The 222,781-nt window shown below is 34.3% G+C and overlaps 9 protein-coding genes across 10 annotated transcripts; 6 read left to right on the top strand and 3 right to left on the bottom strand.

Annotated features, from left to right (window-relative positions):
• Nucleotides 1-2,770: 2,770 nt before the first annotated feature.
• LOC106716166 (cathepsin L) lies at nt 2,771-13,221 on the bottom strand. The gene is made up of 7 exons (XM_014509626.2): nt 13,052-13,221; nt 11,437-11,536; nt 10,954-11,156; nt 8,083-8,245; nt 3,992-4,197; nt 3,248-3,446; nt 2,771-3,148 (listed from the first exon to the last, which is right to left on the bottom strand). Exons 2-7 carry the CDS (start codon nt 11,527-11,529, stop codon nt 2,987-2,989), a joined length of 1,026 nt encoding a protein of 341 aa, XP_014365112.2. The 5' UTR covers nt 11,530-11,536; nt 13,052-13,221; the 3' UTR covers nt 2,771-2,986.
• Nucleotides 13,222-13,737: 516 nt separating this feature from the next.
• On the top strand, nt 13,738-16,401 carry LOC106716138 (probable ATP-dependent RNA helicase DDX10). The gene is made up of 3 exons (XM_014509577.2): nt 13,738-13,955; nt 14,039-16,158; nt 16,254-16,401. Exons 1-3 carry the CDS (start codon nt 13,818-13,820, stop codon nt 16,399-16,401), a joined length of 2,406 nt encoding a protein of 801 aa, XP_014365063.2. The 5' UTR covers nt 13,738-13,817.
• A 393-nt stretch (nt 16,402-16,794) lies between these two features.
• On the top strand, nt 16,795-26,360 carry LOC106716128 (serine/threonine-protein phosphatase 6 regulatory subunit 3-B). Its single transcript, XM_045680079.1, has 18 exons — nt 16,795-16,966; nt 17,158-17,237; nt 17,460-17,733; nt 18,246-18,410; nt 18,875-19,076; nt 19,256-19,391; nt 19,752-19,910; nt 20,414-20,576; nt 21,231-21,495; nt 22,243-22,370; nt 22,841-22,905; nt 23,540-23,696; nt 24,397-24,429; nt 24,537-24,599; nt 25,058-25,107; nt 25,264-25,382; nt 25,513-25,701; nt 25,788-26,360. Exons 1-18 carry the CDS (start codon nt 16,907-16,909, stop codon nt 26,117-26,119), a joined length of 2,640 nt encoding a protein of 879 aa, XP_045536035.1. The 5' UTR covers nt 16,795-16,906; the 3' UTR covers nt 26,120-26,360.
• Nucleotides 26,361-33,921: 7,561 nt separating this feature from the next.
• LOC106716126 (syntaxin-binding protein 5) lies at nt 33,922-199,842 on the bottom strand. Its single transcript, XM_045679904.1, has 27 exons — nt 199,368-199,842; nt 89,144-89,241; nt 75,928-76,110; nt 70,557-70,598; nt 68,443-68,577; nt 51,346-51,409; nt 50,128-50,347; nt 49,817-49,892; nt 49,446-49,600; nt 49,079-49,242; nt 48,745-48,875; nt 48,402-48,481; nt 48,054-48,208; nt 47,723-47,842; nt 47,075-47,235; nt 46,825-46,969; nt 45,449-46,196; nt 44,590-44,679; nt 40,645-40,761; nt 40,203-40,325; nt 39,990-40,099; nt 39,641-39,875; nt 39,294-39,402; nt 37,688-37,777; nt 36,718-36,813; nt 36,497-36,621; nt 33,922-36,368 (listed from the first exon to the last, which is right to left on the bottom strand). The coding sequence occupies exons 1-27, from the start codon at nt 199,488-199,490 to the stop codon at nt 36,109-36,111; spliced, it is 4,155 nt and encodes a 1,384-aa protein (XP_045535860.1). The 5' UTR covers nt 199,491-199,842; the 3' UTR covers nt 33,922-36,108.
• LOC106709891 lies at nt 56,244-57,813 on the top strand. Its single transcript, XM_014501803.2, has 2 exons — nt 56,244-56,466; nt 56,554-57,813. The coding sequence occupies exon 2, from the start codon at nt 56,641-56,643 to the stop codon at nt 57,760-57,762; it is 1,122 nt and encodes a 373-aa protein (XP_014357289.1). The 5' UTR covers nt 56,244-56,466; nt 56,554-56,640; the 3' UTR covers nt 57,763-57,813.
• Nucleotides 93,992-97,872, top strand: LOC106711807 (basic juvenile hormone-suppressible protein 1). Its single transcript, XM_014504214.2, has 5 exons — nt 93,992-94,130; nt 95,349-95,482; nt 95,582-96,415; nt 96,495-96,655; nt 96,775-97,872. The coding sequence occupies exons 1-5, from the start codon at nt 94,034-94,036 to the stop codon at nt 97,802-97,804; spliced, it is 2,256 nt and encodes a 751-aa protein (XP_014359700.2). The 5' UTR covers nt 93,992-94,033; the 3' UTR covers nt 97,805-97,872.
• A 141-nt stretch (nt 199,843-199,983) lies between the features above and the next one.
• On the top strand, nt 199,984-207,191 carry LOC106714628 (oxygen-dependent coproporphyrinogen-III oxidase). 2 transcript variants are annotated; one of them, XM_014507719.2, is made up of 9 exons: nt 199,984-200,198; nt 200,671-200,899; nt 201,258-201,323; nt 202,363-202,520; nt 203,230-203,360; nt 203,703-203,829; nt 205,989-206,152; nt 206,453-206,622; nt 206,932-207,191. In XM_014507719.2, exons 1-9 carry the CDS (start codon nt 200,116-200,118, stop codon nt 207,046-207,048), a joined length of 1,245 nt encoding a protein of 414 aa, XP_014363205.2. In that variant the 5' UTR covers nt 199,984-200,115; the 3' UTR covers nt 207,049-207,191. The 2 variants fall into 2 exon arrangements, with proteins under 2 accessions (XP_014363205.2, XP_014363206.2); XM_014507720.2 differs by lacking the exon at nt 201,258-201,323 and having other exon boundaries at nt 199,985-200,198.
• Nucleotides 207,192-207,469: 278 nt separating this feature from the next.
• On the top strand, nt 207,470-217,970 carry LOC106714637 (tyrosine-protein phosphatase non-receptor type 14). Its single transcript, XM_014507734.2, has 10 exons — nt 207,470-208,360; nt 211,215-211,381; nt 211,644-211,857; nt 213,176-213,330; nt 213,406-214,885; nt 215,010-215,213; nt 215,697-215,885; nt 216,427-216,595; nt 216,706-216,881; nt 217,745-217,970. Exons 1-10 carry the CDS (start codon nt 207,728-207,730, stop codon nt 217,871-217,873), a joined length of 3,516 nt encoding a protein of 1,171 aa, XP_014363220.2. The 5' UTR covers nt 207,470-207,727; the 3' UTR covers nt 217,874-217,970.
• Nucleotides 217,971-219,977: 2,007 nt separating this feature from the next.
• Nucleotides 219,978-221,844, bottom strand: LOC106714629 (cyclin-K). The gene is made up of 3 exons (XM_014507721.2): nt 221,271-221,844; nt 220,782-220,968; nt 219,978-220,617 (listed from the first exon to the last, which is right to left on the bottom strand). Exons 1-3 carry the CDS (start codon nt 221,783-221,785, stop codon nt 220,030-220,032), a joined length of 1,290 nt encoding a protein of 429 aa, XP_014363207.1. The 5' UTR covers nt 221,786-221,844; the 3' UTR covers nt 219,978-220,029.
• Between the last annotated feature and the right edge of the window lie 937 nt (nt 221,845-222,781).

Raw genomic sequence — 222,781 nt, 5'->3', positions numbered from 1 at the left:
TGGTATGACATTAGATTTTCTAAGCGGGTAAATGTCATAGTCAAACAAGGATATCTGTCCTGGTGACAGAGACGCCTGTCACAGATAGTCTTGTCAAGAAATATATAAAATCTACTTATACATAAAAAAAAATGGCTACAGTACGAAAAACAAAATTGTGACAATTTTTTCACATTGACAGGAGCTGTTGTAATTTAGTTTGACTTATCTCCACAGAGTCAGATATTCTTGTCGATCCATGTCACTTGAGTAGATAAACGGTATAGAGAAAAAACTAAAACATTTATAATTTTTATATTTTAAACTAGCTGTCGCCCGCGACTCCGTCCGCGCGCAGTTAAAAAAAACTTAATAGGGGTATGAAAAATAGATGTTGTCCGATTCTCAGACCTCCTCAATACGCTCACAAAATTTCATGAGAATCGGTCAAGCCGTTTCGGAGGAGTTCAAGTTCGAACCCCGTGACACGAGAATTTTATATATTAGATAAGATAGGTTAAGACGAATTAAACGAATCATTTAAATAGTTTTATTAGTCAATTCTACCTTACCAATAACTTACTTACTTTAAAAAAAATCTTTTCGGTCGCCCGTGACGTCAACGGAGAATTAAAAAAAAAATGTGTGGTATAACATGCCCGCATTTTGGCATACAAACAAAATTTTTTTTCCTTAGCAACGCTAATACATCACAAGTACGTGTTATGTTATTTTTTTTTTTCAAAATAATTATGCTGTACTTTAAATTTCATTAGCAAAGTAAACAACGTGCGACGCGTGAACTCTGATTCTTTGTCTGTGCTGGCGTAGTTTTCTAGTATCACCAAAAGATTCAAGCGCTAGTTGGAAACATTGTCTCCTTTCTCTGTACCGTTTATCAACTTAAGTATTGTGTAGTGTATTAAGTAAGAATTTACTAGTTGTAAATATAATAGATATTAATTGTGAATATAATTGTTTTTAAAATATAAAATTTCAAAATCTATAGTGTTTTATTCAAAGTCTTTATTGCAGTGTACATCGTCATACACTTTTACGGCCTAGATTAAATCAATACGTCATCATGGTTACACAAAACTTATTACAAACAAGCAAATTATGAACTTATTGTTGGAAATACGCGCGCTTAGCGTTGCCAGGCGTCCGGCAAGCCATATATAAAGATAGAGCCGGATATATGTAGGCTTCTTGATTGCGTGTCCGGTCAAAAAAACGGTTTTCCGGCTTTTTACATTTCCCTAACTAGAGTGTACCTATTAATACTGAGACAAAATCCTGAATAATAAAGGATGTCCGACCTTTCTACACAAATGTCCGGCCAAATTGGCTGGTCTGTGCGGCTTGTAGGTTTGGCGACCTGGCAACCCTACGCGTACTTCATCTGTCTTGACTTTCTAAAATTCCAATGCTTTCGTTGAGTGAGCGTGGGAATTGTATCGTAAATTAATCAAAATGCATAATTGACAATGATAAAGGACAGTAAACTAAAGCCAACCCAAGAAAAATACCACAAGATTAGCTGGCTTTAAAGGAATAATTTTACTTGGATACGATTTAATACAAAATACAGTAATTATCTTTTCATTTTATATACTCTAGTTCATAGATGCTGTTGCGTTACACCTTTCAAGGTACCAGCTGACAAACTTTCCACTGAGATACAGCAAGCTGACATTAATTTTCATTCATTAGCATATAAACGATCACCAGGTAAATTTTTAGTTGAGAGGAAATCATTGAAAACTTCAAGGAGCCAGCTGACGTATAATCCACCGTGTTATGGTCAGCTGACTATGTTTTTCTTTCAAAATACTACATAAACTATACTCTGATAAATTTTCAAATGAGAGAAACATGGAGAAATTTTTTTTTTTTTTTTTTCTCAATGTTTGGGAGGCTGCCACTGCCCACCCCACCCACGGAGCCGCAGCTGATGGTCGCGAGTATTCATAGTATAAGTCCCTTATGCATTTTACTATTTTTCGTTTGGGAGAGACTTGGTTATGAAAATCTATCACTGGCTCCCGGACTAATTTGGAAGAACGAAGTCGAAATAAAACGAAATATATTTAAACACATCTTTATTACTTAATTCTTACATAAAATCCGTATCTTATTTTTATCACAAAGTCACCAAAATACTAATTAAAAAAAATAATACATATTTTTTTATATTTTTTTACACTCATCTCGACTAAATACTTGAAAAAAAAACGGAATGTTTAGGAGTCATGGTTTAAAACTTTGAAATTATTTGTGATTTTTTTATTGCTTAAAACACACAAAATTTCAATATTAGTAAATAAAAAAATAATTGCAATATTTTTTCATGTTAATTATATAAAAATAATTCTAAACTCAAAGTTACGACTTATAGAGAATTTTCTAACTAAAATCACTGTATTGTTTCACAGATTCTTTTTATTAATAATAATAAACAATACAATAAAAAAAAAGTAATAATTAAAACTAAATTGTGATTTGTTGTCTGTACTTTAATTTTTTTTTAATTTGTCGTAGAATTTTATCATAACTTATATTTTTTTCTTATATATTATTTAGATTAACATTATATAATTATAATAAAATTTGGTCTATTTTTAAATCGATACTGTATAGAATATAGAAGTTCAGATAAATCGGCTAAATCAGAATTCGTAGTTTGGGGGGAGTTGTACGGAGAGAGGAGAAGGGGGGGATATTGAACCAGAACCATCTGTCAAATGGCGCCACTGTCGACAATACAGCCATCTGATTGGCTAACTATATCATTTGTATACAGTGGGCACGATTATGCCCACATTTGAAAATTATATCGTAACATAGAAATATTGGATAAATAGGACGCAAAGTCAAAATGGTTCTCGAGATGACAAGACAAGAAAGTGACATAATAAAAATTATTGACTTTCCCTTTGAATGTCAATTTGTATGATTTGGGGTTGGTGTGGTAGGGGGATAGTGGGGGTCGGGTGTTGTGGGGTCATTAAACTAGAGGGTAGGATGCTGCGGTGGCGATACCGCAGTGGTTTTGGCGGTTGCGCGCCATCTTGATGTATCCGAGGTCGCCCCAGGAGCGACCCCACGAGTTCTTCACCAGCCAGTAGTCACCACCATCTTCATCAGTGCCGTAGCCAACCACCAGCACCTGAGGACAATGATTTTTTTTTATATCCCGTCATCTTAAAAAATAAAATGTATACTTTCTTTTTAAATAGAATAATTAGTAATGTGGAGTACAACTTACGCCATGATCGAGAGAAGACGAGGAGCAGTTCTCGTCAAAGTATACTCCGTCGGAGTAGAACTGGAAGGACTCCTGTGAGGCGTCAATGGCGACAGAGACGGGGCCCACTGTGGCCACCGCAGCCATCAGCTTGCCTTCATCACCAGATGGGATGTCGATGAAGCCAACATCATCAGCACCAGCATTCTTTGGGTTGTATCTTAAAATAATATATGTCAATGTGGTCAAATTGATCATTTAGTTACTACTAGCCGTCGCCCGCGACACCGTCTGCGCGGAATTAAAAAAATTATTATGCTATGAGTTTTTCCAGACTATGTTCTACATCTGTGGCAAATTTCATGGAAATCCATGAAGCTGTTTTGAAGATACCTTTTAACAAACATCCATACATGCAAACATTCGCATTTGTAATATTAATAAGATACTTGTTTTTTTTTTTGTAAATAAGGAAAACGGAATGAGAACAGTACAGTCCCCTTTAATAAATGTGCATTCAAGCTCATTCTATTATGACGTCATAGATCTATAGAAAAAAAGATAGAACCAGAAAAGCGGAATAATTAAAAAAAAAACACCATTTTGAATTTGTTGTTCCAAATTCAAAAAATAATACTAACGCAAGTCATTCCTGGAGTATAAAAAAAGTGGGGACGTGAGTGATAGTCATTTTTGTCATAGAAATGTTAGAAAAAAAAAAAAATTGGTAAAATGACCCTATTAATTTTTACATAATAATCTCACCTGCATTTATCATCAATGCCTTCATAGGGGTAGCTCTTCTCAGTGTCAATACCTCTGTTGTCTTTGATGTACTTGAAAGCATTGTCCATGAGACCGCCATTGCAGCCGTTGTTACCATACGCCGCGGAACAGTCGATCAGGTTCTGCTCCGAGAGAGAGACCAAGATGTTGGTCCTGCGGTAGTGTTGACCTTCCAATGCTCCAGTCTGGGGAATATATCACGGTGTTAGAACTTTACAGTGGTAGGACCAGCAACAAGAATATGTTTTGGATGCACGAAAGCGCCGGATCGACCGGTGCAATACCACGACCACACAGAAGACTGTCGTGAAGTGGATGCAATTCTGCGTTTCGTCTGATAAATGTGCGTCCAGAAAGGCGTATTTTAATCCACGTTCCCTTCCCAATATTTTCTTAAAAGGTAATGATGGAAAGGGGAAGTGGATTTGGTAGTGGAAGGGACACAAAGGAAGGGGAAATATCCTCTCTCTGTGCGTCCACTTCATCGTTGATTAAAGGGCAACGTGTCTGCAATTGCCGATGTCAATGGGCATCGGTTGCATCGCTATTTGGGCGAATTCAGGAGGCTGCTTGCTCATTTGCCTTCTTTACAATATAAAAAAATATATAAACAGTTAAAAAACCGATATTCGATCTTGTATCTTTAACTATCTGCAGTATTTTCAATATCATTTTCAATTCGGTCTTCGGTTTCATTTAGTTTAAACAATTACATCATCAGCTCATTACACGTTCCCATAGGGGCTTGAAGACTACCCCAAGTTAGGGTGCCTAGGCCATAGTCAAGCACACTGGCTCAAAGGGGGTGATTAAACTTTAAATTTAAGGATTGTAAAAACTATGACTATTTGTTTATGATCAACATTATCAAGAAATTATTTTAAAAGAATGTTTTCATTAGAAATTAAAAAAAAAATTACTAACAATTCAAATAAAATTTAATCTAAACTATGTATGTACTTTAAATTCTTTTGTAAGCGATTATAAAAACAATTAAATATACTCATTAAATTAAATACTATTTAAGTTAACATAAACATTTTTTTTTAATATTTCCTATTATCTTACTAATATTATAAATGCCAAAGTTTAGATAGATGTTTGTTAGTAGTCTCCGGAACGGCTCAACGGAATTTAATGAAATTTGGCACAGATGTAGAACATAGTCTGGAACACATAGACTACTTAAGTTTTTTTTATTCCGGTCGGACAGAGTCGCGGGCGACAGCTAGTTATATATTATTATTACAAGATATAAATCGTAGTACAATAACATACACAGGATGTCAACGAACTGTTCTTTGTGAACAAAATATTTGCTGTATAAATAAGAATGGACGAGGACAAAGGCCTCAATGACAAACAAACTTCGACCCACTTCCTATAAACTAACAAAGAATCTAATGTATTCGATTTAAATGTTTATAATTAACATGTTGTTATTAACAAAAGTAATGTGGATTTCGACTGCAATTATACTTGTCTTCATATATTCATCTCTTACATTCTCATTGAAAGAAACAAGGACAACATGATGTGTTGTTACTTCCGATGAAACTTAATATTAGTGCCTGGAATTAGTCAATGGGGTTGGGGCTAGTAGTTATTTTTTTTATTCATTAGAGAATGTTTTTTTAATACGTGTTCCAATGTTGTAATGGTAAACTGACAAGACGTTTTTGAGTTATCTATGTAAGATTTTAGGCAGCTCAGTATTTCGAATGAGTTTATTTCTATTCTACATTTTTCGAGACTCTAGGAGGCAGCTGACCCTCTCTACGTATTGCGCTATAAAATGGTAACCTATTTGCATTTGGAAAGACAAATCAATCTTACTAATATTATAAATGCGAATGTTTAGATGGATGTTTGTTTGAAGGTATCTCCGTAACTGCTGAATGGATCTTGATGAAATTTGGCTTATACGTAGAACATAGCCTGGAACAAATTGGCTGGTAATAAAGTTTTTTTTTAATTACGCGCGGATGGAGTCGCACGTGACAGTTATTTTTTTATATTTAGTGAAGACGTAATTAGGACAAAGTGAATTTTAAGCTTTTATTTTGTTGATTTATCGATAATCATGAATGCCCTACTTGTGCCTAAATAAGTAAGATTATTCTTTTTGTCGTATGAACTAATTAAACAGCTGATCTTTGCACTACATATGTATCACGCTGGTCATGTACATGATTGACCTAGCACGTGACTAGCAAACTAAATCTCAAGGTGACAACTTCTAGTTAGATAGACAATAAAGATGTTATTATGTGTTAAAATTTATAAATAATCTTCTAATGGTTGATGAAAAAAGTGGCCATAAGTTTATTTCACAAATACCAAATAATTTTTATTGGAACGATTAGAACGAAGTTCCTTATCGCGCGTTGTGAAAGGGGGCTAGACGGAAAAAATTCTTCGACGGAAAAGTTGTCACATCACTTTTTGCTATATCACCATGGCAACGACGTGACAATATATAACGAAAATTCATAGAAATAAAATGTACTTCTTGTGAAGACTTAAGTTTTTTATTCATAGAATAAACATTGGTTCCTTCACTAATTAATTGAAAGGAACTTCGTTCCATCCGGGTGTCCCTTCACACCTCTCAAGTTTTTTTTAATTCAAGTATATCGTAATATTTACATCAAATTATTGACGTTAATATGAATCGAGATATTTCAGGATGATTATAAATTAATTAAACATTATTAGATATAGTTTATAGATGAAATCTATATCTGGTTACTCTATGTTTGGTTTAATATTATTTCCTTTTAAAATGTTTTGTTTTATGTGTGACTAACGCGCGTCTGTTCCGGTCATAAGTTATGTACATTGAAGTACATAATGTAAATGACTCAGTTCGATGATTAATTGCATCTAACCGGGTCGATTTACAATGTGGCGATGTTTGACAAACAGGTCATCGATACATTTGTACAAACATTTGTCATGTATCAGAAATACAGATGTTTTATCATGAACTTATATTGTTTCCCGCCTAAAAAAATAATTTGATTTTCATCAAATTTACAATATCCGTTAGTAGTTTAATAACTCTGGCCACTATGATGCATTTATTTTTATAAATAAACACGAACACACCCAATTTGAAAAAAACAAAAACAATGGTCAAAGAGCAATCATTTCAACTTGATAACAAATACGTATTACGTAAAATTTGAATTTCGAACACACAAAAAACAACATTCAGCGAAGAATAACAATAATCAGCCATTACTATTACGTACAATTTGAATTTAGAACAACATTTGGAAAACAATTGTAGAAACAATACAATGATTATCGATTTATTTAGAACAGTTCTAATTTCTTTTAAACAAAGGCAAAGAAAACTACGTATTCATGAGGGAATTTAAATACAGGTTAAATTTGTTTAAAGCACAATTATTAACTAAGTAACCGTTGGTTTCTGAGACCAAGATCTCTGTATAAAACATATCGTTCTGTCATTATTATTGACAAAACAGAGATGGCTTTGATGAAACAAAATGCACGTGATTCCCCACATCTGACTAGCAGCAAAAACTTTCAAAACCAGTTTATGAGATGATCACCTAATACGGTGTAGCTAAGTTTGTTGTAAATTATACATTATTACTACGGTGATAAGGTTAAAATTCGTATAGTTGACATGTTTTAACGCAGAATCAGAGTATTACGTTTCAATAGGGTATAAGTAAAAAACTTCTTGGGGTCCTTAGATCTCGATTCGTATTTTTTTTTACTTCAAATAATTTGAGGTTGTACTGTATGCTAGAGGATAGTTTTAAGTTGGCAAATAAATAAGCAGTTAATGTTAATTAGCTTAAAACTCTTTTTATATAAAATATAAGACGTTGGTGTTGAAAGATTTTGTACCGTAAATAATGTATGGTACGAAATGATCCGTCGAAATATTTCAAACTACGACGTAAACAGTTACAATGCTTAAGAGATATCATAAAAGGTGTAACTCTTTTCATCGATAGGGCTTCTAATGGTCTAGATGGTCTAATTTAGTCAGACTGAAGACCAGATAAAGTATGGTATATGGTACTTACCGCACTGAAGGACCAGCATGAGCCGCATTTGCCCTGATCCTTAATCTCTGTGACTGCGCCTTGTTTACGCCAGTCCACGTGGTCGGGAATGCGTACGTTTGCCGGCGGGATGAAGACAGCGCCGCGCTCACCCGCGCTCTTGCCGAACAGACCCTTGCCGTTTCTAAATACGACAATGTTATATTAGATATATGTCTATTGATCATTTCTCGCGTCTGTGGATTCATAGATCCGAGTCTTGTGACTCGATCCGATTGAGGTGATCCGATCAATCATGTGAGAATTGTCATCAGTGATCTGATAGACCGTGGTCGATTAAGTGGTGAATACCCTGTTGTTAAATTTCTTAATCTATATGTGAACCTTAAATATTTCCCCTCATCGTACAGACCTATCAGGTCCTCTGTGGACTACAGATCAACCTGAACCAAGGTTCTAATTACTCGAATAAAACAAACCTACTAAAAATAATATGGTGTCAAAAAAAAATTACTAATCATTTGTTATACAAACCAGATGAAAAAATCTATGTCTCAAGATCATTACGATGGTAAACCTGACAAAGTCGCTAAGTTAGAGCATAAGCTAAGAGATTGACATCGTAAATAACTAACAATAATTCGGAAACACATAACAAGTAGCTAATAACACGATAAGGGGCCACAATCAATATACATCGTCACGCTAATCTTGTTTACTTGATAAATTATTATTCTTTATATAATTTGTTATTATTTACCACGCAATTTGTGTCGCATGCTTATCACTTTTATCATATAAAAAAAAAGAAACAAAAACAGACGTTTCGCACGTCGCATCCATTGTGCAGTGTCCGCCCTCCGGATGTTTAATTTTGCAGATAAATAAACATCCATATTATATTGCAAATACATTATCAAAACTACAATGCTAAAAGATAAACGGTTAAAACGAAATTTCGCACTACAATATCGTAAATATATTGCAATTTCGTATTTACATCGTAATTAAAATAGAAAAAAATAACCTTTTAAATTTAAATTTAGTTTTAACACATTTTAAATTACTTATGGAAAATCCCAAATCAATGAACGTTTATTTTTGAACCCTAAACAAATATTTGCTTTCATTTACTTATATAGAAACGGCTAAAACACTCACGTATATATATCCGGTGTCGTCACCGACTAGTTTCGAGCCCTTCGGGGGCCCTTCATCAGGGTGAGTAGGACTGATATTATTTCGCCCTGATGAAGGGCCCCCGAAGGGTTCGAAACTAGTCGGTGACGACACTGGATATATATACGTGAGTGTTTTAGCCGTTTCTATATAAGTTAATGATAATGTCTCACGAAAGTTTGAATTATTTGCTTTCAAATGAAATTACACAACCAAATCATGTAATTTTACAACTTCAATTATATATTACCATTCTATCTTAGTAACAAAAAGAACTTAATATTTTGAATTATGCTCAGAATAACCCAATCAATTCCATCTATGGTAATTATAAAACTCAGAAAAATAATCAAATGACCTCATTTCTAAATCGGTAAGTTATTTAGTTACAATGAAAATTTACATACAAACAAACAAAAGAGAAGAGGGGACGCATAGGAAGGAGAAATATCCTCTATCTGTGCAGCCCCTTCTCCGTTGATTAAAGGTTTAGCAACGCATCTGCATTTGCGCATGTCTATGGGCAACGGTCGCCTCGTTATTTCGGCAAATCCAGGTGGCCGTTTGCTCGTGCCACATTATAATATAAAAAAAAACAAACAAGTGAAAAACATCAACAAAATATTATGAAATACTCCTACGTAGTCAAACTAGTGATATATTATGTTACTAAATATACTACGTAGTTTCTATAAGGTCAAAAGACCCTAATGTCAAACACTTCGTCATGTTCGATACATATCACGTGAATTATTAAAAGTAGATAATGTTTATCATAATGAGGACATTTATTATTAATACATTAATTATTGTAAAGTTTATTTTATGTTATTGCCGGGTTCACATAGAAATTATTTTTTATTATTCAATAAAATTTAATTCAATAATATCTTCTTTTTTTATTATTTAATTTAAATTAAATAATAAAAAAAGAAGATATTATTATAATTGGATAAATTAAAGCTATTAATTTATCTCTATCTATTTTTATATCTATTTTTATAATTTATCTGTTAATTGTTTTGAAAATAATATTATTTTTTAGTCGTTAAAATTAAATAAATACTATTTTAAATTTAAATTTAAAAAATAATACATTTTTTTATTTGCAAATATCTATTAATATTAAATTCGTTATGAACTATGACCTAAACAGTTTAACCCATTTTGATGTATATAATTCGTTCCGTATTCTTTCCCGGTCAATGATAACATTAAAACCGTAAGATTCCACTGTCGAAACACTTTAAATACAAGTCATTTCTCTCATTTATAACACACATAAAAAAAAAAAAAAAAAAAAAAAATTCAGTCGAATTGATAACCTCCTTCTTTTTGAAGTCGGCTAAAAAGAACAAGAATATATTTTTAAACTGTGGCAATAGAAACTAACGACATTATCTGATGAAAAATAGTACAACCAGCATTTCGACTTATCAGAGTAAAAAAGTAATCGGTTGAGAAATGGAATTTATCATCGGATATTTGAATTTTTTTTTAATATCTTATATATCTATATATATAAAATAAAGTCGTGTTAGTTACACTATTTATACTCAAGATCGGTCGAACTGATTTAGCTGAAAATTGATGGGGAGGTAGTTTAGAACTAGGAGACGGACATAGGAACTTTTTTTTATCTTGTGTGCATTTTTTTTTATTCCGCGCGGACGGAGTCGCGGGTAAAAGCTAATTTTCATTAAAAATACTCACTTAGTTGTCTTATTGAATCCGTTCATAGTGTGTACGAACTCGTGGTGCAACATGTCTCCATACTTATTTTGCTTCAATTTGAACGACACCTGACCGCGTGCAAACTTCTGATTATGCTTGGCTATCTTGTGCTTGTTCTCTGCATATATCTTCATTCTAAACTTATCCTCTACTTCGCTGTCGTACTGTTTCTGATGCTCCATCTAAAAAGGAACAAAAGATAGTACATCATCTAGGAAGTAAAAGGAAAAAAGACGGTCGAAGTACAAATGTACAAGGACTGTTTGTACACATCGATAACAAAGAAAGCTAAAAATAACTGTAAAACAACAACAAAACACAAAGAAATTACGCGACAAAATATACGGGATGTGTTTCAAATGTGGTAAATAAAAAACTACACCGCATAAAAAGGATAAGAAAAAATCTATATCCAGCAGTGTAGTTCTGGGGTAAATGTATTTTTAAATAGGTAAACCGTACCTTAAATGCATTCCACTCCTCTTTCACCAGATCGAAGAAGGATACGGCACTGGCCGCGGCCACCACACACAGCAGTACTACTAAGCCTCTCATGGTTAACCTGAAACAAAAATATTGATTGTCTTTCTTGCTATACAGTTTTACAAAGGGTAAAAAAAAACGACTACTTTCTCGTATTAGTCCGGTGTTGGTACCGAACAGCTCTGAATCCGTCGGAAACCTTCCTTTTTTTTCGAAAACATTTTCTAGGGCTAAGTACTCAGCCCGAGCAAATGTCTCCGAGGGATTGGGATTAATTACTACGTTAAATACGTGAGTGTGCCATTTTTAATTAGTTTATAAAAACTATAATATAAAATATTTATGTTCGTTTGAGGAAAGATTAGTCCGATTTTTTTTATTCCGAATACATAAAAAAACAGGTAAGTAGTTCTCTATTTAAATATTTTTTTTTTAAATTTGTACTCTAGCCGTCCAGTACAAATGCATTCATTTAGTTGAATTGCAGACATGTCGAAAGTAGGTATTATGTAAAACGCCCACTAACGCCTACAAATAACCAAATTTTCGTAGCTAATATAACTAATATTTAGGAATTTAAGAAGAAAACGAGAAAATACCGTTACATTAATTTTTTTTTGGTATCACTGTTACAGACTTTTGGTTGTAACATTGAAACCCCCGACACAGTGACCATTCGCATTTTTCTTAAAATGAGCCTCCTTACTAAGATAAATTAAATAACACAATAAACAACAATGAATAATTTCTAATGATTACATCTTGAAAATTCTTGCATCATATTGCAAATGTCGTACACAACATGTATTTATAACAATAATTAGATTACTGCTAACTATTAACACGAAAGTTTACTGAACCAATAACATTTTAATAAATACCGTCATTTAATAAAATTCCTAGAAACATACAAAGGAATTAATATCTGGCATATTTATTTATTTATTTATTTATTTATTTATTTACAACACAATAAAAACTGGGTAAAAATTATCCTATGTCCTTTTCCTGGTTCTAAGCTACCTGCCGACCAATTTTCAGTCAAATCGATTCAGCCGTTCTTGAGTTATAAATGGTGTAACTAACAACAAAGTTGGTATTAATAAACATTATCAATCATGATTCATCTTAAATGGTATTATCGTTTTTGTTTTCACACAAAAAACATAACAACAAAAAATAACATAACCCTATAAATTACTTCTCTAATTAGGCATGCGCATAAAATATTTAATAATAAACAATAACTACACGCTAAAAACAATCAATTAAAAAGTTATTTTTAAAATATCATAAGAGTTTCAAGGATGAAAATCCTAATGAAATTAATTAATGACTTATAATTTTAATTTATATTCAAGAACGCAATGGCAATTAATTTGTGTAATATTTTCGTTACATTATTTTAATAGTAAAAAGTTGGTATTATTATTATTTATGTTTACAAATTGTATTTCCTTATTTACTACGCAACAATCAGTGGACTCGTATGATACAAACAAAGAAACGATATCTAATCAAACATCCTTCAAATCAACAAAGTTTACATCTTACAAAAAGAAAACAAAACTATGAAATCAATGTAAAAACTTACCTTAAGTTCGCTAGAATATAATAAAACTTATTCTAGGGTAGGAACAACGTATTTAATAATATGGCGTTAAACAATGATGACTACTCCCTACAAATGGTAGAAATCTTTTGAGGAAAAATTGATTCAAAACGCTATATTAAAGGAGAACGAACAAAATTCCTGAATCACCGTTCATCATTCAATGCGAGTTTGACATTGCAGAGTAGTGATAGGAAATATTTAGCGTTTGATATCGATAACTGTTATCACTATGGTATTCGCATGCTTAACGATTTAAAAAATACTTCAATTTATAATTACGACGTAACCAAAGAAATGGTAGTTTTTTTATTCGTTTTGTTTTACACTTTTAATTTTGAGTTAAATTAATTGCAAAATAGCAAATGAACAGGTAGGTTTTTAAAAAATTGAATACAAATGTTTAGTGGCCTTTTAATCCAATACTACCTATTTGTTTTTTTTAAACCAATCACTATTAAGCTATTCTTATTTAAATAAGCATTCATTTAGTTTATACAAATATATAATCTGAAATGAAAAAAATTGTATTTACGTACACAGTTTTTATTACAGCCAAAAAAGTTTTCTTTTCGTTGATTGATTGTTACGTAGCCAAGCTATTAAAAAATTTCCTAAAAAAAATTACGTTCTGCTGTCATTATTAATGTCAATGTCAGTGTCAATGTGTCAAATATATATGTCATGTACATGTGCTTATACTGCTTATCCAAAATTATTTTATAGACATTAAAGCGAGAAAAGAACAATGAAACAGAATAAAAAAGAAGAAAAAGCCATGCAGCAAAAGTCTAAAAAAGACAAATTCAAGCTGTACAAACCTAAAAAGAAAAAAAGCAGTGAAGAAGATGCAGCAATTCAATATTTGCAGGCTCAATATGATAAGGTACAATCATTCGTTGTTTCTATTCCATAATTATTGGATTCAATATTTTTGTAATAAAAATTCAATTTATTTATTTGTTACAGATAAATCCAGATGCGATAAAAACATTTAAAGATTTTCCACTATCTCAAAAAACGTTAAAAGGATTAAAGGATAACAATTATGTTACACCAACAGAAATACAACGACAAGCCATCGGGTACGCTTTACAGGGCAAAGATATTTTAGGTGCGGCGAAAACTGGGTCCGGTAAAACATTAGCATTTTTAATACCAATCTTAGAAAATTTGTTTTGTAAGAAATGGACTCGGCTGGATGGAGTTGGCGCACTAGTTATTTCACCAACAAGAGAATTAGCTTACCAGATTTATGAAACATTAAGAAAAGTCGGTGGTTTGCATGATTTTTCAGCTGGTTTGATTATAGGTGGCCAAAATCTTAAGTTTGAAAGAAAAAGAATGGATCAAATTAATATTCTAATCTGCACACCAGGCAGACTGCTGCAACATATGGATGAAAACCCTTTATTTGATTGTAGTCACCTCCAAATACTTGTATTAGATGAAGCTGATAGATGCTTAGATATGGGATTTGAAACAACCATGAATGCAATCATAGAAAACTTACCACAGGAAAGACAGACATTATTATTCTCTGCAACTCAAACTAAATCTGTAAAAGATTTGGCAAGACTCAGTTTATCTTTCCCCACTTATGTTGCTCCTCACGAACAAGCTGAAACGGTGACCCCAGAATCCCTACAACAAAGTTACATTGTCTGTGAGATTGATGAAAAAATTGGTATATTATGGTCATTCATCAGAAATCATCTAAAGCAAAAAGTACTAGTTTTCATGGCCACTTGTAAACAAGTGAAATACACATATGATTTATTTTGTAAATTGAGGCCTGGTGTTAGCTTGTTAGCTCTGTATGGAACATTACATCAAGAAAAAAGAGAGAGAATTTACAATGAATTTTGTAGAAAGTCAAATGTTGTTCTATTTGCTACAGATTTGGCCTCGAGAGGCTTAGATTTTCCTCATGTTAATTGGGTAATTCAAATGGACTGTCCAGAAGATGTTGAAACATATATACATAGAGCGGGACGTACAGCAAGAGGTGTTTTTGGCAAAGGCGAAGGTCTTTTAATGCTTCTGCCACATGAAGAGAAAATTGTTGAGGATCTTAAAAAAAGTAAGATTCCCATTAATAAAATAGCAGTAGACCCGTCTAAAGTTGTAGCTCCTCAAAGAAAAATAGAGGGATTACTTTCAGATAACACTGAACTTAAACAAACTGCCCAAAGAGCATTTGTCAGTTATGTCAAATCAATATTTTTGATGAAAAATAAAGAAATATTCAATGTTCATCTTCTGGATACTGATGCTTATGCAAGATCTTTAGGTTTGATAGTCCCTCCAAGGATAAGATTCTTACATAAAAACCTAAAAGGATATAATCCACCCAAAAAGGAATCTGATAATGCGGAAAATGAAGATGTTCTTGATAAATTAAAAACAAAAGCTGAAAATGATGCTGGCACTGACCAAAGTTCAGATGAAGAGGAAAAGCCTATTCCACAAGAAAAGAAAAATAAAAAACTAACTAAAGAGTTGCCTAAATTTGATTTTCACAATGATGCAGATAGTGAAGAGGATGAATTTTTACAAGTAAAGAAAGCTAATGTTGATGTTAAACCACCAATAGAAGAAGAGGAACAGAATATAACTAAAAAGAAAAAGAAACCATTAACAAAAGCTGCAGTCGCTAAAAAATTACTGAAAAAGAAAATCAAAGTAAATACACAAGTCAAATTCACAGAAGATGGTGAGGCTATAGAAGATGAAAAGAAAGACGTTAAATCAGACTTAGCCAAACAGTTTATCAATGAAGATGTTGGTGGAATAGATATAGAGAAAGCAAAAGAGGTCTTAAAGGAAGAAGACAAGTATGATAAGATAAGGTTTAGAGAAAAGGTAAAAGCTAAACATAAAGAGCAAAAACGTAAACTTAAAAACAAGAAGAAGGAAGAAGCAGAAGAACAAGATGACTTTGGATCACAATCTGAGTCTGATGGACCAGATTTGTCGTGGTTACCAGACCCTGATAAAATATATGGCAAAAAAGATAGTGGAAGCGAGAAAGAAGATCAGTCACATACAGAGGACAATAGTGATTCAGAAGAAGAAAAATACCACAGGTAACTATTCTTCCAGATTTTACAAAGTGTATTTGTAATGTAATGTAAGATAATTGGTGCACTACGATTTATATTTCTTTTTGTTTTAATTTCAGGCCTTTGAAACATAAACTAGTTGAGAGCAAAGGTATTCCACAAGATAGTGTTGCCCCTAGAAAGAAAAAGAAACTTAAAGATATATCTGGTTCTTTATCTATTCAAGAAGCTGAAGCACTTGCAATGCGATTATTGCAGTCACAATAATTTGTTTATGTATGTTAATCATTTATCATAAAAATAAATTAATGATAAATATAAAAAAAGATTATTTTATTTCATCCCATCACTTTGTGTCTAAAGTTTTTGGGTTCTCAGTATTTCAATTTATTTATGTCGCCTTTAACTTCTCCTGCGACCAATGAGTAATAAATTATCAAAGAAGACGGTATTACTCTTGTAGGAGCTAAGGCTACTCTGTAGCTGGTTGCTTTTTGAAGTAAGGTTAAACAATATTGGGGTGCTAAAAATCTGAAATTGAAATATTATGTAAATCATTTTCTGTTTCAAAACCTATTACTTTTTAAAGAAATGGTATGGTTTGTTCATAAATCTAGAATTTAAAAACTTTGAAATGGCAACACTAGTTTGGTGCTGTTTGACAGACAGAAAACGGATCGTTGCACTTTTATCGGTGAAACGCTAAAATTTGTACAATACGAAGTTTTCTATGGATCTAGAATAATTTAAATTGTACTTATTACTTTTAATTATGTTTTGGAGCGGAAACTTTATCGTTGTTAGAGAGTTAAACAATCTCCTTAAAGAGGAGGTGCGTATTATTATACAGGAATTCATGGTTATGAAAGGATGTACAAATAAGTTTGAATCGAAATATGGGTGTTGTTATAGTGTTTATAGCAAGTTTATCATGCTGAAAAGTGTTGTTGGAATACATAATTATGTGTTAGTGAAGTGTGTATACATTTTGTAGCATTTAAAATGGACATTATTTTGTTGTAGAATGTAACACTGACTCAGGTGTTAGAGGCGGATGATATACTGCAGGAATGTAAGGCCGACAATAAGGCGCTGATGCTCTTGTAAGCCTCTTTTAATATATTTATGACCTAACCTTTATGCTTGTACAATGAAGTGGGAATACTAGATCATTATGTGATCATTTCATTTAAAGTTATAATTTTTATAACAAAATAAAGTTTACACATATTTAAAGGATACAACAAATCAAATTAAACAACAAAATAAGTAATCATAACTTTAAACGATAGATTTAGAGACTGTGAACATTTTTAACATTCCAGTTTAACAAAATCAGAAATACTAGCAGAACTGGTAACACTGATCACAGAAGAGCCACCCAAAAATGTAGACTTGGCATCCCAGTATCGCCATGCGCACATTGCAAGTGAGGTCCTCACCAGTCAGCTAATGATGCTGAGTGACCGTCTCTCCATGGATGCAGTGCAGATGAACAGGCTCTGCGACTTTGTCAACAAGGACCCACCGTTAAATCCTTTACTTGCGTCATACTTTAGTAAAACTATAGAGATGTTGCTTGAGAAAAGTCCTAAACAGGTATTTTATGTCGATAATTTGTGTTAGACAGCATATTGTTCTACTTTTTTTTCTTATTATTATAAGGTGGCAAAAGGTACGGCCACCTGAATTCTCTGAAATAATAAAGCGACTACTGCCAATGGACATCTACAGTTGTAGATGTGTTGTTTACTTTTAATTTAATTTTACATATTAGTACCAAGTATTGCTTCATTCCATTTATTTTATTTATTTATTTATTTATCTAATATATAAAATTCTCGTGTCACAGTTTTCGTTCCCGTACTCCTCCGAAACGGCTTGACCGATTCTCATGAAATTTTGTGAGCATGTTCAGTAGGTCTGAGAATCGGCCAACATCTATTTTTCATTTTTTTTTTAACTGCGCGCGGACGGAGTCGCGGGCGACAGCTAGTTTATTATATATCTTTGAATGATAGTCATTCTCATACAGAGGTTGAGAGAAGTAACATATTTTTACATAAATCCTAGAAACGAAGTTTCAGTTAGTTGTTTTTTATTTGTTTCAGGATTGGTATCTCTACCATATTGTGTGCCTCAGAGTTCTGGATTTTTTCAAATCAAGACGTGATTTCTTGCCAAACCTTTTACGACATATTTCAACATCAACTATTGCGGACATTTTCAAATACTTTATTAGACTTGATGATCCTTTTAATAAAATTATTTTGGAGGTAAGTTTAGTAAATGTTATTTCTTAACTGCCATTTCAAAAGTCACTTGGAGAGTCTCTTTTAGTGTAAAAATATATGTTTTGAGATAGATGTCTGGAGTTAAATTTGGGAAAAGGTAAAGTAAATAACTTCTCTATGGAACCTACTTCCAACTGTGATGACAGTTGTTTTTAATTATAGACTATTCCACCATTATTTAATACTATTATTAATAGTTCTTTGAACCTATATTATGACAGCTTACTAGTACTATTCTATCAATTTATATTTTATTCTTTTATGGCATTTTCCGTGCCTAAGTAGGTTATATATATTTTCTGACAGAACTAACTGCAATAATAGCGCCTTATCTGGTTCAAATAAGCTTGTTGACAGCTCAGTAAATTGTTATTTGGCTAGATTATTCTTGTGTTGTGACATAGCACCCTACTATAAGTACAATCTTATTTTATTTTATATTTAAGTGGTTGGAAGAAAATCAGTTTCTCGAGAGTCTGATACACATAGTCTGTGGTACATATGAGCCTGAAGAAATAAGACCAGTTACTATGGCCGATGGCTCGGAGAGATCGCCTGAGCAAACTGAAAAGGGCCAACAGGAGACCAGCGAGAAAGTGGAAATGAACCATAAAGATGAAGGAAAAGAGGAAAATGATGCTGCGAAAGGTAATATTCTGTTTTTATAAAATTTTTGTTGTTTTTTTAACATCTTTCTTAAATCATTTAGTGTGAAAATTTTTTGGTCATTTATTGGGATAAAATCTCATTGGACTGATCCAATTCTGTTTCATTTATTTGGACAAATTAAAACTAATAGTTTTGACAAAGTTTTTGTCTAACTTTAGACATAAAGTCATCAGAAGAGGAATCCAATATAAGCAAGAGACGTATAGCGGAAGCGGGGCGAGCGTCAGCCAACGCGGCGGCGTTGTTGTGCGACCTGCTGCTCGGCGCTTGCGCACCTCAGGGCACGATGGCCAAGTAAGTTGCACAGTAGAAATATTTGACACTTGTAATATTTTTTTTACTCTATTGCGAGGCACACTCACAATAGAGTAAAAAAAGTACTCTATTGTGAGTGTGCCTAATCTAAGAAAACTAGAAGAATAGGTATACTTGGTAATGTTTTCAATTTTTCCTTCAGCCACATTTAAAGTTTTTTTCTACGCAGCATTTATGTTCTAAGCAAGATCTTTTTAATTAGAAGAGGTGTTAGACAAAACACACAATTTTTTTTCACTAAGCGACTAACTGTGCTCTTCTGCCATTTGTGACTGTGACACCGATTTCCGTTGGTGTGGTTGTGACTCCCTTTAAAGCATTAAATACTTGACTCCTCAGGCCGCTGACATCATGGACGTTGGTGTCTCGCCTGCGGTCCGAGGAGTGCGTACGTCTGGTGCTGCAATGCATGTTCACCTCGCCCGCTGCTCTCCGCCGGCACGCCGTCGTCAACGGCTGTCAGCTGCTGCTGGCGCTGTTGCCGCACGACTCGCTAGCGTGAGTATACACTGACTGATTGACTGATTAACTGACCGATTAACTAACTGACTGACTGCCCGACTGACTGACTACTGATTAACTAACTGATTGATTGGCTGACTATATCATAACTACATGGTAGATCCCGTTTTTTCAGATGAGTGTATTTAGGGGGCCTAAAATAAAATTTTGCGATTAAGTATTTATGACCCAATCGACAAAATTTGTATGAAATTTGTTGTTTTATTTTGCGATCAAACAAATCTAATACTAATTTTGTCAAAAACGCTACAAACACTTTAAAAAAAAATTCGTGCTACGCCCCCAGGAGCTCAATTCCAGTCCACTTCAAATTTTTACCCTTTTCTAATAAAGAATGGATGGGGAAGGGGCGTATTTGGTGGGGAGGAGAAGTATAGGAAAGGGAACTTTGACTCTCCAATAATGCCTTTGAGATTAGATAAAAAATGTGATTGTCTACCGTTTAAGGGGTAGAAATACAATATTGTTGACAATTCCAGTGGTAACGGCAACGGGGGTGGTGGGGGTGCGGGTGGGGGTGAGGGGTCGTGGTCCAGCAGCAGTGTGCAGCGCGCGGTGGCCCCCCACCTGCCACTGCTGCACCAGGCCCTGCTGCGTCCGCCGACATCTGCTCATCTACATCTGCCCACCATCAACAACTCGGTCTGTATTCTTACACTCAGTTTGATTAAACAACCACTTATAAAACACCGAACAAATCTTACTAATATTATAAATGCTAATGTTTGGATGTATGGATGTTTGTTTGAAGATATCTCCGGAACGGCTCAACAGATCTTAATTAAATTTGTCACAGATGTAGAACATATTCTGGAAGAACACATAGGCTACTCATTAAGTTTTTTTTTAATCCTGCGCAGACAGAGTCGCGGACAACGGCTATACGGCTATCTATTCATATAGCCACACTGACGCCCGCGACTCCGTTCATGCAGAATTTAAATAAAACATAGTAAGTAACCTATGTGTTTTCAGACTATGTTCTACATCTATGACAAATTTCATCAAGATCTGTTGAACCATTCCGGAGATACATTCAAACAAACATCCATCTAAACATTCGCATTTATAAGTAAGATAAGATTAGTATGAAAAAGTAAGGAAAAATATCTCCATACAATTTAAATTTTTTAAAGATGTACAGATTAAGGTAACGAACCAATAATTTTGATTTTTCTTTTCTTTTCTTTATTAATATTATACATTTGTACTATTTTCAGGCGTTGTTTTATATAAGTTCTTAATACAATAACAAATTACTTATTTAATAATATTTAAACTAATATCAAAATGCAGATTGAAAATCCAAAGCCGAAACAAGAAGATAATCCAGAAGAAATCACTGAAGGAGTAGAAGAATGTGAAGATGAAAAAATGAATGAACAGAATAAAGAGAGTGAGGAGTACGAGAGCCACGTGGGCGTGGGCGAGGGTGTGGGCGCGGGCGTGGGCGTGGGCGTGGGCGTGGGCGTGGGCGCTGCGCGTGTCCACGTGGCCGCGCTCATCGCCCAGCTCGCCTTCTCGGAGGTTGAAGATGTACATAATGCATTACTGACTTTAGGTAAGATTATATTCTAATAGTAAAGACAGGAAATTTAATCTAAAATCTTAATAATTAATTAACATATTTAGCTAAAAGTACACAAAGAAAGAAGTAAGAGTATCAGTGGCTCAGGGGTTAAGCACTTGATTTGTAATCTGCAGATTTTTGGTTCGAATCCCGCCATGTACCAATTTGATTTACGATTTACACGACGTTCTTATTGTGAAAGAAAATATCATGATGCAACTTGCACATATTTGGGAAGAAATTCAAAGATATGTGTCAAGTCAACCTGCACTGGGCCAGCGAGGTTGACTATGGTCTAGTCACCTCTTACTTAGGATAGACTCTGAGACCTTTAGTGGGGACGTACAGTGAGGTGATGATGACACATCGATAATGCTTTGTTGTTGCTTTGCTTACTTAATTTCTCCGTTGGCTCAAATGACACATTTAATTATGGTTTAGAAAGAAATATAAAAAAAAAACTTGAGAGGTGTGTTGGGACACCCGGATGGAACGAAGTTTAATTAGTGGAGAAACCAATGTTTATTCTATGAATAAAAAACTTAAGTCTTCACAAGAAGTACATTTTATTTCTATGAATTTTCGTTATATATTGTCACGTCGTTGCCATGGTTACTATAGCAAAAAGTGTCGTGACAACTTTTCGTAAGAATTTTTTCCGTCTAGCCCCCTTTCACAACGCGCGATAAGGAACTTTGTTCCAAAAAATATATATTTATTTTAATTTTGGTATTTCAGGTACTGCAGGTGTCTTGATAGACATGTTCTTCGACTACCATCAGAACAACTTCCTGCATACACAAGTCTACATCCTCATACATAATGCGCTCTCAAATAGAATCTATGGAGAGAAATATGCTAAACATGTTAGTATAACACAAACTTACTAATTATTATAAATGCGAATGTTTGGATGTATGTATGGATGTTTGAAGGTATCTCCGGAACCAATCCACGGATCTTGATGAAATTTGGTATAGATGTAGAACATAGTCTGGAAGAACACATAGGATACTTATAATTTTTTTTATTCCGCTCCGACAGAGTCACGGGCGACAACTAGTCTATTAATATATTCAAAAATTGGTGTGTTTGTATGTAATATTGAAATAAAAAAATCACATTTCGTATTAATATTTGATTTACCTATAACGAATTTTATTTTTCTGTCCGTATGTTTGTATGCAAGGCTTTATTTGTATTGAGTAATTTCTGGAATGAAACTATTGTAGACATTTTTTTAATTTTTATTAATTTAAAATTAAATATAAATTGAATACTAAAGAAATTATACTAATAACGTTTTTTTTAAATATAATATGTTTGTTTTTTTCAGCTAATAGATGAGTGCAATCTACTTACTAGATTAATGGATACCTTTGAAGAAAATGAAAACACAAAGTGAGTATTGATTTTTTTTATACATTTACTAATTTCATATACAATTTAAATTATTTTTTGTCTTAATTCAAGCATTTTTTTTATTTATTGAATTGACGTATTTTTGTCTATAAAGTTGAAGGGTTCATTTGGAACGTCATTGGCTATGGAAATGGAAATTACACAATGTAATGTCGCGATAGTGGAAAAAGGGTCTCATACATCTATATAAAAGAAAGTCGTGTTAGTTACAATATTTATAACTCAAGAACGGATGAATCGATTTGACTGAAAATTGGTGGGCAGGTAGCTTAGAACCAGGAAACGGACATAGGATAATTTTTACCCCGTTTTCTATTTTTTATTCCGCGCGGACGGAGTCGCGGGTAAAAGCTAGTTGATTTATAAAAATGGATAGGTCATTGTGTGGAAATAACAGCTTTTCCTTTCCGACTTAAACACACCTGTTGAAGTTCCCGACTGTTACTGAACTCTATTATTACATTGAACCTCTCCACCGCTAGCAACTGCAATCTTCACGTCCAAAATGGCGAGAATCTAATAGGAACAAAATACCATGATGCCTTTTTTATTTATATACATCAGTGGTCTTATCCTTTCTTTATCTGTCCCTATATTTGTGTGATATGTTTAGGGCTGGTGCAGTGAGACGGGGCAATATGGGACACGTGGTGTTGGCGCTGCGGCGGCTGGAGGGTGCTTCGCCCTCGGACTCCGCGGTGGCTGCTCGCTGGGACACCTTCCGCGATATCACACTACGTCCTCTGCTGCAGAGACATGACACTCCCCTTGTTAGTACACACACACAAAATACTTTTGTATTTCTTTGTATTTCAGGGATTCAGGGGGTCACTATTGACCCTTAATGCATTGCTAATTCTCAGTCTGTCTTCTATTGACCTAAGTCAGAATGAAAGATAATATAAATAATTTTAACAGTGGTAGACGTCAGCAACAACATTAGTTGCAGGAATTGTCCTCACTCAGTGAAATACCACGACCTTACAGAAGACAGACGTCAAGTGGAAGTAATTCCGCGTACAGTCTGATGAGTGTGGTGCTGGAGATCCAATTTTAGTCCACGTTCCCTACCCACTCTTTTCTTATATGGAAAGGATGGGAATGGGAGGTGGATTTGATGGAGGAGATGCATAGGAAGGTTATATATTCTATTTTTGTGCGTCTCCTCCTTCGTTGATTGAGAGTAGGCAACGCATCTGCAATTGCGAATGCCTATGGGCAGCGGTCGCTTCGCCATTTCGGCGAATTCATGTGACCTCTTCCTCGTTTGTCACCTTGTAATATAAAAGAAATAATAATAATAATAATTGATCTTAAAATTAGGGGGGTCTGAAGTAACAATTAATTTTGAAAAAAGGGGTCACTTGTACAATGTTTGGGAATCCCTGCACTAAATTAACAGGAATAAGTTCCATCCCAATTGATTTTTTTTAAATGCAATATTTTTTAATTTATGATAATTTCTTTCAGGGTGGATTCTATCCTTCAGAAAACATCTATGAGGTAAGAATGGTGGACTTTGATTATGATGAATGTAATAAACTTTTGGGATGACTAAATATCTTTTCTTCTCAATTTAGTTTTTCTAAATAATAATATATTTGTTACAGTTTAATGAGGCGTCCAGTGTTAATGAAAATATAACAGCAGTACAACTTGCTTGTGATAATGCGGTATGTTTTGTTAATTTTCGGTTATTATTATTTAATGCGAATGTTTAGAGCAGTGTTTCCCAAAGTGGGCGATAACGCCCCCTTGGGGGCGTTCGAAACCTAGGAGGGGGCGATAAGAGGCCCAAAAATGGGGGGCATTGAAATTAATTAAAGTAATGAAATTGTGGTTTTTAAGTTTTAGGGCTGAAGAAAAATTAGGGGGGCTCTGAAATATAATTGATTGTGAAAGAAATAAGTTTGACAATCACTGGTTTAGATGGATGTTTGTTTGAAGGTATCTCCGGAACGGCTGAACGGATCTTGATGAAATTTGGCACAGATGTAGAAACAGTTTGAAAGAAAAAAATAGGCTTCTTATTAAGTTTTTTTTAAATACCTTTCGGACGGTGTCGCGGGCTATGGCTAGTAGAAATATATGTTGAAAATAAAATGTTAAAAGACAAATTATTTGTTTTCAGTCAAACGAAAAGAACTTCTTAGAAGTGGCAGGTCAACGTTTCGACGATGAGTGAGTACATTTTTTTTACCCAAATGAAATAGATATAGATTTCTTTTTTTTTTTCTATATTGTTATAACGGTTTTATCGTAGCATTAGTTTATGTAAAGTTTGTACAAAATATCCGTCTCGAAGGACCTTTTTGTAATGTTTTTGAATGTGTGCAGTATGTGGGAGGACACCGTGGAAGGGGATGGGGAGGGAGAGGGGGATGCCGACAATGATAACGAGCAGGAAGGTGAGGCTGACCCTGACCGCGTCAGGGAAATACTAGCTGATGTCTCACGTAAGTACTCATACTTCAAGTAATAAACTATGAATTTGTTATTATTTTTTTCTTTAATAAGGTTAGACACTAAGTTTATATAAATATATGTAGGATAAATGCCGCCGATTATTCCCGATATTATTTTTAGCTTGGGACACGGCTGATGATAACGCAACCGATGGCACCGAATGGGCAAATTTTGGCGATGTTTTCGCGACGCCAATTGATCCGTTCGCTCCTGTTGGAGATACATCGCCCTCACAACATCAGCATGCGTTCGATCAACAAGATTTTACACCATTTTGGCATTATAATGACACTCATAATAAACATTCAGGTAAGCAATGTTTGCCATTTGGTCTTAGAAATGCACTTGGTACATTTCAACTTAGTACTAAATTTTGTTTGACTTTATTTTTTTAGATGCGAATTGTCAGACCGGTTTGGACCAATCGCTGCAAGCGCTAAGCTTAGGTGGCGATTTCAATGTGAAGCCGATGGATGATGCATCCACCGCTGAGCTGACTAACAACTTGCTGACGGCCATGAGCTCGATGACGCCGGACGTCATTGCAGACATTGTTAGTGCGATGCCGCAACCTGATGAACATTTGGACGGTGGACTAGTGGCGCCTCTAGAGCTAGTTCAGTCTCTTCCTGAGCCACTTGCCCAGCCTAGCACCGAGCCTAGCACCGAGCCTAGCACTGAGCAGAGCACCGAGCAGAGCAGAGAGGAGCCATCTGCCGATAGATGATCTTATATGGTGAGTTAGCGGTACGCCGCGCATTACCTGTCGCGGTGCGATGATTGCGGACTATTTTGGGACGCCAACACATTTTAGTACTTGTGATAACTACTTGTAATCATTATTTTTCATTATCTACCGGTTTTAATATTTCAAATTTAAATTACAACATTTTTATGATATACAGTATACCATGTTCTTAAATTTGTCTCGATCTGTTCCTAATACGTACAAAAGTCATTTTTATATAAAGGACCAATGGATATAGACTCATTTGAGGTTAATTACCATTTTTATACTGGAATTTCATTGTGACGTTTACATCTTTAAATCATTTATAATTACATGTGATCTGATTTTTTTTATTGATTAAACTAAGTGTATGAATTTGAAAAATATACGATATCTAAGTTCATTTGTAATTAAAGCAAATAAAAGTTACGGATAGTGATCATTTTTAATACGTAATTGATGATAAATAGGGTGAACGTCCCAATGATAGGACACCATTACTTCTTTGTTAATAATCCCCTTCAGTATATTATAAGTTAACGACCGTCTGTTTGACACCAATTGGCGTGTGATAAAGAACAAAGTTATTTAAGTCGAAGTGAGCTTATTTTATAAATGTACATTATGTAACATGACATACCTTACGTCATGTGCAACTTTCACTAAATCCATTTTTCTAATGTTAAGTTATTCATTTACGTGGCTTGCACAATAAAGGCAAATAATAACTGCTATTTGGTTAAAATTTAACTGTAATTCGCAAACTTTAGTATAACTATTTTAACGGCATAAAATTCAATCAGCTTTCATTTTAAGTTATCAAATGAGTTTTGGTATATTTTGAATATCCGATTTGTGTTTCCTAACATTTGAAATGTTTAAACATTCTTCCATTATTATTTTTTTACGTAATATACTTATTGTAGTTAGCTAATATATGTATAAAAGAATATTAAACAAGTATTCATATAGTTATAGTTAAAACTTAAATATTGAGTGGATGTTATCAGAAAGAGGCAAAAATCAGCCTACAAAACTCGAGGCATTGCTAAATTTTGCTAGGCTTCAAATTTAATAAGAAATAATCAAGTAACTAGTAATTTTGCAAGTCTCAGTCTCATAAAATGTAGATTAATAAAAGCCATATGTCTACATATGTTTGTGAGAGTTTATCTTGTGAAATGAAAATTTGTACAAAATTATTGCATTTTTGCCTTTATTACTTATGAAATACAGGTTATTTTAGATGTGGCTGTTGTATAAATCTCAACGATATGATTTGCAAGTCAATGCAAATCTTGTATTGGTCGATATTGTTCTGTGATGTTATTGTGCAACGCATGTGTTATTTAAACAAAAAATGAAGTAGCTTCAATTGTAATGTTAAGAAAGGTGTGCACTCTACAAATGTCTGGACTAGATTTCAGATTGAATTCAAGCCTGATTTAAAAAGTCATGAATAAATTGCTTTAGTACTGTCTGTAAGATATAAATATGTTCCGTAAAAGCTTTTGGGTTTGAAAACTGGAGAGTGGCTAATAAAGAGGTTTGTTTGTTAAAATATCATCCATTATCCTTCAAAAATTATCTATATCCTATATAGTCTTGTTTGATTCTTTGACGACAATAATTTCACTATTCACTACCTTTCCTAGTCTAGAATCTTCAAATTAAAAGTCTAGGGAAGATAATAGACTTTTTATATTTAACTTTACCTCATTGTAGAGTGTATCGCCTGTGTAGAATAATGTGTTAATTCCGTATTTAGTGTTGTCATCTTGTTCATTTCCTATTTCAATTAGCATTGTTTATTGTATATAATAAATATGTATTATCTACAATTGTTCGTAATTAGCGTAGTCGCAATATATAGCCTTATGCGTACCTTACAGTTAAGTTCCACGCAATGTACTTTAAAGGTTTATAATTTTTTAAATGAAAATTACAATGTATGGGACCTAAATGAGTCCCTTGAGGTATACTGATTGATGTTCAGATGAGATCCTGAAATGGAAATACTAGAAACGGAACTACTATATATATTTAAGCGTGGAAACCAAGAGGCATATGCCCTGTGTGAGTTTCTTTTTTCTTTGCTTAAATCTTAAATAGATATTGTTATAGACTATATCAAAAGCTGTATAAAAATCGCTAATTTTGTTAAGATAATTTTGGAGGATACAATGTACTTCTTTTTGACTAGAGACAATTAAAACATGTACGTCTCTTGTACTATTTTGTTAAAATACGTCAATATTTCCCCTTCAATGTTCATATCTGAATATATCACAAGACATATCTAAGGCAAGATCGGCCATGTCTCTCGGTACATATGTTTGAAATATCATTCATAGATTTAGTTTGATTGTGTTTGATGTGGATAATAAGAAATGTTTGAATGTTTTCATGATTGTTAACAAAAGCTCATTTGACTTTGTTCCAATTCAGTTTTATTCTAATTTAAGTTCGCCTTTTTTCCCTTAGGGCTTGTGTCTTAATGACTCCAGCCTATTTCAAATTTATGTTACAATCCAATTCTTTCTCGAACAAATTACATCAAAATGATGTGCAAAGCAAAGTTTCTTTTTACCACAATATCCGTATTTCGAAAGCTTTTATTTATAAAGTTTTCGTAAGCGAAGGAAAGTTATTTCATACAATGATTATTGTTCATTTACTTATCATATCATATTTTCCATAATAATAAGGATGTTTATGAAATTGTTTTTAAAAATCAGTTTAATGAAATATTTTATCAATAGGACTTTGATCGTATTATGAATTCATATCATTTCATCATTTTTTAAGACTTAAATCCTTCTAGTTTCTTTAATTTTAATATAACCTAAATCTTAAAAATATAATGTTGCTGATCTATGTTTGCATTATGTTAATTCCATCGTAAGTTTGATATAAAGCGTCACTTCCTAACCGTGAATTCGCATACAAACATGAAGTGTCATGTGAAAGTTTACACAATGTGAACTCACACTTTGATCTAGCTGTTTATCTTTGTCACTAGCTGTTATTAGCGAAATGTGACTGCGATGTGACACATGCGACACTTCATCATTCATCCAGATTTAATTGTATTTATATCAAAGTGATTTAAATAAAACAGTTATAGAGTGGACATTCGGAACATTCTAATATGGCGGACACAACTGTCACTTTTAATGTGTGGGCGTGTCAAGCAAGAATGTTAGTTAGTTGTCCCATCTATTGTTTAATAATGTTGAATGTCTTTGTTCTGTATGTCTATTTGAAATTGGGAATTCTATTATAGTTTTAAAGTGTTCACATTGCAAGTCGCCTTAGAAAGGTGCTAAATCGCTCTGTATCGCTTGTGCGCGATTGTACATAGAAGTAGGCGCATTGAGACATTGCTGTGTTGTCCGTCACTTTGTTCGGTGTATATATTTAATTGTGTAGTATATTATATAAGTCGCATATTATTATGTAATCATATATCGATCGTTATGTAACAAACTTAATGCTGTTTAACAATTAATGTAATATTATTGTTTGGTGCGACAGCATATAAGATATTTTTTAATGTTGTCATTAATGTTTCATGAGCAGGAGTATTTTGATATGTTTTTAAAGACGACAATGTTGATATTAAATCGATTTAATTTTGATCTTTTCATTAACGTACTCTACAGTATTTCTAACAAACGTCTCATAGAATTTGTGGTAAATGTTATTTAAAAACTAGTATTAAAAAAAAAAAATTGGATCGTATGAAATCGCTATCTAGCGAAATTGGTTGCCTTTGATGTCACTTCATATTTCTTAGTAACTAAGTCAGTCACTCTTTGATTTTTATTTCCCATTATATAATACATGTTACATTTGAGTCTGGTACCGAGTAAAGGACTTTTAACCGTCCGATTATTGCACAAGGTTGAAAATTCTTTGCCTGATAATCGGTATGGAATTTTATAATGAAATAAACAAAAATGAATTTTTATATATTTAGGGATTTTGTTAGCGAATATTACCGAAGTCTGTGAAAGTAATGTGACTTTGATGGGATCGTTTATGAGTTTACATTTGTATATAATTATGTGATACAAGTTTTTCGATCGATCCTAAGACGATTGCGCCGTCCTTGACGTTTTGTATCGCCTTAGCAATGAAACATGCGCGGCGCGGTTGTGAAACCAAACGGCATTATCGGTAAAGAAAATGTTCTGTTTTAATATAAACCAATACTTTCTAAAGTTTCATTGTTTCTAGTATTTCAGAGAATTTATATTTTATTGTATTGTTTGTTTCCTTTGAAGTAATGAAAAAATAAGTGCCTAGTGTTTATTACTCGTTTTGTTCACTAAAGTGATAGCATTAATGTGATTTTAACGGTATGAAATCTAAATGTTATCTTAATTAAAATCAAGATAAAAGATCTTTTTGATTTATATTTGTAATATAAATTTAAAATAGCTGGTTTATTTGAGATGGTTCTTTTAATTGTGTACACACATCCGCGCCGTCACGTGTCGTGGCCTTAGAACTGGCCGTAGATTTAACATAACAGTAACTAGGTGTTACGCCATTCCTATTTTTTGTATACTTACCTATGGCATTAGACTTAGCCGATGCAGTTTGATGCTAAATGTAGTCGGAACATATTTTGTATAATCATTAACCATTGACCTCCATAGATATGGACAGGTGACAGCATGGACTTAAAAGCGACTCCTTAACATTACCACCAAGCATTACCGTCAAAGCCAAAGTGGCGGAACTGAAATAGGCACAAAACAGCATCGCTTATAGCCTGTCCATGTATAGTCAGTTATGTGAACAGTACGTAATAATATTGATGCCGCAATGGTCACATGGTTAATGCGTACAAAACGTTGTTCCGACGTTTTTATGTGTAATCTTTACAAATATAATTGTGTACATTTTGGCAATTTTATTTGATGAATGTCGTGTGTAGAGAATGAATTAGAGCGGAACTGAACGATTACTTAGTGAACGATCTGATTTTATTGCTTTAAAGCGATTTTAGATCAATTGGATAGTTACTACAGCTGAAGTCATTCATTCGATCCGTTCTCATAAAGGCGGAAAAACTTTATTAAACATGTTCTTTATAAATACTATGAGCGAATGACTTGCGGCAGATGTACAATGAATTTTTTATGCTCAGACTCCAACCAATTTTTATCAACCGAACTGGCATGTTACTAGTAGTTGGAAGTCGTTGGTTCGCTTTAAAAATTATTTTTTTCCGCCATAAAGACACGTTCACAATATAAGCGCAACTAAGGAACATGAATTTTTGAATCGCCAAAATTATTATGGTGAGAGAAGAAGATAAATACGTCGGGGATTCAGAGGGTTAGCACTTGTAATATGCAGGTCTAATCACCCCTAATGGCTCCGAGCTCCTAGGTGGGTCAGTTTAGAGAGCTGATGATGATGATGAAACATTTGGAGAGATTACAAGCTAGAGTTTTGCCATCAGTGCTGGGAGTGACAGTTTGCGAATTTATTGTGAATGAGTCTTTATACTTGTATATATAACGACTCGGCAGATTAGTGGCGGTGACGGTCTGTCAACGAGAACTGTGCCTTCCGGGCGACGTCGATGAAGCACAACTCTAAATATTGAACACCAAGTTACAATCCCTTTGAATTAGGGATAATTTCTTCAATTTACTCTCCTGTTTACTGTTGCGTCCGACGCGCCCGAGACATAATAAATGCTCGTATATAATGTATTCTATTGTATTTATTATATCATAGTTAAAAAGTTTTATTAAAAAAGTTGCTCAATAAATTTGCGTTTCAATTCACGCTACCTGAAGATAAGAGTCTAAAGCTGGTTTTCTAAATCTACAAAGATTCCTAGATGTTTTGAAATAAAAGTCGTTACATTTTCGATATAGTTTTATTTTCATATTTTTATAATTCATTTATATATAATGACTGTAATCAACTACGTAACTAAATAATATAATTTAACAGCATCCTTTATATACAATATGTATAAGAGTAGCTCTTTATATATTTCTTCGATTTCTGATCATTAAAAAAGAGACCATCGATCAAATCCGTAGAAATTAATTTTAAAAGAAACTACGGTTGATGATTAACATGTAATAATTTGCCACAAGTTTTGTTTATTTACAGACCTTATATTAATTTAGTCCCATAATTTCCAAAATAACCGTTAGCGCGCAAAGGGAAGATGGCTAAGTCACTTTGTAATAACTAGAAGACTGGTGACCTTGAGAATTTAGACAACATTCGATTTACACTCCAAAATGTGCTATGTACCTAGTAAGAGATTTATTTCGCTAGCGTTACCATGAGTTACACATTACTGAACACCTGATCGAAGATACTTAGATCTAAGATGTTTTCAAAGTGCATGCGAAGGATATTCAGATGTCCCACCTTTGGAAACTTACTGTCTGTGACTGTCACTTTGTCTACACCTCTGACAACGAGTAACGTTAAACAGAAATGCTAAATTTATCTGATTCTGTTGAAAATTTGAGAGACCTAAAAGATAGTGTTTTTACCTTACTTTATAGATCTGCAGATTAGGTATGTAATGCGCAAAAATTCGTACAATTATCACCCATTAAAATTCACAAGTAAAAAAAAAAAATTCTGCTAATTTTACCTAAATTATCAATGAAAACCGTTAATTTATGTTGCGTTTAAAATACATTTAACAAACATCTGTCACAAAATAATATGGTTAGATGTTTGACAAAATTTACGAAACAAAATCTATTATAAATCTCTTGGATCTTTAATAACACCTATTTGTCATGGAAATCTGCTTAGATAATCCTATACTGTACAGCATGGAACATGTGAGACAATTCGTTACGCAATGATTTTGCTTAGGACAAAAATAACTTGATACAGAGTTCTTATTATTTAGCGGTAGTACTAGTATAAATGATACTGTAAGCCACATGTTAGGTTTTAACCACATAACTGAACAGTTTAGTTACACCCATGCTATCGTTTTTCTATAAGTTACCAAAGCTCAAAACCATAATTCAAACATAATGTGTGGCCTGCATTTCGCTGATAGTTATGTGCAAGTTCCTTTTGTCCTGAGTACTTACAGATAGTCTAGAATATAGACAGAAATAAATCCTAAATAGTTATTAAAAGCTTTAGGTAGAAAATTCAAGCACCGTCTAGAAACTACGACGGATTCCTAAGACCATCGCACTAAGTAGGTTTAATATACACTGATATGCGACCAGATATAACACGGTGCATCTCTAAAACGGCGTGCGCGCGCTACTAATTGTCAAAATATATATAACCTAGAAATAATCTTGGAATATTTTTAACCAGCGCTAATTCATCTAAAGATCGATAAGAAAATATTTTTTCTACTAAAACAGGTATTCTGGTACTGTAAGAAAATAATATAGTTTCAACCTATGTAGACAGACTATAAATTGGAACATTACGACTTATATTCATCTGTTTCATAAGCATATTCCTGATAATAGTAACACTCCGTTGTCTAAAATTCTTAACGAAATAAACTTTATAACTATTATAGAATATATTATCAATTAAAAACAAACGTAGCATAATATGTTTAATAATACAGTTATTTTTTTATTAAAGGATACGCTTATATAAATGAGGTTATATCAGGTTCACCATAAGAGGTAACGTTATAAAAATATGAATATTAAAGAACGAACTATATTTTAGATATTTTAATTAAACAGTATTAACTATAACCTAAGAAAAATATTGATCAGAATAATTTGACATCTATTTTCTTAATAAAGTCTGTTTCTTCCATCATCTTCCAGAAAGTAGGATAAAAAAACTAACCTAAAAAGGGAATATTCATCCCAAATGAAAGAAGCAAATATAATCATTTAGCTTGTTAATATTACTTCTCTAATTGTTTAAATTCATTTTAAAGGAATAGCATAGAGAAGCGAGAAGCAACACAGGGTTACCAGTAATTAGTGGCCTACACAAAAATAGTTAATAAAAATGTTTATTGCCATACGATACACCGATTTTCACTACAGTACTTAAAAATAACGTAGATGAAACTCACTGTATAGTGTTGCCTTTCTTAATAAATTGATTTGTACTTATTTACAGATATTCGAACCGTAAATCATATGACTTAATATTAGGGTTGCTAACTCATCGAATTTAACCCGGATTCTTGGTGTTTGCATGGTCATTTGAGGCCCAAAAGTTCCTAACTCCTGAGGGCTTGAATGTGACTAATGAATATTTTTATCCGGCTGTGTATATTATTAAAAAGCTCCTATTATTTTATGAAAGATAAATGTAGGGCTGTAGCTGACATCTATGTGTTTTCGGTTCAAAGTGGATAGTGTTTTCTTTTATTGTCAGCATTCGTGTCTATGTTTCCGAAAGTTGGCAACCCTACTTAACATTTATTTTTGAACTTTAGAAATGCCAATTAACTAATAATCTATTGCCCGAAATTATTTATAAAGAACACGAATACAATAAAATGTTTTTTATTTTTTTTTTATCATACACAGAGAGTTTCTCTACAAACTTATTATTAATCAGCGATATACATAGTGCAATTATTTTTTTATTTATAGTTTATAGTATATTAATAGTTATCGCTTTATTTTATTTTGTATTTTAACTAGCAACACCGACACGACACGAATTGGTCTGGTCTGCGCCGGGCGCCGGCTGGCTCCCGCGCGTGTATTGCTCTCGTTATGTGCGGCAAGCACCGGGACCCTACTTTATTATTCATAACTAAAATATTAATTTAATATAACGTGTCTCTACTAACAAATGCTCTGAAGAAAATAACGTCAGTTATAATAGACAAAGTATCATAATGTATAAATAATTTACAATTTCTGAACGAAAAGGGAAGAGAAAGACAGAAAAAAAGGTAGGAGAAGTGGTGGGACGAAAGAAATTTGCATAGTAACAAAAATTATTGTCATCCAATGCTTAATTTTCCAATCTTTATAGTATTTTTTTATTTATTTTTATTAACTTATCACATTATACAGTTCAACATCAACTATCATTTAATTTATTAAAGTTTATCCTTACGTTTGTATCTATAAAAATGTACAGCTACGCGTCACAGGTTACGTTTGTAGCGACAATAATCTCACCCATTTCCTTAACTTTCAAAATAAACCTCCGTTTTTAAACGTAAACAACTATCAACGTTTTAAAATAGAACGCGATTTTAAGACGCGTCTTTTTATACAAGGGATTTAAATAAGAATGGGATATCAGAGCAAAGAGATTGCATGTTCGTATTTCGATTTCTGGTATAAAAAAGATAAAGTTTCTGTTAGTTATTGTATTTTTTATATACATTATCACATCGCCAGAACGATTGCAGAAAGGGCGTTCTTTTCGAAACAAGTTGCATACGCATGCGATAATTTTAATAAAATAAAAAAATATTTATTTATTTCTCATTTATCATCTGATATTTAATTAATGAATTAAGAGATAATAAATACACAGCAATGATCGATGACCAAACGTGTGGGTTTGTTCCTAGAATAATCTACATCTGTTCTGAACTAAAAACAATGTTGTGCGTAACTCCGAAACGCTGTCGAAAGTTCTTCTGTTCTAAGCTCTTCTTAGTCGAAAACTTGCTTACGTGTTAGAATATGAAAATTGTGCTCCTTCTCTCGGTTAATTTTAATCAACTACCAAATTTTTTTTTTCAAATGTATTATTTATCGTGTACCTTAATTTTATTACTACCTTAATTGTCTTTAAAAGTTCATTGCAAGTACTATTTTATAGGGAAGTTAAGTGCATCGGACATCAATACTCCGCACTTGTAGATTTTGAAAGAGAGATTCGTACATAGACGCCATAAATCGGCTGCGATGGACCGGAGCGACAACACACGTTTCCGTAGCGAGTAATTCGTGTCACGAACTTCACAAAGTCCCGTCCCCTAGGAGAAGAGAAAAGATGAGGTGCGGGGCTCACAGCTGATACCACTTCTTGTCCTTGTATTTGAGCATGAGCTGGTGCGCGGAGGTTGAGAACTCCGCGGCCTGGGAGTGCATGCGCTCGGTGCGGTCCTCCAGCTGGGACAGTTTGTCGCCGCGCTCGAGCACCAGCTGGTGCGCGCGGGACACCTCGCTGGCGGCGGCGGTGGCACGTGCCCCCAACTCCGCCGTGCCCGCGCCCCCCGGGATGTGCTTCGCTACCGCACGATTGGGCTTCCCGCTGCTCTCACCGACTGCACACCGATAAATAATAAACATCACGCGTGGAAATTGTAGAATGGGCACTGCTTACGACTACAATTCTTTCATAGCATCTAAAAATTTGATGTTAACAAGAAACTAGATTTGTGGGACTACTTACACAGCTCCTCCCTGTCGAGCGGCCGCGAGCCGCCGCCGAACAGTCCTCTGAAGAATCCCTCTTTAGGCGCCTCCGGCATGTCCCGTGGTAAAAATAGCTCCCCGAGCATCTCATTTATTTGATGGCTACGGAACCAAAGTTTAAAAACCATAAATTGTTGGTGGCATAACATTCTAGAGTTAACAATTTTCCGTTTTTTTTCGAAATGTGATGCAACTGACCAGAATTCTGTGTCAATAGTGAACTTCTGTATCTCCGTGGGCGAGGCGAGGTACAGGCCGTGCCCGCGGTTGCTGAAGCAGAACGTCTTCGCTATCCTGCACACATCATAATTATCCTATGTAGTTGGTACAGTGAATCAAATCAAATACTTGTGAAGCTTGTTTACCTAGCAATATGAAATCATTACTGGATAAATCCAGTAGTTATTTTAATTCTGTCCAGAGTTCTATGATAATCGAGGTTCTAGGATAATAATTCACCGAAGTACGTATTTTTAATTAATTTTAATTAAAAATTTTGCTTTAAAGAATGAAGAGTTTAGCTTAATTGTAATTTACAGGAAAAAATTCTCACCTTAACTCCAGGTCCTTAAGTTACCTATTTGATATAAAATCTACAGAAGCGAAGCGTATTGGACTGTACAATAAATGAAGTGAAGCATAATGAAAGATACAAAACTACCGTCAGCTTTCATGCTCTTCTTTAAAAAAAAGTTTATAGCAGCAAATAGACGCGAGAGAGAGGGAAAGATTGAAAAAAGAGAAGATAATAAATCAATAAGAGAAAAGAGCGAGACAAATGTATGAAAGCAGACAAGAGCAGTGTACGTGTGATAGTGTTTTGTCGAGGACTTTGTGGATAGTGTCATGTGAAGGAGTCACACTAGGGGCTGGTACTGAGGTTCAAAGCGAATCGCAAGCGGGGACTCGGACTACTTCCGGTCTGGGTGAATTTTTGTCATTTGTAAATAATATAGTATTTATATTATTACCGTGGTATATGCGAATATAAATGAAAGTTCTGTCAAACATTCAACCAGACCTCGATCAAAGTGTAAACGTAACGTAGGAGTTGGGGGATGACATGAACAGCTAACAGTTTAAACAAAGGATCGCAAGAGAGCGTGTGGGCGGGGCCACGGGGCGGTGAGGCGGGGACTAACGCAGCGCGGCCGCTACCGTCACTTACTGGTCTGTGTCCTCGTTAACAATGAGTTGCTGGCCCCAGATCGAGAGCATTGGGTCTACGATACCCCTCTGTTTGGACTGTGTCTGGAAGCTACCGGGAACACGGGCGGACAGTCAGTATACGTCACTGCGCGCGCTGCCCCGCCGCCCCCTATCCGTTGCAGCCGGAGGCAGGGGCAGCGCGCGCGGCCGCACGCCGTATGATAAAATGCAGGTGTCATCGTCATGAACCGCGACTAACACTGTTACGTAGCTAGCAAAGGATACCTGGGACACATTGATGAGTTCTGTGGCTGTTAGGTATTGTGGAATATCCATTCAGGTCAGTAGAGTTCGGAATGACAACGCTTACAGTGTTAGGTTATACATTAAATTTGTTGTGTTAGTATCATGTTCAGAGTCCGCTTTGTTATTAACTTAAAAATAGATTAAAAATTGCAAATATCGGAAGCACAGGTGGTGCTCGACAGTCGGCAGAATTTGGACTACGATGTGAGAGAAGTGGCGCCACTGTAGCGCGGTGCTGTTGATTTTAAATAAAAGATGACACACCGCCGCTTGTTTGGAGCAAAATTGGATCTCGTGCTTTGAGATAAAATCCAGATTAGATGCAAAATGGTAGAACACTGCGACATCTCCAGAGTCGACAAACTTTACGAGTAACCCTGTGTCAAAAAACATCAGTGTTTCCTAAAAACTCGTTGTGGCGCAAAGATCACAAAAGATAACACTAAAAACGAGAGTAATTGTGGAGGGAAAATATAAAACAGTTTGTCGACTTCGGAGTTTGCAACAGCTTGGTATCGTCTTGCACCAAACAAGTCTCATAAGATCTAACATCGATCGTAAGTCATAGAAGGTACGTCGAGGCTTGTAAATGATAAAACAGCAGATGGTTTAAAATCGACTTTATCGAGCGAATGACTAATGAGTGACAGATCATTATGATTAAAATCTGCGTTAAAGCATTCGTAATTATCAAAGCTAATTCGAATGTAAAAACAAGCTCTTTATCATTTAGTGCCTTATTTTAGTGCATGGAAATTGTCTAAATGTGACTGGTGTTCACCGGACATGTCTACCGAAGGAACTCGACACCGATTTTACATCCAAGATAATTCGGAAAGAAAGTTCACCGTATAGCACTTCCATGGAAACCGGGGGACTGTCTCTATCGAACTATCCTTTAAAATCTGGCACGTCATAAACATTTAAGCCCAAGTATGAAAGAATCGAATCGAAATATTACTTTATGTTAGTCGAGTGAGAGTTTAAAAAACATAAAGCTTTGCTGAACTAGTCTATGAAGCATAGGCGAAGTTAGATGTTCTAAAATTTCTAGGTGAAGCGATTCACCGACTCGGCCAGATATTGAACGAAATTTCGAAGAGACAAGAGAAATAAATCAAATGTTCCTTTAGAATATTCCATATTAAAAATAACTTAGGTGCTTGACATGGTCGCAAGCAGTTCGGGGTTGTCATATGCATGAATATTCGCAGATATTGAAAGTTAATCAGGGGGATATTAACATTCTTGAATCATTGGTTTCCATGGAAGGGTAAAGATAAAGATTAGTTGATGGATAGGTAATGTGTGTAGCATACCTGAGCTCGGAGAGAGGCAAGAAGTCAACGTCAACGAGCGGCCGCAAAGAGGGCAGGCTGTACGCCACCAGGTGACCCGTCGACAGGTAGTTCACCAGACACACGCTGTCTGAAATTTTATTGAATCCATGTTAAAACAATTACTTGTGTGATAACTATATTTTTAAATATTTGCAGCCCTTTTAGAGCTACTTGACGAACCATATTTTAAGTGATGAGAATAGATAAACAAGAAATGTAGAGCTTTCAAAAGTGTAAGATTGTTCGTAATATATTATTGGTATTGTTAATCTTTTTTACTGTCCCTGCCTTCAATAAAAGGCGCATATATATATTTATCAAAATACCTTTAAGGCTGACAGTTTCTGATTTAACAACGAAGTCTGTCTCTACAATCTGCTGTCGATAGACGCAGTTCTGGCTGGGCAGAGCGATGACACGCGCTTGCTTTTCTGAAGCCACAACCACGAATTGACGATCGCCGTCGCCTGAGCTTCCCGCACCAGGCGTCGGACTCGTTCGGCTCGCGCTCGACCCCTGCTTAGTGGGCGTGCGCTCGCGACGCTCACGACTGTCACGATTCTAAATACACGAGTACAATTGACTTTAACACAAACATAATTCCCACCAAACATGAAAAAATGAGATATATAGAAATTAATGATTGGCATTTTGCATTTTCTGTATTTATATTACCTCTTTACTGTCGTCCTTCCAACTCTCGTATGAATACGGTATTAGAGCACCATTACAGTCGAGGAACGACATCGTTAAAATAGAACCCTTTAGCCTTAGGATAGGTCCTCCTGCAAATAAGAAAGAAGCATTAATTACAGAAAAAAAAACATTTAATATACACTTTTTTATAAAAGTGTTTCAGCAGTTAAACCTTTAAGTAAACAAATAAACCTGTGGTGGAGATGAGGACTGGCTGTGTGTAGCGCAGGTCGGCCTCGGGCAGGCTGATCATCATAGTGAGCACCGAACCCAGAGACGTGCCGATCCACAGTGTCGGAACCAATCCCGTTGGATCTGCAAGTTGCCATCGAAGTAATAGGGTCCAATTAAAAGATGAATTGAAAACAAGAAATAGGTTATAAAGTGTTTAAACGATTTCTTTGAAGCCTAAAATCACGAATAAGCGAAAAAAATAGCGGAGTCAAAAACTACATGGCCTCTCTCCAATTATAATTTACATCTGGCAACTTTATTAGATAACTATTCATCATCAGGTGTAATTTTGTTCAATAACTATTTCAATCTAGCGGTCACTGTCGGCATTCATAACTTTCACGTATCCTACTCGAAGGACCAAACACTGTGGCATTAAACTGTTTAACAATATACTTGCCTGATTTCTTGGTGTAGCTGTCAGCGAATGCCAGGCATTGTATGCCCTCCTGCGAGATGTTCTCCAGGCTGGACATGCTGCTGGAGCGCGACCGCGAGAACGAGCTATCCAGCTTGTCTACGCGGCCCGTAGACAACAGAACCAACAGATTATCCACCAGCAGTGGAAACAGGGCAGGGACCAAAGATCATAGACCACGAATGCTCTATGGTCTTTGGACTAATGCTATCATACTGGCTGATTAGATACCAAAAAGTATTTTATGCTCTTTGGAATTTTTATAAACGAAGTATTATTGTTTATGTTATGTAAATTCTTACTTTTGTTCCTAGAGGTAAATTAAATGAATCGTAAAGCGTCGATAGCTTGAGTAACAAGAAAAAGCTAATGAAAAACTTCAAACTTTAAATGAGTGATCTTTTAAAAAGCGACATATATTAATACTCATAGCGAAATAAAGATCAGCCAGTATCATAGACAACAATAACTACGGAGCTGCAGGCGATAACTAGCGTACATATTCTGTGCTGTGTAAGTAGCTGGAGTCACCATCTGGTGCTGCTTACTCAGTGCTCACGTCACAAGAGATCAGGAGAAGTCATGCTAAAAAGGTCTGGATTGCATGCCCGTCCAATCTCTGATTATTTACACATCTCGTGTTAATGCATTTGTACACCCAGTTAGTTAAACTGTTTGACGCAATGTTACAAGTAGAAGTTAAAATAATGCAAATCACATTTTAAAAAGTTATAATAACACATATCACGGTTCTAAAAAGTATGGAAAGAGCGAATGAATGCGTAGCTTAACATAAACAGATGTTGGTAGCGTAAAGAAATACGAAATGATAATGGAGATGGGGTTAGATGGGGGCGCAAGCTGGGCCCTTCTGCAGTCGGTGATATTCCTCATTCTGCAGCGCAAATAGTTTCGAGCGAGTCTACACGAGCCCTCGCGACAAGACACGTCTCTAGTACGAAGCAGTCGTATGGACGGACAAACAAGTTCAATGCAAAATATATAACATTCAAAATCAGGAGCGGTGCAAACGTTCACAAGGCGCATGCGACTAGTGTCAGTTAGTAAATATAGTACCGGAAGCATACATAGACATAACGACAGCCGTATATAGAGGCAGCCAAAAACGAGCCATATAAACTTTTTGCTTTGTGGTCGGGCTAGAAAAAAAAATTACATTATGTACTCAACAAATCTCATACAATATGAACTAACAAAACTAATACTCGAATCATTGAGCTTGAATTTTGTGCTCCTTTCTTAATAAAATATGTTAATTTATTAAAAAATTACAAATACTTTGCAGATAAAGGCAAACAAACAAAAATGTGACCGATTGTGACCATAATTTTTAAATATTTTAACTCCATTAGAATATTGAAAAAGAATTAATAAGAAAAAATGTAGAAATCGCGTGTCTGATACAATATGGAAAGCCTCGCTGTAAATGCACATAGAACATACAAAGTCCGTTCGTCGTTACATTGACATTGTGATAAGATTGTAGAAAAATAGGATAGTTTTGAGTAGTAAGTCACCTTTAAACCTTATAATCTAGACATCATGCCGCAGTATCGTTTTAAAGTGCAAATAACTTGCATAAAGTGCTGTATAGAGAAGTTACACGAGACAGTCACAGCCACAATTTCAATTCTAACGTACAAATAAACAAACTACAGGTGCCCGGGAAGCCACCAAATGAACATCAAATAAATGTATTAAAAGGAAAAAAAAATCAATGCAAATGTTTTTTTTGGATACCATTGGGTTGCATTATGTGTAAGTACTCCATAGATGCGAGAGTCTGCGGAATAGTTGGTTCTGTATCAACAAATAAAACCACAAACGTTACAAGCGGGTCCGAGGACGCTAGTCGGACAGGTAGCAATTCGCAGTCCAGTGCCAAGCTAGTCAATTTTCTTTAAAAAATACCTACCTACAGTCATTAATAGATATATATGAAAAATTTAACAATACGGTTGTCCGTACCTACAAGATTGTACACGATTTTACATAGATTATAATTTAGGAAATTAATATGAAAAAAGAAGAACAACGAAATGAAATAATAATATAGGAATGTCATCAACGTGAGTAAAACTGATGTAGGAATTGAGGTTATACACGCTTTGGCACTGGACGTCGACTTCCTAAACAAAAGGAGCGGCAGAGGCCGACTTCACTTAGCAATGACACACACCACATTAGGATCACATTCTAGAAGTTGACATGAAGATACATGGGATACTCGAGACAACTAAAGAGAAAGAAATAAAACATCTTTGGAAAGACGTACTGTTATGATTACCTATTAAATGATTCCGATCTGAAAGTGGAAAATTTAATGAATAAATACGTGAACTCAACGCATGCCAAATAAACAGGGCCGAATGAAACTAATCGATCCGATATTCATTGACTATACCATTTTTATTTATATCAGTAAAAATTTTAAACAACTTTCATTAAAAACCAATTCAGTTATGAACTTGAGGATGGGACAGTATATCGTGTCATGTTCTCCAATAATAATACATACTGACATTAGACATTCACACACCAATTTATCTTCAAATTCATAACAACGGAAGATCTGCAATTAGTAATGGAAAGAGAAGATGAGCGTTGAAGAATTAAATTAAACAAAAAGAGAATAAACTGAAAGAAAGTAAATCAAGAAGAAATTTCGGCGAAAGCGCTTGCAGACAAGTCACGTGCCCGAGTCGATACTTTAGTACACGAACGACGCAATACACGAGCTTCGGCGTCGCATGCTCCAAGCGCTTCGTCAAAAGCCAACCGAACGAAGTCGTAACTGAAAAACTGAACAAAACAAAATGGAGAAATTGCGACTGTTACAGAGCGGAAGGACTGTAGTTTCGTACAAGGTGACTGTACTACCAAAACTGCAATACTGTCGCGTCGTGAGCAGGGAATGCTGCGGGGCGGGGGGCGCGGCGTACACGTCGGAGGCGGTGGAGAGGCACTTGTGCAGTTTGCGGGTACCTTGCGAGCGCGAGCGGCGCACCCGGCCCGCGCCCGCGCCGCCCGCCGCGCCGCCCCCCGCGCCGCTCGCCGCGCCGCCCCCGCCGCCCGCGCCCGCGCCCGCGCCTGCACCGCCCGCGACGCCCGGCCCGTTCATCTATAACACAAATACTCGTCCGACGCCGCCCGCCACCGACACTGCACACCGACCTGCCGTCTGTACCACCTGCCCTCGATCCCCGCTTTCCGTATTCTATGTCAAGGCATCGTCGACATTAGCGTTCAATACAATGCGTGGTACCAATGATCGCAATAGTATTCATCATTGGACTGCTTCTTTATATTATTGCACGTATTTATCTACACAAATCATCCACATTATAATAAGAGATATTCCTAATTTGAAATCAATAAATTTCAGGTCTTTTTGTCCCGCTTTTTATATTTTGCCATTTGGTCCTGCAATATCACTTCGTATATTCAAAAAACTATCTGACTAAAGACTATCGAGTTTTCTGAAATAACAAACGAAATAAATATCTGTTTTCTCATAAACAGCCATAAAATTTGGAAATTTCGTAAAAAGGAATTTATTCAATTGACTGAAAATATACCTATTAAATTGAATACTACCCTAACAAATGTAGAACCCAAGCTGTCAAAGAAACAACCGAAGATTGAACTAACATTTTAGAAACATCTGCATGTTACATGAGACATAGAAACCGCCACCGGATGTTGTCAATAAATAACATACACTACAACGACAATGAACGTTTAGAGTCCCCCAGTTAGTTACGGAACGAACGTATAGAGTTGAAAGGTGATCTCTGTGCCAGGTCTGTATTAGTTAGGCGTGTTCGTATGACGACATACGCCGAGTGTTCTCGTTTAGTTCGGTTAGTGTCTCGTGAACCGTATTGTATGCATCAGATATCATACCTATCGGATTGGGCACTTCTATAACTTCTTCGTTCGTTCGTTTCTCATCGTTCGGTTCTTTCCTCGTGCAAAGGCTCGCTACAAAATCTCCTGGGAAAAGCGTATCGGTCAAAATCGTGGAGATTGTATCAGGGTCGCGTTCCCGGAGTACGGTCGGTCAATGTGAAGCTAGAAGCGGGTAGTGCACACTATGGGCTACGAGCTCCTACCATAGCAGCTCAACATCATCTCAGTAACGGACATCGACAACACAGAGATCAATACTTTTACTTGATGCAAACATTACAATCTTAATATCATTTACCGAGGAAATCTGCGAATAGATATTTAAGGCAGTTAGAGTCCTCGTCCGATGAGCTTTGGTCCTTTGGAATAGAAAACATAATAATCAATCACCTAGCTCGTCGACGTCATACAACTATAATATCGTTACACGTGGAAATATACAAGTGATCCAACACAAACGCAGTTTTATAATTATAATAATAACATTATGTTATATTTTAACATAAATATAAAAAGCCAAATATCACAAAAAGCATAAAAGCATAATATACAGGAAAATATAACAATACCATGAATTCTATGAATTCAAATCAAATATATTTAGTTATTACTTCACTTGGAATGTTATTTGATATTATACTAAACTAGCTACGGATCCACCTACAAGAAAAAATGTATTATAATAAAAGTTAGTAATTACTTAAAAAAAAAATGATGCAAATTCGAAACCATTCAAATCCAATCCCAGGTAAACTACTCTATGTGACGTATGATCTAGACAGCCGATGATTTGATGAGGTCTGTGGGGGTGAGATGTCGCGGGGTGCGCGGTGCGCGGGTGAGGCGTACTTACTGAAGCGCCGCATGAGATTGCCGGCGAAGGAGGGCGGGGGCGCCGGTCCCGCCGACTGGCGCTTCCTCGCCTCGCGCGCCGCCTCCTGCCGGTACTTTATGTTGGGCACCGACAGCAGCCTCTGCTCCCTTTGCTCCCGCCCCTCCTCTTTCTTCTTACTTTTCTGCCGTGGAGGTCTCGTCGGTTTGCCGTCCTCATCGAACAATGGAAGGTTGTCGGGCCGTGAAACTTTTTCTTCCTCCAGCTTGGATGGCGAAAGATCGGGCGTTATTTCATTGTTATCCTTATCCTGCCACCTCTCCTGCAGTTCCTTGTGCATCCGATCGTAGACATCAGACGATCTTTTCTCTTGCAACTCCTTGTGCATTCTTTCGAAGACGTCGGAGCAAACTCTCAGAGGCGAGGAGAGATCTTTGTCCTCCTCGGTGGCTTCGGTGGCTTTTTCGATCACCTCCGGATTTTCCACATTGGATTCAGGGGTGGGGTCTGATTTTTCGACTGGATCGCAGTAAAATTGCGAATTTCCCTTTTCTTCATCCACATTGTTTTCCGGCGGAACGGTGAAGGCAGATTTGAACTTGAGATCTACTTTAGAGAGCTGGCGTTTGAGGTTGAAAGTTTTCCACGAGGTGGACCTTCTTCGGGTGTCGAGTTTGCGGTCGTCGTGGTCGTCGGGGGCGGGGCCTGCGGGGGCGGGGGCGAGGGCGGGGTCGGGGCTGGCGGCCGGCGACGCGTGCGTCTCCTCCAGCTTCGGGGATACAGGGCGGGTATCAGTTTGGGGTCGGGTTTAGCGCGACTACTTCTCTTGAGGTCACAGCACTACGGGGAGTGGGTTCTCTATACCTAATGTTATAGTCGAAGTCAACGATTCCATACCGCGGGAGACCGTCGTTATATTTTATAGAAATTTTATGGAATAGTCGACGATTGTGAGCGGCTCGTATGTGAATTAATGTGCAAAGAAATATAATATCATTTTCGTTCGTAGTTCGGTGAGTGGAATGGTACAACTCTGTGAATATCATAAAATCTTATCAAGTAAAGGGACGAAGGGTTTACTAATACATCGATACGTGTCAAGAGAAAGTGAAGACAGGCAAGTAAAGATCTAACGATGCCATGCCATGGTGCTACTCGGAGAAGCCGGGGGTAGCCGCTAATTAAAAGTTCTCATAACAAAAATCAACAAACAAAAATAATTAGGAGTCGGTCGAGGTCGACCGATGCAAATTATATAAAAATTGAAATAAAATCGCAAATGAAAACTAATGTGAAAAATTTTATCCGATCGTCGTTCGTGTCAACCGTCATTTGGCGGTCGTGGTGGTAAGTGTTAACATAGTGGGGGGTTTGGGGCTGGCGTGTGGGGGCGGTACCTGGTCCAGCGAGGGCGAGCGCTGCCGGTCGTGGGGGCGCGCGCCGGGTTCGGGCAGATAGAGCGCGTGCGGCGGCAGCGCGGCCACCACGCAGCGTCGGAACATGTCCACCACCACCACGCCGCGCTCGCCGCCCCACGCCATGCTACATCATGTGACCATTTAGAAGTATACCTCAACTAAACGACGATTTTTTGAGGTTGTGGGTTTTCCCGGTAGCGAGCTAGAAGCTTCAGTGACGTGTACTCACAGTCCGTATGAGGAGTTAATAGTGAGCGTGGTGACGGGGTGTGGGGGGCCGAGCTGCAGCGCGGCCAGTGCTGGCTGGAAGCCGGGCGCGCGCCGCGACCCGCCCGTGCCCGCGCCGCCCCGCACGCGCAATGCTCCCCCAGCCCATACACCACCACAAGACTGGAACATGCGGATGTTATAAATTTCTATAGGTTTATGTTGCAAGTATTTCTAACGTCAATTACGCCACAAGTTATTTAATTAGGGGGGGGGGGGGGGGGGAAACAAAGGACAAATAACCTTGCAAATATGTTTTTTTTATATAAATATAATAAAACGGAGTGACTGTATGAATATCAAAAAAATTATATTTCGCACAAATGATGTATTTATGTTGATGAAAACGAAACGAACGACTGGGCTGACTTTGACGGGAAGGTAGGTGATGTGTGCGGGCATAGGCTACTTTTTATTAAGCCTATTATTATGCGGTGACGAACTCGCGGGCGATTGCTAGACAAATATGAAAACGAATTTTCAACCACTTTAATAACAAATCCAAATTAAACATTGTAAACGTAATTATTTTCTCAAATTAAGTAAAATGTCTTAATATGGAAACACTGGGTACAAGTTGCGGATTGTATAAACTATTCAACCTTCTTACCTTCCTGCCCTCCCCCTCTGCGCTGTCTCCGCCGCGGCTGAAGGAGGCGGACCGGCTGCCCTCCGGCTCCGGAGACGTCTCCTCTTCTAACGTGTCTGTTATTACTGGAATTTCTAACACCTGGAGCAAAAAAAACAAAGGTAAGAAAGTAGCCAACAGTAAAAAATTTAACTAGAAGATGTCTAGGTTGCAAAGGTCTACTGAAAAAAAAAACAACGCCCATGCAAAGATGATGATCCAAAGGAGAAGCTAATATTAATAGCGAATTTGGGCAATGGATTATTTATTAGTCAATCTGTGAGTGTAATGAGCACTGCGGTGAGTGACTCACGTGAGTCTCGGCGGTGGTCTCCGCCTTGCGGAACTTGAAGAGCACGACATGTCCGTGCGGCAGCGCCACGCTCAGCCGCCGCGACTCCGCACACAGCGCCACCTGCTGGATGCTCAACGTCCCCTCCTCCTCCCACCCGCCACGTCGCTCGAACACTGACAAATATTCACTCACTCACTAATTCATTGATACTAGGCGCTAAATTATGGAATCATATATGTTGATTTTGGCTGTGAAAAGTGTTTTTAAGTCACTCATATTGAGGAATTTGATAATAAAAATATTTCAGTATTGGTATTTTTTTTTAGATTTTATTAACAAAGCTAGATTATAATTCAGAAAAATTACCTTTAGAACATTTTAACTTGTATAAAATTTGTAAAGTCCCCGCACTCGCGTCCCAGAACTTAACGCTGCCGTCTGCGTGTCTGGAACATTACAATTGTTTATTATAGTCTCATGCGGTGTTGTTATTTTATATAATTATAGGAAATTAAAAAAAAAACATGTCTCACAAATTAATCGTTTAAAATAAAAAGCTAATTATTAAATATAACTGCATACATTCAAAAATTACTGAACTGATGTGTAAAATTCTTTCATCAATAAAAAACTGGTTTACAGCGCACACGTAGGCTATATTTACCAAAGAAAAAAATATATATTTGTAGTAATTTAGAGACGTGCGTACCCTGTGAGTATGATCTCGCTGTATGAGCAGGAGGCGGGCGCCCACTCGCCGCCGTTGATGGGCCACAGCTTCTCGCTAAAGCCCGCCACCTTCTTGTTGCCTTGCCGACCCACTGAGTAGAACGCGGGGATCTGGAAGTCGAGAAAGGGTTTTCTTTTTTTACTTAATTAAACATTCAAAATTATTAGTGACCAGATTGATCTCTTAATTAATATACAAACTATCAAAGAGGTCGAATACGTCAACAATAAGTTTACTTTGGGTTTCAATTTTCTCTTTGTACGTATACTAAATGTTGTACATTTACAAGTTTTATAAGCTAATGGGGACTTACCAAGTCAGAGGGGCAGTCTGCGAAGTATGAACAACAGGTGACGGGTGACTCGTGTATGTCCATAGGGTAGGGGTTCTCGAAGCACGGGTACCCGGGAGACAGCAGGTCGATCACCACCAGGTCGTTCTGGAGAAGGACCACGATCGCGTAAGGCTCTTGATAGTCTAAAACATACAATTTATACAACTATCAGTCTTATATTTTCAAAGTTCAGTAGTTTTACAAGAATTAATCTTGAGGAATTGGAGATTTGATGATCAGAAAACCAGTGAGATTTGGTCTTAGTCACACTTTAAGTTATTAGTTCTTAGTATTACAGTATACTGAATCAAATCGCTAATACATCTGGTTAACATAAAACACTCACCAGCAGCGTGCGGGCTCTCGCACAGTGTGACGAAGTCGACAACGCTATGCTCCATCTCTAGCACAGTGGTGCTTTTCCCGTTGAGCACGGTGACGCTGTGTGTGCGCCCCGCTTTATCCGTGGGCAGCCCTCCAGAAAAGATCACCAGACTTTCACTGGAAACAACACCCTTACACATTAACAAAATACATCGGGATAGGAGCTTCTAGATGTTAAAGACGAGGTTTTAATATTAGCCCTTGAGGAGATTTCAATATGTAAGTACATCTCACGTAACTCTTTCTCACCTTAAGTGTGTCTTTAATTCTTATTTAAAACAAAAAAGGCAGAGTATAATTGACTAATAATGAGAATTTAATATGCGGACCTACCCTGATCTCGATGTTTTCCATTCCAATCTGTGTATAGGTTTGCAAGGTTCCAGTTTTCCATCTTTATTCGCTTTAGCTGAAATTAAACGTAAAATGTGTTTGATTATCCGTTCTGTAAGTCAGGAAATATAAATTTAACTGTGACAAAATTGTCTATCTACATATAGAAACTGCTATTGGTGATATTACATCGTTTCCTATTAAATTCTATATTCGACTATACAGATATAATAGGATAAGATCTGTACTCTATGAAATTAATTTCTCTGTCTATTCGTCTGAACTCTAAAAATTTTACTGGTAGTGCTTACCATGTGGGTATGTGACAGTGGATGGCCGCGGTGCTCTCGTGGTCCATGTGGCGAGCGCGCCGTCAGCGTGCGCGGTCATGAGCTTGCCGTCGTGCTGCCAAGCGGCGGCGCGCACGTCTGGCGCCCCTACCCCTGCGCCCGCCAGACCCCCGCGCCATTCAACCGCGCGCGCCCGCAGATCCCACACAACTATAAGACCTGACTCGAACGCTATTAGCAGCTGGAAACAAAACATAAAAAAAATCAATCGTAAAAAGTTCAATTTTATTTATGACATTCTACTCTCCACCCTTCTATAAAATCTTAAGTAACACATAATTGAAATACCTATTGAAGTGTTAGTTATAAAAGAACTCTTTAAGCTAAACTATTCATCACTTTTATCCTTGTAATTTTCGTGTATAAAGTTTTAATAAAAAAAAAAATACTGTTCCATCCATAATCCATTTTATAATTCATAATGTGAACCTCTTAACTTATTCGTTTTCCGATGTAAATATGGTATAAAAATTGCAATATAAAAATGTCGACTTTCAAATATGTACATTGAAAAATATTTCTCAACATAAAATACGTAAAATAACTTAATTAGGGATGCTCACAACATCACACAAGTTCGCGCAAGTCTTCGTCAAAGAGACGAAAATAAAACATGGCGGAAATTTTTTACAGAAAAGCGCAAAAAAAATGGCAAAAGAAGTTCATTTGAGCGAGCAGCAAGCTTGTTAATGAAATTTCAAAAGCTCAGAAAACCAACAAACGACCTTCATAATGTCGGTCTTGTGCACCCAAGTTCGTTTTATTATTTTACTAATTTTATAAGTGACAATATTTAGATGGATGGATGTATGTTTATTAGAAAGTATCTCCAGAACGGATTAACGGATATCGATAAAATTTGGCATAAACATAGAACATAGAGTTAAAGAACACAAAGACTACTTATTAAGTTTCTAAAGCTCCGCGCGTACGGAGTCGCTAACGACAGCTAGTATTTCCATTTGTTAGTAGAGTTAGACATAAAAAAGATAGATCATGTGAAGGATAACATAAGCGAGAAAGCAGTGTTGGAGTGACGACGGTGGTAGTTGAAGGCTGTGGAAGTGATAACAGAAATAAAAAAAAATAAAAGAAATTAAGTATTCAAGTGCTTTCTTTTAAAATAATTGAAATACACGTAGGTTTAGAAATAAGTAAAGTATTATTAACACTACTCACTTTGCTAGCATCGAGTGGGTTCTCACTGATGGCTACCACGGAGCCCGGGTGGTTCGGCCTCGTCCTGAAACAATAATATAACGATGCAAGATTAACATTACCTACCAATCTAACTAGTGTCCTTAATATCTTTGATGTGCAATTATTTCTAGATAGTTCGGTACATCTTGATGCGCGGTGCGATGCACCTGTTCTTGCCGTTCAGAATTGTAAATTTTACTTTAAGTACAATCAGCTGCACAAATATATTAAAAAAGTTTAGAAACTTGTATATGTCTACTTCGTCAAGACTCAGGAAGCATACGAACTTATTCGTGCATACGTACATTTAAAACCAATAGCGTATACATAATTCTGAAGCTTTGTAAATGTTGGTACATTTGTACCAAAGCATATTCTTATCTGTTGTTTTTTTAAGAAAATGAAAGGGATGGTAATATAATAGTACAAGTGCTTCGGGTTAGGAAACTCACGATTACTTCAGACTATTTCAATGAATCTCTGCGACATCAAAGCCGTAGAATTTTCTAGTCGAGTTGAGAACCTTCAAAAGTAGTATGAACTTAACGTTTATTTATGACTAGACCTTTTGTATCAGACAAGTCTTTTTTGGTCTTAATAAATAATAATTATATTGATGTTCAAGTAAATTTATTCAGAGTTTATTTATTCACAAGACATAGCCATTAGTGGGGCAATGATCTAAAAACGATTATGTAAATCCGACGTTGTGAGTGTCGCGGCAGGCCGGCGCCACTTGTTGCGACGCAGTGCCACCCCCAGGGTGAGAGGTGGGGGTATTCTTAAACTGACCTATAGTTACTATGTGAATAAACAGTAATGTATAAAAAGGTAATTTCTCTGTGCGTTAGTTAAGTTAAATCGGGATGGCGTTTCCCAATAACTATTGCGCTTTGAAATTATTTGTCTCAAAAACAAATTTAATACATACTAGCTTTTACCCGCGACTCCGTCCGCGCGGAAAAAAAAATAAAAAACGGGGAAAAAATTATCCTATGTCCGTTTCCTGGTTCTAAGCTACCTCCCCATTAATTTTCAGCTAAATCAGTTCGATCGATCTTGAGTTATAAATAGTGTAACTAACACGACTTTTGTAAAAAAAACATTGGTCTTATTCATGTAGGTACGGTTCGTATATTTGTAATTAATGATAATAAATGTATGGAGCGATTTTTTTCTATTATGCAGGGGTGACTGTCATTTGATCACAGATAAAAAAATCATAAAGCTGTTCAATCTTATTCACTGTTCGCAAGAATGAAATAAATCAGACAATCGTGGCGGTGACCTCATTGAGGCGGTATAGCGTGAGGTTTGAGGGGTGAGGGTTGCGGGGTTATGAGGGTGAGAGTTAATCGTTTGTGAAACGACGATAGTGATTCACTGTCAGGACGCGTCCACATCGAGAAGTTATTAAAGATGTCACAGAAATTACGCGTCATCATCTTATATATAAAATTCTCGTGTCACAATGTTCGTTCCCGTACTCTTCCGAAACGGCTTGACCGATTCTCATGAAATTTTTTGAGCATATTCAGTAGGTCTGAGAATCGGCCAACATCTATTTTTCATACCGCTATTAAGCTTTTTTTTAACTGCGCGCGGACGGAGTCGCGGGCGACAGCTAGTTTTCTTATAGAAATATATTGCAAACTTAATGCAATTGTCATATTGCTATCCCTTTCATTATCTTCAATAAAAGAGAGACAACAATATGTATTAGAACAAGTATGGCAGAAGTCTTATGGTTAATAAGCCTTAAACCCTTGTCGTTTTATTATTTATATAAATTGTAAAATATTGATGATTACTTATTTCATCACATCTTTCATCAGTTATTTTCACATAAATATGTAATTCTTCATCTTTTGTTATCTATCTATATATATAAAAGAAAGTCGTGTTAGTTACACCATTTATAACTCAAGAACGGCTGAATCGATTTGACTGAAAATTGGTGGGCAGGTAGTTTAGCACCGGGAAACGGACATAGGATAATTTTTACCCCGTTTTCTATTTCTTTTCCGAGCGGACGGAGTCGCGGGTAAAAACTAGTCTATAATATATGGAAATAGTTTTGAAAAATTATACCTGACTGACTTTAGTAATGTCATAATATTTTTTTTTTAAATTTCGAATTGACTTTTGTTTCATTCATATTGTTATCACGTAAAATACATTAACAAGAGTAGGACTCGTGATTAATGCTTGAATTTAATACAAAGTATGACAGAAGTATCATGTTTATTACTTAACAAAGTACGTGTAAGTGAAAATAAACAAGAGTATAAGGTACTAAAAGCTCTGAGACAATGCTAAATGAGTTACACGAGTTTAAAACCGAGCGAGTGTTGTAAGACACTTCGCTCAACTCGGCGCGAAACGCGCTTTATAAAGTATCCCTTTTTTACAAGTACCCCTCTGTTTTTGTCAAATGTTTTAGTACCATTTTGCTTAATGTAAGAGACGTGAAACGGTTCTTTATGTAAGAACTTTTCCGTGGGTGATGAATGGAATACATGTACAAAAATATATAGCTATTTATCACAGTTGTTTGGCATTTGTTTCTCCATATAGTTAAAAAAAAAAACTAGCATTCGTTTCCTGGACGCAAATTTGTTGTTTTTTTATTACTTTTTTTATAAGATACTAGCTGTCGCCCGCGACTCCGTCCGCGCGCAGTTAAAAAAAAAAACAAAATGAAAAATAGATAATAATAATAATAATAATACTTTATTTAAACAAAAAACACTTATACATATTACATCAGATGTTGGCCGATTCTCAGACCTACTGAATATGCTCACAAAATTTCATGAGAATCGGTCAAGCCGTTTCGGAGGAGTACGGTGACGAAAACTGTGACACGAGAATTTTATATATTAGATTGTAGATGGCAAAGGGTAGGAACAACGGGAGGATTAACGACGCCCATAGACACGAGAGGAACTACAGATGCGTTGCCGGGTTTTGAGTATACACTCGTTGAAAGACTTAAGTCGTACTGATATAAAATATCAGGTCCATACTAAGAAGACTTATATAGATATAAAGGCAAAGGCATTTTAAAAACGTGAAAGATTTTGTATATTACCATATTTGATCTGCACATTAGGTATACCTATATAATAAAACGTATATCTACTCTACAATTCAGAGGATTCACTGCCAAATTGCGCTGTATTCAAATCTCATGCCATCATTTACCTTTTGTATATTTTCTTTTAAAAAGATTTACCTTATATTTCGTAGTCATATGGAAAAGTTTCCAAGGAGAAAAGGTAAGTTAACTTTTTATTGTTAAAAAATAATAAAGAAAATGAAAGTAAAATTACGTTTTCAATGAATATAAATTTCTTTTCTATTTATATATAAAATTTTCGTTTACAAAGTTACAATATTTAAAGCTATGGACTTTTCTGTATTAAGAAAAGTTTGTAACACTGATACCGTACATAAAATTTGTGGGTAGATGTAAAATTTTCATATAATGGAGATCATTATAACGCGGCCTGCGGCGTGTCGACACAATGCGGGTAGTACATTTGTGCGGCGTAACGAAATTCCGCCATTTTACGTTCCTAACTTTTGGAAACGGTTCCACGATGCATCGCGTTTTTTAATTAAATTATATTTAATTAAAAAGAGCCCTGTTTTTGTTCTATTTGAAATTCCATAAAGATGTTTTCTTCTCATAGATTATACATACAAAATAAAACACGCAGAGTATAAAAATTCTTCTAATAAAGGACTGTTTGAAAACATTTATTTATTTTTATATCTCTTTCTATCTTTTCTATAATAATGTTCTATTTCGAACAGAAAAAGCGGTAAATTGACAGTACGACAATCAGTTGTCGGAAGGATGGCGGGAACTCCATGGCTAACAGCTCCATAGAAACAAGATGGCGGCGGGACTCGGAAACGGCGGGAAATGTCGGAAGTGGCGGGAAACTTATTGTCTCGCGCGCCGCTTATCGAAGTTGAGATGTCTTGTTCATTCATATAAACTTTAATACTTATAATTTTGAACATATTGTGGCACTATAGCTTTCAACTCACACTAGCACACTGCTATAGAAACATATTTTTGTCCCTCTCATTCTCTTCTCAAAAACAGAGATAGCTATATATATTTACTACATATCATGTGTCTAAATTTGTTTTGTTTGATTTAAATCTATACATATCTATATCTATACAACAATATTGACGTATCTGTGTGTAATATTGAGAAAAAATAATATTTCGCGAACAAGATGTATTTGCGTTGCTTACATCGACAATCCAGTTTTTGAAAATTTTTGTTTGTCTGTCTGTCCGCAAATCTGCCTTTGTTCCGGGTAATCTCCAAAACGGTTTGCCCGATTTTGACGGGACTTTGACGTAAAGGTAGCCGATACATGCGAGAATATTATAAGGTACTTTTTAATTTAAGTCGGCGCTGACGAAGTCGCGCGCGACCGCTAATTTATAAAGATGAAAAGTATATTATTATCTTAAAATTGAAAGAGGTATAACGTTTGGTGTCAAAACATTCGTTACAGAGAAGATAATAAAGCATTCAAATGGTAAACAACGCGATTGGAATATAAAACAGGCAATTTCTCGGTTCAAATAACATCAAAAGATTTCTGTGGCGTGGTTACAATCAGTCGGCTATGTTAGATGTATGCCTATTTCCAATTCAGTAACCGTACTCTGCCATTTATATTTATTTTGAGATATTTATACAGATAGTATTTATCTACAGTATATATATTAATCTTTATTGTATACCTACTAAAACAAATTATGTTATAATTTAAACAATATATGTGTAATTGAAGCTCTTATACATCTTCAATTAAATTTCTTTCATAATATCTTTGTTTTTAAACGTGTTTGTTATTATACATCTTTATTTAAATTTCTTTCATAATATCTTTGTTTTTAAACGTTTTTGTTATCTGTGGTGACAACACTGCAAGATGTCACTTTATAAAAGAAAAAACGCTACGCCACGCGGGTTTCTGAATTATCTAATAGTAAAATATCAAACTGTTAAACCTAATTAAAAACGCCAGGAAGCAATAGCTTTAATGTTGTTTCTCTTTTCAGGTTGGTTGTGTGTGGAGTTATGTTTTTTGTTTTTCTTGTAATTGTATATTATTTAGATTTTATATTAATAAAAAATTCTCTTTTCAGAGCAACACTTACAGTTATTGTTTTATTTGTTTAACGTAATAAAAATAACATATTACAAAACAACATTATTGATAGCTGTTGTAAACCATGGAAAAATTAAGATTTGAATTTGTCGTAAAACAAAGTGAAGACCCGAAAACAAACGTGATATGCATAACCTCAATTACGGACACCGACAAAAACATGTACTTAATTCCGGACAAATTTCAACCGGCAAAACTACATGAAGAGATTATAAAGACTCAAACTTTTCAAAAAGTAAAATGTACTTTGCAAAAAAGACATGAGAGAAGACATGTGTGGATTTCATTAACACAAGATTTACGTAACTCGTATATGGATGGAGATGGAAACATGCAATTCAAAGGATATTTGTTAGAACAAATTACATCACAAACAGAACAACAAACGTCAGCAGAAGCCCTTTCAAGAGTTTTAGAAAATTTTACTGAATTGAAGAAGCAATCTAAACAGCCCAATTTGAAGGAATTATGTGAAAAGTTTGTAATAGAGAAATTTACTAAAAAAACATCAAGTGTAACGCAATGGATGGTCATCTTTGAAGCTGAATGTACTCGTATAGGTATAGATGAAGATATTCAAAAAATTCAAGTATTTAGGTTATTTTTGGATGATTCTTGTCAAGACTGGTATAATTCAATGCTTATAAAATATACAGTTAATTCAGAATGGTGTATTTGGAAAAAAAACTTTTGTGAAACATATGTAAACATAGGCTGGACACCCATAAGGTATGCTTTCTCATTTAAATACAGGCAAGGTTCATTATTAGAATATGCTTTAAAGAAAGAAAGGCTTTTGTTAGAGATAAACAAATCAATAGATAAACATACTTTAATTGATTTAATTGTAACTGGGTTACCTAATTTTGTAGCAGATGAGATTGATAGAAATAATTTACAAGAGACTGAGGATTTATTTAGTAGTATTCGAGGCTTAGAATATTTAATTAATAGAAGAATTGTATGGACAAGGGATATAGATTCAGGTAGTAAAATTAAAGAAAAAAGTTTGAAAGACCGACCATGTAGAATCTGTGAAAAAGAAAAAAAAGGTACTCGCTATCATCCAGAATCAGTATGTTGGTTTAAAAATAGAGATAGTGATCGGTTAAAGAAAGAGCCAATTAGAAGTGTTAATAATTCTGAATTAGAAATGAGTTTAAATGAAATAGATCCAAAAAACTAATAATTCCACCATTAATCAAAATTAATTTAAGAATAAATGATTGCATAGAAACATTGGGTGTTTATGACTCAGGATCAAATGTAAGTTTAATTAATTCAAGATTATTATTGTTAAAAAATTATCCAAATGAAAATAGTAATCAGGCTAATTTAAAGACGATTAATGGTGTAAAAAAGTCTATAGGAATAGTAACATTAAAAATAAAGATTTTTCAAATAGAAAAGAATATGAATATTTTTGTCATAGATGATCAAAATTTTGACTATGATTTCTTGGTTGGATTGGATTGCATTGAATCTTTTGGACTGATTCAAAACGAAAAGTTAGAAATAACACAAAACATAAATAAAGAAATGGAACAAATTAATGAAAATATTTCTGGTTTTACAGGTGTCAAAATAAAAAACAAACAAAAGTTCATTGATGAAAACAGTGAGAAGTGTCAGGTAAACTTTAATGAACATATAGAAACTTCCTTATTCAACATTTCAGTAAACCATCTAGATTTTGAACAACAGTCAAAAATAGATGAATTAATAAATAAATATAAATCACTATTTGCAAAAGATAAATATGATGTAGGGTCGGTGAAAGGCTATGAAGCACATATTGATTTATTGGTCGACACATATTGTAGCAAAAGACCGTACAGGTGCAATTTTGAAGATAAAAAAGAAATAGAATTGCAAGTTTCAAAATTATTAAAAAAAAAATTGATTGAAGAATCATATAGTCCCTTTGCAGCTCCGGTAACATTAGCCTATAAGAAAGAGGAAGGAAGAAAATCAAGATTATGCATAGATTTTCGTGATTTGAACAAAATAGTGGTACCTCAATCCCACCCATTTCCACTTATAGAGGATTTAATGATCAAAACAAGAAATTGTAAATTTTTCTCAACATTAGACATAAATTCCGCATTTTGGTCTATACCTTTAAAAGTAGAAGATAGAATGAAAACAGTGTTTGTCACTCAAGAAAACCATTTTCAATGGACTTGTCTCCCTTTTGGTTTAAAGACATCGCCAGCAATTTTTCAAAGAATACTAACTAATATTATCAGAAAACACAAATTATCTAATTTTACAGTAAATTTCATTGATGACATTTTAGTATTTTCCGAGACATTCATGGAACACATTAAACACTTATCATTATTGTTGGAGGCAATTTCAAAGGAGGGTTTTAGGTTGAAATTCTCAAAATGTAATTTTGCACAGGATTCTGTAAAATACTTAGGCCACGTAATTCAAAATAACACAGTTACTCCACTGAAGGATAATTTAGTAGCTATAAAAGATTTTCCTGTTCCAAAAACTAAGAAAAATATTCGACAGTTTTTGGGTAAAATAAATTTCTATGGAAAATACATTCCCAATTTATCAATTATATTAGATCCTTTACACAATCTGTTAAGAAAGGATCAAAAATTTACCTGGACTGAAAAATGTCAAGAGTCTTTTGATACAATAAAGAAATTGCTTTGCTTAAAACCTATTTTAGAAATATTTGATCCGGACTTACCTATACATATATATACTGATGCTAGCATACAAGGTATAGGGGCTATTTTGAAACAACCACAAGTTGATGGAGAAGAAAAGCCGTGTGCGTATTTTTCGAAGAAACTTAATGATAGCCAGAAGCGAAAAAAAGCCATTTATCTGGAATGTCTAGCAATAAAAGAAGCCATAAAATATTGGCAACATTGGCTCATAGGAAAAAAATTTAAAGTGTTCTCCGACCATAAACCTCTAGAAAAACTGAATATTAAAGCAAGAACAGACGAAGAGTTAGGAGACCTCACATATTATTTATCACAATTCAATTTTGAAATAATATACTCACCGGGAAAAGACAATGTAGAAGCAGATAGTTTAAGTAGAAACCCTGTATTAGAATCACATGAAAATCAGGAAGAGGTTTTAAAAATTGTGAATATTATTAAATTGGAAGATATTCAAAGTGATCAAGATAAAAATGAAGACATAAAATTATATAAAAACAAATTAATACAAAAAAATAACATATATTTCAAAAAAATTGGAAAAAAAGAGAAAATTATACTTACTGAAGAATTTAGTAAAAAATTAATAAAGGATGTACATTATACATACTGCCACTTAGGAGTGAAACAAACAGAAAATAAAATCAAACCATTCTATGCAGCAAATAATTTAACACTTAATATTAAAAAAATCTGTGAAAATTGTGAAATATGCATAAAAAATAAGTCTAGAACAAAATTTAAAAATGGTTTGATGTCACATCTGGGTCCTGCTACTCGTCCTTATGAGATAGTATCTATAGATACCATTGGTGGATTTGGTGGTTCCCGCTCTACCAAAACATATCTACATCTTCTGGTAGACCATTTCACCAGATATGCCCACATATTAACATCAAAAACTCAAAACGCAGATGATTTTATAAAGCTTATAAAAAAAGTTATAACTGAAAATAAAATTGGAATCATTCTATCAGATCAATATCCCGGAATAAATTCAAAAGAATTCAAAAATTTTTTGAAAGTCCAAAACATACCTATTATCTTCACCGCAGTAAATGCACCCTTTTCAAATGGTCTTAATGAACGGTTGAATCAAACACTAGTAAACAAAATCAGATGTAAAATTAATGAAAAAAATAATAAAATAGCATGGACAACTATCGCCCATGAATGTACCCAAAGATATAATGAAACTGAACACTCAGTGACTGGATTTTCCCCAATATATTTAATGGAAGGAAAAATAAATAATATTTTACCAGAGGAATTGAAAGAAAATATAACACAAAATAATTTATTACTAGATAGAAAAACAGCTTTGGAAAGAACCATAAAATCACATAATTATAATAAACATCGATTCGACAAGAACAGAAACAATATCCAGTTAAAAGTAGGAGATTTTGTATATGTGGAAAATGGAAACCGCTTAAATAGAAAAAAACTAGATGAAATAAAAATTGGACCTTATAAAATTTTAGAAAAATTATCGGACTCAATTTATAAGATTAATACAGGATACAAAAAATTTGAATCTAACTTATTCCATATTACAAAACTTATACCGGTATCTGAAGAATTTTAAGGGGGGGGGGAGATGTAATTGAAGCTCTTATACATCTTCAATTAAATTTCTTTCATAATATCTTTGTTTTTAAACGTGTTTGTTATTATACATCTTTATTTAAATTTCTTTCATAATATCTTTGTTTTTAAACGTTTTTGTTATCTGTGGTGACAACACTGCAAGATGTCACTTTATAAAAGAAAAAACGCTACGCCACGCGGGTTTCTGAATTATCTAATAGTAAAATATCAAACTGTTAAACCTAATTAAAAACGCCAGGAAGCAATAGCTTTAATGTTGTTTCTCTTTTCAGGTTGGTTGTGTGTGGAGTTATGTTTTTTGTTTTTCTTGTAATTGTATATTATTTAGATTTTATATTAATAAAAAATTCTCTTTTCAGAGCAACACTTACAGTTATTGTTTTATTTGTTTAACGTAATAAAAATAACATATTACATATGTAATACTAGCTGTCGCCCGCGACTTCGTTCGCGCGGAATTTAAAAAGAAACTTAATAAGTAGCCTATGTGTTCCTCCAGACTATGTTCTACGTACATCAGTGCCATATGTCAAAGATCCATTGAGATGTTCCGGAGATACCTTTCCATCCATCCATCTATCCATCCAAACATTCGCATTTATAATATTAGTAAGATTTCAAAGAGTGTTAAAACGTTTATCACTTAATTTTGTAAATTTAAAACACTAAGGGTGTTTTAAATATATTTTTCCAGATGTAATCAAATTTTTTGTCACACCCTGTGTATGCTAACACCTTATGCTATAAAATAAAAACAATATTTATTATTGTAATATTCAATTTTTTAATTATCAATAAAATTTTAAAGTTTCACATAATTATATAAGATAAGTTTTTCATAATCAACGTATAATTCCGTAACTGTACTAAATATAACTTTATTTCACAATTAAAATCGTTATAACGTGCCCTGAGGATGTTATTGTGAGAGACGTCTGCTATTCGAGAGGAGGGGGATGTCCTGTCATTTGTCAACTTTAATGAGTTTCACTCCTACAGGATCTTAATTATACTGCAGTTTGAATGAGTGTTATTTATTTAAAAAATAGTAATAAATTCTTCATTACAATAATATGAGAGAGCATTATTCATGATGGATTGATATATGTCAAAATACTAGCTGTCGCTGCAACTCCGTCCTTGCGGAATTAAAAAAAAACTTAGTAGCCTATGTTTTCATCCAGGCTATGTTCTACATCTATGCAAAATTTCAACGAGATTTGCAGCCGATCTGGAGATGCCTTGTAACAAACATCCATTCATTTATTTAAACTTTCGCATTTATATTAAGATAGTGCTGATACGCATCGTAATTATGCAATGTTGCGACAAATATAAAAGAAAAAACAATCATGTGTTACAGCCTATTTGTGAAAATAGATGGCTGATTTTGAATAAGAAAGTGTTATTAGATTTATCCGACGTTCTTACGGTGAAGGAAAACATCGTGATGCAACCTGCACATATCAGAGAAGAAATTCAATGATATGTGTGAAGTCAACCCGCACTTGGCCAGTGTGGTTGACTATGACCTAGTCACCCCTAACCTGGAGTAGGCTCCGAGCCCCTCGGTGGGGATGTATAGTTAGCTGATGATGATGATGATGATGATGATTAGATTTGTATTATTCCCCGGAATGTTATAAAACTATAGTCAATTAAGTAATCAAAATCTATAAAAGATTACAAAACAACCTTTGTATAGTAAGTGATTAAATAAATTAATCACAATTTACGGAATACTGTTATACATAAAAAACTACGGAATATTAATATACATTTTTCTAAAAATAAAACTATGAAAGTGTACACAAGACAATTTGCCTAAAAGACGTGACTCAAAAGTTTTCCAGGCACGATTCTGTTGTCGTTTAAAAAGTAATTACTGTCGGGAAGTTCATCTGCATAATTTATTTAGGACAGAGAGGTCAGAGGAGTGTTTATTTTCAAACTTATTAGCGCAAAACAGAACTGTCTTTCTTTACTTCAGTTAATTGGTACTAATTTCAAACGTCGAATAATAATAAGTTTACGACATGTATCGGTTACTCTAATAGCTACTATTAGAAAGGGTTTAATTTAACTCTATACGTAAATAATAAAGAAGTTAAGCCTTTTACTGTCGTACACAGAATAGTTAATTCCACTAAAGAGAACATTTAACTATTGTTAGTGCGACAGCTAAATGGTGTTGCAAATTTTTAATTTGTATGTGTAACAACGTTATAATCTTCTATATCTATATATATAGGTATAAAAGAAAGTCGTGTTAGTTACACTATTTATAACTCAAGAACGGCTGAAACGATTTGACTGAAAATTGGTAGGCAGGTAGCTTAGAACCAGGAAACGGACATAGGATAATTTTTACCCCGTTTCCTATTTGTTTTTATTCCGCGCGGACGGAGTCGCGGGCAAAAGCTAGTTACACATAAAAGGAGACATGTTTTAGTACAAGTACACGCAAACGCCTTAATTAAAGTTTTAAATAGGTTGAGCTTACACGTGATCTGAACACAAACACATGTTCACTTTACCTAAGCGCGGTGAATACAATACGGTTCCGACGCGGACGGCCATGTTAGTCACGCTTGGCGGCCATCTTGTTCGTAACTCCATTGTCCGGTAACCGCCATTCAAACGTCAACGTGTCCGTTAGAAGGTAACAATGTTAATAACGAGAAACAGGTTTGAAAATACGAAAAAATGCATTTACCGTTCCATTATCATGAAACGAAAAGGTTAATTAAGCTTAAAGTTGATAATTATGGCACTTAATTACATTTTTACCTTATGAATTTATTGTTTAGCGTTTACTTTTTAAGCTATGTATAACTGAGTAAACATTTATTTTATGTATATTCCTATTTGTTTATATCAGATTAAGGCAGACTGCTACTCATACTGTTAGTTCGTTTGAACAGAGCTCATGTCCGGGCGCCATATTGTCGAGTTATGACGCCATCTTGATGCTATTGTTCAGTGCATGTATTATGCTTCGCTGGACAGTTTGACAGATACGATGAATGTTGTTTTGCTGCTGTAATATAAATGATGAAACTGGATATATTGCGCATGCTTTACGTTACGAGTTAGAAAAAACAAAACTTATTTATAAATTAATTAGTATACTTTTTAAATTAGAGTCGTAATACGACTGACCCTGCGAGGTTAATATTGTACTTAAAAATTATAGTAGCATTATCCGCGATTGATAAAAAAAGAAAAGAAACAAATAGAGGAAGCGGGACATATAAATCTAGAGACAAAGCGACTAGGGAGAGAAATAACTGAAGTCTTTGTAACGATAAAAGATAAAACGTGTTTTGAGCGCAACAACCTCGCAACCTTCGGTGGCCGCTTTATCTCTCTCTCTCTGGAGGACAATTCTTTGCCTGTTGAAGATATAAAAGACATCCTTTTTGTTATCTAAACATGATATAATATATTGCAGGAAAAACGAGGATATTGTGCTATACACATTTCTCATAAGCCTATATGTATTATTATGCTTATTTCTGCATAATTTTGAATTCAAGACAAGCTTTTGTTTTTCAGAAGAAAAGATACCAAATGCTATTGAAACAGGAAGAGAAAAGTTAGAAGGGAAAAGAGAAGAGAAAGCGATACGTATAATAGAAAATAAGAAAATAATGAGATGGAATTTTAAATTACAATTAGACATTGTACTAGTACCCATTTGTTTAAGACAGATCATCGCGATTTTTTTAGAACATATAAATTTATTAAAGAATCAAGTAAAAGGTTACCTTAGGTATCTGAACCTATATAAACTTGACTATTGCTGGTGCAGAGTATTGGAGATAACTGTCCGCAAACATCCTAGCAACCTGTTAATTAGAACGTAGAGGTACTTACTTTGTCTCGCCGGAATCGGGTACAGAACAATTAAAAAGCAAATTATTGGATATATTTATATATATATGAAGTCGATCAAACTACTATTACCTAAGTTCGAGTAGACTCAGTCATATTACGTAATTACTAGCTTTACGTTGATAGTTTATTTATATTTTTAAATACGTTCAAAGGTAAAATTATAGAGCAAAGGATATGAATAACAAAATAATAAATCTCCCCTAAAGGTCGAAATGGGTTGACATCACTATGTTTTAAATTGGAGCGGACGAGTGGGTGATCTATTTCCGAGCATCAAACCCTCCCTGTCCCCACTAGTGACCGTCCTACATGCGGCCACAATGGGCACATTGCTCATTTCGAATGAATCGGCTAATGAATGTTCTAATTCAACAGCGAAGTTTGATATAGGTACAGTGAATTTTCTCATTTGATCGGAAAACATTTCATACATTTTCTTTGGAAAACTAAGCATCAATAAGTACCTACGAATATGTAACAAATCAATTTATACTAAAAAACAGTTGTTTGATTTAGTCTTGGGATCTTAGAAGTAGGAAGAAATTCTAGTAATGTTTTTGATTAAGTCTTTTTAAGATTTGTTATACATTTACATAATACACGACTGAAAGCCGTAGGCGTAATTAAATCCATCCCACACGACCCGTAACGAATTTTAAAGCTTACACAATGACAACCCGACTAATGGCCATTTTGTATCACAGATAAAAAAGGTTTTCCGTGATGAGTAGTTGTGATTTTATATGCAATTGTGTTTTGTATGTATTTTTGTAAATAGTGTTTTGTTTATTTAAAAGGGTGTTTATTGCTAAACACTTGTAAAATTACCTATCAGCGAGAACGTCGGGTAAGAGAGAAACCTTTATGAACGGGAAAAATATTTAAAATTGTAAGTATATTTAAAGTAAACAACGTCTATAAAACTGTAGAGTTCATAAAACGAGGATAATGTTAGGTACGTTAAATTCTTTAATGATCGCACTAAAACCGTACTCAGAGTCAGTTTGCCGAGAATTGTCTTGAACGTAGCATATAATGTAGTAAAGATGCAACATAAAATCTTGCATCATTACTGCACTTAGGAAATAAACTCGTCTTAAATAAAAAGTAGTTTGAAATACTTAACTAAGAGGTTCTAGTTCAAGTAAGTACCTCTTAAGTCGTTTACATCTCCTTTTTTATTATCTCGAGAGTAGGTTCTTGATAAAATAAATAACTAGATAGAACAAGTGCAATTTGTTATTAGATAAACTAAATAAGTCTGATAAAGTAAAGCAAAACCTTTACTTTTTTATCTACAAAGTTCCTATTTTCTCATAAAACCAGTGCAGTTTTTATAATTAATAAATATACATTTATTAAATAAACAAAACACGATTAAAAAGCAAAACAACTTAATCATAAAATAGATTTAATATAGGTATATAATAAGTTTATTGCAGTTGAAAATTGAAAATTTCAATCGGAAATACGTTGGAAATATGTTTCTCGTCACGAGCGAGCGCCGCTGACCAATCTGCGATATTTTAAATTGAAACAGCGACGCAGCGAACTGTATTTCCAATTGGAAATCTCTCCCTGAATGTACCACCCTATATCTGCCTCAATCACAATTGTCAGTTGGATACGAATGTTGCCGTTTTACCCGACTGACTCAGGGGATATAGTTTTTTTATCAGAGAAGGGGGCAAATGAGCGATGCAAATACCGAGGTGATCATCGACGCCTATGGGTATCCGGAACATGAGAGCAACTACAGATGAGGTACCGGCCTTTGAGAAAGAGAGGTTCGCTTTTTGAAAGATCTTTTGAAATGGTTTCCATGTTTTCTCACCCTTTTTTACAAGGTAAGGATAAGAAGGAGAGGTGGATTTAACGGAGGATGGGATGCACAGGAAAAGGACATATCCTCTTCCTGTGCGTCCCTTCTCCATTGATTAAAGGTAGGCAACGCATCTGCATTTGCGGATTTCTATGAGCAGCGGTCGCTTTGCTATTTAGGCGGACTCAGGTGACCGTTTGCCACATTATGATATAAATAAATGGGACATTGCGAAGTAACGCACGGCTAGTTTCTTAGTAAAAACAGGGTTTTGCTATACATTAATAGCTACATGTTGATATTGCAAACTAGAACAATTTGCACGAGCTCGCTGTAAAGGGTCCGCAATTAATGCCCGTGATTGACGCGAGATGGCGCACGGTGGCGGCCATTCTGCGACTTAACAACATAAGCCAGCACAAAGTGTCCAATTTGTACCCTTAGATTGCAAGCAACGGTTTAATGAATGACATTTAAACTAAAATAGTAAACGCTTACTAAAGATATATTAATATTGTTCGGTTAGATTTTAAATAGCAATTTGCGGCTAGAATTGGGAAATCTAATAAAAAATGATCGGCAGCGTTGTATTGCTAGTGAAAGGGGAAGGCGTTAGAAGGTTAGTTAAAAACATAACAGTTTTATTGTTCCGGAGCATAGCAATGCCCCAGCCGACACGACAGTGACTGAAAAATCCTTGCGTCGAATCCTTTTAAGGTATTTTTGAAATTCTAATCGCTTTTATATGATTCTTTTCAAAGATAACAATCCAATTTTGCCTATATTTATTTGTAACAATAAAGCTGTTATTTTGCAGACCCTCTGTGAAAAGCAAATAATTAGCACAATTTAAGTACCTGGCGGCCGCAAATAAATTTATTAGAACAATTAAATGGCGCCGGGAGAGCTGTTGTACTTTTAAGTTAATTATTTCTATTACGTTTAGAATTAACTTAATGGCTCTAAAAAGGCCTAAATCCTCTTGACAGTTAATCTTACTAATATTATAAATGCGAATGTTTATTTTCATCTTCGGAACGGCTCAACATGTCTAGATGAAATTTGACAAAGATGTAGAACACAGTCTGACAGAACACATAGGCAACTTATTACGATTTTTTCAATTCCGCGCGAACGTAGTCTCGGACGACAACTAGTCATTCAAATAACGAAGAAATAAAGATCTTTGAAAGATTTTTAGTACACATTTCTTACTTTATTCCTGTTATAATAACTAATAATTCCTTGACTTGTGAAACAAATACCTATATATTAACACGATCAAATATTCATACTAAAGTCATCAGCTAACCTTATGTATAATTCCATAAAATTATTTGCCATATTTAATAAAGTATATGAAATATGTTAGCCATTCCATTATATCACGTAAATGATGGCATATAACTTTCGTAACAACAATTAATTTAACATTCGAATGACTTATTGAGCAATAACGCAAACATCATAAATAAAAATGGCGACCTTCAAATATGATAAATACGGTACAGATTATTAAAAACATCAAATATTCGGAATATGTTGATGTTAAAAAATTATAAAGCAATCCTTTTTTTGCAAGTTTTTTAAATCGTAACGAGTGTATACCTATAAAAATATGTTAGTTGTCTTTGCTAATATTATGAGTGCCGCGATAGTAAAGAATCGACGTAAACAAAGCAAATTAACGTTAATAGACATCATAAACAAATTAGGAACTGTTAATTTCGACTGTCGTAGAACTTGAATAGAATATTGTCTACGCTGGAATATTCTCTTTGGAAGAAACCAGAGACAAGATGTGTTAATTAGTCACTGTAAGAAATAAATGTATACTCACACTTCGATGGCCTTGTTCCAGTTGATGACGTAACCGCTAAGTGCAAATGTTTCGATGTTGACTACGTGCACGTTACCACGTTCTGTGCCCACGTGCACCCATTTCGACTGCAGCGGTAAGTGCAGGCATGTTATCCTGAGGGACAAGATAATTTTAGTTCAATTACCACGTAATAGTGGGAGGTGTTACAAATGCTAATCTATACACATTTTAAAAATTGGAATGTCTTTATTGCACAAAAATATATTTTGTACAACGTATTTAGCTTACATAGCTGATAACGAAAAACCAATATTAATTTTTTTTTCTGTACATCTGGCCGTAATCTTCGGAATGGTTGGACTGATTTTGACAGGACTATGACGGAAAGATGGCTGATGCAAGCGGGCATATTATAGGCTACCTAATTTTAGGCGAAGTCGCGAGCGACCGCTAGTATTCATATAACTTTGTAAGTAACATTTTCATTTGTTGTGTTAGAGTTCCAAAATTTAAAAACAAAGTCAGGGTCACTAATATTATCCAACAATTTTTTTTAACGCTTAATTTCAAATTCAAAAAAAAAACCTTTAAAGCCATTGAAGGTGCAAAAGGTACTCGTAAAGAACCTGTTATCTTTTCAGGACATTAAAAAAGTCGGGACACTCGAGGCCTTTGAAAATGTATCTCCTTACGGCCCGATCTTATCGCTGTCTATAAAAGTCCCTCGCGTTTGGTATAAAATTATCATTTTAGAGCTTTCGAGAGAGAAAATCAAGGCAACAATATGTCGTCGTTATACCGTTTGTATTTTGTTTTACGAGTGTCGGTAATACAAGATTTTGATCGTATTTTTTTTATAATACAGCTTATTAGACGAAATAAAATAAAAATATAGCTGATATGAAAACATATTTAGATCATATTTATGTACAACAACCATTAATTTTATTTTTATGGGGCAAATTTTTACATTGTATTTAACCGAAATTTAGTTCATCTGTTTTTTTTTCATTCTTGGCTCATAATAAAATGATTAAATGCTTATTCGACTACTTATATAAATAAGTTTTACAATGTAAAAAAATTTTTAGAGTAACATGTTTTTTGTTTAATTTTATCGGTTACCGATTTAAAAAGTTATCAATTTAAAACACATCAAATTAATAATTAATCCTAATTATGTAAATTAACACAATTAAAGTTATGCAAAATATAGCCTTTCCATGCACTGAAATTCGCAGTTACAGAGGAAGTTCTACAAACTGCCGTAGCACTGCTACGGAGTATCGTCAGTCTGATGCTACGAAATTTCAATGTAATTAAATTACAAGTAGAGTTGCATTGCAATTTAAATATTAATTTTGTAACCCTAAATATAAACTACTAAATATTTAAATATTTATTTCTAAATGCGGACTTTAAATATTATATACATAATTAGAACCATAAACGTATGTATTATTAAAAATATATAATACAATTTATATAATTAATAAAATTGAATGTCTGTATGTTATATATTGGAAAAAACAGAAATTTCACATTTCGCGACCATAATGTATTTTTAAATTTTTTGTCCGGAACGGCTGTTCCGATTTTAACGGGTCCTTGACGAGAAGGTAGCTGATGTGTACGGGAATATTATAGGTAACTTATTTTGATTTCCACCAATTACGAAATAAATTTGTTAAATAATTTCTTATAAATATATTTTGGTACATAACATATTTGTACATCAAAATTGGCAACAATTTACTACAAAATACACGAGCACATCAATAAAAAAAAATAAAGTGACTAAATCCAAACAGACAGGAAGTAACTAAATTGGAATTAACTAAAGAGTAGCCTAATAAGTGATCTAAAGGTAAGGTAACACGAACGTCGAAAGCGCATCGTAGTCATTTATTTCAGTGTTTACAAAAAATTACTAAGCCTATGTGTGTACTAAGTTATACTCCTCTGCTGTGATACTTGCATCCTTTTCATTATCTTAAACATAACAGATAATATTACTACAAGTGTCGCAGCAGTGGAATTCTACCGTTATCAATTGTGCTTGCATGCAGTAACAGTACTGTGCAATAAATAATACTGTCAGACAACATCAAACTAACATCGACGTAACTCACCCTTTAATTTCATTTGTCTGTCTTGTTAGTTTAATGCCAAATCTGGAACAATGTGCAAAACGAAAACCTAGGCTATAGTGCATATTATTTAAGACACGATAATGTATAATAAATATATAATAATCATATCATATTAACATATATATAACGATAAAATTGTAAAAGAGTTTTCAGAAATTATTGTGTGTTCGTTTTGACGACTCCAGTTAAACAAGTCAGATTGAAGATAAAATTCATCATCATCATCATAAACTTCTAAATCTTTATTTTAATTCCACTTAAAAAAGGCTTTAAATAATAGGAATTTCAATCATATTAAGTTGAAACATGTTCCTGATCCATGTCCTATAGATATAGATATAGATTGGGAACAAGCTTTGATGTACCAAATATCATCAAAATGTCAAACATAATTTGATCCACAATACAATTATAATAGTCCAACATGAATTAACATATCAAATTATCTTCGGATATAATTAATATATACAATTATTTTGGTCAACCGCTCGATCGAACTGTGATAAATGGCTTTGCAGTTAATTACAGCATACTAACTATAGCTTTAACTGGACTAAGGGTATTATTTAACTAGCTTTTACCCGCGACTCCGTCCGCGCGGAATAAAAAAATAAAAAACGGGGTAAACATTATCCTATGTCCGTTTCCTGGTTCTAGCTACCTGCCCACCAATTTTCAGTCAAATCAGTTCTACCGGTCTTGACTTATAAATAGTGTAACTAACACGACTTTCTTATATATATTATATATATATATATATATATATATATATATATATATATATATATATATATATATATATATAAATACGTAAATACGTAAACTGATCATTTTAAAATTTTCCTGAAAACACATTTAACAAAAATTACCAGTATAAATAGATATATTTTATGAACTAATAATTAGTATTTAAGTTCTTATTGATACCATAAATTTAACGGAAAAAAGGTAAATAAAAATATATTTTCGTCATTGTTTTATAAAAGAAATTATTATAACTTTTAGAAACATTAAAAATAATAACAATAAAAAATTTATTTGAATTATTATCTCTTATTCTATTAAAATAAAACAAAGCAAAAACAATTTTCAGTCAAATTAACTTAAAACAAAACACAAATAATCGCGTCTCATCGAATTAAGCGCTGAAAGCTGAGACCTAAGTTATTAAGCTAGGCTAAGCTATCCTGGCGTCCTGCCAGACACTAATGTCCTGAGAATAAGCATATAAGATAAAGTAATTAAAAATATTTCACCCGCAAGCGCCACAATTAAAACTAAATTAAACAGTAATTTACATCTAAAATAAGAATAACAGTTACCAAAATTCGCCTAAATAATATAGAGTAAATAATTATAAACAAACATACTTATATGGACTGTCGGGATTATTTATTTTTTTTAAAGTTATGAGATTGAATGTGGATGGCTATAAAGGTAGAGGAAGACCAAAGAAAGTATGGATGGATTGTGTGAAAGAGGATATGCGTAAGAAGGGAGCGAATTCAGATATGACGGCTGATAGAGATGTATGGAGGAGTAGTACATACTGTGCCAACCCTCCATAGGGATAAGGGCAGGTTGATGATGATGATTAATTTATCTGTTTTCCTAACATTTTACAATTATAAATTGCAAGTCAAGTAAAAACTCATGAAAATACACGCCCTTATCAAAAAGATTTTTCAGGGTGAGTGAAGAGAGCCCTATACTATCCCACAGTTATAGTTTTGTATGACACTTTATTATTAAACTAGTGTACTTTCAAATTTAAATTTTGGCACCAAAGTCTCACCGTTGGTTTTTGAGAACAAAATCTCTGTATAAAACATATCATCATCTCTGTCATTATCTTTTAGAAAACAGAGATAACAATATATTTTGAACGGATATTTTGGTCTCAGAAACCTACGGTTAGATGTATTATCTATCGTAAAAATTCTCTTATACTCGTATTAAGAATTTACAAGATTTCATTAGAATTCCTTAATCGGTTAGAAAATTATAAAACCAATAAAGTAAAATGTCCCTTATTAATAATAAATACATTAAAAAATATAATTCTAGCAATAAATTCAGATTCTGTAAAATAATTATACGACGGCAGCGATTATATTTCACTTGGCAATTCCCAGGAGGAAGTAATTTGTCCGGGAAAATGAATTAACTGACTCTATTCGCGAAACTCAAGAGCTAGAGAAAATTCAACGCTCTAGTAACGACTCTTAAAGTAAATGTTGGGAAATTTCTTTCTCTGTATTCTACTAACTAGTGTTTTGTATATTTTTTCTTGGTTAATAAAATAGTCTTTCAAAATAATGATAATGAGTTTAGGTCACTATTTGATATAGAGTTGATAGTTCCCTAGTTATTAACATAACATACGGTTTATGACTTACACCTCTTCATTATTTTTTTATTTTAGATTATCTACGATTTTAAATCATTCGTATTACTCCTACTAAAGTTTATACATAATTTAAAATCTTACTAATATTATAAATGCAAATGTTTAGATAGATGGATGGATCTCGATGAAATTTAGCATAGAGGTAGAGCATAGACTGGAGGAACACATAGGTTACTTCTAAGTTATTTTTTTAATTCCGCACAGACGGAGTCGCGGGCGACAGCTAGTGAATAATAAATAAACTCTTGTTTTTGTTTCCGTACAAACTGTACTTTACAAGGAAGATCTCAATCTTTGCTTCAACGACGCTACAAAGGCCCTAATGAAGGCGCCTGTAGGATCCGTAGAGCAATTATCGGGCGACATGAAAGAGCCGGAGAGCATGAAATTTATCTTTGTTTAGTTAACAAGGTGCGAGGTTCGGGGACAGAGATGCGGTTGTCACGACAACGCCTCCCTTTCTCCGCTTTAATTAATTCCGTACGTTATAAAGCGGTTTGAAGTGTTGTGGAGAAACTAACGTTTACCGATATTTAAAATATTATGGTAAATTTTTATCTTTAAATTAGACCGCTATTGTATTTTATAATTTCAGATCTTTTTTTAAGTTCACATCTTAAAAAAATACATAGGTATACGTGGAACTTAGACAGACAATATTATTTTATACAAGTATTTAGACTATGGAAACTCACAACCCACCGAAACAATCTAAAAATTATAATAACTACAATTTTGATTTGGTGTTAAAAGCTAAAGTTTCATTATTTAATGAAATAAATAGAAAAACGTAATAAATATTTCCTGCCTAAATCTCAACATTTTCCTCAATTCCCTGTTAAACCGTATCCATAACAAGGGTTCTTACTTTCCCCTCTGATTTATTGAATTTGTCACAACATTAATCCGTCAGGTTTCCTTCACAAATAATTTGAGACGTCGGCTAAAATTTCAATTCAATATTAATATTGTTTTATATAACGAATGTATTATGCTTGAAATTCAGAGATTTCTTTTGAAATCGTAATAATGTGCTTTGTTTAATGAACTAGTGTTAGAAATTCAGTTATTACTTTTTAAAATTTCAACATTATGATTAGAGATAAGTCAAATAAAACTGTTCCAATTAGGCTACTTCTGTGGAAATCTAAAAACATCTTACGAGAAGGTTTGTTACAAGGAACTTAGTTATCCATTTAGTTTGTATCCGAGCAATCTGTATGTTCAGTGATTTGTATACAAATTGTGGTTTAAGAAGTTAGGATAATTAGTTGGATTTTCTTTCTCTGTCTCTCCATACGTAATTAAAGCTGCGAGAAAGTGATAGATAGTTTGCGGATTAATTAAACGTTTTAAAGGCTCATTCAAATAAGAGGTACAAATAAGTTGATAAGATCAATCTCGAAATTCAGCATTTATTTCAAAGACAAATAGAAAGGAATAAAGGTATTTAAAATACTTGTTTCTTGTATATTCATAAAAATTGAAACATAATTTCAACGTTTTATTTATAGCTTTTGCTACGAATATGCTACGTAAGCTACAGTAGTGCTACGCTTTTGTAACAATAGCATTTAAATTCGCATAATTAACGCGAGAAATCTGATGAAATACGGGCGGGAAACTATTTAATTCTGATATACGACGCTGTAGGGTTACCATGTTAGTGAAAATTTGTGGATAACGGTTGTCTATTTTGAGACAATTTAACTTGATTAAGAGTTGGGTTAATGTGATAAAGAGAAATAAATTAACAAATATGTGAGTGTTTAGCTGTTTATATATTTGTTTAGGAGTAACTTTTGACTGCAAATTAAACATTCTACCAAAGAGGTGGCATACTGGTCACAAAGACCTTTGCCTTTTTTAATTAAGTAAAAATATGGAGAAAAAAAAGAATCACGCGGGAAGTTTTACCAACCGACTTTAGTAGATATTAAAGTTAGACGGAATTGTTAGTATAAATATGTAAATAGTTTTATATAAAACGTAATAAAACATTATGACCGCCGTGATGCTGTTTTTAATTTATATAGTTACAAGTTATCGACTTCCTTAATACAGAGAATTTTACTTTTAATTATTTCAAAATGCGGGAAATGTGAAATCACCTTTACATTTGAATAATAAAAGTTGTCAGAGAATGTCTTAACGTGTAAAGCTGAACTTTTATAAACCCACTACATTTATAATTTTCAACATTTGCTACAAGAATGTAAGAACAAAACTATGTAAATACTAAATTAATGTCCTATAATAAAAATTATGAATGTGTTCGGGTTATGCAAATTGTTTTGCAATCTGCATAATTTAATATTATTTATTATTAATTTAAATTGTGGCAACCCTATTTGAATTGAAACGTTACATACATTTTAATTCGGATAATGGAAACTGAATTGATTACGAGAACTGGTTTTAGTTATTGAAATATCAGATTGATACAATTCGAAACTATATTTCATGTAATAAAACTATGTAAAATAAAACGTATTTTGATTTAATGAAGTAATAATTAACCAATTCAATATGATGTTTTATGAATTCTGTGAAATATATGTCATATTTAAAATGAAACATTGTGAAACTGTATATAAAAGAGACAAAGAGTAAACCAATCATATTATGTTATCTTTTTTATCTGATATTAAAAACTCTTAAGTTAAAGCAGTGTTAATATTAACTTTGTGAAATTTTAAAAATCAAGGAAAACTAACTAAATGTTGTGAATTATAACAAAAAGAACAGTCTTATTATTACATATCAACTATATTCTAGGTTCTTAGATTGTTAGTTCCAAAAGAAACTAGAATCTAGTCATTTTTAAATAAGATTTAAATTTTTTAGTAAGTTAAATATAATAAAGAAACATGAACCATCGTGTTCTTCATAAAAAACTTACCATCTTTGTAAACTAAGTATAAACAAAAGACAACGTACCGTTCCCTCTGGAATTTGAGAGACTGAACACGCTGGGGTGACTTCTGCCGGAAGGTCCAGAGGTGCAGCTGGTCGTCAGCGGTGGCGGTGACCAGGGCACCCTCGTTGATCAGGAATTGCGCATGGAGCACCGCCTCGCCAGCTTCGTGCCGCACGTGCGCGTCCACACCGGGCCCGCCCAAACTGTGTTCGCTTAGGAAATGTATTGAAGTAGCATACATAATAAACAAGATGGAGTAATCAAGTTAAAGATCAGTAAAAATTTACAAAGTATTTCAAACGCGCAGGATAAAAGTCAGTGTTAGGTTGCGTCCGTTCCAAATGCAACGCTGAATATGATCCTCAGTTATGAGGGATCGACCAGTAAGAGATTCGTAATAATTTCACACAGGTAAGTATTGCCAGCTATCTAAAGTAACGCTAAAAGAATAAGGTAAAGGATCTGCTGGAGTTCCAAGTTTTAAACTGAACCGAGGTATCACGGAACCAAGATTAATTTTATGATGATGCGTCACTGTTAGTTAATAATGTACACTGCGGGGAAGAAAACAAATTGGATGATATAAGCTCTAAAAGGTTACAGTTGAACGAAAAACATATATGGTAATTCGTGTGAAGCCTTACCATATTTGTCAGGTGGGCATTACGTAAAAATCGCGAGATTATGTAGATACGTAGTCATTTGTCTAAAAATTTTGCAAAAATCATACGCATATTTTCATTCAATGCATATGAAATAACTCAGACTATGAAATAAGAAGCTAGCTATGATACAGACGTTCATAAAATATTACATTTGAGAAGCAAACAGAAAAGCTGGGCGTATGTTCTTTGATACAGCTCGCGGCAGTCTTTGCTGAAACATTTCACCAACTACGAGTTGTTGATCTTTAACAAATTTCAACGAAAATGTATTTGCTGATGTTCCCTCGAGATAATATTACTAGAATATTCGCTTTTCGTTTGCTTTATTTTTTAATTTTTAAAAAGGCAAAGGTTTTGAAACTTGCCAACGATTTAAATTATAGATTTTTCCTCAAACCTGATGAATTTATTACTGTTTTAATTATTTAGAATCCGTTCGTTTGTTATAATTTTTGGAAAATATATAGAAAGGAATATATAAAACTGGATAGATACATCTTACTAATATTATAAATGCGAATGTTTAGATGGATGTTTGTTTGAAGGTATCTCCGCAATGCCTCAACGGATGTCGATGAAATATGGCACATATGTAGAATATAGTCTGGAAGAACACATTTTTAAATTCCGCGCGGACGGAGTCGCGGGCAACAGCTAGTTTACTATAAAATGCTTTATTTGTACCATTAAAACACAATTTTAAAATTCAAAGAGAAATTAAAGTTTGAAATCATTTGGACGTTAGTAAATGCAAGAAAAGCGCTTATAAATCAAAACGTCAAGGCGACAGCAGGTCACAGTTAAAATAAGCTACTTTCTAGATATTTCACTTGAAATATTCTTTCACTTTAAAATATTAATGATCACCTTTGTACAGAGATCACAGAAAGAAAGCGGTTGATATATTTTTAGGATACAATATTATTAAAAGATCAATACTATATTAATTTATATTATATACTTATGATTTTTAAATTTTAATTAAGTCTTGAATCATTTCTCTTTATGAACTTGTTATGAAATCAAACTTATCACGTAATATTTAATTAATACATAGAATAATGTCATCAATAACTTTATACTATGAAAATATTCTTTTTAAATGTCAAAGTTGAAGAAAATAATAAAATTACGAGAATATTCAAAGGCAGTGTAATAAATCAAATTGTAGATAGAAAGAGTCGGAAGCTTTTCTCAGAGTTAAATGACTTTCGCATATAGTATGATATAGTATGCACCTTACAATGCATCTCCCATTAAGCCACACGATTTCAGTTTATACTTAGTCATTTATCACAATGACTTTATCTATGACGTTTTTTGAACAGTTTTTTTAATCTATGTCGTATTTTTAAGAGTTTTTTATTTATGACGTCTTTTTTGAACAGTTTTTTTAATCTATGTCGTATTTTTTTAAGAGTTTTTTATTTATGACGTCTTTTTTGAACAGTTTTTTTAATCTATGTCGTATTTTTTTAAGAGTATTTTATCTATGTCTTATTTTTTGAACAGTTCTTTATCTATGACGTATTTTTATAATAGTTTTTTTAGTCTATGTCGAATTTTTTGAAGAGTTTTTACTAAACTAAGATAGGAATTAGATAAAGCAATTTATTAATCGCTGTCAGCAAAGTCCGTGTTCAGTGTTTGTGTAACGCAGATGTTCTGTTCAGCGTTCTGTTCAAACATGATCTAGTTCCGCAAACAATAGATAAGTATCATCGTTATATTGAGGTCTGTTTGTTCTTAACTAATATTGTTTGGTAACTACTAACAACTATAAAATAGTTAATTAATAGTTTCACTGTGAAATTCCACTGCCGAGATTTTTTTTTATAAAAGTGTTTAGATGAAAAACACATAGTTCTTAGTAATTATAATGTTTGTTTTAATCTCAGTTGAGTTTTCTTATATTAGATCTGAAAACGATAATGTATTGAGAAAGTAAACAAAAACAATTTTTACACGTATAGTAGAGTATATTGTTTAAGCGAAAAAGCGCTTTTTTTACTTCCATCAAATCTAAAATCGTAAATCAATAAGACATTCAGAGTTTTGTATCGAAAGCTCATTTATTAACTGTATTCAGCAGAGCAGCGCTTTATAGTCAATGAAGTGATCACGACTTCGTTAGTGGTCTTTACTTTCAAAGCTTCATTTATTATTCAGACATTGAATACGACTTACCCAAGTTTCTTGATTTCCTCGTAATTGTATTTAAATTGTATTAAAATAGAATCTAAGATAAATATTTTAGATAATGGTGCTCGAATAAAATAATGAAGGAAGCTAATTATTAAGTTTATAAGTCTGGATTCTATGTTATTGTGAATTTCTTAATTTTATTTCCACTTTTTTTACTTAAACTTTCCAATTGAAATATTAAATTGTGTTTAATATTTTTATTTATTTATAATATTTAGGTTTACATTCGAAAGTATAGTTGTTTTTGTTTTAACTATGGTAGACGCTAGCAACTATATTTGTTGCACGAATTGACCGGCTCGACTTTTAAAATACCACGACCACACAGAAGACAGTCGTGTCGTATAATGAGTGTGCGTGCCGCAGGTCTAATTTCTCTCTTCTCGCCTCTTCTCACTCTTTTCTTATAAGGAAAGGACGGCAAGGGGAAGTGGATTACCAATCCGGTAATAATAACGAAGTAACAGCCCGAGCCGAGGTTCCTGAGGGAGCCCTCGAGCCTAGTTACTCTTAAACGAGGTTTAGGTTAAGCGCCGTCTGCGCCCGGCCACCTCAAGCCCGGTGAAACTGTAAATGCCTCCTCAAGGCAAACAGTGACTACTCAGTCACAAAAAAAAAAAAAAGGGGAAGTGGACTTGACGGAGGATAGGACGCATAGTAAAGGGAAATATATACTTTTTGTGCTCCATCGATTAAAGGTTAGCCTCATTTATAAATTCGTTTATTTCAAGTGTAAGATATTGAACCGTTTGTTTGTACTTTACTTAACAAATTACTAGTTAACGTACAAGTTTTACCGCTAAACTAAGTACAGATAACCTGCAGTAATTAACGTTAGCAAACAAAAGTTTTAAATCCAGCACGTGCCGGGGCGCGCGCAACTTACGCGATATAACAAATATGTACATTAAAAACTTTAAGTTGATGTTATCAGGATCATTGTTAGTACACAGTGGCTCCACCTAGTGTCGTTAATTGGTAACCAAAGCAATAAAACTATTGCAAAGTACTTCTTAGTTTTTCTCCCAACAACATTGAATATAAGTTTCAAATCTTTTTTAAGCTAGATTTGTAAAAAAACTCGTAAAATAAACAAGAATGAATGAAATGATTCGATTTAACTCAATAATAATTTAAATCTGTGGTATAAATTACATCAAAACTGAAACGCAAACACGCCTGGCTCGGCACTGATAAGCGTTATACATTGCGCTTGTTCATTGCATTTGTAACGACTGTTTGATTTCACTTGCCAACAAAAGGGGTAATGTTATGTAAACAAAAGATTAATATCGTTTATATAACACTATATTTTGTTATAAATAATTAAGTAAATAAAAACATTGTCATTTTGTATATCTGAAGTGTTTTAAATTTGATTAATCTTGGTTTTTTTATAAGAGTGAAATGGAAAATAAAAATTATTTTATAGTTTTATTGCACCTCTTCCACTACGAATATTGTACATCCACAATCTGCATACATGAATTTTAAAAGACAATATTAAAGTTGCCCGGGAGTCCAATTTGCTTACGTAAATAGTATTAGAAAATTTAACGAACCAGTTTATTGTAGGTCTGTATATAACTTAGAATAACTTAGTAGTTTTGGTATACGTAATTATACTTGACACTAACATCCTTATAAGTAATTAATTAATTATGATGTCTCACGAAAGTTTAAACAATTTAATCCTTATAAGTAGTTCATTGAATCCGAACAATTAGTAAGACAGTCAATATTAAAGTAGATTTTCGTATGGAACCTGAATGCTAAGAATCTTGTATCTCTATGTATCTCTATTTTCTCTCAAATAATGAGCGGGATGTTAACAAATTCAATTCTTTCGACATCGTAAATCTACAGACCCGACTTTGGATGTATAATCTAATAATGATGTCAAGCCAGGTGAGAGGCGCTGCTATCGCAATTGGTTCTGTCAGATAAGACATATAAAACCTACATAGACATTGAAAATGTTAATTTTAACTCATTTATTAATAATGTACAGAATAGATCCAATTTGATACTATACGTACATTAGAAAATAGTATACATAACAACATTGTATATAATAACAGTAAATAAAACATGACAATCTAATATATAAAATTCTTGTGTCACAGTTTTCGTTCCCGTACTCCTCCGAAACGGCTTGACCGATTCTCATGAAATTTTGTGAGCATATTCAGTAGGTCTGAGAATCGGCCAACATCTATTTTTCATAACCCCCCCCCCCCATTTTTTAACTGCGCGCGGACGGAGTCGCGGGCGACAGCTAGTGACTAATAAAATTACATAGATAAACTAATACGTAACATTATAATTGCCATCGCCTTCCCCACATCTGTAGGCAGCCATTAAAATGACATAAAAAAACAATAGTTACTATACAAAAAGTATCTTGTGACACTAATTTGACGCTGTCAGGGTGGCGCTAGTGGGCTATCTTAATTTAGTTTGACTTTTGCCCACCGGGTATGATAACTTTTTGGTCTCTAACTTCGATTAAAAAAGCGTACAGATTAAAAACAAAACAGTTGACAAATATTTATCTCTAGCAGTCTAAAGGGAAGTTATTTCAACAATCAAAACTTGAGAACTTATTTCTCAAGCTGTTGTAAAGTGAAGAAAACAGAAAACTGTGAATATTTTTTAAAGTTTAAAATGAACGAAAACATCGAGAAATTCAGTGCAATAAAGCAAAAATTCAACAAGTTTCAGTAGTTGCGAAGAGAATGGATTTGAAACTTGCTGCAATTCAAGAAGTTAACTGGGAAAGGGAAGTATATTAAATAGAAAACTTTTAACTACTTTGGTATTAAGAGCAGAAAAATAAAGACAGAAATTACATCAAATTAATTAAAGAACACATCGAAAAAGAATTTAAAATGCGTATGATGTTCCAAAAAATCTACTCACGATAGTAGCAGAGGTATCAAACTTAGGGTTCGCAACTGTCGTGACAATTATTCTATATTAAAAAGTGTACAAACCAGAATAGAACAGAAAAAAAGACTGCGTAAAAAAGATATTAAGGAAAGATTTATAAATTGTAAGCCAATTGATAGATTAACTTTCCAAACTTCATTTTCTTAATTTAAGTAAAGTTCGTGATTTACTGAAGATAAGTAATTTCGAGGAAAAGTTTTCGAAAATTAAGAACCATTCAAGTAGATTCATTTATCTGGTTTCTTTTTTATCGACTGTCATGTGTCTCATGAAATAAGATTTCCGACAAGCGGGTAACTTATTGAATTTTTCTTAAAGTACTGATTCCTTTTTATGGCTTGCTTTTTGTTAGGGTAAAAGTCCACATCGTTTTCATTCCAGGAATTATGATGCGCAAAACGAATAGCTTGTGCATAGTTATAACTACACTTGCAACTTACATATAAAAAATACATAGATTTCTATAAAATCTTATAACAATGTGACTTTATTTCCTTTCTATTTTCACTGCATTTCCGATTCACGAGTCGATCTAAATGACCGGATATGTTCACGAATGCGACCCTATATGCTGTCCGTAAGAACCACTGGCGTTCTGCCAACGCCTCGATATCGAGAGCTCGTTGTAAACTTTACTTTATAGATCCATTTAACTATAAGATGTTCTTTGTTACACTTAGACTCAAACGTCTTCATATCTTGTTTGTAGTATACTAGTTGTTGCTCGCGACGTCGTCCGCCTGAAATCAATAATGAGTATTTTTTGTTGACGAGTTATGTGAAAAGCAACAAAATATCTATCCAATAAAAAACGAAAACTGTTTTGGAATGAAAGATAAAAAATTATATAAAATATATGCATAAGTAAATAAGCGTTATATACAAAGATTGTAATATGTTAGTCGTTCAAAAAGAAGATAAATATTACGAGTACATATGTATTCCAAATTTTTATAAAAATTAATCTAACTAAATTATATTCGCAAGAAAGTATAATACACTTTTAACTAAAAATCTTATTCGACTTTGAAAATGCAAATAAGAGGAAATCAGTGTTCTAAAGATCATATTGGGAGTGTAATGTTTGGAAATTTGCCAGGAATTCTGAGATTGTAACTTGGCAATAAAGTTATAAATCGATAGCATAGAGTATGCATATTCATTGGCAAATTGTCTTGTGGAATGAGTTTATAAAAGTAAAACAGCTATGTAGCCGCCTTCAATAAGAATTCGTCATATCAATTCGTCTGTATTTTTTATGTGTGTTACCCCATTACTCGGCTTCTAGTGCTCCGATTTTGATAATTCTTTTTTTAAAAAGGTATTGCTTGGCATTGGTTCCGATTTCTTTTTACTGCATTTTTATTATCTATGCATAAAAATAATACAATGATACTAAATATCTTAGACAAAAAGAATATGCAAAGTGAGTCGTTCCTCTCATTCTGTTTGAAAAAAAAAAACAGAGAGAGCAATATGTACTCATATGAAAGTGGAAATCAACAAAAAAATGTTGATATTATTACAAAATGTTGCTTAAAACTTGGTAATCCTTTTAAAAGAAGCAAATGAAAATCTTTTTAATATTTAAAATGCGAATGTTTAGATGGATAGATGGATGTTTGTTAGAAGGTATCTCCAGAACGTCTGCATGGATCTCGCTGCAATTTAGTATAGATGTAGAACATAGTCTGGAAGAACACATAAGCTACAAATGAAGTTTTCTATTTAATTCCGGGCGAACGGAGTCGCAAGCAACAGCTACTGTTAAAACATACCGCGGATTTTGCGCATCAAACATTGAAGTAATTAATTTATTGTATACCGTTAATTCCATTAGTACGGCTAAAAGGGTCCGAATGTAAATTAGAGAGTCCGCTTTCAAACACGCATTTAATTAATTTACAACATGACTATCTACTAAGTATAGAGCCTAATAGAAAATACGAGAACTTTAGAAGTTTATACTTTGGAAACTTTGAAGTAGAGTTTGTAATGGATTATAGGTTAATTATATCAAAGATCTTGTAACAAAAAACTAATAGTCTTCGTTATTTTAAAAATTAACAAAGAAAATGGCACCCATCTGCAAGTACTACCTTTCGGTTATTTTTTTTAAATCAAAATCGCCCCCAAGGGGGCATTATCGCCCACTTTGGGAAATACTGGTCTAGTAGAATATGATATTTATATGGAAAAATAAGCAAGTTATACTACTAAATATTTTATCATTATTTAACAAAATTTCTTTTTGAGCCCAATGAAAAAATATAAAGAAAATATTAGGTCCTTACATATGAAATTGGCGTTTTCTATGGGAGGAACAAAAAGTCGAATATTTTTTAATATAATATATTTAATTAATCAAAGTATGAACCATTATTTTCTATGCACTTTTGCCATCTCATAGGTAGTTCATTGATCCCTTTACTAAAAAAACCAGTCGGACGGGAATCAATAAAATCTTTGAAGGCGATTTGGACTGCCCCATCGGAGTTGAATTTTTTCCCTTGCAAGAAGTTATCCAAATTTCGAAAAAAATGGTAATCTGTTGGAGCAAGGTCCGGGGAGTACGGAGGATGTCTTAGACTTTCCAATTGAAGCTCTTCTAATTTAGTAGCCGTCCGTTGCGCAGTGTGTGGTCTAGCGTTGTCGTGAAGCAGCAGTGGCGTGGAGCGATTGACCAGCCTAGGTTGTTTAGCCGCTAGCTTTTCCATCATGGTTTGCAATTACTGACAATAGACATCAGCCGTAATAGTCTGGCCAGATTTGAGAAAACTGTAATGAACAATACCGGCACTAGTCCACCAAACGCTTACAAGTAACTTTTTTGGGGTTAATTTTCGCTTGGGGCAGGATTTGGCTGGCTAGCCAGGATCCAACCATTGCGCTGAGCGCTTCCGATTATCGTAAAGAACCCATTTTTCATCACAGGTAATGATTCGGTTTAAAATACCTTCATTATTGTGCCGGTTTAGTAATGTAACGCAACAGTCGACGCGCGTTTGCCGGTTTGCTTCAGTCAATTCGTGAGGTACCCACCTTTCAAGCTTTTTAATCTTCCCAATTTGCTTCAAGTGAATTAAAACAGTTTTATCACTAACATTGCAGCCTGCAGCTAACTCGGACGTGGTTTGCGATGGATCCGCTTCCACAATAGCCTTCAACTCTTCATTATCAACTTGAGTCTCAGGCCGTCCACGGGGCTTGTTCTGCAGATCGAAATTTCCAGAACGAAAACATTGGAACCAAAAACGAACTGTGTTTTCTTTTGCAACACGACCGCCATACACATCATTCACCCTTCGAGTCGTTTCCGCAGCACTAGTGCCACGGCGGAACTCGTACTCGTAAATAATGCGATATTTTAAGTCTTCCATTTTGTAAAATGAGTGACGCAAACAGAAAAAAACAGAAGAAAAAAAACAAATGAATGACGGTCATCGAACCACAAATACATGAGTCTATAGCTGTACAAATTTGAATTTGGAATTCCTTACCAAAAAGGAGAAATTCGTGATTAAAGTGGCCAGTACGAAAAACGCCAATTTCATATGTAAGGACCTAATATAATTAACCTCCATAACAATTATTCAAAACTTTCTAAACTGTCAGTTGATAAATTAACGTTTTATAATTTGAAAAGTTTCAAATAGATTAATAAACGAAAATTCGAGTGTTAATTTCCAACAGACGAATTCCGGCCGAAAGGAGAGATTCATTAGGAACATTCGAGCAGGAAAATGGCGGGAAACATCAATTAGTACGGGAGGACAATTAATCTGCATTTAGCAAAGTTTCCTTAACGTCTTCTGAGATGCTAGATTAGCTAACGAGCACTTTGCTAATTTAATGAACAGACTTCATTATAAAGTTATAATTCTATATTTTGTAACTATTATTGAAGAAAAAATAATACCTTTTTTTATTTAAGATACAAAATATACCTTTTAGATATCGTGTTGTTGAGTTTGTTAAAAGATATAGTAAAAGACGACCACATTTGCAAAATACAAAAGGTTTCAGAGTGTTTTGAAATTGTTTCTTATTTTTTTATATTAAAAGGTGGCAAACGAGCAAACGGCCACCTGAATTCACCGAAATAGCGAGGTGACCGTTGCCCATAGACATCCGCAAATGCAGATGCGTTGCCTATCTTTAATCAACGGAGAATGGGACGCCCAGAAAGAGTATATTTCCCCTTCCTATGCGTCCCCTCTTCCGCTAAATCCACTTCCCCTTCCCATACTTTCCTAATAGGAAAAGGGTGGGAAGGGAAAGAGGACTAAAATTAAGCCTCCGGTACCACACTCATCAAACGAAACGCGGAATTGCTTCCACTTCACGCCTGTCTTCTGTGTGGTCGTGGTATTTCACCGGTCGACCCGACCAATTCGTGCACCCAACAAATATTGTTGTTGCGGGATCTACCACTGTTAAGCGTAGTTATGTGGATATTAATTATGAAGACAAGTATCCACGCAGGACACTTAATTTCATACGATATTCCCTTCCCATTCCTTTTTTAATAGTAAATGATGGGAAGGGTTAGAAGATAAGGCAATCAAGAAGACGGATTGGAAGGGGGAATATCCTCGATCTGTAAGGGTAGGCAACGCATTTGCAACTGCAGCTATCGCTACGCTTTTCGGTGAATCCAGGTGGCCGCTTGCTCGTTGACCGCTAAGTTAAACTTTGTAATCTCTGCCGACTTCTAAAACACTATTTAATAATTTCATAAATTCAGTAAAATAATCCTTAAGTTATGAAGTATAATTTACGTAATTTAATTCATCAAAGCAATTTTATTCATACTTCCAGAAGAAATATGTTTGATTTATGCAAAAACCCATTAGATTTTCATCGAGCCTGTCAGTAGGGAATAAACCTCGTAAGAGAATGCTGCCCGCCTTCCTGTCATCTCGGGTAACAATGAAAACGCGATGAATCAAGTTAACAATTCTTGTAATTTTTAAAATACGAAAATTTACTTCTGTATTACCGTGAGTTTCTACTGCTGAAGTTATGTACAAAAACATATTTGTATTGGTGGCAGACATGTACGCCTGCCTGATCTCTTACAAAGATGTGAAGGATTTTTTTCTTAGAGCGAAGGTGAAGAAATTAAAAAAGTTAGCTGACTCCAACCAGAATTGGTATACAAGCTCGTAAGACAAAAAGAGAGAGAAAAAGAGGGAGAGAGAACTATAACAAAATGTCTAGTTCAGTTGACTAAATGTCCTATATAACCGTAGTCAGAGGGTGTCAGTAGTATAGTTACAGAAGTAGAAATCAAAAATCATGAAAATTGCAACTTTTATCACATAAAACTTTCACAATGACATGAAAACGTACATTACATAAGCTAGAATATATAAGCTATGTTAGTTATGTATATCCTAACAAAGGAAGGATGAAAAGGTATCTGCGCAGTTAGTAGGGGCGGGTTACCATAATCGCCGGACATCCGTCGCTAGCGCCCTCTGGGGACTACGTACGAAACTCGTTAAAACATTATATTTTATGTATGGTAACATTTATAAAGTAACAATGTCGATAATATTCTGTTAAAATTGTACATTAAAAGGTCTATATAGTACATATTAAGATGTGAAAATACAAATTAATTTGTTACATGAAATATTTAATTATTTTACAATTAACAGTACAGCGTGGATAAAAGTAAACTAGTACTAGTTTTAATAATCTTCTTTGGTAATACTATTCACAATAAATTATATGAGGATCAATTTCGTTGTTAATTCTTGAATCGTTGTTAATTTTGCACTTTCGCGCCTAAATCTGTCGTTGTTAATTTTTTATTATCTTTTTTATTTGACTAGGTGTTCTCGATGGCCAGTTATAACATATTAAATATTTATCTTTTTTTACCGTTATTATAAATTTTCTACAATTTTTTTTATAAACACTGTTTTATGTTTAAATTATAATTAATATAAATATTTTACAATTGCTGTATCTATTTTCCCAGCGCCATCTACTGATTGATTATCGACTGATCAGAGTGAAATGCATAGTACACATCACATTAGAACTTGCTCTAATAAATTGGAATATTTATTTAAAATCTGACATTTCTACATTAAATTTTTTTAAACAGAGGCGGACTAAAATTGTCGTAATTGTAATAAAAATATCTTTGCTTTTGTCACGTTTTAAAATGCAATTGTTTTCAAGATAAATTATTTTTATGATAAAAACATTAAATTGGACATTACGCTTCTCGTTTTCATATAAATGTTGTCATTTCATTTTAATTACGGCGCTCAGTGAGTCGAAACTCGCCAGCTTTGCAGTCATTCCGTGTACCCTTTTACTGAGAGTTTACACTGCGAAAGACATGTATAAAAACAATATGATCATTCTCATTATATTGATAGAAATGTATGAGATAATAATTTGTTCTATATAGGTACACTGTTTCGGTTGACCGAAAAAGTTTTCCGTGAATTTAAGGCGAATTTAAAAATGTTCTTGTCCATGTCATGATAAAAATCAATTCCTTTCTCATAACAAAAGGTAAGGAAGCGAATATTTTCGCATTCTTCATATTTTTCAAGTGTCAAAAATGAAATATTTCAATTGTTACCTTAACAAAGCACGGGTCTGTCTAGGGGACAAAAGGTGGGGAGTATGATAAGTTGGTAAGATGAACAAAAGACGTAACGACACGTCAACTGTCGACTACATTTGATTGATTCGTTAATACAATTTAAATCTCTATAAACGATATAATCAAAGTTTACTATAAATAAGGTATCATCTAGCGCGTACCATCTTTAGACCACGTCATCATTTCATAGGGTGGGATCATGGTCAAGCGCTTTTTCAATATAAAAAAGAGCTTCGTAGGATGAAAATTTCGACTGTCAGAATGTAAATTGCCCGCTCAAACTCATAACAAATTGCGATAAATAAAAAAAAACGCGAGTTAAATTGCCTTTCTCTGATAGTAACAACGATACAATGTTGCATACATTAAACACCAATGACGTTAAAACAACTAATTTCAGGTCATCGGTTATCCAGAGATAAAAAATGGTCACATATTTTTATTTAAAAGAATTCTTCAGTGAGGGAAAATTTTCTTTTCTCAATTTTTCTATTTAACATTTATTACAATTTTTTAAAGGCAATTAAAACATTCTTTTTAACTATAACATTAACTTTATAAATTAGAAGTACGAGTATTATTTAACAAGTATATAAGAAGCATATAATTATACTATTATATAACAAGATTTTAAGATTAAACAAATAATTTAATCTACTTAATATGATTGGTTCTTGTACTTCAGAAAAATTTTGTTTCATACAAAAATTAAATAAATTCAATCTATTCATTTTGTTTATAAGTCTTCTTACAATTAAATCAATATTTATAAAAGGATACATTCTAAGGTTACCGCCCTTGTCCCCGATGGCGAGCAGCTTCTGTATCGGGTCCCAGGCCAGCGCCGTCGGTGAGAAAGGGAACCCATGCCGGAACGTCTGCGAACAAAAGGAACGGTTTTAATCATCTTCTATATACTCGTATATAAAAGAAAGTCGTGTTAGTTACACTATTTATAATTCAAGATCGGTCGAACTGATTTAGCTGAAAATTGATGGGGAGGTAGCTTAGAACTAGGAGACGGACATAGGAACTTTTTCATCTTGTGTGCATTTTTTTTATTACGCGCGGACGAAGTCGCGGGTAAAAGCTAGTAATTTGATAAAAATGCACTTATGATAGAATATTCCAGCAAACTGTTACCATAAGAGCTATAGTCTTCTTTATCTTTACGAATATGATAAATAGGAATGTTTGTTTGTATTGTATAGGCTCCGAAAATAGTGAACTGATTTGAAAAATTCTTTCACTGTTAGGAAAGCTACACTATCCCTGAGTCACATAGCTCAAATTGATTACTAGATTTTATTTTAATATACGTGGACGAAATCATGGCAACTGCTAATCAGAGTTCAAGGACATTTCAAAGAAATGGGTAGGAAATAAATATCTTCAACTATACAACAGGGATTAACTTCAAACTCCTTGCAAATATTGTATATATTATGCAAGAAGACGAAAGCAGTATTGATAATATTAATTAAAAAAAAAACATTTAAACTCTACACATTGAATTTTGATAATTTCCTGAAGGAATTGAGGCTTTTATCCCTCAACGTAGATCGGCTAATGGTACATCGTGAAGAGAAAAGTTAAATTCAGTCATATAAAAAATGGTAAAACTTTATATTACTATGAATGTATAATTCGCAAACCCATTCCACCGCAGGTCCGGGGTACGCTGAAACAATGAAATTATTCTCAATATTACGTTGTAATTTTTCAATTCGTGCTCGCTCTTGGGAATTCGGTGAAATTAGCATTTTTTCTTTTAAAATTTACCCTATTTTTCATTCATCTCGTAATGGGAAGAACGTCCTCGTTTTGCGAATAAAATGTTAGAGGCATAAAGACGAAACAGCTGACTCAAGTAATGAAAGTTGTCATTATTTTAATGATTAAGACAAAGAACAAAATAATGATGAAAGTATTAAAACTTACAATAATGTTAAGAAAGAAAATACCTTTTATATACGTCTAATTTTGCTATTTGAAAGCGGCAACAAATAAAATAGAAAAAGAAAAAAAAAAGGTTTTGGAACGAAGTTCCTTATCGCGCGTTGTGAAAGGGGGCTAGACGGAAAAAATTCTTACGAAAAGTTGTCACGACACTTTTTTGCTATAGTAACCATGGCAACGACGTGACAATATATAACGAAAATTCATAGAAATAAAATGTACTTCTTGTGAAGACTTAAGTTTTTTATTCATAGAATAAACATTGGTTCCTTCACTAATTAATTGAAAGGAACTTCGTTCCATCCGGGTGTCCCTTGACACCTCTCAAGTTTTTTTTTCCTGATTGTATTTAATTATTAAAATTTGATTTTTGTAATCACAAACCCAAGTATATTTTGTCCACGAAAGTTGATCTTTTTTTCGATATTACATACAGACACTCCAATTTAATTAATTGATATAGATAAATAGTTATCAAACGTCATTAGATAGAGTAACACTTACAGGTTGGAGTTTAATAAATATTATTTTTATATCCATATATTACTGACTATGATGTAATTAATGTTTTGTTTATTTCAGCTACTCATTTCAAATGACGTTACTAATATTGTGTTTTTATATAAGTCTTTCTAGTCTTACTTCTTACCATAATATTATAAATGCGAATGTTTAGATGGATGTTTGTTTGAAGGTATCTCCGGAACGGCTCAACGGGTCTTGCTGAAATTTGGCACACATGTAGAATAGTCTGGAAGAACACATAGGCTACTTATTACGTTTTTTTTTTAATTCGCGAAGGGAGTCGCGGGCGACAGCTAGTAACCTCATAATTCATAGACTATTACTATAGACCAGAGACCCCCAAACTATTTTGGATAAGTTACCCCCTTTTCCAAAATGAACCGTCACCAGACCCCCATGGCGAAATTATCTACTTTTAAGATCAACTAATATTCATTCTGTCTTAGATCAATAGAAGAAGACAGAGTGAGAATTAGCAATGTTTTAAGTTCGATATCGACCCCTTTAGGAATCCCTGCTAGTTAGTTAGTTGTAAGGATGCGGGTTGCACAGGACCGATCATTGTGGCGATCTTTGGGGGAGGCCTATGCCCAACAGTGGGCGTAACGAGGCTGAATGGATGGATGGGGCGTTTTTTGCGTGTGAGCAGAATCTGGATTCACTCCAGCCAACCCAACTCTCCAAAGAAACCCAGCAACCTCTTGATGTTGTCGGTGATCTCTGGGAGTATTCTCGGTCTCTGCTATAGACAATATGGGCAGGCGGGTCGCCTGTTAACTGTCGCAATCAATATTCGATATTTGAGATAAATCAGAGATTTATATTAAACGAAGTACTTATTTAATCGCCCTCTAACCTATAGATTATGTTTTCCGATTGCTTATGAGAATTTTTTGAAACAAAGGGCTTGTAAATATTAAACAAAAATAAAGTCGCTAAAGTTTCCAACGAAATAATAAAAATAGATGTACTGGGCTGACAACTAAAGATGCACTCGAAGTATAAACAAAGCAACATTGTAACAATCGTATATGTTTATTATATAACTTATCACCTGACTGCTCTTTTGTAATTTGAAGGTTATTAATTGTATTGATTTTACAGCAACTTTGTATTACTTTATTCGAATATTTTACAACTAGGTGCCAGCGACTTCTTCCGAGTGGAGTTTTTTTGGAGAAACATTAGATATATAAAAACCCTTTAAAACTTTATCAGACGATAAACAAATTGAATAAAGCATATTTTTAGGTTAATTAGTTAGTCCAGGGATGGCGATCCTTTATGTATTAAGGTGCTATTTTTATAACAAAAACTAGCTGTCGCCCGCGACTCCGTCCGCGCGCAGTTAAAAAAAAATGAAAAATAGATGTTGGCCGATTCTCAGACCTACTCAATATGCTCACAAAATTTCATGAGAATCGGTCAAGCCGTTTCGGAGGAGTACGGGAACGGACATTGTGACACGAGAATTTTATATATTACATTTATAAAAGGTGTAGAAAGTCAGAATTGCCATAAAATAATTTTTACTCTTTTATCATTGACCTATCCGTAGAGGAATAACTACACTTTTTTTCGGTGTGCAAAATCACGGTTAACCCCACGGTTGTGTTTTTCCTAGCCTCTGTGTTCTAAAATCTGTAAAGAATATAGTGTCGCCCAACTGTTTCGCGTCGCAAGAGACACAAAAATATGAAGAACTTACCGCCAACCTTCGTTAGTCGGAGAGGCACCTCAAGAAGAATGAATAGCAACTGCACTATTTAAGTTAAAAAAAAGTGATCAGTAAAAATGCAGTTTTTCTGACTTATCGATACTATAGTAAACTAATTAGGTTAACTTGAGTCTTGTAAAATGACTACTTAGTTGAAATTTGAAATATAGGCGGAAAAAAACACTGGAAAATTTGTAAAATATGTACCTACTATATTTCTGTTTGTGAAAGTAATCTATATGGTCAGATACAAGATATCTTGTTATAATGAATGTCTATTATTTGGCGTAAAGTTTTATTAATTACTTGTTTATCCATTATGTCGTAAAGGGAGATAGTAGACGAGTCATGAACCTATGTAGACATTTAATGTATGCATTTTTATAGATGAATACAATACCCTATTGTATACAGATAAGTAAAAAACGAGGATATTAAAAATAAACACAACGACTTAATAAAATAAAGGGGTGATCAAGTATAAAGTTGTGTTGTTAGAAATTGCTTAAAAAAACAATACCAAGATAATGACTTTTTTTGGCTAAAAAAAATTAAGAAGTCTATTTTATAATATTTTTACTCTTATATTATATTCTATTATATTATATTAAATTAAATTATATTAAATTCTTTCTAAAAAATTTAAATATATTATATTAAATTCTTTCACATTGAGTTAATTAAATTTAAAAGGTAGACTGATGGGTATTGCAGCCTTAAAGTAGCAACTAAAGAAGCAGTCATCATCACAGCAACCCTGTGGAAGAGTTTTTAACACCTTAAACACTGCGTTGTTATCTATATATGTACACGCAAGCAGTGTCGATGGTACGGAATGTGTTATACTTAAAAAAACTTACACTTGTTGGTTTTAGGTGAATAGGATCTGAATTATTTGAGTATCATCTATATATATAAAAGAAAGTCGTGTTAGTAACACTATTTATAACTCAAGAACGGTCGAACTGATTTAGCTGAAAATTGATGGGGAGGTAGCTTAGAACTAGGAGACGGACATAGGAACTTTTTTATCTTGTGTGCATTTTTTTTATTCCGCGCGGACGAAGTCGCGGGTAAAAGCTAGTAATCTATATATATAAAAGAAAGTCGTGTTAGTTACACTATTTATAACTCAAGAACGGCTAAATCGATTTGACTGAAAATTGGTGGGCAGGTAGCTTAGAACCAGGAAACGGACATAAGATAATTTTTACCCCGTTTTCTATTTTTTATTCTGCGCGGACGGAGTCGTGGATAAAAGCTAGTAGTAGATAGAGGTACAAAGCAACAGTGATCCCTTTTAATCACCTGCGTTGTTCGAACTCGCAAGGGTAATGAAAAGAAAAAGGTTATCGTTATCATAGAGGTGATGCCAAAACAATATACTTGTTGGTGATAGTGTTGTTTTCTTATGAACGGGTATATAAGCTGTGTATAATAAGGACCAGGCACATTCTCCTTCAGCAGACATGAAGCTGGTGTGGTTGGCAGCGGTCCTCGCGGTGGCTACGGCCTCCGTCGTTAAAGACGATCATTATGGATTCCTTATGGGAAAGGAAACAATGAGTGAGTGAAATATTTTATTTTTATTTGCTTTTAGTATTTTATATGGTACTGGACTTTGAACTAAAGGATTGAATTGTCCATTTCTTTCTTGGGATATCTGGTCAGATCATGCACCATGATAGAAGGGAGTATGGGTAAAAAATGAAATTATTAAGTCGGTATATTTTTAAGATCTTTTACAAATTGAATGTCTTGTCACTTAGAAAGGGATGGAGTTTATATCTGACTAGCTGTTGTCCGCGACGTCGTAAGCGCAGAATTAAAAAAAAAAATAGCCTATAATATGCCCGCGTGCATCAGCTACCTTCCCGTCCATGTTAAATCGGCCCAACTGTTCCGGAGATTATCGGGAATAAACGCGGTCTTCCGGACAGACATACTGGTTTTCTTTATCATCTACGCAAATACACCAGCTTTACGAAATATTATATTTTATCCAATCTTATATATATAAAAGAAAGTTGTGTTAGTTACACCATTTATAACTCAAGAACGGCTGAATCGATTTGACTGAAATTTGGTGGGCAGGTAGCTTAGAACCAGGAAACGGACATAGGATAATTTTTACCCCGTTTTCTATTTTGTATTCCGCGCGGACGGAGTCGCGGGTAAAAGCTAGTATTACATAAAAATACTTTAATTGTATTAATATCTATAGATGTTTAAGTTTGTTTTTATGTTCATGAAAAATATACATTTATTTTTATATTTAATTTAAAAAAATATTTTTAATACAACAGGAGATTTACTAAGTGAAACTAAGTCTAAGTTAGACAACAAGGGAGCTTAAGTGTTTTATAAATTTGTTTTGAGAAACTTTTCAAAATTTTTATTCAGTTCCATGGACTTATAAAATTGATACTCGCCGCGTTACTGAAGCTTTGTTTGTAAAAGTTTTATTCAAAGCAGCACGACCAAGTTTTCGTAGCGCTTATTTTGTTTAATTTAATAAAATCTGTCTCCGTGGAAAATTTCATTTTGATAGTAGAAGTTTACGAAGTATCTTCACTCAGTTAAATTATAATCCTTTTTTAAGCAGACTGTTTTACATCAAAGATACGCCTTCTTTTAATCGCTCCTCTAATAACGGCATATCCACATTATAATTTGTTAAGTTATTTTCTTTAGCAATTTAATATTTATGTTATATATCTTATATGACCAGTTGCTAAGTTCTTTAATCGATAGTATTGAAATATAAAATTTTTTATTCTACAGTGAACTTGGACATCAAGACTAAGGAAATATGCATAATGAAACTGCTGAACCACATACTGCAGCCAACCATGTACGATGACATCAAAGAGGTCGCCCGAGAATACGTGCTCGAGGAGAATCTCGACAAGTACCTAGTAAGTTCTTTTTTAATATTATTCATTATTACCGAATGCAGTGAAACTTAAGTCTTAAATTATTTTGTATTCAATATTTAATGTATTTTCTTCTTGCAGCAAATTGATTTGGTGAAGAAATTCATCAGCATGTTCAAGATGGGCCTGCTGCCCCGCGGCGAAATCTTTGTCCACAGCAACGAACTGCACATCGAGCAGGCCGTCATGGTCTTCAAACTGCTCTACTTCGCCAAGGACTTCGACTCCTTCATCAGGACCGCCTGCTGGCTCAGGGAGCGTATCAACGGCGGCATGTTCGTCTACGCCCTCACCTGCGCCGTCTTCCACAGACTCGACTGCCGCGGCATCACCATGCCAGCTCCTTACGAAATCTACCCTTACTTCTTTGTCGACAGCCACATCATTAACAAGGCTTTCATGATGAAAATGACTAAAGCGGCCAAGGATCCCTTCATCTACGACTACTACGGCATCAAGGTTACCGACAAGAACCTCGTCGTCATCGACTGGCGTAAGAGCGTCCGCCATGTTCTGTCCAAGGACGACAAAATCTCCTACTTCACCGAGGACATCGATCTGAACACTTACATGTACTATTTGCACATGAACTATCCTTACTGGATGACCAACGACGTCTACGGCCTACACAAGGAGCGTCGCGGAGAGGTGATGATGTACGGCTACCAGCAGCTGTTGGCGAGATACCGTCTGGAACGTCTTTCTCACGGCCTTTGCGATATTAAAATGTTAATGTGGAATGAAGTGCTCAAGACCGGCTACTGGCCTAAGATCCGTCTGCACACCGGCGATGAAATGCCCGTCCGTCAAAACTACGTTCAACTGGTTACCAAAGAGAATCTGAAGGATAAAATTCTGTTGGACGACATAGAGAAGATCATCCGTGAAGGAATCCTTACTGGACAAATCGTCAGAGTAAGTAACACTTAATGGTCATTACATTTGAAATATTGATATCAAAATTTAAATTAAAATCAAGTTCTTTTTTCTTTAGCGCGACGGAACCACCATAAGCTTGAAGAAGACTGAGGATGTAGAGTACCTGTGCAGACTGATCCTCGGTGGAATGGGTCTGCAGCATGACGATGCCAAGGTCATCCATATCACCAACGTCATGAAGCAACTTCTATCTTACAACTTGTACAACGTTAACAAGTACGTACATTATCAGCAAATACTAATTTTACAAAAGATACAGTAAAAATTTTATCACAATCTCAAAAGTTTTAGCGATTCCAGATATTTATATTCATATTTTCTATCGACTTTTTTAGGTATACGTATATACCGACGGCTCTTGACATGTACACGACTTGTCTGCGTGATCCACTGTTCTGGAGGGTGATGAAGCGGGTCGTCGAGTCTGTCGTTCTGTTCAAAAAGCTCCTGCCCAGATACACGCGCGACGAGCTCGACTTCCCCGGAGTCAAGATCGAGCGCCTCGTCACCGACGAACTGGTCACCTTCATGGATGAATATGACATGGACATTACCAACGCTTTGTACCTCGACGAGTCCGAAATGCACAAAAAGCGCTCCGACTACACTTACGTGGCTCGCATGCGTCGTCTCAACCACCATCCATTCAAGGTCACCATGGATGTCGTCTCCGAGAAGGCGGTCGAGGCCGTGGTCCGCGTTTTCATCGGTCCCAAGTACGACTGCATGGGCCGCCTCATGAGCGTCAACGACAAACGCCTCGACATGGTTGAGATCGACAGCTTCCTCTACAAACTGGACACTGGAAAGAACACGATCGTGCGTAACTCGATCGACATGCACGGAGTCATCATGGACAGGCCCTGGACGCGCAACAGGTTCGGCATGGACACCACGACTGCCACCATCAATGGCGACCGCTTCGTCGACAACTGGTGGTACAAGACCCGCCTCGGTTTCCCGCACAGGTTGCTCTTGCCCCTGGGTCACCTCGGCGGTCTGCCGCTGCAGCTGTTCGTGATCGTGACGCCCGTGCGCACTGGCTACGTGCTCCCGACCATTGACATGAGCATCATGAAGGACCGCCGCGTGTGTCGCTGGACCACGTGTATCGACAGCATGCCTCTCGGCTTCCCCTTCGACCGAGATGTGGACATCACCTGCTTCTACACGAATAACATGAAGTTCTTCGACGTTATGGTATACAGGAAAGACATGGGTCTGTCCAACACGGTGAAGCACATGGACACCTCAGACCTGGTGATGAAGCGCGATGACCTCACCTACTTGGACACCGACATGCTGGAGCGCTGGTCATACAAGGACGTCATGCTCATGAGCACCGACCGGATGATGCGAATGTAATTCCATACAACTAAAACATAATAGTAATATAGTACAGACTTCAAATAAAAGCATTTATTAAATGTAAACTCCTTTCTTTTAATCTAAAATTTAAAAATAGAACTGGTATTTTCACAGTACAATCGATTGAGGAGGCCTAATTTTAATCCTCTTTCCCTTCCCACCCTTTCCTTATTAGGAAAGGATGGTAAGGGGAAGTGGATTCGGAAGAGGGGACGCATATGAAGGGCAAATATCCTGTTTCTGGGCGTCCTCTTCTCCGTTGATTAAAGGTAGGCAACGCATCTGCATTAGCGGATGTCTATGGGCAACGGTCACATCGCTATTTTGGCAAATTACGGTGGCCGTTTACTCGTTTGCCACCTTTTGATAAAAAAAAATCGTGAAGAATAGAAAAACATCAAAAAAATGATATGTAGATTGACTTTCTTCGAATGAACATGTGACGAAACTGTAATATCGGATTGAACAACAATTAAAAAAAACAACAGTAGGTATTCGGACATTTGTATCGACTAAAATTGTTTCGTTCATACAGGCAGTGTGGCCGAACCACCTATTTTCAATCTTTGAAATACAATTTCCACATTCCTGTTAATTGAATTAAAACTCTGCAACACTAGCGCTATGCTACCCGTGTTAAAAAAAGACAACAAAAGTAGAGTTATGAAAATATCAGAGGTAGCAATTCGATATCGGAATTTTCAATTACGTATCTGTATTCCATCAAGAACTTTGAATTGTTTCTAAACAAAGTTTTTCTTTTTGTTCCATCGCACATAGCAATGAAGTAATAAAATTATCGAACTTTATATAGAAATGAAAATGTAGGAGCTTTTGTAACTTCAATATATTCATTTTACAATACTCTTGATTATATAACTTAAGTAAACATTTTCTGATATGTATTTTGAACATTTTCTATTTTTAATTAAAAAAAAACAATAAAGGGGTGCATAATAAACATACAAACTTAATCATTTTAAAAATAACATTTATTCCAATAGAAATAAGTATAGATGCATTATACTCATAAAAAAACTGTTTACAAAAAAAAAAAACAAAAGCTAGACATGATGAAAAGTATAAAAAAAAAAACACAAAAACAAGTGACAACATAAATCGTTCATAAGACAAAACAATTCAAGTTTTTTTTTGCGTCCAACAACATTTCTTATCTATGGTAATTCTAGAACAAGTTTCAACATGAAAAGTAGGCTTTTTGGCAATGATAGCATTTCCGTTTCACACATAGTGTTTTGTTTTAAGATAATATAAAAACGATAAGTCTTTAAAATCACACAAAATTTTATTATTTGATATTTTAATGTTCGATTTTGAAATAATCGAATCGCAGTTTTTCATTTCACTATGTGACTTTCATTTTATTCCAAACTAGCGACCCGCCCCGGCTTCGCACGGGTGCAATGCAAAATATACCTACTACAGAATAAATGCACAATTTATTTAAGGTACTTAAATGGATAAGGATTAATGCTGTATTGTTTAAAATCACTTCGTAAAAGAATAAAAATGGTTATGCTGGGTTATCCCTAAGAGACAGACATATACCATCGCGGACTTTTTTGTTGAACTTTTTAAGGTGAACAATACTGTAGTACATTATTTTGGTCTATCTCGTAGGGTTCAGCCAGCGTTTGCAATATAAGCGCAAAAAAACGTGCTTATTTACGACATCACATTAGAAAACTTTAAATTTATCAGTGTTTCTCTACTATATTATGCATTTATTATACATACAAACCTTCCTTAAGAATCACTCTATCTATTAAAAAAAACCGCGTCAAAATCCGTTGCGTTTTAAAGATCTAAGCATACATACGGACATACAGCGAAAGCGACTTTGTTTTATACTATGTATTGATTACTAGTCTTCAAAACATGAATTGGTAAGTAATCTAGTCAGGATAGATCGTCTTGTATGTGACATGACAATTTAGGTAACTCTATCGGGAACACACAGCACCGACAAAGCCGTGATTAATCTGGCGGCCTTTTGTCCACAAGCCGCAGCAAATACAGTGGTTTACGTTCAAGCTAAACGGTTAAAGTGGAAGCCAAATTAATTCCTATTCAGGTTATAATTAAATTTGATAATTTAACGTACTAGTTTGTTTCCACTAAAAATAGTTACTATATAAAACGCGAGTAGTTGTCCGCCTGGAATTTAAAAAAATCGAGTAATAAACATAGCCTATATCACTAGAGGATAGTGTAATTTTCCAACAGTGAAATAATTTCGCAAATCGGTTCAGTATTTTCGGAGTCAATTCCAAAACAGAAATCAAATCTTTCCTCATTAATCGTGACTCCATCCGCGTAGAATTAAAAAAAAGTAATTAGTAGCCTATGTGTTCCTCCAGACTATGTTCTACATCGGTGCCCAATTTAATCAAGATCCGTTGTGTTGTTCCGGAGATACATTCAAACAAACATCCATCTAAACATTCGCATTTATAATATTATTAAGATAGTATATACAAGTGTTACAGGAGTGGAGTCACACCATTATTTTAGCCAACGTAGTTTTAAATTAATTTCCATCAATTTTTTTTTAATAAAATGTTACGGAACTATTTTACGGATGAATTCTAAAAACGATTGCAAAAATTCGATAGAAAACCGTATTTATAAGAAACTTTAATTATATTTTATATCAGTATATATTAATATTATAATTTACTCAATATAATACAGAGGTACGTAATTGTATTTCTGTTGTCAAAGAGCAACGAACATATGAGTTAATCAAGTGTAAATTATAATATGAAATTCCCTTTGTGCAGTTTTGCTCGCGGCTACAAATTCATATAACAGCAACAGAGTATAATTAATAATACAGGTTCGATTTTAAATTAAAGTTAAATCACGTTCATGTATATCAAAGTTGAGGTTATAATTGAATGTTACGTGGATAAATTGTAAGGTATCAAGATCCGTTGAGCCGTTCTGGAGTTACCTTCAAACAAACATCCATCCATCTGAACTTTCGCATTTATAATATTAGTAAGATAAGCTAATTCTCGCTGAAGTTTTCAGTGTTACATCTGCTTTCACATTAGATGTTAGAGATTCTATCAACATAATGTAACAAGCAATAATGTACAAAGGCCGTATTGATGTCTATCAATCTTCGTCACATGTCACACAATTACGTTCTGGTAATTTTGATTGAGTACCATATAGCAAGACAATGCCGTGCAGATCGGTATTAAAGCTTCACTTACCTCAATCATTAATCTATCCCCTTATTGATGATACATTTTTTAGATTATGTTGAGGTTACATAAGTAACATAGAAGACAGACGCGTTCTTGGACAGTGTCTAATGCATAATCAACTCAGCGATGACACAGCCGCGCCCCTGATCCGCGATCTTTCAGATAAAATTGCATTTATTGCGTTGTTTTCATAAATATAAACGACATCGAAAATTTTACTCTATTTTACTTGTAGTCACATACATGTATTATCTTAATCGTCCACTTACAAAGAACCTATTCAAAAGTAAACGGATTACGAGTAGAAAATATTTATTTTTATTGTATTTATTAACCACCGTATATTATGGATGTGTTTCGGAATTGAAAATTGACTGTTATACTCGTACTAACAATCTTCGAAGCATACTAAAAATACAATGTTTAGTATCAATATTACTGTGAAATATGTGACGTAATACATTTTAAAGTTTAAAACTCATTGCAGTTGTGAAAGATTATTCCCTTACCATGTGATACCTACGAAACTTATATCTCTGAGATGCTTTCTTCAAAGGATGTTGTAAAATAAGTCATAACCTTCCTTTGTGCTCTTTTATAATCTTTGTATATTGATATTTTATTCGCCGCATCGTAAAAATTGCGAGAGAGCAGTAAAATTTGAAACCTGTCCTTACAAGAAACTCTACTTTGAAAATGTCTTTCTATTCTGTTACACATTGTGTATGAACATGACCGAAGTGGATTTGATAATAAATATATAAAGGAAGTGTCATTTTCGCTGGACCAAAAACCACTAGTAAATAACAATTGAAAGACGCAAGTTAAGTAACCACTAAATGTAAACGTGAAAGTTTAAATGGATGGATGTATGTTTGCTAATAGGTTATTTTTAAAACCGCTTTACGAATCATTATGAAATTTTACACAGATTTAGTACATAATCAATAAGAACACATAGGCTACTGGTTATGTTTAATTTATTAATTCTACGCAGACGAAGCTCCTAAAAAATAGCAGTCTTTGTAAACGTAATGTTTTAGAAGACATACTTACATTGCAGAAAATATCTGTCAAATTTGACAGCTGTCAAATAAAAAACAAAAGGTAAACAATAAAAAAATGCTTCAAAATGGAGAATATTGTGATTAGATTAAAATTGAATATATAATTTGACATTAAAATATAAAATAAGGCAGGGAAATAATAACGATGGGTCCATATTATTACATATCCGTAATTATTATGTTCGTGTATTTAATGCGTGGATCTAAACACACAAAACTGTAATTACCAGTAAAATAACATCTTCGTATCTCCGATAGTAAATAATTACAGGACTAGAACAAACATGACTGCGATATAAACACTCCCTAATGAGTAAAAGCTAAAATGGGTATAAACAAAAACGCCTTATTGGTAATATAGGAGGTTATTTAGGCGAACTTATTTATTGTATGGCAAAGTAAAGAGGTTTATCGGGAAATTAAATGTTGGGGAAACTTTACTCTTACAAATGTCACGTATTCGTAAAATTCTTCTTTCTGCAATAATGATCAGCTATTCAGGTAAAAATCTTACTAATACTATGAATGCGAAAGTTGAGATGTTGTTGACTACGTATCTCCAGAACGGCTCAACGGATCTCGCTGAAATTTGACAATATGTAGAACATAGTCTGAAAGAACACAATTCCGCGCAGACGATGTCGCGGGCGACAGTTAGTATGCAAAAAAACATTATTAGGAATTCGTGAAGTACTAGAAATTAAGCACGTATCAGATAATGTGGGAAAACACCGCTTGCAAACTTTGATAACGAAGCCATGACTTGTCGTACAGGCGCCGACATCACGACAAGTTATCTATCAATATGTAGCGCCTTCTAATTTATAATTGCAAAAATACAATCAAACATAATTACTAAACATATTTTAAAACTATGTTAAACACGCTAGAACTTAAAATATACTCATTAATCTATAATACTAAAAACATAGTATATTTTTATGAATAAATTAGGTTTTGTATTACATTTATAAAGCTACGACTATACGTCCAATTGTTCATACAATCGTTATGATGAAACAAAAGTACATTTCGTACAATATTTATAGTAATATCGAGTAGAAATGCCCTCGTTTTAGTTACGCCTATTGTTCGAAACGGTCGGAGCATCGTTCACTTGTATGCGAACTCAATTGAAAACTACTGGATGCTCGCTAACTTTTTTATGAAATAAGAGCAACATAGTTTATATATTAAGCAATCAATAACGTTATATTCTTAACGACTTTAGTTTAATGCAATACTTTAATATAATTATAATATTAAAGTAGTTAGGAGGTTCCTGTCTCTGTAGCCCTCACCACTGGTTGTTTGAGTAATGGGATTCCGCAGCCGGTGGTATACTATTTTTTATATAATATATTTTGTTAATTTTTTTTTATAAAATGTATTATATAAATAATAAGATAATAAATGAATAAGAAACATATTACCTGAAGATTAAGAAGGCAAGTTCCGTCCTAAATTGATCGCATAGTCTAACGGCTTGATGTGTTGACGATTTCAAACAGTGAATTGTTTTTCGTTTCGTATTTCTCCCGCTGTGTTACAATCAGTAGAGTTATTTGGTTAATAGATTTTGAACTTTTTATACACGGAATAAAGTCTATATTAAAAATTTTCATTATTTACACGTAGAATATCTAATTACTGAGCGACCCACGTCAGTCCCAGGTGTGCCACGTCAACGTAATCCCGGGCCCGCTGTCTGCGGGCCGCGTCTGCTAATCCCTGCCCTGACAAATTACCGCAACAGACCTTTCGACTGGCCACATTCATCACAGGGTTGTCAACTCAATTAAATTTATAGAATAAGTTATTATTACTAATATTATAAATGCGAATGTTTAGATGGATGGATATTTGTTTGAACGTATCTTCAGAACGGCTCAACGGATCTTGATGATTTGGCACAGACGTAGAACATAGTCTGGAAGAACATATAGGCATTTAATTCTGTAGGCGGAGTCGCGGATAACAGCTAGTTTTACATAAATTTAACTTAAAGCATTTTAGAGTATTATATTTGAATTATGTTACATAACGGTTTGATAAAATTATCACGAATAACTATTAATATTATTCATCCGTTCTTATGGTCTTAATAAAATTTAAGTTTGAAGACTAACCGTGGGTTTTTGAGAGATACTGTGATCTCATAAACCAACAATTAGTTAAGGAATTTTTGAATTGACAGATGAAATTAAAAATCCAAATAAGCTACGTTTCTAATGAACTCTCCCGAAAACGTCTCGTTTTCAAAGGCCTCTGAATAACAAAAATAGCCTTTGAGGCTAACGAGAGTGGCTTTCAAACACTCGACACTCGAGTTTACTTTGCAGATCTACGCTTCGACAGATTTTAACAATTTCCAAGAGTCGACAAAGTTGACCTCACAAGGAACCTTTAGAAAACATCTTGGTAAGGTTTCGAATACTGAAAACTAAAATTTTATTCTACTGACTTATTAATAATTATTTTTAATTAACTTGCAGTATATTATTAGGTATAATGTAAAGATTAAATTAAGAATCTATTTAGAGAAATCAATTCTTTCAATACACTAGTAATAATGCCTGAAACGAAAGCCTATGTTAAAAGCCCGACCACCTGCGGCTATCAGCTATAATTACGTGAACGGTGTGCTCTCATGTCCGCAATGTGCGAGGTTTTTTTGCAAACAAAATTGGGTACATAAGCCACATACGAGCAAACCAACGTCAAAACCGGAGCTGAAGACAGTCGCCGTGGCCGATATCGGCCGGGATTACATTATTATTATTATTATTTTAGTACTTTACACAAGCTTTTAAAATTCCCAATTCAATGTTAGCCGGTCTCTAAACATCTTTAAAAAAATCACACATAAATAAATCAAGATTTTACAAAAGTGAAATATTAAAGATGACATGTTTTGAAAGGTGAAATATTGGTCGTTTTAAAGTTTTCAATGATAAAGGAATTTGTAAGAAAATCTGTTGATGGATGAGACACGATTGTTCAATGACAACGAGCCGTTAGATTGTCGGCTACTATTTATCATCACAGACCTTCAGAAGTAGAAAACAAATTATACTTTGGTCTACAGCAATTTTTTTTGGCGGATTCATAATATTTTTTTCTTCTTAACTTTTTTTTTTAATGTTTCAACTTTTCGATGTAATTTTGTACATTACAGTATTACATTTTGATTAAATATTTGATTGGTACATTTTTTATTTAATAAAAAATTCCCTGTAAAATTTTAATATTAATAAAAATTACCTACACTTTTAACAATAATACACATCTATATATATAAAAGAAAGTTGTGTTAGTTACACCATTTATAACTCAAGAACGGCTGAATCGATTTGACTGAAAATTGGTGGGCAGGTAGCTTAGGACCAGGAAAAGGACATAGGATAATTTTTACCCAGTTTTCTATTTTTTTTTCCGCGCGGACGGAGTCGCGGGTAAAAGCTAGTTTTAGCTAAAGTATAATAATGGAAATTACACAGTTATTTCCCCGAGAGATTAGAAAATGCATTTCAATTCCGCGATGTGGCTCGAGCCTCATTTGTAGTATGATTATTCAACAATACTACTCGCTTGAATTACAATACGTAGAAGAGTGTACTGCTATACATTAGTTGATCATTGTTTATGTGTGATTTAAACAGTATTGTATAATAATAATACAATGAAAATATAAAATTAAAGTCAAAATGTGAATCCAAAAAAAAACAATTTACTGAGGCGTTCTAAGATTCTTACCGTCGATCTTGTATCTTGTCAAACGAAATAGAAGTTACCATCTTCGTTGATTACCTGTAACAAAATTAAAAAATATATTAAGTACATTAAAAAACGATTCGGTATATTGTAAATTGTTCTTTATGGAACGCCAATAGCCCAAACGTCTAACTGTTGGTTTCTGAGAACAAAATAACTGTATAAAACGTATCGTCATCCCTGTCATTATCTTTGACAAAACACTATTTGTTCTCAGAAACCCAAGATAAATAAGTGATCGCTTTAGTGGTCCAGCTGGTCTTGAAGAAGAAATGTCTACGAGAAAAAAAGGAATTGGATTATGACGTGTCACTCGATTAGCATAGAGAATTTTATTTTATTCATTTTTTAAATCAACGTAGTGGCCATTATTTTTTTTAATATTATTCTCAAAAGAATTGATTATTACTTTGAATTTAATCTATCTTGTATACAGAAAAGAATTGCACGGAAGTTGTACAACTCAGTATACCCTCGTGTGGTAACAGAGCTAGTTAAATATTTATAATATCTCTCAACCTCTGATATATTTCCCTATTGGGTTACGAATTGAATTTCATGAAAACTCTCAGTGGAAATGCAACAACGAAATGAAATAAACCTTTTTAAATAGAAAATAATAATTTAACATTGGTAGACGCCAGCAACAACAACATCTGTTGCAGGAATTGGCCGGCTCGCCCGGTGAAATACCACAACCACACAGAAGACAGGCGTGAAGTGGAAGCAATTCCGCGTACAGTCTGATGATTGCGGTGCCGGAAGCCTAATTTTAGTCCTCTTTCCCTTCCCACCCTATTCTTATAAGGAAAGGAGGAAAGATGGAATTAAAAACAAAATTGTTTGGATTTCATGCATCATCAGCTCTCTATACGTACCCACTGAGAGTCTCAGAGAAGTTAAAGGTGACTAGGCCATAGTCAACCACACTGGCCGAGAGCAGGTTGGTTGACTTCACACATATCTTTGAATTCCTTCTCAGATACGTCCTGCACGTATTTGTCATGATACGTTGTTGATACGTTGCATCACGATGTTTCCCTTCTTTGTAAGAACGTCAAATAAATGTACATACCTAAATCGAAAATTGATACAGGGCGGGATTTGAGCCCTGGACTATTTCATTGATGCAATAAAATGGATTAAGTTACTTTTTCCATCTGTAGGTTATGAAAACAAATGAATTAAAATGTTATCTTACTTCAGTTAATACGTTTCGAGATTGTTTCTAATATGCCGTATATTGTAAATTGCCAATTCGGTCTGATTTATTGTCAAAGTAATTACGGTACGTTATGCCTTACTTCAATTATGGCAAATAATTAGTCGATCATCTAGATAACATCTAGAATGCAAAGTTGGTGCTAATAGGTCAGTGGCCTGTAACTGGTAACTTTAAACTGACATTAATGTCGCAGCGGACGAGGCCCTTAATTAAATAATTTATACATAAATATGTTTGTATAAAATCAACTAGAAAAATCACTTAACATTAATACTTAATAACTTAATTAGTAAATAAATTTTTATACAAAAAGAATTTCACCAAGCTACGAGTTAACCCTACTAAAGTTATTATTTTAAACTAGCTTTTACCCGCGACTCCGTCCGCGCGGAATAAGAAATAGAAAACGGGGTAAAAATGATCCTATGTCCGTTTCCTGGTTCTAAGCTACCTGTCCACCAATTTTCAGTCAAATCGATTCAGCCGTTCTTGAGTTATAAATAGTGTAACTAACACGACTTTCTTTTATATATATAGATAGATATAGATGAGAATGTTTAGATGGATGGATGAATGTTTGTTAGAATGCTCAACAGATCTTGATGAAATTTGTCATAGATGTACATCACAGTGTGGAAGAACACATAGGTTACTAATTAAATGTTTTTTTCTCGCAGTCGCAGGCAACAGCTAGTAGTATAAATTTTATATGTAGATATCAACAATCCCCTGTTGCTCGTCTGTACGAATGTCTATCCAAACAGACGCTATTTCAATGACGGTGTCGATTTTCGCAGCAATATCGTATATGGAGTATGAACAAGCTGTCTCTCAACACTTTCAATATAACAGACAATTTGTCAGTGTGTTATTTTTTGTATCAATGATATTGTTAGGTTATTTTCGAATGAATAAATAATAATCTATATCTATATATATAAAAGAAAGTCGTGTTAGTTACACTATAACTCAAGAAAAGGAAGTGTTTTGGGAATGGAAGCCTGCAGTTTTAGAATGATCATAAGTTGAAACCAATTATATACGTAAATGCGTCGTTTCTGATGAAAACATTAATGAGGTAGATCAAACATTTTATTTTAATAGTAAGTATAAAATATCGTTCTTTGCAAATTAACTCAGAATTTTTCTAGGAAATATCGTTATATGCTTGGTCATTAATAACACTGAAAATATTAAAAGAATATTTATAGAACATAAGAAAAATGTATTTACGTAAATCTTTATTCAACTTCGCAACCTTTTCCCTACGTTTCGGCATAAAACGGCGTGATTCGTAAGATTTTATCTCTACATTGGTAAAATTACATTTTCATTCGCGATAAATCTGTAATCTTTCACTTGGCCCCGGGGGTATCGGTAGAGGGCGCGGTGAACCTTTTTTTACCCAAACTTTTTCTAGCGATGATATGACTTATTTTTATGACAATAACTGCTTTTGAAATTTTTATATGAATTTATCGGATGTTTTATTTTACCGCACTGAGTAGAACGATTTCTGAGGGCCTAGCATGAAAACTTACAGGAAAGTATTCATAACTTCATTAATAAAATTTGTCAAAATTTGTACGAGTTTTATTTTTTTAATTCATAAGGAGGCAAACAAGCAAACGGCCACCTGGATTCGCCGCAATAACGAGGCGACCGTTGCCCATAGACATCCGCAAATGCAGATGCGTTGCCTACCTTTAATCAACGGAGAAGGATAGGAAAAGGAAGAGGATATTTCTCCCTCCTGTGCGTACCCTCTTCCGTCAAATCCACTTCCCCTTCCCATTCCTTCCTAATAAGAAAAGGGTTGGAAGGGAAAGAGGACTAAAATTAGGCCTCCGGTACCACACTCATCAGACGAAACGCGGAATTGCTTCCACTTCACGCCTGTATTCTGTGTGGTCGTGGTATTTGTCGTTTGTAATTAACGCGTACAAAACGCTACGAACGAAATTATCGTGCGACCCCCCCAGATCTAACATTTAAATATGTTTCTTACTCTCTTGTTGATTTATTCTATCGTACGCGATTCGTGGAATAACAAAATTAAGAAAATAAACTTCTACGACTGTAACTTTTAATTTAAAAATTAATATCATGCACATCGACTGCTTCTATTTGATAATAATTACATAAAACTTATCATAATAATTATACCAAATTAATTTAATGTTGAAAACACACCGCTGTGTGTGTACAAATAATATTCGGAGAGTATTCAAGATCATGCAAGTATCTCCACAAGAATTTCACTATCAGGTCGGAATTCTCTCACAAATTCTCAGAGAATTTGCCTCACTACCAAACGAGCGACGTATAATGTTAACTTGTGTTTTTTTATATCATAAGGTGGCAAACGAGCAAACGGCCACCTGGATTCGCTGCAATAGCGTGCCGACCGTTGCCCATAGACATCCGCAAATACAGATGCGTTGCCTACTTTTAATCAACGGAGAAGGGGACGCACAGAAAGAGGATATTTCCCCTTCCTATGCGTCCCCTCTTCCGCCAAATCCACTTCCCCTTCCCATCCTTTCCTAATAAGAAAAGGGTGGGAAAGAAGGGTGTTTGTTTCTCTCCTATGAGTTCCTAAACCTCTTAACAGATGACAAAACAAATATGACAAGACAACTAAATAGCGACTTACTAATTTGGGACAGTGGGCCTCGTACAATTATTTGTGACAATCGCATTCGTCGATTATGTCAAAGTTTGTATGAGATTTATGACCTTATGGCCGATAGGGGGCGCTGTACAAATTTTGTCGATGACGCTACGATGGCGATTGTCACAAATATTCGTGCTAGATCCACAGTAAGAGGCTGATATGGTGTTAGGGACTGTCAGGAAACATATAAAACCTGCATAGACATACAAAATGACATAAAATTAATAACATAAACAGACATCTGCAGTACAACAATGATCTTACATCACATTTTGACATTGACAGGGGGGCGTTAGTGTTCTATGATAATTTAGTTTGATTTACTCAGAGATAAGTTTGTCGGTCTATAGACTTAAATATATATTTATTACGAAATTTCATAAAGGGAGTGAAAATTCGAAATCTCAATATCCGGAAATGACTGCGAAATTTCATTTAATGAACCTTTTAAAGTATCTCCCTTGAGATTAGCAGATCGCATTAAACGTTAATTAGTTAAAACAGATCCGACAAATGTAATTAACAACAAACTGACTAATTGATCCGTTAATTTGTTGAACCATTAATTATCATTTAATGCCTTAAATACGAAAACAATTACAAGACTTAAAATATTTTATCTTTTAATAAACTAAATTAAGTTGGATTGTCTTTTATTTACTTAACTGTTTCGTGCTTACGGTCTCAGCGGGGGCACTGTCTTACCCTCAGATAAACGAAATTTTCAACAACAATACTAACAAAGATAAAGAAAATTACTAAATCTTCCAAAACTTTTTGTTAAAATGTTCTAATTCCTGTTAAAAAATAGGAATTAGAACATTTTTTTTTCGAAATATTGACTTGAAAGTTATTCACTGCCTTACTTATAGAAATACTATTTCTTTACAAAAGAGCAAATCGCGTGTTTGCCAGCCAGCGGTGACCGCTTAATTTACTGACGGTAATTTATAGTATACTTTCTTTCTACGATTATGCCTTCCAAAAGTTTCTCTAGATTTTTAGCTACATTTGAGGTTAATTTACTTTCTCTAAACCTATGCTTACTGGAAATTAAAAAAAATCCTTTTAATAAGAACTTTCAATAGTAAAGTAGAAGCGCCTGTATCTATTTATCTGCAATTAAATTTTACAATCCATAACCATCGTTAAGACGATAAATTATTAATTAATTAGATCGCATTTATTTCACGTTACATAACATACAATAATTGCTAAAAGCAAGTACAGTCTGCTTCCATTAGTCTTCGTTGAGGAATCATATATGGACGTTAAAAATCTGCGCAATAAAAGACAATAACGAGCCGTACCCAGTCCAGGTACAGCGGCCCTTTAGATAAACGAAAATATCAAGATGTTTAAATTCAAATGTTACGAGAAATGAAGTTAAAATAAAACAAAATTTCAATTTGAAATTCCTTGAAATTTCATTTTCACAATGATATTCCGCGCGCTCTATCCAATATGTAGATATTACAAGTTCTACGTAGAAGTTATTGCAAACTCGTCGATTCCGTACAATTTTCAATGGATATCGCATACCGATACTGAAAAGGTATTTCACTTTTGCGCAATATGCAACATTACTTAACATTAGATACTAGCTTTTATCCGCGACTCCGTCCGCGCGCAATAAAAAATAAAAAACGGGTAAAAATTATCCTATGTCCGTTTCCTGGTTCTAAGCTACCTGCCCACCAATTTTCAGTCAAATCGATTCAGCCGTTCTTGAGTTATAAATAGTGTAACTAACACGACTTTCTTTTATATATATATATAGATATGTACTTTTATGTTTCCTACTCGTATACCCTGTGACGTAGCACTGTCTCCATTAAACTGGGTCAACTTGCTCCAATCTGGGAACGTATCATCTATCTAGTATTGTTCTATTATATTAACATATACGTCTTTTTACATTGAAATTTGAACTTGTTTTTATGGTCCCAAATTTAAGTAGCTAGCTTAGCTAGCTTTCGTGTTCGAATTAATGGATAATTATAAGAAAAAAACAAAAAATCTCCTTTGACTATTTGAATACAAATTTACAAACACTAGAAAAACTTTCAAACGCTCCTTTTGAACTTCTTTTTGCAAAAAGATCAAAGCAAATCTCTTAAAGGACTTCGTTTCAAATTTTACGCTCTTCGTAGGATAATTAAAGAGAGATCTAATCATTAAATACGATATAAGCATCTAATTAAGAATTTTTAACTTGCTATGTTGAGAACCATTAAAAGTATTTCGTTTTAAAGTAAACATTTATAATTAAGATTTGTTTGTTTTTGGAATTTAAGGGACCTATTTATTTCTTTTTTTAATTAATTTAAACTGATCGTACAACAAACCGTATTTATATAAAAACTTGATATTTATTCAAATCAAATGATAAATCTATAGCAATGTTTCCCAAAGTGTGCGATAACGCCCCCTTGGGGGCGTTTGAAACCTAGGAGGGGGCGATAAGGGGCCCAAAAAATGGGGAGCATTTAAATTAATTAAAGTAATGAAATTGTGGTTTTTAAGTTTTAGGGCTGAATAAAAATTAGGGGCGCTCTGAAATATATTTGATTTTCAAAGGGGGCGGTGAAAGAAAATAAGTTTGACAATCACTGGTCTATAGAGATAATTGTGTACGTATTAATTTAAGAGCGTAGCTTATGTTAGCATTTCCATTAACAGTCTTGTTTAATTAACGAAGAGAAACACACTTAGTTATGAATAACAAACTAAATTTGAAACCGCATCATCTCAAATTGGCGAAGAATGAACCGCTATTAATTATCCAACTGATATAGGAGGATAATGTTTTTTTAATAAACTAGTTTCGTGTGTTTTATTTTGTGTGTCCATCCATCCATTCAGCCTCATTACGCCCACTACTGGGCATAGGCCTCCCTCAAAGATCGTCACGATGATCGGTCCATCGCCAGGATACTCCCGCAAAATTGACCAGATTCATCGATCCATGTTGCGGGAGGCCTGCCCACGCTGCGTCGACCTATACGTGGCCGCCATTCCAGTACTTTGCGGCTGCATCGGCAGTGAATTTGTGTGTATGAGAGTTCAATTTGTGCCAGTGATCGACGTCTCTTCGGTTTTTCAACACAAATTAAAATATGTTCGACAAACATGCAGATGCCTGCTTGTGTTCAGTGTTTGGCACATGTTTGATGTACCTGTTTACAGCAAACACCAATCGTCTGGAGCGGCTATTAAGCATTCAGTGCATTATTATTTTCAATAAGACAGATTATTTCTTTAAAAATTTATTTTTAATCTGTAATTAAAAAAGATAAATAATCTTTAACATCCCATAAGTTATTTTACAGCAAATTAACATCTTAGTTCAATTTCATTTTCTGATTTCAAATTCTCGAACTGTTTGCTTTGAATCCTTTGTTCCGATATTTTCCTTGCAAATTGAAGTTGAAAAGCTTTTACTGGTAACACTGTTAACCCAGCTTTGAATGAATAAATTTATGTTCCATTATCCATTATTTTTACTTTAAAATAAGAAGAAAATATAGATTACTTTGTTAATAAAAAAACTATATACAGTAATACACATGTTTTAGGTTATATTTGGGCTGTTAGGATTTCGGCTTTAATTAAAATAAATCCGAAATAGAAAGGTCCGTCGCTCTGTCAATTTGTCGTACAAAGCGCGGTCACACTTTAATTGGTCACACGAATTGGAAGGTTGCGGTCTTTAGGTAATTAAAATACGGCAACCATGTAACACAGTATTTGATTTGGCACGTCCTGACATGAGTACTCCTCCGCCCGACGTGCCAACACAAGCGCCTGCTATATCTATACTGATTTAAAAATATTACTTCCTCAATTTAGTTTTGATCCACTTTAAAATTGTCATACTTTGATCAAATACTAGCAATGCACCCTAGCTTCGCTTATAATAGATATACCAAAAATAATCGCTACTAGAGCTTTACCTATATATTGCTATTTTTAGTCAGTATTTTTTACAATACAACAAACAAGCAATAATATTAGTAGAAAACATAAATTAAAAAATATATATACATACTTATAGTACGTACTTACGCTTACTAGTCGTTGATCCCTTTGGTACATTATAAGCTTTTATAAGTCGTCCTCGGCATACTTTTCTATTTAGCTTTAAGCTTTTGAGGCACAGAGCAGTCTATAGGAATATTTAAAACAATATTTCAACATAATTACCAATAAATAATCCAACCGATACAGCTTAATAAAGAAATATGTGATTGTCATAATATTTTTTTATATCAGAAGGTGACTAACGAGCAAGCGGCCACCTGCTGAAATAGCAAAGCGACAGCTGACCCATGGACAACTGCAATTGCAGATGTGTTGCCTTTAAAGAACGGAGAAGGGGACACACAGAATGAGGACACTTTCCCTTCTTATGCTTCTCCTCCTCCACAAATCCACTTCCCCTTTCCATTATTTTCTTATAAGAAAAGGGTGGGAAGGGAACGTGGACTAAGATTAGGCCCCCGGCTCACACACTCATCAGACTCAGAGATCAGAGGAATTACTTTAACTTCACGCATATCATCTGTGTTGTCTTGTTATTTCACCGTTCGACTCGGCCCATTCGTGCACCCAACAAATATTGTGGTTGCGGGATCTACCACTGTTTTTTTACAAGGTAGCGTTACAACCCTAACCACGCAATCATAGTATGATTAAGGTGTTAAAAATTATCAAACATATATTCACATTATTTACTTCATTATATACTTTATTACGATAATAAAAGAAACACGTATACGTCACGTAAAGTTAAGTACAAACTAACATTTCCCAATCGACCCTCATAAAACCCTCACATTAACTTAATATCAACGATACACACTCTGTCATAATTTTACTCACTTTACTGTCAGACTATAACCACTAATTATGTGATTACTAATTAAATTACGTACTACTAAAACATAGTAAATATTAGACATGTAAGAAATTATATGCTTTGAAATAAAACGTATTAAAAAAAGTGAGATACTAATAACTTATAACGAGATTTTTTTTGCGAATCTAATAAATGTCACATTATACAATCGGTAATTGGATGAAAAATGAAACATCTAAATTGGTGGCGCCAGCGTCGGCTGTCAACTATCAAAGTTTTTACACGTCATTCTAGTGATTTGGAAAAAAAATAGAATTCCATATAGCTTGTATAATTACAAAATCTACGTTAGTATAAATACGTATTAAGTCTTCTAGTTATTAAAAAAAAAACAAAAAAATGGGACCCATCTGCAAGCACTTCCTTTCGATTAAAATATTTTTTATCAAAATCGGACCACCGGGGGCGGAGTTTCGCGGTAACACACATAAAAAAAATACAGTCGAATTGATAACCTCCTTCTTTTTGAAGTCGGCTAAAAAGAGCTCCGAAGACGGAAAGCATCCACAGCTGGAAAAAAAAAAAACTTGAGAGGTGTCAAGGTACACCCGGATGAAACGAAGTTCCTTTCGATTCATTAGTGAAGGAACCAATGTTTATTCTATGAATAAAAAACTTAAGTCTTCACAAGAAGTACATTTTATTTCTATGAATTTTCGTTATATATTGTCAAGTCGTTGCCATGGTGAAGTAGCGCTCATTCGTCGTTAACATACTTACTATAGCAAAAAGTGTCGTGACAACTTTTCGTAAGAATTTTTTCCGTCTAGCCCCCTTTCACAACGCGCGATAAGGAACTTCGTTCCAAAAACATATTTTTCCATCCATTCATCCAAACATAAGCATTTATAATATAAGTAAGAAAAGTGTTTTTTTTTTTGTATATCTGTGGCATATTTAATGCAACTGTCACTCTTGATCATGTTGACATCTATGGTAAGCAAAAGACAGTTTTTCTTCTCATTGTGCAAGGAAATAGAAATCAAAAATATTTTTTTCTTTTTACCCTATATTTATTTTGTTTTCTTTTCTATATAATTCATGAAATAATACTTAAGACATAATTACATAAATTAATAAGGCCCTTCCACACGTACAGAACGTCAAACTTGCAAAACGCACTCCAGTAAGTTAGTAACAGTCGTGAACCAGACGGCTGATAACTTTATAACTAGCACGTGCATTAATTAAGTCCTAATTAATTATTTAGGTGCAAGGGAGTGGAGTAAGTTTGAAGTTATTTTGCTCTATAATAATAATAACTTTGACAGTAAAATAACCTATTTAGTAGTTAACTTACATCATTTACTTAATTTAATAAGTGTTGACGATGGAATCAAAGCCTTTCATGATATTGTACATTAATTCTATTTGTCTTTTAACTATATTGATTTTGTACCCTTTAAATATGTTTCTTTGTGTATTTGATATGAATTTGTACTCTGTATTAATACCATAACGTACCGTTTTATTATCTGTGAAATATTGAATATTACCAAGGTAGTTAGAGAAAATGTTTGTACATTTGAATTTATAAAAATAAAGGAATCGCAAGGTAGTCGGCACACAGTACAGTCTCAACCCAGCCTTCGGACAGCGAACTGTGCGCGCCATATTTGAAAACTTCGTGTTTTATTTCTCTCCTCATCGCCGCCATCCTCTACAAAATTGGTCCTTTGAGCCGGATCCTTAATCAGTGGCAACATTCTCGTGGAGCGTACTGTATATTTTTTCGCGAGGATACCATGGATACACTGGAGGGTTCACCTAATATGGCGATGGAGGAGACACCGCGCACAAAGAAATATTCGTCAGCGTATATTGCGCGACGGATGCAGCTGGAGCTGGCAGCTGCACAAGCGAAGGCTGCAATCAAGATGCACCTCGCCAAGCTGGAAGCGGAATTGGCACGCTTGATGGCAAAGGACAAAGCCGACGACGCCCCAGCACATAACCAGTTCGAAGGCAGCGAACGTGAGAGGAACAGCGCTAGTGAGTGGGTGGAGAATAGCCAAGTTCAAACTTCGGCAGCCTTCGAGCCTCGAGCTCGGAACCTTCCAACAGTCATTAGCAGCGAACCGTTACCCCAAGATGACACGTCACAGGATGAAGATGTAAAGCATGTACAGAAGGAGATGACGAGTCAGCTCTGCACAGCACAAGAGGTCAGTAACCTAACCTGCCAGGCGATCACCCCTGGCAGTCTACAGAATAACAGCGGCCGTTATAATAAACGGCCACATTTTAAAATGGAATACAAAGAACCATTTGAAAAATTGAAGTTTAATAAAGGTGATACAAAAATGTCCGTTATTAAAATATTTTATCGCACGACGTCTCCGAGAATGATGCAGAACATGGTGTGTGCAACAAAGCAGCGCGCATGCCAGCCGCCGCGTACCAAGACACCCGGTCCCAGCCGCCCGCGCCGCCGTGGTTCCCGCCGACGAGCACAGTCGTCATCATCCACGCAAGTCACAATGGACCACATAGCAGCGCGTAAGCAACATAAAACAATGTGTTATTTATTGTGGCTAAAAGTGATAGAAGTGTCATTACGCGCTTCGTTAATTATTATTATTAAAATGTATAAAGCGAACAAAGTCAAAATGCGTTAAGAGAATTTGTACGTGTTCAGTCTAATTATTTTTAATTTTTAGTTGTAACATCTTGTTTTCTGAATTTTATTTACCGTTGCTAAGTTTGTTGATTTTTAACGCATGATTTTTGTTAAATAGTTATAAATTTCATGAATGTAAACATCTATTTAATAGGCGAATATTGCATTTTTTACAGATCGCATTGCATTATACAAATGATTTTGTTAACAAAGTGAACCTTATGTGTTTTTAAATAATGGTTAATGTTAATTAATACTGCGGTCGCACTCACTCACCAAATCATTCATTTTATCGTTCACCGTAATGGCGAGCACAACGAATATGCAACTTCATGTAAACAAGTTATGAAAAAATTCTTATTGTTAAAAATCTGTTGAAATGTCATCCTTAACACACTGGACGTAAAGCTCATTATTGTGAGTACGATACTGTAGATCATTCTTTTCGTAATGTGTAAGTTTGTAAAGGTAACATTTTGACTGAATGTATTGATGATGCTTTGTTTACTTAAATTTTATCTAACAATTACTTTAGGAAATATATCGCTGTGATTATGCAGAGAGGTACAGCAGAGAAACAAAATATCAACGCAGCAGATAATTAAGGTCAGTGTTGCACTAAATTATTTTTTGTTTTGATTTTCATCATGATTCAATTATTTTTATTTTGTTTTTCTATTTAACGTGATGCAGTGGTGATGTACTTGTACGCATGTACTCATTGCGACATAAGTGACATGTCTAAGCAATGTTTATGTTTTTACGTAGTTAATATATTTTTATTTTCCGTTAACTTTGAATCTTAAAATTTTGAAAATTAAATCGCATGCCTAAGGCCGTAAAGATTACGTAAATATTTTAATCTTACAAGTGACTTATTAACTATTTGTTTTTGGACACTTCACTTCTTTGATTAATTGTATTTTATAGCGACATAATGCCATGTCAAAGTACTGTTTAGTTTTTTCATAATGTTTATTTTATAACTTAGCATTAGCATTCTGCTACTAAGTTACTAATGCATAAGATACACCCGGAGACCGTAACATATTGAAGAATAGTTTTTATAAAGAAAGTATTTACATTTATTTTTCTTGTAACGATTTACTTAATTACAGTGATAAATATTTTTAAATTTAATGTTTGCTATTAATATTCTTTGCAATTAATGTTATTGCTGACTATAGTTATAATAGATTATTAATTAAGCTACAGTGGATAGATTCGAATGCCGTAAGATATCAAGAATATATCTTACGAACAAATGATTAGGTAGTGATTTACTTTGTTTTTCATGTTTACCTTCTTTAATTAATTTATTAATAAGATTTTTGGTTATTTCCACTTGATCACAATAACTGAAATTGTCGACAACAGTGAATTGTTTTAAACTAACTAAACAATTTCAGTCAAATGATTAAATTGTTGTGGTTGTTAATACAGTTTTATTAAACTTGTTTAATTGGGTCAATATTAAGTAATTTAAATAAGACCTAGTTCCGATAGATAGATATGTCTAAAATTTGGTACACATTTTGTTGTGATGATAATACATTATTTTGTTAGTTGGTGTATTACTTTGAGGTTTAATATTTTTTGAACAAATTTGTTTGTAAAAATTTTGAATATCTGTCATGAATCAATATGACACAGGTCAATGATTACCTGGTCTGCAACCAGATTCTCTTTTACCAGAATTTTGTAATACGTCTGGAATTTTAATGTTAAAAAATAAAAATTTTTCGGATTTTTGAGATACTGAAATAGAAGTTTATTCCCAACCATTATAAAATAGCCTGTACAAGTATAAATAGGTTTTAGCAAGTAGTAGGGAAAGTAAAGTACCAGTGAATCTGATAGAAATTCATGATTACGTGCACACTTGTTTTGCAGTTTGGTATTCTCCAAAATGTTACATGTAACGTGAACATAGATAACAAACTGTTAATTTGTTTAAAGTTTAGTTTGATTCATAAGAGTTATGTTTTCGTGTATTTCTTAATCTTAATACTTTTTTAAAGAGAAATAAATCCACAATTGCAGATGCGTTGCCTACTTTTAATCAACGGAGAAGGAGACACACAGAAAGAGCGTTTTATCTCGTTATTTGAGTTTATTAAAAGATCCGTATATTTACTTTTATCAGGATCCGAAATATATTGCTCAAGGCTAATAAGACTGTTTGGCAATGCCTATACAGATGATTGTTAAAATATACTTGCTTTTGTTTTGTTTCCGTGTTATATTTCGGTGTTGGAGCACTTAATATAAAATGATTTAGCATCAAAACTTAAAGGAGTGAGAAAAAGATTTTTTGCAGACCAGTGTAACATGATTTCTAATTCCACTTAAAACAGGTGGTCTTGACAGCTTCATCAACACATAAACGCACTTTGCGATGCTTTGTTAGAAGCATACGTAGCTGTTCTGTCCTGGCGTTCCAACGTGTTGATGGTAAGGTATTATGTTTGATTACCATTCCGGTCGGAACATCAGCAGCACTGATAGCTGCACTTGTGGCGAGCGCACTCCCGACGCTGACCGATGTCAGCACAGCATGGCGCCCAGGGTCTGCGCTGCGCACCTACGTCTGACCGAGGTAAGTTTGTGAACTAACTAACCTGATCACCATTGAACTTTTTTGAATTATATTGTATTTGTATTATTTAAAGCAATAACAGTAGGGATTTTCTGATCGTCTTAAGACATGGCGCAGTGAGTGCGGCACTAGTCGGATTAGGTCTGGCACCTGGTCGCTCAGGTTGTCTGTCTGGACGATAGGTCGATAGCACATTGATGTAGTGCTGAGGAGTCAGCACTAGGGGGCGGTGTTGACGATGGAATCAAAGCCTTTCATGATATTGTACATTAATTCTATTTGTCTTTTAACTATATTGATTTTGTACCCTTTAAATATGTTTCTTTGTGTATTTGATATGAATTTGTACTCTGTATTAATACCATAACGTACCGTTTTATTATCTGTGAAATATTGAATATTACCAAGGTAGTTAGAGAAAATGTTTGTACATTTGAATTTATAAAAATAAAGGAATCGCAAGGTAGTCGGCACACAGTACAGTCTCAACCCAGCCTTCGGACAGCGAACTGTGCGCGCCATATTGAAAACTTGGTGTTTTATTTCTCTCCTCATCGCCGCCATCCTCTACAATAAGGTTAAATATCGATAAGTAATCTTGTTAGGACTTATCTTTTTTATGTTACTGAAGCGATAACTTCACCTACTTACATGATATAACGTTGTTTTTAAAAATTATTCTGTGACAACTTAATCTTACTAATATTATAAATGCTAAAGTTTATACGGATGGATAGATGTTTATTAGAAGGTATTACCATAACATCTAAAGAGATCTTACTGAAATTTGGCATAGATGTAGAACATAGTCAGGAAGAACACATATGCTACCAATTAAGTTATTTTTTGATTCTACCCGCACGGAGTCGTCGGCAAAAGCTAGTTACTAATAAAAGGAAAATCATTGTTACACAATTTTATATCTATTCTAAACATATAATTGTATTTATCTCTCAACTTGTTCCTAAAAAGTAAAATTTAATTCAACAGATCATTCGAAAGAACATCAGAATGTACGAGAAGTATTTTGATTTCAAAATCGTACGTTATATTTCCATTTCGCATCATACCTACATAGATATATACCTTCCAATTACGTTTGTCGGACAGAGGCGCGCAGATAGCAAGGGACAACTAATTAACGGCGCCACTGTCGCGTGAATTCGCCGCGCGGCTGCGGCCGCCTTCGACAGTGTGGCGTTGCCTTAATTACGATGCTATGGTCACTTTGTGTGTACGAATGCAGTTGACAAATATTACTACATTTTGTGATAAAATCTTTAACACAAAGTCATTTATTTGTCAATTTATTTGTGAAATAAGAGACAAACAGTTTGTAGACTAAACTGTGTTGATTATTTTAAGTAAAACAGAATTTCATAACAAAAAAAGAAAAAAAAAATCTTTCAGTTATTCTTTTTTTACAGACGTCGTTGACGTTAGTAATATTGCGTAATTTAAGTAAAATATGTTAAAAATTTGACAGCGTAAACAAACTCATAAATGTAACGTACAACAAAACAAACGTTGCTTGTAATATTATATTATATTATATTATAAATAATGTAAGAAAGCCCGCCCAGCATTGTCTCGCTTTTGTTGGCGAATAACGTTGCTCTGCAGAATAGCATCTCACAAAGTCTTTTGTTCCATTGTTCCACTCGAACGTGTTTAATGAAGCTAGCATTTAATTAATTTCGTTAAGAGATAAACGAGCCGCAGCAACGTACGAACCAGTAAAGATCGCTCGAGTAATTACGCAGTGGAAACGAACACTAACATTTATTCAAGTGTTTTTACAATGCTCTCAACATTCAGCGCGTAATTTAATATAAATAGAGCTAAGATTAAAATATACGTTTTGTTTTTAAAGCTTTAATTTAGCTATTCTCATGTCAACTTCAATAATGCCGCTATCTTTTTAACCCTATAAAAATACCTATTACAAAAAATACGGACACAAATAAAGGGCTGTATACACCGAACATTGATCACACGTTTTTTTAATGTTAAATACAACCCTCAGTTGTAGTAAACGGACTAAAAGCCCATTCACATTTACGACGCTCGTGCGCTAAAAAAATATCGTAATTATTCATTTAAGCCACAGTGAGCGCCAAACATACATTAGTCTGGTTTCAGTTATCTTGGTGCGTATTTCCACAGAGATAAGCCGAGACTATTACGCCCGCAACTGGTACTTTGTAGACCATTCATAGCTACCCCAGTGGTAAAGGACACTCACCACAAAAAAAAGAAGCGAGCGACTGATCGCGACATAAAAATAACTAAATTCTAATGATAGTTTTTTTTGAAGCAAAAATACTGAAATAGAATATTGTCTCTGTCTTTCACTGACTCTATCTCACTCTTATAATGAAGCAGGCGGTTGTACTGTTAGTGTCAATGGGCCTTAACATCCAGTTTATTGGACTGGCAGTTGGGTGCGACACGTCCGTAAAGGACCGTATATTTTTGTGGCTTATCACGCAAATAAGAGATTTGTTACATTCGTGTGTGTAGAATATACTAGCTTTTACCAGCGACTTCGTCCTCGCGGAATAAAAAATAGAAAACGGGGTAAAAACTATCCTATGTCCGTTTCCTGGTTCTAAGCTACCTGCCCACCAATTTTCAGTCAAATCTATTCAGCCGTTCTTGAGTTATAAATAGTGTAACTAACACGACTTTCTTTTATATATATAGATGTGGTGTAACTAAACGTTGTTGCTATAAAACAAGTAGCTGACTAGACTATCACTACAACTATAACGTAAAATGTTACGTACAGATTTACGATATGTGAAATCTCTGTCACACGTAGAATTGTTAAAAGGTCAGTGAGCTTCTTAGTTTGAATTTAGTAGTATAATTTCTAATTAAACATAGGTTTACGGCTACCTACGTTGTTCTCAGTTGTGATATTATTCAGTATTAAATGTAGCTATTACTTCAGCTCAGTGAGTCGGATAATGCACATGCAGTGGTTTCATTATCACATTATAATACTGTAGCCTTCCTACATAACAGTAAAACAATAACTTATATATAAATATTGTTTTAGAGACAGTGGAAACCTTGAAAACATAACGTTATATATAACTTACAAAATAATGTTTTGCGTTATACGTAAAAAAAGCACTGGCACAAAATAATGTTGTCTTAATCTGTGTTTTTTTTTAAAGAAAATCAATAAAATGTCTATAAAAGATCCTCAGTACTAATCAACCATAACCGTAAAGCACATTTTTATAAATGACTAGCTGTCGCCCGTGACACTATCCGCGCGGCATTAAGAAAAAACAATAAGTAGCCTATGTGTTCTTCCAGACTATGTGCGAAATTTCATCAAGATCCGTTGAATCTTTCCGGAGATAACTTCAAACAAACATCCATCTAAACATTCATATTTAAAAATACTAGTAAGATTTGTATTTAAAAGTTACAAGAATCTAGTAATTAGCCCCGTTCCTGAAATTAGAATCTAACACTGTCTTTTCAAAGCTGCAGATTAGTGTTTTGTTCGTTCGCGTTTGATTACTAATCAGGGTAAAATTAGTCGTTTTGAAATAAACTTGAAACTGTTTGATGACAAAAAGGAGCTTCGCCTCTCGTTTCATCGTTAACCTTTTAATTAAACCCCTTTTTACCCTCTCACTTAACTGAAAGGCGCTCGACCGTGAACAGCCCAGTGTAAAACACGATGTCGAAAAACTTTTTTAATCGTCTGTTTTAGCGAATTTACGTAACGGTCTCGACTAATTTATCTTTAATTATTATCAAAAAATGTTGCTTTTATCGTTTTTTTTTGCGTAAAGCTGACTGAAATAAAAAATAAAAAAAACTAGTAATAAATAGACCCCATAGCATTCGGGGTCGGGTTTAGTGTAGCTTCCCAACAGTGAAAGAATTTTTTAAATCAAAAAATGTAAACAAACTAACTGACAATCGAATCTTTCCTCTTTTAATCAAAACCAACCAACTTTATTTAGCCTTACTGGTAAGGTAAACAAGACTGCATATATAGCAGCTGAAATAATTAAAACATCGTACATTTGCACATCGAATAATACCTGTAATATTGTACAGTATGTACACAAATATTACTGTACACTGAGTACACATTGTACACTCTGTACACAGTCAGATGTAGCTTAAGTAAATACAGACTGAATTATTTCATTAACGTAGTTTACTTAACTGCTCTGTGTTAGAATAGTCAACAAGAGACCTCTAACTATTTATCTGTGAAACCCTACTGCCTGCCGTATCAGTTATATTGTACAAATATATATATATATCCCTTTATATACCATTAAATAACACTCGTTTATTTAATACATTGTTATTCGGAGCGTTATTCCCAAACAGACACGCTGCGCAAACGGACACGAGTCAATATTGGAGAAATAATTTAATTCTGCATCGTAACGCTCGTACTGTTTTGATAGGTTATTTGCACTTGTCATTATGAGTTATTAAGTATTATATGTACGTTTATAGAATATTAATCTTATACATAGCTAAACGTAAATAAATCGTAGCTGTTTGTAGTTAATATAATAAAATTGAATACAAGGCGTTTACAACAGTCATTGAATGATAAAATTAGAAAGCTAAGGATCGATTTCAAATGAAACGTGATCTTTATATGTAAATTTGAAAACTGTATATCCAAGACTGGTTGGCCGTGACATCGTCCTTATGCAATTAAAAACTGGAAATAAATATAGCCTATGTCCACCGGGGATAGTGTAGCTTCGGAACTGTGAAAGAATTTTTCAAATATATTCAGTAGTTTCGGAGTCTATTCAATACAAACGAAAAAACGATCAAATCTTTTTTCTTTATTAGGAAAAATAACATGAATTTTAAACATTTTGTTGCATAGTTATATATTCTACCAGCTTTTTTATTTTATTTTAGTATTGAAATTGAACAAGTTAAGCCTAAGAGTTTAGTATAACTGCGCTAAAATATGTTTTAATCTGTTCAAGGGATAATTTTATAGAGGTGTTTGAAGTCTTTGTACATCTATATTCAGATGATACGGTTCCAATGCACATTACCGTTATTGTTACTGTTATTGATCAACTCGTATTATACGTCTCTTCCCTCTTTGCAAAAATTTGTTTTATTTCGTTGTTTAAACTCACTAACTTTTACATAATATTTTAATCAAAATAATGTATTTGTTGTTTACTCTCTTTTAAAAATATAACGCAAGCTATACGAACTTCAAAGTTCTAAGTCGAAGAAAATATTTTTCTCATTTCTTGACATTTCAATTTTTCCCACTCAATCTCACGTAATTAAACGTGCCAAAGAAAATAATTTTCTTTTTTCCAGAATAGTATATTTTTACGTGATTAAATATCAAAGTTGAAAAAGTCATTGAAAAAGTTTTGAATGTCAATAAAACGTCAAAAGCGAACGAAAGATGAATAACTTTGCTTCTAAATTAAATTGAATAAAATTGCTTTTACGAGTATACGTAATAAGAAGGATGACAAAAAAATATCTACTTTTACGGAACTGGAGAGTGATAAGTGACCATTAAAATTAATTAACTTGAACATAATAATCTTACTAATCTATATATATAAAAGAAAGTCGTGTTAGTTACACTATTTATAACTCAAGAACGGCTGAATCGATTTGACTGAAAATTGGTGGGCAGGTAGTTTAGAACCAGGAAAAGGACATAGGATTTTTACCCCGTTTTCTATTTTTTATTCCGCGCGGACGGAGTCGCGGGTAAAAGCTAGTATTTTATATACGAAAGTTTAGATCTCTAGATGGATGCATGTATGGATATTTGTTAAAAGGTGAATTCCAGAACGGCTAGAGCAATGTTTCCCAAAGTGGGCGATAAAGCCCCCTTGGGGGCATTTGAAACCTACGAGGGGGCGATAAGGGGCCCAAAAAATGGGGGGCATTGAAATTAATTAAAGTAATGAAATTTTGGTTTTTAAGTTTTAGAACTGAATAAAAATTAGGGGGCTCTGAAATATAATTGATTTTCAAAGGGGGCGGTGAAAGAAATAAGTTTGACAATCACTGGTTTAGAGGGATTTTGCTCAAATTAGACATTGATGTAGAACATAGTCTAGGTACATAAGCTACTAATTAAGTTTTTATTTAATTCTGCGCGGCTGGAGTCGCAGGCGTCAGCTGGTGTTGCGGATGTCTCTGGGCGTATGATCGCTTCGGTGTTCCCGATGCTCGTTTATCCAATTATCTTAAGGTGGGTATATACTAGAGCATTTACTTGTAACAAAACAACGAGCCGCTTTATGATATGTTGTTATGTATCACCCTTTCACGAACCAGACGTGCTTTGGAAACTATGCTTTTACCTATATAATATCATTCGTTAAAACGTTACATTACATAGAAACGCTTGAGAAAATGCTCTAGTGTACATTCACCCTTATAAAAAAATATCTTCAATCTATATCGTCTATCTTCTTTCTTTGCGTTTTGTAGGAGAGAGAGGTGAGATAGAGCCGCGTGTGTCTTATGATAGATTAGTAGCCACACTACCAATAAGAGCACACGCCGGGCTCCATCTCTACCTTGAAATATTCTTTTTTCCTCTGCTGCCGACGTTCTTCTAATTTGATAACGATGAAGTAATTCTTCTAACCAATCAGCAGTAGGCATTCCTGGTTGAATAAGGTCGATGAGGTTTATTCATAACAAACACAAAAATACAGATAAAACGGTAGTAAAATTTACAATTTTAGAAGATAAAACTTACAAAATATAGGATTAAAAAATCACATAAATCTTTAACAATCAGAAAACGTTTTCCAATACAAGATTCGTTTAAAGTTCTAAGTACAATTACAAGTTGAACTTGTGATGTCATCAAAGGTACACTTCAAGAGTTCGCTGAACTAATTTGAGACAGTTCGAACGTGAAGGAAATGTTAATTTATTTTATCTGAAAAAAGAAATCTTTAAAAGACTAGCTCTATCTTGTGACTTTGTTTTTAAGGACTATTTGACATTTCTCGCTGGTGTTTGAATTTAAGACTAGATTCAAACAAAGAAAGGTTCATCACATTTTTTTGTCGACTTTGAATCGAACATTACTAATAAATTCTGTATAGTAATAGCAACTGTTTTTTTTTCTTTTTTTACAATAATAAAGTCTCCGTAATTCTGATCGTAAAAAAAAATATAACTTGATATCAAAACATTTTCCATTATGACAAAGTTCGTAAATTAATCTCTGTCGAATTTCGTTTGACCGTATTTCGTAAGTACAAACAAACGAACGGTTCATCATTAAACGGAATGAAGCGATGCGGTTTGCCTTCGATTCCGTTGCGGTTAAATTTAAACGGCGACGTAAGGACTATAACACACCATCGTGGAAGCGAAACAGAAGCGAAACGAATAATAATGAAATCGTTCCATCAGCAGACCGGCTTGCTTCGACTAAATGAATCTAATGTAAGGTACAATACGAACAATATATTTAGCACGGCGGTTTCGACTTTGCAGATAAAGTCGACAGGTCATCTGACAGGACACTGATAGGTCACCTGTCAAGTTTAAAAGTACATATAAGGCTCTTTGTACACAAAGCAAAGCAAGTCTTCGATATTTGTATTGTCACGTTTCGAGAATCGCATTGCGCGCGCTCCGCACACACAAGCTTGAATTATCTATATTAAAAAAAGATATATATTAAAAATGCTGCATTTTCTGTTACGTATCTCGGTGTGCTACAGGCGTTACGTTTCGTGTCTTTCCGTGTTCGCTATCACGGCTGTGTGTTACTAGCATAAATACGAATAAAAAAAATTAAATTCATCTGACCAAAGCGAGTGGAGTTTATAATTAACTTCGGACATTTTCATAAAGCTTTCATTTTGTGGAATATTAAACTATTAACTTTTGAACAGTTATAAAACGGTTTGCGGTGACGATTCTATGAAAACATTTTTCAAATCACGTGATTTCAAACCAAGTCAAAATAGAACCATCTAGAGAAAAATCAGTTAAGTCTTTTATGGTTACTTTTGTAATATTTGAATATTTTAATTGTTCTCAAGCAAAAAAAAAAATAAGCCACAAAATATATATTTTAAAGAAGAACTCTTTTAGAACAAAACATTTCGATAATAACAGATCACACGTGCTCTATATATCAAATAGCATTGTTATACTGAGAGAAAGAGGCTATCCTGGCGATCATTCATCACGACGTGTGGGATGTGAAACCTTTTAGCTGGCGCGTGTGACACACCATTTAAGAACACTTGTCACAAAAATCCTAGCGTTAAAGATGACATTTCTTTCATAGCCTTTGACCGTTGGGTTTTTGAGATCTCTTTATAAAACATATCGTAATCCCTATCATTATCTTTGACAAAATAGAGATAAAAATAGGTTTGAATGGAGATTTTATTCTCAGAAACCCACTTTACACGTATTCAATATTGTTAGATATGTGTAATACACTAATTTTGATAAAACAAGGAAATCTTACTAAATCTATATATACAAAAGAAAGTCATGTTAGTTACACTATTTATAACTCAAGAACGGCTGAATCGATTTGACTGAAAATTGGTGGGCAGGTAGCTTAGAACCAGGAAACGGACATAGGATAATTTTTACCCCGTTTTCTATTTTTTTTATTCCGCGCGGACGGAGTCGCGGGTAAAATCTAGTCTTATATAAAATGTATACTTATTTATCTATACTAAATATAATTTGAAAAATTCTTTTAGAGTTGGGTTGGGGTTGCTACACTATCGCGAGGTGCTATTGGCTGTTTTTTTTTTTTTATTTGGTCAATTTTTTTTCACGCTGATAACGTCGCGGGCAAATGGTAATATTCAATAAGGTACAAATAAATATTGCCATCCTTCTTATTCTTTTTTCAGAAATAGAGATAACTATATGTTTTATGTGTTTCGGTTAGATTAGAAGAGAAACTGGCTTGAATGAATGTTAAATAAAAACAATTGCTAGCTTTACAAAATGCTTATAAAATCGATACATTGGTATACCACTTACAACACTATTTAATAGGTAAGCAAGTAGCAAGTTAACAAGAAGGTAACAAATTGAAACCTTATCAGAGTATACGGTTGGTGAGAAACTTTTCACTCAGCAAATCTCGTATATTCGTAAGTTTGTAGTCAATTGATTTCCATGTTACCAAAGAAACTGATTTAGTTCGGTCTCGTGTCGTCGAATTTCGTATTAGTTAATAACTTGTTTAATAGAACTGACACTAATTGTAATACGACTGATTCAAATGGTATATAGTTACGGGTGGTATGAATTTATGTTATTGACAAATAAATCAGGAAAATGTAATACAAATGCCTTGTTTTTGGAACGAAGTTCCTTATCGCGCGTTGTGAAAGGGGGCTAGACGGAAAAAATTCTTACGAAAAGTTGTCACGACACTTTTTTCTATAGACGAATGAGCGCTACTTCACGATGGCAACGACGTGACAATAAATAACGAAAATTCATAGAAATAAAATGTACTTCTTATGAAGACTTAAGTTTTTTATTCATAGAATAAACATTGGTTCCTTCACTAATTAATTGAAAGGAACTTCGTTCCATCCGGGTGTCCCTTGACTCTCACCTCACCTCTCAAGTTTTTTTAATTTATCTACTCAAGTTTCAATACATTCTCTAAGTTAGTTTTCACTTTGATACATTATAAAGATCAAGTACACTTCCCATTCAGTTTTTTCACCTGCTACATAATAAAACAACAATTATTTATGTAGACTTAAGTAAGAGTTAGGAGGCTTTAAATGTAGAGGCTAAATAAAGTATTTGTATAGGATATACGATGATATGCATTCAGATATTATAGCTGATAGAGATAGATGGAAGAGTGGAGAGAGACCCTTGCGAAGGAAACACACAGAAGACAGGCGTCAAGTGGAAGCAATTCCAAATGCGTCCCCTCCTCTGTCAAATGGTAGGCAACGCATCTACAATTCCGGATGTCTATCGGCAGCGATCGCGACGTTTTACGCGTATTCATGTAAGGTATAAAAAAAGGAAAAGGAATTTTTATATTGCTTGATGCTTGATATTTCTAAACCTAATCGTATTCCAACCTTCGAACGGCATTAAGAGAAATGGGAATAAAATACATTATATGCTTTATGTACACGAAAAAAGGTGACAGGTGAAATGTATTCGAACACGTCTGTTCTGAGTGGGGTCCACTCAATTACTACGAGAGGCCGACCGTAAGGGACGAGGGAACCACTTAGAATACATTAGAACCTTATTTATTAGCACGTTTTGTGGATAACGAATAATTTATAACATAACCAATCTGCATATCATTTACTTGTCGCGAGAATTTTTGCCCGACTTACAGGAGGGAAATTTTGTTAATGTTAGAATGATTTGATGTTGAATGATTTTTTAGTCCACTTTCCCTTCTCACCCTTTTCTTATTAGGAAAGGATGGGAAGGGGAGGTGGATTTGATGAAGGAGGAGATGCATAGGAAGGTTAAATATTCTCTTTTTTGTGCGTCTCCTCCTTCGTCGATTGAGGGTAGGCAACGCATCTGCAATTGCGAATGTCTATGGGCAGCGGTCGCTTCGCCAGTTCGGCGAATTCATGTGGCCGCTTGCTCGCTTGCCACCTTGTAATGAAAAAAAATAATGTCTGAAGAAACAAAACGTTTAATATGATCGATTCTTAGATAATTCGGGGGTCTTTAGGGATGAAATGTACATTCCATTCATTCCAGTAAAACCTGTCCTGTAGTTGAGGAATGAATAAGAAACAAACTTAAGGCATAGATTTTTGTTCTAGAAAAAAAAGGGGACGACTCGTTATTGTCATGATGATTAAATCTTAAATGAGATTAACTAAGCCTTTGTATAGTTTATACTTTGATATTGTAGCCTTGATTTTCGATCAGTTTTATGAGACGTATGATAGTGAATCAGTTGACCTTTACAAAATATCAGCCAGAATCAATCAGGGTAAATTGTTCGGAGAGTCCGTAGTCGTAATCATTTCTAGTTAGGTCTAGATACTTAGGTTTACTTTGATAAATGATAAAGATAGAAATTGACTTAGATAATAACTTTACTGGAATAGAAAACTGAATAAAGGATATTAAATAAATCGTATAAAATAATATTAAAAAACTTGAGAGGTGTGTTGGGACACCCGGATGGAACGAAGTTCCTTTCTATTAATTAGTGAAGGAACCAATGTTTATTCTATGCATAAAAAAACTTAAGTCTTTACAAGAAGTACATTTTATTTCTATGAATTTTCGTTATATATTGTCACGTCGTTGCCATGGTGATATAGCAAAAAGTGTCGTGACAACTTTTCGTAAGAATTTTTTCCGTCTAGCCCCCTTTCACAACGCGCGATAAGGAACTTCGTTCCAAAAAATAACAGAGATTAAAAATACATATAGTCTATGGCAAATAAAACCGTAAATGCCAGTTCAATGCCACAAAAATACTATTGAATATTGCAACAAAATAATCTATGTCTCTATGTTTTTAGCCTGTTTTGATTATAATTTCAAATTGTGTTATCATAACTGCTCCTATATACATTTTTATGTTACAAATATTGTATAGTAACATGAGATACATTTGCACAGAGAACGCTAACATCAAAGCGTTCCGAGATGTAATTTCCGGATGCAATCCATTGCTGCTACAAAGACGGCTTCCGATACATTCCCTACTCCAACGGAAATGTACACCAAATAATCCTTACAAATATTTATATATGCTTGGATTTGTGTACAAGAATATCTTATAGACTAGTTTAATGTATAAACATTGAAGTAATATATAACTTAATCATAAATTGTAAAACGATGTAAGTGTGTTGCCAGCTAGGAATATTAAATGTCTTATTTGTGAGCTATAAAATCTCTTTAGTCGCTGAGAAAGTTTTAACTGATGTCTAGATCTTTTAGTCTATATAGATAGTCAGATGACAGATTCAGTTAAGGCCTTTTTGTTGCCCTTATTCCAAAAGATTAGTAACAAGAATAAGAAGTATTATTTAACATACAGAGCTCGCACAGACCGGTACAAGTGCGTGCGTGAGTGCGTGTTGGTTAGACCTCATGCTACATCACGCGACCTCACGCGACCCGTCTCCTTTACTGATGAATGGTAAGAGACTTCAAATTGATAACTACACGCTCTATAGATATTTGCTTTTACGTCTTTATTATAAAGATTTATGCCTTATTTTTCTATTAAAATTTTTAGTTTCTATTCTTATTTTATATGTTAAAATTTTGAGTAACTCTTAAATATATGAAAATTTCTCTATAGTAATTGAGAAGATGCATTCAAATCTCCGACAAAATTTAAGCAACATTCGACAAACTAGGTCAAAACCATTCGCTTATTGCACTTGTATAGCTTTTGGGGGTTTTAAAAGCCTAGGTATTAAGGCGGGACTCTCCTTGTATGCCATTAGGCAGATTGGAGCGAGCCGGAGAAAACACGAACCGAAATCTTGTTTTAAAAAAGAGTTCTATGCTATGCTATTATTTGTTCTAAATCAAAATAGACATAATCTTACTAATATTATAAATGCGAAAATTTAGATGGAGGAATGTTTGTTTGAAGGTATCTCCGGAACGGCCTAACTAATCTCGATTGAATTTGGTGTAGATGTAGAACATAGTCTGGAAAAACACATAGACTAATTATTAAGTTTTTTTTAATTCCGCGCTCGGATTCACGGGCAACAGCTACTATAAATATAATTACTTGTGTTAATTTTTGAATAGGTGAACAATACTAATAGCTAAGATATAGTAATTCCTTTGTAATAGCTCTTTATCAAATAATTCTAGTAAATTCTAGATTTCTTAGAAAAAAGAAAAAAATGTTTTTTTCGTTAAACAGACAGTTTTCTTCTATATAAGAGCTTAATTCACTCTGCATCATTTCTAAACATTTAATTTACATTTAAAATTTCAGGTACATGATTATCTTGAGTTGTTTGCTGAGCGTTGTACAAAGCGGTCTTTGTGTCATCGCGCCCTTTTGTGCGGTCGCGAGAATATGCGGGCCCGCAATGTATTTTGTTAACTTAAATATACGAAATATTTGAGTATCTCTTATAATACTGAGTTTATTTCCAACAAGAAACAAACGAACCGTGTAATATGAAATTAATCTTTGCGGTGTACGTTTCCATTTTTGAAAAACCGAAACATTTTATCCTGCTCATTTTCTTGAAGAAAAAAGAGATAAATATTTTTTGTACCGGTGTTACGGCAATAGAGACTAATGTTGGTATATTTGCAATTCCTAAATCAGTCTTATTGATTTATAATATTGCACCTTGATGAGTGGATTAGTCCTTTCGTACACAAGTCTGTGCAAATATCAGACACTTTTATTTGAAGCTATATTTGCGGGTATCGCGTAGCACGCGGCCTGCCCACACAACATTTAAATGTCTATGCGAGTCGCTTATCCGGTCAGTATGAGCATAGCGACTACACAGCTAACACGAATTTATAAAATGTACTGTATAGATTTGTTAAGCCATCTTGAAAATCGCGGCGATTTTTGCATCTACGATCAAAACAGCCAGCGAGCGACTGGTGCCAGCAAGAAAGAACAAAATATCAGGTACGTGACCTGTGTAGAAATCTTTCTGTTACTGTATTGCGTAAGTCAGAGATATCGTCAGATATCGAAGATTTACGTAAGCCTTGTGCCTTAATTATGTTACCTGAACTTAATCTTTTCAAGTAGGCAATTCAATCACGTAAAGTGTGATAATCTAGATTGTGTGTCGGTGATAACAGCCACTTTAACTTATTTGTGAGTTAAGTTAATAACATAGGCTGGAAGAAAACGATAGCCTTTAGACATCTTTAGGGAAATCATTTTTTTTTTATACAAAATTCGCTGATTTTTCTTAAACATTAAGTTGTGCAACAACATTTTATAACGAGGCGGCAAATATTACATCGTACAAATCTTGTTTTAATGGTGTAAAAATAAGTTATGAAAAAGTTACATTCCAGTATAACTTAATTTTTATGAGAGTTGAAAAAAAAAACCCTCGCAAACTAAGTTTTGTTACCAGAATTAAAAATAGTTATCTTCAATAACGTAACAAACAAAAAGGTAAAGCTTTTACTGCGTTTACTTTAACAACTTTGAATTAAAATTGAAAATAATAAAATATTTTACAACTACTATAATATCTATATATCTATTAATTACGAGTAACTCCAATAATGTTTTTTTCTTATTATTTGTAAAGGATAAAATGAGATAAATATAATTTTCCCTGCCTTACTTTTCATCAAACAACGTAATTTCAGAGAGATATTATCTCCCACCGAATTTAATCCGCTTTGCACAAAGCTTAAAAGCTCTGTATATGATTTCTAAAAGATCAGAAAGCGCTTTTGACTTTGAAAGCTTTTGAACCGTGTGATATGTAAAAGAAAACTAAATAAACAAAAGCGGAAAAGTTACATTCCTGCACTTTTTTTAACTTTTAATGTAGAGATAAGCCTAACTGCAAATCTTATAAAGAAACAATATTTATTTAGTGAGTATGTATCGAAAAATTTACTGGACCGATTTAAAAAAAAAATCTCCTACCACTAAAAATCTACAACATCCTGTACATATGCTATATTTAAAACCGTTATAAAATACGGGACAGATTAATTTAATGTAAAAGTGAAAAATCTCTGTAGAAAAAACTCATAACGTTTATAACGATTTAAATAATAATAAATCATAAAAATGTATTTATTATGCTCTAATTCAACGTCCCGAAATGATACCTATTCCGCCTTTAATTCTAAACGCGGAGGAATAGGGGTGCGTTTAGCATTTCCATTTAAATATTATAATTTAAAGGCTCCGACGACCGGAGATTACTGAAGGGAGGTATTAAATAAAAGATGCATTAGGGTTGTTCTCAGCAAACCATTTCTGTGGTTAACCGTAAATGTTTTAAAGATATATAACATAATCTAAATGTCATGTACCTAAAATAACTCGCAAACATTTTGTAATAACATATTAGTTGATATAACGAAATAATTGCCTAAACACTTTTTAAAACTAAATTACGGAAGAATAAAAATGTTTTTACGTATTGTACAGAAAATAATCCTACATTATTAATGTGAGATAGTAGAGCGTCTCTATAATGTTATTATAGAGCGTCGGTAGCTCAGGGGCACTTGACTTGTAATCTGCAGGACCTGGGTTTGAGTCCCGCCATGTATAAATGTGTTTTTCGATTTTCGATTTAAAGATGTACTTTTATCTGATGTACTTATGTGAAGGAAAACATCGTGATGCAACCCACACATATGAGAAAGAAATTTCAAAAATATGTGTGAATTCCCGGGAGAAAAAGATGGCGACGCGGCTCGCCACCCGTCACGTTCCGTCTCTCCAAAATGGCGAAAAATGGATTGCGGAGGTTCGTTTGACCACACCAAATGGAGGCCCGTGATCTCTGCCTATCCCTCTGAGTTACAGGCGTGAGTTGTGTGTTTATTAATGTGCTCACTGTCTTGAATAAGTGACACTTTATTGAGTGTCACAATTTGAGTGGGAACTCACACCGTTGTGCCATTAAATGAAAAGGGTATCGTTCGAGTGGTATTCAAACACTTAAGAGGATAAACCTTCCCCTATCTTGTTTTTGTAATTAAAACTGTTAAACTAGTTAAGATATACTGCTGTAAAATGAAAAAAAAAGTCAAATGAAAAAAAAAATACATACTTTTCTTCTAAATTCCACAAATTCAAATTATTGGCAATTAGACATTGGCCCTTACCTGGAAAAAATAAATTTTTGCATTATTAATTATATTGTTTATAATTTCAGATTAAAAACAAAAGAAAATAAAGAGGAGATAGACAGGGACATATTTTATTTAAGACACAAACAAGGCATGAAAAGATTTTCTGCTTACTCTGTCGTAAGCTCTTAATCCTTACGAACTGGGAGCTTTATCAAGTCGTCAGCTTTCTAGTTAATATTTAAACACTATACTACGTAGGTTAGCAAATTAAATAGGTACATTTGCTTAATTTATCTTAATAATATTATAAATGCGAATGTTTGGATGGATGGATGAATGAATGGGTGGATGTTTGTTTGAAGGTATATACGGACTTTATTAGTAGCCTAAGTCCGTGATGACGGTGTCACTGGCGACAGCTAGTGTGACATAAACTAGAATTCAAAATCTAGGTCTTTGCGTCTTATCATTTATTTATCCTTTGTATTTACAAAAGTACAGTATATATTGTAATATTAACAAAAGCTAGGCTGCAAAATTTACTAAATTAAAAATATATTAATTTTTTATATCAAAATATTTCTTTCAATTTTATCTTAATCTTAATTTTTTCCAGACTATGTTCTACATCAATGCCAAATGTCGTCAAGATCCGTTGAGCCGTTCCGGAGATACATTCAAACAAACATCCATCTAAACATTCGCATTTATAATATTAGTAAGATACATTTATTTTTTATTTCTATTTATCTAGAATTAATTTTTATTTAGACATAAAACAATATTTTCAAAGCATAATCTAAACTTGAAAATTTCATATCGTTAACTCAGTTCAATGGGGCTTGAACAGAAAAAGGCGCAGTTCACATAAATCCGAATGCCCCGAGCTCAAAACAATTCCAAAGCACGGACACAATATATCATCGTCTATGAAATGCAGGATAAATCTATCGTCACCTGCTTATGACATATTTCGTTCTATTTTCTATGAAATAACTTTAAAAGATAACAATTACAAGTCAAATATGAAAAAGGCATACATGAAGTAATTTTTTATACTATGAATAAATCCTACAAAAAAAAACTTGAGAGGTGTCAAGGGACACCCGGGTGGAACGAAGTTCCTTTCGATTTATTAGTGAAGGAACCAGTGTTTATTCTATGAATAAAAAACTTAAGTCTTCACAAGAAGTACATTTTATTTCTATGAATTTTCGTTATATATTGTCACGTCGTTGCCATGGTGAAGTAGCGCTCATTCGTCGTTAACATACTTACTATACCAAAAAGTGTCGTGACAACTTTTCGTAAGAATTTTTTCCGTCTAGCCCCCCTTCACAACACGCGATAAGGTTCGTTCCAACAAACAGTTATTATTGTAAAAGCCGAACTCCGGTAAAACCTAAGATTCACTAACTAAGTTCTTAGAAAATGTTGTGTACTTAGTTTGTACCTAGTATTTAAAAGTAAGCATCATCGCATTCATTCGAAATCTCTTTAAAAATACAAAAACAATCATTTGTTTAATACACCTTTTGCGTAGTGGAAATTCACCGTATATTAACAAGTACACTGGAAGAGTAAAAAACGAGTCGACCAACAAATGAAAAACGCGTGCTCTCTATTTAACCGTTTTCAAAAGTCGAGTGTCACTGAATTGTGTGAAGTGTCAGCGCTGGCCGGCCGCGGTGACACTGCTCTTTTTGTGAAGCGAGCGTGAAATATAAGGTGTTGAAAGAAAAAACCTTTTACAGAATTGAAACTTTACTATATTATTTTTTTAAAGTATTTTCATAACATCAGTCTAACTTGTATGCTAAATAAATCTTTAGAATTTAGATATGAAGGCTGATAGTTATGTACGGAATAAGACATGCTGTGCCAACCCTCCATAGGGAAAGGAACGAAAATTCGCAAAGTTAGTTAATTTAATGAAATTAAATTTGTCGTATAACATAAAACACTACTCATCTTATATCAGCTGTATTAAACGTAAAATAAAATTCCAGTAAACTAGACCGTGGAAGTAATATTAGTTAATTAACGAGAGAGGGCAATAACAAAGCGCGTGCGAGCAATGTACAATTGTGTTCACGAATCGAGCCAAATTCAGTGCTGGTTTCGTACATATCTGGCGGACGTCCAGACAAATAAAACGCAGCTCTATCTAAGCTTACAATGTGTTTTTGTTAATTCAACTACATACTTAATGGTTGCTTCAGTAAATAGTAATTAACCATTCTTAAGGTATATAGTGATGAAAATTATAAGACAAAAAATACAACAACAACACAACTCACGCCTGTAAACCAGAGGGGTAAGCAGAGATCACCAGAGGACTTCCATTTGGTGTAGCCAAATGAACCTCCGCAATCCACTTCTCGCCACTTCGGGAGACAAAACGTGACGGGTGGCGAGCCGAGTCGTCAACTTTTTCTCCGGGAAATTCACACATAAAATGTTGTCCTTCACCGTATGAACGTCGGATAAATGTAAATATATAAATCGAAAATCGAAAACATTAGTACATTGCCTGATTCGAACTTATTCGAGCTTAACCCCTGAGCCACCGACCAGAAATGGTTCAGATAATGCTTAAATTAACTACATAGTTATAATGTGTAATATTTATTAAACTTATTCTTGATTAATCAAAACTTAAGCACATAATTATCATGTCACAAGTTTTATAACGATATGTACTCTATCAAAAATTCATATCTTGTAACGTCAGGGTGTCAAATTTAAGTTTGAATATTCGAAGTGTGTGAAAATAAAGCATAAATTCAGAAGCTCGCAAAAGCTCTGTACGTCAGTACTCGTACGTCGGAAAGCACAACCCGCATTCTGCGCGGAAATACAACGCTGTTTTAAATTTTAAACGAGCTGCTTCAAGAACGTTCTAGAATATAAAGTATTCAAATAAAAAGCTACGCCAGTGCAATGTGTTTTAACATATATAACTACAGATAAAGTGATTTAAACTTAACTGATACATGTGTCTATGACACTAAGGGGAAGAAAACCTATTGAATAGCTCACTTCCACCACAAGCTGTATACGAGCATAATGGAATTGACATACATACGAACAAGTATACATGAAAACTTCATTCACTCATTCAGTCAGGAAAAGAGCGATAAAATAAAGACACAAATTTAAAGCTAAATAAAGCTATTACTTCTAAAAGGCAGTGACGTAATCCAATCCTTTTCACGTATCAAGAAGACACGTGTAGCAAGAAAGCGCTGGATTCATTCCGAAAGCGCTTTAAAACGGTCCATTACTCAGATTTGAAACTGAAGTTTGAAAAGCGACTCTAGATCGCTTTACGCTGGTAGTGTTAGACGGAAAATTCGATTTGATAAAATTGAGTTCGGAAACATTGCAATGAAATAGCAAATGACTTTATCGTCTCATAGAAATGGCGTTGAAAAGGTTTCTTCGTCTGAACAGCTGATTATGAAATGTTAGACAAAAATACGATAATCTGGTAAAATAGATTTAAGATTAAATAATTAATTAATTGCAAGTTTTACAAGCTTTTTTCCTTTATTTTCAATCATAATTCAATTATTTCGCAAACTTTATAGCGACAATTTACCTTTCAATTTCATCAGTCTGTATTAAACATTTTTGTTACCAATGTTATAAAATGTTCGTGTAATTTACCGATAAATAACTTTTTTTTTTCAATCCTAAAATTGACCTGTATGACCTTCATCCGTGGCCTATCTACGCGTGATGGATGATTCAAGATAAGTTTGATGGATCTCCAACTCCCTAAATGTGGTTGGCAGCTTAAATAATTATTCTTATTCAACTGAAATATTAAGAGCTCGGTGAAATTACCAGCAATTATTTAATATCTCAAACGCTTGATATTATTAAGACGTTTCGAACGGAAGATCTTCAAAGTGATGAGTGTTCGTTTCACAATTTATCTTCATTACAAAATAAAGTGATTTAAGACAGACGTTCATTTGTTTTTGTTTTTTTTTTTATATAATGCTTATATTTAAGAATAAATAAGTTATATATAAAGAAGAAATAATTAATTTATATATAAAGATGATTAACTTATCTACAAATCTACACTTAGATTTGTAGATAAGTTAAGTTTCTTTTCGTGCTGTTCCACGAGGATATTATTCAGTTTATCGCAAATTGATAAAAGTAACTCTGATTCTTACAAAATTATTAAACGACTTCAACATATTAGATCGTCAAATAAATCAGCAAAGGAAGATGCCGTGCCTTTCAAGTAGACGGCTAATGTTTACGTTTGGGACTAAAGTAGACTTGAATAAACTTTCGAAAATTCACAAGGGAATTTGGCAAATTATGTTTAGGTCATAGGCAGATAATCTCCAGAATCCGCTTTAAAAAAAAAAATGGTGACCATCCACACCATCTCGATGGTTCGCAATCCACAACCGTACGGTTTTCGCGTAGCTTTCTACCGCGTACCGCCGCGTTGTGGAATGGTCTGTCGTCGACGGTATTTCTAAACCGCTACGACTTAGGGTCCTTCAAGAAGTGAGCGTATCACCATCACGAAGGCCGGCAACGCATCTGCGATTCCTCTGGTATTGCAGGTGTCTATGGGCGTCTTATAAAAAAGGGTGTTGTAGTTTTACAAAGAAGAAAGAATTTTACATAAAAAAATAAATTTTAAAAAGGTGATGGAAACATCGTGATATAATCTGATACCTGCAACAAAAGTTATAGATATGGGAAGTCAAACAATCCGCACTAGTTCAGCGCGGTATATTATGGCGAAGTCACTCCTATAGTGTGCTCGTAGTAGCTGTTACTCTTTGGTAGAGACATATATGAGGTGACATAAATTTTTTCGTAACAGCTTAAAAGTATAATTATCAATTGGAGTCACAACGTACAAATAATTGAACTTTAAATTTCAATACACAATTGTCAGCGGTGAGAGTGTTAACACGTGAAGTGTCACTCCGCCTACACTTCGCCGTCACGCTGCGAGCATTCACTCCACTCACGAATTTCGCGGTTCCTCTCAGTTGAAACAACCGCATAATGACGACTTCCGCAAATGTATAATTTTCAGAGACTCTATTATACATGAATCAAAATCCAATCGAATAGGAATTAATTTCATCAAGTATCAAACACATTAATTTCACCAATTTTTAATTAAAATTTGTATTAATTATTACAATTATCTAAATTAATTTGAAAAATTGTGGGTTTCAACAATACAATAATACCCATAAAAACATATTAAAGATAACACAGGTTGTTCACTAATACGCTGTTTTAAACTTTTAATAAATAAGTCTCTTTTCGAACTTAATACCATTTTACCATTAAGTTTGAAACTTCACAAATTATTAATAGTAACACTTAATCGCTTTTAAATTTACAAAAGCGTTTAACTTATGACTTTTATGCATTAAATCTCACATTATTTTAAAGACTTGTATAAAGAGGGATCGTAGCCTCAAATTTATAGCCTGGCGTTCTGCCAACCGTATAATTCATACATGATGTATGTTACAATATTTTTTATTACACCACATTGTTACTCTACAATCTATTTTGTTCCATTTGAAATAAATAAAATTGACATTTTCATTCGCACTTATATACATATAGAAATAGTAAACTCTTGTTTTTTTATCCTACAAGAGTATTTAGATAAGTAAAAGAAAAAAAATCAAAAGCCGAATCGTTAAAATCGAAGATTATTTAAATTTAAGTAGTCTATGTCTTCTTTCAAACTACGTTCTACATCTATGCCAAATTTTTATCGAGATTCATGCAGCTAGCTGTCGCTTACGACTCCGTCCGCGCGGAATAAAAAAAAACGTAATAAGTAGTCTATGTGTTCTTCTAGACTTTGTTCCATATCTGTGATACGTTCAAACAAATATCCATCCATCTAAACCAGTGTTTCCCAAAGGGGCGATAACGCCCCCTTGGGAGCGTTTGAAACCTAGGAGGGGGCGATAAGGGTCCCGAAAAATGGGGGGCATTGAAATTAATTAAAGTAATGAAATTGTGGTTTTTACGTTTTAAGGCTAAATAAAAATTAGGGCGCTCTGAAATATAATTGATTTTCAAAGGGGGCGGTGAAAGAAAATAAGTTTGACAATCACTGTACTACACATTCGCCTTTATATTAGTAAGATAAGAGGGATTACAAACTAAAAGATATTAGATTTCTGTTCCTATTATAATCATAATGATATCTTATATTTGAAAGAAAAAAGATTAAAACTGGAAATGGATAAAGATATAAAACAAATTCTTTTTTCCACAGTTTATGTTAAACCTTTCGTCACTACCATATTATTAACACAATAAATTGAAGTACACATATTCCCAAAGCGCAGTTAAATTCGTGGAATCAGGTCAAAACATGAAGGTTATATATACGCTCAATTACAAAGGATCAGATGTGTAAAATGCGGGGGCTATTTGGCGACTGCCTCCGGGGATATCACATGTACCTATATAATGCCAATGTATGTTAGTCTTGTTACACACGAGAGTACTCGTACATAGAGCAGTAGGTAATGCAGTACTGCTAGTGTATGAAGCCACTAAAGCCCTTCGTACACAAGGCAATTTAAATATAGATACTAATAAACCCCTCGTGTATACTGGCATTAAGTTTAATGTCACTGATCATATCTAAAATTGTGTTATTTGAATTTTAACATAATGCTGAGAACATTTTGTTTAGATAACATAACATTATAATTTCTAATGGCTTTTAATATAAATTTTATCGCTGTTAACTCTGAAATTTTTATTATTATTACACTAATAAGTAAAAATATATGTATGTATGGATGGTATGAATTCTTGTTTGTTTTAGATTACGACCTAATTTTCCTCGATTAGACATCCTAATAAAAAATTTAACAACTAGCTTAGATCGCAAAAAGAATTTCAAATAAATTCGATTCGATTCAGTCGAATTGATAACCTCCTTCTTTTTGAAGTCGGCTAAAAAAGGTTCAGTACTTTTTTTCTTAGAGCTTCGGTGTCTCAGTAGTTAAGCACTTGACTTGCAATCTACGGGTCCTGGGTTCGAATCCCGCCATGTACCAATATGTTTTTCGATTATCGATTTACATAATATGTACATTTATCCTACGTGCTTACAGCACTGCAAATATCTGAGAAGAAATTCAATGATATGTGTGAAGTCAACCAACCCACACTGGGCCAGGGTGGTTGGCTATAGCCTAGTCACCCCTAGCTTAGGGTAGAATCCGAGCCCCTCAGTGGGGACGTATAGTGAGCTCATGATGCAATGAGTTTTCTTGAGTAAATCCAAAACAACCGATTAAATATTTCTAAATGCATGTCAGCTAAAGCACGATACAATAACTACAAATTTTTATACTGTAAGAGCAGTAAAAAATCTACGCAGAATCTCATCTGTGACGTCATTAACGCTAAGTGACTCATGTAATAAAATTATTACCATTTCGATTGTCATATTAGTTTATAAATACAACGCAAAAACAACTTTAAGTCGAGTGAACATGGTTGTTATTAGCTTGTCGTCGACTAGCGCCACCAACTGGAAGATAAGGAAGTAGAAATCTCGTTGGGGTGACATTATTTATGGATTCGACCCAGATCATCCCATAATGACATTTGGTAAGTTACAAATAACGTATATATTCATAACCTTGCTAAACGGAATTGTGGGGTGACGTAATTGGTTTCGCTTAAAATTTCACAATGAATTATTGTAATTGTGTTGTTCTTTGAATTTAAATTTTATCTATTACTACCTTTTTCCCGCGATTCCGTCCGCGCGGAATAAAAAATTGAAGACGGGGTAAAAATTATCCTATGTCCGTTTCCTGGTTCTAAGCTATCTGCCCACCAATTTTCAGTCAAATCGATTCAGCCGTTCTTGAGTTATAAATAGTGTAACTAACACGACTTTCTTTTGTATATATAAGATTTAACCATCACATGACAATATAGAAAACGAGGTAAAAAATTAAAAGAAAATAAACTACTTAACCGCAATGCAGTTCCTCTAAAGTTACACTAAGAAACATTTTTGTAAAAAATCGTTTTACAAAGACATTAAATCATGTAACACTAGATGTTAGGACAGAAAAATCCCGCTCGTAACACGGAGCGGGACACATTTGTCACGCTATTATCAGACATCTAGTAAACCTAGACTTTTAGAAATAAAAACATAATGCGACTTGTTAGTGGTGACAAATGGAACATATATAAATGTTAGCAATAAACAATGAAGCTTTTTCAAAATTACTTAGTAAGCTTCAAACGAATCCAATCACATGAAAACCTTAACATAGAGCATATTGACCACTGCCTATAAACTTCTAAAATAAGTAAAATATAACTATAGTTGTATTTGAATATCTTGGGACATTCAAAGTAAGCTAATTTTACAATAACGTAAATTATTTGTACTTTATATCCATTAATATTAACAACAGGATTACGTTCACGTTCTCCCGTTTCGGGGAATTAAATAAAAGGAAGTAAACAGCGGGGACTGTCGGGACTGACAGGATAGCATCCGAACCTTTTCCCGGCAAAGGCTTTATGTTTTTTTTTTCATAAGGCATAAATTAATCTTTAATTGTACAAGACTTACTTTCCTTGTAAGAAAATTTAAGGTCATATTAGAGTACAAAAACCTGTTATAACAACATAATTGACCAACGAAGTAACCGATAATATTTATAACAAACATTGATCAAGAGTTCGATCATGGTTTTGGTCTCCAAAAGTTATATGTCGTTTAATTAAATTTTACTGTACACTAGCTGTCGCCCGCGACTCCGTCCGCGCGCAGTTAATAAAAAAATGGGGGGGGGGGTTATGAAAAATAGATGTTGGCCGATTCTCAGACCTACTGAATATGCTCACAAAATTTCATGAGAATCGGTCAAGCCGTTTCGGAGGAGTACGGGAACGAAAACTGTGACACGAGAATTTTATATATTAGATAATATCCTTTGTAATTCATATCTATGAAAAAAGATTAATCGTAGGTTTCTGATACCAAAAGTCCACGTTTAAAACATATTGGTGTTTCTGTTTTGTCAAAAATAATGCCAGGGATTATGATATGTTTTATACAGAAATATTATTCTCAGAAACTAACAGTAAGTATTACTGAAAATCATTAATTGGTCACTAAAATCGTAAGAAGCGGTTTCCCACCAAACGATTCTGACCACTTATGAATGCATAGAAATAATGATAATTAATATAATTAAAAAAAATTACAATCTAGCCTGCAGGCAATCATGTTGAGGATGTTGTTCGGACTGGCCCGCACCCTACGCACCAGGGATGCGCATCTTTTCCGCATTGTGCCATTTAGCAGTCGACGCGAGCTTCGGCAAACATCCCTGAAGCGCTACAGAAGCGAGGCAGCCCCATCAACATCCTAAATGCGTAATAATAATAAAATAAAATAAATAATGCGAAATAATGAGGTCGAAACTATGCTGTACTAAAAACATATTTTTCAAAGGTAAGCATAATCCTAAATGTTAAATCAACCTTGAATATTATAACACTACACTAAAACTTCAAAATTTTAAACGAAACATAACTTCGTATAACTTACAAGTCCTTTTAATATTAAATGAATTCATTAACCAGACACGTCCCTTATTTAGCAAGCTTAGAGTTGTTTTATGCATAAAACAAAAACAAGTTGATACTTGAAAGCCGGTGTCTCTACTATCAACCACGTTCATCTGATGAAAACTATGTCTAATGAGACACTTATACCTTTACTATGGGATGCAACCCTTTACCAACATAAAGGATATACCTATAAAATATGACAATGTATTTTATAGACAAAAGGGGTCGGAGTGAAGAAAAATATTAGCTGAAAATCCTACTTTTTCAGGTAATATTTTGTCGCCAAGTAATGTTTTACAAACTGAATTACTTTATTAATATACTAAAGCAAGTTATTATTGTGTTTAATTAATGAATACTTACTTATTATTTTCTGAGTAAAAAAGTGCAAAAGTTTTAGTATTTTTCAAAGCTAAAGCTGTAATTTATGTTTTAACATTAAAAGCTCGATACCATTTTCTATATACATTGTTTCAATATTCTAAGTTAGAAATAAGATAATTAGTAGTGTTATCCAGGTAGCGATATCTTTTTGAAATGGCCACGAGCACGAGTGCCCTTCAGGTGGAGTGCCTGGAGATCCTTCAAGCTTCAGGTGACTAGTGTTGAGGAGTGTTTACATTGCGATCGTGTTACCTTCGTATATAACATAATCTACATAAGAATTGAAAGATTATAGAAATTTTACTATTTACTAAAATTATAAATGCGAATGTTTGTATGGATGGACGGATAGATGTTTGTTTGACGGCTGAACGGATCTTGATGAAATTTGGCACAGATGTATAACATAGTCGGGAAGAACACTTAAGCTACTTATTACATTTTTTTAATTCGGCACGTACAGAGTCGCGGGCGACAGCTAGTTAACTACATATATGCGTAAAAGTAAAATTTTTTTTTACTACTTTGCTATAGTAAGTATGTTAACGACGAATGAGCGCTACTTCACCATGGCAACGACGTGACAATATATAACGAAAATTCATAGAAATAAAATGTACTTCTTGTGAAGACTTAAGTTTTTTATTCATAGAATAAACATTGGTTCCTTCACTAATTAATTGAAAGGAACTTCGTTCCATCCGGGTGTCCCTTGACACCTCTCAAGTTTTTTTTTAAATAGTTTTCCTTATGATAAATGATTTGTAAAATTACTTATTTTGCATATTTTTATAAAATGCTAAAATATCTGGCTTGTGAGTTTTTTTTGCACAGACGACTCATTAGGTAACTCTAAAATAAGTGTTCACAAAATGAGCGCAGCGAAAATGCTTCTAAAAACAAACATTATGTTTTAGTATGGAAAAGTTAGAAGCATATTAAAATTGTATGAAAGATATTTTCCAATTTCCATTTGCTTTTCATGTTATTTTGAGTTAGCAGACAAGTTATAAAGCAAAATTTTATAATGAGCATTACTTGTTATGTAAAAAGTTTACCTTAGACTTAACTAACAAGGATTATTTTAACAAGTTACATCTTAGTACACAGACTTTAGGGTGCGTTTCCACTGTATTTTAATATAGAATTAAACAACTAGTGTGGCAGTTTACTATAGGAATACGAAAGTTTAGAACGGGGTTTCTTAAGTTAGCATTATTTATAGCATTTGTTTAAAACAGATTTTCTATGTATGTATTGCATTGTAGACATAAGAGCCATTTGTAACTGACACACTTGAGTTTATCTCATGCCCGCTCTAATAGAGACGTAACACTATGAATTTTTTAACTTGTATGTCCCAGTTAGAGTCGCGTGGGCGCCGCTGCGGGCAACCTGACGCCTACACTATGACGTCATAGCTACAAGCTTTCTTGACATCTTGTTAAATTTGAATAATAATTCAAACATTACATAAACGAAAAATTTACAAGTTGACATAAATAATATATAACATAATTAAGATAACAAAATGCCTTACTAATTTTACTTTGTTTCTATAAGCTGATCTATCTTAAATGAATTTATTGGAACGAAGTTCCTTATCGCGCGTTGTGAAAGGGGGCTAGACGGAAAAAATTCTTACGAAAAGTTGTCACGACACTTTTTGCTATAGTAAGTATGTTAACGACGAATGAGCGCTACTTCACCATGGCAACGACGTGACAATATATAACGAAAATTCATAGAAATAAAATGTACTTCTTGTGAAGACTTAAGTTTTTTATTCATAGAATAAACATTGGTTCCTTCACTAATTAATTGAAAGGAACTTCGTTCCATCCGGGTGTCCCTTGACACCTCTCAAGTTTTTTTTATTTATTTATTTAATTAATCTAGTCATTAATAACATCCTAAATTTATTTGCCAGAAAAAGAATTTAGTTTCATACTTCTCGATACATGCAATCACTTTTAGATTGCAACGGAGTTTTTCCCATACGAAATACACCGCAATTTTAGTGTCCTCAATTACTGCAATGCTTTTAGAAATGATAACTTTTTTATTTTGCACGTAAATCTAGTGGGGCCAGCGCTTAGCTGCATTAGCGGAAACTTCCATTAGTTAATTGCTAAAAAAAAGATATTTAATAATTTCAACATGCATTTTACACTGATAAAATATTTCATAGTAAAACAGAAAAAAAAGATACGATAAAAAGTGTTTTTTATCCTATCTTTTTCTTTTTTTTATAACCGTTATAACGAGTTTTTTTTGCTTACAAAACAACACCTCGTATGTCGAACAATTTTTACAAATAAGTTAAGTTTTATCTATATATATAAAAGAAAGTCGTGTTAGTTACACTATTTATAACTCAAGAACGGCTGAGTCGATTTGACTGAAAATTGGTGGGCAGGTAGCTTAGAACCAGGAAACGGACATAGGATAATTTTTACCCCGTTATCTATTTTTTATTCCGCGCGGACGGAGTCGCGGGTAAAAGCTAGTATTATATATTGTTACTACACAAAAAATAAAAAAAATAAAATAAATAAAAACTTCTATACGTGAACACTTTAAATTACGATTTTTTTACCAAACCCATTTCAAATCACATTAACGGAAAGCTGGCAAGCTTTAAAGCGAGAGTTTTTTTAACTAGATGGATCAACAAAAAAGCAAAGTAAACTTGAAGTTTGTCGCAGCGCGGTCACCGTATGAATATTCAGCCAGTAGGCGACACTACACACTCGCGTCGACAGTTTTTCCCGATGTACTTTTTCTACTCATAATTTGTAGTGCAGTGTTCTTACAAAAAGACTTAGTAACTTTCGTGCTAAAGGCCTTATTTTAGTCTACGTTTATTTCTCATTCATTTGTTATAAGAAAATAGTGGGGAGGGGAAGTAGATTTGGTATAGGAGGGTACGTATAGGAAGGTATCTTTCGATGTGTCCCCTCCTCTGTTGATTAAAGGTAGGCAATGCATCTGCAATTGCAAATGGTTATGAGCAGCGTTCGCTTAGATGTTTCGGCAAATTTTAATGGCCACTTGATTTTTTTCCACCTTTTAATATAAAAAAAACTATATATATATTTTAATTTTATCGTAACTTTATAGTAATTTTTGGTTGGTACTAAGCGAATATATTAAGGTTTATAAAACCTTGTATACCAACTCCACGTGAGCGGGATAAGGCCAGGGAGATAAAGATGGTGGGTGTTTAGTAATGGATAGAGTTGCGTTGTAAACAAGTTCATTTCTTTCAATTTATTTCGTCAATATGTCCTAACCTAAATCCATAAACTTATTTAATTCGTTAAATATCCGCCATTTATAACCAACATTGAGTTACAAATATTTGTAGCTAATAAAATTTCAGCTGAAAAATTAATTAATGAAAACACTGAAACCTCAGCATATGCAGTGTACATTACAAATTTTAACGACAAAGTAAAATCGTCCTCAGCTAACAAATAAAATTTTACTATCAGTACAACAATGGCCGCTATTAAGTTCCACAGGAAAATTTAATTTTGCTGCAACATAAATAGATAAAAACTAAATAAATAAATCAAACTTTCATGTGTCAAAATAGGTATCAAAATTTTAAAAGTAGTGTTTAATTTTTAAAAAAATGAGAGGATATGAGTAAGAAGGACTCAGAACTCAGATGTGACGGCTGATAGAGATGTATGGAGGAGTACATACTATGCCGACTTGCATAGGAATAAGGCCAGGTTGATGATGATGATGTTTAATTTAAAAAATAACGTCACGTCCTTTACACTACAGGACGAAATGAAATAGATATTTGCGCGCGGAATTAAAAAAACTTAGTAGCCTTTGTTCTTCCAGCCTACGTTCTACACTTAAGCCAAATTTCAGCAAGATCCATGCAGCCGTTCTGGAGATAATTTCTTAAAAAACATCCATTCAAACATTCGCATCTATCTATATATATAAAAGAAAGTCGTGTTAGTTACACTATTTATAACTAAAGTACGGCTGAATCGATTTGACTGAAAATTGGTAGGCAGGTAGCTTAGAATCAGGAAACGGACATAGGATAATTTTTACCCCGTTTTCTATTTTTTTACTCCGCGCGGACGGAGTCGCGGGTAAAAGCTAGTTTATAATATTAGTAAGATTGCATTTAAACTTAAATTAAAATTGAAAAACTTTAGACAGTTCTTTAAATAATATAAGACAAGAAAACACAACAACAAGAATATTTTAAGTGAAGAGTCTTGTGTAATTAACAACTTATTACAAGTAAGACTTTAAGTAAGAACTTAACATTAACACCCTCTCCGTTGCTATGAATAACATCGGAGTTCCATTGTCCTCTAATTTTATACAAAGGGTTCATTTCATTTAATTATAACAAAAGAGACAGTGTGACTTTAAGACAGTATTTGTTACGAGAGAAATAAAACAATGCATAATTTTAGTTTTTCACTCATTTAGAAAAAAAAATATAAATTTGTGAAAAACGAGTTCATATCTCACTGGCTATAACTTTTAATTTAGAAAAAGTTAATACCATAAAATGAATTAATGCCAAAAGCATGGTAAAGATTTACCGAGGGTTGAAATAGCCTCAAGTTATTTGCGGTCGAAGCTTTGGCTTTTAAGAAATTCCCGGGGCGGTACGTAGGTTAAATTTGTTTAGTAGTTTAGGAATTTGCTACTGATAGTTTGATACTACTTTGTACATTGTTACGATGAATTCTGTGGCTTCGGGCATTTAGGACTAATCAAGTATACCGAGGGCACTTAAAATACTGATCCAAATTTTATGAATTCGTAGTAATTTATTGGACATGTAAAAAGGGATGTAAAAGGCATTTATCTTAGACTATTTTTTTAACTACAATTTTATTATGTTTATGTCCTTTTTCTTACATAGACTTTGCACAATATGTACTGCTGTTGCACGCAACACTATCCGCGCGGAATTAAAAAAATCTTAATAAGTAGCCTGTGTGTTCTTCCAGACTGTGTTCTACATCTGTGCCAAATTTCATCAAGATCTGTTGAGACGTTCTGGAGATATCTTCAAACAAACATCCATCTTAACATTCCCATATATAATATTAGTAAGATGTACGTATGATTTTATCACCGGTCATACTTGAATTCATTCCTTTTTACACACATTCCCTTTTGCAATATTTGATACTTACTTCACTAAATTATTTATGAAAAATAATAACAATTTACAGCGAAAATTCTGTAGGTAAAAGCTTGCAATAAATATATTTTAAATGGTCTACGTTAGCGTGGTAAAGTTTGCTCCATTTGAAGTTACGTCGTATTTCCTCGTTATGGACCCCTCGCCGTTAGGAGTGCGTTCTAAAATAGGCCAACAGGCTTCAGCAATAACTGTATATAACTTTACATCAAGTTTTACTTGAAAGTTTACATTACATTACAATCTATATATATATAAAAGAAAGTCGTGTTAGTTACACTATTTATAACTCAAGATTGGTCGAACTGATTTAGCTGAAAATTGATGGGTGAAAAATGATGAAAGCTTAGAACTAGGAGACGGACATGGTTACTTTTTTTATCTTGTGTGATTTTTTTTTATTCCGCGCGGACGGAGTCGCGGGTAAAAGCTAGTTTTATATATCTTAGGATTGGTAGTACTGTAGAAATTGATGGATGTGTCAACCAATAACGGATCAACTAGGTTAACTAAGACTTGTCACCCCCAAACTTAGAATAGGCTTCAGCCTCGAAGGGGATGAGTATAATTAAGAAGATATGTATTATATAATCTTTAGAATCAAGGGAATAGTATTAAGGGAAACATATATATATCTTGTAAGTACTTCTTTAGAAAGATGACCATTTAAGTAAGCTTGAAGCGTATTTCTAAAGTCATATTTGCAACATGGATCTTCAAACTTTCTAATCGTAAAACTATAAATATAAATATATATTTAAAATAGAGAATATATATTATTAATTGAATACAATGTTAAAAGCTCGTTAAAATTTAATATCTTTCTTAAAAACTCATTTGAACAGAAGCGTTTCATATTATTACTCGGGTATAAAAGTTGTAATGGTTCACATTAATAAATTTCTTACCGGGATCCAAACACAAAAGGCTACAAAGAAGTTATTACCTGTAAAGACAAAAGAGAAAGGTTAATATTGATCATAATTAAAAATAATTTATCGCAGTTTTCATCTGAAACAAAACTGAAACGTGTTGTCGAATTGTAAAAGAAATTTCTCTTACGGTGTTTTAAAATGAACTAATTAGTTTAGTGCCATTTTAATTAAAAAAGGCGATAATTTAAATTATTCTAATACAATAAATATTAAACATTGATTTAGAAAGTTGGTAGATTAAACTTTAATAAACAAAAACAAAAAAATCCACGACTAAATTATATTCCGACTAAATAAAAATTCGTTCAAAGAAATGTTAACATGTACATCAAATGATTTTTTGAACTAAATATTTCTGAAAAACCTATCAACAGGTTTTAATTGAATTGAAATTACTAGACCCAAATAAACAGAGCAAGTTAAATTTCAATAAAACAAAGGTGATTTATATCATAAAATATGAAAGATACCTTTCCACTAGCTTTAACATCAACTCGCTTTACTTTGTACGTGAGCGGGAAGCGCTTTCTTAAATTGTTGAAGCGTAAACGTAAATTGTGCGTGAAGTGTCGCAAGCGCTGAAATCTCCCACAGATTGTGCTTAGAGGAAATCTGAGGGTTTCAGAAAGTAAATTCATGAATCTGATAAAGAAATATATAATTATAATACTGGATTGGTTTCTCTTAATAAACAGACAAGCCTTTCAATCTATATATATATAAAAGAAAGTTGTGTTAGTTACACTATTTTATTACTCAAGAACGGCTGAATCGATTTGACTGAAAATTGGTGGGCAGGTAGCTTAAAACAAGGAAACGGACTTAGGATAATTTTTACCCCGTTTTCTATTTTTTATTCCGCGCGGACGGGTAAAAGCTAGTATAATGATAAATTTAAATGGTAATTTTACGCTACCCTTTTGTCTGATTTAAAAAAAGTATAAACAAAATAGTTTTATGTAAAATATAGTATGTATTAAAAAGTTAACGGTAAAATATATAAAACAGATAAACCAGATAGTGAGCGTTATGTTAAAGATAATGGCACACGAGAGGAAAGACTGGTTAATGCTCCATCGACAAATTGAAACATTGAATAGTTGCTTGAATGAATATAAAATTAAGTGCAAAATATATTTGTTATGTTACACAAGTTTTCATACATTGAGATGAATGTTCTACAATCTCATTCAAACTTAGATCATTACCAAAGGTCTGAAATAATTTAAACCAAGTTAGATTATTTCATATAACTTAACACACCGATCTTTTATGTTCCTAAGTTAATTCTTAATTGTGAGATATTTGAAATAAACGTACATAATTCAGCCAACTATACTTCTCCACTGAGGGCCTACTAAGTCAGGGATGACTAGGCCATAGTCAACCACGCTGGCCAAGTGCGGGTTGACTTCACACATATCTTTGAATTACTTCGCAGATACGTTCAGGTTGCATCACGATATTCATTCACCGAAAAAACGTCGGATAAGTGCATATGTAAATCGAAAACACATTGGTGCATGGCGTTATTCGAACCCAGGACCTGTAAATTACAAGTCAAGTACTTAACCCCGGAGCAAACGACGCTCTAACGTACATATAATAATAAAATTAATTGATTTGTGTTCCCGTTGTTTTCTTTTGTTAAAACACATGTATTATAAATAACAAAAACTCTCTTATTTCCCTTGAAAAAAAAGTAATATAACAATACCTTTTATGAAGGTATTTCAGCAGTGAATTCTCACAGTTATGAGTGTAAAAGTATCTCACGTCTTCGTTCATACACTTTCTCATAAACAACAGAGGTTGAGACGATGAGAAATTCACTAACATGTCGGAGAAAATTCTAGTCGTCTACTCGCGTGAAGTAAACTGTTATAACTCGTACTTTATAATAAAAATATAATTTGTTTACGGCATAAGTTATAAGATGTTTATAAATACGAAAAAGCTTCCTTAGATAATGTGGTTTCACAATGCACAGACCGAAAGCGATTCTTTTGGTGTCAATCACGGCTTTTTATTTAAAGAAAAATTGACATATAGGTACAGACTATACATTTTAAAGTTTAATAAACCCACCAACATCACATCCACCAAACATTTAAATAATCAAAGAAATCTGTCATAAACTACTAAAAATAGGGTCTAAAATGTGGCGTCTTTTTTGGTTAGAATCGCTTCCGCTTATGACTTGCACGCTCGTAAACCATCTGAAGGCTTACTTGCGGGAGATTGCGCCAGCTGAATAGCTATAGAGAAAATTTACCACCTTATTTCACACCGCTGAATTTTTATACGTAACTGTGAATAATTTGGATTTAGGTTAACTGTGAAAAAATACAGTTTGTTTAATAAGAAAAAAAATTATAAATATCGGGTCCACACATTCATTTTTTTTAACATAAAATATGTAGTATTAATCTTAATATTATTTGTATTAATAACAATTGCCCGCAACTTCGTCGAAGCGGCTCATTCGTACAGATGTTGTTGCTCTATTAAAGACTAAATCAGTGAAAAATCAAAAACAATTATACCAGACTAAAACCGTATGAAGTAAAGCTGAATACTAAAGACTATAGTCTTCACAAACATCTAAATAATAAAATACGTTAATAAATTAACAAAAGAAAATACCAAATACAACCCTGACTTCAACATGAACTGAAAAATGAAAGAAAATCACCTACTAATCACTTGTACTTCAACTTCCGTGGTACTAACGAAGTAATAAATCGTAGGTGGTCTGGTCTAGTGTTGCGATGCTGCTGACAAATTGAGCAATTCCGCTGGTTGAGTACAAACTGCAACTAAAGTTAGTAAGACATGAACACTCATTTGTCGTGGTTGCGAGAACTTGAATTGAAAAGTATTATTTTTATTTATTTTTGCAAAACTTCGGTGAACGTCGGTGGTTTAGGGGTTTAGCACTTGACTTGCAATCTGCAGGTCCAGGGTTCGAATCCCGCCAAGTACCAATGTGTTTTTCGATTTTCGATTTACATATGTACATTTATCCGATGTTCTTACTGTGAAGGAAAACATCGTGATGCAACCTGCACATATCTGAGAAAAAATTCAATGATATGTGTGAAGTCAACCAACCCGCACTTGGCCAGCGTGGTTGACTATGGCCTAGTCACCCCTAACTTGAGGTAGCCCTCGGTGGGGACGTATAGTGAGCTGATGATGATGATGATTCGAGAGCGACAATGTTTATGTTAATTCATTTATAATGTTACATTCTTTATATGTTACACATTCCACTTCCTAAATGACTTGACTGATTTACAGTGGATTTCTGAGACCAACATCTCATTTTAAAAGATATTGTTAAATTTCTATTATTGTTTAAAATATAGAGATTTCAGTTTCAGAAATCAACGGTTAAACGATTCAGGTTTTGTAACATATACTCGTTGCCTATTCAGCATACCAAACCCGATAATTTACTTTGTGGAAGGATGTATAAAAATACACCAATCGCATTCTAAACAATAGATACATTGGTAGGCAAAATATCCTCTTTCTGTATATACCCTTCTCCGTTGATTAAAGGTACGCAACGCAAGCATTTCCGGATGTCTAGGGACAACTGTCGCCTGTTATTTCGTCGAATCCAGGCCATTTGCTTGTTTGCAACCTTTTGTTAAAAAAAAAAAGCTTAAGTTTTTATGTTACTCCTGCAATACTTATATCAACTAAATGGAAAGCAAATCTATATACGTATATAAAAGAAAGTCGTGTTAGTTACACTATTTATAACTCAAGAACGGCTGAATCGATTTGACTGAAAATTGGTGGGCAGGTAGCTTAGAACCAGGACACGGACATAGGATAATTTTTACCCCGTTTTCTACTTTTTATTCCGCGCGGACGGAGTCGCGGGTAAAAGCTAGTTTTAATTAAAACTATAGATATAAAAATTACGAGAGTTCCATTATTTGATTCAGCCACAAACAATCTTTCCTAAAAGACTATTCCTAGTTATATTAAATATATGCTCAGAATATATAAATACTTTCAAGCTCGATATAACATAACACAATTTCAGCACATCTTTTGCTCAAAAGAGATAAACGTAGAAAAGTGTTTTCACCATTCGGTTAGAAAATTGAAATCACCAAGTGTGAGAAAATCCACGAGAAAAGACATCACGACAAGAAGTAACAGGTTACGAAAATCAATTGCCAAGTACTTCGATAAAAGAGAATAATTTCCCACATGAAAAACCTTTAAATCTTAGCGCAATTTATAAATGACTAGCTGTCGCCCGCGACGGCGACCGCGCGCATTTAAAAAAAACTAAATGGGGGGGGGGGGGTATGAAAATAGATGTTGGCCGATTCTCAGACCTACTCAATATGATTAAATTATTTAAACTTTCGTGAGACATCATAATTAATTAATTAAGAAACGGCTTAACTCACGTTTGATCGTCCGGTGACGGCACCGACTAGTTTCGGACCCATCGGGGGTCCATCTTCAGGGCGAGTGTTTAATCCGAAGACTTCGCGGTCGCGTCGCGTCTCGCACTGCTCAATATGCTCACAAAATTTCATGAGAATCGGTCAAGCCGTTACGGAGGAGTTTAACCACAAACACCGCGACACGAGAATTTTATATATTAGGTAATGATTTAATTTTTGCTGCCTTAATTTGACTTGATATTTACTAATTGTTTTAACAAAATTGTATTATTCTCACAATACAAAGCAATACATAGAATTTTTTTTACGTATGCGTGATAAATAACTCTTGTAGAGACAGTTGTAAGAGGGTAGTGAATTTAATTCTCTCACTTTACAAGGAAACAGTGTATGCCGGCCCTTAAGCCTACCGCGTATAATCTCCTTTGATTCAAGAAAAGGCGTCTCGCAATCTCTACGATGTTGAGTAATGGAGGGACCGACTTAAGCATCATTAAACTCTATTCATTCCACCCAAAAGCCGCTCAATCTTACGAGACATTTAAAAGCTGCAAATTACTTGATATTGATGTAATAAAAAGACCAAAGCACATATGAAAAATTTCATCATCTCTTTTTCTGCTTAAGAGTGTTTTAACGGTTAACACACACACTAATGTTTCATAGAAAGTAGAAAACTTAGGACCTTACCATAAAAAAACTTACATAGTGTTTCAAATACATTTTAGCTTAAACATACGACAACCCTTTTATAGCGTAATACTAGAGCCCGTATTTTACGAGTAATCTTACCTAATATTATAAATGCGAAAGTTTAAATGTATGGATGAATGTTTGTTTGAAGGTATCTCCGTAGTGGTTCAACAGATCTGACAAAATTTGGTACAGATGTAGAACATAGTCTGGGAAAACACATAGGCTACTTTTTAATTTTTTTTTATTCCGAGCGGACGGAGTCACGGGCGACAGCTAGTTCCGCATATATTTGACCTAGATTGCAGTATGTTGGAGTATATTATAACGGAAAGTATATTTATAAAAAAGCAAGTACCTACTAAATTAGTTTGAATAAAAATTCTGAATGTATTACCAAAGGGAATATATTATACGTTGAAGAAACTTTGACATTTAAATAGTATTTAAAAAAATGGCAACTGGGTAATATTTTAAAACATCCCTACATACATATTTAACTATGTATATATAACACATATATAACTAATCTTCCTTAATGCCATCTAAAATATATATATATAAAAGATATTCGTGTTAGTTACACTATTTATAACTCAAGATCGGTCTAACTGATTTAGCTGAAAATTGATGGGGAGGTAGCTTAGAACTAGGAGACGGACATAGGAACTTTTTTATCTTGTGTGCATTTTTTTTATTCCGCGCGGACGGAGTTGCGGGTAAAAGCTAGTTTATTATATTTTTGTTCGAACCTTAGTAATGGGAATTATCCAAAGAGTTTTAGGATTAATATCTAATGACAAATATACCTATATTTTAAGCATTAAGCACTTCTCCTTAAGTTAAATATTGTTCTAGACTGATATACTGTTATTCCAGTATGTTTATTGTAATAATTTACTGAAGTCAACTAAAAAAATTTGGGTAAGCCGCATTGCGAAATTTAAATAAAAAGAAAGCTTTAGTTTTATGCAAATGAAAAAGAAGCGCTGCATTAATTTTTACCTTTTAGCTTTTATAAAATATGTTATTTAACTAAAATAGATACACAACGGTACAACAAACTAACTCTGTATTAATTAAAGTTATCGTTTTTTACAACGAATAAACTAGCGCTTAACAGCGACCCCATTTCTTGTAAAGTTGTAATGTGTTCTTATCCTTAGTCCCCTTTTCCTTTCCACTGTTTTCTTATAAGGGGAAGTGGACGTGAATTTATCAGAGAAGTGGACGCATAGGAAGGGGAAATATTCTATGTCTGTGCGTCAATTCCTTGGTCGATTAAAGGAAGGCAGGCAATACATGTATACAATCGCGGATAGATAGGTCTATGGGCAGCGGTAGTGTGTTTCGCCCAATTCTAATGGCCGATTGCTCGTTTGTCACCATAAAATATGTTAAAAATGTGGTCAAATGATTGTTTTTGAAATTACTTTATAAGTAAATCCGTATTCCTCATAAACCGATCCACGACTATTTTTAGAGGGAAACACTGACGATAACTAGTTACAATTATTTGTTAATAAATTGATATGTTTTGCCGTTTTCCATAATAAATGTAAAATAACAAAGATAGATTTAGATTTAGAAATATAAATTAGTATTAGAGGATGTAAGTAAGCGGTGAGAGGAAACGAGATGTGATATTACAGAACCTCCGCCGGACGAGCGACATCCGTCGACGAAGGCAACTCACCTAACAAAATAACGAATCAATACGTATTGCTTACTGTGACTTGTGTACAATTTGTGTCACCATTCTTCCCTTTTTACTTTATAAAACTGGATTATATTAGTTAATTCGCTGTAACCCCTTTGTAGTCACCTCGAATGCGACTGGGAAAATCCCGGGATCACCAAAATAACCCGCTGGAACTTCTGCTAGAGTCTGGGGAGAGAACTACCAAAAAAAGACAAATCTCTTCACTAAACTAAATTCATTCCTTACAAGTACAATATTTGATTTAAAATATCTCTTCCCGTTGATTTCAGTTGACGCTATCAACTGTACAAAACTCAAAACATGGATTCATCAACCCATCCGAATGTACGCGAAAGCTGATTCACAAATTCATCTTTCCTTCAGTTCAACAGGTGCCTCAAAAATCTGACGAGATATTGGCAACAAGCCCAAAAAGTTAAGTGAGGCAATTCACTAAAAAACTTATTGGTATTTCAGTGCCAATTTGTATTATATAACAGTCAAGTAGAACAAACTTTCATAAAGTAACTAGCTTTTGTCCGCGACTACGCCCGCGCGGAATTAAACGAAAACTTTACAAATAGCCTGTGCCAAAAATCATCAAGATCCGATGAGCCGTTCCGGCGATACCTTCAAACATCCATCCATCCATCTAAACTTTCACATTTATAATATTAGTAAGAAATTAAACCCATTGATGATTTCTATGCAATAAAATCATATTTTAATACAAGTAAATAAAAATTAATTACAAGTTATTAGCACATATATCAATGGGACTAATATGTTTTACCGTAATTTAATTTTTCTAAAAAAAAATCTATTGGATTGAACTTCTCTTTCATTAATTGAAATAAAGAAAGAAAATAAAATCAATATTTCTTTAATTCAAATATTTAAAGAAATTTCATTATTTTATAACAAATAAAAACAAATATTATTTTTCGCTGCATATCAAAGTTTGTGATTCCGAATGTATTTCCCCGGAGGAAACGGTCTAAGACTTGCTCCATTTTTCATCAATAAGAAATACCAGAACCACGATATCCACATGATTTCTTCGCGTTCCGATCCAATGCACACGAAAGAAAGACCGGACAGCTATAAAAACTTTTATACAAAGAGATTCACGTTGTTTCTTGTAAATCTCCATTTCCGATACAGTTCGTATTATTTACAGACTGTTTATTTTGTTACTATTGACGTGTTTCATGAAATTCTCTAAGTCCATTAATTAACACGTTCCGTGACACTACGGTTTTTATAAGAACACTAGCTTTTACCCGCGACTCCGTCCGCGCGGAATAAAAAATAGAAAACGGGGTAAAATTATCCTATGTCCGTTTCCTGGTTCTAAGCTACCTGCCCACCAATTTTCAGTCAAATCGATTCAGCCGTTCTTGAGTTATAAATAGTGTTACTAACATGTCTTTCTTTAAAATATATAGATGAACACGCCATTAAATGGTTGCATTGATCGTGTTGAGGTAAACAAAAAAGATTTCAATGGCGTAATTAGATTCGATTAGACATATACATATTTCTACGGAGCTAAGATTTCATTGCATTTCATTAACCAATATGATGGGGATAACACTTCTTTATACTTCACTCTTCATTAAAAACTTCACAAATCTTAAAACTTGAATCTCAATATAATGTTAAACTATAAAATACCATGACTCCAAACAAATCGCAAGCGCGATCTAATTAATAAGTGGCGCCATCTATGTACACCAATGTTCAACTATCAATTCAATTCTGTTATCTAATAATTAAATCGTATTTATCGTACATCTATCCACAGAAATGCCAGAGCTTTATATAACAAAGAGTATACCGAGGACTCTCTACAAACAATCCTAAGATGAGATATACAAAGACGCTCGCTCACTTTGTTCCAAGTTTAATAACTCTTCGCTAAAACTTTCCATCTCTTGAGACGCGCGGGTCACTGTACACTTCAAGAGAATCCTCAAACTTGCTTACACTTGCTTACCTAAGTAACTAAAGACAAGTTATTAAAAAGCTCAAAGCGTACACCTGCTAACTTGAAGCTTTATGTTAAATAAGTACACTAAGTCACCGTAAAACAGAGCTAAGTTGTAACACAATTTAAAACGGATAGGATTAGAATTATTTATAGAAAGAGAGTTTAGCGCAACTTAAGTAAGTAGACGGTAATAAATAAAGCAGTAGGTTGTAGATACATTTTACCTGAGGGCCTAGCACAAATATTTGTGACACTGTTAAAATTTGTACAGCGCCATCTATCGGGCGTAAAATACAAATACAAATTGTCAACGCCTTCATTTTCTTTTAAAAAACACTATGTTTTTAGACAGATATTTATGCAGTGGAAAGCAACAGATATTTATGTAATACTGCTGTGATATAAACTTTGCAATTTTAACAATTTAAAACCACAAAGTTCCCCCCTTCTATTCCTCCTGCCCCCCCTGTCCAATTTTAAACCTAATCCATCAAATGCAGATTACCGCAACATCGGTCCATGCATTCGTGAATAGTAATTATATCCAATAGTACATTCAGCACCCGCTATACGTGCGACTCACGCATGAACGTTACCATCGTGTGGTCAGCGATTTGTGGTCAATGTGCATCGACCTTTATTCATATAAATCGATAAATTTCAGTTGTACAGGAACGTATAGAATTCATATTATATCCGATGTTATCAATAAACGAAACAGAAGCGGCACAACCGCGACAAATGGTAATCATGAATACTTGAGTTGTTGTTAATGTAAACAATATATTTCTGATTAATTAATTAAGAAACGGCTTAACTCACTCTCTGAAGATGGACCCCCGATGGGTCCGAAACTAGTCGGTGCCGTCACCGGACGATCAAACGTGAGTTAAGCTGTTTCTTAATTAATTAATTATGATGTCTCAACGAAAGTTTAAACAAAATATTTCTGTTTATTGTATTCTAGAAAATACTAAAAACACCTTGGCACAATTTCACATCACGGCCTTAGTAAAACCTCGATTATTTCCGAAACAAAAGGGAAACGATAAAAACAAAGGAACGTCGGCTGAAAAGTTGTAAAACAAGTTTAAAGGTTTTATTTGTTCAACGTAATCCATTCAAATTGGTTTTAACTTTAACGATAAAAAGTTTAAAGATGTATAAAATGGAAAGTACCTTAATACTGAACAACTGGAATGAAACTTAGTAATATTATAAATGCGAATGTTTAGATGCATGGATGGATGTCTGTTTAAAGGTATCTCCAGAACGGTATGGACATTGATGAAATTTAGCATAGAGGTAGAGGATAGTCTGAAAGAACACATAGGTTACTAATAAAGATTTTTTTTATTTCCAAGCGGACGGAATCGCGGGAGACAACTAGTTTTATAATAAAGGTTTTAACTAATAAACATATGACGAATAAAGTGCTATTCAATAACTTTATTTGAGGTAGGTTTATAAGCGTTATTATAATTTCCATCCCATGACAGCAGGAATCTGTATGAAAATAGAACATAGTTGTGAATTATTTAATATCATTACGAAAAATCGTCTACCATTTTTATTATAGTTTAAAATAAAATATTGGTCAGAGCTTCACATTTTAATGTAGTCCATAAAAATATTTTTTTCATCCAGAAATATTTAAAATATTTTCCGCTTTCTCTTTCCTCTTAAAACCTAGATTCGATGAAACTCCAATATCAAGTAGAAATTAAAGGAAATTAAACGTCAGCAACGTTTCACTGAATTAATGAATTATTCAAGTCGCATTTCTCTTCGCGACTACTTTTTCCAATAGAAACCACGAAGAAAGGTTAACTCTAATTATAATAAAAGCAGTTTTACAGAACAAAGGAATTTATAAACTGATGTAGTCTAGAAGACTCCTGTGGGTCCAAACCTAGACTGCGGGGGTACATGCTGGCAGGAAATAAAGTCGAGAGTTGTCTAGTTTAAGAAAAAATATATCAGCAAGGTTTCACCGATACCAATTTAGGATCTGTCACGTAAATGGACAGAAAAGAAACAAATAAACATTTTCATGTTCCCATACAAAGTTTAATAAAAGAGCATCAAGTTTAAAACAAAAGTAGTTATAAAACGGTGAAATTCATGAAACATATTAATCCGTAGTGAGATACAAAATGTTTCTCATTTCGCTGCATAGAGGGCGCTACTGCAGCGCTGACGCTGCATGTTGTCTGACAAGGAGGTATAACGAGGTTTGCAGTCAGCAAGTCGAGCGAGCGCTTCATTTTTGTGTTACCAATTATCTCTTGCAAAAAGGTGATTGGCGGGAAATTGCTTTTGCTATAAGGTGTTAATTTCACGGTATATTAGCCAACATTTTATTTCACATAATATACTAAAATACATACTTATATTAACTACATAATATACTGTGAAAATAAGTAGATCCATCGACGTGATCTTTGTACGCATTGCTTTGTAACTAAGAATTCATTGCTTAAACTGTTCTGAAGCGAAGTGACATCAAAAACCAAAGAAAAAGCATGTTTTACATAACATTTACCATCAATTCCAACCCTCTAAGAGCTTACATCAAACAAAGGGTATGCAGTTAGAAGCATTCACCTTACTACAATAAGATTATTGGGACGTAGCTCCTTTGTTGAAGCGCCTGTTAAATCTACGTCCGTAGTGATATTAGTTTAGAATTGAATTGAAATCGATACTATGTGATTTTACTTTGGACTTCGATAGATTTCTAAGTATATTTTTTCCATTGAAATCTCTTTGTCGAAACAAATTAAACAAGAATAAGATATGATTCTATCTGTTTTTACCTTAGTGTTTATAGCTGTAGAGTCAGTTGTGTTTTGAAAACTAATTTCCTCACGTGTTTGAAAATAAAAACATAAATAGTTATTATCTTCACGCGAGACGAAAACAGTTCCATCTCTTTCAAGATTTCTTAAAAAATTTAATCCTTGTCGTTGGATGGGTCGACAACATAATGTCGACAAGGTATAATGATCGTAACACCTTTGATGCTGAAGCGATGTATTATATTTAATACTAGCTGTCGACCGCAACTACGTCCGCGCGGAATTAAAAAACTTAAGTACCGTACATATTTTCCAGACTATCTTCTACATCAGTGCCAAATTTCAACAAGATCCCTTGAACCGTTCTGGAGATACCTTCTAATAAACATCCATACATCTAAATTTTTGCATTTACAAAATTAGTAAGATAACTAACATATATATCTAAATCGATTAATAAATCCTTACAAAATAACTTTTTAACAGATGTATTTGAGTGTTGACTAACAACGACTTGCTAACGTGTTTCATTTTAAACTTTAACTACATTCAAGTTATCAAAATGACGTAAACGGGAACATTTTCATTACAGTAGGAATTGTTAATTCTAGTTTGTCACGATAACTGAATAAATATTTTAATGTTGTAGCAAACCGAATATTCAAAAATGAACATTTAGTTGACGTCAAGGTTTCCACTACAAAAACACTGTTTATTAATATACTAGCTGTCACCAGCGACTCTGTCCGCGAGGCATTGTAAAAACATTTAAAAAGTAGCCTATGTGTTTGAAACATTACGTTCTACATCTATGCCAAATTTCATCAAGATCCGTTGAGCCGTTCTGCAGATACCTTCAAACAGACATCCATTTAAACATTCGCATTTATAATATTAGTAAGATTTAAGAATTATTCCTATGTCTTTTTATCGTTACAATACCGTGACTACAATAATAAAAAACTTGAGAGGTGTCAAGGGACACCCGGATGGAACGAAGTTCCTTTCGATTAATTAGTGAAGGAATTGTAATATTTTTTTTTAAGTCGCGACACCACACTGTTCAATGCGAAATAGAAATGAAAATATCTGGCTTGCTTTCTATAAGAGAGAGAGAGACAGACAGATAAACATGCGACGTCGCACAGCTTACAATAGCTTACTATAGCAAAAAGTGTCGTGACAACTTTTCGTAAGAATTTTTTCCGTCTAGCCCCCTTTCACAACGCGCGATAAGGAACTTCGTTCCAAAATGCAATCAGACATTACTGATTGAAATACACCAAATTCTATTTTTATTCTAATCTAAGCAACTCATTAGATAGTCCAGAACTATAACCAAAAAAAACGAAACGTATTAAGAAACCCTTATTAGTATAATACCTTCAAAAACAATTATTTACACCCCCACAAAAAGGTTTCTCCGCGTAATCGTATTTATCACTCAGCGTATCAGCAAAACCGCTTCGCCCGATGTTCTTGGCATTATTCAATTTGACCGTAGCTGAAGCGGTGTCCCTTACGCGAGGGGAATATCTAACTGGCACAGGTAAGGTTATTATTCAGCTATCCGGGGAACATTAGTCACATTGTGTGACACCGACCGATCCGATAAAAAACGACAGTTTTATTATCTACTTTTAGAATTAAAGTAAAGATAATTAAAAAATTGATACATTTTGAAATGTAAGAGGTAAAAAACACATTCTTAAATTAAAGAGAGGGATAATATCCAATAATACAAGTATACGAAAATCAGATTTTTTTTTAAAGCTAGTTTCACATCAGTCAAACATTATTATGCATTTGCACGTACAGTTTGATAAACCGGTGCACGAAATGCAAGCTATTTGGCAAACGTCTGCAACATTTGTCACAGGATTGAACTTGTTTGGAATTCATAAGATGTTCCTGATTTATGTGAAAAGTCATAAAGTTTTAAAATTACCAAACGTATATGCAATTATTACCAATGATTCTTAATAAACATGAACACATTTTCATTTCAGACCAGAAAGTTTCCACTTAAACTAGAAGACGGTTACGGGATTATTGAGGAACGCACCGGAAACCTCAGCACCTCAGCAGTAACTCGGAACAGTGTTTCGGAAACATACTCGTCCACCAGGATCACACAATTTCATCGTCTTCCCGGGACCATTTTCTTGGACTATCTCATCGCCAATGGTCTCAAAGAGCTGAGTCTAGGTAGAGAGATTTAATTTCAATAAAGAGCATATGACCCAGTAACCTAAATATCTAAATAATGAAAATTAAAAGCTTAAATAAAGCAAACAGAAAATAATCCATGCGCTCCACTCAGACTAATTAATCAAAATCACTCAACAAATTAGAAAGAACAAGAGAAACGTTTTAAGCAATGAAAATGTTTTCCTCTTCAAGATAAATATTCTCTTTGAATGAAGGAAAACAAGTAAATAATCATAGAATTCATTAAATAGACGTCTCATAAAATTTTGCGCATTATAATAAATACTAGCTTTTACCCGCGACTCCGTCCGCGCGGAATAAAAAAATAGAAAACGTGGTAAAAATGGTCCGTTTCCTGGTTCTAAGCTACCTGCCCACCAATTTTCAGTCAAATCGATTCAGCCGTTCTTGAGTTATAAATAGTGTAACTAACACGACTTTCTTTTATATATATAGATATATATTACAAATACGGAGAATTTCTAGAATTTTTTAATTTATATGTATTATCTGGAAATAACAAATATAAATTATTCTAGAACCTATAAGTAAAAACCTTAAAAAATATAATATAAAACTAAAATATGTCATTAAAAGGTGTGCCTTTAGGCAAGGTTCCGAAGATACTGGCAGCGTTCCCCCTTTGAATGGCTAGACTAATTCTTTTTCCGAGGTAGCTGCCAGCTCTTCGGTCTCCTGTGATGTCGACTAACCTTTATGCTGTTTCCTTAAAAACCCTTCTCGCGCTAGGACCCCACGGACCAAGGGTCTCGACACCGAATGGGACAAATTCATATTCGGAACCTAAACCCCTGTATTTGCTAGCTTAATTAATTCTAGAATAAAAACTGAGAACGATATTGTTATTAAGGACCACTTATTTCTAAGAATACACCATCTTAATTTCTTGACAATCATTTAATTTTATCAGCATACTAGCTTTTACCCGCGACACCGTCCGCGCGGATTAAAAATAGAAAAGGGGGTAAAAATTATCCTATGTCCGTTTCCTGGTTCTAAGCTACCTGCCCACCAATTTTCAGTCAAATCGATTCAGCCGTTCTTGAGTTATAAATGGTGTAACTAACACGACTTTCTCTTATATATATAGATATATATAGATTTAACTTATCTACAAGCTTATCGGATAATCTTAAAAATAGTAGTGTTACAATAAAAGTCTTTAATGCTTAGAAAATACTTGTACCCATACATTGAGGTGAATACAATTTAATATCCAGATCGTAAAGTAACAGTTTCCAGACGGTGTTATTAAATTAAAGAGAAGCTTCCAGCTTTGTACGCGAGCCGCATCCTTAATGGAAGTTGAGGAAAATTATTTTATTATGGGAACCATTTGTCACGCAGCGACATCTACCGACCGACACTACCAAGAGCATTCTTTCTTAACCTATTAAATGCTTATCAGGAAATAAGGAAAAAATGTTGTTCGATTTTACGACAAGTTCATACTTGTATAGAACATACAAACCCACTAATTCCTTTCACTGAAATTCACGGTAATTGACAACAAAGGCTTTCCACTAAATATTAATTAAAAAACTCAATATGGCTTATTATTATCTCAGGCGTCGGTAGCTCAGGGGTTAAGCACTTGACTTGCAATCTGCAGGTACAGGGTTCGAATCCCGATATGTACATACCTTTATCCGACGTTCTAATGGTAAAGGAAAACATAGTGATGCAACCTGCATATATCTGAGAAGAAATTCAATTATATGTGTGAAGTCAATGCACTGGGCCGGTGTGGTTGACTATGGCCTACTCACCCCTAACTTAGGGTAGGGTCCGAGCCCCTCAGTGGGGACTCATGAGCTGATGATGAATAAGTTCAGTACACTGTCTGTAAGAAATTGTAAACAGTTATCGCGTTGAGAATGTACGTTAACTCAAATGCAATATGTTCCATTGCCAAAGTGCCAATGATTAAAATTGTAATTAGCAATTGTAACAAGCCTGATATCGTTCCTTAAAGTTATTTGCTAGAAACTAAGCCTTTGTAAACTAGTTCACAAAACATTCTTACTAACTGTAAAGTTTACTGCTTTGCTTTGTAAATTGTTCGGGGATAGTTGAAAAGCGTCTGCGATCGGTTTTTCCTTACTTCTTAATATCGTTTTTTTCCTGCAAAGTTTTGTTCAAGCATTTTAATTACGATGCTCAGTTATTTGCTCTTGTTATAAAAGATTTTAGCGTATTCCTCTGTTTCTTTCTAAAGTTTTATCTTTTCTTTGCAATGGATTCCGAAACTCATAAATATAAAGCTGAAGTAGAAAGAAAATTTTATATAATATATGCAAGTATTGTTACGGGCAAATTGCATTTGTCATTACATTATTTTGTCACGTTTTTTTCGACATGAGATTATTCTGATCAGATTATTAATTATAGTATTTTTGAGTTATTAGTTATTTTAAAGATGACGTCAGAACCTTCGATCCCAGTTCAACATATTTTTAATAGTATAAGGTGTTAAACGTGCAAGCGGCCACTTATATTCGATAAAATAGCGAAACCTTAAATCGACAAAAAGTCTTCTAGTTATTTAAAAAAAAATGGGACCCATCTGCAAGCACTTCCTTTCGATTAAAATAATTTTTATCAAAATCGTACCACCAGGGGCGGAGATTCGCGGTAATTTATGAACACCTCCTAACCAAAAGAACTTTTTGAATTCCTAAAAATAAGTATTCAAATATTAGTAAAATTAAGTAAGCTACTGTATCTGTATTATTAAGTTTACATACCTAAAATTTTTTATAAAGTACCGCGAATCCAAACATTTTCGTTATATTAACAGGAATTTTGCTAATTAAAATTCAAATAACATAAATCTACGACAGTTAATTACGCTCCATCGAAATCTATTGACTTTCAAAGGAACGCTCGTTAAACAAGAAATTATATTTGACTGAAAACAGGTTCTCTTTACTTTTGATGAATCAATAATATCGCTAAGAAAACATAAACATAAAGAGAATTTAAATTCAAGAAATGAACGAAGATTAATAGGAAAAAATGTAAATTTGAAATTACTTGAAAGAAATTTTCAATTCATTCCTCCTACTAATTTCTGGCCAAGAAATACAATTTGCTCAAATAATATATTTTTTATTGGCATTTATTATTATAATTGAAAATTTATAGGTTAAACATTATTTTATTTAGCAAGCTTTATTTTGTTTGCATACAAAGGAACAGTTATTATTTTAAACAAAGACATTAAAAAAAATTAAGAAAAAAAAGAAATCCGACTTCATAAAAAAACAATCTCAAACAAAATGCACTAAAAAAACCAAAATAATGTCATGAAAACCCTCTAAACTCTAAAGAAAGTTCTCTTCTTTCTTGTAACATGTCTATATTGTATAATTATTATTATTTCGCAGTCGGTGTCGGCCGAAGTAAATAGGTGACATTTTATATTTGAGATGTCTTAGACCTAGTTACGTTTATGTCCCTACTTAGGCCTTCGATTACTAAACCTTAACCACTAGCACTACCTTTGGATTAAAACAATTTTAATAAAAATCTCACACACAAAAACAAAAAAAATACAGTCGAATTGATAACCTCCTTTTTATTAAAGTCGGCTAAAAATAGATGAGACGAACCAAAATTTAATCCACGACTTACTTGTCAACTGCTTAACTTGTTATTAAATGACAAGTCTAATTTGAAACTCTCACACGTGATACGGTATTCGTTTAATAAAGAAGTTAACGCAACATTTAAATAATCCAAAGTTACAACATTAATTTAATAAATGAACCAATATTTCTACGTTATTATACCCCTGACCTAAACCGTGCAAGTATACACCAGTGTCAAGGATACAAGGTTTGATATCAGTGTAACGCGATTAAGTGACGTCACTAGTTAAGCTGCACTTCCACTAAATCAATATTGACTATAACACGGAACATGTTAGTAAAAAGGTAATTTGATTTCTCTATCTTCTCACTATCTATTTATTTTTCTATCTGAAAACTCACGGCAATAGTTATTAAAAAATAAATTATTTTTCATTTATAACCGTCACCAATAAAATTTCGAATCGAATGATTAATTTAAACGGAATACGTGACATTTGTATGCGAAATAAGCTCCGGGTTTTCGTACTAGTTTCGTATTTGTTTTGTAATTCAATTTTGTGTCCAGAATTTCTAGTTTCAAATGTACGAATCCGCAACGTATAGAACTTTTGTAGCATCGGGATTATTGGATTAAATGACTGCGACACAGTATTCATTTCTACCTATTCACGAACTTTAATAAAATTTGCGTTAATTAAAAAATATGGGACATAAAAAATATTTTGTGCATTATAAATACAAAATTATTATTTCTAATAATTGTTAAATAAAAATAAAACATTCCGTAAATTATTTTAATTTTCACTCCAAATTTATTTTACACATTCATTTATCAAGACATTTTCTAATATACAGATTAATGATTACCTCTTTTTAAGTATAGAAAGATGAAAAAAGTTTACCAAAATGTTATAACAAAAACTTTTATGTTGTTAAACATTCATATTATGTTCCATTAATTCAATTTTATTCGCTTGAGTCACGACAACTTTACTTTTGGCCATAGTTTATGAAGCGTAAGTCCAAACACTGTTCACTTCCAAACTTTACAAAACAATGCACTTCATAAAAAAACAAATAAATTTTACTATGTGTATTTTCGCTACTGACATTCAGGTTTCTTAAGCCGATTGGATTATTAACACATTTTTAGACGAATTTCAAATTACATTTAATTAATTTAAAACAGAATAAAATTAAAAGTATAATTTTAAATGGTACTAAATTCATAATTTGAAATATTAAATTAAATTAAAAAGATCAACAAAATTAAAATTACGATTTAAACAGAATTAAATAATACTTCATTTTAAAATACATTTAAAAATAGAATTACTTTTAGTGCCCCAAAAAACTCGAGCGTAAAACGAACAAAAAAATAAATCAAAAAAATATATTGATATAACCCATTTATAAAAATGTAAACATGATTTACATTTAAATCTTTTATCTTTACTTATAACACCGCTCAATGGAGCCTCCGAGACGAGTTGCGTGTCATATATCTTTTAAAGATAAATAAATCCAGTTATTTATGGATATACCTGTAACAAAATATCCTGATCTGTAATTAACGTTTGTAGGGAGTTGTAAGCGGGGTTAATCGTTTGACCCGCGCCGGGGCACCGGGTGACTGGGGGATTGGGGGTCTGGGGGTCTGGGGTGACCGGGGGATAGCCGACCTGATTGGTATTATTACATGCCAGGTGCAAGCACTACTCCTTGTAAAGTAACTACGTAATTTCTTGACTGAACATTCAATATTACGTGCAATCGAAAATCATGTCAACGAGGGATGTTTTTTTTTTTAATTAGAAATGTTTTCATTATTTGCTCGATTTAAAACGAATTAAACTCAACAGATATATTAAAATTTATAAAAGGGGATTAAACAAAAAACAATATTATTTGTTTAAAATGTAACAAAGGAAATTTATAACGAAATGCAAGAAAACTATGAAATCTAGTTTATAAAAAATCTATAAAAGCGACTTTCTTTTATGTTAGTTACACTATTTATAACTCAAGAATGGCTGAATCGATTTGACTGAAAATTGGTGGGCAGGTACCTTAGAACCAGGAAACGGACATAGGATAATTTTTACCCCGTTTTATATTTTTTATTCCGTGCGGACGGAGTCGCGGATAAAAGCTAGTATCAGATAATTTAACAAATTCTATTAATGATACAAAGAAAGCAGAGTTCCCTGTTTTGACAGGAAGGTAACATGTAGGCATATTAAAATACTTTTTGTCTAATTCTGCGCTGACAATGTCGAGAGCGACCGTTAGTTGAATATAAATATGTTAGAGAGTTAATAAGGCCAAGCTTCATTCAATGCGAGCCACAGCAGCAGGTTAATCCGAGGCTTAACTCGAGCCACGTCCACAGTTCTATCTCACCACACAATTAATGGGGATAGTTGCGCTGTAATATATTTGCATACATTAAACACACATAATTTGTAAGCAAAAATAATTGAATAAATGAACGAGAAAGCACATCTTAAATCTTCATTCCATACTAGCTGTCGCCCGCGACTTGGTCCGCGCGGGATTAAAAAAAACTTAATTTGTACTTGGTGTTCTTCCGGATTATGTTCTACATCTATGCTAAAATTCAGCCATATCCCTTTGCCAGGGATTCCCAAAGTGGTCGATATCAAAATTAGAGCATTGCTAATTCTCCCTGTCACCTTCTATTGACCTAAGTCAGAACGAAAAATAATAATAATAATTGATCTTAAAATTAGGTAATTCGGCAATGGGGGGTCTGAGGTAACAGTTCATTTTAGAAAAGGTGTCACTTGTCCAAAATAGTTTGGGGATCTCTGCCTTAAGCCGTTCTGGAGATACCTTCTATCAAACATCAATCCGTCTAAACTGTTGCATTCATAATATTAGTAAAATTATATAAGCTGTAGAATACGATTATAGCCAAAAATTTAAAATCTAGAGAAAAAATCTAAGTATGTTTTAATTTGGCAACATCATGTTTACTGTTTACAGAGGTTTCTTTTATCTAGTGTCACCACAAACTTTGATTTCTCTCCTCTATTCAAAGATTGCAACATATCGAGTTTCAATAAACTGTCGTACGCATATCATCCCAAAGCAAGTACATATTGTGCTGTGTGTTACTGTACATTGAAGAAAAATAGATTTAACAATAATTTTTAATTAAATAATTTATTTTATTTGTCATACTATCAAATAATTTCATAACATGTGTAAGTACAGGACGGGGCAATCGTCTATACTGTCACGCAAGGTCGCGATAATTAAATTTGCAATTACAGACAGACGGCCAGACCGTCCCCAACGTCCGAACAATCCGGACACGACATAGTCAAAGGACGCATATGTCGGATCTATAACCTATAGCTTCATAGATTGGGAAGACTGAATTCGCTTCTCTGACTTATTCTTCCTCGTAATGTCTAATATAGTTCGTCATTCTTTATGTTTCTTTTTATTTCTTTAACATACCTCGTTTACCATCTAGTAAATACAGCTTTTTCAATATTAAACTTGCAAAGATACTTGAAGGCAGCTTTTATTTTCCGTATAATGCGCGTGATGGAACGTAGTAATAAAAGATTAGAGCGGACTGTCCACACCATTAGGTAAGTGCCGCTGCCACTGAGAGATAACCGACTTGAGACAAATAAGGGGACCTACAGACGATAAATTGCAAATAAATTTGCACTAACATAAATATGAGTAAGGATTCGCTGATAACATAATATTTAAAAACACACATTTCCTACTATTTTTGAACTAATATTAATCGTTCAACTACCACTTTTTAAATGTCTTTTCGTAGGCCAATATAAATGCCGGCATACGCGAACTTTTTACCGACAGTACCGACAGCTTCAAGAAGACGTTATTGAGAGATCAGCACTCGAAGTTAGCTATACACGGACTGCAGTTAGTCGATAAAATCTTTCGACCGCCGACTACCTGAAGCCGTTCTGGCGCTCGTATTAGTGAAAACTAGCTCACCCTTAAATGTAACCTATAGTGAGTTGTACCTCGTACCTGTAACAAGTATAAAGAAAATCAATTAACTTCATGGCTCAGTGTAAACGCGACGTCGAAACCAATTAAAAAGTAATCCCGGATCATCCCTAAATTAATTACGCGATGGATTTTTTTTCACAAAAGCGACTTATATTAAAATCCCACTATTAATTCTTGCAAGCTTAAGAAATTCTTAATTAATTAAAAGGCAATTTAAAAGCTAAACCAAAAATGAGAGAGATTTTTAATATATTTTTTTATTATTTATATGGCAGGTTACCAGTTATTTCCAACCGTTACTATTTTAATATTACAGTCGAACTTGAATAAAGGCCCATTTACTATATGCAAGTTTCTTGCCTGTACGTTGCATACAAATAAATATTTACTGCATTCAGTTATTGCTCTTGTACGTACAAAAAACTGGGTTCGTCTAAATGGGCCTTATGCGAGACTCAAAGGGAAAGTGATATTTTTCTCGGTTATAGAGGTTAGAGACTAGAGATCGTCCTACGGGACCGAACAATGTCTTTTGCTAATAGAGGTTTGTCACTTATCCATTTCTCGCTTATCCACGTTCGGCTTTATCTGCTTATTACCATAATAACCGTCAGTTTCCATTGTTGAAATACTCGAAAAAAAACACATCTATCATTCTCCTTCAGAAATCTGAGATGGCAATGAGTTTAAAGTCTTGAGACATGAAATTTAAACAAAAAATAGTCACTCGATATTTAAAAATTCTTTTAAAAATTGATGACTTTTAAAGTCACGAGCATCCTTAGATTATATAACACAAGCTTTTACCCGCGACTCCGTCCGCGCGTAATAAAAAAAATGCACACAAGATAAAAAAGTTTCTATGTCCGTCTCCTAGTTCTAAGCTACCTCCCCATCAATTTTCAGTCAAATCGATTCAGCCGTTCTTGAGTTATAAATATTGTAACTAACACGACTTTCTTTTATACATATAGATTTTATATTTGTCTATTTACGCAAAAGAAATTACCAAAAATTGCTAATTTTAATATGAAATTAAACTAAATATAATCTAAGTTACATCTAAGTAAACAGAGTAAAAGCAACATATCAAAACAAATAATAAACATAAATCCGACAGTTAACCATAGTGTTAATGCGTTCAGTCTATAACTGTTGATGTACTGAAACACATTGACTGACTAATGACATCAATATGACCTATATCAAATGAACATTTACGACTGTACGAAACATATCATTCATTGTGTAGTGAGTGTCAGAATGTCGGTGGCTTAGGTGTTAAGCACTTGACTAGCAATCCGCAGTTCCTGGGTTCGAATCCCGCCATGTACCAATGTTTTTTTCGATTTACATATGTATATTTATCAAACGTTTTTTCGTTAAAGGAAAACATCGATGCAACCTGCACATATCTGAGAAGAAATTCAGTGATATGTGTGAAGTGAACCAACCCGCATTGGGCCAGTGTGGTTGACTATGGCCTAGTGACCCCTAATTTAAGGTAGGCTCCGAGCCCCTCGGTGGGGATGTATAGTGAGCAGATGATAATAGCGTAGATTTCCACTCCCAACTCACATAAATCCCGCTACACAACTTCAGTTAACTTTACCTTCGAATTGCACAATTAAAACTAAGAACTGTCTAGTTAAACAGTTCAAATTTTTCCTACACAGGTATGATCTATCTAAACAGTTATATTGCGGACTTAAAAATATTGTCTTTATTTTTTTTAAACAGCTTGAGAATGAACAAAAATATTTATCATAAGTCCATAAAAATAAATACAAAAATAACGTTTTTATGTTATAGTATAACATTATAATGAGAGTTACGACGACACATTAAATCTGTAATAACATAGTACATTGCGTATTTCAATCACGTAGGGGCATTAAAAATATTAATCCGACGCGTATTGGATGATCAGCATTGGCGACGACACGTCGCGGGACGAGAATTAAAGAGAGACGCGTGACACTCGCCTTTTATAGCCAAATGTGTTTCACACTAGGGCAGAACAGTAGTGCTATTATTAAAATGCACACGCCGATTAAGTACGCAATATGCTACGTTTTCTATAGGGGATAGTAGTATGAGTTCAAACAATAGCACTACTGCACTGTGCTACTGCTCTGTGTCCCTCGTGTGAAACTAAAACTAAGCAGGAAATAAATTCAACTCCTTATGATTCGGACTGTCGTAATACTTAAGGTTGTATGTAGTCTGTATAAATACTGAATGACGGAAGAAAATTTTACTCAGAAAGGATAACGAAATACAAAAAAAAATAATGACTGTTAAAAATCGTAATGCAACAAATGCTGCAAGTTTTTTTTAAACAAGTACTAAAATTAACAATAAACATGATCGCATTGCATTTAATTTTAAAGAAAAACTGAAATATGATTTGCTATTTTTTATAAACAGATATTAACCTAAAAACCTTTATCAGATATGTAAGCATTTTAGCAAACAATTTTACATTTCCCCTTAAATAGGAGCCTTGCTCGGTTTAGCTGCGGGATAAAAGTGGCTATGTCTGTCTTCTGTTACATATTTTAACCGGCTAATGTCGGCTTTGTTTCCAAACGTAATTCCTGTGCGGAACACGGAGAATATTAAGTTATCTTTTATCCCACAGACTTTGTATTAAATGAAAACTGACGTTTAATAAAAATATGTCACGTTGTTTAAGACGCCAAGGGATTTAGAACGAACAGAACGTCTGCGTATGCACATTAATGGATTTTATGGCAGTTGTAATAGATCAGAAATATCCTTTTTCTGTGTGTCCCCTTCTCAATTGATTAAAGGTCGACAACGCATGTACGATTGCGAGTAAACGGCATTCGTTGAATGCAGGTGGCCTTTGCTCATTTGCCACCTATTGATATAAAAAAAGTTTTTTGACATTGCCTACAAGTTTTAAAAGTTACCAGTGAGCAAAAATTTCCCAACTTCTTTCGAAAATCGTCTATTTTACGTTATACTACGATAGAATTGATACATACAAATAAATAAGTAAATTTACCTACATGTCATAATACCGTGCTTGATATTTTTATGGCATTTCGAAATTTTATGGCATTTTAAAAATGGCAACATAAAACCGTGCCGCTACCGCTTCCTTATTGGTCAAAATATGACTGTGTCAAGATAACATTGTTACTTCACATATTTTCCAACTGTTTCACATATTTATCAAAGCATTACCGCGCGCATTCAAAGAGTAACAAAATTCGCAGATGTGTCAAAAGTCAAGAGGTCAGGTGACGATATTAAAGGACATACCCAAAACAAAAGATAGTACAATCTAGGCTAATCTTTGCCTGACACCTTAAAGTCATTTGGCAAATTGTTCCAAACATTTGGAAACAAAAATCTAAAACCATAATTCCATAGAACTTTAAACTTATAATGTCAGGAATCCTATCCAACCCAAATTCTAATGTATTTATGAATACAAGCAAAAGGCTTACAATATCCACTAAAACGTTAAAACGAAGCTATAAAATGGGTCCGTCTAGGAGTCGTGAATCCTTATGAAAAGACGTAACGCTATAAAGGTTCCGAGGTCTCCCAAGGGCGATGTTAAACTGAGGGAAAAACTACTCATCGTTCTAACGTGATAAAATTTTGAATAAGAGTAAATAAAGTACGTAATAAGATAAACAAGGATTATTTAAATTATTCACAAACGTAGCAGGAGCAATAATGAAGTGTTTATATATTTTTTAAAGGTATATAATTAATATACCTTTTTGATATAATTCAGACTTTATCGTAAGTTTCTGAGACCAAAATCGCCGTTTAAAACATATACATATATCTCTGTTTTGTCAAAGATAATTACAGAGATGACGATATGTTTTATACATAGCTTATGATCTCAGAAATAAACGGTAAGTCGTAAATCTTACTAATATTATAAACCAGCTTTTACCCGCGACTCCGTCCGCGTGGATAAAAAAATAGAAAACGGGGTAAAAATTATCCTATGTCCTTTTCCTGGTTCTAAGCTACCTGCCCACCAATTTTCAGTCAAATCGATTCAGCCGTTCTTGAGTTATAAATGGTGTAACTAACACAACTTTCTTTTATATATATAGATGCGAATGTTTAGATGGATGGATGGATGTTTGTTTAAAGGTATCTCCAAAACGGCTCAATGGATTTTGATGAAAATTGGCACAGATGTAGAACATAGTCTGGAAGAACACATAGGCTACTTTTTATGTTTTTTCTTGTAATTCCGCGCGGACTGAGTCGCTGGCAACTGCTGGTATCTAATAAATTATAATTAGCCATTGAATTTATTCGTTGTAATCTCTATTTTCATCAAAGAATATAAAGGAGTTAGTAATTTTGTTGTTATAAATAAAGACAGTGGAAACTCAATGTAATATCTAACGAGAGATGAAATACAACTCGAGCGTGTTTCAAGTAAAAGAACATTTTGTTGCATTACTTCAACGAATGCGTTTTTTTCTTTTAGACTGATATTTAACGAGTCCGGAAACTCTGTCTGCAAATTATTGCACAAAGCAACTCACAAACTCAAAGGAATATGCATTTTCTTTGTGTTTTCTTTTATTACAACCCTCTTGAAACACGTACTTAATGATAAAACAAGGAATGACTGTGGAAAAGAGAACTGTAACATGAAATATTTTATTTTCAAAGTTTTAGTCTTTTGTCAAAAATAGTTTATCTACAGTTGCTGCAGTTGTTACTGTTCCCGAGAGTTTTCGTTGTCTAAATACTTTTACAGAATATTGTCTATGTTTTTAAAGAGGCTGTGAAAAAAAATACTGAATAGGCTATGTGTTCTTCTTTTTCAAAAATATATATGTTTATAACATGTCGCCAATATCTCAAAATAAAAATAGCACCAAATTGTCATGAGTGAATTTTGCAATCTACATTACTGCTCAGAAATTTCCAACAGGCGTTATACCTACTAATTTAAATGTCGTAATATTCATTCTTCAAGTTGTGAAAAGCTCAAAATAAAAAGTTCTTTAAGCAATATATCAAGTTTTTTCCTGCAAAATTAATTCCCTCTTATAACGGCACATGCGTGCACCATTAAGTGAGCAATAAACAAATCGGTCGAGGATATTACAGCCATAAATGTTCAAATGCTCATAATAAAACAAATTTAACGCTTCATGACGGTCAGGAAAAAATATTACGCTACTTGGAATTAAAACTAGACTAGGAATATAATAAGAATATTAAATACAAAGACAGAAATACTTATAATGTCAAAAAATGTAGTAATGTAAAGAAGTTCGACAGTCTAAAGTACCTATGACATAATACAAAAAAACTTCAAAAATCAAAATTTAATTTAGGTTTAACCATAAATAACAGTACAAAATAACATCGGATATATTTTTTTAGTGACTGGGTAGTCACTGCTTGCCTTTAAGAGGCATTTACAGTTTCATAGGGCTTGAGGTGACAACCAAATAGTTTTTTTTCTAAAAGAAGAAACGGCGTTCATTTTCTGTGACATTGTCCAAACTACATGCAAGGATCTTAGTAGAAGAGGGTGTAATCCGTCGAGGATAGAACGAGACGAAATGGACCGAGAAAGATAGCGTTTCGCGCAGTAAACACCTCGGGCTTGCACGAAAATACATAAATCTTTAAATATTTTCGCTCCCCTCGGGAAATAGTCCGCCCTAATAAGATATAGTAAATATATGTATCCGTAATGCACCAGTTATACAAGACAATAACGAAAGTGTGTTGCACAAAAATATTGAACTTTACATTGAAAAACAAATTGAAATCAAAACAAAAAACGAAGAAAAATAGAAAAAGGATGCTCATGTGTTGTGATTTGTTGATATACATGATGTTCCAAAAGTCGACGTAAAGCCGAAATCGGGTGAAAAACCATCACAAGGTGCTCATTTTTCGAAAAAAAAAAGAAATTATTGTAATTTAAAAAAAAACATGACTTAGTTTTTTCACCACCCCATTTCCGCTAGACTTTGACTTGTGTAACACCTGTATATCAGAGTATTATGTAAGTATTTTCAATACAACTGTAGTAAAAGAAAACACTATTACAACTTAAATTCAAAAGACTCGTAAAGCTTTTCATAAGTTATGAATGCACGAGTCGGGTTTCAAACTTAAGCTTTTAAGTAATGCGATCCCCGACTTTAAGATTTTAATTAAAAGTCTTTGAATATTGTTGTTTCTTTAAAAAAAAAACTTTCTATACCAAGTTCGTGTTTTAGAAACTGCCTTGAATTTTTCTTTGTCATCATTTTTTAACATACGAAGATGTATAACATCAATTAATAAATAGATACCTTTATTAAACTATTATAACCTATTAGATCTAATAGTAAAAGATATTTTTAAAGAAAAATCGAATCTTCTAATTGAATATAACTAAAATAAATAATTATTACAATCTTACTAATATTATAAATGCCAAAGTTTTGATGTATGTTTGTTTGAATGTATCTCCGGAACGGCTAAACGGATCTTGATGAAATTTGGCATAGATATAGATCAGAGTCTGGAAGAACACATAGCCTACTAATTATGTTTTTGGAACGAAGTTCCTTATCGCGCGTTGTGAAAGGGGGCTAGACGGAAAAAATTCTTACGAAAATTTGTCACGACACTTTTTGCTATAGTAAGTATGTTAACGACGAATGAGCGCTACTTCACCATGGCAACGACGTGACAATATATTACAAAAAATCATAGAAATAAAATGTACTTCTTGTGAATACTTAAGTTTTTTATTCATGGAATAAACATTGGTTCGTTCACTAATTAATCGAAAGGAACTTCGTTCCATCCGGGTGTCCCTTGACACCTCTCAAGTTTTTTAATTCGCGGACGGAGTCGCGCGCGAAAACTAGTATAGGTATATCTAATCAGAGCTTCATAAAACTCTCGTTATAAATACAATTTCATTGTTTATTAAAAATTGTTGTGTCGGACATACTTTGAGTTAACGTACTCGTTTATCAAAAAATATTGTCACAACAAGCTTTTTAACAAACAACACTAAATAAAAACAAAAGTCATCTTCCCGCAACAAAGTGTCAAAATGTAATTTTGTGTTAACAAACAACGCCCGCTTCGTTCGCTGTGTAGAATTTAATTTTGTAATTAAAGAAGTTTAGCTCGAGTTAGTTGTTGTCAAACTCGTATTACTTAAAAAATCCTTTATAAACAGAAAACCTTATCGAAGATACAGTTTGGAAACGTAATTTTAACGTATATAACAACGACTAACTAAATCATTTCGTATTGATAAACTACTAATAACTTTGCGGGAAACTAAATTATTTAGTTGTCACCTACTAGAAAAAAATAGCCAAAACATGTTTAAGCATTATTGATATGTCATAAGAAAAGGAATGTACGTAAAAAAACTTAAATTTATTCATTCCGTCTATAATTAAAACAATATAAATACGAATAAATCTATTGATATGATTTCATACAATTTAAACTTTTATTTCAATTGATTTTCTCCTCGTCTGAATAGGCCGATCACGCGAAACTAACTTTAATTGTGTTGGCTTAAACCAAACCGCTATGAAAATTAATTTTGGCTTAAAAAAATCAAGTACAAACCACGTGAAATAACAATAACAAATAGGGCAATATGTAGGAGTGCCTTCAACAGAGAGCAGACAGCGTATCCCGACATAGACGACCTTGTTGTAAGTGACAAGCGGGAGCGGGTAATAATTTGTAAATAATTTACCTCAGGGCTCGACCCAACTGACTAGTTTAAAAAATATTGTCATCTCTTTTTGACAACCAATTATCTTTGACAAAACAGAGACAGCTATATGTTTTAATACGAGTTTCACTGCAGTGAAGACTGCAGTGAGTATAGTACCTGCAAAAGGTTTTCTTTTAACATAAAGCACGCGTGGCTTCAAACGTTTTGTGTTGTTACCAAACATATAAAAATAAATACATATTTATACTAGGCTAGATAATTAAAAACTATTATATATGATTAAATGAGCTAAATATGTGATATTTCATTAGAATATTTATTACCAAACAATTCCAATCATCGCGCATTTTTCCAAGCAAATAAATATTAAACAGGGTTTATTCTAATAAGCCACATCTTTATGCATGAAGAGGATGCTTCAGCGAAAATGCTTAAATCTGATTAAGCATGATTAAAACCGTATAAATCAGGCTATTTACATGCATATGCATTGTGATATTCATAGTACTGACAGAACGAACTAGAATAAGGATGACCATTAACACAACTAACTAGTAAAATTTACTTAAAGAAACCAGTTTTCAGATAAAGTATATAAAAAAACTTGAGAGGTGTGACACCCGGATGGAACGAAGTTCCTTTCGATTAATTAGTGAAGGAACCAATGTTTATTCTATGAATAAAAAACTTTAGTCTCCACAAGAAGTACATTTTATTTCTATGAATTTTCGTTATATATTGTCACGTCGTTGCCATGGTGAAGTAGCGCTCATTCGTCGTTAACATACTTACTATAGCAAAAAGTGTCGTGACAACTTTTCGTAAGAATTTTTTCCGTCTAGCCCCCTTTCACAACGCGCGATAAGGAACTTCGTTCCAATAATTATGTTAGATTTAAGTTAAGGAATAGTATTCAATTAATAAGATTGTTTATATTAAAAAGTACTAATTTGCAATATCCGCTACCGCTTGTGTCTTGGGATAGTCTATCAAAAGCGTGTCATTGCGATTGTTAATTGTGACACAAGTAATTAGATTAAATTGATGTAAAGTTTTATATGATTACAACGACACAATACCGTAGGTTTCCACCGCTAAAATGCTTTTACAAAAATATATCGCTTACTCAGTTTCTTCAACGAGAATGAGAGATGGCAACGATAAATAGAATATATTATTTTGCAGTGGAAAATAACATTAACAATAGCACGACATAAGTGCGTTAACACAAGGAATTACGTCTTTACTGTTTGTTATCTTTGTCATTAGAACATTGGTCATTGTCATCAGGAATCAGACAGATATTCTAACTTTGGAAGCCACAACAAAGATAGGTTTGACATTTTCAGCTGCGATTTGCGAGGTATAAACTTACAAGGTCTTAAAGATGACGCCATATATATTATTAAATGAATAAAGTGATAAAGCAGGATATAATTTAACTAAGACATGAATGGGCTAGATTTGGCGTAATCTTTTTAATAAAATAACATCCAAATCCAAGTATAAATACTTTTATTACCAAGCGTAATCGTAAAGAAACAAATTGAAACCAGCCTTGACTTAGAAACCATCCGTCTACAAATATTAAGGTCAACGTACTGTATATTGGATAATTAGTAGAAGAACGCGCGCCAAGAAATATAATACGACGCGTCGCTTACAAGTTTTAACTTAATTAGAACAAAAGAATTATGTTAAAACGTACAATTTGGATACATTTTTGTATAAATTTAAAAACTCAAGCGTAACATCACAATGAAAATTCATCCGCGGCCAAAAAAAACTTGAACGTTTTCTATTTTTACCGCATACAGCGGAATTCATAAAAACGAATTAAAGGGACAGATTTCTTTCGTAATGGACAAGACATCTATACATCGCCTATTCACACAATTGTCTCTCGTAAAAAACCTTACTACATTCAGAAAACATATCGAAGTAACAGAAAATATTCCGCCGAGAAACTTATAATAACATCAGTAGCGTAATCCATTCACCTTACCCTTCGAATAAACACATATCGAAATACATCAATCTCGCTCCCACATACAAAACTATCATAAGTTAGACAAGAACAAACAGTAATTTATGGCCTTGGAATACTTTCGCTGGCGAAAAGAGAGAGTGATCGCACGTAACGCTTGGAGATGATCCAAGCATTGCAGGTCAAGGCCGGGCTGGCAGGGCAAGGCAGGACAACGCGATGTCACAATGTCACGCTGTCACGCTGTCACTCGGTCATGCGTAACCGTCACGCGGTCACGTCAAATACTGATGGATAACTTGGTTTGTTATTCCTTTGCAAATAAACCTAAAAGGAATTCTCTATGATAACAATGAAGTAAAAATGGGTAAATAAATTATGCCAATTTATTCAAATACACTTGACAGATTAAAATTATTAAATGATGTACACTATTTAATTACAATTAATCGCTTAACAACTAAAATAGGGCATCCAACTGGAAAACACGTCAGCAACTCACCTACAGAAGACACAACAACAAAATTAATCAATTAAACTTTGAAATTCAATTAATTCCAAACAAATCAATAATAAGTCAAAAACAATAATAATTCACAAACGCTAATTTAATTGGATTCGTAATGACATCGTGAAATTTAACAAACCAAACCGTTAGCAACCGAAACGATATAATCTGTTTAACAGTCCTAAAAATCTACCAATATATTGGAAAAAGGATCCGCAATTACTGAGTCCGAATGGTAATCTGATTTTAAATCTTTTACATCGTCATTTGACCTTTTATGATTCGTATGTATCCTTGAAACGACCAATCCTTTTGTAATAATAGACATGGTTTCCACTCTACATTTTCAAACCTTTCTACATATTAATTCTTAATACTTTTCCAATATTAGATCGTTTACCTAAAAGCATTGAGATTTCCAATCTCAAATGCTTTGTATTTAGTATAGAATTTGTTTAAGATTTCGGATAACTTTGTAAATTTCATGTATCATTAACATTTTATACGATTTTAAAAGCATTGCTTTTCTTTTAAGAGATTTCTGTCGTAATCTGATAGGATTATTTGAACCTTACAAACTCCGTATTAGACAAAAACATTTGTAGTACTTATACTTCGTATCCAAAAGATTTCAATTATATTTAAGACAGTAGTAGTTTGTAAGCTATTCAAATAACACAAGTTACAACTTAATAAGCTAACCTTGATCTGGTCAAGGTTGCGGGAGTATCCTGGATGCGGGTTGCACAGGACCGATCATTGTGACGATCTTTGTGGGAGGCCTATGCCCAGCAGTGGGCGTAACGAGGCTGAATGGATGGATGGATGCTAACCTTAATGTAGATGAAGGATGTAAAGACGAAGATCAGGCAGCGGCTGGTTAACTGTATTTCTTCGTCTTCGCAAGAGTCTAGAGTGCAATACAACTTATTGTATTGCACTCTAGGAATATAACGTCCTTATATATTTTCTTTGTTTTTCCTTTCTGTGTTGTATTTTACGAGTTTAAGTTTACATTGCAATTTGTCTGTGTTCAACGTTTTGGATTGGAATCAGGCTTCATTTTCTATAACAAATCCTGTGGTTCTTCAATTTTTTTGATATTCATTGACCGAGGTAATAAAGCGCAGTACACTTGTCCAAAAAAAGGCAAGCAATTATATACTATTTAAAATCAACTTAACCCAAATGTTGAGAAATGACCTCGAAGACTTTAGTGAGGCGCAACACGCAATGTTCACCACCAAATTACAATTCAAACAGAAGAACATAAAAACGAATCGGAATAAAACAATATGGCCGCCATCGAAATGTTAAATCACGGAACACAAATCATTGACATGATTCGCCATTGACAAACGATACACGAATTTACAAAAAGGATTGACGACAGGCAGGCGGCCGACCGTAAAAACTTAAGCCAAAACTTTAAGGTTTATAAAACCTTGTGTGCCGACCCCACGTGAAAGGGAAAAGGCCAGGGAAATCATGACACGAATTTACAAAAAAAAATTGGACATACATTGTACGAATTACAACAAAATCAGCCTTTATTGGACGGTAAATTTGACCGCTTACAGTAAACCTTTTAGGATTTAACTTTAATAAATAAGATTTAATTGTGACTTGGTTCACCGACCTCTTAAATAAAACGATACACATTTGTAGTAATTGCCCATGACAGGGGACGGGACTTTCGAATGATTTTATTCCTGATTTTATTCCACGTTCTCTTCCCACCCTTATAAGGAAAGGATGGGAAGGGGAAGTGGATTTGAGGAAATAATCTCATTTTGTGCGTTACTTCCTGCGTCGATTAGAGGTAGGCAACGCATCTACAATAGCGAATGCCTATGGGCGGCGGCCGCTTTGCTATTTCAGCGTATACATGTAACCGCTCTCTCATTTGCCACCTTATGATATAAAAAGAAATAAAAAATGTAAGTGACTTTTTCATCTAATAATATTGTTGAATAAAGCTATAGTTTATCATAGAATGCATCGCATAGTAGTACTAATTAATTAGGGTTAAAACCTAGGCGCAGTAGTGCGGGCGTTATCATTATTACCATAACCTTTTAACAGAGCGGTGCACGCGACGTGGCCCGCGGGGTCTTTATGACCTCTTACTTAATGCCACCGATTTAATCACGATGTTTTACGATGTCCAATCGCGACTCCTGTATGTAAGCAACCTGATTTGATTAATCGTTGATCTCAGAAACCATACACATTAATAGAATTGGAGTCCCTGATAAAATAAAAAAAAATGTCAAATTTCGTACATATGATGTATTTGCGTTGATGTTAAAAATGTTGTCTGTCTGCATGTCCACAAAGCCACGTTTGTTTCGAGTAATCTTCGTAACGGCTGAACTCTTTTTACGGGACTTTAAGGAAGGTAGCTGATACACGCGGGAATATTATAGGGTACTTTTTAAATTTTACACTGACGAAGTCAAGTGCGACTGCTACTCATATTACATTTTGAGAAAATTTTTATAATAAGTTGTATGACTTTAAATTAAAATAATAATTAAATTAATAAACTTCTTACTATATTAAAAAATAACTGAATTAAAATGAAAATGTGGTCTTTTTACCACATCTTAAGAGCTTCCATTTCCTCTACCACTAAACTAATTAATTTAAAAACGTCATCGTAACGAAACAAATAAAACGTTATTACCGTTGTGCTAATAAACGGTTACATTTACCCCGTTTTTCCAAAGCCGACAAGTCGTTTACAACGATCGTCCCACGTAACGAGCTAGCAGTTACAACGGACTGGGATTTTATCCAAACAAAAACGACAAACGGAAAACGAATGTTGAAAACTGTGACATTGCAGAAAGCTGAACGATTATGTGGGAAAAAGTAATTTTGTTAAAGCTAAAAATGTTAGGGCTGTCGCCTGAATAAAGTACTGCTGTGAAAGTAGTAATTTGTTAAATTTTAAACTGAAATTCGTTACTGTTTTAAAACTATTTCGATTTCATATTATTTTTCACTAAAAAAAATCTAGTTTTATAAAATAAGTACTAGTAAAATAGGAAGATTTTCAGTGTCAGTTACATTTTTATTCGTGTTTTTATATCATAAAGATGGCATCTGAATGCCGAAATATCGCGGCCACTGCCCATGGATATTCGCAATTACAGATTCGTTAGTCTATCTTTAATCGACGGCGGGGGAGATGCACAATAAGAGAATATTTTTCCCCTTTCTATGCATCCCCTGCTCCGTCAAATCCACGTCCTTTCCTATCCTTTCCTTATAATAAAAGGATGAGAAGGGAAAGAGGACTAAAATTAAGAAAATTTATAAGGAAAAACTCAGTGCTCTTGTCATTTATAATTCTAGTTAAAAGTTAACATAAATGGGTTTGCTTAAATTGTTTTATTTATAAGTTAACTTTTGTTATTATTAATTACAAACTAGCTTTTACCCGCGACTCCGTCCGCGCGGAATAAAAAAAAACGGGGTAAAAATTATCCTATGTCCTATTCCTGGTTCTAAGCTACCTGCCCACCAATTTTCAGTCAAATCGATTCAGCCGTTCTTGAGTTATAAATGGTGTAACTAACACAACTTTCTTTTATATATATAGATATATCTATCTTCTTCTAACTTAATCTATCGATTAAGTTCATTAATATAGGTGTTAAATTGAGCATATATCAGTATAAAAGATAACTTTATAAAATTTAGAGAATCTCAACATTACAGAATTCTTTTCAAATATAAAAACGAACAAGGATTACTTAAAAGATTTAACAGAATGAGAAAATCAGAGAACACTGAATAAGGGTATGGGTGTGAACGCGAGACCGCAATAATCCCCTCCCCCTTATCCCTCTACTACCACCCTCTCCCTTTCCCCCTACTAATACTCTACGACTACAATACTCGATTCATTTCGTCGCATCAAAAACCTTCTCGAGCTTGTTTCTAGGTAATAAAGACACCATGTACACGTAGATTTTTTTTTAAATTCCCTATTTATTTTAAAACATATTTGATATCTTACTTTTACCAAACATTTTAATTATTTTCCTGTTATTTTTTACAAAAAATATATGTTTTAGAAACTTATTCTTAATATTTTTTACTACGAATTAATCAATTGATATTTTAGTTTTTTTTTATTTAGATTAAACTAGCTTTTACCCGCGACTCCGTCCGCGCGGAAAAAAAAAATAGAAAACGGGGTAAAAATTATCCTATGTCCGTTTCCTGGTTCTAAGCTACCTGCCCACCAATTTTCAGTCAAATCGATTCAGCCGTTCTTTGGTTATAAATAGTGTAACTAACACGACTTTCTTTTTTATATATAGACTAGCTTTTACCTGCGACTCCGTCCGCGCGGAATAAAAATAGAAAACGGGGTAAAAATTATCCTATGTCCGTTTCCTGGTTCTAAGCTACCTGCCCACCAATTTTCAGTCAAATCGATTCAGCCGTTCTTGAGTTATAAATAGTGTAACTAACACGACTTTCTTTTATATATATAGATATAGATTAAAAGATTAGTTAAGTATCTCAACGAAAAATTTTCAGCTCTTTACGAATTATTGTAGAATTGTGGATAACCTACAAAAGCCACAAACTCAAGCTCGTCTATATAGTCTGTGTGCGTAATGGGGAGGGAATGAAATTGTCTGCAAAGCTTGCCGAATCACTTGTAATACAATTACTGATATTGTACCAGATTTGGAAACCTGTTGGCATATTCGAACTATGTACGCTGTCTATTTCAATTTGCCTAGGCCCGCTCAAGATTTTCCATATAAAATGGAATTTTATACGATTTAAAAAAAGGATTAATTTTAAATTTTCACGTCTTTTACGGTAATTCTAAATAAAAAAGTCGTGCAATATAAAATTAAACCTTATTAAATTGTTTGAATCTCAAATATATTTCGGATAAAAATCTGCTTTACTCTCAACCCCGGTCTTTGCGAACGGACCCTCAAATGGAACACGGCATCGAAGTTATGAAGTAATTTTACATGTAGTTAATTTATTGTGAATTTATTACAAGAAATATTAGCCCCATATAAAACTAACTACCCATAATATAGATGTAGTTAACGATAACTTTCTCATTTCCATTACTCTGTGAATAAGCGACATAGAATTGAATCGTTTAGCCAAACAGCAATGGAAATGCCGGTATATTTTATCACGCGGCCTTCGTCTACGGAAGTTAGATTGTGGTTAATCTGTGGCGATGGGCATTTAAATTACATTACAAATTATTTATTATACTTGTAGATAAATCACTGGAATCACATAATATTCAAATTTTTCAAAGCGGATTTACTTAATTTCTGTTTTCCTTCTCGATATTAGTGTTACTGTGAGTCACAATTTTAATTTCCTTATGAGTGTTAATTCATTTATAAAGTTCTAGAAAATTAATGAAATATAAATCACAAATTATTATCCTATCAATGTATTTCTTCTAACGCCATTTTTTATGACGAAATTATACTTTAACTAGCTACCGCCCGCGACTCCGTTCGCGCGAAAGATAAAATTTAATTAGTAGCCCTTATCTTCTTTCTAGATTATTTTTCTTGTTCCAATAGTTAACAATTTATTGAAATTATTTTTAACAGAACAAACAACAGAATACAACAAAATAAACTACAAGTTTCGAAATATACAACAACTTCGATGTTCGGTTCCGCGCAAAGAACATCACTGTGCAACGACTAGAAAATATTACTGAACTTTATAAAACAACAAAGTTAGAATTTTTATGCTTCCAATTTGTTACGTTGTTACGATCGATTTCAAAAATAGAACAGCACAGAAACAGACTATATACTATTAGTCCAGTCATTTAAGCTTAAATTAGGTAAGAATCTCGGAATTCGAGATACCCAGCTGTAAGTCTGTAAATACTTGTATATTGACACCCTAAATGTTGTCTCAAAACCTACATATGGTAGGGTGTAAGCAACCATTAAATTTCAAGTTCAAAGGTCACAAAAATCGGGTTTTCGCGCTTTTTTTGGAAATATCTCATTTCCTATGGGTTTTTTGCTATTTGTATTTCTTTTCAATATTGTAGAATACAAAATTCTCTACAAATTTTGTTTAAGAATTTTTTTTATACGGTGAACCGTTTGCGAGATAGAGGGCGGAGAGCGCGCGGTCATAGCATCACTTCAGCCTCCGGTCGAAAACGCGCCATATAGTTGATGAACTATCAATAAATCAATTATTATAAATATTTGTCAAATTAATTAATTACTGACAAATTTGTATGAACTAGCTGCAGCATTTGAGGAAGAAAATTGTTCGGCCCAGAAATTATTAGAAAGTGGAACTCAAACCTTATTAGCAGTCTATAATGCTCCGAAATCTGTAAAAAGTCTCGATCATCTTCGTTACATGCATTACGTCAAGTCTACAAAACTTAATAAACCTGTGCAGCTTTCAAATATTGCACCAACAAGTGCAGCTACTCATCAACATTTCAACCGTGTATATTATCAAGTTCAAACTTGGTTAGGACATGATTTGGAACCCCAGGTATGGGGTTGGGCAATGCGAAACGATTTTCTGGAGCCTATCATGACAATTTTACCAACTGCTCCAGAAGATTTGCTAAATACAATTTTCTGCAACTGCAAGAGTGGCTGTGGTTCGCGATACCGATGCAGGAAAGCGGGCTTGCAATGCTCTTAAACTTGTGGCCAATGTAATGGGCAAGCTTGTCTCAATGCTCTACCATATCAGAGCGACATATAATTCCTATATTTTCATTAACAATTCTGCAATTACAAAGGGCAAGTAAGTGTTGTTAAATAAATTAATACTGAATAAAAAGTGGATAAGTTAGGAAAAAATGATAAAGTAGAATATAACAGTTAATAAAAAATTTACAAATATTTATAATAATTGGTTTATTGATAGTTCATCAACTATATGGCGCGTTTTCGACCGGAGGCTGAAGTGATGCTGTGACCGCGCGCTCTCCGCCCTCTATCTCGAAAACGGTACATCGTATAAAAAAAAAATTTAAACAAAATTTGTAGAGAATTTTGTATTCTACAATATTGAAAAGAAATACAAATAGCAAAAAACCCATAGGAAATGAGATATTTCCAAAAAAAGCGCGAAAACCCGATTTTTGTGACCTTTGACCTTGAAATTTAATAGTTGCTTACACCCTATCATATGTAGGTTTTGAGACAACATTTAGGGTGTCAATATACAAGTATTTACAGACTTACAGCTGGGTATCTCGAATTCCGAGGTGAACTTACTAAAATGACTGGACTATATGAGTGGAATCTCTAACTCGAAACTTGTAAGAACGAAATTCTCAGTAAGTCGAAAAAATGTCGTTCCTTTCCGCCGAATCTTCAAAAACACCGAGTATTATATATCTCAAATTATTTACACTTTGTAACTCGATCAAATTGTTATATCCTTAAGCATTTTAGTACATATTTACACTCCATGAATTCCAAAAAAATAGTCTAAGTTAGCAAATAATAATGCCGTCTTACTAACAAGTCCCCGTTATATCTTGTAAGTCGAAGACTCAATAAGTCGAAGTTTTTTGCATTTCTTTTGACATTCGAGTTATCGAGATTAACTGTATTGACTAGTAACATAATGCATTTTAAACCTCAAATCTTACTTCTTACTAATATTATAAATGTGAATGTTTAGATGGATGGATGGTTGTTTGTTTGAAAGTATCTCAGAAATGGCTCAACGGATTTTAATGAAATTTGGCACAGATATAGAACATAGTCTGGAAGAACACATAGGCTACTTATTAAGCTTTTTTTTAATGCCATGCGGACAGAGTCGCAGGCGACAGCTAGTGTGCAATATAAGAAATTAATAGTAAAATTAATTTATTTTTCCAATTTATTCATTAAATAAACTAACCTAACCTCTTAATTCGGTATTTAATTCCGTTGAAAACGATTCTATGTGATTGAAAAACATATTAAGTTTTTGCGCACGTTCCCTACGTGTTAGCATGTTTATGTCACAGAGCACAACTACAGTACACCTACTTTATGTCAAACATTATTTAATACAGAACACACGCCTGTAACCCAGAGGGTAGGCAGAAATCACGAACCTAAATTTGGTGTGGCCAAATGAACCTCCACAATCCACTTTTCGCCATTTCGGGAAACGGAACGTGACGGCTGGCGAGCCACGTCGCTGTACATGATGAAGTAATAAACAAATCCCTTTCTCAAAAACTCCTATACAAAATATCTACAAAAAACAAAGGACTTTATATAAACTTAACTGTTAAAATTTAATTAAACAAGGTTTGAAAAAATAAAATTACCAAAACGTCAACATGCACATATCACTCAAGCAATTTTCAACTAGTATATGAAGTGAGAGCTCTGTTTACAATACACTATGGCGTTTAGTTCCGTAAATCGATGTGGTATAATTACAGTTAGCCTCGCGTACTCGTCGCATTAGATATAGAGACTGTGACGTAAGCACCACATACAAACTAGATACTAGACTGCCTCTTCAATTATTATCTCCCATTTAAACACTTTATTCAGAAGCTGTCGCCTGCGACTCCGTGCAGACTTAAAAAAAATAGTAGCTTATGTATTCTTCCATACTATGTTCTATATCTGTGCCAAATTTCAGCAAGATCAGGTTGCTCAGCAAGGTCAGCTGTTCTGGTCATACCTAATAACAACCATCCATCCATCTAAACATTCGTATTTATAATATTAGTTATATAAGATTAAATTTTATAATACATTGAGATTGTTACGCAAAAAGTAACCATTTAACCATTGGTCTCGTTTCTCTTTACGAAGACGTTATAATAATTATTATTATTTTTGCAAGTGTTACGGATGTGAAAACTTAAAAATAAAAAAAGAATTGCACGTTTGTAACGATAGATATGTTCAAAAATTCAACCGATTTTATTTCTAAAAACATCAAGTGTTAAGTTAAATAAACTGTCACTCTCTTCAAAATTTTAGTAAGATCATCAAAGTTAAGTTTACTTTTCAAAGTTATAATATAACTAGGTTCAAGTCCCCGCCATGTACCAATCTATTTTACGATTTACACACTTACATATTTATACGAAATTCTTACAGTGAAGGGAAAACATCGTGATGTAACCTACACATATCTGCGGAGAAAGATTTGTGTGAAGTCAACTAATCCGCTCTGGGCCAGCGTAGGCCTCGTCACTCTAAACTTTGGGTAGGCACCGAGCCCCTTAGTGGGTATAGTGAATTGAAGATGATGAAATTCTGATCATCACTGAACATCGTTACCGTTTATGATCATTGAATACTTAACAGTTAAAAAGGTAAGGAGTTTAGAACATTTGAAATTACCATACGAACCCTTAAAACCGCCCCAAAACGTTTTCAGTGGGCGGTAATTACGTACGGCGTGGAGAGTAACTTTTTAAATGGCGGTACAACGTACAGTATAATGGATAAGATTTTTACACACTGGTTTTTAGATTGAAAAGGATAAAATTATACAGTATTAAAATTTGAAACGATAACATAAATATAAAGAAAGTTTTTTTATTAACAACAAAAAAGAATAAACCAAAACTAATACTAATTAAAACACTAAAATTACAACACTAAAAAACTAAAATTACAAATAATTGAATAATTGGAACGAAGTTCCTTATCGCGCGTTGTGAAAGGGGGCTAGACGGAAAAAATTCTTACGAAAAGTTGTCACGACACTTTTTGCTATAGTAACCATGGCAACGACGTGACAATATATAACGAAAATTCATAGGAACTTCGTTCCATCCGGGTGTCCCTTGACACCTCTCAAGTTTTTTGAATAATTAAACTTGATGTTTAGTTACCATTTATTATTTAGGGTAATCTGCTGATGCCCACAGTAGGCATTCCCTGTATCATCGGCACTTCATTTTTTATTCCTTGTTCTAAATGAAAACCTAAATATTGTAGAATTTTCATATTTTGAGCTTTCTTACATTATTTTCCTACATTACTATTTTAACACCCGGGATTCCGTCCGCACGAAATGAAAATTATAACATTTCCATGTATGTAAGTTGACGTAGATGGATCATACACTGGTACTATTAAAAACCCCGGAACATTAAGTAGATAACCTTCAACGAACCATTCCTAAATAAAAGTAAATCTATACATTATCTTCTTCGTAGTACATTTATACGAGTAAAATTACTTTATTATACAATGACTCAAACTCAACAATAGTACACGAGCTAATGTATTACGACCGCACAATAACACATTATTGATATTGTAAAAGGAATCGTAACATAACTACATAAAGTACAAATACGAACTACTAAGCGACAAAATTTACTGTCAAATGAGTCATTAATGACATCATAATAGGAAAGATGGCTGATAATGTTATAAGATTTAGGGCTGCCAACATTCAATAAATGTAGACATGAAAACGGGTGTTGAAAAAAACAACAACTAGTGAATTGTCAACCCTTGACATGGAAGACGACGTCAAACTTAGTTACATATTTCACACCATCTACTATGACCCGAAAACATTTGAGACCAGATCTGTATAATCAACCGTTCACTTTCTACTTAGTGCATTATCCAGAGATTCATATATATTAATAGAATAACTAGCTGTCGCCCGCGACGCCGTCCTCGCGGAATTAAAAAAGTAATAATAATGTGTTCTTCCAAACTATGTTCTATATCTGTGCCAAATTTCGTCAAGATTCATTGAGCCGTTTCGGAGATACCTTCAAACAAACATCCATCTAAACATTCACATCTATATATATAAAAGAAAGTCGTGTTAGTAACACCACTTATAACTCAAGAACGGCTGAATCGATTTGACCGAAAATTGGTGGGCAGGTAGCTTAGAACCAGGAAACGGACATAGGATAATTTTTACCCCGTTTTCTATTTTTTATTCCGCGCGGACGGAGTCGCGGGTAAAAGCTAGTTTATAATATTAGTAAGATAAACATGAGGTAACAGTAACAAACGAGAAAGCGAAACATCTGACTTTAAGTGACAGCTGCTAAGAAAATATGTTGCATGCGCCTACCGTTGTTAACCATTTTACTGGTGGTGGCAATATGTGTGCAACCAACATTTTTATGATTTTTTCCACTTTGTAGCACCAATACCTTAAAACTTATGGGTAGTGTCGCTGTGTAAAACGTTTTTTTCTTCCACTAAATATGATTGTTTTTTTACTTTAATAAAAGTTATTAAAGTATTCACAATAAACCAAAAAAACGAGTTTTTGGAACGAAGTTCCTTATCGCGCGATGTGAAAGGGGGCTAGACGGAAAAAATTGTTACGAAAAGTTGTCACGTTGTCACACTTTTTGCTATAGTAACCATGGCAACAACGTGACAATATATAACAAAAATTCATAGAAATAAAATGTACTTCTTGTGAAGACTTAAGTTTTTTATTCATAGAATAAACATTGGTTCCTTCACTAATTAATCGAAAGGAACTTCGTTCCATCCGGGTGTCCCTTGACACCTCGCAAGTTTTTTTTATTTTTCCGAGGCACAAAATTGCTTCTACCAGTTAAAGGGTTAAACGGAAGAAATAGCAGTTTAGGGATATTCCCTGTTCTTGTCCATCTCCTCTCATACTTTTCTTATCAGAAAATGTTCTGATGGAGAAGAGGACTTTTTGAAATAGTTTCATCAAGACTAGAAACTATTATACTCGTATCTGTCCCGATTCATACAAGAGCTTCATTAAAAAATGCCGTAAGTTTGTAATCAGTGGTATTTTCGTACGCGGCCCACATACCCACTTTTATACGGGTCAATCCGATGTGTGAGGGAAAAGGCTTGCGGTTTGCGGAGATGTGTTCAGTTTGACCTGTAAGTCAAGAACGAATCCAAAACGATTTTACTATAGGGACAATTACTAACCTAGTTAGGACAGGTTAACCTCAAATTTTCTAGAGCTACTAGCTTGAAAATAGTGTAATCAGTACGCTAGTTTTTTTCTAGAACATATCTGTTTTTGGTGGCTTTAATAAAACAGGGAATATGTTAAACTCGTAATGAGATTTTTTGTTTTTAATTTAGACTCTCCTAATTCCAAGCAATAATGTAAAATGAAACAGTCTTAAATAATCATTGTACTATAGATAATAAACTTTACATTTAGTAGACCTACATTCCATAACCGTAACACAGACTAGTAAAATTAAAATAGGCCGTCGCAATAAAGGTCCAGTATGCTAACCCGCGTGTACGTTCCGCAAATACACTATACTGCACATGAGACCTTCTTTTGTTCCAATCCAACGCATTGTAGGTAAATAACAAAACTGCATTTTTATACCTGAAAAAAAAAAACATATGTATTTTTGTAACGAGAATTTCCCGCGAAGATCTGAGAAAATGGAACGAAGCAGTGTTTTTTCTGAACTTAGAAAATAGTATTTTAGATTTTTTACTATTGTCTTAGTACAAATGTTTTTAAAACAAAAACCAATGTTTTTAAACATTGCGTAACACATGGTTGAAAGATATAATTCGATGATATTATTTATTTTCCTTATAAATTCCCAAATAGTGCTGAAGAAAACAATACATATTACGGATGCATTGTTTTCTTCAGCAGGTTACTTCAGAGTTACGTCGTCTTGACTGGTCACGATTCAATCCATAGATCGCTTATTCAAATCCGGCTCGAAGGACCAAATAGTTATAGATAAATTCCCTTTTTTAGAAAAATACATAAGTATAATATAAACAGAAAAAGACATTGAAACATATTTGACATTAATATGTTTGTTTTTTCTAACTAACTTATAACATAAAACTATTGGAACTCCTTAGACACAACGAGACAAATCTAAAAAAAGTATATTTCCCGCCTTTTATAATCTATTTATTATTATTATTAAACTTTTAGTACAGAAGCACTGACAGTTGTAATCGTTGCTGCATCAATTAAACGAATCATCGCCGGTCAGCGCCGAAACTGATTCAATTGGCTAATTAACTCAATACACGACACGAGGGCATTCGCAAATCTACGCTTGTCGGTACTAAATTACAAACGTTGGAAATATAAATACATTGGTTAATCGTTGGTTTCTGAGACCAAAATCCCACTAGTATTGTAATTTTGCTTACATCTCCCTCCGCATTATGAGTAAAAAATTTTAAAAAAGCATTAAAAAATTATCGCTGATTGCTTCACCATTTGCTGATAAATACATACCCCTTTAGTTATTGAGTATGTACCAAGTATTGGCAAATAAACAAACGTTTAAAATGCAACAATGAAATGGTATACAAGCTCTATGCTTTCTGTAATAACCAACAAAATCTGGCAGTCGACCAAAAACTAACAAACTGTTCAAAAAAATCTACAACTTTAGCTTTATATTGCGAAAACTTTACCAAAGAGGCAAAGAATATTAGCGACGTTCAATAAATCCATTTTCTATTTTTAAATATGGAAAAAAAAAAACTTTTTTAAATAAAGAATTTCGTATCCTTCCAAAACCGAATTGGAATTTTTGTGCACAAACACGTTTGTCAAGTCACAAAGTGTTTGCAAGGAAAATTGCAAGTTTTTTTACCGATTCATAAAACAACTAACAGCAAGTAAACCACACAATTTACTTTATCATCAAACATCTATGCATATTAATAAAATTGGAGTGTCCGTATGTACGAGTAACATAGAAAAATTTAACCAATTTTTTTAAATTAACTTTTTTTTTAAAGTCTTTGTGTATTTCTATCCGCAACGTTACATTTGTCCTTGGTAATCTCCAGAACGGCTGGACCGATTTTGACAGGACTTTAATGCGAAGGTAGCTGATGTACGCGGGCATGTTTTAGGCTTATTTTTTTAATCTGCGCTGACGAAATCGCGGGAATATATTGCTTGTCATATAATACAATTTAAATAAGTATATATAATTAAAAATATTATATGAACCAAGAATTAGTCGCTTGCTCCGACTTTCTAGTCGCCTTTTTCTTTTAGTCTATGCCAGAAAATCAAGTATGAGGCCAATTAAAGGTCAGCCGTAACTTTAGTATAAAACAACTCAACAATCTCTATAGAATAGTCCTCACGTGACATGTTTTTTTATCGACAACACTACATCACCGCGATCGATACTGGCCAGTGTTATCTAACGCTGCTCATATTGTTTTAACGTCAGTATTTTAATCTGTGGACTTTTTACGAAATTAAAAACACAAAAGAAAAATGCATAAAATTCTTCTTTGTGTTTCGGTAATAACGATGGATTGAAAAAAACGTCGCATAAGACTTTATTTATCTGAAATATTACAATTTTTTTGTTTATAAACCAATTGGATTAATAGACGTAAGTTGTTATTATTAAGTTTTCTATTAATAGTTTGTAAATTAAATAAGTTCAGTTTTTAATTTTAGTTTTTGGCTGATGTTTAACGCGCCTCGTTATTTTCAAAAACATAACTTCAAATTAAAACTAATTTGATAAAAATTACAAAGTGTAATTATAAACCTAAGTTGAAACGTGTTTTGAAAAAAAAAAACAATCTAGTTTTCATATCGTGCTAGAACACAGACGGATTCATGCTAATTGAATGTAATTTCTATTTATTTTATAAGAAGTAAAGCATTTTTAAATCATATTCTTCAGAAAGTTCATGTACTTTCTTATTCAGCCTATAAAAGTTTAATCTAAAAAAGTCGTGGATTATTTTTGCCCGACTCACTAGAAGGTAATAATTTTAGTTAACATATGTACGAAGACATACATGAATGAAGTTTTACGCTAACCTTAAGTTGTACTTGCTGAAAAATTGAGTTAAATTGATATTTTCCGTAGTGTTGTTCTGTGGGCTTTCACTGCTGTAACACTTGTACAAAATCGTATGACATCTCTCTAAGAAATAATAATATGTTTTTACAAGAGTGTAGGCAATGGAAACCAATAGTTTGACCTCTCTTTTATCACAATTTTAGGAGTAGATGCAGTAGTTTTTTTGAGGTCTAATCGAAACTATCAAATCTATCTGTTTTATAAAATTAGCATAGAGAACGAAAGCTTGTCCTGGTGTAGAATGTCATCTAAAACTACCCACAAGTATAGCACTTGCATCTCTTTTCTTGATGTAGTCCGTAAATTAATCAAAAGTTTGAAATCTTTTTAAAAAATGTTTTATTTGTCGTCTGTTCGAGACACTTTTTTTTACTTTATATAGTTTATTCTCTTTTATTTAGACTAGTTTTAGAAATATACGCAGAAAACCAATGGATAATTATGTGCAGGTTATTATCTTATCTGTTATCAGTTCAATATGATCGCTACCTCGCCGCGCTACAGCTCAGTTTGTTCAACTTGTAAACAAAAAAAATCAACAAGAACATGCTAAATTAGGTTAAACAAACAGGCTCACGAGCACCATACTCTCGCTGATAGTTTTGCACGGTCAAGGACGTACAGCGATGCAAACGTACGATGAACACTTATCAAACAGGTTCGGTTTAACAATATGTTGTAATGAAACGATGTAAGAGCGACCGGCGGCGACGGCGGCGTGGCGAATGTTTTGGTGCGTGCGGACGTCGCGAGGACGGCAAAGTTTACACAACATCGCCGCGCACGCGAACACACCGGTTTCATAAATACGCGCCGACCGGCCGACCATGAAACGCCCCACCGCAGCTCACCGCAACCAGCCGCGGCCGTCGGCACGGCTGCGACGATAAACACTCACCTTTTTGACCTGAAAGTGCTCCGGGCGCAGCGTCTCCTGGATCTCTTGCTCGAGGCCGCGCGGCGCCGACTGCATCGAGCCCCGCAGCCCGTCCAGCACCCCCTTGAACGTGAACTTCTTCATCGCGAACGCGGAGACGTCGCGGGTCCTTTGTCCGAGTGCCGGCCGCGGCTACATCACACCCGTCCGCGGCGGACAGCGGCCCGGTTTTGGCGGAGTGGGCGCGAGACCGATCCGCGACGCGCCTCTGCGCAGGCCGGCGCCTCCGCCGCCACGCGCGCGCCGCCCCGCGATCGACGGCTCCCGAGGCACCGCCTCCGGAATGTACGGCAATGCGGTCTCGCCCGCGATCGATACCTGCCGCTGCCACGCTGCGACACACGCGCACTTCGCTCCTCGCACGTTCGCCGCACGTCGCACGCAGACCACACACACCGACACCGCGGCGGACGTTCGCCTACTAGCCCGGTAGCTGATAGCCTGCCTGAACGCGCGAAGCGTTCAATCGATATGCTCCAACGTGGTACAGAAAGAGACGAGCGCACGTCACACACGAAGGCTTATCGCCGCGCCTCGCACACGAAAATACCAGCTGATGCTCGCTTTCGACTGTCAGCCATAGGTGGCGCTTGACGTAAACACATACGTGACTTGTCACTTGTCACTTGTTGCTGTCAGAGAGTGCAGTTTTGTCAAAACATCGGATTTTAAGAGTAAACTTTTCGTTAAAGAGTTTTTATTCAAAGAAATGTCGTACAAAACTATCGTAAGAAGCCTTCGGACGCTAAGTTATGTGGGAAGCTATAAGAAAATACGAAGCCGACCTTACAAGTAAGTTTAGTTATATCTTTTACACGTAATTCAGCGTTTATAATATCTAATTACAGTTTATTTGTTCTTGGTAAAAGGGAAAATATATTAATGTAGATCATCTACACCATTTGGACTTCGTATTTAAAGATTCTTACAAGGAAATAACTAAGTATAGTATAGAAGACATTATCAGATTAAGATAAACTGTTGACACATTTTTATCGAACTGTTATTATCAGTCTTGTAAAAAAGGCAATGAAATTAAAGAGTTATTGCCCCACACTAAACCAGTTTCAAATAATTACAGCTACTGACATTACCTGATTGTTAAAAACTGTAACATGCAAAAACTTCTGTCTCAAAGATTATGTTCCTATGTTTTTTCCAAAAAATACAAAACTTCTAGATGTATATAGCCATATAATGTTTAATTTTTCCAACATTGAATGCTTTGTTTACACATTCAATTGGAATGGGATATATATTTCAGGTTTTACTATGCAGCGATAGTGGGTACAGGTTTTATAGCTTATACACAGTTGAAGAACAATAAAGCTGAGATGAAAGAAATAATGCAGCTTAAGAACTACATGGCTGAACCTATCACACCTCTTGCACAATTAGAACAGAATCCAGACGATATGAAGACACAGATGGAGCTCCTAATCATGAGAATACAAGCCGAATTCTGTAGAGCGCTAGAGAAAGAAGAAGACCAGGTGAGAAAATATATATAAATAGTTAAGTTACAAAAAAGACTTAATTAACATTAATAAAGTTACTAAAAAACTTTGAAAATAGTTATGCAATAGTCTTCAGTTTATAAAATATTTTTACCCTCAAGCTTCTTTACTTCTGATTTTTAGTCTGTGGTTTAATTTATTATTCTAGTACAAATATCTCCGGAATAATTCTTTACTTTATAAATTCATTTTAACAATTTAACTGGCTTTTGTTTGTGTATTTTCTTACCGAAACAGTGACAAGACTATTCCATTAATATTGACTTAAAATATTACATAATTTAATGTATTCTTTCAATTATAATTATCCAAAAAAAAAAAGTTTCTCTTATAGGCATGGGAAGATGAAAAAACTGCCGATGACTATGATTTTGACAAAGACCTGTTTTTACCTTCACCGGTAGGAGTTTTTTATTAACAATAAGCTTGTTATGATATATTTTTTTATGTAGTAATATAGCTGTTATTCTAACACAATTAAAAAACCATACATTATTATAGCAAAGCATGCATTTATAAGTTAGGATGTTAAATTTAATATCAACCTTTGATATACCTTTTTCAGTTTTTGTTAAAAAATCATCTTCCTTGCTTTATTTTAAACTAGCTGTCGCCCTTACTCTGTCCGTGCGGAATTAAAAAAAACTAATATTAGTAGTCTAAATGTTCTTCCAGACTATGTTCTACATCTCCAAATTTCACCATGATCCATGTAGTCGTTTTAGAAATATCTTCAAAAAAACATCCATCCATCCATCCATCTAAACATTAACATTTATAATATTAAAAGAAAGTCGTGTTAGTTACACTATTTATAACTCAAGAACGGCTCAATCGATTTGACTGAAAATTGGTGGGCAGGTAGCTTAGAACCAGGAAACGGACATAGGATAATTTTTAACCCGTTTTCTATTTTTTATTCCGCGCGGACGGAGTCGCGGGTAAAAGCTAGTTTATAATATTAGTAAGAAGTAAGATAGTAGCAATGATTGTACGTTATTTCTACTCCAATATCTACATTTATTGGTGACTCACATTTGACTGTAAAATATGATAAAATTAGATTAATTTTATCCGTCATTGGAAACAATAGATTGTTTTTTTTTATTTTCGTTCCACTTTAGCTCATTGTTAATAATTTTCAACTTCTGTATTATGAAATAAGGATGAGGGTTTCAATTTCATCTTTCGACTATTAACTCATTCTACTAACTCGCTTGGCAAGTTCATTTACTCACAAAAATATTTTCTTAAAACCTGAGATTCCCAAAGTTTCTTTTTCTTATAGGCTTGTTGTAATTTTCTTCTGCAACTGCAACTGCAACTGCAGTTCAATTCTTGCAACTGTTCCTCAACTATTTTGAGGAACATAGACTTATACTAAAGTTGTAGTTTTATTGAACAAAGCTATGTCATGTTAACTGTTTTAACAATTCCAGGAGTCAAAATTCAAAGTAGACCGATGGACCAGGAAAGAGGGTGGTGGGGGAATAACCTGTGTCCTGCAGGATGGACGGGTATTTGAGAAGGCTGGGGTTAATATATCCGTGGTGTCAGGAACATTGCCGCCCGCCGCCGTACAGCAGATGAGAAGCAGGTATGACAAAGATAAGGCTTTGCAAAGATTGTATTGCGGACATGTGCTGGACACTTTCTTTGTACCAGCAATTTAGATCGGCTAGTGTAGTAGATAATTTCGTAGATGAAGACGTAATTTGTTCCCGTCCGATAGGAGTGTTTTTCGGTATATATACTAGTTTTTGCCCGCGACTTCGTCCGTCGGAATTCAAAAAAGCTTAGTGAGTAGCCTATGTGTTTTTCCAGCCTATGTTCTATATTTGTGCAAAATTTCATCTAGTAGTAACAAACATCCATACATCCAAACTTTCGCATTTATAATTATGATGGCCTCGAGATTCCTCAAGATTGTTCCTCAAGATTGAGTAGCAAGCTCTTGTAATCGGCTTTACCGATGATGGATTGTTACGTGTAATTCGCTCCATATTCTTCCGATTTATCATTTCGTACGGTCTTAAACAGTGAGACTCATAGGCTACTAGCTGTTGCCCGCGACTCCGTCCGCGCGGAATTAAAACATAATAAGTAGCCTATGTGTTCTTCCAGACTATGATCTACATTTATGCCAAATTTCATCGACATGCGTTAATCCGTTCTGGAGATACATTCAAACAAACATCCATCCAATTCATCCAAACATTCGCATTTATAATATTAGTAAGATTTTATTTAATAAGTATTTTTGAAATGATTATCATATAGTCTGTTTTTTTTTCGACATCTCCCAGAGGCAAGAACTTACAGTCATCAGAGCTGCCGTTCTTTGCGGCGGGAGTGAGTGCGGTCATTCACCCCCGCAACCCCATGGTGCCCACCGTGCACTTCAACTATAGGTACTTCGAGGTCAGAGATAAGGATGGTGAGTTAGGTTTCCACTCTTCATTTACAGTCGAGGACGTTTATTTCCTACCCTTTTCTGTGAAATGTCATTTGACGCTAACCATTCTTACATCTAAATCTTGTAGCAACCTATATAGGCCTTATTGTGACAGTTTGCTGTATGATATCGGATTTTAAGTAGAAACTAAATTTTAAAATTAAATTTGTGTGTTCGTTCGTGATACGACCTGTTTATATCAGCGAAGAAATTCAGAGATATGTGTGAAGTCAACTTCAATGGGCCAGTTTGACTGTCACCTAGTCACCTTAAAGTGGATAAGCTCTAAACTAACTTTATAACTTCATTATTGCTTACCAATAGGCGTTCAATGGTGGTTCGGTGGCGGTACCGATCTAACCCCATATTATCTGAATGAAGATGATGCGATACACTTCCATCTTACCCTTAAAGACGCCTGTGATGCCCACGACCCTACATACTATCCCAAGTAAGTATACATGTACAGGACACAAACAATTGGATGTAAACAGCGTTTAATATAAAGGAACACCGAAGAAAGTGTGGATGGAAAGCTCAAAACTTTTAAATATTCTAAAAATTCTTTCTGGCAAAACATGGGGAATACACCCAAAACACCTACGAAAATTATATCTATCCTTAATAAGAAGTAGATTAGATTATTCGTCATTTATATATGATTGCAGTGCCAAAAATCACACAAACAAACTTGACATAATACAGAATCGCGCTTTGAGAATAATTGGCGGATTCATTAAAACGACTCCAATTCATGTCATGGAATCAGAGCTAAGTATTGTACCCTTGACAGTTAGACGACTTTTCCTGGCTTTTAAGTACAGTTTGAAATCTAATGCTTGGTCCGATAATTTTACTTGCGATCTTATTACAAAATTAAGCTCCTTGAGTAATACTAGATATTGGCAAAAAAAAGAAAACCTTTACTGATCAAGACGTTTAATGAAGTGAGCCAAATGAATATGATCAGATCTGACATTTTAAATATGTTTAATTTAGACTTATGGGTTACGGCGTTAGACATTAAATCAATAACACGTTTTAATCTTAATTGTATAACTTCTTCTAAGACATCTTACGATCCTAATATAATTAAAAACATCGTTATGGCTGAATTGAATTTAATTTATAGTAGCTCACATAAAATATTTACAGACGGTTCTAAAAGTGATCAGGGTCTTGGAATAGGTATTTATGACCAAACTTTAAACCAGACATTTGGATACAAAATAAATTCGGAAGTGCCAATTATGACGCTGGAACTCATTGCAATATCACAGGCTTTGCATTACTCAATTCACTGTCGTGTAAAGGATCTTGTCATTTTTACTGACAGCAAAAGTGCCTTACAACATTTGGCTCGTTGCGCCTCTGGTTGCAGAGGATTAACGATAGCCTACGAAGTTTTAAAATCTATTATCACTCTGCTGAATAGTGGATCAGTTATAAGGCTGCAATGGGTTCCGGCTCATGTTGGTGTAAAAGGAAACGAGCTGGCAGATCGCATCGCCAAGCGAGCGGCTGACAGTGATAACATTGTCAATTTTATTCCAGACCATAGTGAATACTTTTCTAAATTCAAAATTTCGTGTATAAAAATTTGGAATGATATGTTTCAAGAAACATCTAAAGAAAAGGGCATTTGGTATAGGATTTTACAAAGCGAGCCACTAAATTTGCCTTGGTTCACAGGCGGGTTGAGCAGAAGGCATATTAGATCAGCGTTGAGACTTCGTTCTGGCCACTACCCAACAGCAAGTTTTGGATTTCTGATGAAAAAAAACACGTCTCCTAATTGTGAGACATGCAGGAAGCCAGAAGATGTCCAACACTTGCTGTTGGAGTGTGAGCGAAACAGACGGGATCGGGAGCTGTTGTTCGCAGAGCTGAAAGTTAATCCCATCGATGTTGGTCTAATATTTTCAATTTTGTCAGACCCGACCTCAATGGCGGCGATTCGACTATGCCAGCTCGTTTATTAAAAGGAAAAAGGCACTATGGGATTGGCATGTCTTAAAAAGACAAAAATCCCAAAAAAAAAAAACAGATTAAAAAAAAAAAAAAAAGTGTGGATGGATTGTGTGAGAGAAGACATACGTAAGAAAGAGAACTCAAATATGATGCCTGATAGAGATGAATGCCAGAGTATAAATAGTCAAACATTAATATTGGTCGGATGTGAGAGGCGCTACTGTCGCGGTTAGTTCTGACAGAATATTTGTAACACCTACATGGGCATAAAAAAAAATTACATAGTCGTAAATCGACAAGGATATCTGAATCGGTGGGCATAAATAAAACTAAAATATGATAGCTCACTAACGCCCTCATGTCAAGATCAAAAAAGTGCTAAAAGATCATTTTCGTAATGTCAGTTTTTTCCTATGAAGGTTTTACCCATTTTGTGTCAGAACTAACTACGATAGCAGCGCCTCTCACCGGGCAATATATCCTTGTTTGACTTTATCGACACTTGTGACACTTTTTGTACATTGCTAGGAGGTCGCTAGTGAGCCATCATAATTTAGTTTGACCAATACCCACCTCGTTAGATATCTTTTCGGTATACATCAAAAAGGCAGTAGTTAGCTGAACTTAACCTTCTTTCAGGTTCAAAAAGTGGTGCGATGATTACTTCACAATCCCGCACCGTGGTGAAAGAAGAGGTATCGGTGGTATTTTCTTCGACGATATTGATTTCCCTTCAAAAGAAAAAGCATTTGAATTTATAACATCCTGTGCGGAGTCTGTTGTACCGAGCTATATTCCTATTGGTACGTAAAAAGAAGTCTATAGATTGTTTTTTTTTAAATTTTCAACTTCAAGAATTTTTTGAGACTTGTCCAAGGAACCATAGACAATTCGACAGATAAGCAGACTAATAATCGTTTTTTGGAGTTTGATCGTCACTAAAGTCTTTATTTATTACATTTTTATTATTAGGCGACTGACTTAGTTGTAACTTCATGTGAATTTTAATGTGACTGTCTGTTGCCTAAACAACTGAATCGATTTCGTCGAATAAGGATATAATCTGTTCGTTTTTTTTATTTAACTTTTTTTTTTAATCACAGTACAAAAGCACAAAGACGACGCTTACGGTTACCACGAGCGTCAATGGCAGCTACTACGTCGTGGTCGGTATGTCGAATTCAATCTGGTGTACGACCGCGGCACTAAGTTCGGTCTGCACACACCTGAAGCTAGATACGAGTCCATACTCATGTCATTGCCCTTGAATGCGGTGAGTGTTGCCAGATTTTCACACTGTACTTACATTTACTGAGAACATGCTTTATTTCTGTCTTTCTATCTGCGTGTGTGTGTGAAAAAACTGACATTGCATGTCAGAAATATAAAATTTCGATTTATTTACTTTTCCACCCGAGAGATAAAACATTTCTAGTTATTTAGTATTAAAGAAATAGTAATTTATTCGACCATATTTATCTAGTAATAGATGTATAAATGAAAAAAAAACTAAGGAAGCTCTATATCTTATAGATATAAACTCATAACTATGAGTTGAAAAACTATTTCAATATTTTCACAGAAATGGGAGTACATGCACGAGCCTAAACAGAACTCTCCAGAAGAGAAATTAATGAGAGTCCTAAAGGAGCCTCGAGACTGGCTCAATATTGAAAAAGGAAAAAGGACTGTTGGTTAATTGCACAGATTATAACTAAGTTTCACAAGGTTTTGCGATACTGTATTTTTGTAAAAAATTTAAATGTATTATAAATATTTGGTGTTGAATGATTGTTTAATTACATTCCTTATTTATTTTTTGTAAAAAAATAAGTATTTGGCAGAGAGTTCAGATAATAAATTCGTTATCCTAAAAAGCAACAGAATTTTATTTTTAACTGACTGAACTTTTATGACCAATAAGATTTAGCTTATTATACCTGGAAAAATTAAGTTCAACAGAAAGATATTCTCAATAATTCTGGATATTTGATGAAATCATATTTTATATGTATGATAACTGACAAAACATAAAGTTCTTGTCTTAAAATTCAAAACATTCAAGCAATGGCAATTTAAAAAAAAGAAAATCGAAAGCAGCAACACTGGAAAACGTCAGTTGTCAATCTGGCGATGGTTGTAATATTGTGGTTTTATATTTTGTGTTATGTTTACTTGGCGATATAATTACTTAAGAAGAATAATTGCACGTCATTGAAACAACAATACCCTGAAAAATATCTAACTATTACAATATTTGTGTGGTTACGTTTTACATAAAGAAGTGGCGCGATTAACGGATGCATTTCCTACATTCTTATGCCTTAAACGTATTGTAACGTTTAAAATCGTGATGTTATTGTTAATCGGAAGTAAAGATGCCTTTTAAGTTGAAGTTGAAGAAGACTCGTCAGTACAATGTAGCTTCGAAGAGCTTATTCGTGATCAGTGTTGAATTGTTAGACGGCGGGGTTGCGGATTGTACTCTTTCTGTGGACAGTACGGGTCAGGAGTGCCTGGATAATGTATGCCAGCGGCAGGCTATCAACCAGCCGGAGTTTTTCGGTTTGCGGTACGTGAATCGTAGTCAACAGCCACGATGGGTCCAATTGGAACGTCCTTTAAAACGTCAGTTGGACAAATACGCCTCTTCCCACCAATTATATCTTCGTGTAATGTATTATGTCATATCAGGCACCAGTCTGATTACGGACGAAGTCACGCGATACCATTACTTTCTCCAACTAAAGAATGATTTAATTGAGGGGCGTATAATCTGTGATTGTCAACAAGCAGTGGTATTGGCGTCGTACAGTCGGCAAGCTGAGTACGGGAATCATGATCGGGAGCGGCATACTGTGGAGTACTTGAAGAATTTGCTGACATTCCCTAAACAAATGCTAGATGGAGGTCAGATTATTGATGGCAGTACATTGGCAGAGACCGGCCGGCTGGAATGGCTCACTGCAGCTGTTATACAACATCACATGTCCTTACACAACATGTCACAGGTAAATGACTAATGTATGGATGGATGGATGGATGGATGTGTGATAGATGGTATCTCCAAAATGGCTCAATGGATCTCAATTAAATTGGGCATGGATTTTGAACAGTCTAGTAGGATACATAGGCTACTTATTAAGTTTTTTTTAATTCTATGTGGACGGTTGTGGGTAATATCTAGTAAATAATAAAGTAAAATTTAAGTCATACTTGTATACATAAAAAGTTACATCTGTAGTGTGAAAACATAAAATTCATTCCTTAAATTGTTAAAATTTTATATGTCTACAGTAATTATTTCTTGTATGTTAATTAACAGTATGTAAATGAATGAAACAAGTTCTTAAATACTTTGATAAGGTGTTAAAATTGGAATTGAACACTAAATTGAATTTTTGTTTTACAACCAACAAAATCCAATTGTTCTGCTTACTAATTCAATTATCTTGTTTAATTTAAAAGATGCTGATTCTTTTCTACTTATCAGTTGAAGACTCTTATATCCATTAAAATAAGAAAGACACAGATGCGGAACTAAAACCTAAGAATGGGATACACTGGGACTAATGACCTTATGACTATCACATATTAGGAAAAACTTGCATCAAATAATTTACTTCTACCGGCTGAATAAAATAAAATATACAGCCAAATTGTATTTATATAATTTCTATTCCATTTAGTAACTCTACTCGACTCTTATCATAAATCCATCCACCAAACACATTTGCAACATGACCCAGATAATGTAAATGAGTCAGTATGACAGTAATTGCCTAACCTGTGTTATCTGGCTATGTTATCACTTGTAGCTGATTAGAAAGTTTATATTTCATAGTGGATTTTATACTAACACCAGCTTAGTAGCTAATTGTCCTATAATACACTTTAAACAAACATATACGGTTGATCCTGGATATGGAAGAACCTCTATAAGCGAGAGAAATATTGTGGTCTCTCAGACTCTCTCTTATCCTTGTTCAACTGTATTTTGTACAATATGTGTTCATTAATTCATATGACGGTATTTGTTTGGTTTAATATAAGTCCTTTTTAACAATATCTTGTTCATATAATATACTAGATATCGCCGACGACTTCGTCCGCGCGGAATTAATAAAAAACTTAATCTGTAACCTATGGGTTATTCTACACTATATTCTATATCTATGTCAAATTTCAGCGTGATCCATGCAGCCGTTCTGGTGATACCTTCAAACAAACATCCATCCATTTAAACATTTGCATTTATAATGTTAGTAAGATTTGGCAAAAAAAAAATATATTCATGGAGCACCTTACATAATTGTCTTAGTGACAGAAGGCAAATTTACTACCAAATATTTCACTAATTAAAATTTAACAATGAAACCTTAAATGACACTTATTTAAGCTTATAAGTATCGAATTTCTAGCACGAATTGGGGCATTAGTATGTATGGCTTCAAATATCATTGTTAAAATAAAAAAGAAGTCCCATTTATTTTTCGTAACACGAAAGATACGAAAATAAGAGCCACTGTACTCTCAACACCAAACTATAGAGTATGCATATTAATAACTTGAATATAAGCATCACATTTGTTTATAACGTTAAATTAAATAAAAAAGTATTTTTGATGTTATTTCAGTATTTTTTTTATTTTAATTTAAATATTTACTCTTTGACATGTCTCATAAACCTTATTCTATGACGTAAACAAGTTTACGCGCAAATTATTTTTTAAAAGTGGGTTAACAGTTATGGTTCTAAATATATTCCGTGCGTATGACTGCTATTCACTATTAAATGCGATGGGGCTGAGTCAAACCGCTTAAGTCGGCCTTCGTGCATAGAATGCTGGAATAGTTTTTTATGTTCATTGCAACTAAAGCGCCAGTCGTAGTTATAAATGCTAATGGGACAATACTTGTTCTAGGACTGAACTAATAACCTGTTTATTAAATAACTGGCTTTTAAACGGCACAGTTCTGAAATCTACACTCAGACACATCTCTAATGACCAGTTATTAACTCTGAGTATGATTAGTCATCTATAGTTTAAGTACGGACTGCAAAATATAATTTAAGATTCGTTCGTCTTCGTTTTCGTAAACGGTAATAGTAAAGTGTTACGATAGTTTAATTGCATATTTTAATGATTTCATCTATTATGACCTTATGTGATAAAAATTCTTATTGAAAGAGACATGGGATGCGTCATTAAATCTGTCAGAATACTTTTTCTATATGACAGTAGGTACTATTGAAATAGTCGACGTTTTAATCGGATTCCCCGGCACAGGCGCGTCACGCTTTGCATGCCAATTCGACAGTTTACAGGCTTTGCATCTAAATTAAAAACATTGACATGCAAAACCTCCCTCTGAAACTTCCAAAACTGCACTCTACAATTTAACGGTTAGTGGACGTATATTTAAACATTCGTCAGAGATGAATAACATCACGTTTTATTTAATTTGTTAATGCATGTGAACATGATTCATCGATGCTTATTTCAGTCCCTAAAAGAATTTAGGTCTTACGAGAAGTCTATTTTTTCCTTTAAATTATATTAAAACTTGGTCTTAATTTTATTGATAGCAAATTACGACATATTACGATAATTTTCCCGTCAAAAGGAAATTTAAATTTTTCACAACACAAATTTCAAAATGAAGTTTTACTCTTGTCAACTAACAACATCGCATTTCAACAACCCTTCTCCTATTAAAGGAATTTTGGCACAACACTTGCGTTTCGAATGCCGAATCAAACAACGAAAAACATAGCATCACTCTCATTATCTTTGAAATAAAAGAGATAATATTATATTATAGAGTAGTTTCAGCTGTAACTAACAATGTACTTGTTCCTAGGCGCAAGCGGAGGAGGGGTTCATCAGCGCATGCCAGCAGCTGCGCGGCTACGGGCAGGAGATGTTCAGCGCGCGAGACCAGCTCGATCAGAGCGAGGTCACGCTGGCCGTATCGCTCACCGGCATAAGAGTCCTCACCGAGACCAGCGACACGCCCACCTTCTACAGGTCACCGAATAAACTGACACAGATTTCGCTAAAATAGCAAATTAACTGCCTATCAACATCTCCAGCTAGTTAAAAGATTGCAGATATGTTGCCTACCTCAAGTGAATGAAGGAGAGGACGTACCTACAGAAAGAGGATTACCCTTTCCTATAAGTCCCCTTCCCTGGCAAATCTACTTCCCTGATCTATCTATTCCTTTTAAGAATTGGACCTATTCTATGGATTGTCTTTGCGGTTAGTTATTACAGATTTTTTTATACAGATGGATGGATATAACGAACGTAATCAACCACAAGCGAACGTTCAGCGTGGAGTGTCAGCGACCCTTAGGTTCAGCTGCCTTCGTTCTCCCCAGTCCTGAAGACGGAAAGTACGTGTGGAGGATGTGCGTGCAGCAGCATACCTTCTACATGAGACATCGACCAGCTCTCACCGCCAACCATGTGGTACAAGATGAACCACGTCCTAACTTCCAGGTAGGTTTATGTGGTTATGATATTGTGGGAAAAGACATCTTAACTCTAATCTCTTAACTTAAATTCTTATCTTAACTTAAATTTTAACTATGCTTTATCCTACTAATTTTAAAAATGCGAATGTTTAGATGGATGGATGGATGTTTGAAGGTATACAGAACGGCTCAACGGATCTTGATGAAATTTAGCACAGATGTAGAACATAGTCTTTCACACAGGCTACATATTAAGTTTTCTTTTATTTCCGCGCAGAGGAAATCGCGCGTGACACGTCTCGCGTCTAGTCTGTAATATAGGTATATCACTAGACAGGGACTACCGAAAAACCTCTCGTAAAGTTATTATAGCAATATGTTTTTATACGTGTTTCAGCAGTGAAAACCCACGTTGAGATTATTCATTTGTCCCGTACCTAAAGTTAGCAGGAATCGTTTATAATAATTTCTTCAATAAAACGGTTTTTGTTTGAACAATACTTTCTCATACAAAACTCTAATAATACGTCCAATTATAAGACAACCTATTTCTCAAGCTGGGAACGTAATTAGTCGATATGATCTCAAAATTGGTTCATTTTTAATTGAAGCTATGGATAAAAAAAACTGCTTTCTAACGCTCAATAACTGCGAAATATCAGATGTTTTGTTAAGTATGTTGTATTTCGCATATATTGTCTTTAGTAAAATCTCACTAATATTATGAATGTTTGGATGGATGGATGTTTGTTTGAAGATATACAGAACGGCTCAACGGATCTTGATGAAATTTGGCATTGATCTAGATCATAGTCTGGAAGAACACATCGGCTACTTATTTTTTTTTAAATTCCGCGCGGAGGGATTCGCGGGCGACAGCTAGTGTGAAGATAATTAAGATTTATATTTTTTAATTTCTAAGTTATGTACTATCCCCATTAGTCCGCTCTAGTGATTACCAATATAAAAAACGTAAGATATACTGCTGACTGTGCACGCACAATCGTCTAGTGGAAAGTGATTCGATAGTATGTACCAAGTTGTTCTGAATATAACTCGACTTATAAAATACTTGATTGTTATGTGCAATAAATTAATCTGTTCAATGGTTTAGAACTTGGTATGTATTTCTTTGTTTATTTATTACGTTATAATGATTTACTAATAATTTCCTTGAATAACTTACTCAAATTAGACAGACTTTTTAAAGTGGAATACATAATACAAAATAAATGTTCAAACAGAAAGATCCTGACAACTTTCGCACCATTTATAATTTTTTTTTATTGTAAAAGTATCTGAAGAAGTTAAAAGAATGTATATTACGACTACTCTACCTTCAGGAGCACGGTCTATCAGAGAGCCGCGAGGAGCTGGATGTGCGGGAGTGTGCGGGAGCGGGGTCCCGGCTGGAGCCGCTGACGGCCGCGCACCGCGCACATTCCACATCCTGCCTCGAGCTGGCCGACCACCCGCCACAGCCACTGCACAGGAACAGGTCACAAACACATAGCAACAGACTCACCACACTCCCAACAAACCTCCATTCGTAACGCTCTTATACCTCTTACAGGGCCCTGCTTCCATCTTACCGACCTGCACCTGATTACGAAACCGCGATTCAGCAAAAATATCAGCAGCAAAGAGCAGAAGCACAAATACGATACCAGAACCACCACACCCACTCACAACTCCTCGCCGGCTCCGCTAAGCCCCTGGTCTACGGCTCCCACCCCGACATCCATGGTGTACACTACCCCGATGTAACCCGCCATACAGTCTCCGTCAACCAGGGGGTGGCCACCACCGAAAACTACGGCCTCAAATTCGTTGCCAATTACCCCTTTGCCGTCAATCCTAATGTCCAAGCCGACCACGCCCTCCACTACGTCAACGTGTACAAGCCTCCGCCTCCCTACCCCTCCAACGGCCTAGTCTCCAACTCCACCCCGGACCTCGCGGTCGCCAGCCAGGCCCTCAACTACCACAGGGGATACATCAACAATCACGTGTCCGGCTCCAGTCCGGACCTCGTCTCCACCAGGTCGGCCATCAACCGCCAGTACCTTGGATATCTGAACCAGGGACATAACGTCGTCAGCTACGCCCGACCCAACCTGTTGCCAGCAACGCACGGCACTTACAACAATCTCACATCAGTCCTAGACCCCAACCCTCATATTATAATTGACCCCCATCATATATCAGATAATATACAAAAAGTATATGACGAAAGAGGTAATATTATGTACTCTATGCCCATGAGAAGGATATCCTACCAACGACATCTCGTGCTACCCCAGCAGCAGATCAAAATCAACGACACACAGGAACCCATATACGAAAATGTACCTCTACCCTGGCAGAGCGAGAGAACAATACGAGACAGGGCACAAAGTCTGACCACCACAGACGAAATAGCTCGACAAAACGAAAGAAACAACAGCCATCCGACAACAAACAGCTACGGGAACCCAAAACCGATAAATGTACCAAATTATCGTCTACCAGTGAAAATCGAAACCGACAACCATTACGTGAACGCACAAATCATTAAAGGTGTTAGAGAAACGAGTGTGCCAAAAGATGAATCTAGTCGAAACAAGACTGAAGATGATCCTAACATAGGAATAGATAAATTATCTATACAAACAGATGAGAAAGATTATTTAGAAACACCATACCAGAGTCTCTCAACCCACAAAACTAATATAAGTAAATCCTCCGATAATGTAACATCTATATCTATACCTGATATAAAAATTGGACAAAACAATAATATCTCACAAACAAGTATAACAGATTCTAATGCAAACACAACGTATACTAGTGTTGAATTAGAAAACTCTAAAAACAGTGTCAGCAGTAAAGAGAAGAAAAGAAGACGTTGGGGTGTGTTTATGGGTAGAAGTAAGAATGTGGAAGTTAAAAGTGCTACCTTAGGAAGGGATAGAGCTAAAGTGAACCAAACACAACCAACTAACAAGCACCGATGGTCAACCGGTCTGCCAAAATTCCAACCTCTACCTCCAAGTATAACCAAAGAAACTCTGGTAAGTGTATTAAAATAACTTTAATTTAATGATATTTTACTTGTTAATAACTATTTCAATTTTAAGTGTGTTTTTAATACAAATTAAACTTACTTTAAATAAAAGCCTTAAATATAACTCTCAGTGTCAACTGCTGGAGCGTAAGATGTGCGAAGATCAGCTGTCGTTCGCATTCGAGCAGATCCCTAAGGGGAGGGAGGGGGCGGGGCATGCGCTGGCCACGCCCCCCACAGCCGGCGACGACCACCTTCCATACGAGGACAACCGCGTACGTCTCCATCCCACCCCCGACAACCCCCACGGATACATCAACGCCTCACATATCACTGTGAGTTCTTACAAACTGACATTAAACTTAATTATAACACTATTTGTATATTTAATTAATTTAAATCTATATATATAAAAGAAAGTCGTGTTAGTTACACTATTTATAACTGAAGATCGGTCGAACTGATTTAGCTGAAAATTGATGGGGAGGTAGCTTAGAACTAGGAGACGGACAAAGGAACTTTTTTTTATCTTGTGTGCATTTTTTTATTCCGCGTAGACGGAGTCGCTGGTAATAGCTAGTGCATGATAAATGCGAAACTTTAAATGTATGGATGGATGGATATTTGTTTGAAGGTATCTCAAGTACCACTCAACAGATCTCCATGAAGTTTGGTATAGATGTAGGTCATAGTCTGGAAGAACACATAGGCAACTAATTTTGTTTTTAATTCCGCGCGAACGGAGTCGCGGACAACAGCTAGTAAATAAATAAACTTACGTCTTCCTAATAAAAACAGTCGTGATAATTGTTTTCCAGATGACAGTTGGTAGTTCGCAACGTTTTTATGTGGTGATAAAGTGTGGGACTAACTGCGTGGGCAGTGGGCAGAGCGCGGCCCAGGTGTGGGCGTGCGTGTGGCAGGTGGGCGCCCGGTTACTGGCCCACGTGGGCGACGACCCGCCGCCCTACCTGCCGCAGGACCAAACCGCAACTGACTATGGACAGGTAATTTACTATTATGAGGCGTTCCGAGAGCTTGGCCACGCCCACATTAAAAAAAGCCACACCTCTATTGTATTGTATGACCATTATTGGTATGCTCGTAAGCCCAAGGGAAGGTACAGGTTAAGTATTGTATTTTGTCGTGATATAGACGTATTTCTTTCGTTTTTTATTCATTGTATTATATAAAAAAACACTTGTATAGACAAACAAAAAGAAATAAACATCACCTTTAAACTATTCAAACATTCTTGAGATATTATCATTAACTAATATAAAAAAGGCTAAAACACTTATGTATATTCGTCCGATGTCGGCACCGACTAGTTTCGAGCTAGTACTAGAGCGACGGGCCGCGTTCGCGAAATAATACCAGTCCCAGTCACCCTGATGAAGAGCCCTCGATGTGCTCGAAACTAGTCGGTGCCGACACCGGACATACATACCTAAATGTTTTAATTCTTTTATACTAGTTAAACAACGCCAATGCCTAGACCTGATACTTTTTTTTAATTGTTGTGAATGATTGTAACATGTTGTATAGTTCAACGTGTGCGCATCGCGGTCATCTCAGGCGGCGTGGGGCGGGTCTGTGCGCGTGCGCGTGCGCCGCGGCTCCGGCCCCGCTGCGCGCACACGTTGTCTCTGGCTAGTGCACTTCGCACGCTGGCCTCGACCACAACCAGCACCCAATGATGTTGCACTATTCTTAGGTAATAATTTGCAGATATTTCTAATTAATAATAATAATTTGCAGATATTTGGGAAGAAAAACTTATTTTCCTTATACATCCCCTCCCCTGACACTTCTTAATTCTTCTAGATTTCTTAAGTGAATTGAACGGTCTCCGTGTGGTATGCGAGGCGGAGGCTAGCGAGGAGAAGCAGCCGCTGGCCTCGCGCAATGCTCCACTCGCGCTGAGCTGCACCGCGGGCGCCGGCCGCAGCGGGCTCGCCCTCGCCGCTGATGTACTGCTGCACGTGCTGGATACCAACCAGGTACAAGTATTATACAAGAAGACCATTTCATTGATACATGACTCAAAATATTCTTTATAATTAACAAATGGGACGGATCCATACAAACTTGGTACAGTATGAACTTAATTGAATTGAATGATCCCTCTATATGTGGAACTGGTCTTTATATACTTGAGATTTCCATTATCTTCTGAGGGAATGTTTCCATTGTGTCCTCGGGTTACACAAAATGTATAATGGAAACCTCCTTAGTTTCCAACAAGTGTCCAGTTTACCGAATAAAACATTACCATCTTGTATGCAATTGCATACATCTTACGATAGATGGCGTTATTCTGTAAAACTGATAAACGTCAGCAGCGACATCTATAGCACTAATAAGTACAATATAACGACCATACAGAAAACTGCCCTCAAGTGGAAATAATTCCGCGTACAGTCTAATGAATGTGTGATGGAGGTGTAATTTTAGTACTGTTTTTCTTCCCTCACCCTTTTCTTACAAGGAAATTAAGGGATGGGGAAATAAATCTGATGAAGAAAGGGATGCAAAGGGAAAAACTATTTTCTTTCTATACGCTTCCGTTGATTAAAGATAGGCAACGCATCTGCAATTTCGTATGTCTATCAGCGGTCGCTTCGCTATTTTAGCGAATTATGTAAATATAAAAAAAAATTACATTAACAGTATCCTTCAGAGTGCTCCACCATCTTCGTATAATTTAACATAAGTGTACGATTTCTTCAATAAATGCAGTTCGAAATTACAGTTGTTTAAGTAAACTTTATCAGATCTTTTTCCTTCAGGTAATAAATGTACAACTGAACAAAGACCCTATAAGTTTCTACTAATACTGTTTAATATAAACCATGTTCTTCAGGAGTTGGATATTCCAAGAACCATCAGCTTGCTGCACCAACAGCGAGCAAATCTGGTGCAAAATGTACATCAGTACCGCTTCCTTCATCAACTCTTGCTGCATCATCTCAAAAGATCAAGGCTCATATAATCTAATCTGACATGTCAAGGATGGAAGAGGAAACTTTATTAATTATAGGAAGGGATAAGTAAAGGGAATATCTTTTTCCTGTTTGTCTTGTCCTCTGTCTCATCTGCAAACTTTTAAATTGGTTTGGAATGTCCAGAAAATTTCATTTTTTTATTGATGGTAATAAAGATATAGTCAAAAAAAGAAATATTATCCAAAATAATCTATGATTTTGGATGTAGATGAAAAAAAAAACAATAAACATTTTTTTTTTACTTTTCATCGAAATATTAAAAAGTACAATAATTGGATTTTGGGACACAATTTTAAATCTTTCATTAATGAAAATCTTAATGATATTTATTTGTCATTGGTTTATTTTAAAATATATATTTATTAATTAAATTTAATTTTTTAATTCGATTAAATTAACTTTCGCTAAGTATAACTTTAGTAACAGGGTTTGCAGTGCCTAAGTTAAATGTCTTATTAAATAATAACATGAAATAAATGTTAGAATTATAGTCCGTTTCAAATATGAATGTATAAAAATGAAAAAAAATAATTGGTTTGAAATTTTTTTTGCTGACGGTATTTTTTTCCGTTCGTATACTATTTTATTTGAAACGAACTATACTTAGGTCTTAAGTGGAACATGTGCCTTAACCTTGTTTATACTGATCTGAAACTACGTGCCTTTTTTTTTTCATATATAAGATTTTTTTTTAGTTCATCATTCATCATCAGCTCACTATACATCCACACTGAGGAGCTCGGAGTCTACCCTAAGTTAGGGGTGACTAGGACATAGTCAACCACAGTCAAGTGCGGGTTGACTTCACAAATATCATTGAATTTCTTCTCAGATATGTGCAGCATCACGATGATTTCCTTCACCGTAAGAATGTCGGATAAATGTAAATCGAAAATAGAAAAACACATTGGTACATGTCGGGATTTGAACCCAGGACCTGCAGATTGCAAGTCAAGTGCCCTGAGCACCCCTGAGCCACCTACAACTACAAACCTTTATCATCAGCACCAAAATGGCGGAAATGAAATAGGCACAAAATATTACGTTTTATAGCCAGTCCATTTATAGAGGTGATTGGTGTCACTGCAGTTGAAAACTACAGCTACAGATGTATTTTATTATCTAGTCGATGGCAGCTACACATTTAAGTTATAAATTTAGTTATCACTTTCACTTAAAATTATTTTTTCATCTTTTATTTATATACACTTGTCTCAGTATTTTTTAATCTGTAAATGATTTTTTAACTTAATTTTGTTTTGAAGTTTATGTAACTAAAGTTAATAAAATTTTTGTCAGTATTTTAAAAAGCATGAAATTATAATAATTTCGTACAATTATTTTTCCAAATTTTTTAAATATCTTTTTTTATTTCCTTTAATCGATATGATATCGAAAAAATTAATTCAACTTTTAAAAATATTTTATCAAATCAATTTTCTCTCATTTGTTGATATTTTTTGTATTATACATTTCTGCAAAGGTTTGATTTTTTTTTTTGTATAATTACATCAATCTTTATTCGTTTTTTTATTAGATATAAATATTTCTCATTGAGTGTAATTACATATCTCATTTTATATTTGTATGTTTGTACTTTTTATATTATTTATCGTCGGTTTCCGAGACCAAATTCCCTGTTTTAAAAACACCTCTCATTTGACAAAACGGAGATAACAAATATTTTTATACCAAGATTTTGTTCTCAGAAACCAACGATTAGTTAATTTTACGTTGTGTAAGTTCGCTCATATCTGTTGAAACAGATTTGTGTTGATATTATATACAATGTAGCAATCGAAGTGTTGAATGTGGCTAATTATATACGACTTTAATCAAATATTTGTGATGTATTTGAAAAGTTTACAATAAAATTGAACGAATTTATATATATTTTTTTTAATTCACAAATACTCTTTTTAGAGAATCTTTTTACATTTTTTTTTACAGATTAAACAATTTCTTACGCTAACTTGTATGACTTTTTCTTACCGTTAAATTTGTATTTAATACATATTGTAGTCTCTATTTTCAAATGTAAGGGATGACGATTTCTACAACCAGGATATAATAAAACAAAATAAATTGGTACAATCTATTTATTCTGTATAAAATAGTTATCTAACTTAACCTAAACCTTGCGTTAGGGGGGTGGATAATATGGTCTAGGGGGCGGACCAGGAAGCAATGGCCTGTGAAGAGGACCACGCGTAGGCATTGGGGGAAAATAGTTGGGCGGTGGCACGCTAACAGGAGTGCCAAAACGCGGGTGACTTGGAGGTGGTTCCCGATATGATAGCGGAGGCACAGTATGTGGTGGGGGCACTGTATGTGGTGGAGGGGGGTGTGAAGGGGGCACAGGATGCGGTGGGGGAACGGGATGTGTGGGAGGTAGGCTGTGTGGAGGAACGCTGTGCGGGGGTACATGGGCAGGTACGGGGTGCATGGCACCAGGAGGAGGCGCACTGTAGACTGGAGGCGCGAATGGTATTCCAGGATAGCTAGGGTAACTGAACCTCAGGGGCTCCATCTTGGGCGGTTCAGGTTTGCTTTCGCCTCCATTCTTGAGGGGTGTGGTGACAGGTTTACTTACGACAGGGGCGACAGGTGATGCGGAAGCGGGCGGTGTAATGGAGGGTGGCTTCTTCTCGTTTTTTGTCTGCTTTGTAGTGTTCTCAGTCGGTGAGTCTCCACCAGATTGTTGAGTTTGAGGTGAGTATAAGTCTAATACCTGTAGATTTTAGATCAAGCAAGATAGAATATTATTTCTTTAGCAACAAAAATAGTTGTTCTAGTTAAAAATTTTCATAGTGTCAAAGTACTTATAATGCCAAATTGTATGAATATAAAACTATAAACATAGTAATTTATGTATTTGACATATGTCATACAAACCTGATGACAAATATCTTCTAGCAGATCCATAGTGATATCCTCAACAAACATGTCCCACCAAGCATTGTGTTTGGGTGTACGGCCGTTCCAGTCCACAATCTCAAACTTGCTCAGCTTGCCAGCCAGGAACATGAGGGCCACCGCTATCACTTCCGGTTCCCATTGTAGACACAGTGTAGTGCATAAACTGAAAAGGAATTGATCCATATTTAAATTTTACTTCAATCTGAACATAATTACAACCAATGCAATTATTCTTAATAATATTACAAATGTGAATGTTTAGATGGATGGATTTTTGTTCAAAGGTATCTCCGGAAGGGCTGCATGGTTCGCGCTGAAACTTGTCACAAATGGAGAACATATACATATTAAGATTTCAAGACAGGTAGTTATATCATAAATGCATTTGAAGAGATCCGAAGACAATATATTATTGTGTATTCTATTTGTTTTTTTAAATCCTGCAAAACCTAATTAACTTCTTACCTGTCATTAACAAACGTCCACGCCATCTGCACCATTTTCTGTAACTTTGATTTATCTCCTTTCAAACACTTTGCATACTTCAAAAGGTATCCATAGGGGTGTTCAACTTGCAAATCGAACTTTATCGTTTGAAGCAATATTCTTTCTAGCGTCATCACCTCCTCTTTAGGATCATCACCAAAAGTACTAAATTTTTGTTCAGATATCAAGGGCTTCGCAACTTTTATAATGTCCTTGCACTTTTTTGGTGTTTCTTCCACTTTGCCTGCGAGAAACAAACAGCAGCACGCCGTGATATACCTTGGGAATGTCTTGAATGAGTGGAACATGTAGAAACGGTGGAAGTAAACAACACCCGTAGCAACTGTGTTATAACCTAAATCCATCTTTGATCCCGTGTCAATAATAAATCTTGCACCTTCTTTACGATACCGATTTTCTGTTTCAGTACTAATTCCATCGCGAAATGACGGCGTATTTTGCAGATCTTTTTTGTCATAGTACCAATAAGGCATTTTTGATATATAAAAATAAAAAATATTAACTATTTATCGCTACTTCTCGATCACTGACATTCGATGTCAAATTTTATGATTATGTTTTTTTAAAGGGATGGGTAATTCTTCGTTATTTGTTACCGATGTTGCTATATGTCAAACAAAAATAACATGAAAATGTCCTCGATATTCGTTCATGAGCAAACTTCAGTTACTATAATTAATCATTACATTGTTATCCATCCATTGCAGAGATATTGAGATTTTACTCTAATCAACTTTTTGAATGCAGTATTGATTTTCCATTACCTTTGTAATGGAAAATCGGAACGTCGAAGAATCGAAACATCAGTAAGACAAACCTAATATGTTTTTGTTTTATTTTTCTTAAACATGCAAATAGGAAAAACTGCTGAATAGAAAGAACTTGGATATAACCTTGTTACATAACAAGTTAATATCTCTTTCCAAAAAGTTGAACAGCGAAAAAATATCACGATAACTTCAAATATTATAATCAACCTTAACGTCGACTATTGGAAACCGTTTCTAATATAATGTTATGCTCGAGCAGCTTAATTTTTTAAAAATGAGTTAACGAATAAATCAGTTACGGTTTTAACTCTACCAGCGATCTCTCTCTTCGACATTTCTACAGCGCCCTCTTTTTTTCGTCTATGGCGTTGCTGGGGTGTAACGGGGTATCTGACTGTAATTTGCAGTCCGATGGCGCTTGGAGCGCCGGTGTTGCTTTCTGCGAAGAAGTGATGTCGCAGAAAGAGGCTGCGGAGAGGGTCAGGGAGAGGAACAGTGGTGACCCGATTCGTAGCCGGAGACCTGGACGCAGAAGGAGAGCCTACCAGGCTCTCTTGCGTCCCCCATGAGCGTAGCCTGGACGGCGATAGCCTAATGTCTATCGCTGTCAAAACCTAGTTCCGGTGAGGTAGTTAATCTTGTGCGCTGAAGGGTATGGGAGTGTGTGCCGGAACTCGTGCAGAGTTTATGCCGTCAGGA

This window comes from Papilio machaon, chromosome 11, assembly GCF_912999745.1.
Source record: "Papilio machaon chromosome 11, ilPapMach1.1, whole genome shotgun sequence".
In the NCBI taxonomy this organism is placed as follows: domain Eukaryota; kingdom Metazoa; phylum Arthropoda; class Insecta; order Lepidoptera; family Papilionidae; genus Papilio; species Papilio machaon.
The sequence above is the reverse complement of the archived record's forward strand: the minus strand, read 5'-3'. Positions and strand labels throughout refer to the sequence as shown.

Coding starts and splice junctions, on each gene's coding strand:
- LOC106716128 (XM_045680079.1), top strand. CDS start 16,907: ATGTTTTGGAGCGGAAACTTTATCGTTGTTAGAGAGTTAAACAATCTC. Junction 16,967..17,157: donor ACAATCTCCTTAAAGAGGAG/GTGCGTATTATT, acceptor ATTTTGTTGTAG/AATGTAACACTGACTCAGGT. Junction 18,411..18,874: donor TTAATAAAATTATTTTGGAG/GTAAGTTTAGTA, acceptor TTTATATTTAAG/TGGTTGGAAGAAAATCAGTT.
- LOC106714628 (XM_014507719.2), top strand. CDS start 200,116: ATGTCGTACAAAACTATCGTAAGAAGCCTTCGGACGCTAAGTTATGTG. Junction 203,361..203,702: donor CGAGGTCAGAGATAAGGATG/GTGAGTTAGGTT, acceptor GCTTACCAATAG/GCGTTCAATGGTGGTTCGGT. Junction 203,830..205,988: donor GACCCTACATACTATCCCAA/GTAAGTATACAT, acceptor ACCTTCTTTCAG/GTTCAAAAAGTGGTGCGATG.
- LOC106714637 (XM_014507734.2), top strand. CDS start 207,728: ATGCCTTTTAAGTTGAAGTTGAAGAAGACTCGTCAGTACAATGTAGCT. Junction 208,361..211,214: donor CCTTACACAACATGTCACAG/GTAAATGACTAA, acceptor ACTTGTTCCTAG/GCGCAAGCGGAGGAGGGGTT. Junction 215,886..216,426: donor CCGCAACTGACTATGGACAG/GTAATTTACTAT, acceptor CATGTTGTATAG/TTCAACGTGTGCGCATCGCG.
- LOC106716138 (XM_014509577.2), top strand. CDS start 13,818: ATGAAACAGAATAAAAAAGAAGAAAAAGCCATGCAGCAAAAGTCTAAA. Junction 13,956..14,038: donor TGCAGGCTCAATATGATAAG/GTACAATCATTC, acceptor TATTTGTTACAG/ATAAATCCAGATGCGATAAA. Junction 16,159..16,253: donor GAAGAAGAAAAATACCACAG/GTAACTATTCTT, acceptor TTTTAATTTCAG/GCCTTTGAAACATAAACTAG.
- LOC106716166 (XM_014509626.2), bottom strand. CDS start 11,529: ATGAGAGGCTTAGTAGTACTGCTGTGTGTGGTGGCCGCGGCCAGTGCC. Junction 11,157..11,436: donor AGGAGTGGAATGCATTTAAG/GTACGGTTTACC, acceptor GTTCCTTTTTAG/ATGGAGCATCAGAAACAGTA. Junction 3,447..3,991: donor GGCATTGATGATAAATGCAG/GTGAGATTATTA, acceptor TATTATTTTAAG/ATACAACCCAAAGAATGCTG.
- LOC106714629 (XM_014507721.2), bottom strand. CDS start 221,785: ATGCCTTATTGGTACTATGACAAAAAAGATCTGCAAAATACGCCGTCA. Junction 220,969..221,270: donor TGGACGTTTGTTAATGACAG/GTAAGAAGTTAA, acceptor ATTCCTTTTCAG/TTTATGCACTACACTGTGTC. Junction 220,618..220,781: donor TAGAAGATATTTGTCATCAG/GTTTGTATGACA, acceptor TAAAATCTACAG/GTATTAGACTTATACTCACC.
- LOC106716126 (XM_045679904.1), bottom strand. CDS start 199,490: ATGAAGAAGTTCACGTTCAAGGGGGTGCTGGACGGGCTGCGGGGCTCG. Junction 51,410..68,442: donor TGGAACAAGGCCATCGAAGT/GTGAGTATACAT, acceptor TTATTGTTTCAG/GACGAGGCCGAACCACCCGG. Junction 47,843..48,053: donor AGACCACCGCCGAGACTCAC/GTGAGTCACTCA, acceptor TTTTTGCTCCAG/GTGTTAGAAATTCCAGTAAT.
- LOC106709891 (XM_014501803.2), top strand. CDS start 56,641: ATGGAAAAATTAAGATTTGAATTTGTCGTAAAACAAAGTGAAGACCCG.
- LOC106711807 (XM_014504214.2), top strand. CDS start 94,034: ATGAAGCTGGTGTGGTTGGCAGCGGTCCTCGCGGTGGCTACGGCCTCC. Junction 95,483..95,581: donor AGAATCTCGACAAGTACCTA/GTAAGTTCTTTT, acceptor TTCTTCTTGCAG/CAAATTGATTTGGTGAAGAA. Junction 96,656..96,774: donor AACTTGTACAACGTTAACAA/GTACGTACATTA, acceptor CGACTTTTTTAG/GTATACGTATATACCGACGG.